This window comes from Rhinolophus ferrumequinum, chromosome 12, assembly GCF_004115265.2.
Source record: "Rhinolophus ferrumequinum isolate MPI-CBG mRhiFer1 chromosome 12, mRhiFer1_v1.p, whole genome shotgun sequence".
Lineage (NCBI taxonomy): Eukaryota > Metazoa > Chordata > Mammalia > Chiroptera > Rhinolophidae > Rhinolophus > Rhinolophus ferrumequinum.
The window spans coordinates 8,622,911-8,911,268 of NC_046295.1; the positions used below are offsets into that span (position 1 = coordinate 8,622,911).

General features: G+C 39.9%; 5 protein-coding genes across 16 annotated transcripts; 1 reads left to right on the top strand and 4 right to left on the bottom strand.

Moving 5' to 3' along the window:
- Positions 1-24,080: 24,080 nt before the first annotated feature.
- Positions 24,081-63,169, bottom strand: SLC35D2 (solute carrier family 35 member D2). The gene is made up of 12 exons (XM_033123612.1): positions 62,979-63,169; positions 55,951-55,984; positions 53,413-53,499; positions 51,686-51,753; positions 44,951-45,022; positions 43,941-44,009; positions 39,854-39,956; positions 38,429-38,521; positions 33,872-33,939; positions 26,689-26,767; positions 25,419-25,501; positions 24,081-24,756 (listed from the first exon to the last, which is right to left on the bottom strand). Exons 1-12 carry the CDS (start codon positions 63,122-63,124, stop codon positions 24,654-24,656), a joined length of 1,005 nt encoding a protein of 334 aa, XP_032979503.1. The 5' UTR covers positions 63,125-63,169; the 3' UTR covers positions 24,081-24,653.
- Positions 63,170-65,185: 2,016 nt separating this feature from the next.
- ZNF367 (zinc finger protein 367) lies at positions 65,186-85,974 on the bottom strand. 2 transcript variants are annotated; one of them, XM_033124054.1, is made up of 5 exons: positions 85,056-85,974; positions 73,944-74,097; positions 71,400-71,519; positions 70,810-70,948; positions 65,186-67,702 (listed from the first exon to the last, which is right to left on the bottom strand). In XM_033124054.1, exons 1-5 carry the CDS (start codon positions 85,452-85,454, stop codon positions 67,480-67,482), a joined length of 1,035 nt encoding a protein of 344 aa, XP_032979945.1. In that variant the 5' UTR covers positions 85,455-85,974; the 3' UTR covers positions 65,186-67,479. The 2 variants fall into 2 exon arrangements, with proteins under 2 accessions (XP_032979945.1, XP_032979946.1); XM_033124055.1 differs by having other exon boundaries at positions 73,944-74,094; positions 85,056-85,969.
- Positions 85,975-105,743: 19,769 nt separating this feature from the next.
- HABP4 (hyaluronan binding protein 4) lies at positions 105,744-133,022 on the top strand. The gene is made up of 8 exons (XM_033124018.1): positions 105,744-106,204; positions 111,365-111,527; positions 112,231-112,392; positions 112,584-112,655; positions 119,695-119,778; positions 128,114-128,285; positions 131,115-131,300; positions 132,854-133,022. Exons 1-8 carry the CDS (start codon positions 105,853-105,855, stop codon positions 132,908-132,910), a joined length of 1,248 nt encoding a protein of 415 aa, XP_032979909.1. The 5' UTR covers positions 105,744-105,852; the 3' UTR covers positions 132,911-133,022.
- Positions 133,023-141,617: 8,595 nt separating this feature from the next.
- On the bottom strand, positions 141,618-226,635 carry CDC14B (cell division cycle 14B). Of its 11 annotated transcripts, none has more exons than XM_033123086.1 (15): positions 226,012-226,305; positions 219,038-219,064; positions 195,815-195,905; positions 195,186-195,261; positions 192,852-192,944; positions 179,699-179,775; positions 174,056-174,122; positions 171,489-171,551; positions 169,694-169,781; positions 169,164-169,394; positions 163,812-163,950; positions 163,505-163,664; positions 162,710-162,807; positions 152,017-152,133; positions 141,618-142,302 (listed from the first exon to the last, which is right to left on the bottom strand). In XM_033123086.1, exons 1-15 carry the CDS (start codon positions 226,169-226,171, stop codon positions 142,290-142,292), a joined length of 1,500 nt encoding a protein of 499 aa, XP_032978977.1. In that variant the 5' UTR covers positions 226,172-226,305; the 3' UTR covers positions 141,618-142,289. The 11 variants fall into 11 exon arrangements, with proteins under 11 accessions (XP_032978977.1, XP_032978975.1, XP_032978979.1 ...); XM_033123084.1 differs by lacking the exon at positions 141,618-142,302 and adding an exon at positions 143,461-147,237; XM_033123088.1 differs by lacking the exons at positions 141,618-142,302; positions 152,017-152,133 and adding exons at positions 143,461-147,237; positions 157,428-157,573.
- A 20,332-nt stretch (positions 226,636-246,967) lies between these two features.
- Positions 246,968-257,100, bottom strand: PRXL2C (peroxiredoxin like 2C). The gene is made up of 6 exons (XM_033124081.1): positions 256,725-257,100; positions 256,239-256,307; positions 255,297-255,350; positions 255,025-255,130; positions 250,926-251,057; positions 246,968-248,359 (listed from the first exon to the last, which is right to left on the bottom strand). Exons 1-6 carry the CDS (start codon positions 256,932-256,934, stop codon positions 248,232-248,234), a joined length of 699 nt encoding a protein of 232 aa, XP_032979972.1. The 5' UTR covers positions 256,935-257,100; the 3' UTR covers positions 246,968-248,231.
- Positions 257,101-288,358: the final 31,258 nt, after the last annotated feature.

The window sequence follows — 288,358 nt, forward strand, 5'->3', positions numbered from 1 at the left end:
TACCTGGAATTCTATCATTGGAAATGTTTGAAGTGAGCTTAAAGAAATTTTGCTTTTTATGATACGTATTGATTTTGGATAGTATTTGCTTAAATATATTATACACACCTGTTTCACAGGTAAAATTTTTGCTAAAACACAATAATTGTGATTTCCTCAATGTTTTCTTTGTAACATTTCAGAAATCAGGGGATGGCATGTATAGAGCATATAAAATGTATTATATATATTGGATTGAGGTTTGCAAAACAAGTTGTTTACTGGTAGGGACAGGACTATGGCCACACATGTGTGAGACTGATAAGAGTGAAGTGAAAAACATGTTTTTGTGTGACACTGAGCATAACAAAATTGAGTGATACACACCTTCACCAAAACAACTTCTGGTTATCACCTAAGAAGTAAAAACGTCCAAGGAAAAGAGGATAAAAGCAGAACTCCAGAGCAATGCTGTGAGAAGTTGGACTGGGCGCTCCGGCTAAGATTCATTGCGAGGAGCAAGCCACCAAACTCTGGGACTCCCCGAAGCTCTTCCTTGCAAGACCAGCTCGTCTCTCCCGGACCAGGGACCTTCTCCATCCCGATTGACTCTGGGACTTGGTTCGTCATTAAATTCTATTCTATTCTGTATAACCTTCTGTGCTGACCAGAGCATTGGCCTCTAGAGGGACACTGGCTCCCAAATAAAGCTGCGTTACTCCCTCTATCTGAACCTGTGTGCCAGGACTTTGTTCCCCACTCGCGTCACGATTACCACACAGGGACGTAGGGCACTGCCGAGGGGTTAATGTCCCCTTGACTTTCAGGAAGAGACTGAAATGTAGCAACTGCCCTTCCAGACGCTCGCAACAAGGCCTCACTGGAAAGAGTGTAGTTGCAGCCAACTGGATGGTGAAGAAGTTCTCTAGGTTTCCCTGAGACAGAGCTGTTCGCAGTCAGGAGGATAAGGCTGGTCAGCAGGGAACTGCTGTCAGCGGGGACAGGAAATCCCCACTGGGAGGCTGACAAAACTTGCCAGAAAAGCTGCAAGTGGGGATGCTTCTGAACTCACTGGGGTAAGCTGATTGGGGAAGAACTGACATTTATTTTTACACTATTGGGTCTTTCAACCTATAAACATGGCATATCTCTCCTTTTAGGTCTTCTTAATATCTCTCGATAATTTTTTTATAATTTCTTCAAAAAACTGCACTTACAAAACTTTATATTAAGAAAAATAACAAAACATACAAAAGTAGAGAGACTAATTTAATGAACCCAATTTATATATTATGTATGAGGTGTAATCCAAAAATATAGTGAATATTTAAATTTTAAAAATTTTATTACAATAAAAGACACGTTGCCATTAATTTTCCTCATAATAATCCCCCTCGCTTCAAATACATTTATCCCATTGTTGTTCTTGCCACTTTCTGAAGCAGTTTTGGAAGTCCTCTTTCATCAGTGTCTTTAGTTGTGCTGTTGTGTCTGCTTTGATATCCTGAATCATTTTGACTTTGGGGAAGAGCCAGAAGTCACACTGTACCAGATCCAGTGAATCAGGTGGATGAGCATACACCGTAATGTTTTTATTTGACAGAAATTGCCATATACCAGAAGTGATGTGTGACATGGTTCGCTGTCATGATGGAGGATGAAGTAAAGACACTCACGAAAAAGGACTTCCAGAACTGCTTCTGGAAGAATGATGGGATAAATGTGTTTGAAGTGAGGGGGAGTATTTTGAGGAGGATTAATGGCAATGTGGCTTTTACTGTAATAAATTTTTTTTATTTAAACATTCACCATATCTTTTGATCACACCTCATATGTAACTATAATGACAATTAACAATGAAATTTACCATCATTTAACGTCCAGTGTTACTTTGTATATACCTATTTTCCTTACTCCACCACCCCCATGATAGCAAGAACTCTTTTTTTTTTAAGTGAGGTGACATTGGTTTATAACATTATATAAGTTTCAGATGTACATTATAATTAGACATCTGTATGCATTACAGCATCCTCACCACCAAAGGTCTAGTTTCCATTCATCACCATGCATTTGACTCCCTTTAGTCATTTTGCCCCCGTTTCTATCCTTCCCCCTCTGGTAACCACCAATCTGTCGTCTGCTTCTATGAATTTGTTTTATTTTGTTTGTTCATTTGTTTTTTGTTTTTTTGTTTCATATTACACATGTGAGAGAAATAATACAATGTTTGTCTTTTTTGGTCTGACTTATTTCATTTAGTATAATATCCTCAAAATCCATCTATGTTGCTGCAAATGGCAAGATTTCATCTTTTTATGACTAATATTCCATTGTATATATGTACCACATCTTCTTTATCCATTTGTCTATCAATAGACACTTCAGTTGTTTCCATGTTTTGGCTATTGTAAATAATGCTGTAATTAACATAAGGGTGCATATATATCTTTTCAAATTAGTGTTTTTGTATTCTTTGAATAAATACCCAGAAGTGGAATAGCTGACTCATATGGTAGTTCTATTCTTAACTATTTGAGGAACTTCCATACTATTTTCCATAGTGGCTACACTAGTTTACATTCCTATGAACAGTGTATGACGGTTCCCTGTTCTCTACATTCTCTTCAACCCTTGTTATTTCTCGTCTTTTTGAGAATAGCCATTCCAACCAGTGTAAGATGATATCTCATTGTGACGTTAATTTGCATTAAATAGTGATGTTCATGTGCTTGTTGAACATACTAAGTGGCAGTTGAATGAAGTTTAGCTGCAGGTGTTCAAAGGTTCCAGAGGGAGGAGGTTTGAGACCTCTGGGGACAAAAATAGCTTTCTAGGATTATGAACCAGATAGGTCAGACACTGTTAGCAAACTGTTTTTAAAATTTTATAGAAGTCTGTCCACCAATGTTTATTTATAATTTGAGTCATCTTAATAGCACGATGGTGGATAAAGGAATGCAAAAAAACTGGGCTTTGCCAGGGAGCCTGAAAGAACCAAGCAGCCATCTTGGATTTCCTATAGCCCCGACTGTTCATTTAATTTACAATCATTGTTTGCTTATACTAATTTCTCTGATTCAGGAGCAGATTGTTGCCATGTTGCAAAAATCTGGCAACAAGGGGTCATTTTTTGCAGAAGCATAATAGACTTCATCCACATGTGTCACAACCTTTATAAATTCTGTTGTTGCTGCCTTTACATGAAAGTCAGCTAGGTCACTTCCATGAAACTCAGGTTAAGGCCTCTTAGTGTGAGCCTCAATTTTGATGACAGCAATTTCAGAAGGTAAGAAAATAGCAGTAAGAAGGTTGTTTACTTGTTGCCCAATTTTGATCAGGGTCCTTGAAGACGTAAGAAAACCCCTTTGTTTCCATAACATCCCCAAATAATGGATGACCTCAAAAACACACTGGCTATCAGTATAAATATTAACAATGTGTCCTTTTGATAAACGGCATGCTCTGGGAAGGGTATAAAGCTCTGCTTGTTGGGCTGATTTAGCTTATGGGAGGTTTCCCCTTCCAAGTACGTCATATTGGGTAGTAACAGCATAACCAGCTTGGAAATTCCCTTTTTTATTTTTACAGTATGAACCATCAACAAACAAAATTAAATCAGAATTAGTTAAAGAGGTGTCTCATACATCAGGAAGCAGTGTCACGAAATGGGATGTTATCGCCTTGCAGTCATGGGGCTTACCTTAAGCGGGGGTAGTAATGTAGCAGGATTAAGGCATTAAATACGTTGCAATTTGTAAGATGTAGATTAGGTGACAGTAGAAGGATATCATAGGAGGTTAGTCAGCTTGCAGAGAAATGCTGAGTCAATTCAGAGTTCAGAAGACTTTGGACAACATGTGGAGTTTGTAAATAAACGTCATCTCCTATGGTTAAATCCTCTGAGGCTTCCACTAAGTTTGCAGCTGCAGCTGCACCTTAAGGCAGTTGGGACAGGCACCAACAACTGAATCTAGTTTATGCTGTAATAGGCAATTAGCCCATGTTTATTAACTTGTTCTTGTGTGAGCATTACCAGGGTTTGGTTGTCTCTTCCATGCACAAAAGAGGCAAAAGATTTTGAATAGTTAGGTGATTCTTACAGCATTTGTGTTAGTCTTCTAAAGTCCAGCTCATGCTTACCTTCCCAAGGAAGGCTTTGGGGACTGAAATATTAGTGGGTTCATCAAGTAGGGAAGACAGCAGAGAAAAGTTAGGAACCCATAGTCTGTAATAGCCAGCCAGGCCTAAAAATCCATGAAGCTGTTGCTTAGTTGTGGGTCTAGAGAATTCTTAGATTAGCTTAATTCTTTTTGGAGATAGCTGAATACCTACCTACAACGCTTAGATTATGACCCAGGTAATGAGCAGTGTCTAGAGAAAATTATAATTTCTCTCTAGAGACTACATGTCCCTTTGCAGCTGTTATAGCAAATAAATGGAATCTTTGATGGATGCCTCTTTGGTAACTGTCAGCAGGGTATCATGTGGGGTCTCAGCTCCCGCTCCCCACATAAGAACGCAGGATATGATGAGGTCAAAAAGGAACACCCATGGAGCCATAGATAAGGGAGTCATACCACTATCGTTTCGCTGGCAGCTGGGTTGGAGACATAGGAAACAGGATCTACGTGACCTGCAACCTGCTGTTCGCTTCTCTGTCAACCAACCAACCCCACTTGCTAGCTGCAATCCTCCCTGCTAACTGCAATCCGCACTTGCTAGCTCAGCCACATCTTCTTGCTAGCCCTCCATTTGCTGCTAGTGTAGCCACGGCAGTTATATTCGTGGCCAATGGCTCACTGGTTACAGCTGACGGCCAACTAGCCACAGCTGATGGCCATCCAATCACAGTTGATGGCCATTTACTACCCAAGTGAGCGCCTTTCCACGTGAGGGCGAGCGCCTGGAAACTGCACTCCTGGCTCTGTCCCCACAGTAACTGAGCACAGCAAAAGATCATCTACATACTATAAAAGAGTTCATTTCCCAGCCAGTTGACTCAGTTTTTTAGAGCGCAAGCTCCTAACAACAGGTTGTAGGTTCGATTCCCACATGGGCCAGTGAGCTGTGGCCTCCACAACTAAATTAAAGACAATGAGCTGCAGCTGAGCTTCCAGAGGGGCAGCCAGATGGCTCAGTTGGTTAGAGTGTGAGCTCTTAACAACAAGGTTGCCAGTTCAGTTCTCTCATGGGATGGTGGGCTGCACCCCCTGCAACTAAAGACTGAAAATGGCGACTGGACTTGTAGCTGAGCTGCGCCCTCCACAACTAGATTGCAGGACAATGATTTGGAGCTGATGGGCCCTGGATATACACACTGTTCCCCAGTATTTCCCAATAAAATTTATAAAAAAATAAAAAAGAAATGTATGAGGCTACAGCCAGCATAACCCAAGCTACTATTTTTCAGCAAATTTTTTTTATAAGTAGAAAGAGTACACTCTAAAATAATGATAAAAAGTATAGTAAATACATCCACCAGTAAAATAGTCATTTATTATCATTATCAAGCATTATGTATGTGCATAACTGTATGTGCTATACTTTTATATGACTAGCAGCACAGTTGATTTGTTTATGCCAGCATCACCACAAACACATAAGTAATGCCTAATGATAAGATGTACGACAGCTATGGTGTCACTATAGTCTTATGGCTTCACCATCTTATAACTGGTTCAGCTTGACTGAAACATAGTTATGCAGCTGCATTTGTCACCTGAATTTTTATTAATGGTATTTCATTAACCATCCCTAGCATGACTGTATTGGCGGTTAGGGTCTACAGGGGTGCTAAAAAAGAGTGAACAGAGATCTTCAACAGTGAATCATCTGATTCTGGTGGGACTTGTGACAAAAAGGTGTTTGGGTTCAGAACAAATGGGAAACAGAAAACAACTATCTTGTTGACAGCACTTAGATCCTGGACAAGCCACCATCCTTAGCGATTAGATTTCCAGATTGGCGAGATCAGCCTATTGTAGGGGCTGATACAGGGACTGATTAGTCCCTGGGTGATCAGATCGACTATGGGTGCGAGGCCTTGGTGGGGACTGTGTGGTGTTTTACAGTGTACGTCGTTCACAGAAATTTTCTTGAGGTTGACAGATGACCTAGTGTTAATCTAACACATTCTGAAATGGGAACTCTGCAGGAGCAAGTCCCAGGCTATATTTCTGGCCTCTCCTGAAACTCTCTGTACTGTTCTAACAAATATTATCAGTATTACATAACTGATAAAAATCAAGTCAGGAATATGCAGCCCAGGGAAGAAGTAGACTTTATGTTTTGATTTCGTCTTTTCTTTGGCAAAAACTTGTTGTCCCCATCCTAGCTGGGCCAGAAATAGCACCCACTTGGTGTGGAGGGGGGAGGGGACCATTCTGCTTGACCAACCTTTAGCCTGGTACCTGTTCCAGATGTCTCGCTGGTTACAGAGGAGCCACTGTGGGAAAGTACAGTGTGGGTAGGCAGGCTTGCGAAAACGATGTGCTCCAGCTCCCATGCTATCACACAAGATTTGTAGCCAGGGCCAGTTCTCCTTAGTGCAAAGTGATTAGATTGAAGATTTGATAAGACCTCTCTGGATCACACTGTGTGCAGTCCAGTGTGTATAGTTAGAGGCAAGTCTGAATTGAGGCAATACTTTTTGCCTAGTAGAAGATACATGTATAATTGAACAGATTATGAAATTGGTATTGGTGGGGACAGAGCCAGGAGTGCAGTTTCCAGGCTCTCGCCCTCACGTGGAAAGGTGCCGGTTCAGGTAGTAAATGGCCATCAACTGTGATTGAATGGCCATCAGCTGTGGCTAGTTGGCCGTCAGCTGTAACCAGTGAGCCATTGGCTACTAATATAACTGCTGTGGCTACGCTAGCAGAAAATGGGGGCTAGCAAGAAGATGGTGGCTGAGATAGCAAGAGCGGATTGCAGTTAGCAGGGCGGATTGCAGCTAGCAAGTGAGGTTGGTTGGCAGAGAGAGAGTGGACGGTATGTTGCGGATAGTGTGGCTCCTGCTTCCTGTGTCTCCAACCCAGCCGCCAGCGAGAATATAGTGGTATGACTCCTCTATCTATGGCTCCGTGAGTGTTTCTTTGTGGCCTCACCATACATTGTGACATTCTTATATGGGGAGCGGGACCAGAAACCCGGCATGACACCTTGCATGACAGTATCATTTGTTATATTTCTCTCTCTATTTTATGCGCTAGATAGAAGCAGGCAACAAAAGCAACATTAAAAACAATTCCTTTTCATGCCCTGTCATCACCACGGCCCAGCTCATGGTCTGGAGGCAGCTGGGAGAAAGGTGAGCACAGGCTCTGGAGAAAGACACTCTGGATGTTCATTTGGCTCTGCCATGTGATTTACACAAGCAAAACTTTCTGTCCCTCAAGTTATTCTTATAAAATGGGATTGCTAAATATTGTTTACTTTGCAGGACTATTGTGAGGATTAAGGAAATAACATTAATAAAAATGCAGGTGACTAAACAGTGTGGCTCCAATTGTTCTTTTAGATGAGGTGATTGGTCGAAAAAGGTTTATAAGGATATTCACCAACATGTTAATGATGTTTTCATATTGAGGTGGAAGAATTTATGAGCTTGGTTGTTTTTTTTTAACTTACATCTTTTGGCTTTTTTATATTTTTAAAGTTTCCACAACGAACATGTATTACTTTTGTAATTAAAAATCATAAATATCTTCTCAAGGCTCAGCTGAAGAAAGACACATCCCAAATTCATTCTCGAGTTTGTTGCCAGGATAAAATCCCCCACACATAACTGTTGGTCCCACGTGGACCTCGTCACAAAGCAGCTCACAAAATGGCCGCTTGCTTCATCAGATCGGGCAAGTGAGAAGAGTCAGAGAGATAGACAGAAGCCACACTCTTTTGCGACCTAATCTTGAAAGGAGCATCCTGTCATTTTTGCTGTATTCTATGCATGAGAGTCAAGCCCACATTATAGGACCAGCCCACATTCAAAGGGAGAAGATTACATAGGATGTGACTATAACGAGCAGACAGGAATCATTGAGATCCATTTGAGAAGCTGCCTACCACACGTACATACTGTATGATTCCATTTATGTGAAGCGCAAGAACAGGCAAACCTAATCTTCAGTAAAATAAATCAGAACACTGGTTTTTGGGTAGAGGTTCAGGGATTGCCTGGTTAGGGTCATAAGGAAATTTTCCAGGTTGATGAAGATGTTGTAAATTTTGATAAGTGTGTGTGCTCGTGGAAGTAGGCTGTTATCAAAACTCATTGCACAGTACACTTAAGTGTAATTTACTGCGTGTAAATTATACCTCAATTTTAAACACATTTTATCCTTCAGTTATTTGGCTGGGGGGTTGCGGATAACTTTGCCTTCCATATTACCAAAAATGGAAGTAGCAGTTCACTTGTTGGCTTGGTTTTAAACGACAGTCCCCACCTTTATTTTTCAACATCAAAAAATGTATTCAATTCCATTTAATAGATTAAGAAATGCCAATATCCGAGTATGAATTCAGAAAATTTTTTAAATAAATTTGTATTTCCCTACTCACAATAGTACCTCAGTGAATTTGAAAATTCTTCGGTGTGAAACCATGCTATTTTTTTCCCAGTTAGCTGTTGTTTTCTTGCCCATTCAAGAAATATAACTAAATGAGCGATGTTATTATAGCAATAAACATTAATTCCAATGTAAAACTTTTAAATAGATTTTTAATCTTTAAAAAAATATTTATTATATATTTGTATTTTAAAAACAACTGTATAAACTGGAAAGCCATCATAAGTATACTTAAATCAACAAATTTTAAATGTTTTATTTTTTTATTGAGATATAATTGACACATAACATATCAGTTGCAGGTGTACAACATAATGATTTGATATTTGTATACACTAAGCAGTGATCAACACAATTGGTTTAGTTAGCATCTGTCACCATACATAGTTTCAAATTTAAAAAAAAATTTTTCTTATGATGAGGGCTTTTAAGATCTACTCTCTTAGCAACTTTCAAATATGCAATACAGTGTTATTAACTATAGGGTTAACCTAAAATTAAAAAGCAAAAGTGAGAGGCAACAAATGTTTATTTGGAATCAAAGAGTTGCAATTTTGGAAGCAGTGATACAGGCAGAAGGTCAAATAGTGTCCCGATTACAGAGTGAAGGCGAGGGGTTTTTACAAGAAAAGAAAAGGAATAATTACATGAAAAGAAGAAAAAATTCCTATTGAGGCTGACAAGCTGAGCTACTCTTGTCTACATATGAGTGGTTACTGATTCTATCTTTAAATAGAAAGTCCATGATCATCGGTCGTTGTGGTCAGGATGTCTTCTTTCCTGCTGGCTTTACAAACAATTGTTTAGAAGACAATCTTGGCTTGGCCCAATCTGAATAGTCCAAACATTTAGCTCCAACTCCATTTTGAAATAGCTTCATTTATGTCATTTTTTACATTTGTCACCATGCTATACATCACATCACACTTATTTATTTTATAGCTAGAATTTTATACCTTTTGATCCTCTTCACTCATTTCACACACTCCCACCCCACTCCTTTGGCAATCAGCAATCTATTCTCTATAAATACGTCATTTTTAAAGTTCAATAAATAGTAACAAAAAATTTTTCCTTGCCTATCTAGCAACTATGCATAGGGCAGAGACAAATAGTGTGAGAACTGGGCCACTGGAAATAGAATCAAAAATTCAAATGCCTACAGTTGAAGCAAACAAGTAATATAAATTAATGAAGTAAGCCAGGCACCTTATGCTATATTCTTTCAACACAGACACATAGTAGGTATAATTCTTTTTTTTTTTTTTTTGCTTAACCATAAGGTAGGTTTATTTTTTTTTCCTTGTGTTCATTTAAGTAGTTTGTTGTTTTTTTTTAATTTATTGGGGTGACAATTGTTAGTAAAATTACATAGATTTCAGGTGTACAATTCTGTATCACATCATCTATAAATTACATTGTGTGTTCACCACCCAGAGTCAGTTCTCCTTCCATCACCATATATTTGATCCCCCTTACCCTCATCTCCCACCCCCAACCCCCTTACCCTCTGGTAACCACTAAATTACGTTCCCCAGATTAATTTTCAAAACCCGTGGCCATCTTGTGGTTACTGATTGTTTTCTAATCCCCTCACCTTCCCCCTTACCCCCACCCCCCCGCCCATCTAGCAACCCTCAGTTTTTCCTCTTTGTCTCCAAAACTGTTTCTGATTAGTTCATTCACTTATTCTTTTCTTTAGATTCCGCATATAAGTGAGATCATATGGTACTTATCTTTCTCTGTCTGACTTATTTCACTTAACATAATGTTCTCTAGGTCCATCCATGTTGTTGCAAATGGTAAGATTTCTTTCTTCTTTATGGCTGCATAATACTCCATTGTATAAATGTACCACTTTTCTTAATCCAGTCATCTACCGATGGGCATTTCGGTTGTTTCCATGTCTTAGCTATTGTGTATAGTGCTGCAATAAACATAGGAGTGCATAAAGATTTTTGAATTGGAGTTTTGGATTTCTCCGGATAGATACCTAGGAGTGGAATTACTGGATCATAGGGTAGTTCCATTTTCAGATTTTTGAGATACCTCCATACTGTTTTCCATAGTGGCTGCACCAATCTGCAATCCCACCAACAGTGCTCAAGCGTTCCCTTTTCTCCACATCCGCGCCAGCACTTGTTGTTTGTTGATTTACTGATTATAGCCATTTTGACTGGGGTGAGGTGGTATCTCATTGTGGTTTTTATTTGCATTTCTCTGATGGTTAGTGAGGTTGAGCATTTCTTCATATGTCTGTTTGCCATCTGTATGTCCTTTTTAGAAAAATATGTCTTCAAGTCCTCTGCCCATTTTTTAATTGGGTCGTTTGTTTTTTTGGAGTTGAGTTGAGTGAGTTTTTTATAGATTTGTGATATTAATCCCTTATCAGATATATCATTGGCAAATATCTTTTCCCATTCAGTAGGATCCCTTTTTGTTTTATTGATGGTTTCCTTTGCTGTGAAAAAACTTTTTAGTTTGATGTAATCCCACGTTTATTTTTTCTCTTACTTCCCTCGCGCGAGGGGATATATCAGTAAAAATCTTACTCCGGGTAATGTCTGTGAAGTTTCTTCCTATATTTTCTTCTAGGTATTTTATGGTTTCAGATCTTACATTTAAGTCTTTAAGCCATTTTGAATTTATTTTTGTATATTTTTTTATTTTTGGTGTAAGGAGGTGGTCCAGCTTCATTTTTTTGCATGTGTCTGTCCAGGTTTCCCAGCACCATTTATTGAATAGACTGTCTTTACCCCATCGTACATTCTTGCTTCCATTGTCGTAGATTAAATGGCCATATAGGCATGGATTTATTTCTGGACTCTCTATTCTGTTCCATTGATCTATGTGTCTGTTTTTATGCCAGTACCATGCTGTTTTGATTACTGTAGCCTTGTAGTATAATTTGAAGTCACGTATTGTTATACCTCCCACTTTGTTCTTATTTCTCAAGATTGCTGAGGCTATACGGGGTCTTTTATGGTCCCATATAAATTTTAGGATTATATGTTCTATTTCTGTGAAAAACGTCGTTGGTAGTTTGATAGGAATTGCGTTGAATATGTATATTGCCTCAGGCAGTATGGACATTTTAACTATATTAATTCTTCCTATCCATGAACATGATATGTGTTTCCATCTATTTATATCTTCTTTCATTCCTTTCTTCAGTGTCTTATAATTTTCTGAGTACAGATCTTTTACTTCTTTGGTTAAATTTATTCCCAGGTATTTTATAGTCTTTGGAGCAATTGTAAATGGGATTGTTTTTTTAATTTCTCCTTCTGATGTTTTATTATTGGTATATACAAATGCAACTGATTTCTGAATATTAATTTTGTATCCGGCTACTTTACTAAATTCATCTATCAGCTCTAATAGCTTCTTGGTGGAGTCTTTAGGGTTCTCTCTATATAGTATCATATCATCTGCATATAATGATAATTTTACTTCCTCCTTACCAATTTGGATGCCTTTTATTTCTTTTTCTTGTCTGATTGCTGTGGCTAGAACTTCCAGCACTATGTTGAATAGAAGCAGAGATAGTGGGCAACCTTGCCTTGTTCCTGATCTTAGGGGTAATGGTTTTAGCTTTTCCCCATTGAGTATGATGTTAGCTGTGGGTTTGTCATATATGGCCTTTATTATGTTGAGATATGATCCCTCTATTCCCACTTTCTTAAGGGTTTTTATCATGAATGGCTGTTGGATTTTATCAAATGCTTTTTCTGCATCTATTGATATGATCATGTGATTTTTATTTTTCATTTTGTTAATGTGGTGTATGACATTAATTGATTTGCGGATGTTGAACCACCCTTGCATACCAGGGATGAATCCCACTTGATCATGGTGTATGATCTTTTTAATGTATAGCTGAATTCTGTTCGCTAATATTTTGTTGAGGATTTTTGCATCTATGTTCATTAGAGATATCAGCCTATAGTTTTCTTTTTTTGTGGTGTCTTTGTCTGATTTTGGGATCAGGGTGATAGTGGCTTCGTAAAAAGTGTTTGGGAGTCTTCCCTCCTTCTGGATTTTTTGGAAGAGCTTGAGGAGAAAGGTGATAATTCTTTTTTGAACGTTTTGTAAAATTCACCTGTAAAGCCATCTGGTCCAGGGCTTTTGTTTGTTGGGAGATTGTTGATTACTGATTCAATTTCCCTGGTGGTAATCAGTCTATTCAGGTTTTCTGTTTCTTCTTGAGTTAGCCTTGGAAGGTTGTACGCCTCTAGAAAATTGTCCATTTCTTCCAGATTGTCAAATTTGTTGGCATATAGTTGCTCATAGTAATTTCTTAAAACTTTTTTATTTCTGCGGTGTCCGTTGTCACTTCTCCTCTTTCATTTCTGATTTTATTAATTTGGGTCCTCTCTCTCTTTTTTTTAATGAGTCTGGCTAAAGGTTTGTCAATTTTGTTTATCTTCTCTAAGAACCAACTCTTGGATTCATTGATCTTTTGTATTGTTTTTCTGGTTTCTATTTCATTTATTTCTGCTCTGATCTTTATTATCTCCTTCCTTGCGCTCCCTTTGGGCTTATTTTGCTGTTCTTTTTCCAGATCCCTTAAGTGTGAAGATAAACTGTTGATTAGTGATGTTTCTTGTTTCTTTAGGTAGGCCTGCAAAGCTATGAATTTCCCTCTTAGGACTACTTTCGCGGCATCCCATAGATTTTGGGTCGTCGTGTTTTCATTTTCGTTTGTCTCGAGATATCTTTTGATTTCTTCCTTGATCTCCTGCTTGACCCATTCATTATTTAGTAACAAGTTATTCAGCCTCCATGAATTGGTGTGTCTTCCGGTTTTTTTCCTGTAGTTCATTTCTAATTTCATAGCGTTGTGATCAGAGAAGACAATTGGTATGATTTCAATTTTCTTAAATTTATCAAGACTTGTTTTGTGGCCTAACATATGGTCTATCTTGGAAAATGTTCCATGTGCGCTTGAGAAAAACGTGTATTTTGCAGCATTGGGGTGAAATGTTCTGAAAATATCGATTAAATCCAAGTGGTCCAATGTATCATTTAAGGCTGTTGTTTCCATATTGATTTTCTGTCTGGAAGACCTGTCCCTTGTTGTCAGAGGTGTGTTGAAGTCCCCTACTATGATAGTGTTACTGTTGATCTCTGTCTTTATGTCAGTCAGTACCTGTTTTATATATTTAGGTGCTCCTATGTTGGGTGCATAGATGTTTACTAGGGTTATGTCCTCTTGTCGGATCGATCCCTTTATTATTATATAGTGCCCATCTTTATCTTTTAATATGTTCTTCATTTTAAAGTCTATTTTGTCAGATATAAGTATCGCAACTCCAGCTTTTTTCTCATTTCCATTTGCATGAAATATCTTACTCCAACCCTTCACTTTCAGCCTGTGTGTGTCTTTTGTTCTGAGGTGAGTCTCTTGTATACAGCATATACAAGGGTCTTGCTTTCTTATCCAGTCAGCCACCCTATGTCTCTTGATTGGAGCATTTAATCCGTTTACATTTAAAGTGATTATTGATAGGTACATAGTTATTGCCATTTTTAAATTTGTAGTTAGGTTGTTTTGATCTTTCTTCTATTTATAAAAGTCCTTTTAGTATTTCTTACAATGCTGGCTTGGTAGTAATAAATTCCTTTAGCTTATTTTTTTCTGGAAAGCTCTTTATCTCTCCATCAATTTTAAATGATAGCCTTGCTGGATAAAGCAATCTAGGTTGTAGGCCTTTGTTTTCCATCACTTTGAGTATCTCCTGCCACTCCCTCCTGGCCTTCAACGTTTCTGTAGAAAAGTCATTTGATAGTCTTGTGGGAGTTCCCTTGTATGTAACCCTCTGTCTTTCTCTTGCTGCTTTTAGGATTCTCTCTTTGTCTTTAAGCTTTGCCATTTTAACTATAATGTGTCTTGGTGTGGACCTGTTTGGGTTTATCCTGGTTGGAACTCTCTGCACTTCCTGGGCTTGTATGTTGGTTTCCTTCATCAGACTGGGGAAGTTTTCGGACATTATTATTTCAAATATGTTCTCAATCCCTTGCTTCCTCTCTTCACCGTCTGGTATTCCTATGATGCGCATGTTGTTGCACTTGATGTTTTCCCAGAGGTCTCTTAAGCCATCCTCATTGATTTTTATTCTTTTTTCTTTCTGTTGTTCTGCTTGGGTGATCTCTGCTACCTTGTCTTCTAAGTCGCTGATTCGATCCTCTGCTTCATCTAACCTGCTGGTAATTCCTTCAAGTGAGTTCTTAATTTCGATAATTGTGTTCTTTAGTTCTAACTGGTTGTTTGTTATGATTTCTACATCCTTCTTTATGTCTTCTCTAAGCTCGTTAAACATTCTTATCACCAGTGTTCTGAACTCTGTCTCTGAAAGGTTGGTTTTGTCTGCTTCATTTGGTTCCAGTTATGGAGGTTTCTTCTGTTCTTTTATTTGGGACGTGTATCTTTGTTTCCCCATTCTGGCTGACTCTCTGTGTTTGCTTCGATGTATTAGGTAGATCCCCTAGAGTTCTTAGTTCTTGCTAGGTTATCTTATGTAGTATGTGTCCTTTATATTTGACTTGCACTACGTAGTTCTTCTCCTCTGCGTGTGCTCCAAAGGTGACTCTTGTGTTGTGTATATTGTCCTGTTTAAGAAGATCTTTAATTGCTTTTTGCTTGTGAGTAGGTGGGGTTAACTATTAGGCTGACTCGTTGTGAGACTTGGCTCTGCCCACCACAGGGCATTCTGCTGCGTGAGGGTTGACCACTTAAATGTGGTTTGGCCTCTATGGGCTCTAGTGCCTGCAGAGAATTCCCTCTGGGTGTGTGACTTGTAGGTCAAACCCAGTAGTACTCTGGTTTGGTCTGGAGTTGGCCTCTGAATATGTTGAATCTTGTGCCTCTTAAGCTGGGCCCTGGTAGGGCAGTTTCAGAACAAAGCAAATCACCAAGCACAACAACAACAACAACAACAAAGAAAAAAATCAAATACATTCACATGTAAAAACACCCGATAACCCCCACTCGACACAGGCAAAGATATCAAAGATACAAAGACAAAGCAAAACAAAACAAAACAAAGCAAAACAAAAGGCAGCAACAGTCTTGGCTTAAGCCCACCAAGTAATGTCCAGGTTGTCCTCTGTTGTACCAAAGAGCCCCCTCCTTATTGCGCAGGCAGAGCCGGTCACCTGGTGCCCAGAGTAACTTTGGGACTGTAGATTTAAATGCGTGGGCCTGAGGGGTCTGGATGATAGTTTTTACAAAGTCAGTGCAGTTTCTGCCCTTGCCTGCACATATGCACACTGAGAGTAGCACCACCAGCCCCGTGTCCAGTACTCCTGAGTCTTAGGGTACTTCTTCAGTGTGTGTGTATGGGGGGGTGTGGGCGGGAGATTTCTGAGCTGCTAAAAGCCCAGAGCTGCGTCTGCCACTTGCTGCTGATCCCTGGGAGTGTCTCTCAGTTGTAATTGTCCCGCCCTAGGCAGGCCAGAAAGGGTGGGGGCTGGGGATGGAGGGGTCTTCTCTCTCCCAGCCCAGCTGCGCGACACCCTCTTCCCGCAGGCCAGAAAAGGTGGTGGCTGGGGGTGGAGGAGTCTCTTCTCTCCTAGCCCAGCCAAAATCACACTCTTCCCAGCCTCTTCCCTGGGTCAGGGCTGCCTGTCAGTCTTCCCAGAGCCTGAGCACTACTACGGCTCCTCTGTAATCTGACACCACTCCTCAGTTCAGGGGCCAGTTGAAGTCTGTGGAAGGGTAGGGGTAGGATTGGAAGGGGGGGAGGGGCCCAGGTATGGAGTCTGTGTTCTTTGTCCGCCCTAGGGCCCACTGGCCGCCCTCCCGGCGGGAGAAATCAGCCGTGGAACGCAGGGAAAGAGCCCACCTCCTGGTCTCTGTGCTCTCCATTCGCCCTGGGATCCCGTGCATGCCCAGAACTGCGGGTGCCACCTCGGTTTTCGCTGCCACCGCCGCCGCTGCCGCCACCACCGCCGCCTGCCGGGACCCCGCCGCGGGCCCGCACGTTTTCTCTCCATCTCCCTTCCTTCCTTCCTTCCCCTGCTCGCTCAATTAGCGCACCTTCAAGTAATCCTTCCACGAGTCTCTTAGCTGTTCTGTGTGATGAGCAAAGAGTTCTTTGATGGGTTATAGGTCCCGTTTGTAATAAGATCTGGAGGAGAACTCAGAAAGTGCGCCCCGCTGCCGCCATTCCTATGACATCATCCGTAGGTATAATTCTTATTTTCACAAACAAATATACTTTTGAAACTTTGGCTCTCTTGATTCAGCTTTTATTTTCCTGTTTTCCTCTTAAGTCTGTTTTAAGGAAAACAGCACTACAAGCATACTGATGAATAGAGACTGAAATTCAGCTACATCATCAAGGACATAACAGAGAATGGTGGAGAGCATGGCAAAATGGCAACTATCCACCCAAACTCAGCTCCAGCTGACTATAGTCCTGTAAAAATTATGGCCCAGACAGCTAGTTTTGATTTTTTAAGTGATGCTAGAAATCCAGTTTCCAATGTAATATTTCTCAATTTTTATAAAAAATTTTTTATTTAAATGACAGAGCTGGAACATAAAGCAACAAATTCAAAAAACACTTTAACACTGTGTAAACTAAATAAAACATATGTGTGGGACAAAGTTGGCCCACGGACTAAACATGTAAGACCTCAGATTAGAAAGGGGGAACTAATTTAGTTAATTGCAACATGTTTCAGACCCATGTTTGATAGTGGTAGAAGAAAGGATTGGGGCAGTATGAGGCCAGTAACTAAGTTCACAAAGTAGCCTCTCCTTATCACCACCCTTGAGGATTAGGAGAGAATGGAGACCAGTAGAAACGTGAAACAGCTGGTAGCACTTTGGAAAAATAGACACATCACATTAGGTAAAGCCTAGCCTAGATATGGGCCCAAAGGAGGCCCCAGATTCAGGACATAATATCAAAGACAAAGGTCAAAGAACAACTTGAGGTAAGAGAGATGAGCAGAAAATTAAATATAGAGGAAATACAACTTGTATGCAAATGTGTGAAATAATATTTAACCTCATACATTATTAGAAATGCAAATTAAATGAACAAAATACTACTTATGCATAAATTAGTAAATAGAACTTCAGGATGTTATGCAGTACTCATGAGGATGCAATGAAACTGACATTCTCCTTCATACCTTAGTGGTGATAGATTAAACTGGCAAAATTTTGTTGAAATGCACTGTATATAAAGCAGGTTAGTGGTTGCCTAGAGCTGGGTGTAGGAATAGAGATTAACTATAAATGAGATGAGGGATCTTTTGGGGTGATGGAAATGTTCTAAAGCAGGATTGTGGGGATGGTTACACAACTCTATAAATTTACCCCCCAAAAATAATTAAATCATACACTTATAATTAGTAAATTTTATGGTGTTTAAATAATCCCTCAATAATCTGTTTTTTTGTGTTTTGTTTTGTTTTTAATTGGCAGGGCTAGGATGTAAACCCAGGCCATCTGATTCCAGAAGGTACCATCACAGCAGGAGAAGAATATCACAGTTGGAAAATGCTAGTCATCTAGACATCAGCAATGTCCTCAGTTGGTTTTATAGATAAAATGTGCAAGTTCTGGACCATCCATTCAAATCAATATACATGGTAACACGTTCCACCCCCAGTACTTGAAGCTAGTACCCGAAGTTTGAGACGAGAATGCATGAACAGCTAGCTCAGTCTAAAGGAATTGGCCTAAACAAAAGCCCCAAGCCCCTGGGGAGTTTCTTAAAAAAGGGATCTTTCGGTATCAAGTAGTTTTCAGTCTTCAAAAAAAGGCAAATTTTCAGAATAGTTTTTCATCACAAAGCCACAAGAGCTGAAAGATAGCGTAGAGTGGAGTCTAGGGAAGTACCAAATATGAAGCTTCCATTGTTCTCGGTCCATGAAGTCAGAACACACGACTTCCCCAGTATCGAGCTGTGATAATAAGCATAAAATACTGCCAACCAGGGAAGCTCACCCAAGCCTCAGTGTTCAGAGTTTTTATTGTATCATAGCTTTTGATATCATGGCTCCGTTACCTAGGCATGACTGATTGCCCACATGGTGACCTCAGACTCCAGAACCCCAGGCATCACCCACAGCTGACACCCTAAACCACAATATTGGTCTTTCTGGTGTGGTCAACCCCCACTCAGGAAAGGCTGGCCCCCATTCAAAATCACACTGTTAGACCATCTAGTATGACCCACAGTGCCCAGACAAATGACAAAATTTCTATCAGGCATAACATTCCAAGGGTTCAGGATGATCGCCCAGAAGTCAAGGGCAAAGCTAGATATCTTTGTGGATAAGGTTAAATTCTTTACTGCACAAACTGCCTCTTCTAGACAAACTCTCTGAGCCACACTCTGGGTGTTAGGCAGGCTGGCAGCCTCTGGTCTTGTCAGCTTTCCTCTCCCCAGCATGGAACCTCTACCTCTGCCCTAGGCGCAAGGATGATTGGAAAGGCAGTATTCTTGGCCTACTGCCCTGGGGTAGAGCTCTGTCCTATGGGTAGGGACTTGGTAGAGGGTGGCTCTATCCTTCAGCTGCGCTCACCAGTAATTGAGCCTCTTCAACTTGGAAGAGATGAGAAATGCTGGTGGCCTCCACTGCTAGTCACATATGGTGACCCTTGATTGGGAGCTGGGGAGGATGAGCCCCATGCGCTTGGCCACACCCACCGGGGATGGAGCCTCCCTCAGCTGAGCTGATGGAGGGGGGAGAGGAGGGGTGTGGGTCAAGGCTCCAATGCTGACTCCTACTGTTCTGATCAAGCTTTATTAGGTTTTCCTGAATCCATGTTTCTTCATTTGCTACATAGCCTTAAAACAATTTCCAGAGACCTTAAATGGTTGTTGTTTTCAGTTTTCTCAGTTTGCTTCTTTCACTGGAGAGTGGGTCCAGAGCTCCTCATGCTGCCAACCCACCTTTTCATAGACTTTTAACACTACTCTCCAGGTAGGCAGTCACAGAATTTGAAAAATAAAGTTCGGTACTGTGACCTTGAGGATCCACATCTCTGTTCTGATCTTCGAATGAGGATATGGCAGTGAAGCCTAGCTACCCTGTCCCATTCTCTCTCTCTCTTTCTCTCTATCCTCCAGCTGTACACAGCTGACCACCACTGGCTGACAGATGACCCCCTCCCACCAGGTGGCAGATGCAAAAAAATGCCCCTGGGCTCATCTATATCCCTTCAGGCAGCAAACCTCCACTGGTACTAAGACCAAAAGTGGAACAATTTCTGAGAAAACATATTAACCTGGAATGGTCTCTTTCCCTCTGAGGCAGGAGTCCTTACTTTTTTCACTCAGTGCTGCAGACCACAATGGCAGACTAGGGATGGCTACAGCCTCCTTCTCTGAATAATTTTTAAATGCATAAAATACAAAAAATTATAAAGGAAACCAACTACAAAAAGTTATCACAATATTTTCTAAACATGACATACTAAAAATATCCTTTTTATGAATATATGAAATGACAAAAACTAGTAGAGGCTCTAATAACTACCAGAATACTGAGCGGGGCATAAATTATGTTTTCTGCAAAAACTGTAATATTTCAACTTCTGTTGATAACAAAGTCACAAGTACAGCTAGTACTGCTGTGGTTTTGCCTACATTCAAATGAAAAGAAGTTACATTTTTGGTTAAGGAAAATGAAGATGTGCTGTTTCCCCACCCAAGTTCACCAGCCCCCTAAATTCTGTGAACCTGGGTTAAGAACCCTGATTCTTAACTAAATGCACGGCCAGCACCAATAGCCTGGGGTAGGGCTTCTCAAATTGCCTGGGTTAAAATGCAGATTCTGATTCAGTGTGTGCACCCCAACATTCTGCATTTCTAACAAGCCCCCACAAAATGCTGAGGTTCTGGTCCAGGTAGCACACATTAAGGAGAAAAGACTCAGAGACTCATTGTGGGAGACTTCAACCTGGATGGAGGTGAGAGTTGCAAGGCACAGGTGGCATTTTCTGACCTTGGAAATCCCCAGGAATGGCTTGGGGACTTCATCCTAAAGGGGCATGCTGTCTTTCTCCATGTGTGTCAGTATCAGAAAAGAAACGTGGAGATTCTGAGCTGCTGGCCCTTGGTTTTCCAAAAGCTACCACAGAGTAGTAGCGACTGGTCAGCTAAATTGCTGACCCTTGGCAAGTCCCAGCACATATACACATATCCATTCACAGAGTATAAAAATGACGCAAGCCATAAAAATGACTCACCAAGAGTTAAAAGGTGAAATGATCATGCAAAAGGGAAAAAGTAAAGACTTGGAAGTTACTGACATATGTACCTTTGCCATTTTCCTGAGGGCACAGAAAATGCATATAAATAATAAAAAATATATAACATCGTTATATATAATATATAGTTATATAATAGATATAATATTTAATAATATAAACTTAGTCTCTAAACTAGGTTCTATTCTTTAAATAAACTCAGCTGTCACAAAACTCCAGTGCTTCTGTACTTATATATTTAACATACAGAAACAATATTAACAGCAGAAAAAAATCCAAGTTAACAAATGATTCACTGTTATTAGCAGTACAATAGCCAGAAGTAAGCAAAATATCAAGGCTATTAAACTAATTATTTTTGTCCCATCCAGAGTGGTTTTTATGATTCTTTTTTTTAGTAAGAAAAAAGAAATCTGGAGACCTGGGGCATTGGGCTACATTTCTTCAGCCTCCTTGGAGCTCATGGATCCCTTTTGAACCACCTCTCTGCATCCAACATCCTCAGCTAACCTTAATTCAAAATCCAGATTGGAGCTTCCATCAATCCCACACCTCAAGAACCTGGATTTTTAGAGATACAGCAGGAATTGCAATTTTTCAACCCAGCTGCCAGGGCTGTTGGGCCGCTCTTAGGGTGCCCTCTGCTGGCCACAAATGGAAGCAGGAGAAGTCTTTCCGCACAGATAAAAGTAAGGGTCATTTAACAAACGGTGAAGAAAGGTATTGGGGTGATAGCAAAAGAAAAAAATTTCAATAAGAACCCTCACTCCAGGCATCCTAGCTACGAAAACAAGATTGGCCATATTAAAACTGTAGAAAAACGCAAAAGCATCTTCCTTTACAAATTCTAAGAATAAAAATTAGAAAAAAAAATTTTGGAAGAAAGCGAAAGCTTGCTTTTGTTTTGTCACTGAATAAAGAAGGAATTAATGTTTACATTTTCCAAATCTTAGCATTTTTCACCTCTGGGTTTCAGAAATGATATTGATAATGAAAGAGCCGGTGGTTGCACAGCTTGGGAGCCCCAAGATCACACTGCTGAAGCCTCCCAAAAGTAAAAAGTAAACTGAAACAATAAAGAACTCCTACAACTCAACAACAACAACAAAAAAAACAATTCAAAAAACAGGCAAATTACTTGATAGACATTTCTCTAGAAGATACACAAATGGCCAAAAAGCACATGAAAAGATGCCCGACGTCACTAATTAGTACACTGCAAATCCAAACTACAATGAGATACCACCCCATGCCCATTAGGATGACTACTACAAAAAAAGAAATAGAAAGTAAGTGTTAGGATGTGGAGAAATTGGAAACCTTGTGCACCGTTGTACAAGGAATGTAAAACGGTGCCTGTGATCCATGTGATTGTGAAAAACAGTAATGAAGCCAAAATGATGGGGTTTGGAGCTTCCGGGGTGGTGAACACACCGACACGTGCTAGGAGAAGGACGCTCCTGGAGAGGGAATGGACACTCCAAACCATTTCCCACACACCTTGTCCTGTGCCTCTCTTTTGGCTGCTCCTGAGTTATAACCTTTATAATAATAACCCGGTGATAGAAGGTAAGGTACTTCCCTGAGTTCCCTGAGCTATTCTAGCAGATTATCGAACCTGAGGAAGAGGAAACCCCTGACTTATGGCTGTTTGGTCAGACGCACCTGTCACAACCTGGGACTTGGGATTGGCATCTGAAGTCGGGGGCAGTCTTTGGGCCACTGAGTCCTTAACTTGTGAGGTCTGTGCTGTGGTGTGTGTCGGAATTAAATTGCAGGACACCCACTTGGAGTCCAGAGAGTTAAAGAACTGTTTAATGTAAAAAAACAAAAGACCTCACATATTTGGGGTCAGAAGTGCTCTGTGTGTAGAGGAAACAAGTTTTATTTTAATGTCCCCAAAGAATTTGAAAGCAGGATCTCAAAGACATAGCTGTACAGCCATGTTCATAGCAGCATTATATTCACAAATGGCCAAGAAGTGGAAGCAACCCAAAGGTCCACTGACATCCTGTCCATTGAACGGATAAACAAAGTGTGGTCTATCCATGGTGGTACATTCTTCAGCCTTAACAAGGAAGGAAATTCTGACACATGCTGCAACTTGGGTGAACCTTGAGGACATTATCCTAAGTGAAAACCAGCCACAGAAAGACAAATACTGTGTGATTCCACTTACATCAAATATCTAGAATCGTCAAATTCATAGAGATGGAAAGTAGAATGGTGGTTGCCGGGGGCTTTGGGGAGGAATTATTATGGTTTAATGGGTATAGAGTTTCAGTTTTGCAAGATGAAAAAGTTCTGGAAATTGCTTGCACAACAATGTGAATATTTTTAACACTATTCAACTGTACATTCAGAAATGATTAAGATGGTAAATTATATGTGTTTTTTAGAATTTAAAAAAATTGTTTTGGGGGGCAGCAGGATGGCTCAGCTGGTCTGAACAACAAGGTTGCCGGTTCAATTCCCACATGGGATGGTGGGCTGTGCCCCCCGCAACTAGATTGAAAATGGCGACTGGACTTGGAGCTGAGCTGTGCCTTCCACAACTAGACTGAAGGACAACGACTTGGAGCTGATAGGCCCTGGAGAAACACAGTGTTCCCCAATATTCCCCAATAAAATTTATTTTTTAAAAATTTGTTTTAAGTAAATTGAAACAGCACATCAACAGAATCATTCCTTCATTTGCTGCTCTGCCCACACTGGCTCAGCTTCTAGAAGTTTAGAAGTTAGAGCTGGCAGGGATTTGAAGATCTAGTTCAATGTTACAGCTTCAAATAATGGAGGCCACAATGCAAGGTGACCTGTGAAGGTCTCAGGGGGTTAGCAGTGAAGACAGGACTAGAAGGAAGGCTCTTACCTCCTACCAGACTACCTCCTACCTCCTACCAGACTCTCCTCTTACCAGACTGGGGCCCTACCCTGCACCACCACCTGGATGGGAACGGCCCATTTCTTGATTGGGAGAGTAATAACTCCCATCACCCAGGCTCCTGCCCCATACACCACAGGTCTGGGAGGTTAGGCAGGCTTAGAAGGAAATACACCTTTGGTTAAAGTCCACCTGATCTGAATTCCATCGCCCCCTGAACAACCTGCAGGGAGATGAGGAGAGCAATATGACCTACTTTGACAGGGCACACTGTGTCTTGTATGTTCCACTGAATTATTTTGTAATGTTTCCCAACACTAGCCTTCAAAAGATTATCACCCTTGAGAGCAGAGTAAAAAACTGACTTGCTGTTTTTCTCCCTGTCTACAATAATATCACAATAGGAGGCAGACATATAAATTATTTTTATTTTACTCCGATGATTAGGAAAAGATACCAACATGTCAGACAAAATCAAAGGTAACAGATAACTCTACTGGCAGTTAACTGGCTAATTTTATTGAAAATAAAGATGTGTCTGTTTAAACTGCAAAAGTGTTCTTACTGGCACTTTGCTTTGGCTGGGATCTTTAAAAGTCAGGCGAAGGTGCTGATACAAAAATAAGCATCCTCACAGCATCGACCCTGTACCCCATCCTAAGCACACGCAGTACCAGTGAACAGCAGCACAGACTCGGAGGCACAACCGACCACTCAGGACCCCTGGAAACAATCCTTTGAACCAATGGCTTATGTTTTTTGAGAAGATTCCCTTCCAGCTGGTAAGGCTCTGCCCGAAGACATTTCTCAGGGCGATGATGGCTCCGATGTGCAGTGACATGTGAGGTAGATTCTCTTTGCATTGTGCAGACACTCCTGTGCCTGCTTTAACTAGGAGGGGTGGTCCCGAGTCCCATTCTTCATTCTGAGAATATCCCCCCTCACCCACCCGACTGCAGGTCAGTCTGCAATTCTGCCCCAGAGTCTAACTCTTCAAATCTGGAGGGATGTTTTCTTCGTCCACAGGTTGTTTAGGTTTTAACTGGCTGCTCAGAGTTAAAAAGGAATATCTCAAGCCCCCTGCCATGCTGAAAGGAAGGAAAAAAAGAGTGAAAATAAAGAAACCCCATAGGTGGTACCACCAGCAGTTGCTGCCATCTTTATAAATACAGTCAACTTAATTTGTCGGGAATTACTGAGCCCCCTGTTTTCTCAAGTTTGTGGATTATTTGATAAAAATTACCCCTCTCATTTTACAAATCTTTTGGGGCAGAAAAAAGAGTAGAGCAAATCTAATACAGAAATTTAGAGAGAAAATAAGCACTTGGTTATTACTGAATAAACTATACATTATTATCTTAAAAATAGTGTCCCCATGTCTGGGACCCCAAACCGCCTTTTAAATATATCTTAGTCACTCCTCTCAATATCCTTAGCGTATGGCATTGTGATGGAGCACAAGTTTAATGAGGTCCATTTCCCAAGAGGAAGACAGAGAACTTAAGGGACTTTTCTGTGAGGAAGACACAGGAATTAAATTCCGATCTCAGTCGCTTGAATTTGCATTACTCACATCCTCATGATCTACATGAGGGAGTATGTCATAAAAATAGACGAACTGAGTGATTCAAGTAAAATTATCTTAGAAACTGTAATGTCAAAACAACTGTTCTTTCACTTATAACATGTTAATCAGACTTCTAAAAATTCATATTTTGTGAAAACGACTTCATTTAAAAATCCCACTTACCAAATATTTAACCCTACGAAGTTGAACACAGAGAAAATGTAGTCTCCACCAACTAACATCCCAATGTAGGCAATGGATACATTCTGCAGAAAAAGAGAGGATTCGTCATTTTTTTTTAATATATATATATTTTTTTTAATTTATTGGGGTGACAATTGTTAGTAAAATTACATAGATTTCAGGTGTACAATTCTGTATTACATCATCTATAAATCCCATTGTGTGTTCACCACCCAAAGTCAGTTCTCCTTCCATCACCATATATTTGATCCCCTTTACCCTCATCTCCCAACCCCCACACCCCAGGATTCATCATTTTAAAAGTAAAGGATTTAGGGAGGCAACACATGTATAAGATGAAATCTGAAACTAAATATTTGGGTTACTTTGCACAGACTTGTACATAGTAAGTGTTCACAGGATGTTGAATGAATGAGTAAAAAAAATTACATAAGGCTTTGTAAGAAATGAAGTAAACTATGACACGATAATCACAGAAAACTGCATTATTCATGCCCCCTTCCAGTTCATACACAGGAAAAAGATGTAAGAACTGAGCTATAATCAGCTTTCCAGATCCCATCTCTTTACCATCACTGGGTAGTGAATTTTAGTCATATTGATCCTAAACTTGAACAGATTAGAGACATCCAATAAATTCCAAGCAGTACTCTGTCCAGTGTGTTCTGAGGCCTCTGGGCAGACAACAGACAAGCCCACTGTGGAAGCTCGCAGTTTTTCTTACTCACTTGAAGAGTTCGTGTGAATAGAAAAACAGAGCAACTGTAGAAGAGAACTCAGAACACCCCTACCCGCCTATTCACTCCTTGGGTATATTTAAATACACACACACACACACACACACACACACTCCAATCCATGAGTTTATTACCTTATAATTGAGCATATGCCTAGATTGAAACAGTTCTTCACAAGGATTCTCTTTCTTAGTTGGCAGATTCTCTCAGAGAACCAAATTGCTGAAATTTGGAATTTTTTTCAGCTTTCCCACTTCCTTTTCCCATCCCATCCCCTCCCACTACCCCCAATTTAAAAGTCATAATTTGTTCTCCTTTTTAAATTAACTCTCTGTCTTACAAATTAGATCAGATATAAAAAGGAGTCACTGAGATGCAGCTGAAAACTGTCCCATGCCTCCATTCTTACCACCTCTGCTAACAATAAAATGAAACTAAGCTTCTTTCGTACAAACTGGATTCACAGTCAAGTCCCCAGTGGGACTGTGCATCCCAAGGCCTGACCCACTTACCTTGATGGCTCCAACCACCGCCGTCGTCAGGGCCGAGTTGTAGTAGCTGCACAGCACCGTGGAGTACATCAACAGAAACCTGGGCGAGGAAGCAAACACTGGAGTGCGTACCTTACAGGGCTGGGTAATAACAACACACCTCTCGTGAAGAGTCAGTGAGTGACCCACGCACGAGTACTTTAAACAAATCAGAAAGAAAAACAAACCATGAAGATTCTGTAACCTGCATCTTGACACATCTCCTTTTTAACTCTGACTTTTTTCAGGAAAATGGTCCGGTCGTGCATTCGCCAAACTTTCTACCTTAGATGTCCGTTTCATTGTGCCTGCCCCTTTCCCACTCGTGTTTCCTCGGAAAGGCGGTAAGGACAATGAGGTTTTTAAAATCATCCGAAACCTTTCATTTAACAGCTATGTCACAACACTGGTTTGTGATCCTCTCTGGGCATCAGAACCAGCTGGTGCACTTTGAACGCAATGATGCCCAGAACAGGCTCTCTTTCAACTGGTCTGAGGTGGGGCCCCAGCTGTCGGCAGTATCAAAGCTCCACAGATGACTGTGCTGTGCAGCCAGCGCTGACAACCTCTGGTGTCAGAAAGGAAAACCAACGGAGTGATTGCTGCCTTTGGACAAAGGAGACTGAAATGAGTGGACTGCCCGTGTCACTAATACTCCTGAACCCTATAAAAAGTTAATTCAACAGGATTCAATACTGACCAGTATTTTGACACTTATTTGTCAATAAAATGACTACAGAATTGTGACCAAGCACCAGACAAAAAAATATACACACCCAGGAAAGAATATAGAATCCAATCAGAGATAAAGAAATACGTTCCTTTCAATCAAGTAGTGAAGAAAATTAGCTTCAACCAAAGTGGGGTAAAAAGTACAATCTACCCAAATCAGTGATTAAATATGGAAAGAGGTAACAATCAAAACTTGTTGAGGGTTAAACGGGAAAGGTACAGAGAGAGCATAAGATGTGTTGCATTTTAAAGCTAAATCCCAGTTAGCAGGGCAGGAGCATGGATGCCCCCACTGACAGAGCAGAGGGAACCAGAGACCAACAAGGGGCTTAGCCTGTGCACCTGGCCTTAGGGAGACAAATCCCGTGGGAATTTAGTGCTCAGTTCGTGGTCTAGGCCCAAATCTCTCATTGTTAGTAACAAAAATCAGAATCATAAATCTGCACAGTAACCGCTTTTGGCCTGAGTGTGTTTATTACCAGGAATGGTACAGAAAAAAAAATTAGAAATAAAGTACATCAAGCTCCACTGTAAAATTGAAGGATAAATTCAATTACAATCCTAAATTTTGTAATCTTCAGAATAATGTGTCTTTGTTATTAAGGTAATTACAACAATTTGATAAGTTAGAGAACCCAACATCTCAGCCTTTGTGGTTTTAATGTGAAACGTGCGATTGATATTAGACTTGCAATTTTCATTTGAAAGGAGTATGAGAATCTGAGTAAGTTGGTATACAGTACTTGAATGTTTAAAAGAATCTGATTTACCACATTTCCAAGTTTGGTTTATTAGATTTTTCAAAGAGCTGCCTAAGTGTGTAAAACACTGGCTCATTAGCTTTGCTAGGGCCTCATTAGAGCTTAGAATTACTGGGGGAAAAGATCATGTAAATCACATTTGTAAATACAGTTTAAAATGTTTAAATTTTTTTTAATTCACTAAGTTGTAAATGGGACTAATTTACAGTAAATTGTTTAGGAGATTTTAATCAGTTAAATTTGAGTTAAACCATTAATCAAATAATGAAAGTAAATATTCTCATGTATATGCAAAAATTACTGGCTTTATAAACAGAGCAAAAGTATTTATATATTAAGGCTTAAGAAAATCTGTTTTTTTAATTTTTACAATTTTAATAAATTCATTATTAATTTAGAGCCCTGAGGAACTATAAATAATCCCATTCATGCATAAAATGAAAAGATTACCAAACTCAGCATGATATTACTGAGTGCCCGCTCTGCTGGGCCCGGGTTGTAAGAGTACATTACCCCCAGCAGCTACTCTGGAGCTCAGAGTTTACTACAATAATGGAAATTACAGCTCAGGGGAGAGGACCAACCCAAAGTAGGGGACACAGAGAAGCTGCCAGCAGGCTTCCTCAGCTGGAGTAGAGCCTTAAACTCAGGACAATCATGGATGTTCTTCATTTTTGCTTAAAAATTCTTACTCTGGGGTTCCAATGATGCAACATTTTACTACATTTTAGTGAAAACACCTTGCCCTGCATTCAGAATTTGCAGATAACTTGGATCTAAGATACCAATACTTATGAGTGTGGGCGACTAGGACATTCACTCACCAGCTAGCAGGGCTGAGCAGGGGAGAAGCCCTGCTCGCTAACGTCCCGGGTGTGTCTGAAGTAGCAGCAGTCCTCCTAGGTAATAAACACATGGCGTCCAGACAGAAAGGCTGCACTTCTTAGTATAACCACTAGGTGTCCCCAAAGGGGGTAAATATAAAACCACGAAGATCAAAGTATGTATTAAAAATTTTTTCCTAAGAAATATAGTGTATTTCCATATGAAAATAAGTACCAATGCAGTCCTTTAGCGAAAACTAAGGTTCGGAACTAAAAGAACCGCCATTAACTCAGTACAAAGGAAACCACACCACGTTTAACACCAAAAATGTCAACCTTCACATGACAGTTTTTATTTTAGCACCTGTGGATTAATAAAATGAAAAGATAATTTAAACGCATTGCAAATACTCAGTATCTTTTTGCCATTCTGCATTTTTAAATCATGTATCACCTGTGTACATTTGAAAAATAATAGCACATACATGTGATATACATTTATTCAGATAGCAGATGCCAGCTACACGTTTTGGATTATAGGGCCCAAGGGATGGAGGTGCCCATGTGGAAACCCCTGGATCAGAGCCCCTGCTCAAACTTTCTTCCTGTTTCTGAAAATGACACACCAAAACACCTGAGGTACCCAAGCTGGCCTGGCACACTTGTGGCTGTCACAAACAGAATTCAAATGACCTCATTTACAAGCTGTTCCTGGTTTCCAATCCATGCACGTACATATACAGAAATTCAACCCAAATGTTCAAATAATAAAAGGCCACTTTTACACTCCTTCCACCATCCACAATGGTACCCCAGCACATTACTCTTTTATAATTCCAGGTTTCAAAGAATTCCCAGAATTCTCGTCTTGTCCATCTCTGGTGAGAATTCCCACCAGCCCAGGCCTCAGTAGTATGCAAGGATGCTGAAGTCATGATATAAATACAGTCAATCTTCCTAGAGCACTGATTTTTACACTAAGACTTGGTTTGCTGGGAAACGACGGGAATACCTGCCGTCTCTAAAGGTCCTATCACACCTCTGCCCAGACATCCACAGAATCCTGTTTTCTCTTGTAAGCTACATCTCAGCAGTATCAGCGAAAGTTCAAAGAACAGAACATTTTCATCCTGTGAGTAGGGAAATTTGATACTTTTGTGTTTTTATTAAGGAATGTATTACTGTTTCAGTGGGATTAAAGGGCCGTTACTGGGGCAGAAGCAGTCCAGGATAATGGCCTCGGAGGCCTGGGGGCTGGTGCCAGCCGCTGGTATGAAGGAACCAGAACCTATCATTTCTTGGCAAGATTACAAAGAGATACAGAGCTAGTTTTTTAAAATTCCAGCTCATCAACTTGAATTCCCATCTATATTTTACCTTCTCCTGCATTAAATTATCGTAACTCCCACAATCCAGTTACCTTCCTGACACAATCTGACTCCATCATATGCTTTTATTTACGAACTCCTGATTACAAATGCATAGCATTTCTTAAAGCTGAGTATAATAATAATAATTAAAAGTCTCTCCTTTTCACCATTCCATTGGCTTTTAACATACATTTTTAAAGTGTTATCATCTTTAATTATATTTTCAATTTGAAATAGAGGTTTGGTGGTTGGAAAAAGCAAGTTTGAAATACAAACTTGAAAGCAGTGAAAATAAGGATAAAGCTGAGCGTCAGAGTCCTCTGCAGTCAAGGGTTGGATGTGTATGCATTAGTCCTGAGACCTCCCTGAGAGAAGGGACAGCCTGAGCCCAGAACCAGACGTTCTGAAAACGAAGGATGCGCTCAGAAGCTTCTGATGGCGTCTATTACCACGAAGGATACTCATAGTGTCCTTTGAGTGAGAAAATGCAAGAAAGCAGTATTCTGAAAAATCCGCCATGCCCAAATTAAAGCTTCCGTCTACAGCAGTTTCAGAATTAAAACTTGACCACTGAAGGTAAAAGCACACATAACAGAAGAAAAAATATTGAAGCCATGGCTATAGGTAGAACCAAATCTGTCTGAGGTAAAAAGAGGACAGCCAAAGTGACATCAAGAAATATAAATATTAACAATAACAACAAAAATAACAGTTAACACTTATTGAGCATTTTCTATGTATCTAGCACTCATCTAAGAGCTCTTTACTCAATCAATTCACATAACCCCACCTTATAGATCAGATACTTTAGCTAGTAGTTCCCATTTTACAGGTAAGGAAATTGAGGCTCAGAGAGGTTAAATAACTAGTCCAAGGACCCAGAGCTAATAAGTGGCAAAGCCAGGATTCAAACCCCGACCACCTGATTCCAGAGTTCAGGCACTTAACTGTTTGAGTGTCGTGGTTTTAGTGTCCTCAATAGACCCACTTAAAAAACAGAGACCTACCAAGTTTTCATCCTTAAATTTAGGTGAAACCTAAAATGTTAATGATTTCACCATTTTTATTGATTTCTTTATAATTTCTAGGCCTTTAGGACACTTTCATTGGCAAAGTGACTACTAATAAAATAATATATTATGAACTTTCAGCAAGACAGCATTTGTTTTCTAAGAAGCACATCATTAAATGGAAAACAATGCATGGAGTTGTACACAGATGGAGCCAAGCCTCTCACAGCCAAGCACCAGAGAGTGACAGTTCACATCTAAGCGCTGCCCTCACCACATCACTCATTGAAAACAGCTGGTAGCAGAAGGTTTACTTCTTGATTTCCTTCATGGAGTGGTTAAGTGGTAAAGTACAAGTAAAAAAAAAAGAAAGAAAGAAAAACAAAAACAAAAACAGTATCTCATCAAGTTATAATAACATGAGAAAAGACTTTAAAACTTGGCTCTGCTGTCACAGGGCTTATGCAGGGAAAGGTGCTGGTCTGAGTTTGTGTGCTATGGGTTGAATTTTTCTTTTTTTTTTTTTTTTAATTGGAGAAGAAAAAAAGATAGTTTGACAAAGGGTAACTCACAAACATGGCTTAGATTATTTTTCTTTTCAAAGTGAAATGTTCTCAGTCAACAAATGGGAAACCACAAATCTCTTACTAAACTTGTGCTTCCAACAATGGCTGCCTAAGTACTTTTAGTACTTAGTACTCTCGCACTGCAGAATAGCCAATGCCTGGAAAGGACACATTATTTGAGAGATTGTTAGTCTTGGAAAAGGCACCAATAGTGGTCCAAAATCCCCCTTTTGGAAGAGGGGGAACTGGATACAGAGTAGTAAGAATTCAGGGCCAGGCAAGGGTCAGAGCCGCAGGCAGTTGGAGCAGGCTCAGGTGACCTCAGAGCAGAGGCCATGACAGAACAGCACTGTCTGGAACCTGGGCCTTCAGTCAAACTCCAGGTGGAAAAGACCACGGTAGCCCAGGATCCCAGGCCCTCAAAAAGGCCGGACATTGTCCCGGTCAGGACTAACACCTAGCTATCAGCTAGAGCAAAATTAATTTGTTCCTATAGGAAAGTTTCTCAAATTTCCAACTTTAGCCCACAGGACTGATTAAGATTATGCAATATGCTCACAGTCACAGGTCACCAAACACACAAGAAAGCAAACCATAATGACAGTTACAAACTACATATGCAGTCAAAAAAGTACATATTTAGATTCTCAAGAATTGCAGATATTGGAATCATCAGACACAAAATATAGAATAGCTATGCATGTAACATTTAAAAAAATAAAAGCTACAGTCACAAAGATCACCAATAAAAGAATGTTAATAAGCAAATACATTTGAAAAATATTGTGAAACTTTTACAAATAAAATATAAAATTATTAAAATCAAAAACTGCATCAACAGGTTAAACATTCAATCAGACACAGCTAAAGACAGAATTACTGAATTGGAGGATATACATAATATTTTTTACTGTATGTGACTACCTTACTATAATTATAATCCAGTTTGAGATTTAAGTGTTGATCAAAGAGATCATGAGTTGTCTTAGTTCATTTACACATAATTAAAATTGTAGTATTCATGGTTTTAAAAAATGAGGGGGAAATTCACCTTTCTTCACAGGAAAAATCTTTTGATAAGTAATTCCATGAGACAATTATTCAAAGACCCTTTTGTATGGAATAAGACAGGTGCTTGTGCAAACCTGGAGCCCAGCCCAGAAAGGACACTCCAAAGACTTCAAACAGTGATTGTCTCTGGAGAGGAAAACTGCAGTGTTGCAGGGCAGGGAAGAAGGAACAGTGAAAAAATAAAGAAAGGGAAAAAGGAAGGGAGGAAGGGAGATAAAGGGGAAAGAGGGAGGGAGGAATGAGGGTGGCTTGTGTTCCCTGTGCATTCTTTTGCAGCTTTTGGATAATTTACTATTTGCATGTATAATATTATCTATTCATGAAAAGGAATTCTCAAGTTTGGGGAACACAAAAAAAAGAAAACACAAGCTGCAAGGTCTCTGACAGGAAGACAGACCTAAGGAAAATTTTAATATTAAAAGCCTAAAATTATTGGACAGTATAAATGGCCTCAACATCTCTCCTCAGAAATTTCCCTAAATATAGCAGGTGCAGCACTACAGAAAACGGTTGTCATTTTCACATATTTATGTGAGGTGGGGATCTTGGGAAACTTGGGTAATTATGAGAAAGACGACACAGTACTGAATTTGACATGTCAGCTAACCTCAAACTAACTTTCAGGAATCAATAGGCAACATCATTTTGGAGTACAATGTGACATTCAGCATGGGTCATAGTCCTCTCCTCTGCATGGATTCTTTCCAAAGAAAACTGGAGAAGCACAAACAAAGGGATTTTGACAGAACAGAGCAGACAGATCGTATATTTTGATTTCACTTGTTAGGAGATACCATAGACCAAAGCTTGTACTTATTTATGGTTTCTTACCCCAAAAAACAGGAAAGAAGAAACTGTATGATAAATAGAACATTCTTCCATTGGTTAAATTCAGTAGCCTATTATCAAAAAGAAAGAAAACAAATGATTAGATTAGTAATATTGCAATTTAAATCTATTGGTTTTACCAAATTGTGTATTTTATTTAGTACAGGAACTACTCTCCCAAACAAAAAATACAATTTAAAAAATCGAAGGTAATATCAGTTGTGCTTTGTTGGGCAAATTATTTTTCCTCTGTGAACCTCAGGTTCATTTTACAATGTGAGGATTATTTTTTAAACTTTGTCAAAAGACCAATGTGAGGATTTAATGAAATTGTTTCGAGCCCTGCAGGTGGCAAGAGTCAAAGAAGAGCTATTGTTACTGTGGATATCATTAAATCTTTACTAAAATTGTAGACACAAATTCAGGGTTAGGTTAGAAAAAAGTTTATTATAAAATTAATAATGTTGGCAAGACTACGAAAAACTTTAAATTCATAAAATGCTTTCAAGAATGTGTAAATGCTTAGGAAGTATCGTGAACAAATAAATAGTTATTTGCTATTTACAAAGCCATAAAGTAATTCAGTAGAGGTATTGGTAGACAGAGAAGTTTAAGACTCAGTTTCTGCTCTTAGTCCCTAGCTGAGAAAATAAAATTATTCCTCTTGAAATGATAGATAATAATAAAAAGGAGTCTTTTATTCATGATGTATCCCTTGCTGCCTCCAAAACTGATTTTAAGGTGATTCAAGATTACACATAAGTATGTGCTGCAAAACGTGATTAAATATAAGTTCTATTCACTTTCTGTTAAGCAATACTTTGTTAGCCAAGTTTTAGTAACTTAATATGTTTAAAGTTATTTAAATCTTAAGTTTATAATTCAAATTTTTTAAACCAATTAAAATGGAATTCTCTTGTCTGATTAGCACAAATTTGTCACACTTTATTGTCCTTGTTTCATTAGTAAGACTTTACCCACCTCTCTTATCAAAAAGAATCATATTAAATGTTAATTTATTGCTGTAATTGGTTGCTGGATACATGGGGTTTGTTATACTATTCTCTCTCCTTCTGCATAGGCTTGAAAGGTTCCATCTTAAAACTTTTTTTTTAAATGCTTGTGAAAGAAAAAATACAATGAGTATAAATCTGTCATTTTGCCAAGCCCCAAGCCAATCAAAGAGGCAGAAACCATCTGACAGTTGATACCAGGGCCAAAGATCAAAACCAAACAAAAACTCTGGTAAACACTCTGTCTGAAAGTCAAATAAAAATGGGAATAAGTGAAAACCATACGCCCCAAACTTTAAACCAAGGGTAGGAAAACATTTATGCACTCAAAGAACTGCAAGTATTTATGAAAACAGTAAATAAAAGCTATATATTCCTGATACCACATAAACCATTGAGGGCAACAGAATAATTTTCATAAAAACATTTGGATTCTTCGCCAACTTAAATTTTGACAGATTTTAGTTTTATTTTGTTTCTTTAATAATGATAAGGCTGTGCAGGTAACATTTTAAAAAATAACATAGCATGGCATTTATTTTAAAACAGAAAATAATCAAACACTTCTTCCTTTACTCTTATTATTATAAAAATATGTTGGAGTGTGAATCTTTTTCATTTTTGCATTTATGGATTTTTTTTCCGCATATTACAGTTTTTTAATGGACCATTGGACAATTTACACAATAAATGAAGAAAACTGACAATAGAACAGGCCAGTGGTCAGCCAACACACAACCTGTGTTAACAAATGTGGCCAAAGGATTGATATATGTGTCTATTAGTTTACACTTGCTTCTGAAATATCTGAATGGCACATGTATTAGAAGCTCATGCAAAACTACTTTCCTAAATCACCAGGTGGCCCTCAGAGTTAGTTAGGTATTAGCACCAGAAGTAACTGCATTGAACAATATACACTCAGTTACAATCTGAAAGATAAGACTGGGTAATTATTTCAAAGTATAAACTATAGATATAATCTAAAAAGACAAAGTAAAAAAATATTTTCCAACTTAAAACACAGCTAGTAAACATAAATGGACTAAAAGTCCATGGTACCTGTTTACACACAAATTGAATTCAGAACAATTTTCAGAGAGCCAATTCCAGCCTGGTTTTACCACTTAACCAGGAGCAAAATCTCCACTGGGTCATTTTGTTCAAGGATGATTTGAAAACCAATTGCCAGTACTATCTTAGATCCCAGCCATGAATCTCTCATACTAACTTGCATTTGGGCAGAATACACTTTGAGAAATAAAATGACAAACTGATGCTCACACACCCAGATTACCAATTGTCAGCCCAGATCACACTACAATTCCCAATGATTTCAGATAAGAGCTCCTTCCCCTTTATCTCTTATCCCATGAAACTCAACCTGGGCTACAGAATACAAAATACAACCCATCTACGTGGCACCAAATGGCTAATACTTAGGTACGCACAGGATTGAATTTATAAAGTTGATGAACAGGCATTTCATTAAAGAAAACAAAGAATATAAATGAACATGCTTAGATTACACAGGCTTATCTTACTTTGGTCACCTGATCAATTTTGAGTTGGCTCCAATTAGTGGTCAATAGAATACGGGGTGTCATCAAAAAATATGGTGAATGTTTAAATAAAAAATAATTTATTACAGTAAAAGACACACTGCCATCAATCTCCCCCAAAATATGCCCCCTCGCTCCAAACACACTCATCCCATGCATTTATGGATTTTTTAATCAGAAAAAAGTCCTATTATTTATCCCTATTCATCAACAGTAATACACTAAATGTACTTTGGCAAATTGCCAGTTATAAAAACAGTCACGGGGATGTAAAGCACAGTATAGGGAATATAGTCAATAATACTATAATAACTACGTATGGTGTCAGGTGGGTACTAGACTTATAAGTTATATAAATGTCTAATCACTATATTGTATACCTGAAATTAACACAATATTGTATGTCAACTGTAATTGAAAATTTTTTAAGTTTAATAAATAAATAAATAATAATTTAAAAAAATGTACTTTGGACCTATGATTCAATGATTCAAATGACTAAAGAAAATTCACCCACTGAGTGCTTTCCAGGGGCCAAATTTGTTAACAGTTACTGACTGTTAATCAGAGATAGAGTCGAGGTGCTGTGAGCAGACCTACTGACTGCAAGTCCAAAGTCCAGGAGTAAAACCCCCAGTGCAGAGACTCACACACTGAGTTCTAACATAATCTCTGACCCTCGCCAGTCAGCCAGGAAAACTGACTCATCAAAGTGCTCCTTCCACTGATAAGAGAAGTTAACATCTCGCTCTAATTCATCAGTGAACTTCCAGTACAACCAAACCAAACTTGGCAAGTAAAATGCAATTTTATATTGCAGACTAACACACCTATGTACAGAAATTTGCTTCTTTATTGTATCTGGTTAACAATCTAAGATGGAGGCAGCCATGGTTAAAAGTGACCAACTGGAAGAAGTTTGTCCTAATTCAGTTGTGGGGGAGGAACAAACTTTCCTCTACCCTCAAGGTTCTTTTGGCTGGCCTGATAATCAAATAGACATGAAACAGGTTAACAAGAGAAAATAACCATGTTTAATACATCTGTATGTATGGGCACCCCACATATATGAGAGAGTCAGAGATCCCACATACATGAGAGGTTCAGAGATAGGAAGAGGGATTAGATATATAAAATATTCTGAGCGAGGGATGAGGTAATGTGCCTTGCGCTTCAAATGGTCATTGGAGAATAAGAGGGGCAAATGGGGGCCGGCCCAGTGGCTCAGGCAGTTGGAGCTCCGTGCTCCTAACGCCATAAGGCTGCTGGTTCGATTCCCACATGGGCCAGTGGGCTCTCAACCACAAGGCTGCCGGTTCAACTCCTCAAGTCCTGCAAGGGATGGTGAGTTGTGCCCCCTGCAACTAAGATTGAACAAGGCACCTTGAGCTGAGCTGCCTCCCGGATGGCTCAGTTGATGGGAGCGCGTCCTTTGGCCCCCTGCAACTAGCAACAGCAACTGGACCTGGAGCTGAGCTGCGCCCTCCCACAACTAAGACTGAAAAGGACAACAACTTGAAGCTGAACGGCACCCTCCACAACTAAGATTGAAAGGACAACAACTTGACTTGGAATAAGTCCTGGAAGTAAACACTGTTTCCCAATAAAGTCCTGTTCCCCTCCCCCAATAAAATCTTTTAAAAAAAAAAAGTTCTTTATAAAAAAAAATCAAAACCCCCTTCTACATTAAGTAGTTTTCCCAGGCTCTCCACATCAGCCAAGGTTAGTGAGACTCAAACTCAGATTTTTATTGTTGCTTTCCAAAAAGGTTCCAGTCCAGAGATCTTGTGACAACTTCCTGTCACTTCCCACGTGTCTAACAGTAAATGCCAATGAAAGGAGAGAGCCAAAGGTATTGCTGGGGATATCAAACATCTTGCTTTCATGGAATCCTAGTTACCTTTACACTTTTTTATTTCAGTGAGTACCAAAGGTTAATATTAAAATTGTAAAAGACTGCTACATAATAACTGTCATCCGCTCACCTGTTGAAAGTCTCCGGTGAAGACACTAAGGATAAGGGTTGGGATAATCATGAAGCAGGCATTGTAAAAAAGCACTCCATATTTCCCTAGTTCCTGCAAAAACAATGAAAACTCCATTTGATTCTAGAAACATGAAGCATCAGATTCCCTGGAGCCATTTATACAACCATGTATGTATGCAGAGTCAGACTATGCATACTGACCAACTCTGTATGGAATATTTTAGCACATTTCTGATGTAAAATGCTTCATTTCAAGTATACTGTGACCTCAGAAAAAAACATTTGTTTTACACAAAAACGACAGATAAAATGAGTGGAGATGGATGGCCTCCGAGGTCCCACCCATCTCTAACATCCTAATTTTTTTTGAAAGCATGCCATTCAAAATGGGAAATCTGGAACAAAATAAAGAACATTAAAAATGTTAATATAAACAGAACTCCTTAAAAACATCTGTTCTTTCTATTAAAGAACAGCAGGGTTAAAACACCGGGTATCTCATTTTCTAATCTTGCATAAATTTACTTTTCATTAAAGTGGCTACACCACTTCTCCACCACTTTCCATAAAGGAAAGTGACATATTGTGATTCTCAAAAGGCAACAAACCTGTTTTTGTAAAACTGCCACTATTAAAAAACAAATGGCTGCACAGAAAAAAAACAACAACCAAAAAAAACGGTGCTGTTAAAGAACAGCTTATAGAAATAGCCTGTCCATCAGAGCGAACCCGTCACGCAACACAAAGAACTTGAAACAAAGAAACGTATGTCTAGCTCATCCTTGGGAGCTTCCGGAACAGCGGGGGTGGGGGTGAGGGCTGGGGGGGCTCCACTTGGAGGCAGCAACTCAGAAGAAAAGCTCATCTGCCCACCAGCCCCTCAGGACAGTGAGAGGCAGTTACTGCATGACAGGATCTTATAAATTAATCCACTCCAATCATCTCATTCCACAGATGAGAAAACTGAGATTTGGAGAAGTGAAGCCTCAAAGTCACAATGACCAGCAAAGAGCAAGCTTTGATCTGTAACCCACATCTCCAGACTCTCAAGCTGGAGGTGCTCTCAGAATACCCGACATGTCCTTGGTCACTGATGATGACGGTTAAAAAAAAAAAAAAAAAAAAAAAACTTTTTCATTTTAATTTGCCTTTCAAAATAATCCCCTTTTTATATATTGACTCTGTACCAAAAATAGTGGCATCTTTTCCCTTCCTATCTAGTTTTCACCCAAAACTTCAGTAGACAAGAAGTAATAAGAAACTATAAAGACAAGATCATTAAATAGAAATTAGTGATTTGTAGATCATATTATGTAAATTAAATTACATGCCAACATTACAAATGCATTTTATTTTTTCCTGTTATTTCAGGGGGCCAGATGAAAAAGCCTAAAAGCCATAGACAAGCGTGAAGATCTGGTACCTTTGGGTCAATTTTCTGTTTGGTATAAACTCCATTTGCTGCTGTGAAGATATCATTCAGGAATACAAAAATATAGCCTTCCAGGTTAAAAGCAAGGTCAGAACTGGGAGGGAGAACACAAAAGAGGATGATTATTCAGAAACTCACAACTTGGCCTTAAAGTCTGCCTGTTTCATCTTTCCCTAATCAAATCCGTTTGTGATGCTAGTAACTACCTTGCTCTGGCGTATTTTCCTCCTCAATGGTGGTGAATGGTTAATTCCTCTGCTTTGCCTCCAGAGAAAAACAAAACCAGGCCATCAGGTGGCTTCAGCTCAATCATGAATGGCTTAAAACCAGAGGGACATTAACCATCTTCATTTAACTACAAAGCCCTTTCTTTCACTAACTGATAAATTGGGGTAATAACTGGTGTGCCCTGCTTTTCTAAGGGGAGTGATTTGTCCAACACAGCCAGTGGCTTCGCTTATTGTGGCAAACAGAGCCATCCCGAGGGTACAGCCCTGGGGGACAGCTGGGCAGTGACTGGAGTAGGAGAGGTTATTTGAGGAATTGACACTTCCATCTGCTGCCCAGCCACGTCATCCACCAGCACCCCCAATACCCTGTCCAGCAAAAAGGCAAAGCAGGGATCTTTTCCTCTCTGCAACTCCTCTAAGGCTCCCTGATTGCCATTCTTTTGAAACATCTTCTCGTTAATTTCCACTCTAAATAAATAACACTCATATAAAAATGTTCGGGGGGATAAGGCATAGGGAGGAGAGAGAGAATAACAGCTAAGGCACGATATGATTCATCCACCTGCAGCTGACCTTGCAGACATTACCAGACCCATGTCATAATTCATAAATGTACATTGTCAGGGAGGTTTCCTCTACCCTCTTAGGTTCAGTGACTGGGGGCCTGCAAATTTAACTGACAAAAGGCAGACTAATAGGAAAAAAGGCACACAAATTGTAGTAAGGAGTTCAAAGAGAAGTGATACTCAAATAAACTATTAAACTCTGGGGCTTATATACCATTTTAACAAAGAAGAGGGTTTGGGTTTTAAGGAACAAATAAATTACAGGAAAGGGACTATGAAGTATCTGGGGAAAATGAATGGAAGGCAAAGGTGATTTTAGGAAGGTCTGCTGATGCAGACTCATCTTGGTGCTGACTCTCCACCCCTAGTGTTAAGAACTGCCTTCCTATTCCTGGTACAGGAGTGTGGAACACCTTCACAAAAGGAAATTTATGGTCTGCTTTTAGGCAGAAACGGGAAAACAGAGAATTCTTACATCTGTTGATTCTCAACTGCATTCAGCTCAGAATAATGCTTATGCCAAAGCAGCATATTTTGGAGCAGCATATCCCAATCCTCCTCAATATCAAAATAAGATTATTTCTAGCCAAAGGGAAGGATGTAGAGAGAGGTAATAATTGCATCAAAATCAGAATCTAAACCAGATTCTATGTGAGGCTTCCACTGGCATTATTATCTACAAATGTATGTGTGAGAATGTAAATTAATTTTAGACCATCATAGACCAGAATTCTCTGGCTCACTCACAAAAATAGAATCTCTCAAAATAAGAGTTCTCCAAATCTCTTGCCTGCGCACATTTGGCTCAGAGCTTAAAAGTTGGCAGTTCCCTAAAATGGCAAAGAGTTGAATAAGCAAACAAGCCAGGCTTCTAGAGGAATGGAAAGGAGACGTTACTCACTTCCTCAGAAAGCCTGAGGGAAATTCCCAGAGTTCTCAGGTCTCCTCCCACTGGGAAAGAGCGGTGCAGGAGTTCCTACCATCATTTGTTTAGGCCAGTAGTGAAAGCACAGAAGTTTGGGAGGCATTTACTTGTTTATAAATAAGCAGGTTCGCAATTAACCCTTGTTGTTGTCATTCAGGGCTATTCACAGACACTCTATTTCAACTTTTTCTGGATATGTGACTTACTTTGGCAAATAAAATGTAAGAGGAAGTGACATTTGTCACTTCTGGGCAACAGCGTGCAAAGCCAGTGCACACTTCCCCACATGCACTGGATGAGTAAGGAAGCCCCCCTGAGGCAGGGTCTCATCAACCTGGATCCCTGAATAGCTACACTGAGCAGAGCACTCACACAGTTTTAACTGGTGTTGGTTTGCATCGTAGTATGAGCAGAAGATACATGGCATGTTAAACCAGCGAGATGTGGGGGCTGTTTGTTACAGCAGCAGAAACTGGCTCATCCAACTGAGTCCGTTCTACAATTACATGCATTTGGATAAGTTTTGGTGAGAGGAGAGAAGGGTGGGGTCACAGCTGGCCTCTAGCTAAGAACTGTACCTGTCACCCAGCAGGATGCCATCCGTTCTGTGCGTGTTGAGGAAGGGGAAAGCCGAGAATTACTATTCCAAATTTGCTCTTGAGTAAAAGTTAGATGTTTTAGGAAACACCAGTTGTCCTTCCAGCTCGTTAGACTATCATATATGTTAAATATGACTTGAATTTCTATAACTGGTTCTGAAAAGGTGCCTCCACACATACAGCATCTGAAGTGCCATTTCTCACCAAAGACTTACAGGCATTTTTATAAACCATTTTATAAGCCAGTCTTCAACTGGCTCTAAGTCAGTGGTTTTCAAATTGAGCTCTAAGAAAGCTAGAAGGGAGAGGCTGCCCAGGGGAGACTCCAGAGCACTGTGTGGTGGGGGAGGCACTTTCAACAGAGCACCTCCCTTTCTTAGCTATTTTACTCACATGATTTTGTTTGAGCAAAAGTCTTCATGAGCAAAAGAGGCTGTAAGTGCCATACCGGAGGCATAAAACACAGTGCTGAAACCAAAGAGGCCAGCTTTCAAGGAGCTGAACTCAGCCCCAGCTAGGACTGGGTCTCAGGTACAGATGAAAATATCGATAATAATCCTTGGTCTAGGCAGGGGCCTAAACACATTTATAATAATAAAACAGTTATTATTGTCTGTCACCACTTGGTGTGCTATATTTTTAAGTCTATTTCTTTTGGTTATTGTCTGTCCACCAACTAGAATGGAAGCTCCATGAAGGCATGGATTCTTGTCTGTCTGGCATATAGGAGACACTCTATCTGTTTTTGTTGACCTTGGTCACACACTACTGTGAACACTAGTTTATTATTCACAAGGACCCTATTAGGTGGATGCTATTCTAATCTCTACTGTATAGTTGAAATAACTGGGGCACGGGGAAATTGAATAGCTTGTCCCTGGTTATCCAGCTCGTAAGTGAGGAGACCTGAATAAGATCCCAGGCATCCTGGCTCTGTAGCATACCCCCTTATTTAATTTGCAATTAATGATCCAGAACTTGTTTCTAAATGCGTTAAGGGAACTAGTTTAACTGGAATTCCTCCAAACTTTTTTCTTTCTTCCCATCATTCAAGTAGGTTTTTCTTTTCTGTTATCATCTTAACTTTATAGATGAGGAAACTGAGGCACAGAGAGGCTAAGAAACAGCCGACAGGGGCAAGGCTAAGTTTTGAATCCAGGCAATGTAACTGCACACATGCTATAACCACCATGCAATAAAAGATAGGAGTCTGAATGCCTGCTTTCAGATGGAAACTTAGAGTCCTCATTCCGTGTCTTGCATTTAGTGAATAAGACAGTAGTCATGCACTAGTGTTGGCTCATGTCCCAAACACACAAATACATTCAACAGGAGTATTCCGCCCTCGGAAATACTGATTCGTAAGGCGTCACAGGATGACAAACCAAATCAGCATACAAGAGCTTTATAAATCTGTTATCCTTCTGGATCAAATGCCTAAGAACTTTGCAAGTAAACTTTTTATATCAAAGACAAACATTCACTAATAAAAGTAAACAGTTCACTCCTTTTTATGAAGAAAAGCAATATTCATATCTTAAAACACTCTCTTTATATATTCTCAGAAATGTTCTTGCCAACTTGGAATCCAGTTTGACTTTCATAGGAACACATGGGGATTCCACTAACATCAACAGATTTGTCTCCAGGCTGCTCGACTCAACTGTAGCCAGATGGAAAATGAAAGACAAAGACGGGGCTGAGCCTATTGTCAAAGACACAAAGAAGTTATTGAGCACAAACTGTCCAAAGTCTTACCCCGCTGCTAGGAAAGCACCGAGAATGATGGCAATGACACTGGCAATGATGTTCAAGGAGTACTGTTTCCTGTAACACATAGACGGGCGCGTGGGGCGATGGGTGGATAGACAGGGAAGTAGGTAGATAAAGGAAAAGAGGAGGAGAGGAAAAAAATATGGATTAAATTTTTAAAACAAACTGAAAACAGATATTGTTAACAGTTTTATAGCTAAAATCTAACGGGTAATGCTTTAGTTAGAGAAAGTACTCAAAGTATCTGTAAGTGAATTAGTAACTTAAACCAAATTTACTGCATTCTCAAGCAGTTATCTTAATCTAATTATAAACATATTTCTGTTCTCATCTAGAGAAACACTGGGACAAATTGCAGAACTGCTCCTACTGGTCGGTCTAGTTGGTATATACTTATATCAAGCATCCAAAGATTAAGATAAAATTCAATAGCAGGACTTAAAACTTTGGGCCATCACCCAAATTTCATTGCTAAATAACCTTCACAGCACAATCAGGAATGACCTTTGTGGATGTCAGCTTGAGTATCCTTATGAGAAAGTTTTAAACCAACATTATAAAAATTAATTTATTCTGATGTTACATCAAAATCACAGCATCAGAATGGATCTCCCTGATTTTCTACACTATCTATCCTATATGTATACGTGAACAATTTTTCCTCTGTATTCCAAAATCAGTGTACATTCCACCTGGCTTAGGAAACAGATTTTCATCTGTTTTGGGGTTGATTTTTAATAAATTTCTACCACAAACACATATTATTTGACTAATGTAAAACTACAATTAAAAAAATCACCCATTAAGTGTGTAGGCAATCATGGAAACAGAAGATTGCTCTTAAGTTAATAAACTATTTATCCATAAAATACTGCTACCAGCAATTCAAATCAACTATGTGGAAATAGGACTAGATATTGAGAACTTGGTACATACAAATAATGCAGGCAAGGGGAAAGAGGACACTAGAGGAATAGAGGAAAAACAAAAATCACCCAAGTATGATGGTTTCCAGGAGTAAAGTAAGTGGAATGGTAAATTTCCTGAGCACGGTGAACATCGGCAAGCTGTCAGGAAAAGATTTAAGTAGAATAACGTAAGACACCAAAAAATTTTTTTAACACATTTTACATTTTTAATTAACACACTCATTTTCCATATTAAATATAAGAAATTAACATTAGTTCTCACATATACTACTAATGAATCACATTAAATAATTAAAAAATGGAGATTAAATAATTTCATGCTACTTTCATTTATCAGCTATTTAAAACATCATCCTATCCAACTACTACAAAGATTTTGCTAAAACTAGTACACAGCGTTAACCTATATACCTTTGGCAAATCAAATTGGAACTATGTGTCAAGAGTCATCAAATAGTTCTAACCTTGGACCTAATTATTTATTGTTGGGAAACTTATCCTAGGTAAAATCCAAAGGAAAGAAAAAACCACGTGCACAAACATGTTTACTGCAGTGTCTTTGGGAAAAACATCAGAAACAACCAAATGTCAGAGAACAAAGCAATGATTAAATAAAGTATGATAAATCCAGTTGGGGAAACATTATATGTGTAACTCTATAATATAAAACTTTACCACTACTGGAAAATACGTATTAAATGAAACAAGGAGGATACAAAACTATGGAGAGTCTATAACTGTAACAAGGTACATTCTGTATATAAAAAAAGACTGAAAATTAATATTTAAAACAGTGTGTTAGCAACAGAATTACCAGTGGTTTTTTTTCCCCGAAAACTTTATGTAATAAGGTTACATCCAATGGCTTAAGAAAACACTTAAGAACCTTTCACTCAGCTCAGTGGATGGCCAACAGACTGCCAGGGCTGGAACAGCCCACCTCCATCTGCTTGCTGATGTGACCCTGAGAAGATGATGACCTTGGAAAGGAAAGTCGAACCACAACCAAGGGGGAGAGTGACCAGCTCCTCCCAACCAGACCTGAGGAGAGGTTTCACATTAACAGTGACACTACAACCAGAAGCTAAGTATGAAAAGTTTTCAGGAATTTTATATCCACATTTAAAGATATCTTATGAGACTGGTTTGAACTGCCTTTATCAAAGCAAGCAAAAAAAAAAAAAAAGTCTTATTAATTTCAATTAACTTTAAAAAGTATTTTTAGATACTACCTTTTAAAGGCAGGTATGGTATACTTAATGATCTAAAGCTAAATGGTTTTCCCCTAAGATCAGGAATAAGACCAGGAGGTTCTCGCTCACCACTAGGTCTATTCCAATTGTACTTGACCCCCCAAAAAAGCATAGTTTGGAAAGAAAAAAATAAAGTTATCTTTATTTGCAGATTATATATATATATATATATATATACATATATATATATATATGAATATATATATATTCCTAAGGAACCCATTAAAAACTATTATAACTAATGAGTTAAGCAAGTGTGCAGGAAACAAAATGAATACACAAATAAATATTAATCGTACTTATATACACTAGCAATGAACAATATGAAAGGAAATTAAAACAATTCCATGTATGATAGCATCAAAAAAAAACAAAATTCTGAGGAACAAATTTAACAAAAGTGTAACACTTGTACACTAAAAACTACAAAATGTTGTTAAAAGATTAAAGATGATTCAATAGGAAGACTGCATGTTTATGGATCAGAATGTTGTTAAAATGGAAATACTCCCCAAATGGATCTATAGATTCAACATAATCCCTTATCAAAATCTCAGCTGGATTTTTCCCCCAGAAATTGACAAGCTGATTCTAAAATTAATATGGAAATGCAAGAAAACCAGAAAGTCAAAACAAAGTTTAAAAAGAACAAAGTTGGTGGACTCAGTTTCAAAACTTACTACAAAGCTATAATAATCAATACTGGTTTAAGGATAGACATATAATCAACGGAATAGGATTGATAATCAGGAAATAAATCCTTACAATTATGGTCAACTGTTTTCAACAAGAGCGCCAAGACAATACAACGGGGAAAGAACAGTCTTTTCAACAAATGATGCTGGGACAACTAAACATCTAAATGCAAAAGAATGAATTTGGACTCCAACATCATACACAAAAAATTATCTCAAAATGTATCAAAGACTAAAGGTAGGAGCTAAAACTAAAACTCTTAGAAGAAAGCATTAGAGTAAATCTTCATGACCCTGAGTTAAGCAAAGCATTCTTAGGTACTTTACCAGAAGCATAAGCAATGAAAGAAAAAATAGATACATTAGAATTCATCAAAATATAAAACTTTTATAAAGGATAAACAACGTGTGATATATACATACAATAGAATATTATTCAGCCTTAAAAAGTATGAAATTCTGACCCATGCTACATGAATGAAGTTTGCAAACACTATAATAATTGAAATAAACTAGACTTATAAAATGATAAATATTGTATGATATTCCACTTGTATGAACTATCTAGAATAAGCAACTTCATAGAGACAGAGTACAATACAGGTTACCAGGGGCTCGGGGGAGGGGAATGGGGAGTTACTGTTTAAAGGGAACAGAGTTTCTTTTTGGAAAGATGAAAAAGTTCTAGAATAGATAGTGGTGATGGCTGCTCAACATTGTGAATATATTTAATGCCTCTGACCTGTATACTTAAAAATGGTTAAACTGTTGAATTTTATGTTATGACTATGTATACCACAATTTTAAAATATGTCTAAATGGTTGAAATGGTAAATTTTGTTATAGATATTTTACCTTAATTGTTTTTTAAAACCTAGAACTTTTGTGCTCCAAAGTTCACTATTAAGAAAGTAAAAAGACAATCCATAGAATGGGAGAAAATTTTGCAATCATATATATAATGAGGGAACTGTATCTAGACTATATAAAGAAAACTTACAACTCAATAATAAAAAGATAATAAACTTATTTTTTAAAATAGGCAAAGGATCTGAATATACATTCCTGCAAAGAAGCTGTATAAATGTCCAAAAAGTGCATGAAAAGACACTCAATATCATAGTCACCAGGGAAGTATAAATCAAAACCACAGCGAGATACACATCACAATCACCAGAATTGCTATAATCAAACAGACAGTAACAGATTTAGCAAGAATGCAGAGAAATTGAAACACTCATATAGCGCTGATGAGAATGTAAATTGGTGTAGCCACCTTTGAAACAGTTTGGCAGTTCCTCAAAATGTCAAACACAGAATTGCCATATGACCCAGCAATCCTACTTCTAAGTATAAACCAAATCAATGGCAATCCCATTACTCCACTTCATCAGGCCAAAAATCATGAAGTCGTCTTTGTCTCCTGTCTTTCTCAGACGCCACATGGTATTCATTAGGATATCATGTTAGCTAGCCCTTCCTTCAAAATACATGGAGCACCCAGACTGTGGCCTCAACCTAACACTAAAATAATCAGAAGATCCTTGGAGAAAGAAACAACAGGAGAAGTCCAAGATAAGCCTGGGACATCATGTGCCAGAAAGCAAGGAAGTAATCAAAGACTACTTGTGGCCATAGAACGTAGGAGCCAACTCAAAGGGGATCTCACTGGCGTGAAATGGTACAATTTAAGTATCAAAAGACTTATTTCTGTAATGAATTGAAACATCCGGTAAATGGAACAAACATAATTCAATGGAGAAAAGATAGGTTTTTCAACAAATAGTGCTCAAACTGGACTTGTACACGCAAAAAACTGAATCTAGACACAGGCCTTACACCTTTCACAAAAATTAACTTCAAAATGATCGTACAGCTAAATGTAAAATGAAAACTATAACTTCTGGAAGATAAGTTAGGAGAAAATCTAGATGACCTTAGGTTTGGCAATGTGCTTTTAGATACAACTCCAAAAGCATAATCCATGAAAGAAAACAAATGAAAGCAGAACTTCATTAAAATTTAAAATACCTACTCTAAATTTAAATTTAAATTAAATACCTACTCTAAAATTAAAATACCTACACAGTGTTAAGAGAATTAACAGACAAGCCACAGACTGAGAGAAAATATTTGGAAAACACGTACCTGATAAAGGATTTGTATCAAGTAAATGAAAATTCAGGAGTTCATAATGATAGCGAAAAACAAAAACAACTCTCATTGGTCACCAGTGAAGGTGACAGAACACTATTATTACTCTGAACATCTATAAATAAAGCTTTTATCCTGCACTTTGTGTGTGAAACAGTGAAAGTTTGTATTTACTGAAGAAGTTTAGACAATAAACGCAGAAGTGGGTGATACAGTTAGAAAATCACCATTTTGCAATCTGCAGTGAAATAATGGATCTAGACAATGATCATCAATGGTTTCTAAAACCATTAAGTGAAAAATTGATGGGGAATTTTCTAATAAAGGGATCAGACTGACTGCTTAAAAATCATTAAAAGTGGAACTGATCAATTTCGTATCCTGAAAAGTGGGATAAAACATTATGTGACCCATGAGGTGACACAGTAGAAGGAACCCAACATCACCAATAAACTGATCTTGCCTGAAAAATTAAACCTGAATCTGATCAAGCCTCTAGAAACAACTACCAGTTTATAGAAAATATGAGGGTTAGAGTAACAGATTACATGGCACCACATATAAGCAATCTTTCTTCCTTCCTCCTCACTCTCATTTACTAGTTCCCCCTCTTCTCCCAGAAAGCCTCCATGGCACCCAAGAGGCCCTCATCTTACCTGTTCTGCAGCACATGTACAGAAGCGCTTAAGAACACGTGTAATAAAGATGTTACTAAGAACCCATCTGCGTGTTACCTTGAGGACAGTTTTATAGAGGTGAATGGAAGTTATACCCAATCTACAGTGCATGTAGAGAAGTGTTGAAGAATACCTGTGATAAAGATATTTCTACAAAATACTATCCAATCAAATACAATGCATTAAATGGATCATATATGATGATCAAGTGGGGTTCATTCTAGGGATACGAGCATGATTCAACATCCACAAAAGAATCAAAGTGATACACCACATTAACAAAATAAAAGATAAAAATTATATAATCATGTCCATAGATGCAGAAAAAGCATTTGACAAGATACAACATCCATTTATAATAAAAACACTCAACAAAATGGGTATAGAAGGAAAGCATTATACCTCAAAATAATAAAGACCATATATGACAAACCTTCAATTAATACCATACTCAATGTTGAAAAACTCAAAGCTTTTCCTCTAAGATCACAAATAAGATAAGGATGTCCACTCTTGCCACTGTTATTCAACATAGTACTAGAAGTCCTAGCCAGAGCTATCAGGCCAGAAAAAGAAATAAAAGGCATCCAAATTGGAAATGAAACTGTCACTATTTGCCCATTACATGATTCTACATATAGAAAACCCTAAAGACATCAACCAAAAAAACTATTAGAAATAATAAACAAATATAGTAAAGTTGCAGGATACAAAATATACAAAAATCTGTTCCATTCCTATATACTAACAACAAAATATCAGAAAGAGAAGTGAAGAAAACAATCCCATTTATAATCTCAACAAAAAAAATAAAATACCTAGGAACAAACTTAACAAAGCTGGTGAAGGACCTGTACACTGAAAACTACAAGACATTGTTGAAAGAAACTGAAGAAGGCCTAAAGAAATGGAAAGATATTCTGTGTTCACGGACTCATAGAATTAACTTTGTTAAAATGGCCATATTTCTTAAAGCAGTATACAGATTTAATGCAATACCCATCAAATCTCTAATGACATATTTCACAGAAATAAAACCAAAGATGCAAACTTGGATGGGACCACAAAGACCATGAATAGCCCAAGCAATCCTGAGGAAAAAATAACAAAGATGGAGGTATCATATGCCCTGACTTCAAACTATACTACAAAGCTTTAAAACAGCATGGTATTGGCAGAAAAATGACAAACAGACCAACAGACCAGAACTGAGAGCCCACAAATAAACCCACACATATATGGGCAACTAATTTTTGACAAAGGAGCCAAAACATATAATGGAGAAAGGAAAATATCTTCAATAAATGGTATTGAGAAAACTGGAAAGCCACATGCAAAAGAATAAAGCTAGACTGCTGACACCACACACAAAAATTAACTCAAAATGGATTAAAGACTTGAATATAAGACCTGAAACAATAAAATACACAGAAGAAAACATAAGCACTAAACTTATGAACCTTGGTTTCAGAGGGGCTTTTGTGAACTTAACCCCAAAGTTAAGGGAAGTAAAAGCAAAAATAAGTGAATGGGACAACATCAAACTAAAAAGCTTCTGCACAGCAAAAGAAACCATGAACAAAACAAAGAGGCAGCCAATCGAATGGGAGTAGATAATGAAAAGGATACCTCCGATAAGGGGCTAATATCCAACATACGTATATAAAGAACTCATACAACTCAACAACAAACAATCTGATTTAAAAATGGGCAGAGAACCTGAATGGACACTTTTACAAGGAAGACATACAGATGGTCAACAGATATGTGAAAAGATGCTCAACATCACTGGTTAAAAGGGAAACGCAAATCAAAAACCATAATGAGAAAAAAATATTAGCCTTTTAACTTGTCTAAAAGCATTATCAAATTAAACTCAAAATTCTGTTATTTTCTGAAATTATGATATCTGTGTGTTCTATATGTAGTCTAAGCAACATCTTGAAAAATCAAACTTGGTCTTTGTACCATTAGAAGCAAATGAGTGAAGAACCTCCCATCAACCATTATCCTGCACTCTACCTTAATTTTCTTGTGCTTGATAATCCACTTATGTGGTTTCCAACATAGAGGAGAGGTAGGGGAAACAGCTTCAATAAAAAAGAAAGAATGTTTGGTTAGAACTCCAATAACATATTTTCCTTCATATATAAAAATGGTGACATTCACCTCCCAGGAGTAAGCAAATGGCTATGAATTGTCCAGAATCCAAAACACATTTTTATTTTCCTAGCGCCCAAACTAGAAACAACCCAAATTACCAGAAAAAGTAAAACAGATAAGTAAGTTGTTGTATTATATTCATATAATGAAATAAAGAATACAGTTACACACAATGGGGATGAATCTTACCAACCTAATGCTAAGTGAAAGAACCAAGACACCAAAGAATATAGAGTTTAATTCCTTTATATAATGTCCAAAAATGGGCAAAACTAAACTATATAATTCAGGAATACAAACACATTTAGAAAAATTACCAAAAAAATTACCAAAAAATCCTCCTTTGGGTAAAGAGGATTTTGTGTTCCCATCTCATGACATAAGTAATGATTACAAGGGTAATTATTCATGCAACTATACATTCATATATAATGTCTTTTCCCCAGCATATGGATCATATTTCACAATTTTTAAATATTTAAAGTGTTTAAAAATTATAGCATATCCTAAATAAAGTGTTAGTAAGCCCAACAATATTCTGATTTTTCCTGTGATGATTGGGTTAATATCTTTCATATACTTCAATATTTTGTTTTTCTCTTTTTGTGGATGTCCCTGATTACTGATGCTGTAAGTCAGTCTGATGAATAATCCAGTGCTACGTAGTAGCCAGCATTTTTCCAGGTCTTAGACATAGAGCAATAAACAAGCCCTGGGAGGTTCTCACTGTCAAGGAACTGACAGTCTGATTTAACCTCCCTAAATCCAAAAATGCCATTTCATACCACCTGTTCTACAGTATTGCTCTAAGAATTCAATGTCTGGCCTAATGCCTGACACCCAGCAACTGGAAGTTAGTTCCATTCCACATTCCCAGGAAGGAATGGCAGGTCTCATGTTTCTAACCCCACCACGGGAGAAAAATATGCATTTTTATGTATATCAAATTGCATCCTTCATTCCACTCATAGCTTTTATCAATCCAAGCGAAAAATGAAAACTTGAAACAGGGATCAGCAAACTAAGACGCAAGAGCCAAATATGGCCCACCACCTTTTGTTGATATAAACAAAGTTTATTAGAACACAACTGCACTAATTCATTTATGTATAGCATCTATGGCTGCCTTCATGGGACAATGGCAGATCTGAACAGTTGCGACACAAATGGTCTGGCCCACAAAGCCTAAATATTTATTATCTGGTCCTTTAGCATAAAAGTTTGCTAATCCCTGATACAGGACTTTGCCATTATAGAAGACACACAGTATTTATTTAATGTCAACTGCTAAACATACACACACACACACACACACACACACACTTTTACTATTATTATGTTACATTAATGGACACCTGAAAGATATAAAATCTTAATTAAAAAATTCGTACTAGTGCAAGCAGGAAGCACAGTGTATATATTAGGTCGGTGCAAAAGCAATTGCAGTTTTTGCAATTATTTTTAACCTTTTAAACCGCAATTACTTTTGAACCAATCTAATAAAAATGGACCTGTACTCTAAGATCAATTTGTAATTTTAATAGTATTTTCACATCTTCCACCATAGTTATACATACTTTTCATACCTTTATAGGAATTTTCTTGTCAAAATCAGGGAAATGAATTATTTTATTTAGCTTGGACACATACAGTATCATTATGGTAGCTGCCATCTAAAGAAGAGGGGGGAAAAGAAACTTCAGCAAAATATCTGGACTGTTTGAGGTACAAAGAGATCATCAGAAGAAAGCAGATTCATTAAAAAGAAATATATCCAAAATCCACTTTCTAGGTTCCCAAAAAATAACTGTTTCTTATAATATTAAAATTGTTTTTCTTACCACTCTGCGGATTCCATCAGAACTACAGGCAAAAACTGTAACCTCAGTTAAACTCACACATATACATTTATCACAAGAGGTTTAAGCAACCAGTGACAGAGGGGGAAAAAGGAACAGTGTCCCCAAAACTAGCCAATGACCACTATCAGTGAGGCCACTCAGTGGTCCTGGTCCGTACTTCCCAGGTACTAAGCATATGGTCACCCTCCCCCATAAAGTGAGCGTGGGCATAGCATCAGGGGCATAAACACACTTTTTATAAAGTCCAATATTTCTATAACACAGAAGGCAAATTAAGAGAAAAACAAATCTCAAAGGGGATTTATTTTCTTCAGTTTAGCAAAAATGTCTCATTCATGGGGCTGGCCCGGTGGCGGTTGGAGCTCCATGCTCCTAACTCCGAAGGCTGCCCCTTCGATTCCCACATGGGCCAGTGGGCTCTCAACCACAAGGATGCCAGTTCAATTCCTTGAGCCCACAAGGGATGGTGGGCAGCGCCCCTGCAACTAAAGATTGAACACGGCACCTTGAGCTGAGCTGTCGCTGAGCTCCCAGATGGCTCAGGTGGTTGGAGCGCATCCTCTCAACCACAAGGTTGCCAGTTCGATTCCCGGAAGGGATGGTGGGCTGCGCCCCCTGCAAATAGCAACAGCAACTGGACCTGGAGCTGAGCTGCGCCCTCCACAACTAAGACTGAAAGGACAACAACTTGAAGCTGAATGGCACCCTCCACAACTAAGACTGAAAGGACAACAACTTGACTTGGAAAAAAGTCCTGGAAGTACACACTGTTCCCCAATAAAGTCCTGTTCCCCTTCCCCAATAAAAAAAAAAAAAAATTCTCATTCAAATCCTATTAATCTAGAGCACACCGGGTATACTTTTAATATTCCAGCTTATTATTATGAAATATAAATTTTTAATATCATCTTCCTCTGCAAATTTTAGAATTTACTCAATTTCTCCACATTAGGATACAAAAACTTAAGATCTCCTGCAACATGATTATAATCTTAAGCCTTGATCCTAATGAGTTTACAAACTTAATACTTATGATAGATTTATATAACTGGAACCCATCCTGAATTATAATTGTGGTTTGTATTTATGAGATACTTTATAATTCTTACAGAAAAATACTAACACTTATTTAAGATATTCTGTAATTCAGACTTTTAAAATTAAGTCTGCTGGCCTCTTCCCTCAACAAATTACAAATCAAAAAGGCTTTACCTTAATTGAGTACAAGCCAGTGATTTTTATTTGCCTTGGGGATTACAAAGAACTTATTATTACATATTCACTGATCTTTTAAAGCGCTTTTTTCTACATATTTTCACATCGAAAAGTAAAGAAAATATATTTTTTGACTTTAAGGAAAAATATTATTTCCTTGTTATTGTTATTTTTCTTTTCTTCCTCAAATGATGTTGCAAAGAGTACCTTAGTAGCAAAACATTTAACCAGAATAATGTTTAATCATATAAATAACAGTTTTTTCCAGATTCACAATTAGACATTTAATTAATAGATATAATTTTCATAATTTTAATTTTTTCTTTCTATAAATTAAAGCAAACCAAGACAAAAAAATCCCTCCTGGAAGTCACCAGCATGACCAAAAGAATAAACAAGCCACAAATTAATAGTAGCGAGAAATTTCAGAAACAGTCAAACAGGTTAGTCTGAAAGCTTATCCAAGCTCAGGTCTATACGTGAGAACAAAAATCACAAACCACAGGAAGCAAACATGTTTTGTTTGGCCCATAGAGAGTTTCATAAAAACTGGAATCCCTTACCAGTATTTACAAATCGGAAGATCTGATGTAAAAATTAAAATTCCCTCAAAAAAACTCTGGAGCTCTGATAGTACGGTTCTATAGGGTCCCACCTCTTCTCCCCAACCCTTTTCCTCTCAGGCACACAGTGGCTTACCTGAGTAGCGAGCGAGCGCACACCCCAAGTCGGTCCCAGGGCCACCCTGGCCCCTATCCTATTCCTTTGTTACCCACCAGGCCTCGGAGGCTTTCTGTCTTTTGGCCCCCGGCTTTAAAGTATATAAATTCCATTAAGGAAATTCAAATAAGTACTTGTCTTTCCTACAAATACAGCTGTTCCTAAATTGCAGAATGAAATAAAATGTGTTAATATTTCATATTGTTTAACCAAGAGTACTATGACTAGATGAAAAAATATTCGTAAACCACAGTCTTAAACAAAATACTTAAAATTTCATCATGTATATTGTCAACCAATTAAGAGGTTAATTTTTTTTCCACTTACCTGTCCAATTCCAAGAACAATTGGTGATGGGAAACTAGAAAAAACATAGAATAACAAAAAATTTTAGCAACTCATAAAAATTTGAAGACAGTCTACAATACACAGTGATAGGAGTTATTAAAAAGTCTGACTTTTTTTTTCAGTCTGAATGAAATCTTAACATCAAATCTGTTCATTTCGTTTTCATTTTTTACACTGCTGGTTGCTAAATCGGGCAAACTTCTATTGCCCCTTGAGGTGGCCTGTCGTTATATTAACAAACAACATGACTGTGTAAGTAGAAAGCTAAAGTAATCTGGGGATAAATTATTAGAGTTAATAAATAACTTTAGCAAGATTATTGGATACAAGATGAACATTTGAAAAATATCTATATACCACAAAGACACAAAGAAAATGAAAAATTTAAAGACATCATTTACAATAGCACCAAAAAACACCAACTAACACTAACTGGATATTTTATGGTATTAAGGAATTATTTTTACTTTTCTAGGTATGAAATGATATTGGGTGGTGTTTTTTAAACAAAAGAGTCCTTCTTACCTTTTAGAAATACATATTGAAATGCCTATAATGATATATTTTTAATTTGCTTCAAAATAATCTGGGGGGAAATGGTGGGGTTCAGTAAAGGAGGGATATAAATGTAACAAAGTTGAAACTGGGTGATAGCTACATGGTGATTCATTATAGCGTTTGTTTTGTTTTTTAAATAACATACCTGATACAAATTTAATAAAAGATTTCCAAGAAACACCATAAAAACATCTCAGGGACTGTAGGGATGATTATAAATTTGGCATTAGATTATTTTAGGAAATTACTATTAGGTTTGTTAAGAGCAAAAATGTTACTATGTAGAATATCCATATTTCAAGAGAGCCATGTTGAAGTATTTCAGAGTAAAGTACCATGATGTTTGCAATTTACTTTCAATGGGCCTGGGGAAAAAATGCAAATAGCAAAATGTTAATTATTGCATCTCAGTGGTGTGTATATAGGTGTTCATTGTACTTTGCTTTCCATTTTTCTGTGTGCTTGGTACTTTTCATAATAAAAAGGGATGGGGGACATAGGAGATCCTCAAAAAAACTATTTAAATAAAAGCCTCTTTCCCAACTCCTTTTTGGATTAAAGAAAACAACTTATAAATAGATGAGTCAACATGTGGCATCTATAATATCCCATTTATTTTAAAAGTAATTCAATCTATGCATGTACGACGTCTGACAATTAAGTTCGCGAACTCATCCTAGAAAAAGTGCTGCATACCTCATTGCTGAATATTACTACGGTCACCTTTGAAGTATTCCCCTTGGGAAGCTATGGACCTAAGCCAGTGCCTAGTCCACCCTTCAAAGCAATTTTGGAACTCTTTTTTTGGAATGGCCATCAGAGCTGTTGTCGTATTACCCTTGATGGCCTGAATGTCATCAAAATGTCTTCCTTTCAATATTTCCTTTATCTTTGGGTAAAGAAAGAAGTCATTGGGGGCCAGATCAAATGAGTAGGGAATATTCCAATACAGCTATTTGTTTACTGGCTAAAACCTCCCTCACAGACAGTGCCGAGTGAGCTGGTGCATTGTCGTGATGCAAGAGCCATGAATTGTTGGAGAAAAGTTCAGGTCATCTAACTTTTTCACACAGCCTTTTCAGCACTTCCAAATTGTAAACTTGGTTAACTGTTTGTTCAGTTGGTAAAAATTCATAATGAATAATCCTCCTGATATCAAAAAGGCTAGCAACATCGGTGCAACAAGTTCGCGAACTTAATAGTCAGAACTCATATGTCTCTAATCCATCCATATATCTAATTTTTCTTTTGTTTGAATTCTTTATAATGATCACAACCGAATGACTTTTCTTTTTAAAAAATAAATATTTCAAGATATTGATTCTAGGTTGCGGGAATATGGGTAATTATTCTTCTTCTTTGTACATTTCTATATTTAAATAACCCCCAATTTTTTAACTGAATTCTTGTAGGAGTGTGTGCAAGGAAGTAAGACAGTCTGTGTACACACCTCTTTGAGGAGTCTGACTGAAAGGAACTAGAAATGAAGGTCCACTGGAATCCAGAGAAGGTTTTTGTTTGCTGATGGAGACAGGTTGCTGCTGCCAAAACAAGGAGGATCACGGAAGGAGGGGGTGGGGAGCGGAGCCCAGAAGTGGGGAACAGGCCCTTCCACAGCAACAATAGGCTCCCTCTATTTTAGCAGGAAGGACAGGGAGAGGAATCCTTTGACAGTTTCTATTTTCTCAATGATGTATCCTAGAAGGAGTCTGGAGAATGGGGGTGTGGGAAACTTCACCATGAAGGAGAAAGCCAGAAAGAGTCATTTCTGGGACAAGGAGAGCTAGTTGAGGTTTGTGATCAACAATTTAAAGTCAAACCAGCCAGCCCAGAGTGGTTTTTCTTGCAGGACAGTCAGTGGGGCTCCAGTACTGAGAAAGGAGGCAGATGATAGGCTGTGCCCAACGAGTGACAGCCAAGGTGACAGCCAGAAGGGAGTCATGTGGCTTCCAGAGCTGCGTTCCATAGGACCCAGTGGAAGGGCCGCCCAGAGCACGGAGGTGGTGGCCACCCCCCTAGGGCCTGGAGCACGCGGCCCTGGGAGTGACCGTGGCAGTGGGCCGAGACCAGCTGCCATGGTTCAGCACGTGCATCCTGAAGTTTCCAAGGCTGACACACCAGTCCAGGTTGAATAGAAGACCAGGCCTTTTCACTAAATGAGTCACAGGAGCAGAGGAGCCATCACAGAGAGGACTGAAAGGGCGCTGGAAGGCCAAAGTCTCCACAAAGCATGAGCAGATCCCCCCACCAGCCTCTCTCTACTTCCCCGCATCCCTACCTCCCACCCCAGCACCCGCCCACACCTGGAGTGACACCAGGATCCAGCTCCATCCCAGGTGCCGAAAAGAGCAGAATCTTCAGGAGAGAGTATAGGTTTTCATGAAAATAAAAGAAAATTAAGAATTGGTTTTGTTTTTTAACATAGACTTTATGTTCAGGGCCCACCAGTGGACATTCTCTCCAAGTGAGTCACATTACCAGGCAGGTTTGGAAACCACTGTGTTAAATGATCTCAAAGTCCTGGGATGTAGAAAGAAGACACACAACAAACACTGAGCAAATATTTGTGAACTTAATACAACTAAGTTCTATATTTTTTAAGCATCATTTATTCTTGCAGGCCACAGAGAATATAAGATGACAACAAAAAAAACAACTCCAGACCACCTGCACAACTATCATGAACTGATTCCCAAGAAGCACTTTTGTCACCAACTAGCCACGGATTCTTAGATGACCTTGCTTTTCCCTCTCACCCCAAAATGGTCTGACAGTTCACGTCATGAAGGACCTCTCTGTCCAACCAGGAAAATCTTGCATTATATTGAACTAAAGCTAAATAAAATAATTAAAACACATAACTAAGAGCACCCATCAGTCTTGTTCCACAATCAGAAACAATCTACTCAAAATGGAAGAGAAAAAACATTGAGCTACGTTCCCATGACCTTATGAATAAGGTAATCATCAAGGTCCTTTCTTCCAACCTACAACACAACACTATCTCCAAACACCTAATGCTCAGATCAGATTTCTATGGCTTATTGTTATCACATCAGTCCTCCTCCCCTCAAAACTGTGCTTCTAAAGCATTTTGAGATGAGAGAATGAACAATGTTATTTGAACAGGATTCTCCAATTGCATATTATTACATTGTGGAAATGTGAAATGTTTAGTTAAAAGGGTTATAGAGACAAAAACTCAATTTCCTCCTTTAATCATGGAACTCAAAATTTTAACGATGGAAAGCCTAGAACATGAGAAGTCTCATATAATTCTTCCTGGTTGGACACTGCCCTTCATCTTCGAAGCACTTAACCTGTGTTTACTGCTCCCTGCTTCCAACAAGAAGACACGTGTTTTGGAGGTACTGACTACCACGGCCAAAGAGCACATTCAAGTGCAGATAGTGGGGACTGAGCTTCAAACTTCAGCTGATGTAACTTGCAACCACTCCCAAACAAGCCTATTAATAGTATTCTCTTGTTTTTTATCCTAGGTGTTCAACTTTTCTTTTTCTTTCATTCACTTGCATTGTATGTGTTGAATGATCCAGGTTTAGGCATATGGTTATTCTAATTTCTTTTTAAGGCAGGGTTTGACTTTCCCTCAGACACCGGCAAGCATGCTGCAACACACTGGTGGAGACCTGGTAGACAATATCAACATCCATAGACTCAACAAAACATATCCTAAAATCTATCCCTTCCCTCTATATCCTCTGCTACTTCCCTACCCCAATCCAAACCATCCCTTAGAATTATCTGGAAAACTGCAATTGCTTCCTAGCTCCTCTTCCTGCTTCCAATACCATCCACCCACCAGCCAAAGAAATCATTTTAATCACACATATTATGTCATGTCACTCCCATGCTAAAACCTCCCAAGGGACTCCCAATTGCATTTTGACTAAAATTAAAGTGATTTGTTTGGTTTGATGGTCTCCCTACTTCCATCCTGCTCCCCCAAAATTTGCTCTCAACACAGCAGCCAGAGTGATTTAGATCATGTGACTCTTCTGTTCCTTCCAGGGGCTCCCATCTCCTTCAGTGGGTCCACAGTGGCCACAAAGGCCCTACACAATCTACCAAACCATCACCAGGGACCCAACTAGTACTATTCCCACCCAAACTCCTTATTCTTCTATGCCTGAAATGTTCACCTCCCATCTCCTTCACCTCACTTATGTCTTGGTTCAAATGTCACCTCCTCAGTGAGGCTTCACTGATCACACTGAGATAGAATTCTTTCCCGTGCCCATACTCCCTACCTCACTTCCTTTCCTATTTTTTTTCTCTTGACGAGACAGCCACATCTGCCATAATAAAAATTCTATCAGTTTATTTCTTAATCCACTAGAGAGCTCTATGTAAGCTCCAGGAGGATGGATGTATGCTTCATGACATCTGGCATTTTGATCTGCTTTATTCACTTCTGCAGCCCAAGTGCCCAGAACAATGTCTGGCACATAATAGATGTTTAATAAATATTACTGAATGACCGAAGGACCTGATCCTGCCTTCCCTGTCTCTCCTACCTTCTCCCACTTGCTCATTCAGTTCCAGTCACAGAGACTTTCGCTCTGTTCCTCCAGCAAGCCGAGCTCATGCCCCCTTTGGCACATTCTCTTCTGTCTGGAATGCTGTAGTGCCAATCACTCCACCCCAGGCACTCACATCTCATACCTGAAATCACCTCAATTATTCATGAACTCACTTATTTTCTGTTTCCACCACTGACATGGGATCTCCAGAGCAGGGACTTTGTGTTGTTCACAACTGCTTCCCTGGTGCCTGCGACAGACTTGGCACATAGTAGGTACTCCGTAAGTATAGGTAACCCCCATATAACACAGTTGCTAGGTTCCTAAAATGCCATATTATGTGAATCCGTGTAATATGAAACAAAGAACCAGTACAAAAAAGGGGATTAGGTTCCCAAAATTTTTTTTAAATATTATTATATTTTTATAATTAAGAGAAATAGCTTTATTAAGGCAATTTTCATCAAAAGTATAACATATTAATATGTATTAAATAATGTTTTCTTCGTCATCACTACTCAGCATCATTCACCAAGGACGTTTTCTTTTTGACAAGATATCTTCATCCTCTGAACTTAATACACCACGAACAAAATGGATTTAAAATTCTAATAAATTTTTAAATTCTGCAGTCAAATCTGAATATGCCAACCACGTTCAAATGAAAAATTTCAAATGAGATATCTTTTGCTCTTAAAAGCTCTTATTACGTTCTGTGTTGTTCCGGGATTTCCCTAATTTCGAATGAAATACTTTTTGCTCTTAAAAGCTCTTATTATGCTCCGTGTTGTTCGGGGTTTTCTCTAATTCTCAAACCCGCATTAGAGTGAAACCATGTTCTAGGATGCTGTGTTTTACAAGGGTTTCTCCCAATTCTCGAACAGTGTTAGAGCGAAACCGTGTTATAGACATGCCGTGTTATACAGGGGTTACCTTACGCTTCAGGTGTAACTAGCCTAGCTCATGTGGGTCTCTGCTTTCTCAAGTATAAAATAAAAAGGCTGAAGATACTGAGGTCTCTTTGCACTCTTCATAAAATGCTGATTTTACAGTCTTGCAGCACAGAATAGTTCACAGCCCTCACTTATGACAGCTCCTCCAAAGCTCTGGGAGGTAATTAACAAGGTGTAATTATTCAGCTTTTGCATCTGATAAAACTGCTGACTATGGGACTGACCCAAGAGGCACAGGTATTAAATGGTGAAGCTGGGTCTAAATCCACAACGCTTTCAATACTGCTATCTAAGAACATAATTAAAAGAGATTTTCTAGTCCTTACCAATAGGTTCAAGGAACCACAAATGTGCTAGTTTACCGTACAATCATCCAAAAACAACTACATAATGTGAACGTCTCATTGTTTTCCCCAGTTCTCCGTGAACATGCTGGTAATGTGAGAATGATCATTCAATACAAATAAACTTCTCGCTCAGGACTCGTCGTTGAAGGTCTAGATTTGTATAAAGAAACATTCACTTGTTTCAGCACATCGGTGCGTTTGAAAGCGTTGGGATGTAGCACTACAGAAGCACAACTACGCGGTGTCCTGCGGAAGTATCAGAGAAGAATGACTTTGTTAGGTTGTGGTTGGGTTTTTATAGCGCTACGAAGGTCCAGGCCCAACGAAAACGTGGTCAAGGTGTGGAGCACCCAGCCATGCACGTTAGCACAGGGACTCCTGCTATCGGTCCCCACCGCCCGCTGACCCAGGCGCGCGGCCTTAGTGCACAGATGGCAAGGGCAGCCCCACCGCTCCCTACGCCCCCGACCCCGGGGGCCTCGCGAATCCAGCCAGCCCCTGCGGGCCAGCGTGGCGCCGGGAGCGGGAAGGTGCCGGGTCAGGTCGCCGCCGAGCTGCAAGGCGCCCCCCGCGGACCCCACCCGGAACCCTGGTGCCCTCCTCACCCGTAAGTAGTCAGCAGCGCCTTGTTGACCAGCACGATGAGGAAGGAGCAGGTTCCGTAGAAGAGCGCCGACAGCGGTTGGGCCATCCCGGAGGGCAGCCGGGCGGAGGCAGGGTCAGCGCCCGCGCCGTCGTCCTGGCGGGTCATGTCCAGCGCCCGCTGCCCGCCATCCGCCAGGGCTGCACTCCGGCGGCCCCGCCCCGCCCCAGTTCCGTCCCCGCCCCCGGCTGCCCTGAGAGGGCGCGGCCGAAACAGGAAGGGCCTCGGCGCGAACTGCAAGTGCCGGGACACGCTCCCCCCTAGCACCCCAGAGCTGTGGGTGCGGGAGGAGTTTGTCCTCATAAGTTCACTGAGTCTAAGCAACTCCTGTGACTCTCTAAAGGGGGATCAGAAACGGATTTGGGAGTTAAAAAGCCCTACCTTCTTCTAGACTGCTCACTTGGGAAGAAACGCTTCAGTTACGTCTTAAGAGTTGGTTTTGGTTTTGTTTTCTACTTTTTTTAACGTATAATTTACATACAATAAAATGCAGGTTTGCGGAGTCCTCAGTGTAATTCTGACAAATGCATACACCCAGGTAACCCCCAAATCAAAAGATTTTCATTACCCCAGAAAGTGCCCTTTGTACCCCAAAGAAGTCAATCCCAACTCATTCTGATTCTATTGCGGTTGGTTAGATTTGCCCTTTCTAGAATTTCATATGAGTATTTTTTTAAGGCTTTTTTCGCTCCATTTTTCTTATTTTTGCGATTCGTCCATGTTGTTTCTTTTAATTATTGAGTAGTACCACAATTTGTCAATCCATTCTCTAGTTAATAGGCATGTTGGTTGTCTCCACTTTAGGGATATTATAAAAAATGTCCCATAAACATTCGTGTACGAATTCTTGCGTGAACTGAACGTGTCTTCATTTCCCTTTCGCAAGTACCTATGAGTGGAATGGTTGGGGTAAGGTGAGTGCAAAGTCTCAAGGCTTTCCTTGCGTCTGGGTGCTTTCTAGCAGGTTCTCTCCTTACCCGGGGGCCCATTTACTACATACTGGGGTAACAACTAAGCATCCGTGTGTGTTCACCTTAATTGAAGGAGAGCCTCCCAGGACTGCCTACTCTGACCAGAGTCCACCTGTTTTAGCATTGTTTTCAAGTTTCCCATATTTTCATTCTAAATTATTAACTTTAAAAATCCGAAATCTTCAGCTTTTTAGAAAAGCTGAAGATTTCAAGTTAAATAGATGTTTGAGCCTAATTATATCCATGCCATAGAACTGTTTTTCTGTTGTAGGCATTGACCCAGTATTTTCAGCACTGGTAAGAACTAAAGCAGAACTTTTGATAAATAACTAAAACTAAAAAAGCCAGAAAGGAGTCCACATTTCCCAAAACAAGAAAACAAACACACATAAGATGGCTTTAAAATAGAAAATGAATTCTTATGCAAGCTGAACTAAAAAATCTGAACTTTGAAGTCATTTTGGTTAATTTCCTCAAAAAGATCAACTAAGTTTCCAGTGAGTCTCCAAATAAGTTTTGACTGCAAAAGAATAGTCACTTTTAATGACAGCCTTAATCGTATTTGCATTTAATTTGCTTCTGTGTACACACTTCCAAGACCTTAGGTCGATGTCAAAGTCTCATCTTTACTTTTTAAATGACAACTCACAACTAAAGAGTTGCTTGTGAAATCGTACAAAGCCTGGATGGGCTGAACCTTGCCATTTCGAGTACAAGACTAAAGATATACCAAAAATAACTAATGAAAAAATTACACCGATTTGCTTAACTCAGAAAAGTAAATAGGTCCTGAGTGGATTCTTCAGGTGACCCCAGGTTCAACATATCCTGAGTATAAGTACAATGAAATCCCATTCCTGATTCCGCTGTTGTAAAGCCTGCAATGGGCTTACAATACTATCTACACCCATGTATTTTTAACACTGTAACAATGAACCAGATAAAGAAGTTAGGTGAATATCTATAATCTAAAAGGACAAATTTTAAAGTTAAGAAAAAGCAATTCACACTTATGGTTCCAAGTAGGCTAAAAAGATGCCTGGGATGAGGCTGGAATGAAATATAAAACTTACCAAACTAATGATAGAAGAATGTAGGGCGGTAGGTGACATTTCTTTTTAATTTTTTATATCAAGGTTGTTATATATTTGATAGGAAAACATTATAAAGGGTTCAAGAATGAACATGTACTTTAAACTGTAAATTAAAATAAAATTTTATTCAAAGCATCTTTTAAAATTACAGCATGTTTATTCTTATGCTGTTAACTCTGCCAAACTACAACTTAGCCATAGAAGCATAAAACACTTCAAAATTTTGAATGTAAACCACATTTTTAAAACAAAAAGCAGTCTTAACACACCTCAAATTTTAAATGCCAATGTATTTTGTCCAAGTATATAGCTTATACCAAAAAAAGAACATTTTAAATATTTCTATAGTAAATAGTTGTAATAATTTCTTAAACTTTCAATCATACAAATAAAAAGTGTTTGTGAATATAACTATTATAGCTGACAAAAGCTGACCAGAGAAATAAAAACCCTTACTTTTTAAGGCCTTAAATTTTATTATATTTGAATTCACAAGGATTTGTATTTTTTAAATTCTTACTGCCCTTCCTTATGTAATTTCATCAAATTTTAAATTTCCCAAAACTGATGAGTATTGCTATTTAGTTCTTTAAGTCATATTTGAGAGGAAAACTTCTAGAGAAAATGTTGACACCTATACCAAGAAAATTCAATGCTATAGTCTCTTACTGTCTTTATAAGTGCTCCAAGTTCTATATATCAGATTACAAACAAAATTCTTAGACCATTACAAATATAAATTTTCTTATTAAAAAAATCCTTCAAGATTTGTGATTTACGACACAGAGGATTACATTTGTAAGGTACGTCCTCATCATACACATCATTTGTTACTATCATCTTTCACACTTCTGCCTCTTTTCAAGACATTTACATCCCTCCCCTTTATCGTGGCTACGTATGTGAAACTATTGGTGTACTGCAACACATGGCGATTTGGGGAGAAAGAAGCCTACATTTTAGATAATGTTTAAACGACATCTGTAGGCTACTACTTCAAAAAAAAAAAAAGGCGCTAAAGAGCCCATATTTCCCTCTGTTATTCAGAGGTTTACTCCAATTAAGCAACCTATAAAATTAGCATGCTATGCATGTTTTTAGTTTGTGCTTAAAACAAAAGCTAAAATGATGGAGGTTTATGCCTACATAAGGAGGTGAACCGCTCAGCTCTTGATTTTTCTGTTCATGCCTCAGTACATCAAGTGGTGTTTAAGAGCTTCATCTATTTGGAAAAATGGTTTCAAACCACCACACAAGTTAACACACTTGCAGTTAAAACTATGCCAGAAGCCTACTTATTTGAGTAGCTAATATTTTTCTGCAGTGTTTAACTGATAGCTAAATTTAGTGAGCACAAAATAGCTTGGCATGTTATTCTGAAAAGCAAGAAGGTGGCTTTATGCCCTGAAAATATAAATAGAAGGCTTCCATTTGCTAATAATTCTAAACAAGCAGTACAATTAAAATTTAGTGTTTGCTAACAAAAGATCTAAAACAGTTTACTACAAAACAACCCTGTAGATGCCCTTTCATCCATAAAAATCCAAGTGCCAAATCTCCATACAGGGCCCATAATATTTAAAAAAAACAAAAAACCCAATTACTAGGCTACCAGACTTTGCAAGATTAATCACTCAATTTCAGCAAATGAGAAATATGAAATGTGCAAAAGTTCCCAAGTTAACAAGTGAGGGATGACAAGTGCTTTTCAAACCTGAACACCATAATAAGTTGTAAAGCCTTGGAAAGATAGAATAAGACTGATTTTACTCCAATTTTGAAAATTCTATACTATTGTGCATCCTACCAAGATCCTCAAATATCTACTTTTCTTCCAAAGTCCATAACTTAGAACATCTTCCGAAAGTCAGTTTTCCATTTCTCTAGCCTTGTTAGTCACACTATTTTGCAATTAAAACATATATATCTTACACACATATCTCATACTTTCTTGCTTGCTTCAGTGTTTACAGTATTATTAAACATACTAATATACATTGTTAAAAAAATGATCTTATAAATAATCTATTTCAACCTTCTTTGGCTACATGTTTCTGTTTTTTCATGAGTGTCTTATTCAGAAAGTGCTTCCTGTGAGAACTGCTTCCAATGAATGCATTAAACTTGCAAAATCTAGCTTCCCACAATATGTAGTTTCCTACCCTGTACTATACGTCCCATATTTACAAAATATTTTAAACTTTACAACAACCCATTACCATATAAAAAAAGTGCAATTCTCTCTCACCCCGTATTCTGGGGCAATGACATTCTTCATAAGTTTCTACAGAATAGCAGCCTATAATAAGCAAATAAGGTGCTTAGCTTATGCCCAAGGATCTACTTTAGAAGTACGCCGGGCAGTACTTTTTGTACAGTGGGAGAGGTCCGTGTGCAGCTACTGGCGCAGTGGCGCCCCGGTCAGGTTGGCCAGCTCTATGAGCGCGAGGGCTCCGTGCAGGCGCTCCCGCTGCTCCTGTAGCCGGCGCTGGGCACCACTCTTCTCATCGTCCTCCTCATCAGACTGAAGGTATTCCAGAGGGTCCTGCTGTTCCTGATCTGCCTTCTGAACAAGCTTTCCTTTCAAGGTGGGGGTGCGCTGCTCTCTTGTTTCCCAATACCTATGGGAAATGCATCTGCATTAATTATAGGGTATGCATGATATTTGTTTCTTAATAAAAAAGGTTCTTTACCACAGTATTACATGTGCTTCAGCTTAAAAAGTTATAAAGTGATTTCACATCTATTACATATATTTCCCATTACTAAGGAAACAATTCAAGTTCAAGAAGTTGAGGAACTTGCTCAGATTTCCAAATTCAAAAACTGGCAGTTTAGAGTCTCATTCTCAACTCTCTAACCACATATTTTTGCCATTAAACTATAGCTGCCTTAAAAATCATATGTGAAATGCACTAAAGTATAGAAATAGGAGAACAAATAATTTAGAAACCTATCTATCCTATCCACAGAGGAATGGTGACTTCTGACAGAGTTAACTAGAAGAAATTTTAAGCCCATAAAATATGACATACAGATTAATATCTGTATTACACAGAGCTTATTCAAAAATTTAGGAGCACCACCATTATTCTATTACATAGCCAAATGGCAATTCACAAGAGAAAATGCAAATATCACACCTTTTTGGTAACTAAAGAAATGCATATTTAAATGTCAATACCATTACATCCAAAGATGTCCATACAAAGACTTTTATATTAATGTTCATAATAGCTTTACTTGTAATAGCCAAAAACAACCCAATGCTTGTCAATAGATGAATAAGCAAGTCGAGGCATATCCGTATGGATTACTACCCAGCAATAAAAAGGAATGAACACATGATATATTCAACAACATGGATGAATCTCAAAATAATGTGTGAAAGAAGCCAGACAAACAGGAGAACATACTGTATGACTCCATTTGTATAAAACTCTAGAAAATACAAACTAATTTATGGTGACAGAAAGCAGATCAGTGTTGTTTGGGGAAGGAGGGCCGGAAGGGGTGGGAATGATGGATTCCAAAGGTGCCTGAGGAAACTGTTGGAAGTGATGGGTATGATCACATCTTGATGTGGGTGATGATTTCACAGATGTATACATGTCCAGATGGTACACTTTAAATGTGTACAATTTCTTGTGTATGAATTATACCCCAGGAAAGCTGTTTTTAAAATTACTTACAAAAAGTACAAATACTATTACATTTCAGGAAATCTAGACTACTTAAACTGGAAAAGTGTTGGCAATACTCAGGTATTAAAAAAGAAATGTAAATATTAATACTTCAGGATGACTTGAAAGACAACTAGGAAAGGAAAATGGCAAAAGATAAGTTTAGCTGGGTCAGCAGGGACCAGGAATGAAGGGCTGTGAATGCCATAGTAAAGGGCTTAGACTTCATACTGGGGATCACATGAACATTTTAGAAAGATCCCTCTGGCAACAGCATGGACAATGGATGGAGAGGGTTGAAGTAGCTGAATTTTAGAGTTTTAAGGAAGTAGAATCCATATGCTGGTCACTGCGTAGATGGAAGAAAGAGAGGATAAAGGATAACCAACAAGTTTCTAGCTTGGGCAAAATTAGAGGTCTGGGGCAGTGGAGGCCAGCCAGCAGGAAGAGCGAGGGAGGAAGTGACGCAACACAAATGTAATCCCTGCCTGGTGGAGCTGACTTGACGGTCAAGCAGGGAAGATAGACACTGAATGAATGAATAAATGAGAGTGTGATGAAGATTTGGAAAGGGAAAATACAGTGTGTTATAAAAGCATCTATTAGGTGAGTCTGACCTTGTTTGTTTTGGGGGTTGGGCAGCAGGTTAGAGAAGAACTTCCTGAAGTGTTGTTAAAACCTAAGTAAGAAATGAAGAAAGAGCCAAGTGGCTAAATGAAAAGGGAAGCGAGCATGTCCCGTGGAGGCAGCAGTGACCACAAAGGTCTGGAAACCACAGGGACAGTGGGCTTGTGTTGAGAAACCAGGAGCCCAGATGGTGGGAAATAGTTGTGTTGCCGGAGGGAGGCAGAGCTCCAGCAGCACAACCAGGTGGTCTAGACTTGACCCCAAGTGCAGAGGAAGCCGATGAAGCTAGGGAGGGGGATGACCAGCTGCTGCTGGTTTCTATGCAAGAGGTGACTTCTTAAATCAAAACATCCTTAGAGAACGCTTTTATACTACCTCCCATGTTGCCATTAAAAAAAATGGGTGCTTTTTGGTACTTTAGAACATCTTTTTATATATATCTACATCTATGTCTACATATACAGGGGTGCCAAAAAAAATGTATACACCTTTTAAGAGATGTTATCTAAGTATTACTTTTCAAAGTTGAATTACAGTAGCAATGTGTAGTATGACATTCGCTCAAAAGATGGTGTTAATCAAATGAATGCTAGTGTCACCATGAGACAGGCAGGACAGTCAAAGAAAATGGCGGAAGCACAGTTGTCATTTGAGGAGCGCAAGACCATTTTGAAGTGGTATGTGAAATTCGAGAACGTTGTGGAAGTACGACGACAATGGAGGCGTGAATATGCAACAGAATCTCCAATATGCCTAACAATTACACGCATTTGTGATAAGTTTGAGACACATGGTACTTACTATGTGAAGAAATTGAAACCGCATGCACAGAGATACAAGTGGACGCTTTGGTCAACGTTGCTCAAGCAGTAGTTTGCAGTAATCAGGAGTGTGTACGCTGATGGGAACCACTTTGAACACCTCATCATTGCAGAAGTCACACGTGACTTGTATTCATCTTTTGTTATCAATATATATTGAGTATTACAATTTTAATACAGTTTTTTCCTTTCTTAAAATGTGTGCACATGTTTTTTGGCGCCCTGTGTATAGGTGGGGGGCATACGGATATATATCCCTATAATACTGAGCACATATCCAATTCTGATATAAAGAAAATGAAGAGGGTTTGCGCTAACAAGTGAAACACAATACCTATCAAACATTCTTTTAAAATGGAGAAAACTCTTGCTTTTAAAATAAACTGTGGTCTGGGCACTCAAGACTAATATCATACAGTAGTTTTCAATCACACACAGATCCTAACAACACTCCTGACAATTCTATGGTTGAAGGAAATAAAGTGCCATTTCAAGTTATTCTATAAAATGTATATAAAAGCAACTTATTTAAAATGAGAGAACTGTCTAAGTCCCAGCATCAGCCCTCCTGCTGGCTCGTGTTGAGGAAAGTCTTACTTTGCCAACCACTCAGCGGCAGCCTGGTTGTCCACAGCCTGGTGCTTACTGAGAGCGTCGGTGGGCTCCTCCCGCTTCAGCCTGGCGTAAGGGTGCTTCGGACAGTGGCGGTTTGCATGGGTGAATCTGCTCAGGCAGCCTTCAAAACACAGAGGGAAACACTCATCAGAACTTGGACATCCAGCAGACATGGAAAACGTTCAGTTTCGCTGGTAACCGAGAAAAGTAAATTAAGATGATGAGAAATCTAGACGATAATATGTATCCTTCAGTTTAATAGTTAAAAAAGTTTAAAACCCAAGTAAATACCCACTCTAAAGGCTGTATATACTTTTATAGATTTTTCTACCACATGCAACTGGATAGAGTATTTTTAATTGCCCTTTAAGATTTACATCTAAAAAGAATATTTAAAAATCAATTTTTTCCCCAGAAATTGAACATGGATCAAAATTAGCAAGGACGAAAGCTTATGATGTTTTATAAAATCTGGATCAAAAAATCTCTCCTCCCAAAAAATTCAAGCAAAAGATATTTTAACTACCAACTCACAACTAGTTATTACATAAACTTAACTCCTAACACCATACCATTTTCTGAACAAACAAAAGGTTTCTCTCCGGTGTGAAGGCGCTGATGCGTTTTAAGCTGTCCACTTTGAACAAAGGCTTTTCCACAGTCTGGATAGTCACACAGGTAGGGTCTCTCACCTAAGCAGACAGAGTAGATGTTACCTATTATGTCTGAGACAATAAGGAGAGAGGAGGAAGGGGCTGGGGGAGAGAATCAACCTTTCTATAGATCTTGACTCCAAACAATAAAACGATACAGCCTCTATAGAGCTGCAAGTGGAAATGCGAAGAACAGCGCTTGCATGATAGCAAGAAGCTATCCACCTGGAAGCACAACATTTTCTTTAGGCCTTGAGTTTTTAGGTACCCAGGTTCGAATCCTTGAAGCTACTGTCTTCGGCTTCTCCCATATTTTTTCTCCCCATAATCCAAATCACTAGTGCTTGCTGGTTCTTTAAAATGCCGCTCACTCTTACTTCCTCCATCCCCCATTCTCTAAATTTGCTGTTAACTTTCCCTGTCAGACTGGCAGCCCCTCCCACCTAGACAAACCCTGGCTGGCCTCTAGTCAATCCCCTTGCACAGCCCTTACAACATAGCTGGCACAGAACTCTTGCTTTTGTCATGCCAACTACCCCCTAGTCACCCCCAAACACTACTACACTCCTTGGACAAAAGAAAATTATCTGCTGACTTCTAAATGGTCCCCTAAGGTCTGCACTGTAGCTACTGAGTTAGGGAGCTGAGACTCATTCCAGCCAGGAGGCAGTTCCTCATCTTGTTCTATTCCTTGAAAATCTTATCTTCTCTGCCCATTCAAATCTCAGTCCTGTAGGCTCTCAGTGCAACTCCTCCTACCTCCCCCTACCTCCAAATAATTGAGCTCTGCATCCTCGGTTGTTCATGTATCATGGTACTCTCCTTATACAAAGATGCATACTACCTTGTACTCCATTTCATTTCCTATACTTAACACAATGCCAGCTCAAGAAAGTGCTCACAATTAAACTTGTTTCTTTAAAAAATGTTCTTTGATCAACAATTATATACTGGTTCTTCCAGTACGACTCAAAGAACAGTAACTAGTGCTCCTTAAATTTCTCATTACTTAGAAATGTACCAAATGGTTGTGACAGTTGGACACAAGTTAATAAAACACAGGAAATAGGGAGGTTATTTAAAATAGTAAGAGAAAAGTTTTTTATAAAGCACATGCTATTAGAGTTTAACTACACCATGGAGATCTTGGGCTCGGTTCCCCGGCATCTGGCATAGCAGGCCGCGGCCTAGCAGCATCAGGGGACACACAGTGGGTGAGGGTAGGTCAGCACTGGGGCTCAGGGATCTTTTCCTCATGCCACATGGCCTTTAATCTTATCTACACTGGCAACGTGTGGCAATGGCCTGACCATCTCAGTTTAGACTAGGCGCATTTCAGGTAATGGAGAGCCCCACGTGCTACTGTGACGGCCAGCATAGTTCTAGACTTCAGAGTATGAGAGGTTGTAGGCAGTGGTATTTGGTTTTTGGTGAACTGGTTCCTGATATGTAGGTTGGCCAATAAGGGAACGCGTATGGTCAGGCAAGTTAAGAAAGTTTATTAAGAGAAAGTCTATTTTATTAAGAGAAAGTCTATCTGGCTGAACAAAGACAGCTACAGCCCGGGGTGCATGTCTAAAGGAGACTTGCAGCCCCGAAGGAGGGAGTGAGGAGGGTTTTATAGGGGCTGTGCTGCCAGGGTAGCATTGTTTGAACAGAAAATACTGACTGCCTGTAAGCCAGTAGATGTTTTGTGGCGTTTTCTGTAATCGCAAGTTTGGCTCTGTCTACAGGTGTAGGCCAACAGACATTTTGTTGTTTTCTTGCAGACATGGCTCTGTCTGTAAGTCAAGGTCTCTGAGACCTAACATTCAGAGACTTAACATTAAGTCAAGGTCTCTAACATTCAGAGACCTAACATTTTCCTCATCTGTAAATTATTGGATACCATTATTAGAACCATAAGATTCCTTCTGAGGCCACCGTTGTCTGTGGAAAGAACAAGGGCTCTCTCTGTATTATTTTTTTCATTCTCCATATGGTATTTAAAATGCAAGTATAATTTCTCTACACAAATAAAGATGTATGATACATTTGGGATACATTTAATTCTGAAAAATTATACTTCACCTTAGATTTAATGGCACACTGAAGACTCTAGAAATTCTATTAAAAACTTGACAATTACTATTTTAATATTTGGCCTACAAATCAGCTTAAACAATTATACATACAAGTTAACGGTGTATCAAGTAAAAATCAGATAGGTAGAAGAATAGAACTAAATATAGCAATAACATTCCCATGACAACTAGATACCGTGATAACTGAAAGTCACATGGTATCAAAGTTCAGAAAGCATCCCTCTCCACCAAAAAAGAAACTGACTACACAGTGTCTGCTTTTAAAAACTTTACAATAAGGAAATATAAGGCAACTAAAAAATTAATTTATAAGCCTGAATATTAAATCAGCTTTCAGGTAAGTATTATTTTTGGCATTCTCTAAATTTGCTCAACTTACCTGTATGAGTTCTTTTGTGAGCCTGGAGCGATTTCTCCCGTGGAAACACCCTATTACAGATGTTACAACGGATTCTGCTGGACGAATGCTCTCCTTCATTTATTAAATCACGGACGGTGTCTGCTCTGGGTCTACCACGTCGGATTCCATCCTGCTAACAATTGCATAAATATTAATATAATTTCATGGACTCCACTCATTAAAGCAAAATATCATAGCAAATAATTTTTTAAATCTTTCTTGAGAGCTTGTTTGGAGATTCTAGCAAGGGAGTCCAGCTACTCGTATACACTTGACCGAAGAATGGTCTTCTCCTCTATTGGCGAAGGTCGTCCTCTTCAACCCAGCGTGCAGCTTGGGGAGGGACGCACATGGAGCAGTGAGGGAGGAAGGAGCCACCTGCCCAGCCAGCCAGATCAGCCAAATCAACCCTGGCGATCAATGGAGTGACAGAAGTCGTAGCCAGACAGCCCTCACATCCAAATATTTCTTGAGTGACATCACCAAAAATGATAGAACATGCAGTTCCAAGGACCCATCTCTCCACAGATCACTGAAAAATCAGGCTGTCAGAATCAGTTTTGTCACAACTCCAGAAAATAGAGCTTTACAGCAACTCAGCGAACACTGAATCAAGAAAAAAGCAACTTAAAACAGTAGGAAAGTTTTGCAGCATTTTTTTTAACTTGGCCTTACCCCTCCCGCTCCCCCACAGTGGTCTTAAAAATAGCATCTTTCATTCTCAGTGTGGGAACCCAGTCCCTGGTTCCAGAGAGGGAAGAGCTGACCTTATTATGAAAAAATTGTGTTTGTCTGTTTTGACCTGTCTGGGGCTTCCTAAAGATCTGAGGCAAGGTCCTTCTCTTTGTTTTCCCTAACTTAGAACTCTCAGGGTAGAAAAGCCGCTACACAGAGGGCACTACTCAAAACACTTGTAAGGCAAATGACAACTTGCTGCCACCTGGTACAAAAGAATTCAACTGAGGCAAGCAGATATGCCAAAAGCTGAGAGAATAAGCTTGGAAGAGAGTTTCTATGGGAAATTAGGACATTGAAAAGTGCCCATAAATCCTAAAGATAGAAATTTAGAAAGCCAAACCCTTTCCCAGGGCAGAAAGCATGCTCAGAAAAGATCTGAAAAGACCCTAAGCTTTCGCCTCTGGCTGATCTTAGGCTCAGCACAAGCAGAAAGTGAAGGCTAAGGCAGAGCTGTACAGTCTGGCTAAGCACTGAAGGAGAGCTACAGCACAGAGCCATTCTTCAAAAACTAGAAGTTCTTCCCCTTTCTTTTTTTGGGTCCAGGAATTCAAGGAGATCTCTCTCAAAATATGAGCTGCCCACAAACTAAAGAAACAGACTTTAGAAAACAAACACAACAAAGAATAGAGTTTACAAAAATAGTCAAGAAAAGTCACTAAACAAACAACTGGAACCCACAGCACACACAAAAAACAAACTCTGAGGAGAAGAATCTGATTTCCAGAGTTACTACATTATAATATTCAAACCATCCAGATTTCAACAAAATATTACAAAGCATGCAAAGAAACAATAGTACGGTCCATACAGAAGGAAAACTAATAGAAACAGATCACGAGGAAGCAGACATTGGAGTTACTAGACAAAGACTTTAAATAAACTATCTTAAATATGCTAAAAGAGGTCATGGAAACCATGGACAAAGAAAAAAAGGAAACTAGGAGCACACTGTTTCAACAATTAGAGAATACCAATAAAGAAACAGAAATTATTTTTTAACAGCTAGAATTCCTGGAGCTAAAAAGTACAATAACTGAAATGAAAAACTTCACTAGAGAGTTTTAATGGCAGATTTGAACTGGCAGGAAAAAAAGAATCAGCAAATTTGAAGTCAACTGAAATTATCCAGTCTGAGGAAAAGAAAGAGAAAGAATGAACAGACCCTAGAATGCCTATAGGACATCAAATGTTTCAGTCTGTTCAGGCTACTATAACAAAATACAACAGACTGGCTAACTTACAAACAACAGAAATTTATTTCTCATAGATCTGGAGGCTGGAAAGTCCAAGATTAAGGTGCCAGCACGATCAGAAAAAGGTGCTCTTCCTGGTTCACAGCCAGGGCCTTCTCACTGTGTCCTCACATGGCAGAAGGGGAAAAGGATCCCTCCAGAAGCTCTCGGCTAAAGGCACTAATTTACATTTATGACAGCTCCCGCGACCTAAGCATTTCCCAAAGCATCTCCCAACATCATCATCTTTGGAGGTCAAGACCTCAATACATGAATTTTTAAGGGGGACACAACACCACGTATAACAACATACACATAACTGGATGCCCAGAAGGCAAGACAGAAAGGGGCAGAAAGAATATTTAAAGGAATAATGGCTGCAAATTTCCCAAATTTGATAAGACACAAGTCTAAACATCCAAGAAGCTCAATGAACTTCAAAAAGAATAAACACAGAGTGTGTATTCAAAAAGATACACACTGAGACACATTAAATCAAACTATTAAAGGACAAAAAGAGAATCTTGAAAGCAGCAGGAGAAGCAATTCATCACATATGAGTCCACAAATAAGATTAACAGCTGATTTCCCAGGAGAAACTATAGAAAGCAGTGGGACGACATGTTTAAAGAGCTGAAAGGAAAAAAAAGTCAACCAATAATCTTATACTCAACAAAATTACCCTTCAAACTGAAGAAATTAAGCATTCCCATATAAACGAAAGCTAAGAGAGTTCATTGCTCGGAGAACTGCCCTACAATAAATCTAAAGGGAGTTCTTCAGGCAGAAATGAAAGGATAATAACTCAATAACTAGACAATAACTCAAAGCCATACAAAGAAATAAAGAACACCAGTCAAGCTAACTACACAAGCCAGAATTATTGTATTTTTGGCTTGTAACTCTTCTTTTCTTTCCTATATAAAAGACATATGCCAAATGTACAAAAAAAAATCTAAATCTATATTAGCAGTAACACAATATAAGAAAGTGTAGTTTGTGACAACAATAACAAAAAGGGGGAGGGACAGAGCTTTTGTATACTATTAAAGCTACGGTTGTATTGATTCAAAATAGATTGTTTACATTTAAGAGGTTAATTGAAATTCCCAGGTTAACCATTAAAAATAAACAAAAGGAATAAAAATGGTACACTACAAAAAAATCAGTTAAACAAAAAAGAAGATAATAATGGAGGAATTGAGAAACAAAACAAGTATATAACATGTAGAAAACACATAGCAAACTGGCTGAAGTAAATTCTTCTTTATAAGTAATCACTTTAAATGTAAATAGATTAAATTCTCCAGTTAAAAGGTAGAGATTGGCAGAATGAATTTTTTAAAAAAAACAAACTATGATCCAACTGTATGCTGTCTATAAGAGACTCACTTTAGATCCAAAAACACAAATGGGGTGGCCGGTTGGCTCAATGGTTAGAGCACAGTGCTCATAACACCAAGGTCACCAGTTCGATTCCCACATGGGCCAGTGAGCTGCGACCTCCACAACGTGACCTGGAGCTGAGCTGCACCCCCGACAACTAGATTGAGGATGACTTGGAGCTGATAGATCCTGGAGAAACACACTGTTCCCCAATATTCCCCAATAAAAATTAAAAAAAAAAAAAAAAGAAAAAAAAAACACAAATAGGTTAAAAGTGAAAGGATGGAAAAAGAAGCAATTATCCACACATACATACCTAACAACAGTGCCCCCAAACAATATGAAGCAAAAGTGGCAGAACTGAAGGGAGAAAGAGACAGTTCAAAAATAGCTGGAGACTTGGGGTGGACGGGTGGCTCAGTTGGTTAAAGCACGGGCTCTCAACCACAAGGTTGCCAGTTCAACTCCCGCAAGGGATGGTGGGTTGCACCCCCTGCAACTAACAGCAACTGGACCTGGAGCTGAGCTACGCCCTCCACAACTAAGATTGAAAGGACAAGAAATTGACTTGGAAAAGTCCTGGAAGTACACACTGTTCCCCATTAAAGTCCTGCTCCCCTTCCCCAATAAAATCTTAAAAAAAAAAAAAAATAGCTGGAGACTTTCACTTCTATGTAATGGACAGGACAGCTAGATAGGTCAACAAAGATATGGAAGACTTCAACAACACTATAAATCAACTACACCTAACAGATATATATAGAACATTCCACACAAAAACAGCAAAATATACATTTTTTTCTCTAGTGGACGTGGAACATTGCCCAGGATAGACCATACATTAGGCCACAAATCAAGTATCAATAAATTTTAAAAGATTGAAATCATCCAAAGTATCTTCCCTGACACATATGGAATAAAACTATAAATCAATAACAGAAAGAAAACTGGAAAATTCACGAATATATGGAAATTAGATAACACACTCTTAAACAGCCAATGTGTCAAAGAAGAAAGCACAAGGAAAATTGGAAAATACTTCAACATGGATGAAAACAAAAACAACATATCAAAATTTGTAGGATATAGTTCTTGGATTGGAAGACAATAAAAGACAGCAATGCTACTCAAACTGACCTGCAGATTCAATGCAATCCCTATTATAATTCCAAAGCCTTTTTCTGCAGAAATGGAAAAAACAATCCTCCACTTATATGGAATTGCAAGAGGATCCAAACAGCCAAAACAATATTTAAAAAGAACAAAGCAGAACAACTCACATTGCCCTATTACAAAATTACCACAAAGCAACAGCAATCAAGACACTGCATAAGGAAAGACATATAGACCAATGAAATAGAACTGAGTCAACAAATAAACCGTTCTATCTATGGCCAATTGATTTTCAAGAAGGGTGCCAAGAACACTCAGTGGGGAAAGAATACTCTATTCAAAAAATGATTCTAAAACAACTGGATTTCTATATGTAAAAGAATGAAGTTGGACCCCTATCTCACATAATATATTTAAAAAATTAACTCAAAATGCATCATACATGAAAATGTCAGAGCTAAAACCATAATACTCTTAAAAGAAAACAGGGCTAAGTCTTCTTGACCTTGTATTTGGCAATGGATTCTGATATGGCACCAAAAACATAAGCAACAAAACAATAAATAATGGGAGATATTTGCAAATCATGTATCTGATAAGGGTCTAGCTAGCATCCAGGATATGTAACTTATACAACTCAAGAACAAAAAGACAATCCAATTAAACTTTTGGCAAAGGAATTGAATAGACATTTCTCCATAGTAGTTATACAAATGGCCAGCCAGTCCCTGAAAAGATGCTCAACACCATTAGTCATTAGGGAAATGCAAACCAAAACCACAATGAGGTCAATTATACCTCAATAAGTCTCAAAAAAAAAAATAACGAGATACTATTTCATATCAACTAAGTTATATTTTTAAAAACAGGATAATAAGTAGAAAATAAAAGTGCTCTTTGGTAAGACTGTGGAGAAATTGGAACCTTCATACATTGCTGGTAGGATTGTAAAGTAGTTCAATCACTGGAAAAGTCTGACAGTGTGGTACAATGTACATATACATATACAACAAAATGTTATTACGTAAACCACAGAAATGATACATGCTAAAAGGTGGATGAAGCTAAAAAACATTATGCCAAGTGAAAAAAGCCAGACAGAAAAGGCCACATATTGTATGATTCCATGTAATGAAACATCCAGAATAAGTCCATAGAGACAGAAAACAGATTGGTGTTTTCCAGAGACTAACTATAGAGAGGGGAATAGGGAGTGACCACTTAATGGATACAGGGCTTTCTTTTGGGGTAATGAAAATGTTTGGAATTTGAATTAGGCAGTGGTTGCATAACACTGTGAATTACTAAATGTTACTAAATTATGCTTCAAAATGGTTAATTTTGTTATGTGAATTACAGCTCAATTAAAAATAACTAAGGAAATCTGAATATACTATGGACTTTAGTTAATAACAATGTATCAACTAAGTTCATTAATTGAAATAAATGTACCATACTAATGTAAGATGTTAGCAACAGGGGAAACTGGGTATATGGTTTATGGGAACTCTCTGTAGTATCTTAACATTCCTATACAGAAGCTCTAGTCTTTCTTGATAAAATTGTTCACCCAGCATCAGCAAAGAGGGATCTAACCACAAGTAAAAATAGAGACTCCGTTGCCATCGTTTATTGAGTCACAGTAAATGTATGGATTGTTACTGGTTATGGTCATATAATTATTTTAAATGTTTTTTAAAATGCTAAACAAATAAACACAGCATCTATGATCCATAAAAATACCAGGTGACTTTGTTAAGAAAAAAACTGAACATGAAATAAGGTTAATTAAAAACTTTAGTGATACAGCTCCTCTGCCATAAAAGAATCTTTCCCCTAATATTTTTAAATACATAAAAACATACTGTTGACTATTACAGTTTGAAATAACTGATTAGTTAATTAGTATCAAAATTTTAAGATTACCCATTACTATTTTCTATGTTTCTGGTAAAAAAATAAACAAACATGTTTAATAGAGGGAGATATATTTTTTAAAATGTTAACCATTTGGCTGTTTCCCAGCAACTCTAAGATCTTGTTTCAGCCACAAACCACCCATTTATATTTTCCAGATGAGAAACGAAGAGCTAAAAAATACATCTTAGCCATATACAACTAGGCTTTACTAAGTGCATTCTTTGAACTAAAAAAATAAGGCAAAGCAAGTAATCATCTAATGCTCTAAATCAATGAATAGAATTATCTTTTAACCATAATATATAAATAAGCAGTACTACTTAAAAAGGACCATTTTCATTTTGGTCTTAGCAATAAGAAAATGTTTCTAGGTACACTTTGACGATGTACATTTTAACTCATCATCAACCAAGTATACATTAGCCTAAGAGAAAAATCTGGTTGAGACTGTTTGATTTGCAAGAAAAAGTTAACAAGAAATTCTAAGACATCCCATTGCTATTTATGTGGCAACTGTTGCGAAATAAGCTACTAGAAAGAAGCAAAATGATTAAACTGCCAAAAAATGTTTGCATACTTCAGTAAATTTAATTTTTAAAATAGAATTTCAATACCTCCAGAAGGTAGACTGGTGATTTTGAAAGTGTTTTCTAAAATATTTCATGATAAATGTTTTGAGTTTTTAATGTCACTAACTTTAAAATTGTTTAATAAAATTTGGGTTATTTCTCAAGCCACTTAGCACAATGTACACATTTACCTAGGCTTTAGAAAAAGAAACTATAAGTCCTTGACATACTTTTATACAAAGCAAAATTCAAATAAAGTGCTCAAACACAACCTAGAGGGAAAAAAAAAAAACAGGTCTCAGAGGGAGTTGTGTGTACCTTGAAAAGAAAATGCGAAAATGTAATTTATCATATTTCCCTTTCTGAAGTCATGTTTAGTCCAAATTTCCTATGGCTCCCATATCTGCATCCTAACTCTATCCTCCACTTTGACCTATCTGCAAAACTTTCCAAGTCTTAATTTGAATTTATCTAGTATATTGTATATACCCGCATAAAGCATCTCAATTGAGATATGGGTAAATATAAATAGAGTGTATGTCAGAAGTCTACTTGCATTTAGCTTGATGCTAAAAATATAATGAGGGGCCGGCCCCGGTGGCTCAGGGGGTTGGAGCTCCATGCTCCTAATTCTGAAGGCTGCCTGTTCGATTCCCACATGGGCCAGTGGGTTCTCAATCACAAGGTTGTCAGTTCAATTCCTTGAGCCCACAAGGGATGGTGGGCAGCGCCCCCTGCAACTAAAATTGAACACAGCACCTTGAGCTGAGTTGCGGCTGTGCTTCCTGACAGCTCAGTTGGTTGGAGTGTCTCCTCTCAACCACAAGGTTGCCAGTTCCATTCCTGGACTCCCGCAAGGGATGGTGGGTTGTGCCCCCTGCAACTAGAAACGGCAACTGGACCTGGGGCTAAGCTGCGCCCTCCACAACTAAGACTGAAAGGACAACAACTTGAAGCTGAAGGGCACCCTCCACAACTAAGATTGAAAGGACAACAACTTCACTTGGAAAAAAGGCCTGGAAGTACACACTGTTCCCTAATAAAAGTCCTGTTCTCCTTCCCCAATAAATATCTTTAAAAAGAAAAAAAAAAAGGAAAAAATATATATATACATATAAAGTGAACCCCTAAAGTCAATTCACACGTGATATACACAGGAGCATTATCATGTAGGAATTAAGAACAAGGGCTCTGGAAGGTTCCATCAGTTCTGCCATTTACCATATGATGCTAAATACACTTAATCTTGGGGACTCTTTTCTCAAATTCCACCTTCTTCATCGAGTAAACAATGTAAATTAAGTAAGGAATTCACAACACTCAACACAAAGCCTGGAGGTTTGCTGTGCCAGGCAATAAATGGTGGCTACTATGTTAACAAGTTATGTTTAATATGGTGGTAATTACTATGTACTAATCAGTTACGTGTAAGGCTGTGTGCAGTCTAGATGGTTGAAATGTTCAGATGATAGAAAGGGGAAGCGGGATAGGCAGCTGACCAGTCGTGAAGGGTGAATGGTATGAAGCTAAGCACAGAGAAGACAAACCATGCGGGTCTCACAGTGGAGAAGTAACCTCAAGAATGCAGTCTGAGTAGAGGGCACAGGGCACAAGGCGGGGAGGCTTGGGATATCCTATGGCAGAGAGAAATTAGACCAGTTCCCTTCCTTCCCCAAATTCTACAACCTAGGAGAAGATAGTGCTAATGTACAATTATACCCAAGAGTGCTAAGCAATCTTGTGATGAAGGGCCAAAATAAGTGGGTAGATGATGGGTGTTCTCCCACACAGGCAGGGGAGGCAGTGTTGGACAGGAAAAAACGAGAGGAGCAAGAGCTGGGGGGCGGGGGGAGGGTACAGGACTCAGATGCTAATGCCTCCCTTGGGAGCAGAGGCAACAAATAGACAGCAAATGAACACAAATGTTCTCAAACCCACAGCTGTTATTGCCTCTCATCTGCATACTGAGAAGGGGGTAGAGGGGAGCATGTTACTGGCACCACCTTTATTGGAAACGTGCCTCCCATCTTCCCAAAAAGTGAACAAAATCAGTCAACATGATTCCCCCATGATACATGTGGAGATAAAAAACTACCAGCACTTCCCCGAAGCAAAACAAGGGGACTGGGACTCCTTATTTTTAGTCTAGAAAGTACTGATCACAAATCAAACTAGGTAACTTCCTTAAACAAAGGTATGTTCATTCCAGACTCCCCTCTCCCCCAAGATGGGGAAGCTAAATGAGTGAACTTTTGGAGTTGTACTTGGGATTGTTTCATTGATAAAAGGACAAGTGAGAATCAGTTTATTAAAGTTACAATAGGAAATACTGTGAGGAGGAAAAAAATGAAACATAAAAGAGCCTTTTTGTTTTTACATGTTCTCCATCACTTCTGGTGTATTTCACCTCTGAAAAGAGGTGGACAAAGTGGAAATGAAATTCAAACCTATGCATTGTGTAAGCAACTTTTTATAAAGCTTTGTGTGAAGGTAAGTCTGTTTTAGGTCAAAAAGAACATACCTGCAGATTTCATTTGTCTATGATAACATTAATTTTTTTTTTGGATAATCCAAAGTTAGATTCAGTTATAATCAATAATAAATGAAAAATCTTCCACAAGTATTTGTGCATGTGTGCCTTTATGTTGATCAACTATGTACTATAACCTAATATGTTTTCTAGTTTTAAAAAAGGACTAAACATTAAATCCGTTAACACAGAAAAATATCTAGGATACCCACCCAAGTAACGGCTAAGTAAGGGCTACCTAAAGACAGCCAACAAGTGATTGGTCCCTTCAAACTCACTCGGCACTATTATGAATATTTCTACTGCTTGTTCTTTCAAATTTTTACTTTAGTGCAGCTTCAAGAGTTGAAGAGTGTTAAAGCACATAGTTTTACAACTTTATAGTTCTTTAATTACGATGCTATTAGTAACATAAAGTGTATCAATTTCCTCAGGCTCAAACTACACGGAAACTCAACATTTTTGCTACTGCGTGTAAAATGACCAAACTTGTTTCAATTAATAAATACAGTATTTGCCAATACAGATGCACTTATCCACTAGGTGATTTACTTGTTTCATCTTTGGCAAACTGCTTATATTATACAGCCACTAGAATCTGAATAGTAACCTTATATTAGCACCATTCATTCACTACACAACTATGCATTGAACACTTTTATTCAGCATTTACAGTGTACAAGGTTTTAAAGTCGAATAGTCTTTAATAGTCGAAAAGCCGTCCTGTAGTTTACAGTTTATAGAGGCAAGTATTTGTCAGCAGAAGCACCCCGAACACATGCTTCAGGACTAGTAGCCACAGAAATTCAACCATAGTCCCAGCTCTCCCGCTACCTAGCTGTGTGACCTTGGGGAGGTCTTCACCAATCCCCTCTAAGCCTCAGTTGCCTGATCCGTAAAATGTAGGTTTGAATCAGGTAGTCACGTCCTTCCCAGCTCTAAACAGTCTGAGCGCGAGCAATTCGAGGTTAGCGACAACAGCATCCCGTTCCACTGTGCTGTTTGTTCAGCACCTAGCAAAGTAGTAAGCTGGATTAATGAAAGGCGGCGAGGGCCCAACTTTCGCTGCCCAAGATTCCCCGACGTCCCTTCTCACTCTTCCGCTATATCTGCAGGGCATCTTTAGCGGGGCCTGGGCTGGGATATACGCGGTAATGGAGCACAAACTGCGCAGCCCCTTCCCTTCCCACACCCAGAGGAACAGCTCAAGAAGGCAGCCCCTTCCCTCCCTCTTCCTCCAGAGAGAACTCAGCGGTCTGCCCAGGGAATTACAGGGAGGGTTGACACGCCTCCTCCGCAACCCCAGGCTGCGATCCCGTCCCCTGCACCTGCCGGCCGGTCACTCGGATCTGCCTGTCCACTCCCAGCCGGCGTCACGTGGCAGCCGGCCAGCTTCCCCCGCCGGGGCCCGTTTTTTGGCGCGCGGCAGTGACGTAAGTGTCCTGTCACTCGCTACCGCCCCCGCCGCTGCCCCAGCGACCTCCCGTTTTAAACTCGGCCCCGCCCCGCCCGCCGCGTCCGCTGGCGCTGCCGGCTCCCCGGCTGCGCCGTTAACCGTCCGGCTGCCCCGCGCCCCGCCCGCCCACCCGCCCGCGCCGCTCACCTTGAGGTGGCCGCTGTCCGGGCTGCTCGCTTCCTCTTCGTCCTCACCCCCAGAGGCCGAGGGCGGAGGCGCGCCGCGGCCCCGAAGCCCCGGGTGCTGGGCGGCGGCGGCGGCAGGCAAGGCAGTCGAGGCGGCGGCCCCCGCAACCCCGGGGCTGAGCGTCACATTGTGCGCGTTCTCGCCCCAGCGCCACGGGTACACCATAAAGTCGCTGAAGCCGGGACTAGTGGGGATGAGCGGCGGCGGCGGCTCCGGCTCCCCTCCGCCGCTGCACGTGGGCTTGATCGGGGTCGTCCTGATGACCGACACCAGCACCCTCTTCGGGGAGTCGTGGCAGAAGATCACCGGCGGCGGCTGTGGCGGGTTGTCCGCCATCGGCGCCTCCACGCCCCGGATCATCGCCCGGCCCCGATCCGCAGCTCCGGCGGCCGCAGGCAGCAGTCTCTGAACTCGGGTCTGGCCCTTCGCTCCACTCGCCCGCGCTGCACCGAGTCGCTGGCTCTCAGTCCCGCGGGCTCATGGCAGGCGGACGCTTCCCCGAATCCTCCTGCGCGGCCGCCAGTGAAGGAGCGGAGCAGCTTGGTGGGTACCGGGCATCCAGGGCCGGACCCCAACCTCTGGTCAAGCCCGCCCTCCGCTCTTTGTACTCCCCAACGCAGGCTCCAGCGGCGGGAAGCAGCGAGCGGCTTGGCTTGCGGTGACAGAAAAACAGGACTCACGGCGCCGAACCCCCGAAAGTAACAACCTGCCACCGGGGTCCCTACTCGGCTTTTCCCGCGTTACATTTCGCGCCTGGGCGGAACCAATCACTGCGAGGCCCCTGCCGGCTGGCCGCAGCGGCGAGTGACAGACAGCGTGAGCCAATGGCCGGGCCTGAACTTCTGTCTAGCAGAGCGGGGCGGGGCCAGGACAGCGCGCGGGTCCTTTCTGCTGAGCGATTGGCTCTGCTCTTGTATTTTTTTTCTCCCTGGAGGGCCAACTGCGTTCGAAACTCCGGGGGAGCGCGCGACTTCGCCACTAGCCCAGACGCTCTGCCCGTAGCCCCGCCCCCGCCATCCTTCGGCTCGGGTTGTCAGGGGCGGAGGCGCGCAGGGGGGGCGACAGGGTCGGACCGCACGAGAGTTGCTGATTGGACCAGCGTCCGAGGGAGGGCGGGGCCAGGGCGGTCGTTGGTCCGCGTCCGGCCCGCGCGTCCGGCCGCCAGGGCCCTCCCACCTGTGGCTGTTAGACTGCGGTTCCCGCGCGTCCGGAGTTTAAAGGGCTGGGGCCCCGGCCGCACGCTGGACGTTCGGCTCCCGCCACCGGCTCTGCGAGTCCGAGGCCTTCCTACTCCACAAGTTTCCAGTAGATGCCCAAAGGTGCCCAGTTTCTTAACAGGCTTTCATCTGCCCAGCTGTTGAACTCGCTGTGAATTAACTGTCAGCGCTTACTCCAGGTTAAGGTGGGCATCAGCCCGGACCTTCGCCATCCGGGGCCTTGGTTTCCCATCTGTGTCAAGTGGGGTAGTTAAGGAAATGATCTCCAATGTACCCTTGTGCTGCTTGTGGCGCGGAGTGGACACGAATGCAGGCGTGTGTACGCTCTCACACCCGGGACCGATGCCTCAAAGTCGCCCCGAGGACCCGCCTCTCCCCGCGGTCCGCCCCACACACATACATACTGTCCCGGAGCCTCCCCTGCATCCCCGCGTCTGCACCTGCGTGGAGCTCCGGGCTTTCCGCAGGATTCCTGTCATTCCAGACTCCAGTGTCTGCCCGCCCTCGCCTCAGGGACCCCACCCCTCACCACAGGGATGCTGGACAGTCCGGCGAGTCGGAGACTGTCAGCCAGCCACCTAGGGCCAGCGTGGGGCTCTGAAGCACCACACAGCCGAGAATGGGGCAAAATGCAATGTTCAGTTTCATATTCAGTAGAATAGGAAGGAAGTGACGGTTTTGTTCTTGGCTATATTGCCAGAGCCTAGCGTGACTCACGATAGGCCTTAAATATTTGTGGAATGAGTGAATAAAATGAATGGTTGGATGAATATCCAGTAATTAAAGGTTAGAATTGGTAATTAAATTAGAACATGCCAGCTAGCACACACATACATAATTATACAGGCTATGCCTAAGTTAATTTAGCCATAATTGTTTAAAAACAAATTTAACTGATATGAACAACTTCTAGGATACATTTTTAAGTGATAAAAAGGAAAACATGAAATAGTATGATTTCATGTTTTTTAAAAAGGCAGAGAATATCTCTAGCAAGATACACCAGAAACTGATATACCTCAATTGACTCCAAGAAGAGGAATTATGTGGCTGGGAAACAAGTGAAAAGATTTCAAAACATACAACATGAAACTTTGTATCTCTTGAACTTTGAACAAGTAACAGTATCTTTTCAATAAAAGAGCATATAGCTACCATTTCCTGGAGGCCTATTATAATATGTATATCTACTGATATACAATAATATGAATGGATGCTTCACTTACATTCTACTACTATCAACAATTCTGTGAGGTAGGTGTTGTTCCCATTTTACAGATAAGAAAACTTGAGGCTTGTTCAAAGTCACATAACTGGATAAATAAATCCTTTGGAAGGATGGCTCTGAAAACTGCCTATGGATTATACCTCAGATCTGCTGAACAAAAGGGGAAAGAGACTGAAAAATGAGGCCCCCAAATGTCTGAGTCACATTTCTCATATTCCAAAACATTCAGGTTTTAGGGGTTAAATCCAATTTGATATTTTAATAAATAATTGATGCGGAAAGCTGAAAGTTCACCTCTCATTTCACCTTAGTTAGCATGTATTTTGTTTTTACAATTTAATACCCAAGGATTGCGCCATATACTTCTGAATCAGTTGGAAGAGAAATGTAATCCATCTATTTTATACTTGAAAGAAAGTGAAACCAAAAAAGTGGGTACTCAAATTATGGGTTGAGCAAGATTTAACAGATTAAGCACCAACCGATGGTTAACTGTTTAGCATTCACAACATGCCCCAGAATGCAAGATGAATGACTGAGAACCAAGACATTGATTTTGTTTCTAAAAATTACTTTTCACCAACAGTAACCTGGCAACTCCACTTGCTCTCTGCCACAAGAGAATGAAAAACATGCCAGGAATGTGTGAAGAGGGCAGAGGGTGATTCCAGGAGCAAAGCTGAGGTCATGCAAGACCTACTTGTTTGGCTCCATTTTAATGCAACTAGAAAACTGATGTGTGTGGGTCATAATATCCCCGGTGTCTTTTTTCTGCCCCAGACATTGTCAACAGCCCACTGTGTATACTAACTGAAAAATACTAAAACCCATCTCGGAACACTTACTATATTATTACAGTAGTCTTCCAACTATTAAAAATGTAGGTCTCTTCTGAGAAAACTGTATACCTCAAACCCTTTTTTAAGTGTAAAATTTCGAGATAAAATCTGAAAAACAAAGCCAAATTGTTTTCACTTAGAAAACAATATCAATAAGAGCATTTGAGGCTGCTTGGTTACTACAAAATCTTTTATTCTATTTAGTGTGGAAGACTGAACATAACATAAATCCTTTTCAATGATTTGTCTCCACGGCTAAAAGTGCAGATAAAACAGCTTTGCAAATATTAGGTTGGTGCAAAAGTAATTGCGGTTTAAAAGGTTAAAAATAATTGCAAAAACCGCAATAACTTTTGCACCAACCTAATAGTTGTAGATGAAATAGGATAAAAATATCTGATCACTTGTTTTGAGGTTAACGAATACATTTTACCATAGAAATTCTCCAGAATAATTTTCTCAATGTTTTATTTGGCAACAGACTCAAACTTGAGTTCCAAAAAATCCTCTTACAAAAGACAAAAATCTAGGGGGAAATGGTTTCCCATAGTATTTCAATGGAATTTTTAAGCTCTGATAATGGGAAAATATCTGCACAGACCAGGTACATTTTTCATCCAAAAGAGCTTTCCCCAAAATATTTTCCAAGAATCTTACCGTTGAGAGTTTCATCAAGTCAGGAGAATAAGGAAACAATTTTTAGCATCAATTTGCAGCATCTACTGTCACAAATGCCGAAATATCTCATAATGAGCAATGATGGTATTGCTACTTTTCTTAGAAATAGTTCTTTTGGTTTCAAATAGGAGATCTAACCTGAGATGCAAGGAAAAGTAAGCCTGTCAATCCAGGTTAGAGAACAAAGAACAAAGATGGAATTATTAAAAGGAAACAGGGGTGTCTAGTGGACTCAAAAGTCAGAATTAGAACCTGAAACTTATCATCAGAACCCTCTGGGGACACATGGTTTCTGGCCTCAGTTCTTCTCTCTATAAATGTGCTTCCTTCCACCAATCTCAATCTGTGTTATCTGATCCTTACCCAATTCTAATCAAGTTTCTGCATTAAAAAACCTACCTTAAGCCAAACTTCAGATTCTCAATAAATTTTAACCTGACCTTCCCCTCTTTGAGACACTGCCAGAGCTGTAAGAAGGTGTGGATCCCCCTTACCAACGCCAGCAATAAACTCAGCTTTGTCTTAGCAACAGATTGTGTTGATGACATTTAGGAGCCATCACTCAACAGGCCTAACAAAACACCACCATATCTGTGAGTTGCTTTTAGTAAATAGGGCAAGTAGAAATCACGTAGATTGAGAGAATATAATAATTTATGTCCTTATAACTAGAAGAATGAAGTTGCAACCTCCCATCCTCCCTGAGTATGACCTTGGCCAAGAATTTAATCAACAACTTACAATTACTGATTTTACAGCCTCATCTAGGTCAAGGAGGCAGCCAGAAAAAGGCAAATTTTATGGAATAACAATAGGATTGCTTTGTTTTCCTAGAGGACCTGAGAGGTCATAATTTGAAAACAGAGAGTGGAGAAAGGTAGTGGGGAGGCAAGGGGTAAAAAACCAATACTGCTCGTATTATAATGTCCAGTAAGTAATGTACAGGACAGATTTCATTGATAGAGAAGTGGCTTATAAAGTATGAGTCAGCAGGAAAATACTTCTCTTCCTCCTCGTGGATTTACTGCACTACTTCTGAAAATTAAAATTTGTCCGTGGGAGATGGTAGGATGAACATGATTATGTATTTGTGTTTTACTCAGTAGTTAGCCTGGACAATCCAGAGAATAAAACATGTTCAACTCCTACAGATATCAAGAGAATCAGATTTTAAGTGACCCACAGATACTCTAAACTGCTTCTTGAAACTTGGAACGCTGAAGTCTTCCCTCACTCCCATCCCCAACTATTCGGTGGGACTTGGAAACCACCAACTCTTGCTCTCCAGGCTCCCTTTTGTGGGGTGTTATTCTCATCTAGACTGAATAACTCATCCTTGAGGACTTCAGCTGCTAAGAGAGAAGTTATTCTCTCTCACACATGAACTTGGACATTATTGGTAGATGAAGACATTGCGAGGGCTCTATAGGCTATAAAAATTTTGTTGTATGAAAGTTCCCTTTCTACAAATCTACAGAGATGGAAAATAAATCAGTGATTGCCCTGGACTAAAGGTGGAAATGGGATGGAGGGCAGAGGGGTTTTCTGGGGGTGAAAGAAAAGCTCTAAAATTGGACTGTGGTGATAGGTGCACAACTTTGTAAATTTATTTAACTGAATCGTGCACTTAAAACAGCTTAACTTTGTGAAATATAATTTATACTTCAATAAAGCTTTTAAACAAAATCCCAAATTGCCCTTTTCAGTTAAAAAATACTTATTTAAAACCCTCATGTTACCAAAGAAACTCTCATGTGAACATGCATGCTACATACCGCCTGGCCTTCAATCAGAGAAGAAATTAAAAAACAAATAATTCCTGAGCATTCCAGTTGAAGTGCCAAATTGATGACTTAACTGAAAATATCATAACATACATCAATTTTTAAATAAAGAAATAAAGCCATACCCAGTTTTGCAATTGGTTGTGAAATATATACTAATACAGAAGATTGTCCTTATGTATGTATATGTATAATATGTTGTTAAAGCTCCTATAGAAAAAACTTATTATCATGATTTTTTTCATGCTTTGGAAAACAGCTAATGCTGATGAGATCTTTGAAGCTATCTCACCTCAATTTTGACTGCAATTGTGTTCAGGAATCCCTTCATCTTCAGACATTACCTACTGGTCCTCTGAGCTCGTCCGCACCACCAAGCCCTTTCTTTCTGTGCCTTGGGTTCATTGTACATTTCTATTTCATTTTCTCTGGACTTTGTATCTTGGTTCTTTCTATGCTCACTTCCCCTTCCCATCTCCCTCCATTCATTCACTTCTTCAGTTTTGTTTCTGGTCTTACAACTCTCATGAGACTTGATCTTCAAAAGTCAGTGATGAACCAATAGCAAAATCCAATGGCTTTCTTTAAATTCAGTTCTCATACCCATCCCCAGACATTACTGTTGCTGGTTTAGTAGTATCTTCCCAGACCTTTTTAAATGCACTTATAAGCATGCTCATACAGAAATGCATGACATATTTTGTGATTTTTCTTAAAAACATAGAGATTAAACTGTTCCTTTTGCTCTGTGGCTATCTTTTTCACTTAGAAAATGATGCCCTGGAGATCTCTGTCTGTTTTACACTGAGCTTTGCCTCATTCTTTATATTCACTGCCTAGTATTCCACGGTATGTACAGTTTATTTAACAATATCATTCCATAGTATTATTCTATTGATGGACATTTAGATTGTTTAATTTTTTTCTAATATTTTAAGCAATAATGCAGAGAACATTCTTAGTTGTCCCTCCTTAGGTACATGTGCAAAAATGATGCTGGGTTCAAAAATTACTGGGTTGAAAGCTATGGAAATATTTAACTGATAGATATAGCCAAATTGCCTTTCTAAAATGCTGGGACAATTTATATTCCTGCCAATAGTATAAAAGAATTCCTATTTCCTCACATTCACTTTAATCCTGAACATATTTTTATAGCTGCAAATCTGATGGTAAAAGTCATTTATTATTTCAATTTAGATTTCCTTGATTATGTTGCATTTGAGCAGCCTTTTATATGTTTGCTAGCTATTTGATTTTTTTCTTCAGAAAATGTCCTGTTCATATTTTTCCACTGAGTGGTCTTTTTCTCAATGATTTGTATAAGTATTTGTGATTTGTATAAGTATTTGTATATTCTACTTATTTATCTATTGTCAATTACATATGATGTAAATATTTTCTTCTGATCTGTTTTTGTTTTTTAAGATTTTATTGGGGAAGGGGAGCAGGACTTTATTGGGGAACAGTGTGTACTTCCAGGACGTTTCCAAGTCAAGCTGTTGTCCTTTGAATCTTAGTTGTGGAGGGCGCAGCTCAGCTCCAGGTCCAGTTGCTGTTGTTAGTTGCAGGGGCCACAGCCCACCATCCCTTGGTGGAAGGACGCGCTCCAACCAACTGAGACATCTGGGAGCTCAGCGGTAGCCCAGCTCAAGGTGCCCTGTTCAATGTTAGTTGCAGGGGGCTGCTGCTGTGTTGAATGTCAGTTGCAGGGGGCGCAGCCCACCATCCCTTCCAGGAGTCGAGGAGTCCAACTGGCAACCTTGTGGTTGAGAGCCGGTGCTCCAACCAACTGAGACATCTGGCCACCCAGGAGCTGAGCTTGTGGAGGGTGCAGCTCGCTGGCCTATGTGGGAATCGAACGGGCAGCTCCGTTGCCCAGAGTCGGCGCTCTAACCAATTGAGTCACCCGTCCACCCCCTCTTCTGATCTGTTACTTTCTTTACATTGTTTACAGTATCTTTTTGTTGTTCAGATGTTTTTAGTCTTCCTACAGTTAAATCTGACAATCTTTTCCTTTATAACTTCTGGGTTCTGTGATTTGTTAAAGGTCTTTCCAACCCAACATTATAAAAAAATACTTTGTTCTGACACTTTCATAGTTCATTTTGGTGTTATCTTATTAACTCACCTTAAATTTGTTGTTGTGGATATGATGTGAAGTACAAATCTAGCTTAGCTTTTAAATCCCAATGGATAACTGTGGCAAAGATGATTAGATGCTCACCAAAAAACATTTCTTCTTCTTCCTGGGCATACAGCAGCCTGTGGTTCTTAACCTTCTTTGCAGTTAAGTGTAACCAGGCGACTAAGCTCTAGAGAGGAAATGTAGGTAGAAATTATGAACCCCTATTTAGGCCTGGCCCATAAACACTTCCCACTCTCATCCTCTGTGCTCTTTCCCCTCTGGCTGATGTAGTCGAGCACAGACCCTTGGAAACCATGTTTTGAAGTAGAACTATCTTAAGATGGAAGAAGTCTTGATCCCTGAATCACTATTTCAAAAAGGGCCATCACCAATCAGGACCACCCATTTTGGACTTTAAGTGAGAGATAAATAATTTCCTATATTGTTAAACTACTGAAGTTACAGTAGCTAGTGTTCACTAATGTAAAAGCCACTTCTTCCAATACAATTTATTGAAAAGTGTATCCGTTTCCCCACTGACTTGAGATGCTTTTACCTTTATCGTAGAATAGTCAAATAGTTAAGAACGCAGTCATGGCATTATTTTGTGAACTTGGGCATTGTATTATACTTAACCTCTCTAAGTCTTGTTTTCCCAATAAGTAAAACAGGGTCAATGAGGATATGGTATATAGTGAGCTCTCAATACATGTTAGTTGTTCTCAGTGTTGTTGTAATTGTTATATGCTAAATCACATTCAGCATGGGTCTATTCTATTCCATGATACAGTTGTCTATTTCTTGTTCATTTATTGTGTCCTGTGTCTTTTTTTGGAATTCAGTTTTCACTTTGTTGGAATTAGTATCACCCTTAGACCTTAGACTTGGGACCTGGTTTCAAATTCCAGCTTTATTACTTGTTACCTCTATGACCTTAGACAAACCCTTTAGATTTTTTTACTATAATTTCCTCATGGGTAAAATAGTGATAATAGCACCTATCTTTGAGGATCCCTCTAAGGATTCCCTGGCATAATGTGAATGCTCAGCTCATTAATGGATTGAGGTATGTCTGCAAGAAATGAATACTAACAGGGTTAATTTGAGGGATTTCGAGGTAGGAACTGGGATTCGAGGGGTGGGGAAAACATAGGACAAGATTTCCATGCAGTAGAGTGGATGCTAGAGGGCTTTTAGTTCTATTTACAAACATCTATAAATGTGAAATCTGATTTAACAAATTTAAAAATATTTCCCAAGAAGAATAAGCAAATCTCCTAAGCGTGTGGGGAGGGCGGGAGGGATGGGAAGGGGATGGACCCCTCAAGGGCCAAGTAAAGAAGCAACGGGAAGAGCTCTGGTTCACAGAGTGGCCAGGCAGAGGTCTATTACATTGAGAGAGACCTGAATGGCTCCGAGCTTGGGCTTTGATGACCATTCAGAGGTGAGATGAGGCCTGGGTGTACGAAGACTCCTTAAGTAGACGTTGTCCCTGGTAGCTAGTGATTCTTAGAAAAGTGGCTGTGGCCAACTCTAGAGGAAGCCGTTGGCCACCTCTGAGTGACCCAGACAGCTGGTGATTTCCACAGCATTTCCCTAAGCCAACCATGGCTTTGCTTGACCAACCCAAGAACGGGATGTAAATCTCATGTTCACCTCTTCAATTTAAAACTCTCTTCTTAAAATCAAGTATGAGAATATGTATATCTAGAGTCACACATGCCAGCATTGTTGAAAATGGTGAAACATGGGAAACATCAAAATATGCATCGCTAAGTACACTATGGTGTGCCAGTTATTTATTGTCTCACATCTCCAAATCATCCTTTATTGCCTGCTCTGCAAAAATGGATCTGGGCTCTTTAAATCATTTTCCATTGCCAGCAGATGTTAAGCTCTGGCTGTAGTGGCTGCTGGAAGGACACTGGAAGAGAAAGAGCTTTTCTCTTTCTAGGTCAGCAGTAGATCATACCAGGCTACTGCAGAGCATGTGTTTTTCTGCACTGCCTAACTCCAAGTGGTTTATTTCTGTACTGCCTGCCAGGCTTCTGCTGTTTTCAGCTGTCAACATGGGCAGTGGCAGGATAGCCAAGAGCCTCAGAATGCATGGGCCTGTGTCCCAGCCGAGGTGCTGCTCCTGGCACCCTCTCCTCTGCCCCTTGTGTGCACGTACCAGGGACTAGACATCTAGTGGGCCAACCACTTGAATTTTGATCCATGCAGTGTCTGGAGTCTCCCAAGCCCAAGTCACACACAGAAATGTACTAGGTTCCGGCAGACTGGAATCTCCCCAGCTTCTGGTTCCAGCAGTATCAAAAGCGGTCCCCAACTCCCTTTGTGCATCCTCCTCTCCATCAGCCTTGACTTGCCTGAGCCCTGGATGGCTGCTCCTGCTTTCCCAGTGATTTTGGACCATCTCTGCCCTGACAACCCAGCAAACTTCTCCACCATCCACTTGGCTGTAACCACGTCTTCCTCAAAGAAGTTTGAACTCTCTTCCAACTTTGTCCTTCCTTGTGTACCCTAGGATACTCTTCAGATTTTTTTTCTATCTTTATAATTACTCTTCTGTCATAGTTTAATAATTCTCTATATTAAGCTTCCCCTGTTTAAATTACTGTGTGTTTCTGTCTTCTGATTGGACCCAGACTGGTATATAAAGCATTGGCATACAATGGGATAGGATATTTTGTGGCCACTAAAATAATGATATGGATGTATTTCTTGACATAGAACTATGTCTATGACATTGTTGAGCCAAAAAAGTAGATATGTAGAATTGTATGTGTCTACATGCATGAAGAAGACTAGAAGAATGCTTAGAAAGTGTCAGCAGTATCATTGCTGGGTGGTGAGATATCAGATGAGTTTTACTTTCTTTGTGCTTTTTACAGTTTTAATTTCTTTCAATGAGTATGTATAATTCCACCCAGCCTTCAAAAAACTGGGGACACACTCTGGGTTTAAAAGGTAAACTCTGAACTCCTTACCATGCCCACAAATTAATCCAAGGTCTGACTCCTACCTATTGGTGTAGCCCCATATTTTGCCCTTCTACACAGAAATCCTAGCTAATCCAAAACTCCCAATTTCCTATCTATGGACACATGTCATTCTCCCTGCAATGGCTCAGTCATTCATCAAAGCCCTGGACTGGGCTTCCCTCCTTTCTGGAGGCTTTCCCAATTCATTCCACGTAACCTAGTTTTTAAGTGTGAGTTCATCAAAGGACACGTGGCTCCAGGACTTGGCAGTGGAAGAAGTGGCCTGAGCCCCTGCTGGTGCAGGATCTCTTTCCTTCCTTGGGAATCAGGCAATCTTCGTCACTGCGTGCCTTGGTCCCAGGCTGAGCACTTCAAATGGACCAGCTGCTACACAAGCCCTAAACATGTCAGTGACAAAAGATGACCAGGCTTCCCTCAGATGATCCTGACAGATCCTGTTGCTGGTTCGTATTTTTACTTTAGCTCAATGCTTCTCAAATTTTACTATGCACAGACATCCCTTAGGGATGTTGTCAAGTGCAGATCCTGATTCAGTAGCTCCAGGTAGGCCTGAGACTGTGCATGTCTAACATGGAGCTGCTGGTCCCAGACCATCCTTAGAGAGTGAAGTGTTAGCTTATTTTTTAATACATTTCCGAAATATAATCCAAGCAGAAGAGCAGCCCTATTTCAACATTTTAGTCAATTCAACCTTAGCATGTACACTGTGGGGACAGAGTCCCAGAGAGCAGTTTACAGGCTCTAGGCCTCGGGTGGGGAGGTGCTGGCTCGGGTAGTGAATGACCATCAACTGTGATTGGTTGGCCATCAGCTATAACGGGTGGGCCAATTGGCTACTAATGTAACTGCAGGGCTGCGTTGATTGGTTGGTTGGCAGGCAGAGAAGTGAATGGCGGACTGCAGATCGTGTGGCTAGTACTGCGTGTGTCTTGCCCGGCCACCAGAGGGAATATAGTGGTATGACTCCCCTACCTATGGCTCCGTGGGTGTTCCTTTTTGGCCTAGCCATATCCTGCGTTCTTATGTGGGGAGCGGGACCAGAGGCCCCGCAGGCGGCCCCGCACGACAAATGGCGCAGTGAGCAGGGTATGGTGCTGGCCAAAACCTACCGAAGCATGGTGGAGCAGTGTGTGCGTGTAAAAGTGCAGTTTCAGGAGGCCCGAAAGGAGTTGTGCCGGGAATGGGAGGCGCGGTCTGCCTGGGAGACTCTGTACCAGATGGTACAGCTCCCTCCTGGCCACAGAAGGCGTCACCTTCCTTTTAGTAATGTGCTGCTGCTGTAGGCTCCGAGGGTTGCGGACATCGTGTACTGAGGCCTCCACCCAATCGGATGCCTGGCACAGCGAGCAGGATTCCGGCCAGGTAGGAATGGAGTCTGACTCTGGGCAGGAGGACGTGTGGCCCCCACACAGTGTGTGGTGCCTGGTGGCCCCTGTTCGCAGGAGTTGGACCCCCAAGGAGGGGTGGGAGGACATGGATGGCTCTCCAGCCAGTGTGGAGAGAGCCCTGCAGGCTCTGGCTGAGTGGTTGCCAGAGGAGGCGAAGGCTATAGCCGGCTGCGTGGGCTGGATGTTCCTCACGGCCTTGAGTCTCAACACAGAAAATGCACCTAATGAAATAGCCCAGGTGCTGGACCAGGTGTCCCGGTTGGAGGCACTGGAAGCCCAGATCCGCCTGTTAGAAGAGGGGCCCCAAGGTGGAGACTCTGAGGCAGAGGCACGAGGAAGCGAGTGGAGACAATGTAGCTCCTAACCAATTGCAAGCCCTGCCAATCTTGAAACAAAGGGTAAAATGTGAGCAACCTTTGGGCCCGGGGGCGTTGCTGCAGGCAACCCAGCTGTGACTGAGTTCACAACCTACACCCCTTACACTCCCACTGAGTTGCAGGAGCTGGGGAGGCAATACAGACAGCGCCCTGGAGAGCCCGTTTCAGATTGGCTACTATATTTATGGGATGAGGGAACAGACAACATTCTCTGCTCCCCAGGCGAGATGGAAAAGCTAGCCTTCCTGACAGTGCATCTGTTCCTGCGACAAAGGTTACAGAACTGCCACAGGTTGGCCCAAGACCAGGGCAACCATTCTCTAATGGAGTGGCTCACTGCTGCGGTACGCACAGTATGGGGACAGGCTGGTGAGCTGCCAGACACTGTGAGTCAGTGGCAGTCATATACGAACTTACTCAAATCATTCTTACGCCCTATGTGGGGTGGCATATCCATGAAGTTACAACTGCCATGGCCACCCTAGGGGATGTTGAAAGCTGGAGGCAAAGGAAGGTAAGACAGGAGATCCGAACAGTTGAGCCCTGGAAGCCCAAATCAAAAGTAAAGGGGCGAGGTCGCGAGCCTCAGAGAGTAACACTCGCACAGATGTGGTGTTATCTTGTGGCAGCAGGGGTCGATCGAGGGAAAAAATAGACCAACAACCCAATACACTCTTGTTGGAACTTTGGAAACAGTTGCGTCTGGAACAGTAATTCCAGAGAAGCCTAAAGGAGGTCTGGGAAAGCACAACCCGTGTCCCTCCAGGACTTCATGCAGCCGCTTGAGGCTGACTCCTTCCAGCTTCATTAGGAGTGGGGCCAAGGTACCCGGTCAGAGGGGATGAGCAGGGACCGGAGGCCCCACGTGGAACTGTCCATACATTGTCCCCTTCTAATGTGCAGAGGGCTTTGGCCCTAGTTGACACTGGTGCAGACTGCAGTCTTGTTTATGGGAACCCAGAACTGTTCCCCGGACCAGCAATCTGCATTGATGGCTACGGGGGAAGACCGTGACTGTGAAAGCTGTTTCCTTACCACTGGGTATCGGAAGGCTTCCCCCTCGTACCTACAAGGTGTATGTCTCCCCAGGTCCGGAGTATATTCTAGGGGTGGACGTGCAACATGGCCTCAGCTTACAGACGACGGTAGGAGAGTTCCGTCTCTGGATCCGGGTGGTGAAAGCGGTGACATGCGGGCATGCTCACCACCCTCCTCAAGTGTTGCCACAGCCCCGGTGCGTGGTTACAGTGCGATAGTACCGCCTGCCAGGAGGGCAGGAGGAGACTGGTCATACAATATTGGAATTGGAGAAGGCACATATTGTGAGGCCAACGCACAGTCCCTTTAACTCCCCAGTACGGCCTGTCAAGAATCCAGATGGGACCTGGAGAACGACTGTGGACTACAGGGAGTTAAATAAGGTGATGGCACCTTTGCACGCGACAGTACCTTCAATACACAATTTGACGGTCTGACTGTCCGCCTGGGAACATATCACTATATAGTGGAATTGGCCAATGCTTTTTTCTATGCTTGTCGCGTAGATTGTGAGGCAAGATCCTAGAGGGGTGAAGTGTGAGGACAGAGTCCCAGAGAGCAGTTTCCAGGCTCTCACCTTGCATGGGAAGGAGCTGGCTCGGGTAGTGAATGACCATCAACTTGATTGGTTGGCCATCAGCTGTAACCAGTTAGCCAATTGGCTACTGATATAAATGCGGGGCTGCGTTGATTGGTTGGTTGGCAAGCAGAAAAGTGAGTGGCGGACTGCGGGTCGTGTGGCTACTACTGCGTGTGTCTCGCCAGGTCGCCAGAAAGAACATAGCGGTATGACTCCCCTATCTATGGCTCCGTGGGTGTTCCTTTTTGGCCTAGCCATATCCTGCGTTCTTATGTGGGGAGCGGGAGCAGAGACCCCGCAGGCCGCCCCATACGACAAATGGCGCAGCAAGCAGGGTCTTCAGCACGACAACACAATATAGCTTTTAGCCCTCAAAACAGTTGGGGGGTGGGGGTGTTTAAGTATATCATTTCCTCACACTAGCACCATAGTGAGCACTCCCGCATATAATTTCTATTAGTGATATAATTAAGGACACCCACTCAGCTCCCTTGTAGCATTTATCTGCAAAATTACATTGTCCCCCTGCTTACTTAGCTCTTTAAGGAGAGAGATGATGTCCTGCTCACATCCAAGCTGTTAGCTCAATGCTTAGCAGGAGCGTAAAGGTTAGGAGTGCAGACTCAAGCCAGACTGCCTGCATTCATGATCCCAGCTCTACCACTTACTGAGGCACTCATCTCACTGTAAAATGGAGACAGCAGGGGTGGCCGGATGGCTCGGTTGGTCATAGTGCGAGCTCTGAACAAGGTTGTCGGTTCAATTCCCATGGGCCATGGGCCAGTGAGCTGGGCCCTCCACAACTAGATTGAAGGACAACGACTTGGAGCTGATGGGCCATGGGGAAACACACTGTTCCCCAATATTCCCCAATAAAATTAAAAAAAAAGAAATATTAAAAAATAATAATAAATAAATAAAGGAGACAGCAGATACATCTATCTCCTCAGTTGTTGTAGGGGTTAAATGAACAGATAATGTTTAGAAAGAGAACAGATAATGCTTAGAAAAATGGTTAGCACCAAGCAAACACTGTATAAAATTCAGCTATGATTGTTAGTAAATGTGTAGAATAATAATAAACTTTCAGAAAAAAAGAAATGATATCACATTGATTCATATAACATGTATTAATTAATTTTCATACATTATCTGTTGCATTTTTACTTTATTTTTTAATACATGCACAATTATTTATCAGGAGCCTATGTATACAAACAAGAAACTCATTCATTAACACAACAAATATTTCCTGAATAAAAGGCACTGGAGATGAGACCAGGAAAAGGGAAGGACGGGATACCAAATGAATTAGATATAATTTCTGGCCTTCAGGAAGAGAAATAAGGAGGAAGAATTATAATGCAGAGCACAACAAACAGTCCACTGTTGCAAGAGGTGTACCAATAACACACTCATGCTAATCAGGGAATTCTGTGTGTTACCTCCCCAGCCCTCTATTCCTACCTGCTGATATTGGAAAACTTATTTTCTGGGGAACCACCCCCCTTCCACTCAGTCCCAGGGTTCAGGGGGTTGACTCAATCAGACTACAGCTTGGCCTGGTGATCTGGGCTTGGTTGATCAGAGAATTAAATACTGTTCACTATAGCAACTAGTTCAAGGTGTACACGTGACCCCAGACACACCTGTGATTCAATTCTGGGACACCTGTGCCAGTGTTGACAGAAAAGTCTTCTTTCTTTTCCTGCTGGGCTTACAACTGTAAGCCTTTAAACACGGAGCTACTGGGACCATCTGTGGTGGGAAACCGGTAAAAGGGAAGCAAATACAGAAGAAAATAAAGCTGGCGGGGGGAGGGGCAGAGAGAGATCAGGTCCGGATATGGTTTATCCCCAATCCAGCAACGCCTGATTCATTTTTGGACTTTTTTCTTGAGCCAACAACATTCTTTGTTTACTTTTTCCAGGTGAGTTTTCTGGTGCTCACAACTAGAAGAATCCAGAATAAATGTGGAACTAAGAAGTTCTAAATTCCAAATTATTTTATTCAGCCTTGATGAAAGTTATAACCAAGACCAAAATGTTGATACTAGGAACTTTGAGAAAATAAAAAAAACTGTTCTGTTGGCACAGTACTCTGAGGATACAAAGCACTGTGCTAACCAGTAACATCTCACCACCAGAAAAAGTGGGAAAGAACCTCAATGACAAATGGTAGTAGGCTGGGTGCAGATTTAAATATTCTGGTTTTGGTCATCATAAATGGATTTGGGCTTGCTAGAAGTTTTCCTATAGTATCTTGGTTGTTAAAGGCTTATGGTTCTACAACCCCTAACTTTGAGATTATGAACTTGCTTTATTCATTTGCTGTGGGAAACTGAATTTGAATTCACGTATCAACCTTATAATAACTAAACCGAAAACTATATTTTCATTGATCTTATCACAATTGACTCAGCTGACATAAAGGACAGATGAGATCCTTTTAGATGTAGGAAAAACATTTTTGTTTTTGCATATATTAAGCAAGTAGAAACAATTGTGAGAAGTGCAATTTTTTTTTACTTTTTCAATTTCCTTCTTTGGTTTTATCTTCCCATCAAACATATGAGGAGCCCAGGACTGATTATAATCATCCTAATTTTATGGAGGAGAAAACATAAGCAAAGAGATAACAGTAATTCAGTTGCAAAAAACAGTATATGGAATGCAACCTCTGGTGATTCACAAAAACTCATACCTTTTACAGCCTGACTGGCCCCTTGGTCCTCACCCACGTGTTGCTCCCTGCATGTAATTAAAAGTAATAAAGCTACATTTAAGTCCATCTAGAAGATTTCAGTGTATTTTATTTTATTATTCCTAATGGAATTCATATATTAAGCAATTCAAGGAAACTTACATTTTGTATGTAGTTAAACTTCACTGCATTTCCACTGGTGCCAATAAATAACGACTGTGGAAGGGCTGGTGGTATTATTTAGCATCCACATCTCACTGCTTTTTTGGTATGCCTGATTATATAAGCTATATGGATGTGCATGTGTGGTTTTCATTTTTTCCCATTTGGTATTATAATTACTCGAGTTAATTTTAGATCTTGGATTATTAGGAAGATCAGTCTATTAACTGATCACATTAAACACAATGCTGCAAGTAACTTATGCTAACATGGTGAAGTTATATTTTAAGATTGCATTTATGGATGCAATCTCCCAGCAGAAAAATGGTCAGGAAAAAAATGTGAGGCTGCTTAATAAGTTACCATCAGTAAGTTCAACATTAATCAATAGCCCCATAAGACCTAATACCTGTTAGAGGCTACTCATCTCTATTCCAGTGGTTCTAAAGGTGTTCTTAATCCTGAAGCAACCAGGATTGGTTGATTTACAATTGTTTTAGGCAGTTATGTTTGGAAATTAGGGTGGAGTACTCATAAGGCATGCCTTAAGAACTTGCTATAGTTGGCTGTCAGAAAGGATAGGAGGAAAATGGGGGGAGTGAGATGTCTCCAGATATCCAGTAGGGAGATGACACGCCCTTCTTAAGTGGTAATGGTTCCTTGGTGTTGTGGCAGTTTAAGATGCCAGAGACAACCTTGGCTTGAAGCAGTGCTTCTCAAATTATGGTCTTTGGTGCACCTGGTGATTCTGGTGCATGAAGAGTCTGAAAACTTCATTTACATCATAATGATGAGGCCTTGTTGTAACTCTACCTAGTCTTAGGTCTGATTCAAAATGATGAGGATGATAGTAATGTTGATAATGACTTTTACTGAGGATTTACTCTGTGCCATGGTGGTGAACACTACATATGCATTATCTGACCCAGTCGTCACAATAACCCTCTGAAGCAGGTGCCATTAGTTTTTTCATTTTACAGAAGAGAAAACTGGGGCGCAGAAATAAGGAACATGTCCACGGGCATGAAGTTAATTAGTGGCTGAGCCAGGATTCAAATCATGGTCTAACTCTAAAATATATGGTTTATTTTTAAAACTGCGGTAAAATACACAAAATTTACTATTTTAATTATTATTTTAAAGTGTACAATTCAGTAGTATTTAGTACATTCGCATTGTGTGCAACCATCACCACTATATAGTTCCAGAAAATTTTCATCACCCCAAAAGGCAACCTCATGCCCATTAAGCAGTCACTCACTCCCCATTCCCTTTTCCCCTGAACCCCTGTAACCACTAATCTGCTTTCTGTCTCTATGGATTTGCCTCTTCTGGACAGTTCATGTAAATGGCATCATACAATATTTGTGTCTGTCTTCTTTCACTTAGCATAATGTTTTCAAGGTTCATCCATATTGTGGCAGGTATCAGTAAACACTTCATTCTTTGTTTAGCGCCAAATATGAATCCATTGTACCACATTTTGTTTATGTATTCATCAGTTGATGTCCATTTGGGGTTTTTCCCACCTTGTGGCTATTGTGAGCAGTGCTGTTATAAACATTCAGATACAAGTTCTTGTTCAAACATCTGCTCTCAATTCTTTTGAGTAAAAAAATAGGCTTTTAATCACAAACCTCTGCTGACTCCCAGGAGATGATCATATATCTTAAAATCTTCAGATAGTCAGCACATATTTGAGAACCTGCTGTGCAGCCACCTAGAATGCTAAGCAATGGGAATATAAATTGCAATGAATAAGATAGCCACCATCCCTGTCCTCCTCAGGAATGACAGACAGACATTGAATAAGTGAGTAAAACACGGCCCGGCAGCAGTTAGGATTAAGGGTTCCTTTTCCATTTGCTATTAAAGTAAAAGCTGGCAATGACGCACCTCAGTAAGATGCTTCTAACAGGATGCTTCTGAATGCAAGAAGCAAGCACTAAGCGTAGCTTAAACAATAATGGTGTTTATCATCTTACATAATAAGAGTCTGAGGTAGGGAGGTTCCCGAGTGGGGTAAGTCAGCAGCTCAACATCAAGAACCTAGGTTTTCTCCATCCCTCTGCTCTGTCATCCTTATAGTCACATTAAGGGACAGAAATTCGAAGCATCAGGTCCTCCTCACATAAAAAGGACCAAAGAATAGATGTGGGAAGATGGCAGATTCCTTCCCATCCCTTTTTAGGTACAAGAAAAAAGTTCCCGGAAACGCTCTAGAATACATCCCCTGAGATCTGTTCTGCCAGATTTGCACCACAAGCCTATTCCTACACCAATCATTGGCAAGAAAATGGAATTACAATGCACGATTTAAGATTAATCACCGTTGAAGCTGGAAGGGGGCCCAGATTCCCCTGAGGCATGAAGACACCTGATACCCTAACAAAATACAGGTTCTGGGGAAACAAGTTCTGAGCTCAAGACCTCAATTGAATATCTCAAAAGGAAAAAAGAAAAACAAAACCTCAAACCTCAACATCTCCAAGACTGAACTCATGATTCTCATCAAAGCGGTCTCTTCTAGTGCTCTAATTCTCTGTGAATAGCACCACCATTCATTCCATTCGCACCAGCCAGAAAAATAAGAGTTCTCATAACTCTCCTCATTTTCCTCCTCTTCATCCATATCTAGTGCATCACCAAGTCCTGTTGATAAAACCTGCAAAATAGCTCTTAAATGTACTATCTCTTCACCTCCACTGCCACCATTCTAGTCCAAGTTACTGTCATCAGCTCTTCCCTGGAGCTCTGCAACCACCTTCTACTGGTCTCCCTGCATCCCTTTTGACCTCCCTTCAAGTCCTTCACATTGCAGCCACAGTAGCCTTTTCAAATACATGCTCACGTTTAATGTTTTCCTCCCACTGATCCTAGAAGAAAGATCAAATAAGGCCCTCACCCAACTCTTCGCAATCCAGTTCGGTGGTTTTCTTGGAGCCTGTGAGTGGGTTGTGCTACACCCGATCTTAAGACTTCTGCACTTGCCATTGCTCCTGCTCCTTATCTTCCTTCAGATCTCAGCTTAACTGGGAGAAGCTTCCTAATTAGGTCAGGTTCCTTCGCTATCTCATAAAGAACTCTGTGCCCTTCCTTCAGGACACTTTTCTGTAAGATCCATGAAAACACGAAGCAAGTATCTTCTACAATATGCCTGGCACATAGTAAGTGCTCAATATATAGTTGTTCAATGGTTAAATGAATGTATAAACTTAAAAGAGGAGTGACCATCACGAATGTGGATCCAGATTTAGAGAAAACACAGATAATGACCGTGACCTACCCACGCTGGCCAACCAGCCTGGACCAGAGGACTCGTTGCTCCTCCCAGTAGCCCCGCCCCTTGGGCTCCGCCCCTCCTTGTGAGTTGGGGGAGGGGCATAGAGGTCGGGTGACGTGACAGCAGCCTGCAACTGATTGGGCTTCCAGGCGTGCCGGCTAGGAAAAGAGGCGTGTCCGCATGCTCTGATTGGCTGTCGGGCGGCGGCGCGGGGGCTGGCGCCAGGAGGGTGGGGAGCCGGCAGGGCAGGGAGGGCTGCAACCGCGGGTGGGATGGGGCCTCGCTGCCGGCTTCGCTGAGACTCGCTTGCGTGGGCTCCCGCGGTGGGCCCGCAGTGGCCGCCGCGGCATGAAGGGCGCTCTGGGGAGCCCCGTAGCCGCGGCCGCCGTAGGCGCTGCGATGCAGGAGAGTTTCGGCTGCGTTGTGGCCAACCGCTTCCACCAGCTGCTGGACGACGAGTCGGACCCGTTCGACATCCTGCGCGAGGCCGAGCGCCGGCGCCAGCAGCAACTGCAGCGCAAGAGGCGCGATGAAGCGGCGGTTGGGGTCGGCAGTCGCGGCGGCAGAAGTCCGGCCGGGGCCTCGGGCCACAGACCCGGCGCGGGCAGTGGCCGGAGGGAGTCTCAGAAGGAACGCAAGGGACTCCCGGCCCCCGGCGCGCAGCAGCCGGACAGCCCTGCGGGCGTCCCACAGCCACCCGGTACGCGCGCCCCACCTGGCACCTGGGCGCCCCTGGGTGGGCGTGGTGGACGGGAGGGGAAGGAAAATGGGTTCACGGAGGCCACCCCTCCTCGGCCGCCCCACGACCTCCGCTCTGAGAAAGGGGTCACTGGAACCTGTTATAGAAAGGGCAGGGGGCTCTGGGAAAAGTTCGGTTGAGTTGGGGGTCCTTGTGACGGAATAAGATAGGAAAAGAGGACGAGGATGGGGCGGGGGTTGTCACGTCCCTTCTGGCCTTTCCCGGTCCATTCTGGGGGGGTGGGTGTGCAGGCTTGGAGTAGGGGTATCGAAATTGAGCCCTTACAAGTTGGGCAGAGTTGCAGGATATTGCTGGGTGGTGTGTGAGGCAAAAACTGGGTTCGCTACTTCGGGATTCTCCAATCTAGAGCTAGCAGGGACCGTCTCCCTTCTCCAGCCCAACCTCTGCAAGACTCAAGTCGGGAGCAAAAGGAGGCGTGATGGGAGAAGAGCCCCTCTTAGGGAGAGTGGGGGAGGTAGGGCGCACCCGGCCCGTGGGAGTGGTGGCAGAGCCCCGGATGTGAAGAATCGCCGGGGTGAGAGGTTCGGGCCTCTGTGATGGAGGGAAGGCCTGGGTGACCACGGAGTCAGGTTCTGATGTAGGCCGCGTGCGGAATGCGGCAGGGTGAACGCGGGGTCCCCGGCGCCTTCCAAGCCCTATGCCTTCACCCGATCCCCATATTGTAGCTTCCAGTAGAATGCCGGCGTCATTTTTCAATAACGCATCTAGTGTTGATGGGATGTGTAACTTGTCATTAACTCAGGCTGCTTTCTTTAACCTTTTCAACAAGGATAGTCAAAGTTCTCCCACTCCTTGTTTAGTCAGAACGCCTAGCGTAAAACTTGGTGTACTATTTTATCTGCATATAGGGATGGAGGGTGCTTAAGAGTTCGTTTCTCACAAGAACTGAATCAGTGGTAGAGTCAGGAAGACTCCACCTGTGTTTCCTGTTTTTCTAAAGGCTGTAGTCCTGAGGTTTGCCTGAGAAGAGTGTTAAGATTAAGCTGTGCAGTTCCACCACTGCAGCCATTGTTTGGCAGTGTATTCGACTGGACTTTATGGGCTAGTTCTTTGCTTGATAAAAATTGTGCATCCCACAAATTGGCAGTTACAAAAGTAGTCAGGGCGATGTAAAGTACAGCATAGGGAATATAGTCAATAATATTGTAATCACTATGTATGGTGCCAGGTGGGTACTAGACTTATGGGGGCAATTAGTTATATAAATGTCTAACCCCTATGCTGTACACCTGAAACTAATATAATATTGAATGTCAACTGTAATTGGAAAAAAATTATTAAAAAGAATTGTGCCTCCCAACCCTGAGAGAACAAATGATTTAAGTATTGGGGCTTTGACTCCTGCAACTAGGTAATGTTTACCTTTATCTGTGAAAAGTGTAGTCCAGCAATATCACTTGAGAATCAGAAAATCAAGTCACTATAATACAGATGTTGAAAATTATTTAAAATGCTATCTCAAGACCTCTTGGTAGACCAGTAAGTTTATGAGCCTATGTAAACATGAGTGTGACTTGTGATATGATATACATTTTGTATTTTCTATTTTTTCCTCTTAAATCTATTTAGATACATACAGTAGTAATAAAAGAAATGAGGAAGGCTAAACTTTTCCTCTCCCTTTATTTTTTTAACAAATGTAAATATGTATTTTATCCTTTAGAATACTGTGAAACTGCATTTAGTGCTGTTAATATCACTTTTTAAAATTAAAAATGTTATGCATTTTTGTTACCAAGATTTGAAACAACTTAGAAATGATACAAAGTGAAAATCCCCTATTTTCCTACTGCTAACATCTTGCATTTACATACATAAATGCACAGAGCTGTGGTTTTTTTTTAAATTTAAACAATATAAGTTAGTTTGCAATCTGCTTCTTAGCGTTTTAATCTAGTAAATTTGTAACTTTTTCTGTCAATTGTTCACGGTACAGGTGACCTGGCTTTAGAGATCTATATTGAAGATCTTTAGTTATCTTGTAGTTAGAAGGGAAATTTTGTCATTCTAGTTCTTTTTCAAGTATGTGTTATTTCAGGAGCAAACAGCTCAGTAATTTCCATTTATGTGGTTACTATAGTAAACTGTAATGAGTGTTTGGGAGCTACTCTCTCGAGGTTTTTGTAGCCCTGATTGATATGGACTATACTTTTCTGACACTCAAAATTTTTAATCTATTTAGAATATTGTGAGTGAATGCTTGGTATAAAGACTCAAAGTCAAAACATATTCAACATATAATGGAAACGTTTATTAATCTCAAAAGGATGTGGACATTACAAGATTTTCCCATGGAAAAGGAGAGTTTTAATGTTCTTCACTATTTAACAACATACAGTTGACCGTTGAATAACATGGGTTTGAACTTCGCAGGTCCACTTTTATGTGGAGTTTTCAATTCACCCAAGTTGTTTGAGTGTCAACTGAATGTAGATTCTAGCTCAATAAACTCATTCTTGATGTCTTAAGAGGCTGTTTCATCTTTACTTTTCCTAGGAAACCTCATTGTATATTTTACTGTTTTCTGTCCCTTTATAGGGGTATATTGAACAGACTGAGTGTGCCAGCCTTTTATTGGAAAGAGCTAGAGAAATTCAGTGTTTGCATTATCCACTTGGAGCTGCTGATCCAGCACAGAAAAACAAACTCGTTTCAGTTGCAATCCTGATTTCTTAATACTAAATTGGGGGGAAACAATTGTACTCCTATTATCTTTGTTTTTTTGGATTTTGGAGGGAGAATAAAATGTTTGCAGGGTATTAATAATTATTTTAATAAGCAACCAGTCATATTGAATGTTTTTCAATTTATACACAGAACTTTGGAAGAAGTTTTAATATAAATTATACAGTAGACGGCATTTTAAATTTTGAATGGTGAATTCCAAATTTAATTGATACAATTTAAAAATAACTTTGAGAAAGGAGAAGGCAGGATAAGTTCCTAAGTAATTCTGTAGTTGAGTGGCGATATTAAGATTTTTTTTAAATTGTACGTTATAAATGTATTAAAATAACTTTTTACATTGAGGGAAAAGTATTGAAAAATATTGTTACTGTTGACATATTTGTTCATGACTATTAGTCATAGTGTATTATAGTTTTCAATTTGTTAGATAATTAACTTTCATAATAACATTTTCTACTTTACATTTCAAATACCTCTTCCAATCCGATCTTCGTTAGAATGTACGTGCCTTCAGACCTAGCGTTTCATACTACTGGGCAACTGGGCATGACTGTCAGTCTCTGTTTTATTTCGCAGTGAAAGCATAATGCTGTATTTATAATAACATTTTTCCTGTATTCTGAGCATGTCACAAGCTCAGATTGTAGCTTCGGTACAGGATGTAAATCGGATTTAAACATTTCTAGGTTATGGGCCATTAACTTAAGGTTGAACTTAGATCTGTTGTGCAACTGTTTACAATTGAAAAAAGTACTTTATGTTAACTAACAAGTAATAAATAGCACAGTTTTGTTAGTGGTATCACAGACATGACTTTTGCTTTAAAATGAGATCAGTAAGTTATCGAAACTATGTTAATATTTACATATGCCCAATTTATAAAGTTTAGATAGAAAATATTAAGTGGGAAAATAGAAAAATATGTATAAACATATTTCTTAAGTCATGTTTATTTGTCTAAGTAGGAACAGAAACCAGCAGTTAAAAAGGTACCCATTAATTCAAATATATTTAATATTTTTTATAGCCACGCAACCAACATGAAGGGTAATTTATACCAAGAAAAATTGAAGCTACTGTAATAAAAATTGTACATAGTGTTTGAGATGGAGACCTTTTAAATATGTGCAAAGAAAAGATAAACATTTTTGGAAGATGATTTAAGAAGTGACAGTTTTTCACAACATATTTGCCAAGTATTAGATGCCTTCAGACATAGACTCTGCTTAAAATTTTTAAACCGTCAAAATTGGAGTGGGGGGGCAACCAGATGGGTCAGTTGGTTAGAGCGCGAGCCAATTCGATTCCCACATGGACCAGCGAGCTGCGCCCTCCATAACTAGATTGAAGGACACGACTTGGAGCTGATGGGCCAAGAACACTGTTTCCCAGTATTCCCCAATTAAAATTAAAAAAAAAAAAAAGCTTAAAAAAAATGAAAAACTGAAGTGGGGAGTAAAATAAGGTGAGAGGAGAGGGGAAAAGACTGGAGTGGCCCGGGCTCCGCCCCAGCTGAGTGCTGGCTCCAAGGATGAGAGATCCCCCTTCACGTGCTGACTGGCCCTTGTATGATTTGGCAATACCAGTTTGGCCTCATATTTGAGGAGTATGATCATAAATGCATAAAGCCCTTCAAAGAGCAGGAAAATCTGTTTCCAAATGAAAAAATAATAGAGGTATAGGCTGTATTTAAAAACAAAAATCTTAGTAACCAATTATAAACCATAGTTGGGGTTCTAAAAATACAATCTAAAGTATAGAGTACCCTAAAATTTTCTGCGTGTAGGTTAGCGTCCATGTTTTGATAAAGCTGCTTCTATGAAATGTAGTTGATAGCGCAATTATATATATCCATAGCTGTCCCAGAGTCACTATGAGATACCTGTAACAGGTTAATTGATATGGTTTGTTTACCGTAATCATGCTTTCAGGGGCATAAGGAAAAGCATGTGATTCAATAGTAACTTAAAAGTTTTATTAAAAAGTAGTTGATGCTGAGCAGTAGTAGGTACCAGCAAGTTTTGTGTTTTTTTTTAATTTTATTGGGGAATATTGAGGAACAGTGTGTTTCTCCAGGGCCCATCAGCTTCAACTCGTTGTCCTTTAATCTAGTTTTGGAGGGCGCAGCTCAGCTCCAAGTCCAGTCCCCATTTTCAATCTTAGTTGCGAGGGCCACAGCCCACCATCCCCTGCGGGAATTGAACTGGCAACCTTCTTGAGAGCTCAAGCTCTAACCAACTGAGCCATCCAGTCACCCTTACCAGCAACTTTTTTCTTCTCTGAACTTTTCCAAATGATTTGAATTTCCCTATGACGTTGATTTCTAGAAAAGTGAATTTTAAAAGTGCCTGTAAATAATGTGCTGTCGCAGATCTTGTGTTCCAGCTCTCCCCTTTGATTTTTCACGGGCAGGTCAGAAGCGAACTCCTAGAAGAGGGGAGCAGCAAGGATGGAATGACAGCCGGGGGACAGAGGTGATGCTGGATAGAGCAGAGCGGAGATCCTACAGGGAATATCAACTCTGTGAGACGGAGAGGCAGGCGGACTTTACACCTGAGAAGTTTACAGATGAAAAGTATGTACTACAGACAGACCTCATAAGAACGAATGGGTATCCAGAAGAACGAGGGAGCAGCTGTGTGCAGAGCACCAAAACGTTAGCTGAAAAAGGCACGGTGCAGAATTATTCCCGTTATGTGTCTCTGGAAGTGCCTGCCTCTGAGAAGTGGAAAAAGCTGCTGAGGAGCAAGGGGAGATTTGAAGTTTAACCATTTTTCTTATTGTACAAAACATTCCAAATTTAACTTAAGTATTTAGTATTAGAACTGTAATGGACCTTAGTTTCTTTATCTAACCTCCTCATTTTATAAATGAGAAAACCAAATCCAAAAGAAAAAGGGATGGCCCTTTACAAATTAATGTAAGACCTACCCAGGACCTGCTTTTTCTCACTGACTCCCCCACTTAGCAGCTGTATGACCTTGGGCAAGTTACCTCTGTGCCTCAGTTTCATTTTCTGTGGGCTTTATATTATAAGTACTTATATGTTATAAGTACTTATATATTATAGATTTGTTTGTGAGAACTAAATGACTGTGAAGTGCTCAGAACAATGCCAGGGATAGTATGCATTCTGTACTAGTTAACTATTCATTATTAAAGCTACCATCTTTCTAATATACTGTAGCCATAATGTCCTAGAATTTTTTATCTCAAAAAAAAACAACTTTAGCTCTTAGTCTAACTCACTATTTGTTATTACACCCATCTTTTCTTAGACCAGTTGACAGGTTTGATCGAGACAGACCACTGAGAGGACGTGGAGGCCCAAGAGGAGGTCTGCGGAACAGAGGCAGAGGTGGTCCTGGGAACAGAGCTTTTGACAGTTTTGACCAGAGAGGGAAACGGGAGTATGAGAGATATGGTGGGAATGATAAAATGTAAGTTTCTTTGTAAATGCTATTTTCACTTTAAGGTCTTAGTCATACATAGTATGAACCTGTTACATGTCAATATTTAGTTGACTTGATATTAGTATGCTGTTATTTCTGAGGAAGCTGATCCTGGGACAGCTTTTATGATCAACTTTACTGAGTTGGAGAGTTTAAGGGAATATTTTTTCTTTCTCCAGAGCAATCAGAACTGAAGACAACAACATGGGTGGATATGGAGTTCGCACGTGGGGAGCAGGTAAAGAAACCAGGTACGGTGTGAATGTGTGCCTTCTGTGAACCTACAATTAAGCAGACATTGCTGCATCTTTGCCTTTTGTGAAATTGCGTGCTCTGCGTTATGCATGCAATGTCTTTATACTTGTATGCCCTAAGTAGAGATTGATTTAGGCTTTTGTTTAGTGAGATAACTTTTTAAAATGGGTTTGCTATGTTGCAATGAGATTTGAAAACTGCTTTTAAAATCTTTCATTTGTATCATATTTTAGCCAAAAAATCTGTGTATTTGCTGATAGCCCAAGTACATGACACTACATTTGCATATGCTTCAAATTCCTGCATATTCTATGCTTTACTTTTTTTGTGACCATCCAAAGTTCTTGTATACATTGCATCTTGATTTCCTGAAATCATTTGCAGATTGAACCTCAGTGACAAGTTTCACCTGAGGTTCAAATTTGACATTTCTCTGAGGTGTCACGGTGTCTCAGATCTGTGCCAGTTTTGCCCGTCAGAGGAGGTGATTGGTTCTACAGTTCCTGTCGTTTCACGGCTACAGGGCCAGTGCCTTCTTGTTGCCGGCAAAGGAACAGGCACGAAGTACTTCAGGGCAGTGCAGGGTGAGGAATGGTTCGCCCCAGGACATGTTGCAGGGCAGGCTTTCCACAAGTGTGAATGCTTCAGGGGAATCCAGGCTTCTACTGCACATCTGTGTTGTCCTTGAAAGGAAGAGAAACTTGGTGAATGTTCTCAGTCTGAGGTTCCATAGGATCTCGATTCTAAATCTTTTCATTTTGTTTTATTTTGCCATGATAATATATTTTAAAAGGGTAATATAGGCACCTTCTGAATCATATGATTTACTACGTTACCTAATACGACCACTACTTTTCAGTTTGCATTTGGACTTAAAATCACTTTGGCTCCAAGTGATGACTTACCCCAAGGGGTCAGTGCTGGCCTTCTGACATGAAGAGGTGACAGCATGTGTTCCTGGTGGACTTGTCTGTCTGGTGTGAAGAGGACGGAAGCCCCATGGCACTCATTTTGGATTAATTTGAGAGTTATAAAGTCAGAGCTCTTAGGTGGTGGTAATCTGTAATTGAGAGATTTTTGTTTCAAAGAGAAAGACTTTAATTGCTTATTTAATAAATTGAGATTTTGATCTGCCATCATGAAAACCATGTTGTAGAGTTGGGTGCTCCGTTATTTGTGTGTATGTGCTACTTTTGATTAATGAGAAAAGAACAGAGATGAGCCTATCACAGTAAGTGACGTGTCCATGGCTGGCGAGGCCAGATGCAGCCCAGTACAATGCAGGTGTGAGGGTTTGCTATAGTTTGGTAGTCCTGTTTGAAAACACTGGCAGTATAACTAGATCTGTGGACATAACTAGGCTGCTTTCAAAATGGCGTGACTGAGCCATTTCCAGTATTACTGGTTTTCAGAACAGTTTGACCCTGAGAGCCTGTACTGAAAACAGAATTTTCTCCATCGGCAGTAATTTTAAAAGTATAGTGTCATATATTATTTTCTTTTTGTCAGTCGGAATAGACACCTACGAATGCAATTTTCAATAATGCTGCCTTCCAACTTCTATTGTGAAGAGCAAGACAGTTTTATGTAGTAATCAAGCAACATTTGGTTAAAATCTGTTCCCTGTCAAGATTGGTTAAGTGTGAAGTCCAATTGAAACAAAGCCTTGATGTGTTTCACATTGTTTTGTGGAACAGATTTGCGCAAAGAGGCATTTTCTGTGTTAGAATAACTGAAGTCAAAATGTAGACTTGGGAGCTACAGCTCTCTTCTAATTAATCCAACATTAGTGATTTACTTTAAACAAAATAACAAAATCTGCCAAAATAAATTGTAGCTCATTTTGAAACTTCATTGTTTTGTAGTTTTGGTCACATGGTTCTATGAGAACTGTAAGTACATTAGTTTTATGTTTATTCATAAAATAATTTAGGTCAATACAGGGGGGAGATCTGTGATTTTTCTTTTCTTTAAAATCAATTGATCAAGTTTTAAAAATCCTGATTTTTTATAATACATAATCTCTTTGTTTCGTATTCTTCTTTTTTCCTTCTCCTATTTTTGTAGCCCTTTTATGAATTTTAATTGTTGAAAGCTATGAACTATCAGTACACTTACGTTTTTTTTATCCCCTTGGTTTATTACGTGACTAGAGGAATATAGAGAAAGTTGGAATAATTCAGTGTTGCAGCTGCTGCTGGATGCCAAAAATTCCTGGGACCCTGCCAGGTCAGGCTGATGTGTAGAGGCAGGCGGCCTCCACTGGGCAGAGCAGGAGCGATGCCCTACCAAACACGAGTGCGTTTGATTTAGGACTTTTTCCAAAAGTAAAAATTATTCAAATTTTGTGTTGAAAAACTGAGTTTTTTTTAAAGTTGATTGCAACAGCTTTGAGTTGAGAATAAAAAAATATGAATGTAAAAAGTCCATTCTGTTACTGCAGCTCAGTTTATGTTTACTTTTTAAAAATAGCTTGTTTTATGAAGCTGGGCTCTGTATGTAGAGTGTAAAATATTTCTAATGGAAATATAATACTCATTATGTTGACATTATATATCCATTATATACTCAATTATAGTGACTAATTTTAGCTTTTTCCTGAAGATGACATTTCTTTCGCTAGGACTTTTAAAAAAGACTTTTTTAAAAAAAAATATGGCTAACATACAACATAGTATCAGTTTCAGGTGTACACCATAATTGTTCAACATTTATTTACCTAAAGAAGTGATCACCATGATAAGTCCAGCAACCATCTGACACCGTACCACACTATCACAATATTCTTGACTATATTCTTTATGTTGTACATCACATCCCCAAGACTTATTTGTTTTATACCTGGAAATTTGGACCTCTTATTCCCCTTCTCCTTTCCCCCCTTTTTTAAATTTTTCAATTACAGTTGACAGTCAATATTATTTTATATTAATTTCAGGTATACATCGTGGTTAGACGTTTATATAATTTAAGAAATGATCCTCCTGACTAGTTATACTCACTTGGCACTATACATAGTTATTACCATATTATTGACTATATTCCCTGTGTTTTACTTTACATCCCCATGACTATTTTTAACTACCATTTTTGTGCTTCTTAATGCCTTCACCTTTTTCACCCTGCTCCCCAACCCCCTCCCATCTAACACCCCAATATACAATAAATATAGTACCCATCTGACACCATACATGGTTATCACATTATTGACTATATTCCTTATGCTATACCCTACATCCCCATGACTACTTTGTAACAACCAACTTGTACTTCTTAATCCCTTCCCCTTTTTTCATCCACACCCCCAGTCCCCCTCCCATCTGGCAGTCATCAAAGTGTTTTCTGTATCTATGGGTTTCTTCCTGTTTCGTTTTGTTTATTTTGTTCTTTAGATTCCATATATAAGCAAAATTACATTGCATCTGTCTTTCTCTGTCTAACACTCCACTCAGCATAATACCATCCAGGTCCATCCATGCTGCCATAGATGGCAAGAACCCATTCCCTTCCATGGCTGAGCAATATTCCATTGTATTTATGTACCACCTCCTCTTTATCCATTCTTCCATCAAGGGACATCCAGGCTGCCTCCACATCTTGGCCATTGTAAACCATGCTGCAATGAAGATAATGGATGCACAAGTCCCCTCAAAGTAGCGTTTTGGGTTTTTTCAGATAAATACCAGGAAGTACTTATTTCTGTCTCTCTTATATAGCCTTTGTTTTAAAGTCTATTTTGTGTCATATAACTGTTGCTGCCCCAGCTTTGTTTGTTTTTTTCATTTCCACTTTGATGAAATATCTTCTTCCATCCCTTTACTTTCCCTCTGTGTGTGTCTTTCAATCTGAAGTGAGTCTCTTGTAAGCAGCATATTGTAGGGTTTTTGTTTTCTTATTCATTCACCCCTCTATGTCTTTTGAGTGAAGCATTTAATCCATTTACATTGAAAGTAATTCTTTTTTTTTTTAATTTTATTTTTTAATTTATTGGGGTGATAATTGTTAGTAAAATTACATAGATTTCAGGTGTGCAATTCTGTATCACATCATCCATAAATCACACTGTGTGTTCACCACCCTGAAAGTAATTCTTGATAGATATGTAGCTATTGCCATTTTATTATACATAATTTTGATTTCTTTTTTTTTCCATCTTAAAGGAGTCCCTCTAACAGTCCTTGTAATACTAGTTTGGTGGTGATAAATTCCTTTAGCTTTTTCTTATCTGGGATCCTCTTTATCTGTCCCTCAATTTTAAATGATAGCCTTGCTAGGTAGAGTACCATTGGTTGTAGGTCCTTGGTTGTAGTTCCTCGCTTTTCATCACATTGAATATTTCGTGCCACTCCCTTCTGGGCTGCAAAGTTTTTGTTGAGAAATCAACTGACAATCTTATGGGAGCTCCCTTATAAGTTACTAGTTGCCTTTCTCTTACTGCTTTTAGGATTCTCTTTTTGTCTTTAACCTTTTCCCTTTTAATTAGGATGTGCTCGATGTGGGCCTGTTTGAATTCATCTTGTTTGGGACTCTGTGCTTCCTGAGCTTGTATGTCTATTTCCTTCACCAGGCTAGGAAAGTTTTCTGTCATTATTTCTTCAAATAGATTCTCAATCCCTTGCTTTCTCTCTTTTCCTTCTGGTACCCCTATGATGCGAATGTTGTTATGACAGATGTTGTCCCAAAGGTCTCTTAAACTATCCTCATTTTTTAAAATTCTTTTTTCCTTTTGCTTTTCTGATTGGGTGTTTTCTGCTACTTTATCTTCCAAATCATTGATTTGATCCTCTGCTTCATCTAGTCTGCTGGTGATTCCTTTTAGTTTATTCTTCATGTCAGTTATTGTATTCTTCACTTCCGACTGGTTCTTTTTTGTGGTTTCTGTGTCCTTTTTTATGCTTGTTATCTCTTTGTTGAAGTTCCTTGAGTACCCTTATAACCATTGTTTTGAACTCTGTATCTGATATGTTGCTTGCCTCCATTGTGTTTAGTTCTTTTTCTGGAGTTTTCTCCTGTTGTTTTATTTGGGACACATGTTTTTGTTTCCTCATCTTTGGCTGCCTCTCTGTTTGTTTCTGTGTATTAGGTAGATCTTCTGTGTCTCCCAGTCTTGGCCAGGTGACCTTATGTGGTAGGTGCCCTGTGGGGCCCTTGCACAGTCTCCCTCGTCACCTGCTCTGGTGCTCCAGGAGTGTCCCTTGTGTGGGTTGTGTGTGCCCTCCTGTTAAAGTTGAACCTTGAATGCTATTGGCACATCAGTGGGTAGGACTGACCCTCAGGCTGATTGGCTGTGGGGTTTGGCCCGTCCACAACTTATGGGCTGCTGTGCAGAGACTTACTCTCCAAAGTGGGATTTATCCCAGTAAGCTCTGGTGTCGGTTGAGACTGCCCTTTGCGTGTGCTGCTTGTGGGGCTAATTGGGCTGAAGCCAACCTCCAAGTATGTTGATTCTGGGGCCTCTTGGGAGGAGCTCCAGTGCAGGCCCAGGTTACCCATTACCTGTGACTTCCCAGTGACTACGTGGTAGGAGCTACAAAGTGATCTGCTGTTGTTCGCTGCCTTTGCTAAACCTGGCGGTGCGTGGGAGAGGCCACACTGTGAACTGAGGACATCTACCACCAGTACCGGGCCTGGGCTAGCCCTGAAGTTTCAGCTGCTGGTAAAACCTTGTACTGTTCATAAGTTGGGTGAGGCAGGGTCTCAGGGAGTCATCAGGGTAGAGCAAGCTGAGCTCACCAGACCAATTCAGGTTCAGATTTGGCCATGGGCATGGGGAAGGGCGGGGGCCCAACAGAGGAAAGATGACACAGGTCTGCTGGCTGTATGGGAGGAAGTACCCCACACAGGGAAAATGGCAACTCTCCCTTCAGTCCTCGCCTCAAACTCAGTCTCTCCACTGTGTCTCACATCCCACATCCCCACACACACACTCACTGTCCCTCTGCCAGACCTCAGGGTGAGTGCCTGCAAGTGAGTCTGTGCGGGCCCTTTAGAAGATGTCTGGGTTTCCTGCAGCGTTCAGTCCCACCTGGACAGTTGGAATCCCCACCATTTTTCACAGCCAGATGTTATGGGGGTTCCTCTTTCCGGCACCAGTACTCTGGGCTGGGGAGACTGGTGTAGGACTAGCGTTCCTCACTCCTCAGACTGGAACCTCTGCAACCGAGATATCGCTCCCAATTCTCAACCACTACGCTGAGGTTGGGGACCGGCCTGTTCTGTGTCTCTGCCCCTCCTACCAGTCTCCATGTGCCTTCTTCTTTATAGCCTTAGTTATAAAACTTCTGTTCAGCCAGATTTCAGGAAGCTCTCCAGAATGATTGTTCTATAATTTAGTTGTAATTTTAATGTGTTCATGGGATGAGGCAAGCACAACATTTATCTACTCCGTCATCTTGGAGCTGGCCTGCTGGGCTTTTTTTTAAACTAAATTCAGATAGGATTAATATTAACGTAAAAAGGAAGAATTAAGATCGTATATATTAAGATTCAAATTGTTCATTTTTTTGTTATGTTCTAATCTGTAGATTGTGCATTTAGGTGTGGTGGGATATCAATTGATGTCTTAAAGTCTTATTTTTCTGGTATAGTTTGTAATTCTACACACTTATTTTTGTGGAATGTTTTTACTTATTTTCTAAAAGTTAGATATGGCATATTATCTATTATAAGTCATTTAACATTTGTAGGTTGATAATTTTTATGGCCCCTGTTAATATTGGGAATTTCCTAAGGTAATAAGAATTTTGAATAATTCTTCTGGTTCTTTACAATCTAGTTTTTATTTTAGGGCATTCATAGAAACTTTTATTTCTCAAAGTACTTTTCACATTTGTGGAAGTAATTTATATGGGTTAGCAATTAAGAGCATTTTATCTTTTTCATTTTGATGTGGGTTACCTGTATGTGTATATAATTCCTTGAAGGATATTTACTTAAGAAAAAGGACATTGAAATATGTTTTATTGTATCTTGAATATCTAAGAGCACTGATGTGAACAAGTTTGTGTGACTAGAGTGGTTCTTACTGTTTTTCAGTGACGTGGAGCCAACTGTGCCGATGGAGGAGACTTTGGTGGTGGAGGAGCCCCCAGGACCCCTGGAGGAGGGGTCTCCAGCCAAGTAGGTGTTTCTTTCATTTTCTCCATTGGGTTGGTCTTTTTCTTGCCGATTTCTAAGAGCTCTTCACAGAGCAGGAAACTCGGCCTTTTGTCATATCACAGAGGGTTGATCTACTTAATGTATTAACAAATAAACAAATTAATTAATTAATTTAAATAATCTAATGATTATTAATGCTAATTAATGGGTTAAATTGAAGTCATCTGTCCTCTGCCCACAACCTCTTTTCCATCAGCAACCTGTACTGTGACTATTTTCTCTCGTCAGGACCCCCTTCTCATGTCCCTTTATTCTCTCCCAGTCTATCCTCCCTCTTTTTTTCATGGAGCTAAGGTCTCTGGTCCATCTCTAGCACTCTTGCCAAGTCTTTAAACTCCCTTACCACTTGGATTTTTTGTTGTGTCTTGCTAGTAGAGTTGGCCTCCTGGATGGTGACTAGCTATCTGCCTTCTCTCTGCCTGCACACACAGGCTGAGCACTCAGTCACACAGCAAGGCCGATGAGAACCCCTGTAAAGGCCTGACCACCAGCATTCTGAAATGGTCCCTCAACACTGCCCGGCAGTCCCCATTTCTTGGGTTCACTCTTTCTCTTCCCCACTATAATGACTGATTTAATCCTTCTTGTCTCCTCAGAGTCCTAACTGCCCCCCACCCCATATTTGCCCACACCTCTTCTTTCATTTTCTAGATACAACTTTGCTCCCTGTATCACAGAGAAATTAGTACCACAGATGGGGACGTCATCATCTTCCCAACTCCCAAAGGTGCAAACCTGCCTACACCTGTATGTCTCCTAGCCTCCTTCCCTTGTAGTAAAATGGAGGTACCACCCTCTTCCCACCATGCAGGCTTTGGATCCTGTTTCCTGCTGACTTCACAGAAACCTCAGACTGTACTTAGCTTCTCCCTTTTTAGGTATACTCACCTCCTTCCTTCTAACTCTGGTCTTCCAATCAAGATGTTAAACATACTCAATTTCTCCTATTTTAAACCTTCTCCTCTTGCCCCACATTAAATATCGTAGCCACCTTTTTCAAAGTTGTGTACTGTTTCTTCATTTCCTCCCCTCTCATTTAATCCTCACTTCATTCCAGGTTCGGCTCTGTCCTCATTGCCCTTCTGAAACAGTCACCACATGTCTCGAGGCCTAATGGATTTTTGGTCTGTGTCATTCTTGACCTCTCAGAGCATCTGACTTTATTGATTTATTCTTAAGCGTACCCTACCGTTGGCTACTTCAATTCCTACACTCTTCTGGCTTTCTTTCTGCCTCTCAGCTACTTCTTTGCAGACTCATCCTTGTCTTTCTGGTCTTTTAAAATATTGAGTTCTTCATGGCTCTGCCTTAGGTTTTCTTCTCTTTTTCTAGCATCTCTTTATAGGATATTATGCAGCTTGAATTGTCCTTTATACACTGACTCCAGCCTTTGGCTCCAAAGTTCAACACGGACTCCAGGCCCATGTGCCTACCTGCCTGGTGGACACCTGCCCTTGGACATCCCAAATGCTCTCCCCGCACAGCATGTCCAGGCCTGAGATCCACACACCTGCCATCCTCATGAGGTGTTTCCAGCTTGTGGAGCAGCCTTGCCACCGATCCTGCTGCATGACCCAGAAACCTAGGAGCCATCCCTGAGACGTCCTTCTTCCTGATCCCCTCCCTCCCTTCCCCAAATCCAATCTGTCACCCTGCCCTGGTGATTTGGACCTTCTAATATCCACCACCTCACCTCACCACCTATAGTCTCAGCTAGTGTCATCTGATCTGTCACCGTAGCTCCTAACAGGGCTCCCTGCATTCTTACCGTTACCCAACCCATTGTCATAACAAAGTGGCTTTCATGCTGGCAATCTAATTGCCATGCCCTGATGCATTGGGTTAGACCCTCAGTGGCTTCCTGTCCGTTTTGTGTTCCTTGTTTTGACCTACATGGTCCTGCGTGGTCTGGTCCCTGCAGAGCTCCTGTACCTTCTCTGGTGGCCTTTATTTTATGTTTCCAGGTACCCTTCTCCTGCCCCTACCCCCACACTTGCCATAGAGCTTTTGCAAGTACTGTTTCCTTTTTTACCTGTACCTCTCCTCCAGACCCCTTCCACCCTTCACCTATTTAACTCTTACTCATCCTTCAACTTTCAAGAGGCAGGGTGTCTGATGGTTAAGAGCATATATTCCAAGCCAGTATGCTGGGTTCAAATCCCAGCTCTGCCACTTAGTAGCTTGGGCAAGTTATTTAATCTCTCTGTTCCTTGGCTTTCTTCATCTGTAAAATGGGAATAATAATAGAACCTACATCAGAGGGTTGTTGTAAGGATTGTTTCGGGGTGTGTATGTGTGTCATGTGGAGTGGGGCCTGGCATGTAGTTAGTGCTATATAAACATCTGCTGTCATTATTGTTATTTGTTGCAAGAGTAAAATGCTACAATGATTGATGATTATTAAAGCTGTTAATTTACCATTCAAAACAACTAAGAAATGCATTTAATTAAAGACATAGATTAATAGTTAATATGAGTATTTAGATAGTGCATTCACTAAGGAAATGGGTTAACAATGTATATGAATGTTGAGAAAGTGAATTAACTACGTAGATACTTTCAGGAAAAATTATATCCTTTTTGAGCCAATAAAGCATTTGTACCAATTCAGATAACATAAGGCAGAATAATAGAGCATAAATGATAGCATTATTGTAATTCTATAGAATTGATCGAGGTACGCTAGCATTGATAATATTAGACCAAATAATTCTTTCAATTTATCAGTCACTCTAAAAGACAAAATGATACTTATTGATTGGTGGCCATCTCATTGTCTGTAATAAGCCGACAGAGCTGGCTGGCCAGCACATCCTCTCCCTTTTCTGCTGATGGTGAGTATCTGGTTAGGATAAGACTATGCTGAGAAATTCTTGTTTCTGCACTGCCATGTCAAATGTGAAAAGTATTAGTAAAATTTCTAATAATGCAGTTCTAATTTTTTGGTGATTTCAAAATTGGGCTTGGATGTGAGAAAGACGCTGGAGAATGGTGATGCTCTCTGATCTTGGCTTTGACTGGATATTGATCTAACACTCCAGCTTTCAGCATGCAGCCAAAGTGTATATTCAGTGCATCTCTTGGTTTAGAACTGCTTGATAGATGAATTTAATGCATAAGTTTTATAATTTGGGGTTTTATACTTAGGTCTATGACCTATTTTTTTTTAAGTATTATGTATTTATTTGATCCATTTTGAGTTGATTGTTGACGATGGTGTGGGGTATGTATGGATAGACGTTCCCCCTTTTAGCATATGCATATCCAGTTATTCCAGCACACTGAGCACCATTGTTGAAAATCAGTTGTCTATTTCTGTATTCTCTATTTTGTTCTATTGGTCTGTCTATAATACACTAATATCACACTATCTTGATTACCCCTAAGTCACTTTTAACCTATGTGTTTTCTCTTTTCTTTCCTTTGCAATGTATTTGTTAAAGAAACCAGGTCATGTGTCCAAAGAGTTTCCCAGAGTCAGAATTTTACTGATTGCATCCCTGTGGGCAGTGTTGTGCTGGTAAATACCTAACACCTGGTTCTCTGGGATGAAAAAGCAAACATTATTGCATCTGCTGGTTTCTGTGGTGTAAATATTCCCACCATGGCTGATTTAAAACTACCAACATGACGTCACTGAACACAGAGCTGGGAAGAGATATGCAATAGTACATCATTATGTAGTATTTCCACTATACACATACAATACGTATAAACAGATGAAGGTAAAATGTAGGGAAACAATTAGGGAATAGTGAGTTGTACGTATTATCTTTTTTAAAATATAGTTAATTATAAGTTTATATAATTTTTAACAATGACTGTGTTTAATAGCTGGCACACAAAAATTCCTCACAATTTTAGCAGTTGTCTTCATGATGTGGTGCAAGCCAGTTCCAGCACAGCATTGCTTGTAGAAAGTAGCTGAACATGTTTCTCTGTCCCCTGTATTTTATATATTTCCAGAAAATTAATAGTGAGAGACAGAGGTTTAGTCAAATTCAGTTTTAACCTCTTGGCAAAATTGTTTCATTGGTTATGGAAGGTCGCTGACTATCATTGTCTTTATCCATTAATACTTTAGGCCTGCAAATTGCTGATAGTCTAATTTTGTCATTCTTTCTTCATTTATTAGCTGGAATGATAGGTAAAGAGAAACTTACCCAGAACTAGTTGATTACACTGAGGTACAAGTTTGTTAAGGAAATGCAGGATAAATAAAAGGTTACAAGTACCTTTTTTTAATCCATTTTCAGAATAATGAGTTGGTTCCCTAGCATCCTTCTAAGGTGCCAAAAACTTACTGAAGTGTCATTATGAACTTAGAGATTTAAACATATTTGATGTGTTTCAATCCACTGAGTTTTTATTCTTATGGGTGCTTACCCTGACCCATTTTTTGACTAGAGAAAGCCTCTTCAAGTTGGTTCTTGATCCTTTTGACACACATTCAGTGGTCTTTGATAGCTTCCTTGCTTTCTGGTAAGACCTAGTCCAGACTCATCATCTATACTTCCTACCCCATACTTCATGCCTCATGCCTCATCCTGAGCCATTTTTTAAGGAGCCATAGTCTTTAATAGAATGTAGCATTTAGAGACCATAGTCAGGGCACTAGGGGTGCTCACTCCTGCTAGCTTCTTGATGGTTTCTAGGACATGTAACTGGACAGAGCTTGGAAATAGACACACACACACATATTTTTAAGATAAAATATGTTATGAGTTCATTCAGTGTTCCCATTTGATATTTAGAACTGCAAGATTTTAGCTATATTTTCTTACATTTGTTTCTTCCATGCTGAAAGTCCCAGTTGTCGGTAACATCCATCCTACTGTTACTCATTTGTGACACACACAGCACTCACACGTAGCATTACCAACACTACCTTCAATAATTTGATTACTAAAAATTTATGTATAATGAGCACATCCATGTTTCAAAGGCATGCTAGGTTTTTCTGTTGGTTATATATCCCCAACCTGATAAACAGATTAATTTGATTAATTTTGCTTTCAAATTTTAGAGATTGAGTTTTAATTTAAATCTGTTTTAATTTACATAAAATATTTACATGTTTCCGAAGTGCAATCTGATAAAACATGATACTTTCCAACTAGCTTCTATCCCTGTTCTTTCCCTGGTTTATTACAATTATAAAAAACTATATATATGTTTGTAAATGTTTCTCTATTTCTTAGGTGAATAGTAACATACATTTTACCTTGCTTTTTCATCAGTATATCCAGGAAGTAAGTGTTTCATAGCAATGCTTAGATATTCCTCATTCCTTTTTAAAACTGTTTAATATCTGTAATTTTTACATCAAATTCCTCTCTAGATAAGTTTGGGTTGTTTCCAGTGTTTTGCTATTACAAGTTTTAATGTCTTTTCAGATTTTTGTCAGTATTTGGGATATGTTATTTTTTATTTTTTTAAAGATTTTATTGGGGAAGGGGAACAGGACTTTATTGGGGAACAGTGTGTACTGCCAGGACTTTTTTCCAAGTCAACTTGTTGTCCTTTCAGTCTTAGTTGTGGAGGGCGCAGCTCAGATCCAGGTCCAGTTGCCGTTGCTAGTTGCAGGGTACGCAGCCCACCATCCCTTGCGGGAGTCGAACCGGCAACTTTGTGGTTGAGAGGATGCGCTCCAACCAACTGAGCCATCTGGGAGCTCAGTGGCAGCTCAGCTCAGGGTGCCGTGTTCAATCTTAGTTGCAGGGGCGGAGCCCACCATCCCTTACGGGACTCAAGAAATTGAACTGGCAACCTTGTCGCTGAGAGTCCACTAGCCCATGTGGGAATCGAACTGGCAGCCTTCGGAGTTCGGAGCATGGAGCTCTAACCGCCTGAGCCACCAGGCTGGCCCGGGATATGTTTTAATATTAGTATTTTCCAACATTTCATTATGAAAAATTTCAAAAATAGCAAAGTTTAAAGAATTTTACAGTAAACACTTATGCCTACCCGCTAAACTGATATAAAATTTATTTATTGTGAAATGTACAAAAATAAGTGTACAGTCATTGTTCGAAGATGCATATACTTGTGGGACCCAAACTCCTGTCCAGATGTATAATGTTATCATTATCCTAGAAAGTTCCCTCATGATTATCTAGAGACAACCACTACTTTGATGTTTGTTCTGCCATCAGATTGGTATTTTATTTTTTTTAATTTTAATTTTATTTTTCTTTTGGTTTGGTATTTTAAAGTCACTTTACAAATGTGTCTATTTTGGATCCTCTATGACTAGGTTTTTCTCCTGATGCTGCTTATATTTTTCATATCATTAACCGGTAATCTAGAGCCTTAAATTACACTAGCTCTTCAGTGAAGCTATTCTAAATTTGATTCCCTTCCTGCTCACCACCTAATGATTTCTTTCTTTTAAACCTTATTGAGATATAATTCCTGTACTATACAATTCAGCCGTTTAAACTATACAGTGCAATGGTTTTTGGTATATTATTGATTTTTTTTAAATTGTGGTAAAGTATATATAACATAAAAATTGCCATTTTAACCACTTTCAAATGTACAGTGCAGTGGCATTAACTGCATTCACATTGTGTGTAACCATCATCATCATCCATCTCCAGAACTTTTCATCGTTGCAAACAGAAACTCTGTACCCATGAAATAATACTTTCCCATTCCCTTCGCCAGTCACTTCCTATCCTCCTCCAGTCCCTGGCTACCATTAATCTGCTTTCTGTCTCTATGAATTTGCCCTTTCTGGATAGTTCATATAAATGGAATCCTATGTAAGCTTTTTGTTCGACTTATTTTACTTAACATGATGTTTTTAAGGTTATTCATATTGTAACTTCTGTCAGTACTTTATTTCTTCCCATAGCCAAATAATATTCTATAATAGATATACCATATTTTATTTACCATTTATCAGCTGATGGACATTTAGGCTGTTTCTACTTTTTGGCTATTATGAATAATGTTGCTATAAACAGCATCATTGAATGCTTATGTGATTCTTGTTTAAGTTTTCACATGGACATATGTTTTCATTTCTCTTGGGTATATGCTTAGGAGTCACATTGCTAGGTCAGATTGTAGCTCTGTGTTTACATTTCTGAGGAGCTGTCAGACTGTTTTCCAGAATGGACACACCATTTCATATTCCCACAGCAATGCATGAGGTTCCAATTTTTTCACATTCTTGCCAACACTTTTTATATGTCCCTTTGATTTTAACCATCCCACTGAGTATGGAGTGGTGTAAGTTGTTGTGGTTTTGATTTGCACTTCCCTGATGGCTAATGATGTTGAGAATCTTATTGGGTATTTATAGACTTTTTTTGAAAAATGTTCAGAACCTTGCCTGCTGTGTAGTTGGGTCATTTCTTTTTATTGAATTGTAAGAGTCCTTTATGCATTCTAGATATAAGTCCCTTCACAGATACAGGATTTGCAAATATTTTCTACCATTGTGTGGGTTGTCTTTTTACTTTCCTGATGGTATCCTTTGCAGCACAAAAGTTTGCACTTTGGTGATATCCATTTTATTTGCTTTTTTTTGTTGTTGCTTGTGCTTTTGGTCATACGTAAGAAACCATTGCCTACTCTAGAGTCACGAAGGTTTATGCCTATGTTTTCTACAGTTTTATACTTCGAGCTCTTATATTTATGGTGTGAGGTAGGGATCGAGCTTCATTCTTTTGCACATGGATATCTAGTTTCCCCAGCACCATTTCTTGAAGAGACTATTCTTTCTCTTTTTGTCTTTGGCACACTGGTCCAAAAAAAAAAAAATCAATTGATCCTAAATGAGGGGGTTTATTTATGGACTTTGAATTCTATTCCATTGATCTGTATGTCTATCTTCTGTTTTCTTTTTAAGACTTATGAATTTAAAGAGGATATTTACAAAAGTATGTATTTGTGGCCCGTTGTTTTATAATCTCTGTTCATGATTTCCTATATTCTGTCTCAATAGCTTCTCCCATTTTCTTCTGCAGTTATCTCATTTTATGTGTAATGCCATCTGAGAAGGGAGTGCCTGGTGGTAAAGTGTAATATCAGTGTCACTGGGATGGTGGTGTTACTGTTTTTTGAAGACTGCTTTGAATACAGATAGGAAGTATCTTCAGTTAGCAGTGATGGCATAAAATAATAATAAAATAAGGAAGCTTATGGCGCAAAGATTTTCATACCTTATTTAGATTTGAGATGCAGTATCATGAAAATATGTCAAGCTAATGGGTATGACTTTTTCTTTGAGAAAACAGACATTTCAGACCCATCAAAAATTATTCTTTGTGATTATACTTTATAGAGTTCCTGAATTGGAAATAGAAGAAGAAACTCAAGTTCAAGAGATGACCCTAGATGAATGGAAAAATCTTCAAGAACAGACCAGACCAAAGCCTGAATTTAACATCCGGAAACCTGAGTCCACTGTCCCTTCCAAAGCAGTGGTGATACACAAGTCTAAATATAGAGATGATGTAAGTTTGATGTTTTGTATCTGGAGGTAATCTTCACTGTTACCTTATTGGAAACAAAATGGGCCTTCCCACTTGCATCTTGAAAATGGAACGTTAGTAGTTGGCATTCTATTAATAATTTCTACCTGGAGTAATCAAGATGATATATGCCTAATTTTACTGTATCTTTATTGTGAAATAATTGAATCTTGACCTGTTGACACTTAATACAAAGCAGTAATAGTGACTGAATTTTCTGTTCACCCCAGAACTGTGTAGAGACTGCAAATATTGTATGTTAATTGCACTTCATTTTTGTCTCAAAAGAGATGTACAGAATGTTTTATGAATGATGCCATTTCAAAGGATGAGTACTCTGCATTCCCCGATTAGATCGCCATCAGCTCCAATTCTCAGTAAGAGTATTTGATTGGGAGCAGTGGAGCATTTTAAACCGGTAGTGCTCTGTGATGCCTTTCTCATGGTAACTGTAGCAGCTTTGCTCCCTTTGCATAACTAGTGCTGAGATTCAGAGGAGGAGCACGGAAGAGACTGGCAGCACAGGCAGGGGCCGCTAGAGCAGCCTGCGGTCCAGTTAGGACGGCTCCCAGCGCCTCGTGCGGCCCTTGCTCTTTATGGTTCACGCCCTCGTTATTGGACCCCTCAGCTCTGAAAATATCTGCCAGCGTATATTGACAAGGACGGTCAGAAGTCATTTAATTACATTCTGTTGAAATTACTGAACTTAGGGGTCCACTGAAGCATTCTAATTTTAAAATCTGGAATTTGCATCACTCGGTCACAGCTCTTTATCTTGATCCCAGTCTCCGTGTCAGTCATGGTGATGAGCAAACTCGTCCTTTCTGCTGGATATTATTCACTGACTTTCTGTTTGAAACTCAGGAATTTTGTACTATGTAGACTTGTCTATGCTCCCATTTACACTTTGGTTAGTTGTATTCTTTGAACGAATACTCTCATTAGAGTTTCATTTATGATACAGGACCCCTCCCACCTCCCTGTTTTGGTCAGTCGAAGCTCTTACAGGCCTTATGACTCATTTTTGAATTATTCCACTAGAATGGCTTTTTGTACACAGGGGACGCCAGAGCCTTTTTCTCTTGGAAATCTCTGAGAAGTTTTTTGGGTTTTGTAGGAGTCCATCAGTTAGCTAGTTGGACTGGTTCTTTTCCTACCCACTTTCTTTGTTCTTTTTCATCCTGGGGAGCTGTAAATAAAGCCTTGCTGAAAACAAATGTGCTGTCAGGATGTGAAATGTGCAGCTGACATGTTAGGTAAAAATAGAAACTGCTCTTCCTTAATCCACACCAGATTCATCTTCCCTGGCTCCAGAGAGAGGTCTCCTGGAATATTTGGAGCAACTGGGTTAGCTGAGTCATCGAGCTTAGTCTCAGCAAAGCACACATCTTTGGTCCTTGCTAATCTTATGGCATTGAAGATTTTAGCCAGGAATGGTTTTCAAGCAACATAAGCCAAATCTTGGGGTCACTAGTTTACTTTGTTCTGGACACCTTAAGAGACAGAAGCACTAAAATAATAACTCTCGTTCGCTTGGAGCTCTGTTTTTTGCAAAGTTCAGACCTAACAGTAGACTGTGAACAGAGCTGGGCCCTTACAGCACTTTGGCCTCTGACTGTTAGCTCATTCAGCATCCATCACCCACTGCCCCTTCTTACTGGGAAGGCGCCACCTCTGCCCTGCTGCCCTGGTTTTCTAAACTGGGAGGCAGTGGTTTCTTATTCTGCCTCTTACTATTTTTTTACGGGTATCTTTACCGGAGTGCCAATGCTCCTGAACAATTCAGTTCTTTCCTTCACCTTTTTAGCTTCAAGAGTCCATCTACCTAAGGCCTCTGCTTTATTTTAATCAGAAACTTTGAAGGGGACACAAATGTCAAGTATAAAACCTGTAATGAACATAAAGGGGTTGATGTGCTCCCGGAAGTTTGAGTCCATTTCCTGGACAAGTTGCAGGAACGCTTAACCTTACAGCACTTTGGAGATTCTCATCCAAGATCACTGGCATGTTTTCTGTAGGTTTGTATTTTACTTAAAAGTGAGGGTTTTGTTTAATCTATTATTAAGAATTGAAACAAATGAAATTTGGAGATGTTTTTAAAATACAGTTTTAATAAGAGAGAGAATTTGACATCTTACAATAAAATGTACTTTCTCAAAAAATTTTAAAGCAGTTCTTAAAAAGCAGCTAGAGTTCTTTACGTGGCGTTAGTAGCAACCCTCAGATAACCACATTCTGTTGTTTTACTATTTCTATATATTTTTGAGTCAGAATTGTCTACTGCAAATCATGCACTTTTTAACATAACGTATTTGTACAGTCTACCCACGTCGACAGGAGTTTCTCCATCAAGTCCTATTCTAGGAAGGGTATATTTCCTTATTTATCAAATAGCATTTGTGAACAAATAAAACAAAAAGAAATTAAAACTTTTTACTCTCAGCAAAACACACTCAAGATATAAAACATTTATCTCTATTACTATTAGTCGTGTCAAGTCTTACATCTTAACCTGCTAAGCTGGTAGGTAGTTGGTCTCACTTGAAATAGTAGTAAGGTCAGAGATGTTTGGATTAAGACTATGAATGCGAGGATTTGTGGCTGTGAAGTGTGCAGAACCCCCTGCGCTGGAACAAGAGCAGCACTGTCATCTTCCTGTGCCTAGCCCTGTAGCCAGTGCCAGGGGCACATCAGGAGGGCCACCTTCTGGCTGTGACACCGTCTCAGCTCCCTCACAGCACACGGCTAGGACACTGAGCGGAAGGAGTGTCCATGGAGACGGCTGTGTGTTTGATGCTGTAACTGTTTCAGATGGTGAAGGATGACTATGAGGACGATGCCCACGTATTCCGGAAAGCAGCCAATGACATCACGTCCCAGCTGGAGATTAATTTTGGTAACCTCCCTCGTCCCGGGCGCGGAGCCAGAGGTGGCACACGGGGAGGCCGGGGAAGGATCAGACGGGCAGAGAACTATGGACCCAGAGCAGAAGTGGTGGTAAGTGTTTGTCGTCTATATCCTGGGTGGTTTTCTGAAGGATGTGAGAGGGTGCCCTGGGCCGACAGTCTAATTTTGGAGGGTCACCAGGTTCTGTCGTGGATTCCTCCTCTACCTCGTGTGGGTCTGATGTTGAGGTATTTGGAACGGTGATGTCAGCATCATGGACATCAGCTGGATACAGACTATTCTGTAACCCTGGCCTCCAGGATATCCAGGGAGGGCCACTGTCTGCCCTGAAGGCGCACTCAGAGCCAGAGAACACTCACTCATCTGCATCAGACGTGATCCCCAGGCTTGAGCTAGACTCAGAGCACCTGGAGGTTGCTTACTCAGCACGGTCTGCTTGCATGCCCTGTCCACGTATGACGCTTTTAGCACAGACAGAATCCTCCACGCTCACTTCTCCTCTCACACCGTTCTTCCCCGCTCCTCAGCAGCTCTGCTGTACCTCTCGCGCTGCAGACAAGCTGCTCCTTAGCCCACGGACCCTGCCTGCTTCCCTAGAACAGCTCCTCCAAGCTCGCCTCCTCACGGGCTTCGTTGCTCACGTTTCCTTCCAGACCAGGTCAGAGTCCGTGAGCAAGGAATTTTAGTTCTTCTCTTTGAAGCATTATCTCCATTTGTAATTGTTCTCACTGGTGTGATTATTGATCATGTCTGCTGTCTGCGGTGGACGACAGCAGTCACGGCTGCTTTTGCTCAGTGTCCGTTTCCTCAGGACCTAGCACAATGTAAGCGTGTAGTAGGTGCTTCCTGAGTGTCTTACCAACAAATACATGAATACCTGTTTATCGTGGGAGTTGGACACCAGGCTCTGTGGCCAGTGTGGGCCGCAGCGGAGTCCCTGTGCCGATGGAGCCGGAGCCGCCCTTCTCTGTGGCGGCCCGATTCCCTCGCTCTCAGGGGCAGCCCCTGGTGGGCTCCAGGTTGCTGTACTTAAGCAAGAGCAAAAGCCCACCTGCGCTCTTCCAGCTCAGAACTGCCCCCACCCCCTCCATGGTCACGTTGCACTGTTTCAGAATCTTTGTTCTCTTTCCTCATTCACTGACGCTTACCTCTGGGAGAATCCACTCTTCCCGAAAAACCTTCCTGACTGCATGCAATGTGTGCTTTGCCACCAAACTGCTTTGGACACCCCTACCTTGGGTCCCGTTCCCAGGGCATCTGTTACTGACGTCCCCACACTGTAACTTTCTCAGTGTGTCCCCCTCACTGTGAGCTGCTCGAGGTTGAGAACTGTCTGTAACCATCCTTATATCTTCATATAGTAAACATTCTGTCACATTTATTGGGTGAAGGAAGTCCAGATACTAAAAGGGTCACTCAGAAAGGGTTTGTGGGAGGAGGAGGCGGAGGCGCGCCCCGCTTTGCAGCCGAGGCAGCTCCTCACCTACGTGACCCTGCAACTCTCCTCTTCTACTGGGCCTGTCTGTCCCTCGCTGTTTGGGCCACCCTCCCCTAAGTGAGAGCAGGCACCATGTTTCACACCGTGCTCTGCCCAAGTAGGAATGGATGAAATGACAGTTGGTTTCAAAACTTTTCTTTTTCAGACGCAAGACGTTGTTCCAAACCCGGATGACCCTGAAGACTTTCCTGCTCTGGCTTGAGCCCTATTTCCCTGGCAACTTAGAACATCACTGGCATCCCTATGGAGAGACTTTCCTTGCTGTGGGGAAGAGTCAGACTCTAAGAACAATACATGTTGCTTTTCCCCGTGTAGTGTGAATCCATTGTACTTTTTTGGCTGTGGGGGATGGTGGGATAGCATTTCTCCAGGTACTCTGAGCAGCAGATCCAGTCAGGGCGTGGGTTAGTCTGGCACTTGCCCAAGAAGGTGGAGAATGGGGATTATTTTTTTATTTAAGAAATTCCAAATGAAGTTCAGAAATAATGTTTAAAATATGTACAGAGATTGTAAACTACAATCTGTTGAGTCTGCTTAGTAAGTTGTATAGATATTAATAGGAAGTCTGTCCTTTAGTATTAGAGGAAATACATGTAACTCAGACCATGAATTTAAAGCAGTCACAGCCTAGTTTTCAGAGACCAAGAAATTAAAATATAATTGTATTCACTATTTACTGTAAATGTTATACTCTTCCTGGGATCTTTTTAAATTCTGGTTTTCTTTTAACCAATAATTTTAAAGAACTATTGTGCAGCCACTGGTTACCACTCTGTGACAGAGAATTAGGGAGTTTTGATTTTTTTGTTTTAATGGTGACTTAAACTACCTCGTGGTTTCTGTGTATGTACACACAATACACACACATACATGCTTAGTATTAATGTGATACTTAGTGTTTGAGTGGTTTTTAGTATGCACATTAAGTTTATGAGTTTTAAAATCATATTATTTAACCCATCAAATAAAAAAGGCGAAAAGAGCGTTGCAGCTTAACACCATATCCTTTTCTCCATCAAAAACAAGTGGCTCAGGCGATTGGAGCTCCATGCTCCTAACTCCAAAGGCTGCCAGTTCAATTCCCACATGGGCTAGTGGGCTCTCAATCACAAGGTTGCTAGTTCGAGTCCTCGACTCCCGCAAGGGATGGTGGGCTGCGCCCCCTGCAACTAGCAACGGCAACTGGACCTGGAGCTGAGCTGCGCCCTCCACAACTAAGACTGAAAGGACAACAACTTGAAGCTGAACGGCACCCTCCACAACTAAGATTGACACACTGTTCCCCAATAAAGTCCTGTTCCCCTTCCCCAATTAAAAAAAAATATATATATATATATATATATATATATATATAAAAGTGTGGGAATTCAGCATCTATGTACAGGGGCCCTCTGTCCTTGTCCTGGGCAAGACTTGTAAATAACTAATATTTATTGAACACCTACATGCAGTTTTTCTCACTCAGTCCTTGCACCAGTTCTGAGTTCCTATTTCTTGCCTTTGGTGAATGTTTGGTGTTAGGGGCTACCTCAGAGGCTCAGTGACTCCCCAAGTGCCGCCCTAACCAGCAGAGCTGAGACCTGCAGAGGCCACGCTCTCTCAGCCGGGAAAGTTTAGTGCCCAGAATGGGGGCTGGGGCAGAGGTAGCTGTAACAGCTGCTGGAAGCTGGGGTAATGCTTTCCTCACTTGACTGATGAAACTGCGGGTAACATTCACCTGTTGTCACAGTTAATATGCTTGTTAGAATTTGAACGTTGGTCCCAGGATTGGGATTTTTTCCCACTTTGTTATACTGTCTAAGATAAACCCAAGTGTAAATAAAGGTTGGTATTTCCTCCTAACTTTGTGTATAGGAAGCTGAATCTTTTGGTCACATCCAGGTCCGGAGATAAGAATGTGGGAAAAGGCCCCAGGTAAAGAGTCACATTTTGTTGAAAAATCGGAACTGAACCCCTAGCCATGGGACTTCCACTGAGTGACAGCCTAATTTTGGTCTTGCTATTAATATCCCATATTAACTGATTGTTTTATTCCCTCTCCGTGGAAAAGACGATGGAGTCCCCTGATCTAAGTTAAGAAGTCTTGTGAGGGTGAATGTCAAGTTCAGCCTAATAATCAGCTGCTGCAACATGAAGCTGTGTCATTACTCAGCAGGCGTGAAACTGTCACACTAAGTCATTTTGCCTTGTCTTGGCTTTGAGGATTGGCTAAACAGATCCCTTTCAAGAAAATTCCCGTGTTGTAACTCTTGAAAAGCCTTTAACGCTAGATTTAATGTTATGTTTGCCAACACTGCAGCCTTCCCAAACACACTGAAGATTCCTGAACCCTGGAGCAGTCTCAGGTCCTGGGGCTGAAGTTTTGGGGGGCAAGGTAGTTTCTGAACCTGTAGAGGGGTTCGTGTGTGCACCAGTGCTACCTCGCCAGTGTGGGTTTTTGTTATGTGGTTGTCGGCAGTCCAGTGCCCCAGGAACACAGCAGAAGCAAAGGGCTAACATGCTGTAGAGAAAAGCAGAAGAGGCAGGAGGGTTACGTCCTCGGACCTATACACAAGGCAAGACCTTCTAGATCAGAGTTTCCCTCCCAGACTCCTTTGAGGGACTTGTGTGTTGACGTGTTGTCACAAGGCAGGGCACGTTTCTGGCTGGTAATGATACTAAGCAAATTAACCCCACAAAAGAAAACTTGGAGGCCTGAAACACTCTTGGAAAGTGGAGGTCAAGCATGTCTGAATTCCAGGGGCACGTGTGCCAGCCCCAAGCCTGACTTGGATCCCTTCTCAACCAGCTCCCTGCTAGACCTCAGGCTGCAGGGGCAGCAGCCAAAGACAGAGCGGGGGTGGGATGATCCAGAGCCTGCAGCTGGGAGAGTCCCATAAAGGGAGGTTTGACCCCTGACAGCTGTCATCTCCACATGTCTGACAAGGTCTGGGAAGAGGTGCACTTGCTCCCAAAGCTGCCATCTGGGACGGGTTCAGGAGGGCTAAAACCATGCACTGGGTGGTAGTCACATCTGGCCAGGACATCTTTAGCCTAATGATAAGCATCTGACATTTTCATCCCGCGCAAGGCAGGCCTCTTAGAGCTAGAGAAGCCATAATAAGCACCCCCTTTCTAGTGTTGATCACTGGTTCAGGTCTTTTCCCTTCTGGTCACTCGCTGCTCCATGCCATCGCAGTGCATAGGTGTTTCCGAGGTGAAGGCATTGCTTTTCTTTGAAACCACACCATGTTGGCAAATCCTGTGGAGCACCTGGACCGAGGTCTGTGGCTGAGCTGGGAAAGGCCAGCCCTGAAAATAAAAACGGGAACTGTCCTCTTCTAAGTTATTCCACCAGGAGCCCTTCCTCCGGGCAACACCCAGCTGGATAAGCAGTTTCACTTTGAGAAAAGATCCCAATTTCCTTTCGCTGCTGCTGCCTCCGCCGCCTCCCCTCAGCCTCTGTGAGGATCATGCCATGCGAACAGCCACCCAGGGGCTGGCCCCCCTTCCCGGTCCCTCCCTGAAGCAGCCAGAAGGCCAGCCCTCGGGCAGCTGGCACCTCTCCCTCCAGACGTGCCAAGTGTGTGAGGCTTTGCCTGGCTCTCTGTCCCAGATGGGCCTGTAGTTATGTGGAAAAAAAGCAGGTACTAAAAACAACTCTGTTGTAGACTACAATACGTATAAAGGTGCTAAACTTCTAGTAACCACCACCAGTCAGGAAAACGATGTCCCCAGAGGCCTGTCTGTTGTGACCGAGCCCACCACGGCCTCCCTCCCCTCTGAAAGGAGCCAGTATCCCGACCGACAGGAGTCACTGCAACAGCGTGCACCCCTAACATCACAGCTTCGCCCTTTATCTGGACATCTTTTTAAGTCTGAAGGATGCCCGTCCGCCCTTATTATTCCTTAGCAGAACCTGAGGAAACGAGCATTTCTTGAGGGGCTGCTGTGTGCTGTCCTGTGATCGTCTCATCACTTTACAGTCAGAGAACAGGGAAGGACATCTGTCTTCCCGCTAAGAAGCTCCCCTGCTGGTATCTGGGCGAGCATGGGGATGAGGACATGAGGCAAAAAGAAGACTCAGTCCCCGCCCAGTTCTTTCTACGCACTCCTGGAATTTCCAGTTAAATGACCAATTCTTTGGGCAAAGCTGGTAGGAGAGGGACAGGGAAAGGCCAGAGGACACATACCCCAGGGACCAAAGGAGCCGCACAGGATGAGCTGTGTGCTGCCGTGCTCGGCCACTCCCTGCAGAAAGGGAGCAAGTCATGGTAACCCTGCAACACCAGGACCACTTGCAGTGGTAGCCTAAGTGAGTCTGCCCCAAAGCATGAAGGGATTAGCTGTGTTCTCAGGAAGCGTTATTAGGTCTTTTACTCAGGTGGAGATGACAAGACTCAAGAGGCCACGGAGACTAGGGTCAAGGTCGCCAGCAGGGCACTGGTGGAGACAGAAGCAGAAGCGTGGCCCTCCTGGGGCCTCACGGAGCCTGCTGCCTCCCCTAGGCCCTTGTCCTTGGCCACAAGGTTTCCTGTGACAAGGCAACAGGACTTGCCCCAACCAAATCACACTGGCTCTCAAACCCATCACAGCTCTACTAAGGGCCACAGCAGGCCCCAGGTGTGGAGAGCAGGTCGAGCCAGGGCAGCACAGAACTAACTGTCTTCTAAGCATTGTTTCTTTGCAGAAATGTGCCCAATTTCAGAGAGCTGACTCAGGAGCACAAAATCACGTGCAAGCTAGGAAGTGCCTGTCATGTGACAATGGAGTGGCATCACTTGCATGTAAGTCCCTCAGGAGGCTCAGAGTTCTCAAAAGCTCTCAAAACACCGAGGCAGATTAAACTATTTCCTGGTGAACAGCCACCCTGCCAGAGGCAATGAAGATACCCCGCCCGCACCCCCCCCCCACGTGTGCTTTTCCAGCCCAAGAGGACCTCATGCACATCAATGAAAAACCCACAATCATGCTGGTGGCCCTATTCTGCACTTACCCCGCCCAATACTGGCAGCATTAGAGCAACAGGGAGGAAACATTTTAAAGTGTCGGAGGTAAGACCTAAATTCTCGGCAATGCAAAATTATTAGAACTTGCGTGTTCTGGTGGTGAGGCAAAACAAGAGTGGGAACAAGCAGGCACCCTGGCGGTTTTCAGAAAGCAGGAAAGAAAGGTGGGTAGAAAGGAAGCAGGAGAAATGGTGAGGCGGGGTTGGAGGGGGCAGTGAGGACGGTGGTTACCTCTCCCCGGCTCCCTCCCGACCCAGGGAACTGACCAGGGTGGAAAGGCACTGCTCAGGGATTTTCACTGAGGACCCCTCGAATGCCTTGGGAGGGCCTTGGGGTGACTGTCAAATAGGCTCCTTCACAGCACACCTCCAGGGGGCGCTCTTCACATTGCATCTGTATGAACACCACCCGCGGGAGTGGACAGTGCAGTGAGGCCACAGAGGACCCGTTTCAGGAACTCTTCAAAAATTATGCATGAACTTTTCTAGGGAGATACAGACTTCAGCTCCCTAACACAAAAAAGTTCAAGAAACGCTGTCCACTGGGACTTTGGACTGAACTGCTACCAAAGAGGTGTCTGCCTGGCCCCTTCCCCAACCCAGGCATCCCCCCAGGTCACCTACAGGAAGGCCCCGCTCGGGCCCTGGGTTGAAATCTCAGTACCAACTGGAAGAACGAGGCACAGAACTCTTGCTGAGAGGCTGAGGCACGGGCCTGAGGAAACAGGCTTTCATTATACCTTGAGAGAATTTCTGTTGGTGAACGCTGTGCTGTCCAGGAGAGACCTTCTTTGGTCTAGTCCCTGCGGAGCCCGGGCCAGATTAAAAACTGGTTTAGAAAGTCAACAGCCATGACAGCCAACCATCGCTGGAAAAGGGAGGCGGCGGACAGAGTTGTATTTACAATGCCAGAATCTGTCATACGGAGTTACTGGGGATGGCAACGAGTAGTTTAATATGCCAGTGGGAGAAAAGACCCCAACGTGTACGATCTAAACTCTTCGGTTAACTGCAAGGCAAATCTGGGGTTGGCCAGAATCACTCTGAATGAGAGTGGGCCAGGGCAGCCACCTGTCTTGTCCTACCTAACAACACTGAGTGAACACTCATCTGCTACTTATCGACTTGCCAATCACTGTGGTGTGGCTGTGTATGGCCCAGCTGTCACTCCCAGGGGTGGAGACAACAGGCCTGGCAACCTCTCTGTGGCGGCTACACTGTAGGGGATGAGCCAGGGCCAGGAGGGCAGCATTAGCTTCACGCCCCAAGGCCCAACCCTAAGTCTCAGGGGCACCTCCCCACCCAGTTTCATGAATACTCCTGAGCACTATTTCCAGGGTTGAGCTATACTGCTGCCTCCTCTATAAGTGAAACCTTTCTCCCACCCCTTCTTCTGCCCACTGGGGCTGAGGCCAGAGCAGCACAAGGCAGGAGAACAATATTCACTTCGGCAGGGTCCCACGAGCATCTGTTGCTGTTCTCATGACACTGCCCACTAAGCTGTATTGGAAGATCAGCGGTTCCCAGGCTGAAGGTGGTTGAAAATGTGTGGGGGTGTCTGGATTGTCCAATGGCTGGGAACATGACTGGCATTCAGTAGGTGGGGCAGGGGGTGGGGGGTAGGGTGGGGTTGCCAGACTGGCTGCATTCTCCGAGAGCCCTACACAAGGCGGGATTGTCCCGCCCGAAAAGTCATCATGTTTCACGCAGAGGAGCACATCCGTGTTGAGAAAAAACCATTGTCTTTCTCCAAGTAAAACAAAGCACAAACCATACCACCCCCTCCACCCTTTCTTTTCCCACACAAAGCCTCTCCCTGCTTAGATATATTTGGCCATAAAGAATCTGAGGGGCCAAGGCCAGCGCGCTGGTGGGCCTGGCCCTGCTGAGCAGGACGGCTTCTTACCTGGACGTATGTGTGGATGGAGCACCCGTCATCCAGAGGCATGTCAAAGCCACGCAGCCTTGCTAGCAAAGAGATGAGACACAGTTACAGACACGGCAAAGCAGCCAGATGTACTAGAGGGGTGGCGTGGGGGGTCTTCATACTCACATGGGCTGGGCCAGCTCCCCCGTGAGGGAGCTGGGAAAAACGGTGAGACTGTAACACAGGAGCATACTGTGCCAACTACTTAAGACTAATGCCCCAAATCTGAATAATGGGGCAGCTAAAAGATAGGACTATATATAGTAGGAAGTGACACTGGGGCCAGTGTTCTGCTATTAATTAACCAGCTCAGCCATGTCACGCAGCTGCTGATGGGGGAGGTGGGGAGTAGGGGACAGTACCCCGTCACAGTCCTTTTGGACAGCATTAAGCCCATGGTTTTTATTTTCGCATTAAACAATACATATAGCTCTTGGTAATGTGCCAGGTACTTCTTCTAAGCAATTAACACATATTAACTCATTTAACCCTCATACAGCCATGTTAGATATTGTCACCCTGCCCAAAGAACACAGATAGTAAGAGGCAGAGCAAAGGTTTACACCCACACAGTCGGGGTCCAGAATCCATACTCTGAACAATGACCCCATGTTGCTTTTCAATATGGTAGGTAACAAAAACTTTAAAATTCTGCATATCCTTCACCTAGAACTGCCTTCTGTAAGAATTTGTCTTAAGGCAATAACCAGCATCACCCAGGAAGAACTTACAGATGAGAATGGTAAAAGCTGGGAAACACCTACATGACAAACCATGATGGGAGAACGATTTAGACATCATAGCACACTATGATGCAGGCAAAAAACGTTTGTGAACTCCTCCTACCACGCTATCTTCCAACACACCCGCAACTGCACTCAGACATACAGGAGAAAAAGAAGACATGGGCTGGCACCGGTACCGTGCTAAGACACATTCACGTACTCAGATCTTTTAATCCAAACACTATGTTTTTACTAGTCCCATTTTACAGATGAACAAAGTGAGGGCCAGGGGCAGATAAAGGATCCCCAGTCATAGAGTAAGCGGCAGAGCTCATTTTAGAATCCACATCGCTGATCGTTCTTTCCGTATTAATTTCCTACCTCAATAAACACATGGGGACTCAGGAAGAGGCCTTTTCTACTTAAGCACGCCCTGCCCTGCCTCTGAACAAACCACTTTCAAGACTTACCTTCAGTACATGAATTTCTCCCTTCAAAACTCAAAATAATTTGATCTGTTTTAAAACTCTCGTATGATATTATGTTGCAGGTACGAAAAATATCAGATACTAAGGGACCATAGTTAGCTATCAAAATCAGCCTTTACCTGTCAACTATAATTTAGTATATATATAGTCATAGGATGTGGAGTACAGTATAGGGACTAGAGTCAATGGAATTGTAATAACTATATATGATGTCAGAGGGGTAGCAGATTGGGGGAGGGGAGTTATCACTTTGTGAGGGGCATAAATGTCTAACTATTACATTGTTTTGTACACCTGAAACTAAAAAAAAATAAAAAATAGGGGGCGGCCTGTTAGCTCAGTTGGTTAGAGTGTGGTGCTCTTAACAAGGTTGCTGGTTCGATCCCCACATGGGTCACTGTGAGCTGCACCCTCCACAACTAGATTGAAACAATTACTTGACTTGGAGGTGATGGGTCCTGCAAAAACACTTAAAATAAATAAAAGTGAAAAAATAAATTAAAACTAAACCAGACTTTAGCTAATTACCTAAAAAAATTATCTTAAATGTATGAAAAAATTAATATATTAAAAGCTACCGTGTTTCCCGAAAATAAGACCTAGCCAGACCATCAGCTCTAATGCATCTTTTGGAGCAAAAATTAATATAAGATCCAGCCTTATTTTAATGTAATATAAGACCCAGTCTTCTATAAGACCGGGTATAATACTGGGTCTTATATTAATTTTTGCTCCAAAAGACGCATTAGAGCTGATGGTCCCGCTAGGTCTTATTTTTGGGGAAACATGGTATGTACCAGATACTGTTTTAAGCACTTTGCGTGTATTATCTAATTTAATTCTCAGACTTCCTGTTAAGATAGGAATTCTTTTTATTCCCGTTTTACTTAAATGGAAGGAAAGGGGTTTAAAAATTGTCCATGTGGCAGATGGGCATTGGACAGCGTGGTAGATAACACAGGAAAGCAAGTATGTACAGGGCCAGGAGTCTCAGAGGCTCGTGACACACACTGCACAGCCCTGGAAAATACAGCTGCTCCCAGGAGAAACAGACGCACTTCATGATTTCATCTGAAGCCTGGTAAGCCTCAGGGTCTTGCCACCAAGCCTGCCCCCTTCACAGCATTCATGGACTTCGAGCTGCTTGGCCCACACCAACCAAGCGAGCTCCAGTGGGTCCCAGGAGGGTACACAACCCAGCACTGGCCTCAAAGTAAACCACGGAGGGGCAGGGCAGGTAGACTCCGCAGCTTTCAACAGAGCCTGCAAATCCCAATCTGGTGGGAGAAGTTTGGATACAGGTGAGAAGACAAGTCCCTTTGCTTTGCGTTTTGAAAACTCGTATCCAAGCGTGAATCAAAGCGAAGTTCCTTCGGGGACTGGACAGCACGTCTTAAAAACAAGCTCCTATGTCCTAGACACAACCTCTGCATGATGGCCTGGGCCTTGGGTCTTCAGGATTTTGCCCTGCAAGAGACCATCAAGAGGGAAGGCAGATAAACAGCACTGCGGATGGTATCCTAAGTTCAGACACATCAGGATGTGGAGTGCTCGAGCACCGGTCCTGCCTTTCACCCAGCACTTTAATATTGACTTTGGCAAGTAAAATGAAGGGACTACAGTCTACGACCTATAAGACTCCAAGAGCCTCATTGATGTGTCTTAATTTGCATCATTGGAGCTGGTGGTGGATGGGTATAGAATGACTTTGTAACAGGGGGCCTCCTCACTTGCTCACCATCTCATCCTGGGGAAAGTTGTTATGGACTGACCTGTGTATCCCCGATTCTTAAACTGAAGCCCTAACACCCAATACTTCAGCATGTGACTGTATTTGGAAACAGGGCCTTTAAAGAGGTGATTAAGTTAAAATGAGGCCGTTAGGTGGGCCCTCGTTCAATCTGACTGGACTGACAATTAAATTCACGATCTTGTTGCAATGATGATGCTAACCTTTTCTGGTATCAGAGGGATTATCAGAGGGATTATGAATTTGTACCAACTGGACAAACAGTTAACCAAGTTTACAATTTGGAAGTGCTGAAAAGGCTGCGTGAACAAGTTAGACGACCTGAACTTTTCGCCAACAATTCTTGGCTCTTGCATCACGACAATGCACTAACTCACACGGCACTGTCCGTGAGGGAGCTTTTAGCCAGTAAACAAATAACCGTATTGGAACACCCTCCCTACTCACCTGATCTGGCCCCCAATGACTTCTTTCTTTACCCGAGGATAAAGGAAATATTGAAAGGAAGACATTTTGATGACATTCAGGACATCAAGGGTAAGACGACAACAGCTCTGATGGCCATTCCAGAAAAAGAGTTCCAAAATTGCTTTGAACGGTGGACTAGGCACTGAGGTCGGTGCACAGCTTCCCAAGGGGAGTACTTTGAAGGTGACCGTAGTGATATTCAGCAATGAAATATGGAGCACTTTTTCTAGGCTGAGTTCGCAAACTTAACTGTCTGACCTTATAAGAAAAGGAGCTGAGGATGGACAGAGGGACACCATGGACTTTTGTAACCCTGGCAAACGAATACTGAGGATTACACCTGCTTTACATTTTAACTACTGTTTCCCATGGTTCAGAATGGTAAGTGAATACAGTAAACCAAAAGGTCATTTGGTTAATACTTTTAATTACATTATAATAATTATACAATTTCCATTATTCAGTATTTTGTATAAAACCAGGTACAATGCACGCAATTTTCGAATGCAACAATACGTATCAAACTACACAGATATGCAAAGTTTACAGGCCATTGTGAAGCTTTATCTTAAAAATACCTTCAGGAAAATAAACATTCATTCAACCAGTTCTTTCAACATTATAAAATATGATTAGAAATATACATTTTAATTTTAAAAAAATCAAGACAATGATTGATCAAATATCGATTAATCGGTTACATTTAAAAACTTTTAATAATCTGTACATGAGTGTAGGGTAGATAAAAGCCTGCAAATTATTAATATAAAATTGCAGTACTATAATCAGATGAACATGTCTGCTGACATTTAATCCTACTAGGCAATTAAGGAGGTAATTTCCTACACAGGATGAGTGAACTGTCCAGTCTTCTAAACACACCTGTAGTATTTCCACGGAGCGACATGGAGAATACTCAGATTTAGGAGAAATGGAAAAGCAGCAGCTAGCTTCTCATGGACAACTTCAGTGGGGGACAGCTATTAAAGAATTAAAATACATTTCTAAAGTTGTTTGTGGTGAGCACTGCTTTCCAAAATGCAATAATTATTTTTAAAAATGCATGAAGAGAAGCAGTTAAGCTACTTTTAGACCAAACATCAGAGGGGTTCATCGCTCCTTTGTCATAAACAGTTGATTCAAGCCAAGGAAAAGCTCCTGGAGTTCTTGGCACAACACCGGCCAGACAACGGGAGGGTCCGTGCAGCCCACGGGGCCGGGGATCAGGCGCCCAAGGGACACACCTTCGCCAGGTGACTATTCTGGGGAACTCGTCTAAAACTTGTCTGGGCCCAGGAAAAGAGGTAGAAATCACCCCCTGAGAAGGGGAGGAGAGCAGGGAAGGAAGCAGATGGGTGACGGGCTGAGGGAGTCAAATTTGGAACAGAACAATTGTGGAGACTAGAAGAGCAGCATGCACCAAGACGAAGCGCCACGTGACAAGTAAGGCTACTTGTTTCAGTGAGGCACTGCTCAAGGCCAGCCTTGCTCGCGGACAGGTCAGAGGTTCCTAGTTTTTCTTTAGCAACACAATGCAGCAGTCTGTCTACACCTTTAGGTACCCAGTTTTGCAGACAGCCTTCCATTGGACTGCCCCTGACTCTTGACCTGAGTCCCCAGAAAGCTTCAAGGGCACCTAAAAATATTCACTTCTAACTTTAATTCCAATGGAAACTGTCCTGGTGTACTTTCAAAGCTATTTAAGGCTCTTAAGTTAAAGGAAGCTCCCCACTTGACATGCCCTGTTTCATATTCCACAGCAACAAGGTCTTCGACAACAAAGACTCGAAATTAGAATTTCAGAAGATTCTGGGTGTGTTGAAGGTTCATCTGAGGGGAGCGAGGGAAGAGTCCCTCTTATTCATAGCAGGAAGAACTTTCCATCAGTTTGATCCAGAGACTTCCTGGATTCTAGATATGTCCCCCGTACGTTTAACACTGTGCTATGTCCTTTGTGTATTCTAAGAAATGATTCTTTATCAAATCACTAGTTCCCTACAACTAATTTCAGTAACAAGCCTGTTACATACAGGGATTCTTAGAAAAAGCCACAGTGACAGCAATTCTAGCTGGAAATGTGAGCAGCCAACACAGAAAGGCAATTTGTAAAAAAAAAAAAAAAAAAAGTACTGTGGTTAACACACTGAAGCCCAAATTTTCACTCTTGGCCAAGACACCAAATGGCTTATTTGCTAGGAGTGGACAGCATATTTACTTGTTCTGACATAATAGAAAGCCAAAGCAAGGAGGGTTCAGATGGAAATTTGATTTTCACAGCTACCTGGATTATTTATGCAGGATATGGCCTTTAAAAGTCTAAAGGGAAGAAGAGTTGCCCTGAGAATTCAATATTTTATGCCTGGGCAGTTTGAATATTAGTACTGTCTTCCAGCACAATGCAGCCAACGGAATGTTTCTCCTCCCACCCAAAGCTTACTGAAAGCTGTCTTCCCATCAGGTACAAGAACTGATAACTATGAACTCCCAGGGTCAGAAAAGCAACGTTTCTCTGAGATCTAGTCCCCAGTGTGTAGAAGCTGGCAGGCCCCACCCCCTTAGTGCCTGATGGGGAAAGCTATTCTTCGCGCCAAAACAATGGCATCTTCCATCTCCCCTCAAAGCTAGTCAAACTTATAATTACTCCAAGAAAATAGATACCACAATGGAGCCAAGGTCTCCAATTATTTTTGCATTAACAGACCTCAATCTGTTTGCTCCAAGCACTTCTTATTCCTCAGTTTTGTTTTAAAGGCAGCTTTTCAAAATGGAATTGTGTACTAACCCGATTCATTGATCCTGTAATGTGAAAGCCTTTTGCCTTTCAATACTGTATCCCGCCCCATTCAACTAACCAGGATAGGCCAACACTGCTTAGCAATAACTAAAACCATTCACTTCTTATAGAAGCCACCAAGGTGATTGCAAAATATTATTTTATTTTGGGTCCCATTTTTTTTTAATTTTTTTTTTTTTTTTAGCAGCAAATAAACTGTTTTTATGATTGCTTTACATCACAGACACAGTCTCTGCTGTGTTTCTCTAGGGGGGGAGGGAGAAGGCACTCTACAAGGAGTTTATTCCCTAACCAAAGGCAACAGTGAGTGTCTTATTTACAAATAACTGAAATCCAGATGTGGATAACTGTCACTGAAGTCAACAGGTGTGTGAAGGGCCTTAGGCCAGTCACATAAAAAAAGTCCACAGAGAAAGACCCTAAAAAAGCAGTAAGTGTTTTTTTAAGCCATCATTATGTGGAACCACTGTTTCCAAGCGGCAACACCAAAAGTGTGGGGTATTTTTCAGCATGGCAGGAAATATGATTTTAATTTGTATGACTGGGCAACCAAATAAATAGTGGGCAGCCTTGGAATTCTTCAGTCCTTAAGTGACACAAAAAGGAATGACTGACAACAATCTTCCAACTCCGAAGTCAGTTCCTCCTCCTGAGACTTCTAAAGTTACTGTTTAATACTCTCCTGCAAGTTTTAGGTTACCAGCGTACCTACCACTTTTTGTCACAAAAGCCAAGTCTTCAAACGTGGTTTTCACAGAATCGTGTTAATAAAGCACTCTTTGGTGGAAGACAAGCAGCTTGGGTACTTAACAGAGTTAACGTTACAACAGTATCACAAATATTAAAATGAAGATGATTACACCAAATAGTATCAAATTACAGAAAGTACCATTTTCAGTAATGCCTGTTTTAGCTTTACAAATTTCAACACAGGGCGAACAGAAAATAAATAGATAAAAAACCTCCATAAGATCCTCAATTCTTCTGAAGGCCAGCAGCTAAAACGATTGCCACCACAGGGACACACATGCACCACACAGAGTGGCCAGCCCTCCTGAGAACAAAGGGCTTTGATATTTACACCTGAGACTAAATTTACAACAGCTCTTTTGTTGTTCAACTTGAGATATTTCTACAAATGGAGAGTTGGGCCGTCTTCAAAGTCCTCACTGGTACCCAAACTCGTGTAGTTACTTAAACTCCAGTGGACATTTTCTTCATTGAATAAACTTCTTAGGTGGAAAGCAGCTAAGGCTTTTGCAATTTTGTTTTGTTTCCAAATAAATTGTGCTAAGTCCTGTTGTAGTTTTCTGTTCCTAGAGTCTTCCTTCAGTTCTGGTCACAGGTTTTTACTTAACGCAAGACTGTTTTAGTCCTTGAAATGGAGGGACTATGGGGGAAAAGAAAAAGGATTTTACCACGAAGGCTTTCAAGTGTCCCATAGGTAGTTATCAAAGACAAGGAAGGCAACATAATAAAAAATACTGACATGCTAAAAAGTATACACTTTGTATAATTCTTTAATGACAAATACTTGGGAAAGGACAGTACAGTGTCAACCATAAAGACAAACAGGAGAGAAAGGCAGAGCAGAAAAAGGTTCAGTTCTGCAAAAAATGAAAATAAAGAAAAATAAAAGACAAGAAAACAAAAGAAGGGAGGGCAGAGAAGCAGCCGAGCAATGAGAGTACCATAATGCCATTAAGGGCATTTGCTGCAAAGCATTCCTTTTCCTTCCTTCCCTCTGAGGAATCAGGCTGTGGGAAAAGTGAAAGAACGAAAAGATAAAGAAGTGTTACTTGATTATTTCCAAAGCCAGAAGTCGGTCACAGAAAAAGCTCTGGCACCTCAAGCAGTTTCCAGTTTAGCAAAGCGCAGAAGGCAACCACGCCTGGGTGCCCCGCTGTGCGTTCGACACACAGCCGCAAGGGGCCACCTGCCGCCAACACCCAACCAGGGAGGCGGGCAGGTGGCACCTGGCGAAGACACCCAAGGACACCCGTTCATTCCTAAGTAACTGCCCTTGACAGATCCTCGCCCTATCGCCCTCGTTTCCTTCCCCAATTTATTAGATCTTACTTTCAGCTACATAGCAACTTTCAGAGAAAAACCAAAGCCAAAGAAAAGAGTCAGAAAAACCAATTCCAGTCTGGAAGTGGCCCTCACATGGATGAGGGTGATGACGCTCTATCAGAGCAGCTCATCTAACTTCATCACGTAGTTTTCGGAGACCTCAAGAGAGTACTGAGTTTAAAGGTCCAGGTCAGTTGGCAAGTGGGGAAATAACTGGAATTTCAAAGGGAGATTAATCTTTTAAAAGATCTGAGGTAACCAGCATTAAAAAAAAAAAATTAGATACAACATTGAGGCTTCTACAGACTGATGTCCTTTTGGAGACAATGACAATAACAAAAAGTTAAAGCCTAAAGGTGATGGAACAGACACTGTGATCTGAGACTCTAAGGGACAAGAAGCAGTGACAGGGATGATGAAGGCAAGAATCACAAATGACAAGACTTAAAAAAGTCCTAAATGTAGTTACTCCCAATTTCAGGGCTTGTGAAGAGACTGACGGTTTCAGAGGCTGAGGAAAGAGCCCTCACAATATGAATAATTAGCCCAAAGCAATGAACTTTTGGTTGGTTTGCCAGGTGGAGCAGATGGTTCCCAATAATGCAACTTGGAATAAAAGTCTTTTGTACATGACAGTTTTCTTAGAAAATGGATGAAGTTATAATTAAAAGCAAGACTGCCACAAAGAGCATGAGCTGACAGAACACGTACTCAATGGGTGAGCTGTGTATAGACAGGAACAGAATGATATCAAATGAGGTAGGTGGCTGCATGTACTCAATCGAAGGCACGATGATGACATTTTCAAGACTTATTCTAAAAGAGCTCTTCAGAGAGAACACTGAAAAACAGGCCAATTCTTCACTGAATTTATTAACTCTTAAAAGAGAAAAATGGGTCTCTAGCTCTAACAGAAAGTAGGAGGTGTAGAAGCCCGTTCATTTGCTTCTTCCAAATCAACGCGAAAGGGAATGAGGAAGGTACCACACGAGCCGTCCTGGCACGGGGGTCAGCTGCGTCCAATCCACCACAAGACACTCCACAGCCTGAACTGCTGCGGTTGCCAGTTTTGTGTGAGCTTGTCACACAAGACTGAGGTTTTGATGTGACTTATATTCAATGGATACATGATGGAATAACCATCTGCCATGAGAAAAATGGTGGCATTTTTCCCCCAATAAATGCTTATGAGAATACTCATATTTTTTCAGTCAGCAAATATTTGCTCTTTTAACATGTATGTGGAAAAATTCTCCAAAGTTGCAGAGCCTTTCAGTAAACTGTCAAAAATCAAAAGAGCCATGCCAGTGGAAAGTGAGTGTAGGTGAGGTCTTCATCCCGGAAGCCTCTAGGAACAGAACAGAACTTGGAAATGAAAGGTCAAGTTCCTACGGCACAAGAGAGATGACGACGATGACATGTGAGCAACATAAACCTGCAAAAGAGAAGGCTTCACAAAGGGGAGTAACAGTAGACCGGCAACTCAGCCACCTTGAAAGTACTTACAAACATACACTGAAAGGGTGTACTTTCTTTTTGTATTGTTGTCTAAAGAAAAGCACTCTATTCAACACTTTAAAATTACTCAATAATCTCAGTTCGTATCTTTTTGCTCTGAATGAGATTATGTACAAATCTGTCAAATCCTTCTCCACCATCCAACTAAAAATGAGTACTATTCAGTAAGATAAAAGCTTCAGGCTACAGCTTGGCTGCCTTGACTCCCATTATTTCCTAGAAGCAGGGAGTGGGACCTGTGCATAACGTACTTGTCTTTCTTTTGGGAACTGTAGGTGGCTCATCAGCTTATGGGAACACAGGCCAAAGCCCTGGAAGGAGAAGGTGACCCTTATGGGGGGATGTGGCTGGGGGATAAACACACTGTGAAACTCAGCTAACTATCACTGGTTTACTTCTTTGCACCTTCCAATCTCTGAAAGTCTATTTTGGAAATTTAAGACGCCTTTTTGCTTTTCCTTTTCAGCACCATCCCCCATGCCTGGAAACTGCTTTGGGCCGTTTCAGCATTTAGGCAAACATATTTAGTCTGCACTCGACGTTAGCCCCCTGAGAGCATCCGGTCCAGGGACCTCAGGCAGATGCTCACTGCCGTCGGGAACCACCTCTGCCAAGGAGCACAAGTTTGGATCACTAGAAAGAACCTAGATGGAAAAACTGTCGCAGGGTCACACCCTGCAGAGGAACAGGGTGTGGCTGGGCACACCCAGCCCAGTTTCCGGACTCTAGTGCTCTGAAACCTGAAGAACACAATCCAGAAAAGCAGAAAGCAGGTTAAATGGGCCAGACACACTCGACTGTAATGGAAGCCTGATCAATTATACCTACAAAAGAATATCCGCATTCAAAACATGTCTATCACTAATGGCAGGCTTTTGATTTGAATTTTTTAATAGTTTACTTCCCTAAAAGTGTGAAAGTTAAAATATTTCCATTTTGCCCCATTAATTGTAGGAAAGTTGGGGCAAAACAGAAAATGATAATAAAAAGAAAAATCCCCAATTGTCCTACCCATCAGAACTGTTAATATTATGGCATATTTTCCTTTATCTTGTTTCTATACATATATGGGAATATATACATCTATAAATATTTATAAGCATAAATATTTATCTATCTACACATTTCTATACACATATATAAAGTACATTATACATTTTAAAAAATTCTACTAATACTTCATTATTTTTATGTGTAGTTCTTTTCATTTATTGCTTCATGAGCATTTATCCAGATCATTAAAGTATCTTTAAAAACATGACTGGATTCATTTGGCATAATTCCTCAATCTTCAGACCATTTCCTCTTTCTCACTGTTATAAATAACATTCTGGTTTTATGTTACAATATATTTAAATCTTTGCTTTTGGTAAGAAGAATTACTCTGACATTCTTCTCAAGTGAAATTAGTATGAATATTTGATACCTTACTAATGAAACATTTTAAATCCTAAGTCAGTGCCCAATTCTCAAATACTTGTGCTGGGGCATGATCACATTCTCATACAGGTAAAAGTTATGTAGTAAAATTGTACAGAAGAATCAGCAGAGGAAAAACTGCAGAACCAAACAATTCCTTAAAAACGCAAAACACACAGGGCTCTCCAGTTTGTCAGCCCCTTGGGACACAGGCTGCAGCGGGACTGCACCAGACTCACTCAGCCCTGAAGACGGGCACCTAGGGCCCCAAACTCAAAGGTATGTGGGCAGGAGAATTAAAAAGAAGCAAGGAAATCTGTGAAGGACATTTTAAAGTCTGGTTGGCATTATCTTCAGGCGCTTGCAGTCCATCGTGATATATCCACTGTGCTGTGAGTGCAGTACCTCCTACAGGACCACACAGGTTGCCACCTCCAGACAAAGACACACAAACACGAAAAGGGGGCCTGCCTTCCACTCCTGAGATGACTGCATGTGGGTTATCTGCTCTTCCCTTAAAAGGGATCTGTTTTTAGAATATGTTAAAAAATAGAATGTGTGCCTGCAGTTCACGACAAACATCCAAAGACAACAGTGAGGAAAGGATTTGGTTACAGAACGTGTCCATTTCTTTTCAAAGCCTGTATTAATGAAAGAAGTGAAAGATACTGGGCTCAGAGTCAAAGAATGAGCCCCGCTGGGCGTGGGCTGTGGCTGAGAACATAGTCCCTAGGTAAGGAAGGATGGCAAACTCTCTAACGTTTGCATATTTCCACTGTCACTGTCACATTTATTTGCAGCAAATTCTCCAACAGTTATGCTGTATCTGATACACAGAAAGATTTCCTCCAATTCCTGATAGAGAGCTTTGGAAATTCTTAATTAAGAACTTATATACACAACATTCTCAACTTTCCCATATTATGACCCAGAGACCACATTTCCAGTGTTGAGCATCAACTCTGAAAAACAAAACTAAACAAAAGCCTATGTTAAATGGTCCAGATTTTCTTAGATGATGAACAAGTCAAACACATTGGATCAATGTCCCATCACAGGGACTGTGCTTTTTCCTATCTTCATTTCTAGCTCCAAAAGATTAAACTGGAAAGAAAACCAATGTTTGGAACTTTTCAGAAGAGTAGGATTCTTTTCTCACCTTTTAAAACTGCTTTTTCTTGAAGCAGATCTGGTGGTTCTTTTAGCAATGCCTGCACTGCCAGAAATGTTAGGTTCAGATGTTTTACAGCTCTGAACACTGGACTGAAGAATTACTCTGAAAACAGTTGGAAAAAAATAAGATTATATTCACTGAAACAATTTTCAACCACTTGACAGAGGAAGGCATTTCTGCACTCTAGTGCAAATTATTTTATTGAGAATTAATAGGATTTTCTATAAACACATTTGCGAAAACCTGAAACACACTTTCACATTTTTACATCAAGGTCCTTTGAAATAAAGCATCTAATTTTTCTATGAAGGTCACACAAAGACAATCAGTGTACTTTGCTTTTGGAAAAAGATTTCCCACACCAAAGAAATCAATCAGTAAAACAAATCTTTGTGTCCCAAAGTAAAAGCAGATTCTCAGAATTCCAGTCATGAAAACAAGAAATCATTTAAAACTCCAAATTCTAAAGAATGTGACTATAAATATCTACACAATATTCAATCCTCAGAGCTAAGAGTATGGGCAATAAACCTGAGTTAATACCAATTTCATATAACATTTCAAATTTTAAAAATGTGTTCAAGCAACATTCAAGTTTTGTCTTGATTACAACCATTTACTAACTCACCAAGTACCATTAACAAGAAAGTGAAACTGCTTAAATTCTGTGAAACTTGATTTAATTCAACTCTAAAAATCTCAAGAAACTAATGCCCTTGAGAGTAAATTGCCCAGAAGGCAAATTCACAAATCAGAAATAACACCCTGAGATTAAGCCCACACAGAACACCTGTTTCATAAGTAGAGGGTGTTTTTAAATGCCTCATTCAATTGTCAGCAGAAGATATGAAAAGATTTTATATGCAGTTCTTTTCTTCAAGAGATAAGGAAACACTGAACTGTATGCACACACATTTATAGGTACACACACTCAACTTGTATTCATCTGTAAGAGAAAACACTGACTTAAAAACGCTTCCTCCTCTCATATCCAAACATAAAGGTGAGACAGCCGATAACAACTGCCTCGAACCCAGCTCGTAAGTAGTAAAAAGAAACCACCGCAACAAACTAGGAGTCCTACCTCTTTCCTATGCCTGCATTACCATCATGTTAGTTAACAACCAAAGCCAGGTCCTTAAAACATAGTACAGATTAGTAAATGCCTATAATCTTACTATTACCCAAAGCACAGCACAGTCAACATTTCGTAAAATGCTAACTTCTCATCACTAAAAAACAAAACCAAAAACAATGGGTTATACTGTACCAGAGCAGAAGTCTGGAGTGGAGGTCTGTGGTTTTTAGTCTGTTTGGGGAAGAGAGGGAGGAGGGTTAAGGGAGGGGCTGCTATCCCAACTGTTTTGCTTTATACCTGTAGTATTTCTGGAAGCCTCAAAAAACAGGCCTTCCATTTCACGGAGGGAAACTGATCCTGGGTAAATGAGCCAATGCTTGATTCAGGATTTCTCATCAAGTTTTATCATCCTAAATGTTGAATGGCCTAACAGTAGAAAGAGTATATGCAGACACAGTTGTATGATTAAGACACCAACTGCCGTGGCATGTGACTTCTGCCCCCGAAAAAAGTATTTATTTTAAAATTCTGATTATACAGTGTGAGGGTGAAATGTTTAGTAGTGCTGGTAAGGATCTGAAACTAGACTTTTTCATCAAGTGAAACAAAACAACAACAAAACCCAACCACGATGCCTCCACGGCCACTTCTGAAGCCCAGGTCCAGGGCCTGGGCTGCCACTGTGGTCCTAAAGCCTTTCACCTTGTGGGCAAGGCTCCTGGTTTTTATCTCGGTTTTTACAAATGGAGAAAATGAGACTCCTATGGCTTTTTTTGAAATACCACCCTACTTTTCAAATGAGGCCACTTACTGCCAAAAGTATAGACAGACAACTGCCACACTGTAAAATCATTAACATAAGGAAAAACAAGAACCAATACATTTCCTGTTTAGGAAATTCAAGGCTGATTTCTTCAATTAACTATTACTACAACGTTTAAATACTATTCAAGACAAGAAATTACTGCTAAATCAAATTTTAGACTGATGGGAAACGTCTTTTTTAAAGATCCATAAAACTAGTGTAAATACAAATGTGGCTAACATAATAGTTAATAATTTACATGGAACTTTAAAAATAAGAGAAGGGGCCGGCCCAGTGAATCAGGCGATTGGAGCTCCGTGCTCGTAACTCCGAAGGCTGCCGGTTCGATTCCCACATGGGCCAGTGGGCTCTCAACCACAAGGTTGCTGGTTCGATTCCTGAGTTCCGCAAGGGATGGTTGGCTACGCCCCCTGCAACTAGCAACGGCAACTGGACCTGGAGCTGAGCTGCACCCTCCACAACTAAGACTGAAAGGACAACAACTGGACTTGGGGGGAAAAAAAAAAGGTCCTGGAAGTACACACTCTTCTCCACTAAAGTCCTGTTCTCCTTCCCCAATAAAAATAAATAAATAAATAAATAAGAGCACGATAGACATTTGGAACGCATGAATCACACCAGTGAAGATTCAGTTCACCAGTTATTTCCATTAACAGCAGTCTGTAGGTTATGCATCAATAAAGTGGAAATTTTCCAACAAGTACACTTAGGTATTACCTGTGACATCCTGTAAGTAACACCTGGTAAGGTGGGATAAGCTGGCAACGTGTGAAGTTTCCAAACTCTGCCACTGGTTAAGTAGGAACAACCACCTCCCACCTTGCAAACCAGGCCAATCACTTGGCTTTGCAGAGCAATATTCAGCATATGGATTTTCTCCTTTCCATCTTTCCCTGGCAGAATCCTCAGTCCTACTTTTTATCTCTTCTTCTCTGCAGTATCTTCTGAGCCCTAGTATTGTCAGATTTTGGACACAACGTTATCTGCAACTTCAGGCATACAGCAAAGCAAAAGGTGAAAAGACAGGTCTCTCACCTGTCAAGCCACAAAATGCTTTGAACGTATATGTTCAATTCCAAGGAAAGAATACATCAGTGCAACTATGCACTATTTACCCTGGTCGTTGACCACTGACATAAAACGAGCTTTCAAAATGATGGGACTGAGGCCCAGATGTGCCTTTCCCACTAAGAGTCTGACACAGCAATCTGAAATGTCATCAGAGTCATGTTCTCCAGCACACCCTGTCACAACCTACCAGGCGATGCTACGTCATCGGCCAACAGAGGTGAATGCCAACGGTGGTGCACATAAGTAATCACCTCAAAAGACAGCTACAAGGATTATACCTGATTACATCATTGTTACTGTTGAAAGCTTTGGTTTCCGTAAATTACAAATTAATCAGTCAGGCTAAATTGAACACTGCTTTGGGTCTAGTGCAATGGCACATGTCAGTAATAATGACAACAACAAAAGGTTGTATCTTACACAGAATAGTAAAAAGAAAAGAGCCTGATGGAGCCCACTGAAAACTTCCCCTGGGAAAAATAATACAACCACGAAGCACCTCAGTATTATTAGCATCGACTCCACCCATTTAGAACTCCACCTATTCGAGATAGCTTTGCCACTGCAAATAGTTTGAAAATAATAAATCTACGCAGTACATAACGCCCTTGAGTCAGAATATGTGGAAATGTAAGCTTACTAAGAGAAGTAAAGGAAAAACTACCTACAAGGATAATCTACATCAGAAATACAGCATATCTGCCTATGCAATAGTAAGTTTGTACTTAACATTTAAGAAAATGTCATAAATACAAACATGTTAAGCAGCTTTTCCTTGATTTTGAAAAGAAGGGAGTCTGCTAGATTTTACAATCTTTTCTAGCCATATGAAGATACTCAAAGCACTAGAGTTGGTTGCCATGGAATTTTACTTTGGAGGAGGTCCTAGAAGAACTTTTATATTTCTTTATTAAAACTCCCAAGCCCAAATTGGAACAAGAAAAGAAATTCTTGAAATATGAGCTAAAGAAAAAATCTCAAGAGAAAAACAAATGCAGCTTAGATATGCTAGGGCAGCAGTCAAACGTAGCCTCTCAGGCTGCACCCTCCTTTCCGTGCTCTTGGCCTTAACTCTGGGATGTTCCCCAGTTAAACTTCTTACAGGGAAACAGTCTTCTGTAGAAAAGAAGTCTCTTCACTGTTAAGATATTATGAAGGATGAAAAAAGATGTGAAGAGAATATAAATGCTGCCTCTATCAACCTAATAAAGGCATTCTGGTTACTTTTGGGAAAGAAGGAAAATGGGAGGGAGTTAGGAGCAGTGTCAGTCATGCAGAAATACAAACAGCAACCAAGGACTCCAGTCTTCTCTACTTTTCTATTTTTGTTGAACATCAAGTTTAGAAAACTGTACATAACTGTAAGGGGGAAGAAGTGAAATGAGATAGGAGAAAATTCCGCAAAGTCAAGACAAAAGGCTTCTTCGGGGAGCAGCTACCTGCTGAGCGCGCGCTGTGTCCGATGGCAGAACCAGAGATGAAACGGGATGCCACGTTCACTAGGCCACCTGGCTACAAAGCCAAATCTTTACAAACGCCAGAAAAGCAGCGGGAAAGTCATTTTTGCTAGATTGGAAAGCATCTAATAAAGATAGTAACCCTAGAAAACTAGAGGAAAGTTGTACAGCCAATTGAATTAAAGAAAACTACTGCAATTATCCCAAACTAAATATTCTTGACAGGGGAAAGGAGTTAGTTCGGTGTCTTTTTAAATTGCTATTTCAAAAAAATCTGTTAAGAGTAGGTACAACTTAAAAATCGAGTTTGTTGTTTTTAATACCCCTTGTATGAAAAGAACAGTGAAGGGGCCGGCCTGGTGGCTCAGGCGGTTGGAGCTCCATGCTCCTAACTCCGAAAGCTGCTGCTTCGGTTCCCACATAGGCCAGTGGGCTCTCAAACACAAGGTTGCCAGTTCAACTCCTCAAGTCCCGCAAGGGATGGTGGGCTCGGCCCCCTGCAACTAAGATTGAGCACGGCATCTTGAGCTGAGCTGCCACTGAGCTCCCGGATGGCTCAGCGCGTTGCCCTTTCGACTCCCACAAGGGATGGTGGGCTGCGCCCCCTGTAACTAGCAACGGCAACTGGACCTGGAGCTGAACTGTGCCTTCCACAACTAAGACTGAAGGACAACAACTTGCGTTGGAAAAAAGTCCTGGAAGTACACACTGTTCCCCAATAAAGTCCTGTTCCCCTTCCCCAATAAAATCTTTAAAAAAAAAGAAAAAAGAAAGAAAAGAACAGTGAAGACCTCCCTCCCGCCACCACCCCATTAACTGACAAGTTACAGAAAAAGAACTTTTGAAAAAGGGCAAACGAACAAAGCCAGGAGAGCTGACAGTAAGAAAAACATGCATCGTGAGACAGACACTGGACACCAGAGGTGAGCAAGCACTCGTAGAGAAATGGAATGGGGACACTTACACAACAGCTATTTGTCAAAGGGTCCTGACGGCTACTGTGTTCTGAAACCATCGAGACACAATAGCAGGATGGGGAGAATGTAGTCACAAACAATCCACCAGATGACAACACTACACAGTGCAGAGGTCACCACAGCTAGGGAACATCTGGAAAGGGGTGAAGGGGAAAGAACAGATGTTCAAACTGGGAAGCCAAAATAAAGAAAATAATAAATAAATAAAGCCACGTGTGAATTTTAGACACCTTGTGATGCAAAGGGGCAGGAAACATGGATGGAGTTTTGCCATTTTATGTTGGGGGTAAAAAACAAACAACACTGTCTTCAGTATTATACTGACTTGATATTTGGTAACAAAAGATTAGACCCAACCTCTAGTGGGAGAACTGTCCCCATTTGATTTAATTGTATGATACAGAAATCAGAGTCGTTGTCATAGCATTAAAATTCTTCAAAAAGCACAAGATATGCACAGAAAACAAAACCAAACCAGAGAGAAAAAAGGAGTCAAAACCAACCAAGCAAAAAAAGGCCCTTGGACTGATGATAACTAACAACCATCCCCTCGGAGGCACAATTATACACGGACATGGCACAGCAGAATTGATCTCACTGCAATGGAGCCATAAACTGTATCATCCAGGAATTTAGACAAACTGCATATTCTGAAAACAAGGCTCACAGAAGCATAGCCAACCCCAGGCCACACAAAATGAGGGGAATTTCCCTTATGTATTATTAATACAGTAAGTCCTCACTTAACATCCATGATGGTTCCGCGATGAAGCAATACAACGTATAACATCGCCAATTTGACCACAGGCTAATTGATATTAACAAGAGTGAATTTCCTGTGGCATCCCATCAATGCTATAATGAAATGATGTTACTTGAGGACCTGCTGTACTATGTATTTCCTTAGTCATTTTCCTCATGCAACCAAACTTGGCTTTCAGCTTGGTGTTTCTTAATCTACTGGTCTAGCTTCTAGCAGTGAGAAAGGAACCCATCTCAAGTTGGAAGGGTGATCAACTCCTTCCAACTCCTATACTTCCAATGGTCACCCAGACACATCTGTAATCCAATACAAAAGGCTCTATTGAGCATTTGCTTTGTGCCAAGTACTGGGCCGATCAAGTCAGAGATGACTGATTTGGCTTACTATGTATGTCATCTTTATCAATATCATTGTCATCTTAATGATTTCTCACTGTGTGCCACGCACTTGCATCCTATATGGTGACGGGGATTACACTAAAGGTGGCCCTGAAATCAAACCAACCTGCACCATCTCATTCACACCACCCACAAAAAAACCCAAATCTACTATTATATGTTAAGATTACAGGTGCCTAATATTGATACAGAATGTAATAAACGACCTAGGAATGCTACAGAACTCTCTACCCACCCCCCATTTTCATTTGCAGCTATGGGTTTAACTGATCTTAAAGGCAGAATGGTTTGAACAGTCACGTGTCTGCATTACAGATTTTTATTTGTTGCTCATGGCTTAAGAATTAGTTCCCAAGGATGAAAAACACACCCATCTACACTGTACTGGTCAGGGGGATGGGAGGGATTTCCAAGGCTCATTATATTTGCACCTATTCCCATTTGGGTGCACTTCCCCTCTTCTTGAAGCATTTCATTTCATCATCACAAACCCAGCAGACATCATGATGAGTATGCAGAAAGAAGGGCAGCACGGCTGGCATTATAGAACCTACCACATCTACCATGTGAGCACACACAACACTGTACTTGCCGTCACTCCCGATGATCTTCAAGGTCATGGGGCGCCACGATTTACTGTCTTCATGGTAATCAGGATCAGATAGGCTCTCTGAGAGAATGACTCGTATTTTATAATTTCTAACGATTTTAACGCTCCCCAAATATCGACTATTCAATAAACTAGAAACCAATAATTGGAATGATATTTTATGTACTATAACTTTCTCTTAAGAATCACCAGTACTTACATACTTTTCACTACCTTTCCTTATTATATTATATCCAAGTATTTTCACTGGGCTCTAAGTATCAACAGTGAAGAAAAATAACTTGCCAGCGGTGACAGATGAGTCAAAATCAGGAGGCAGGAACTGAATTTAAATTTTTTAATCTGAACTGCTATTGAAAACTCTCTCGGGGGACTATTGTTTCTGAAATAACAAAAAGACTCGGGAAAGAAAGAAAATCCTCAACTGACCTCCTTTCTTAGGGCCAGAAGAGCTACCATGTTTCCCCCAAAATAAGACCTAGCCGGACAATCAGCTCTAATGCATCTTTTGGAGAAAAGATTAATATAAGACCTGGTCTTATTTTACTATAATATATGACCTGGTCATGTAATATAACATAATTAATATAATGTAATATAATGTAATATAATGTAATGTAATATAATATAATATAATATAATATAATATAATATAATATAATATAATATAATATAATATAATATAATATAATACCGGGTCTTATATTAATTTTTGCTCCAAAATGCATTACAGCTGACTGTCCGGCTAGGTTTTATTTTCAGGGAAACGGTATAAGTAAGAGCAAAAAAGAGATGATTGTAACAAGCAAGGAGGGTTTGTTTGAAAAAGCAAAGGAGGGGGGATAAGCAAAATGTTGTAAAGGAGGAAGAGAAACCTGCTTTGAGTAACCTATAACCTCCCAAGGTCTTTACACACAATTAAAAACTTTAGCATTTTGTTTTTCCTTCAAAAGTGTGACCTAAAAGTTTGTTAAATGTGTTTACCGAAGAGGGACAGTTTGGGGGTTCCTCTATTATTTTTAGGATTAGAGTTACAATTAAAGGGGATTCTGAACCAGTATTTTTTTTAATAACTTTTACCATTTTCCTTGGTTTTAATTTATGCCAAGAGTGCTTCAGAGCACTGGGCCAGTGTCCTTTATTCCTTTTGGGGGTAAGGAGGGGTGTGACTAGATAACTGAACAAATGATAGCTCTGAGGCTGGTCGTGCCTCACCTAGTCTTTGCTACACAGTTACTTTCATTCAGCCATCACTGATCACATTCAACTTTCATCCCAGGAACCTGCATACCAAGGTGAACATATTTTTTTTTGTAACTATAAAACTTCCTATACCCATGTTAAATCTTCTTCTGGTTTCCAACAATATTTAGAACTTTAGTCTTCATTTGTTGTTTTCTTTTATATTACCATAAACCCATCAACTATGAGCGAGATGTTTATGGCCTCAATTTTTCTAGAAAGAGTGTCCAGTGATTTGAATTTTAGAAAATATAGTCACAAGGTAGCAGACTCAGCAACAAGGAAATTTCCTGTTAAGCCCCACCTGGTAGCAACTATTAACTAAGCAGAATTCCCATCCCCTGACTCTCAACTTGACTTCTGAACAGAAAGCTATAAGCTATTGAGAAACTGATGCTGTCGATTCTTAAAAACAAAACAAAAAACGTGGCCACAATGAAAAGCAACCCACAAAATCATCCATTTTCTAGGGCTTACAATTCCAAGTGTAGTCCCTGGACCAGCAGCATCTGTAACACCGGAAGCTTGCTAGAAATGCACACTCGCACCCGTAACCCAGAGCCACTGACCACAATCTGCATTTCACCTGGCCCCCAGACTCAACTGAACGCTGAAGTGTGAGAAGCACTGCTCCTGGGCACTGCCCATTTCCTCCATCAGGCCTAAAACTGGCTTCCGAATAATTATCTGGAGGGACTATACTGTTTCTAAATAAAAATAACCCTACAGGCTTTAAATAAAGACTAAACAATGAAATTAAAAACAAAATAGCATTTGGAGTTAAATGAATTATATAATACGCAGCAGTCTAAAAGCATTCTAATTGACTGAAGCACCACTGCCAAGGCAATGCTTAATTAACGCCTATTCACACAGCTCTTTACATTGGAAAACTCGATTTCATTCTTTGGATCTTCTAAGAACCTCCCAAGGCAGTGGCCCAGGCAACACATGCCTTCCGTGTGATTCTTTAGAACTTAAGATTATGAGGAGATTCTCTGGAGAAGAACCATTTTTCATTAAAAAGAAGGCCTGTACTTCTCTGCCACAAACATTTATTATGTCTGGTGTTTCCAGGTGGGAATTCCCGCCCATTCTCAGGAAGTTTTTTTCACTTTCCCGTTCCTGAATCCCGAGAAAAGTTGGTTGGGAAATCGGGAAAATCGGCTCCTTGAACCCAGGTGGTCGGGAGTATTGGCCGTCACTTTGTGGAAATGATTCATTGTTGAGAACAGGTAACAGTTTGTATCTCGGGATTCGGGAACGGGAAAGCAAAAAAAATTCCTGGGAACGGGTGGAAATTCCCACCTGGAAACCCTAATTATGTCATCAGTTCCTTACCATATTGCAGGATGCTTACTGAATAAAATGATCTCTCTCCATCTCTCTCTCTCTCTCTCTCCATCTCTCTCTCTCTCTCTCTCTCTCTCTCTCTCTCTCTCTCTCTCTCTCACACACACACATACACACACACACACGTGCTGGAAATATGGAGTACCACAGTGAAATGGCAGGTTACTAGAAGGAAGGACTCTAATGTCACAGATGGGATCATCTACTAAAGAACACCCTAGAAAAAAGTACCATAGCCAAGTTTTTGATTCTACTTTTTTTTTTTAAACAATCCTGGATGTTCCATGAGATTGAACCCAAACGACCACTGACACAAGCAAATATAAGTAAACATACACATACTCAGTAACTATAAAACTTCGTATCCCCATGTTAAACCTTCTGGAACATTAAAATAATTCTTCGAACAAAAAAATTAACACAAAAATATAGCTTAGTCTAGGTCACTGTTCCCTAAAATAATATAATGACATTAAGCCACCATGTCACCACTGGATTACATTCTACTACTATATTAAAACAAATTACCTATAATATGGTAATGAATTTAAAGAAATTCACAATTTTTAGTAACTACAGACAAATCTGTTACTCTGTGTTTATTATCTGCTGTCGTTCTCTTGAGGATGTCACATGGTGGTTATCCAGAGAAACAGCACTCCTAATATTGCTCCCCTATCTATACAAGCTACTGAGGTTATAATAGCAGACGAAGATAAACAAAGAAGAGCCAAAAGCTCCTCAGGCAACACCCCTAGATTTAAAATAACGTAGATAATCATTTCAAAGTGGCATAATGGGCATGCAACTATGGAGGAAAATGTACAGGGAAAAAAATGCTCATGAAAGACCTCATATACTTATTAAATATATAACATCAACCACAAAGGAAACCAGACTCACGTGAGGGGAACAGTGTTTGTTTTTGATTGTCTTCTGCTTTTCAGGGCCCGAAGTCTATCACCTTGGGTCACTCCACTGATTTCGTCGTCATCACTGTACTGTACAAGTAAAAACACACTGAGCTAATGATTTAAGTTGCACTTATTAATGTAGTAAAGCATAACAGCTACATTTATCCACAGAGACACACACAAATATATAGTTCAACTTTCTGCTGAACTCTAAAAGATTCTGCTGCTTTCAAAATAAAGCTACACGTCACATATCAAGTGAACCAAACACTGACTTTCACAGACACGGAACCCAATAGCACTCTGGTTATAAAAAGTATTGACAGTGAAGAGACATAATGGGTTTTCAATATTGAAAACATTCTTTTTAAAATTTGACCATCTACTTAACCAACACTTAATACAGTACAACTACCCCCTAAGCTCTTGGTTCTATAAAGGTCTCCACTTAAGAACGACTGGTTCCCTAAATCAGCTGTCATGAAACGGGCAGGTGGGGGTGGGAGGTGTGACACTAGGTCCACTACCATGCTTACTTCACATACCTCTTTCTTACTCCAGTGCCTAATGAGTAAAAAAACCCTTCAGTTTTATGGACAATAACTTTGTTTTAACTATTGCAAGTAAAAGGTTCCTAGAGAGGGCTGTAAGTATAAAAAAATGGGTGACAATAATCCCTCAAAATGTGTTTTATTATTTTTATCTACAATTTTCTCCATGCCCTAAGAGGTTCTCAGCTGCATGTAAAGCAGTAACAACAGCGTGATGAAGACGGTTCGATTACCAGTTCAGGTTCTTGCTTGTCTTGATTCTCGACCCCATTGATTGAAATGTCATCAACAGCCAAGAGGAGTTTTGAGACAGCTGCTCTGTGTTTTCCATTCTCCTGACCCCGTAACTTTTGACGAAAATAGTCACCTTCCAACCAGAGGCTTGCCTGTTTCCTGTTAGAGCATTCAAATAACATCAAAATACACCTTGCCAGAAAGATACCATCTATTGTTACTGGAGACTAAGAAAAATTCTACTTCTAGTCATTTTCCAGACCCAAGTGTCCCCTGAGGAATTATAAAAGCTCTCCATCTACTTACATCACCAGGAATTGTTGCTGAGGCCCAATCACTGAGCCAGGTCTACAGATTCTGATCCAAGCAATGGTCTCAGCTGCTGCCATCCTGTAATGCTTCATAATGTAGCAGGCTATCAGAGTACCCGTTCGTCCAAGGCCAGCTGGGAAAAGAAACCAATGAGACCTGGTCTCACGTACTCCAGAATTTTGTTGGGCGGGCACAATTTTTTAAAAAGGCTTGCCATGATTCGGCTCCCCTCAACAGAGGTTCTCAAGTTCGAATACACACTGCACTCATCTGCAGAGTTTTAAAAAATACTGAGTCTCACCTCCAGAATTCTGATTTAATTGGTGTGTGATGCTGGCCAGACACACAGATTTCTAAAATCCCCCAGATTATTCTATGTATAGCCACGATTAAAAATCACTTTCCAAGCCCTGATTCTCAGTAAGTGCGGCGCTTTCTACTCTGGGTTTTCTGTTAACAGTACAATCATGTTACCAAAACCACAGGCTTAACATTTTGCAAATTGTTCTCCCTCATCCAACAGTTTTTTCTACTCCCCTTTTATACCCACTTTCACATGTTTTTTTTAACTCTATTCCTGCTATCCTCCTTTATTCTCATCTAGACTACTACCATTATTTCCTGTGGTGGTTAATTTTATGTGTCAACCTGGCAGGTGTATTTGGGTGAGATTGGTGGACTTTTGGATAAGAGGATTACCCTCCAATGATGTGAGTGGGCCTCATTCAGTAAGTTGAAGGTCTGAAGAGAACAGAAAGACTGGCTGCCCCAAGCTAGAGGGAATTCTCCAGCAGACTGCCTTCGGGCTTCAGTGGTACCACTGGCTCTTCTGGGTCACCAGCCGGTCAGCCCACACTGACGATTCTGTACTCATCAGCCTTCACATCTGTGAGCCAATTCCTTATAAATCTCCTGCTATATATAAAACATATCCTATTGGTTCCGGTTCCCGAGAAAACCCTTACTAATACAGATTTTGGCACTGTGAAATGGCACGCTACTGGAACAATTCGTAAAACTGCGCAAGTGGCTTTGGAACTGGAATTTTAAAGGCTGCAAGAGTTTTAAAGCTCATGTTGGCAGGAATATGGATATTAACACTGATTCTGGCGCTGATGTAGATGGAAACGAGGAACATGTTATTGGAAACTGGAAGAAAGGCAAACCTTGTTAGAAAGTGGCAAAAAAAAAAACCCTGGCTGAATGTGCTCTCAAGCTTTGTGGAAAGCCAAACTTGTAGGTGACAACCATGGATATTCAGCAAAGGAGATCTGTAAGCATAATGTTGAAGGTACAGCCTGGTTTCTCCTTCTTGATTACAGTAAACTATCAGAGGAAAGAGATGAATTAAAGAAGGAATTTTTAACCAAAAAGCAACTAAAAACTAAACATTTGGAAAATTCTAGGCCTCTCCATATTGCAAAAACGTGAGAAAGCATGTTCTGAAGACAACCAAGGTGTGGCTGGACAAGCAATTTCATGAAGATACTACCCACAGATTTAAGTCGCAGAAGCCAGAAATTGTAATGGGATCACATCAGCAGAAACAGTCCGTTTAGACTAAAAGGAGACAGCCACAGAATGAGAAAAGGGCAGGCTTTCAGGTTTCTGGACTACAGGACTGAACAACCGAGGTAACTGGCTGCAAACATGTCTCATCCTTCAAGAAAAGGGAAGCATGACCTTGAGGGCAATGCAGAGATCGGAAGGCTGCCACCGCTGCTACCACCACCACCACCACCACCACCACCACCACCACCACCACCACCACCATTGGCCCACGGGGCAGGGCTGTCTACTACTAGGTTTCAGAGGATGGGGCTGCCTCCGTGGCTTCAGTGGACCAGGCCACCACAGTCCATGACCTCAGGGGCAGGGCTGCCGCCTGGGGCCAAGGAGATGGGACTGCCTCCCCAGTGGGTCCGCAGAACAGACAATGGAACCAAAGGACATGATTCTTGAGCCTGGAGATCTAATGGCATTTGCCTTGGTAGGTTTTGGACTTGCTTAGGACCTGTCACCCGTCTCTTCTTTCCAATTGCTACTACTTGAGATGGAATGTCTATCCTATGCCTGTCCCATTACTGTATTTTGGAACCAAATAACTTGTCTGCTTTCACAGGTTCACAGTTGGAGAGAAATTTTGCCTCAGGATGAAGTGTCACCCACATCTGATTTAGATGAGACTTCGGACTTGGAACTGATGCTGGAATGGGTTAAGACTGTGGGGGCCGTTGGGATGGGGTGAATGCATTTTACATGTGAGGACATGAATACTGGGCAGCCAGAGAGCGGGATGTTATGGACGGAATTATGCCCCCTCCCCACTTCCCTGCCCCCACCAAATTCCGTATGTTGAAGTGCTATCTCCCAACATGACAATCTCTGGTAAAAGGACTTTATGGAGTAAACTAAGGCTAAATGAGGTGGGCGGGGGGGGTCCACTTAATCCAATAGGACTGGTGTTCTCACAAGAAGAAGAGACACCAGAACTGAGCGTACACAGAAGACAAGGACGAGGCGGCTGTCTGCAAACCAGGAAGAGGCCTCACCGGACACCAATCCGCCAGCACCTGACTTTGGATCTCTAGCCTCCAAAACTGTGAGAAAACAAATTTCTATTGTTTAAACCACACAGTTTATGGTACTGTTAGGTACACTTCCTAATGAATCTCACTTTTCATTTGATAATCCCATCTTCACACTGACGTCAGTTTTCTTCCCAAAACAAAGAACTAATCATTCAAATCCCCTTAAAGTTTTAACTGGTTATCAGCCAACTTCAGGGCTTTTCAACCTCAGCACTATTGACATTTGGAGCAGGACAATTCTTTGCTGTGAGTGCTGTCTGAGCATTTTAGGATGCTCGGGAGCATGGCTGGCCTCCAGATGCACCTCTCCCCCAAAGTTGGGAAAAACAAAAAAATGTCTTCAGCTATTGCCAAATGTGTAAAACCACCCTGAATGAACACCTCAGGTTATTGAGAATAACCTCAATTGCTTGTTATTTTTTAACCAACGTTGGATTTTAATTATTCATTATTTTAAACTGTAGTAAAATATACAAAACAAAAATTTCCATTTTAACCATTTTTGTTCATGCATAATTTTCCTGGTTTCATTTACTTCTCTGTTTTCTTATAGCTCACTGAGCATTTTTAAGACAGCCATTTTAAATTCTTTTGTCAGGAGATTCAAAGACCTATTTTTCTTTAGGGCCAGTTTCTGGAGATCATTTTAACCACTTTTAAGTGTACAATTCAGTGGCATTAAAAAAACTCACATTGTTATGCAACCATTACTATTTATTACTAATTTTTACTATTTTTCTTTCATATATTATGAAGATCTGTTATTAGACATGTAAAATGTTTATAATTGTTATAGGTTCTTGCTATATTGAAACTTTTATTAATATATAATGTCCTTTTTTGTCTCATAATCTTTTTAAATTAAAGTCTATTTTGTCTGATATTAATATAATCACCGCTGCTCTCTTTTGGTTACTATTTACATGAAATATCTTTTCCCATCCTTTCACTTTCAACCTATTTGTGTCTTTGGATCTAAACTGAGTCTCTTTTAGTTAGCACATAGTTGATTATTTTTAAGTCATTCTTTCAATCTCGTCTTTTGATTAGAAAGTTTACAACTTAAGATACAATAATACAACTTAATAGCCTTTATAACTGTCAGACGTATTTACTTTTACCAGAGATCTTTATTTCTTCATATGGCTTTGAGTGACTGTCTAGTGTCCTTTCATTCAACCTTTCTTGCAGGGCAGGCCTAGTGGTAGTAACAAACTCTCACAGCTTTTAGTTATCTGGGAATGTCTTCATTTCTCCCTCATTTTTGAGGAAAAGTTTGGCCAGATGTAGGATTTGTGTTTGACAGTTTTTTTCCTGCAGCACTTTGACTATATCAATCCACACTGCCTTCCGGCCTCCAAGGTTTCTGATGAGAAATCTGCTGACAATGTTAATGGGATCCCTTGTAGGTGATAAGTTGATTCTCTCGTTGCGTTCAAGATTCTCTTTGTCTCTCACTTTAGATGATTGATTATAATGCATCTTGGTGTGGGTCTCTGAGTTTATCCTGCGTGGAGTTCACCGAGTTTCTCCGATATTTACATTTATGCCTTTCCTGCAATTTGAGAAGCTCTCAGCAATTTTTTCTTCAAATAATCTTTCAGCTCCTTTCTCTTCCTTTGCCCTTTGGGACTCCCACCATCTATAGATTGGTCCACTTTATGATATCTCCGAGGTCCATTTTTTTTTTTCAGTCTTTTCTTTTTCAATTCTTCAGACTTGATCATTTCAATTGTCCTGTCTTCAAGTTTGCTGATTCTTTTTTCTGCCTGTTTATGAATTTCACCAGCAAATGTTTCATTTCAGTTACCGTACATTTCAGTTCCAAAATTATTTTTTGATTCCTTTTTATTTTCTATCTCTTCATTGATATTTCCATTTTGTTCATATGTTTTCTAGACTGTCCATTTCTTGTAGCTCTCTGAGCACCTTTAAGACAGCGGTTTTAACATCTTTGCCTAGTAAATCCACAATCTGGTCTTTCTCAGGGATAGTTTCTGTTGATTCCTTTTTTTTTCTCCTTTGAATGAATTATACTTTCCTGCTTCTTTCTATACCTTGTGACTTTTTGGTGAAAGCTGGACATTTGAATCTTATAATGTGGTAATTCTGGAGATTAGATTTTGGCTATTCCCTAGATTTGCTAGGTTTCTTTTTTTCAACATTGGATATTTCTTAACAAAAATATATTCCTTCTCTTCTGAATCAACTATCTAACAAGAGGAGAAAAGTCAAATAAACCCTAGTACATTCATCACATAATGTATTATTACAGTCATTCATTCATTCAATAAATATTTATTAAATGCCAAGCATTATTCTAGCAGTTAAGAACACAGCAATTTGTTAAAATACAAACTCCAAAAGACAAGCTCTTGGAGTTTGCTCTGCTCACTGACAGAACCTAGAACCTACCAAACAGTAGGCACTGAATAGTTGATGAATAAATTAATGCATTAAATGTAATAAGCCTTTGTAGGGTTACCTATGAGAACAATTTAATTTACTATGCTTTTCATATGAAATGACGGTTTTAAAAGCATTCTTTGTAGGTACAGCTTTTTAATGTCAATCACACCTCAAAAAAGTGATTTTAAAAGCAACTTACAAAAGAAAAAGAGCATTCTTTAAAAACAAAGGCAGTTTTATGTTTCCTGGCATATAACGTAAATGAGTATGGTGTTTCTACACATATATACATATATGCTCACACATATACACGTCCACCATGCTTTAACCAACCCTAGAAACATACCTTTACAATGTACTGCAATGGCACCCTCGGCATTTTCACAAATATCCAGAAATTCTTTGACGATGGCATCAGTAGGTGTGCTGCCATCCGCAAAGAAAAGATCATAGTGATCGAAACCAGCATTTGTAAAGTGTTTGGCATTATACATCCTTTTATTCAGACGGATAATGGTAGTAACGTTGTGATTCTTAAAATAGGAAATATAAGCCTCAGGAGAATGTTGGTGGTAACCTAGATAAAGAAATTAACAGATGTTATACAATGCAGAAAGAAAACAATGGATAACAATTTTACCTGTAATTGTATGGAAACAGTGTCTAGGCTAGGGATTGAATACCAATTTGATTACAACTGTAAAAAAATTAAAAAAGCTAAAATCCAGGCAAAATGATGTGCTGAAATGATTGAGTACACTAAATAATTAAGACCATCAAGCTTATTAGTTTAAAATTCTTGGGCCTGTTTCAAAAGAAAAAAAAGGATGGATACTTTTAATAGCAAAACTATACTTGTCCCATATTTTTGCATACCACTTTCAAGTCTGGTTCTTGAATGAGGTCCACAGAAGGCAATAAATTGATCTGGTATTATCCAATTTAAATCTCCATTTTCTGCTTTCTGCAATGAGAAGAACAGCACAATTCATTTTTAGACTTAATCTCTCCTCCACGCCCCGTTTTTCAATACTGAGAGTCTGCAGAACTTCAAATCCATTTGCTCTATCACAAAAGTTATTTATAAATGACCGTAAGACAGGAACTAAAATTTAGCCTGCTATGAGTATTCCTGGGGAATAGTTAGTTATCTTCTCCCAGTCCTAATCATTTTCTATTAACAGCATTTCTTTGCTAGGGTATCCAGACTTTGGAAAATAGAGCCGATTACTGCTATCCAAAATATACCTAAGAACTTTGGTTATTTTATCTAAGTAAATTCTCAATATGAGTAAATTCCAATATGAACAATCTTGACTCATTGAACAAAGGAGAAAAAACTATCTATTTAGGCTCCTGGCTTCTCAATATCTACTTTTTATTTGTAGAGAGACATCTTCCCTTCATTTTGCTAGTTATTTAATAAGATAGTAATAAAAAATTTTCACAAAACCACCAGGAAAATTGAAATTATAAGTATACTGAGATCACAGTATGTCTCTAGGAAAAAAAACGAATATAAACTGAAATTTAAAGCACTTTACCTCCTGGTATTAAGTCCTTTGGATTGAGTTACCATAACAATTATTCTAAATTCAAATTTAACAACAATAGGAATGGTTACACAAAGACTTACCGCTTCATTATTGGTGAGAATGTCTGCTCAAGATAACTACAGTAGGATAAAAGGATAAGATTCTACAAGCATTCTTGGCGAAAAAGACCTCTAGCATAAGCATCCTACTCGTAATCCATTTGGAGGGAGGAATAAATGGTAGAATCAAATTCCTTTATCTTTTAAAAAAAATACGCTGCATGAAAAAGCATCGAGGACATCTGCAGTTTTGCCTGCCTAGACTCTCTTCTTTCTTTTTTGGTCTGTGTGGCTTGAGAGTTGACCCCAGCACCCAGCTTCCTGGAGGGCCAGTCTTCTACACTCACCCAACCCCCACCCTCACCAGGAATCAGCCTGATTGAGGGCTAGGGACATGATCTAAGCCAAGCCAATAAGACTTCATGAGTCTTCGGCTGGAGCCATGAATGCTCTTTTCTGGTTAGTTTGCCAAACAGGTGAATAGAAGCTGCTAGTGGCCATCTTTATCTACTGAGGACTGGCTTGTGGACAAAGCCAGCTTCAGCCCAAATTTGGTTAAGTGTCTGAGTACCTGAATTTGGTCATGCATGAAGGTACACTTGCTCCTGGCCTTTTTACTTACTAGGTAAATCAATAAATTTTCCCATTTTTATTTAAGTCATATTTGTTTACTTTCTGTAATTTGCAACCAGAAGTGTCCTGACTTCATACAAACATTTATGATAAAAACATAATTTCCATAGGTAATTAGCTGTATCATAACTATTTGGGCATCTCATCAGATCCTATGCTAAGGGTTTTACAAACATTATCTCATTTAATAAGAAAGTCATCAATACTAAAGAAATTTAAACTGAACATTAAAGAAAAATGCCTGGAGCAGACTCATTCACTCTGGAAGGATGCATCCAATGCAGAAATCCCCACTAAGAACTGGGACTGCAGTAAAATGATAAAGGCTTGACTTTATTTTTAACTCTATACACATCTAAATTGTTCAATATTTTTAAAACAAAAATATTACTTCTGTAAGCAAAACATGAATAAGAGTTAAAAACAATATCCTTGAAAACTTACTTCATAGTATTCATATTCGTCAAGGTTAAATGAGTTGAAATTAAGGAAGCCATACTGCATTGCCTAAAATCCAAAGGAAAGCTTTTAAGAACAAAGGTGCAAATAAGTAAACAATTTCCAATCCAATTTTCTAATATCAAAAATTAGGAGGTACCCCCCCAAAAGCATTATTATATTTAGATTGCGTTCCAGTGAATAGTTTTCAAAGGAGGTGGGATATGTCTTTTAAAGGCTTCCATTATCTGGAAAATTAGTTATAACAGTATTTATTTTAATGAGATTTGACATTTTATTTTCCTTCACAATCATCCTATCTGTGTAGAGCTAAATAACCGAGTCTTCAAAGCAAACCTAACTTATCAGCTCAACACCAGTCAGGCTTCAAATATAATGCACAACCCAATGGTTCCTAAATAAATAATAAAGGGGAAAGAAATGTCAGTTGATCCCAAACAAATCCTACACTTCATAAATATCTCCACTTTCAAATTCTTATAAACAGTCTTGAATTAAGAGATGATTGTTCCCTCTACTAAAGAAAGCCGAGATCAACACTAAAATCCAAAATTTTAAGGGACAAAATATTTCTTCTTTCAACAAGAAAAAATACACATTTTCCGCTCTCTTCTCTAGCCTGACTTTGAGCTGCAGTGGACAGAGCATGCTAAGTGAAATAAGCAAAGGATCTCTTTTCTGAAACAAGAACGAGCTGGCGGCCTCTGAGAAGTATTCTCTGAGCCAGACAGTATGTAAGTTAGAATTCCTGATCAACAAGGTAATCTTGGTTCAAAAGGGGTGACTCTGTAAATAAATTTTACAATTTTAAAGTACTGAAATATGAATGAAAAATATGAATCCTATAATACCAACAAAACGTCCTGATTTTATGAAATACACCCATTTAAATTCTAATTCCAACACCAAATCCACGATGAATTTTATTTCCTTGATTCAAAATATTCAATATATGTCATGATTTTTGGACTAGAGATGTTCTTAACAGAATGATACAATAAAATGCAGTTTACAGAAAATTTCTATTCTCTTTTGAAATTCATACGGAGATCCTACTAGAAGTCGCAGTAAAATTAAGACAATTATATTTATAAATGTTTCAGGTATGCAATATTCTAAATCAGTCACAAATAAGAAATGTTTAAACTGAAAATCAGAAACTGTTGACTCTTGAATAAAATTAAATATAGTGTGAAAAGAGCAATCTTTGACCTGTAGTTCCAGCTAATTAGACTTTGTATGTAATATCTGATAAAAAACAAAACAAAACCCAAAGTCAAGAAATAATAGAATGTTATAGTAGACCATGTCCCAGGCCCTCAAAGTTTTTCTGCTCATTTTTTAAAGGTGGTGGGAGAAAGGAAGGCAGGCCCAGGGTCAGGACGGTATGTCTGCCTACATAAGCAGCTCCGTGGGGTCCATCTGACAGGGACTGTAACCGCAACCCAAAGGGATCATTTATACCTACTGTCCCTCGTCTCCTGAGGGCCTCCTCTGCCCATTTTACCTGCCTCAACTGAGGCCTGAGGGAGCTGCCTCATAGCCTGTGGGGACCATCTTAGTCAGCTCCACACATCAGTCACTGGTCTCCAACCCAAAGGAATTAAGTCCCATACCTCAATGCCTGATATAGGGAGAAAGTATACTAATTAATCTCTCAATCTGTATATGAATTAGTCCTCTCATTTTAACCCACAAAATTTCTGTCAAAATTCTCAGAAAGCCACCATATTTCATTATACAAATCAACCTGTGTTCCTTTCATCTCTGAAAATGGAAGTAACATAAAAACCTGAGCTATTGTTGAAGGCTTACTGACCCATGGGCTACTGATTTACAATTCTAGTTTCTTGTGCGGGCAGCCCTGACATCCAAGAAATATACCCCAGGGAGTGAGAGTTATAACCATGGTCTGCTGCGTCACCTAACTCCAGGGGACCCTGTTCATTTGGAATGTGATGTGAAAGGTGGCCTCTGGAGTCAAAGACAGCAAGCAGCCCTGGTTATAAAAGACAGGCATTATTTTAAAACAGCTTTGACAAAGCAGTAGTGACCTACTTAGTTTTATATAAAACCAAGTAACAAACTAATAGGCTATACAAATTCTGTTGAATTAGAAATTGATGGCTTGAAGACACAAAAACAAAGTGACAGTTACTGTGTTAAAAATTTGTCTGTTGTAAATAGGATTGGTGGGAAGCAGACCCATAAAATACATAAAGAGAACTTGGAAATCAGTAATCTGTTTTCTTTCTGTTTTTCTCTTGAAATCACAACACACTCAAACCCAATTCTGGGTTTAGAACCTAATTACACAACTCTGATTGTCTCCTGTTGCTCAAGTGCCTTTTCCCCCAACTCATGCAGAGAAGCACTCGGATTCAGAATAAACTGTTTTGTGGTTTGGTATCACTTTGGTATTAGTGGGAAAATGGGATGCCCCTGACACGCACATCTTGGAAGATGTTTGGGGAAGAAGGCCTAGTCTTCCTTGGACTGTACTTTAGTTCTCCAACACAACAGCGGGCACATACATCCGGCAAGTCACTTACCTTCTTCACTGCATGAAAACAGTCGAGAAGTGTAATGTAGAAATTGCAGCTCCCATAGGCAGCATCTCTGAAATCCCAAAAGTATTGAAATACATAGCTCAGTTAATCTAATTTTCTGCAGGACACTTAGCTTAAGACGAAGATGACTAGAATTTACAATCAAACACACACTCAGTTCAAGCCTCAAAAAAAAGGGGGGAGGAAGATACTTGCTGTTTGGCTTTTAAATAAAAGATAACTCACTGTTATAAATTTTACTGCAGTTTCTACCTACTCCAGTAGATAATGTTTTATAGACGTGGATCAATAATGGCCACTTCCTAAATTTTAAATGATCTCGCTGGATGATTTCTGGCTTTGATGGCTGAGCTTCAAGAGTTACTTCTTCGGTTCAACTAATCAATAATATGGACCCTGCCCCCCAAAAGGCAAGGCATTTGAATTTTCTCTTCATACTGGAAAATACCATATCAAACTGTTACCAGGAAAGACTGCTTTTTAAGTCTGTATATACGTATATCTGTGTGTGTGTGTGCACACATGTGTGTGTAAGCATGTGTCTTTGTGTATATCTCCATCAAGTAGGGAAAAAAGGTAATATTTGAAATTCTAGGTGAAAGCTAAAAAGCAGTTTGCTACTCTCATTGTGCTTTTACAATTTTTAACAATTTAACTGGATAACTTCTTTCTGATTCTTAAAGGACAACAGTGCCAATAAAACCAAAAGAACTAAGGTGTCAACTGCCTTTAGTAGAAATCGCTCTACTCTTGGGAAACGTTAAGTTAGTTTTCAGGTAACTCAGCACCACTTATCAATAATCTTACTACACCTCTTAATATCAGTTAAGAGTTCGTCCAGAAAAATAAGACATTCCTCCACTCCCACCTCTTCTCCTTTCTCCCTTGAGCCATTACAAAGCAAAAATTCTTGGAATTAGGCAAAATAAAAATTAATTTAATTATGATCATTCTACACATGCCAAATAACGGTGCCTACCTGAATGGTAACTATTTGATCCCTAGGTGGACTTGAAGCCATCCACTGCTTGCCTTGGTTGGATTTTCACATGGTAACACTACTTACCTGAACAATTAAACTGCACATCTAAAATTCTTAAATCTTGCACAAACCTTAAGAATGCAGATGATTATAGCAACATTAAGCTAACAATGAGGAAAAGTAAGGGCACCCGTTTCAGCTAAAATAGTCTTGCCCTCCCCTGAACTGGTCAGAATTACTGAGGCATGCTGAATGGTGGCCTCTGTGAGGACTGCACACAAGACCTGACAACATGCTTTTTTTCTTCTATAAGCTTCTGAATTTAAAAGATGTTCTCCTACAAGCTGGAAACAGTCTCTATTTTACCAAGAGCTGACTGACAATATTCAGGGAGGAGAAAAGCATGATGACCTGCAGCAGTGGCTCTCAGAGTGGGGTCCCTGGGCCAGCAGCCCCGGGCATCACCCAAACTGTTCATAGAAAGGACAGTTCTCAGGCTCCACTCCAGCCCCACAGATCAGAAGTTCTAGGGGTGGGGCCAGGAAAGTTTTGTTCTAAAAGGTCCTCCAGGGGACCAGGATGTGTTCAGTTTAAAAATCACTGAACTACAGAATCAACACAAATACTTGTTTTGTAGAAATAATGTTTTGATGACATAAGGAATGTTTTTACAAAGAGAAGCTAAGTTAAGAAAATGAATTAGTTTAGTCTAAAACAGGGGTGTCCAAACTGTGGCCCACGGGACAACTGCAGCCCGCAATCCATTGTTAATTGGCCCACAGCAAATTCCAAAAATATAGTTTACTTAAATAAACCAGGTGAGGCAATACGTACTTCACCCTGAGTGAGTGGCCCGGCTGTGTGTGTATTTTACCGCCTATGGCCCTTGGTGAAAACCATTGAAAAAAGTTTGGACACCCCTGGCTTAAACCAAAAGCATTAGTGGAAATAGGGTGAACTCTCAAGTTACATCTCAATGTTTTTAACAGTATCTCCTCAGTTAGCTACGATTATTATCTTCTTAACCTACTGATAATTCCTTTCTAATCAAGTTAAGGCATGTCGACTCAATCTGTGTGTCGACTTGATACATTTATTTAATGCATATTTTTTGAGAACCTACTGTGTGCGAGCCCTGCTCTAGTCAGTGATGATTCAACAAGCTCTGATCTGGGCGCGGCTACAGTTCTGCCTCAGTCATCACACTAGCTGAAGAGACAACAAGAATCTCTCTTTATCCCTTCATGTTTATTTCACTAACACTTCCGTTCTCCCACCTAAGCAATCAGGCTTCTTGAAACCAACAGAGTAGCATCTATGACTCTGGACATTAGTCTCTGGGGAAAGGAGAGGGCTTGGCACCATGATCCTTTAACAAACTTAGAAAACCAGATGAGAATCAATGGAGTACTGCTTAGAAACTGCAGAACAATATCAAATACCAGTTTTTAAAAATAATAGCTTTCACAGGAGATTGTATTCATAATAGCCCAAAATTACAAATAACCCAAGTACTCATCAAGACAACAATGAGCAAATAAATTGTGATCTATTCATAGAATGGAATGCTACGAAAACAATAAAAAAGAAGAATTATTGATACCTGCCACAACATGGTTAATCTCATAGATAGTATGTGTTTAACAAGCGAGATCCCAGCTCTCCAAAATGCATACTGTATGAGTCCATTTACATAAAGTTCAAAGGCAAGAAAAACTAACTGATGGTGGCAGAAGTCATAGTAGCGGTTACTTAGGGGGTTGGGGGTGGGTTACTGACTAGAAAGGGTGCAAGGAATCTTCAGGGGTGCTGGCAACGTCTGTATCTTGAACTGGGTGGTAAATGCCCATTATATATACATGTAAAAGTTTACTGTGTTATACACATAAGATTAGTGGGATTTTTAATTGTATGTAAGATATACATCTAAAAAAGAAAAAAAAAAAAGAATGTTCAACAAATGTTAGCTAAGGACCAGGCACTATACCAAGTATCTTAGATTCACGATATTACTTAATCCTCCCAACGGCATTAGACAGATACAACTATCACTCCCACTGACAGAGACTAGGAGACCAAGGCTCACATTTGTGAAGAACCACAGAGATCAGTGGCAGAGCCAGTGTAAACTCCCATCTATCTGAAGTCAATAGCTATGCTATTAACAGCTAAGTAATATCACCTCTCAAGAAAAAAGAGAGCAGCGACAAAAAAAAAAAAAATTAATTAAGCAGCAAAGGAGTAGTGTAGGTAATATCAAAGAATAAAAGTACTATATGCTCTTCATAACAAAAACCCATAGAAAATGCTGAACTATATACCATTTTTCATTTAGACAGGCAGAGAAATAGTTAATATAATTCATTAAGAAACCATACATATATATATACACATGTAAACTCAGTGGTTAAAGAATAATATCTAAGTTGAATTAAATCTAATTAAATATTGCTATGGAGCATAAAAGTTATTAACTATAAATAAATAAATGCTATTCTTGCACAATCCCTTGTTAACAATACTTTGTTAGCAGTTGTATTTATTCTATGCACTTGAACTGGCAAAGCTAGAAGGCTACAATGTAATTTCTTTCAAAATATTATCAGGATTTATTAATTCCAATTGGCCTACTTTCTAATCAGTAAGTTCTATAGAACAGTGTAAAATGTGGTAAAGCACCAGATTTTTAAATCTGTCAGAGGTGGACGCTTTTGTAAAACACAATAAATATAAAATACAATACTGTACTACTACTACATATGCAATTATCTTATTTTTGTAAACAAAAATGAATTACTAGAAAAATGGAAGGAAAAAAATACGAGCTCAAATCCTTCTATTATTTGATTCCACAGACATAAATATATATTAGTCTATGTATTTATAAATTACTATAAAAGTCTCAAAATCTTACTCTCAATCCCTGTACGTAGGCTGGTAACAAAAAGCTCAGTCTAGCCCCATTTCACAGGTCCCACTTTGAGAAACAATGCTTTAGATAAATCAAGTACCTGGCACCTGTGACTGAAGAGATTCAAATTTCACAAACCTAGCTAAGCCCTGTTTATTAGGGAATTACTTACTTCCGCTACTGGGACCAGGAGTAACTAACTTCACTTCTCAGTGCCAAACTTCAATAATTTTAAACACAGCTGTAGCAAATAGTAAGCAACATTTATTCTATTTTTGGCCCCTGTATTTAAATTAACATAAACTTTATTTTACATCAACAGTGTTTCACAGATCTTCGCTTACATTAGGTAAAATAACGTAAGCTTATTCATATTTCACGACCTTGTGGTATAAACTTTAAGAATGGCACCACTATAAAGGATTACCAATATACTGAAAAGTTCCGTAGAACAAAATTATCACTGATATCAGCATGCCTGTCACTAAGGGACCACAAACACAAGCATTTATGCTAAAGGAAGTACATAGTTGCCATTATATTTTAGGTTGAGAAAATGGAGCGTTCTTCAGTTTAGAAAAAACCCTTTCCTACCCACCTGATATAACAGAATATTTGAGATGGTCCATGTGCTAGGAAGAAAAGGTGTGATACTGGTTTCAAAGAAATTCTCTCATTTGCTATATCACTAATATACACTCTTGAGTGCAATATATAACTGAGCTCTACAGACTGTCCTAACAAATCTCTATGTCATAGAGTTAAGTCCCTAGACAGTCCTACAAAGTTATTTAAGGGGGAGATTCTGCCTAGGGTTAGGAAGACCTATCCCAAAGAAGGAAAAACCATCCCTTCAAAATCAGGCATTTAAGGTATATGCAACAACGCTCTAGCTACTGATTTATGGATGGAAGAATGATGCAATATTTGAAATTGTCCACACAGCACGCAAAAAGTAGAATTATTTCACAAATTTATTACACATTCAGCACCATGTAAGTATTTAGATTATATAGCTAAGTCAAGTATTTTGGCAGAGAATCTTTTAGAACTTAATTTGATTTAAAGAGAAAAAAAAACACAGTTTTTTTCAAAATATCTTCAACACAATCGTATAGCAAGTTTGAGAGGAGAATGAGATGTCATCCCTTTATGTAAAGAATTACTTATCAACCACCTCTATGACAGAGAATCTGGTTTTTCTAGTAGTGTTACATTAGCAACCTCACCCACTCTCTGCTGGCTGTGTCCCCAGGGAAAAAAGGGTTAGTTTTTACTCCAGAAACTAACTCCTGACTATAGGGAAAACTTATTCCTTCACTCTTCAGAACTAGACTCCTTGGTAGTTTGAGTAATGGTTAAGTCCAGGATTCTCACCTGATTATTCCATTTAGGACAATGGTTCTCAAGCATGAGCGATTCGATCACCACCCCTACCGCCACCAGGGACATAAGGCAATGTCTGGAGATATTTTTCTTTTCGACAACTGTTGTGGGGATGAAGGTGTTACTGGCATCCAGGGATACTGCTAAACACACTACAATCCACACGACAGCCCCCCACAACAAAATATCAATACTATTACTGCTGAGTAACCTAGATAAAGGGTAATATCTGCACCCACCCGAAAATGACTATTTACCAGGACTTGTTTTTTCAGAAACAACTACGCGAAGGTATTTCTGGCAAGGGCCTGATTAAACGAACCTACCATATCATTCTTATATTTACCTGAAAGGAATATAGGATGTATCTCCAAACATTAATTTTCTATATGCTTCTTCTGGAGTTCTCCCCAAATATATAACCTACATTTCAAAAGAGAAGAAAAAGGCAATTTACTTCTAAATGAAGACACAGTGCTGTCACTGCGGAGTTTTGTACGATTTCTACCCAGTCAACTGAGCCTTCCCAAGGATCCTATGAGTCACCCAGCATCCTGTCAGTGAATTCCTTTTGTGTTTAAATCTGCCACAGCTCGAATGTGTTGCTTGCAATAACATCTGTGACCAACAACTTTTCACAACAACCTTTTGTGGTAGAAGATATATAGTAAGTTACAAACAGATTTTCTAAATCAAGATGTTAGACTGAGCACATGCTTTTGCCACACCTCTTTCCTAAAAATCCACTAAAATGAGAGTCAAGTGTGGGAGGGCATGGGGTTGGAGGATGGGACGGGATTGGGATGAGGTGGAAAGTGACACAAAAGCAGAACAACGATTTTGATTAACTCCATCCATTTAGCTTGAACTACTTATAATACTGTACAGGTTTCCTACAAAACTGCATTTGTTTCTTATTTTCATTTGCTCTCCTTTATTTTCAGAAGTACGTTATGCTTCAATTTTTATCTGGTAGAAGAATACTGCAAGTAGATTCTTTAGCATTTGAGGTCCATAGTTGGTATTTCTTGCATTTCTGAAAATGTGTTGTTTTCAGCCCTGACATTTTTTTGACTGTGTATACAATTTTTGGTCTACAGTCCTTTTCTCTCAATAGTTTATAAATGTTGTTCCATTGTCTTCTCATTTCTAGTGTTGCAGAAGTATTTTACCACATTCCCTCCTCCTCCTCCTCCTAAGTAACCAGTTCTAGAAACTTTCGAGTTCTAGCATTTCACTGGCATCCTTATAAATGAGTCATTCTACTCCCATTAAGTTTGCCTGGGACTTTCTGAACCTCATTCTATCCGAAGGCACAAGACTTTTTTCTAACTAGAATCTTCCTGCAGGGCAGGGCATTTTCAATTCATGCATGGAGGGGCAGGGAAGAGGCAGCAAGCATTAGATTTGGCACACGTATCATTACCAAAATTAGACTCAATGCTAAAGCTCACCTTGGGATAATGCACTTTAAATTTTGAGCAGTAAAAAGAAGTCACTGCAAAAGTTCCAAATGTTTTATCTCCATTTCTTATTACATATGAGCTGTTTCCTTCAAGCAAATGCTGAGCATTCTGAAGTGAGGACCCATATCTTAAGTTTCCTTGTAACCCCTGGTTTAAACATTATATATGGACTCTGATTCACGGTTTAATTCACTGAACCTAAATCTATTTATAATAGTTAGGAAATTTTTAAATAATTGATTAACAGTTGACAAAAAAAAGTTGATATAAATATATCATTGGATTAAGAGAAATTATAAAAATCCAAGATCCAGCAGGATCTTTGAAAAATTAGAGAAGGGCATGTCCTAAAGCAGTCTAGAGTGCATTTTACCAATTTTGTTTTAAGACTAATAAATGGACATTTTCCCCAATGTCTAGCCTATTTCTCAGTATGATTTCATCCCATTTACTCTAAAAATACAAAATTAGAATTAACTAATTAGAATATACAGAATCGTATACCATTTGTCTACAGCAGCATACAAACCAAAAAAGGCATGTAACAAAGAACAATTAATTTCAAGAATAAAGGAATGCTTTGTTATCTAGTATCAAATTTTCAAGTACACTACTACTGACTCATATAAGAGGACAATTTATCACAAATTAACCACAAGGTCATCTATAACCTCACTCCTCATATTATATTTGCCTACATATTACTTAATACACACAACCTTTTAAGCATCAACCTATGAACTGACTTTCTATTTTGTTACTACTTATTTGGAAAAACAGTATAACAATTCTTTTATGAAACATTAAGAGTGTTTTAGGGCCGCCCGGTGGCTCAGGCGGTTAGACCTCCATGCTCCTAACTCCGAAGGCTGCCGGTTCGATTCCCACATGGGCCCGTGGGCTCTCAACCACAAGGTTGCCAGTTCAATTCCTCAAGTCCCGCAAGGGATGGTGGGCTCCGCCCCCTGCAACTAAGATTGAACACGGCACCTTGAGCTGAGCTGCCTCGCGGATGGCTCAGTTGGTTGGAGCACATCCTCTCAACCACAAGGTTGCCGGTTCAACTCCCGCAAGGGATGGTGGGCTGTGCCTCCTGCAACTAGCAATGGCAACTGGACCCGGAGCTGAGCTGTGCCCGACACAACTAAGACTGAAAGGACAACAACTTGAAGCTGAACAGCACCCTCCACAACTAAGACTGAAAGGACAACAACTTGACTTGGAAAACAGGCCTGGAAGTACACACTGTTCCCCAATAAAGTCCTGTTCCCCTTCCCCAATAAAATCTTTAAAAAAAAAAAAAGTATTGAGTTTTCTCATATTTAAAAAAAAAAAAAATTAAGAGTGTTTTTAAATCCAGCCCTTTCCTCCCACCCCAAATTTCCTCATTCTCTTCTAGTCTCCAACATGCTTCACTTCTCTTCTAAGACTTACTAGATAACACTATTCTCCGTTCTATTTTAGGACTTCCTAGTACACCCCCTCCAAAAAAACCACCCCTTAAACCAAAGAAAAACCAAACCAAATAAAAGAATAGCTTGGGGCCAATGAGGGTGAGAATAGGGTTTGATTCATTTGTGTATATGTACATGTATATGTGCAGATATACACAATTTAAGTGAATTAGTTAAATGAAATCCAGCGACCTCTTTCAGATTTTCCCTAAATTTCTAATAAGACCTTTCTCAAATTACGTAAATTTTTCCTTAAGCATCAGATTAATGATAATTCCTCCTGTTCAAGCCCAAACTTCTCTGGTTTCATTAATTACTAAAATTACAATGGTATTATTTCCTTCTAACTTTCAAAAGAAAAACAGTCTCTAATACATTAAATAATGGTGGGGTAGCCTTGGAACACAAGTTCAACTCAAAGACCACAGGAACAATGTGACCTTATTTTCCTTCGGGGGGTGGGGAGGAAACAAAACCTAAATTCCTAGTGATAAAGTTTTTAAAAATGTGATTTTTAAATCCAATTGGGACAAATACAACCAAAGGAAAATAAAGAACAAGAAAGAAGAAGAGAAAGGAAAAAAGTAAAAAATAACAGCAAAACAAAATCTAGTTGGGGATGCCTGTATATGAATAGATAATTAGATAACGAGATAGCTCATAGAGATAGCTCATTATCTAATGAGATAAGCTAAAGGAAATTTACAGATTCAAAATAAGTCTGTTTACACAATGGTCTGAATGCCCCCCCATTCATATGCTGAAATCCTAAATTCCAAAAGGTGATGGTTATTAGTAAATGTGGCCTCTGAGAGGTGGTCAGCGGTAAGGGTGGAGCACTCATAAATCAGATGGAGCACTCATAAAAGAGGCTCCAGAGAGCTCCCTCGCTCCTTCCACAGGTGAGAGCCCTCACCGGGCCATACTGTCACCCCGATCTCAGATTCCCAACCTCCGTAACTGTGAGAGACACATTTCTGTTGTTTACAAGTCTCCCAGACTCGTATTTTGTTACAGTAGCCCCAAAGGGCTAAGACACAACTATCAAAGCTAACAATCTATAATTATTAATTCTACACCCATTCACCTTTCCTAGTCAAAAGACCTCCCCAAAAGAAATTATTCTAAATTTGTTACTTAAAAAGAATCCTATAAATGGCTCCTCTATTAACACAAACCCTCCTGTCAGTAAAGTCTAAATCAATGCAATTTTATGACCCATCACTGTGTTCCCAGCAGTTTGGAAGCTAGGTGGCTTCTTACATCCTTTTGGTATATTTTCATGAGAAGCTATGTATATAGAATGCCCACTCTAATTCCACATTGCTGTCCAAAAATAGGGAGGAAGACATGATAGACAAAAGAGATACTGAACAGCTGTGGTAGCCAGCTTTCATACAGCCCCAATGATGCTCACCTCCTGGTGTTTCCACCCTCATGTGCCCCTCCCACAACAAATAGGGCACCCTAGTGTAAGCAACAGGATATTGCAGTAATGGCAAAGTGTGACTTCTGAGGCTAGATCATAAAAGACATGTGCTTCTGTCTTGCTTTCTCTTGGATTCCTCACCCCATGTAAATCAAGCAGTCGTTTTGTGAGGGCACACAGCCAGACCATGGGGCAAGGAACCGATCGATAGTCTCTTGCCAATGACCAGCACTCATCTGCCAGCATGTGAATGGGCAGTCTTAGCAGCGGCCCCGGCGGCCCCAGTCAAGCCTTCAGATGACGAGAGTCCTGTTGGATCCAGAAGCAGAAACACCCAAGCTAGCAGCGCCCAGATACCTTCCCCATAGAAACTGTTTAAAAGAATGTTAATTATGGTTTTAAGTCATTAAGTGTAGGGGTAATTTGTAAGGCAGCAATAGATAATACAGTAGCATAAACAGTAAGGAAATGATCATTTAAGTTTGTTAAAAGTGGATTAAAAAAAACCCCAAAACGTGACAAGGCCAAGATGTTAAGGTAAGGAAGCCTAGCCCCACGGCTTAGGAAACATCAGTAAGGAGAGTGTCGTCCTGTCTCTCTCTGTCTGTGTCTCTCCCTCCTTCCCTCCTTCCCTCGCTCCCTCCCTTTCTCTCAAGGAGCAAATAGCAATCTCACAAGACTGAAATATTGGGGTAGAAAATACCTGTGAAGTTATCAGTGCTTTTGAAAGTCGCAGTACACGGTTCTTTTTTGCTGAACAGTACTGTAGCCATTTCTATGACTTGCACCACTTCCATTTCTTAAATTACCATCTGTCTGCCCCCATCCCTGTGAAAACTCCTGACTCTGGATTACTGATCCGTTTCAAAACCTGGGAGGCACTATGTTAACAATGGCCGAATTAGTGGACTTAAACAAAAGGATCACAACTCAATCATTTATATTTCCAATCCTGACAATCCAGGCCTCAAACAATAAAACCCAATTATTTAGACATGTGCTTCTTTTATTCTATTCTGATATAGAACATTTTGAAGCCTATGTACTTAGAAAGCCTTTGGTACAGTTTTAAAAAACAAAAACATCACACAAGTCATCATATCTGAGTCAAGAACAAAGAGTATTTAAATACCACAACAAATGTGGCAGCCTGGTAAACTAGTAAACTATTTTCAAATATTCTTCATAGAGAAATGTCACAATGTTTCCAGTATTTAACATCAGCCGGATGATATAGTCTTTTCTATGCCAAGAACACGATTCATCGTTTTTTTAAAAAAATCTCTCTCTCTAGATTAACACAGAATGTTCACGAATTAATGCAAGTTGGAAATAAGCTTAAAGATACAACTACTGAATAAAAAAGGTGAGAAGGAAAAGACTATATATAATAAACAATTTTATATGATAAAAAAACTAAATAAGATAAAATCACTTTCACAGTTTCTGCACAAATACTAGTAAGAAAAAAACTCCTAAATCACTTTTTTAAAAAAATCAGATGGCTTTATATTTCAATAGTTTTCATTTTTCAAATTTCTTTTATTTATATATATTGTAGGTTGGTATTATGATCCCCCATTTAGATAAAGAGAAACTGGACGTCCAGTTTCAAATACATAGTACCTACCAAGGCCAGACAGCTAACGATGTGAGGGAATGCCCTGTAAAAGTGCACATGGACGTACTCCATTGGCGGTACGGACATTTGCTTAAGACAAAGCAAAAAACTTGATATTTTTAATGAGACCTCCTAATTTTTAAACATTGGCAAAAACAAACTGCGATTTATAAATCCCGAGTTATATAAAATTGGCAGGCTACTACTTTCCAACTGGTATTGTTAACTGCTCACCTAAGATCACGCTGCTTGTTAGTGAGGAAGAGGGCCTACTACTCAGGCCTTGTGTATAGACAAGAAGCCATTCTGTCGGTCTAAAAGAAGTACTGAAACAAGGATGGGATCCAAAATTCCACAGGGCTTAAAAGTGCAATCTAGTATCATAAATGGTGAGAGGGCCACTTCTCTTTACTCTTTCTCAAAGGTAACAGCACCTAGCAAGTATGGCAGGCAGTGGAAACACGAGTTAGGCTCACCAGGGTGAAGAGAGAAGTAGAGTTGTGATGAGCAGTGATGACTACACCAGCTGCCTCCACCACAGGGCCTTCCTGTGGCAGGGCCCACACTCTCCCCTCTCTGCAGCTCCAGCACACCTCTCGCCACCTGGTGCCTGGTCCTATTTACAGCTGCCCGGTTGTTGTTTGCCCCGCCTTTCACACACAGGAAGGTTTGCCCCGGGATGGGTGTTTACAAAAGCTTTGGCTGTCCCACCTGGGTCTGTCCTCCTGTCTCGGCTGCCTGTCTAGACAACTGTTTGCTGAACTGGATTCTTACCCACTGCTTCCAGATCCTCCCCCTCTGCTCCCCTTGTCTTAACTTCTCAAATGAGCCCTTCACCCACCAGCCATCTTGACCCAGCATGACAACTCTGGGTCCAAAATAATCAAATCATTAAGAAAAAGTGGACCACAGGCTCAAAAGATCATCATTACATATTAAATTAAGTCCCTAGGTCCTTATCATAACTGCTGAAGCAATCTCAAATTCAGTGCAACTTAGGATTCTATTGACAGACTACTGAATTAATATATCCCTAGCATTTAATTAGTATCATAATTTTCAATATAAATGTTTTACAAGGCAAGCCATTCTAAAGGCTATAAAAATTGCTCAAAAATAAAAAAAATGATAATATAGAGTGAAACACTTTGAATAGGGACTCTACAAGTTACTACAATTAGCTCTACTGTAAGAGACTGTTAGCATGTAAGAGACTGTTAGCATGAGAACTGCTATCTTCAGGTCAGGGTTAACAGCCCCTAGCCTGAAACAACATAATTATAAAATTCCAGGATGTGGGCAGTTGCAGCATGGCGACTAGAAGTCCTGTAGCTTATCTTATACTCCTGGTCTCCTTGTCCTGCAGTAAATCTTATACTCTTTGAAGCTATGCAAGTCCTGTAGCTTATCTTATACTCCTGGTCTCCTTGTCCTGTAGTAAATCTTATACTCTTTGAAACTATGTAAGTCCTGTAAGTTTATCTTGTACTCTCAGAAGCTATGGAAGGCCTTGAAAATGCTATATAACCCCTTGGCTTTAAGTGTTTGGGGTCCTTGTTAAAAACCCGCTGCGTCGGGCAGAGACGGGGACCCCAGCCGGCTGGTAATAAACCTCGCTGTGTGACTTGCATTATTGTGCGGGTTCTCTGTCTGTCTGAGGGGGACAATTCCGGATCTTAACACTACCAAAGTCACCTAGTAAACATCAGAGGAAAGCAAATTTCCAAACAGTTTTCTTGTGTCATTTATTTATTTACACTGAGAACACGTTAACCACAGAAAAATGTCAGAAAGAATGGTTAATTTCCCAGGCTAGCCCTCAAAAGTACATTTAACCTACGGAAGAGCTGAATACTGTATTATTACCAGCAAGAAAATACAAATGCTAGGGCAGTAAAATGGAACCAAAGCTGATAACTGGTAAGATAGAATGGTAACTTACCTGTTTTTTAATACAAAAATCAGATTTAAGGTGCAATAATGGTGGACAGAACCAGAAAAAAAGAGAAAGAGAAAGATACTCAGTGAATGCTGAATTTGTGCCAGCTACTCTACCTAAATTGAACTTAAAAGCCAGGACAGTCTGAACCTAAACCTCTAACCTTCATCCACTATACAACGGCCTCTTCCAAATAATTGTTTTGAAACTAGAAATTAATGTTTGCACCTACTAGTAAAACAGCAAACCATCTCCATTTAAAGTATAAACATAAAAAATTTAAAAGAAAAAGATAAAGTAACAATTATTTATAAAATGAATTATAATATATTGTAATTGTGCTAAAAAAAAACCCTCTGCTCATTAAATATTAATAAATGTAACAGATATGCTTCATTTTAAATTTTGATTTAAAAGCCTAGTTGTAAATTCAGCTATTTCAATTCCTGATTTTAATGTGTACTGTAACTAAAAGATACTTTACCATGACATGTAAATGCAAATGCAGGAATGATTACACTCATTTTTTAATTCCATCCAGCAATAATGCATATTTGGTTAGTAAATTTCCAACTTCCCAAATGCTAATCAGCGGTTATTAAAACCAAAGGATAAGTGCTGTACATTTTAAAATGTTTAGCAAATGAGTACAAAACCTACTGATGCTTTGTTTGGATGATTTTAAAGCAGGTTATAAATTTTTGTTTTGTGGCTACACTTTACTGTGTAACACTTTACTGTGAAAACTGGTAATTAAAGAGAGATGACCAATCATTGTCTTTTCAGTAGAAAATTTAGTTTGAGGGTAATAAAAGAACTCCAACTAGAAGAGAGAAAGCTCAGTTCCCATGAAAGCCAGCTAATAAATGAAGGACGAATGAAATAATTAAAAAATATTATACTGAAACCCTAACAGAATTACTGATTCAAGCAAGTATTTATTATCAACCGTTTAAAACACTAGATGCATGGCTGATGGGGAACAAAACTTAACACATACATATAGTTCCAAAATAACACCACACAGACTACTTTTAAGTCATAAAGCGAAAAGCATACACTGAAGGGGTCTGATGGTCAGCACCCAATCCAGTGGTCATTTGTAGCATCATTAATGGTAACTGAGGTACTATACATTTTCTGACACGATGCAATATATGCTACCTCATACACAAGTCTACGGATATTAACTTCTAGTTCACAAGAAACAGAGAATGGAGCGACAAATTTTAAAATACCACAAGGAACAAAGCAGAGAAACTCAAAAGGTGGAACATTCTACAAGACAACAGGTCTCTTCAACAAATCAGTGGACCACACGTGAGACTAAGGGCAAACAATCACATGCAAAGTATGGTCCTGGATTAGATGTTGGTTTGAACATTTTGGATCAATTGGGGAAATATGAATATAACTTGGGTATAAAGATGATAAAAACATGTATTAAATGGAAGAACTGATCACTGACAGAAAAAAGCAGGTGATAAAGCTACACTAGTGAACATAAAACATAGTATATACACACACATATGCACATGTCCTGCTTCTATAATTATAAAAGCATTTTTAAAGGAAAATATTCTCAGTTTCTCAAGGGTTTTGTATATTACATCTTTTTTCTTACAAAAAAAGTGATAAAATTTCATATTTGAAATGACAGGTCAAGTACTGACACCTCAAAATCCAGTTGGGTTAACAGCCACTGACCTACTGCAACAGGGTAGCAAACTTACCATTCTGTAAAATGACATAGTTCACTCATGTTTTGTAAAAGAAAAATTCAGTTATCTTTTATGTTCTTTAACTCTTTTACAGTGATTGGCACAAATTTTTAGTTTCATGCTAATTTGTTATCAAAGATTCTGCCATTTGGGATAGTTGGTAAATCCATTTACCAGGCCACATAAAGTGCAATACTTGGAAACACTGAAGACCAATAGTCAAGCTGCTCTTCCCACACCTCACATGGCGCCTGACCGTCTGACAAAAGCACTAAAGGGGCATGGGCATGTCAATCCTATTTTAAGTCTGTGTAAAGCCTAACTTCTTCTGTTTTTAAGATAAAGAAGTACTAGCATTTATTCTCACACCCCCTCCACACCCCATCAGGTCCTTCTGAGTACCAAGGATGAAGGGACCATGATTCCTTTCAGAGGCCCAGAATTTAAAAGGACAGAGAGAGCTAAACAGAGTCAGTTCATTTGCAATAATACTTCCTTCCCAACAGTTCTTCCTCCAGATTTTTTGTTTTTGTTTTAACATTACCATACCACCCTTCAAGTCAATCACTAAAAAGCCTTACTAACAGCAAAATTCCTCAACAATTCCAGAAAAGCTTATCAAGGCTGAAGACCAATTTTTTAGGGCATTTTCACTCATCTCTACAAATCTTTAATCAGAGCATTCAACGGACTTTTCAACCAGATCAAACCTTCACTTACTTACTTTGATGTTTAATCTTTTGAGGTATCCATATTATATTTTGACATTCCTTTGCTACCATTTAAAAAACTTCCTTTTCTTAGAAGTTTTTGTCCTGTTTCTCCACTTCGCTTTATTCAGCTCCCTGCTTCTACTTCAGCCAGCCAGTCACGGCTGAGAAGACTTCTGCTACAGCCAAGAACTGTAATCCCACCTGCCGAGCTGGCTTCTAGCTGAGCAGAGGAATGAACTCAAGTGGATGTCACATTGCTTACCCGGTACTTCCCTAACCAATCAAATCAGTGCTAAGCTAAGAGTTATAAAATCCTGAAAGGATTTCTTAGCCTAAAATATACTAAATACAAAAAAAAATTAACTGAGGCAGGCCCGGTGGCTCAGGCTGTTAGAGCTCCATGCTCCTAACTTCGAAGGCTGCCGGTTCGATTCCCACATGGGACAGTGGGCTCTCAACCACAAGGTTGCCAGTTCAATTTCTCCAGTCCCGCAAGGGATGGTGGGCTCGGCCCCCTGCAACTAAGATTGAACAGGGCACCTTGAGCTGAGCTGCCGCTGAACTCCCGGATGACTCGGTTGAAGCACGTCCTCTCAACCACAAGGTTGCCAGTTCGACTCCCGCAAGGGATGTTGGGCTGCACCCCCTGCAACTAGTAACAGCAACTGGACCTGGAGCCGAGCTGTGCCCTCCACAACTAAGACTGAAAGGACAACAACTTGACTTGGAAAAAAAGTCCTGGAAGTACACACTGTTCCCCAATAAAGTCCTGTTCCCCTTAAAAAAAAAAAATTAACCTGCCTGCTGTTAAATAGAAACAGGGCCAAAATGGAGTCACTTTTGCTAAGCCCCACCGAGACTTAATATAATACCTAACCGAACTGCAGTTTCAGCCATCCCAAGAATGGGATTTTAAACAATTAATCTGGAATTTCCTGCTCAACACTTAATAAGGTAATCTGCATCATAAAACTCACTGCCTTCCCCTAAGGGGAGGTGACCTTGCCTGAAATAACCCACTCTTGTAACTTCCTTGTCCCCCACTCTTTCTACTTATAAAAACCTTCCACTTTGTACAGCTCCTCAGGGCACCTTTCTATGTACTGGATGGGATGCTGCCCAATTCATGAATTGTCGAATAAAGCTAATTAGATCTTTAAATTTAATCGGCTGAATTTTCATTCTTTAACAATGCCAAAATACACCCTTAAGCAAAGTGAAAAGGCCAACACCAAACAGAGAATATGCCAACAAGTTTCAATAAAAATGCCAAGGGTTTTTTTTTTTTTTAACCTGCAGTAAACAACAAGCAACAAGATTTAAAAAGAGATATCTGATTTATAAAATTATTAAGTGTTTTGTTTTTAAGACAACCGACGGTTCCCACCATGCCCACAGCCACCCTCTAAGGGGTTCCTCATACGGAAGTCACCAGGTCTGGTTCCTCAAGACCCATCCTGAGGACATCTCATCTGACCAGAGGCAAACTGCTGCGCTAAAAGCAGCCCAGGCACAAGCTCTGTGTGTTCTGCTCAGAGCACGCTTTCTTAGATGGAACCGCTTCAGCCATGCAGACTTGCTCCAGGGTAGTGTAAAGACTGTTACTGTCATACAAAGGGCCATTTCTCCAGGGCTCTGTTCAATACACTATAAACCTGAAGAATTCTGGCTGAGTCCCTTTTAATGTCAGGATTTACTCTAATCACAGGGTTCCCCTCCCCAGTGACTAGCCAAGAATGGGACCAAACAAACGCCCTAGTTAAAACAGCCACCTCTCCATACTCTTTTTCTTGGGACCTTGCCTAGGCTCTTTTTCCCCCTAAGGATTTTTGCTAAGCACAATAAAAAGCAGGAAAGATGGGGAAAAAACAAAAACACCACATCAGGGCAGGCTTAAGAAATCAAAATTTAACAGACATACCCTATAACCTGTGTTTCATACATTCAGAGATGATAAAAGCTATCTCAGAAACATTTCTCAACTACTTTTGTGAGCACAAATAGGAAACCAAACCAAAAAAAAAAAAAAAAAAAGCCTTAATGATCATTAACTGTAAGCCTTAAACACAGAAAAAGAAATTATTAAATTTTGAGGTGAAATTTTAACTAGTACCACCAACTTTTGGTCTAATCACTGTAAATCCTAGATTATCAAACTATTAATCAGAAAAGAATCTTAAAAGGGAGGAAGTGTGACAGAAGCAAGTAGCAAGCTGAGGGAAGAAAGAATTTATGTCAGGAACAAAAATAATCCTTTTTATTTTCAAATCTAGGAGAGTAACTATTACAACTATGGTGGGTAGGAGTGGAAGAAATACCCACTCGCCACTCTTCTCCACTGAATGGAGTACCTAGTTTCCATACCAAAACGATGAGGCACACTGCTCTCTGAAACACTCCTGAAACACTCCTGCCCATGAATGCACTAGGCACTAGATAAAATTTGACTCTGAAAAAACAAATATCTTTCATGATATTTACAAGTAAATGAAAATTCATCACTCTTGTGCAAATACTGGCTATTCCAAAGCATACTTCCAGTAACCCGCGTAGACCAACTACTCAACGTCATACGTAATCTATGTAGTGTGTTACCTGTTTTCTTATAATACTGACACACCACGTTCTCTGCTAGATGCTTTGGTGAGAAAGAAGATGATCTTAGAGTCACATCTTAGTTAGGAAAAAATTGCTTCTATTCATGTTATAAAGCACTCTTACCTCATGTGGTACACTTTCATGTTTAAAAAAAGAAAAATCAATTACTGGTCCTGACTCCACTTCTACAACTTCAGTAAATGGATCATGAGTTAATAACAACGCAGCTTTGGGGGCATTAATTTCTAACCTAAAGTGCCATACACACAAAGGTTTTCACACTAGTTGGTCAGTCTTTTCTAAACAGACTTTTTTAGAGCAGTTTTAGGTTCACAGCAAATGAGCAGAAGGTACCGAGATCTTCCATACATCCCCTCCCCCCACATATGCAGAGCCTTGCCCCATTGGTCAGTTTTTAAAAAGCAAAACATGTTTTTTCTGGAAAGAAATCAAGACATTATCTTAGAAAAGGTCATTTCAAATTTCCAACAGCAAATTTAAAGTACCACTGTTGTCTGCATTTTCATTAATAAATTAGAAAAGTAGTTAAATACTTACCATATAACATCCAACAAGGAAAGCAGCATTTGCTTGTTTTCTCTGATCAGAGCCAGTAAAATGAACAATTTTCTTCCTTATCAATGTAATGGACTGCATAAAGATACACAGCTGTTAGTATTTTCTTTTTAATTTCAAGTTTTCTAAAACTTTATTTTGTGATGAAGATAAATTCCAAATCTCACAATGTGTAAGCATTCATATTAGCAAGACCTTTAAAATATTAACTGTGATACCCTAAAGTACCATGTACCTTCCCATAAAAAAACATAATCTTAGATTACAAGGAATGTACAATTAAAGAGGAAGGTAGGAGATATGAACAGGTATATATTTAAAAGTATAGACTATCTTTGAAAGAATACGTAAGAAGCTGGAAAGGGGGGTCTTTTCTTTCATTTTCTTACTGTTTGATTTTTTAAAAAATCTATTTCCAAAACCTTTAAATTAAAATAAAGGGTATATAAAACCGGGCAAAAATCTGCTGGAAATCAGGAGAGTGAATGGGGTGAGGGGCAGGGTGAGAATGGTGTAGAGAGGGCCCAGGGAGCTTAAGTGGGCTCTTACATGCGCTAATGCCCTGTTCTTGATCTGATGATCAAGGCCATGACCTGTGGATATTCGGTTTGTGAAAATTCATTGAGCTGTATACTCATGATCTGTACCTACTTCTGTACATACATCATACTTCAATAAAAAGTTAAAAATGAAAGGGATATCAAATTTTAAAAACCTGAGGAACACATGCTTAGTTAGCACTTCCTCACCCGCACTTCAGTAACGCAAGTAGAAACGGAATTGGGTAAGGGTAAGGAACAGGATATATTCAGTTCAATAAGCTCGCATTCCTTGGCTTCTGAGTCAGTGATGAATGTGTACATATTTTCCTTTAGTTGTTGACATGGAATAAGAGATCCAAGTTGATTTTAAAAGACTGGAACAAACCCAATCAGCCATAGAGCAACACAGCACAAGACACTCTTAATTCAAACTCTCAACACACTTGTATCACTACTAATCGAATAGTCAGTAATGTTTTGACCAGGTTGGATGGTCAACACTCTACAAGTTGTGCTAGTAAATAATAAAACGTTAAAGAAAGACGACCATTATATTCTTAGTTGACCCAAAGGATAAAAGTCCACAGATGGCTGAGTGCAGAAAAAAATTCTTTCCAAAGTAAAGCAAAGCAACACAAGTCGGGGGAGAGGAAATTATTTTTAGTTTCCTAGCCCCGTATGAAACGAAAGACCTGCCACTGACAACTGGAAAAAGGGAGGGGGGCATAAAAACATAAGACCATAAATGCTTATATTCCTAATCAAGAGAGAAAAAAGTCCAGAAAGAAGAGTCTCCATCTCTATATCAATCTGTGTTGAATACATATATAACACAAAATAAAAACCAATGCTACAACTTCCATTTTACAGATCAGCAGCTCATCTAACATGTGCTTCTAACATTTATGATGTGTAACTTTAGATGTGATACTCAAGGAAAAAAATCTGCCTACTCATCCGCAATTTTTTAATATTATTAAATTTTTAATTGAAAATAAATTTTATTTCTTCTGTGTAGTAGCCTGGTAAATGATTGATTGAATAAAGCTTTTCTTTTTTTTAATTGCCCCCAGTATCTTCCACTTGAGAATCCACCACAGTGACTAATTTGGAATTGTTAGCAGTACATAAACACTTTTCATTGTGCATCACCAAAAATGATCAAAGTGTTTTAAATAAACACATGGGGTCTAAGTTCAGACTAACAGAAATACACTTTTGCAGCTCTCAGTGACACAGCCTTAAAAGTATGCTGTTTGCCCTTGCTTCCCCTGCTCCTAATTGTACGTGTAAAAGGTCAAGGTGAAGAATCACAAGTAGTACATCATAGGAGATCCAAGACTGAATGAGAGAGAGTAAGATGAGCTGATTTTTCTTTATTAGTCTGCTAGTACTCCCTACCATCAAAGTGAAGGTAGAACAAAGACCACAGCAAGGGAAGTTTCTCTTGTTAGGGTTTCCGTCCCATTAGGTCAGATAATAAGAGGTTCACTTTATTAACCAATTTCCACTTTGGCTTTTCAAGTATATGAGCAACAGCAATCCAAACCAGAACCAAATGACCCAAACTCAAATTGTTCGATCAAAACTCTGGAAAACTGACATATACACTATGCTTTTATAAAACAAAAAATCACAGATATGTCCCAAACACCACTGCAATGAAAAAAATGACATTTCCTTTTTAAAAACAGAGATATGCTTTCCTTACTTTCCCGTCCCCAAGATCAGGCTAACAATGATTAAGTCAAATCCTAAGTAAAAAAGATTTTACCTTTAATTTCTTATTTATCTTGCAACAATATCTGTAAACCATTGCCAGATTGAGTGGTCCAAAATCTGCGTAGAAGCTTTAAAAATGAAAAACAAAAACGTGTATGTATATTCTAGATACTCTCAATATAAATGCCTTTTTGGAACTACAAGATCAATTTAAGACAGAAAGGACACACCAAATTGTTATCAGTCAGTCACACGGTTTAAAGGTACTGCGTTAACTAGTGGAGGAGATAGTCCGGTAAACAATGCCTATTAAAAAATATGACCAGTGGTTCAATGCCTAAATCTAACCTCAAATAACATATGAAAACACCTTCTGAATAAAAAAACCTATTTTTCCACATATATTTTTCCACTGGTAAAAACATATCTTAGTACATTAATTTATATCTCATACTGTAAACTATTAGAATTTCAAATGGAAATTGTTAAATTTAGGAAGGCTCATTCATTTTTATTTTTTCCCTAAGGATCTATTTTATTACTAAGGGTTAAAGAAAAAACATCCTGCAATTATCAATCAACAGATTTGTAATTTTCCAAAGCTATCCTATTTATAAACATACCTTCGGATTCTTCAAAATAAAAAACGTTACTAACAAGCTTTTAAAAAGCAATACTTACTTCTCATATTCAAGTTCATTATCTATGCTGAAATAATGTACATTTGATGAACTCTTTGGTCTGCTGTAGAGAATGGCAAAACAAAGGCGATCTGAAATGGAAAAATTGCAATGTTCCTTCCTTCAGGTTATTAAAAAACATTTCATATATCATGATGCAACTCTTTTCAGGTGAAGTCAAATTTTTATTTTTTCCATGCATGTTTCTGGTGGTAAGGGTGCTTGCCAATGTTCTGGCTATTTTGGTGAGTGATAATAAATAAGCAAAAATTTTAAAAAGGAAATTGCCATTAACCATAGGTTTCAATAATGATAAGAGACTTTTCAAGTAGCAATATGGCTTGATTTCTGGAAGACCCTCTCAACACAAAACTTTAGTTTCTCTGGACTAAGAAATCTGAGCAACTGGCAGCATGCACTTGATGGCTTGGCGTCAACCTAGATGACTTTTATTATGTAGCACTGTTTTCAAGACATCCTCGAGTCACTTTGGTTAAGAAACAGTATTTTAAATAGATAGAGAAAGCTTTCAAAACTGCTTCAAAATGAACATTTATGGCTATAGAACACAACTAAATGAACCATATGTTTATCCAACTGTTCTTAGGGATCACTACTATTCTTATAGTGATTTTTACAATTATACAAATTACCATTGCAACAGAAGCAATGAAAGGTTTCTGCATGATGCCTGTGAGATGAACTTGTGTTGCACAAATGCAGTTAGGCTGCTGTGAGGTTTAGCAAGAATGGAAACCAGTGTCAATAATGCTCAGAGGCTCCACCTTTCCCCATCCCAGCCCCCAAAAAGTTGCCTAAAAATCCTTAGAGAAGCAAAGCCATCTGCAAATCCTAGTAGTAACAATAACCAGTAGTGCTAGTAGAATATTTACACTCAAATTGTGGCAAAATCAAGTTCAGCTTTTAAAGTAGTAAGAAACGAAGGACGCCAGCTGGCATCCTTTCCCCAAATGGTAATTTAAACAATTGCCAGCAATTCAACTCACGCAGTTGCTGTATTTATTTCCCTGTAAACTCAACTAAAATGTCTTGCAACCACAAACACTCAAAAGGATGACAGGGCTTATTCCTTTCCAACCACAAATGACCCTTGATCCCTGTGCACGGTGACCGCGGATTTTGCACCCTTGGGTAGAGAGGCACAACTTACCTACCAGCCAGGGACTCCACACGACACAGGTCTGTTCACGTTCGTCCCAAAGCAAGACCACGCCGTGGGAGCCTGGGGACTAGGAGTCCCGGGAGGCCACCCATGCCCATGAAACAGCATCGGCACTAGCCCGGAAGGTTAAAGGCACCTCCTGGCCAGCAACTAGCGCCTCCTTGAACCCAAGGCCCTCTAAACATGGGGTGCACCCGGGGGTGCCCGGAACAGGCCAGCCCCCGCACCCTCAGCACTCACCTTTGATCACCTCGGCCACCAGACGGGTCCCTGTGCCCTCCCGGCTCATGATTCCAAAGCATCTGGAAGGCGGGGCAGAGGGAAGGACTGGACAGCCAGGGAACAACCAGACGCTGAGAGAGGAGGCGCCACAACCACACCCCCGAAGTTTAAAAAACAAAAAGTTTAAAGGGCCGCGCCCAAGCAGTGGGCACAGCGACGCCCTGGGCCACCCAACCCACCGCAAACCCCGACGAGCCAATCCCGGAAGTTCAAAACTTCTCAAACTGCCCCAAACAGGGCGGTGAGGGAGTGGGGCGCGGAAGCCACCCCCAGCTGCCCAGGCTAAGCTTCGCCCCGCCTCACGAATCCGGGGGAGGCCGCGCGGTCATCTGTCGCACCAGGCCCTCCAGCGCCAAGCTTCTGCACTTACAGGACGTGCAGCAGAGAGCGACAGCGGCAACCGTGGGCCCGGTGAAAGAAAGCAGCTCCGAAAGCCCGTGGAAGGACTTCTCGGAAGAGGAGCGATAGGTAGTGAACCTGCCCCCCAGTGACACCGACTCGGGGCGCCTCCCCCGACGTCCTGTCCGCCGCCACCAGGGGGTGCTGCAGCCCCGAGCGGGCCCGGCGCTGCTACGGCTCGGGAGACCCGCGGAGTGTCGGGCTCGCTGCAAGTGCTAGCATCTTATTTACAATGGACATCGGTCTTCACAATCGTTCAAGATTTAAAGGTAAATTCAGCTTAAAACTGAGGTCATCATTCTTTTAAAGGCCTTAGATTTCTCTTCAAAAAAGTATTAGGATGACTAAAAAAGAAAAATTCTGACACCATACTAAGCAACCATTTAAAGTACTTTCTAAACCTATGTTCCTACCCTGTTTCCCCGAAAATAAGAGCTAACCAGAAAATAAGCCCTAGCGTGATTTTTCAGGATGACATCGCCTAAACACAAGCCCTAATGCGCCTTTTGGAGCAAAAATTAATATAAGACCCGGTCTTTTCGGGAAAACACGATATGTTAGTCTCAAGTGAAAAGGAAATAAGATCCAGATTGAATACGGTCCCATGTAGTGCTGGGATTGGGGGCGATTTTCATTCGCTCCTTTATTTTTCCGAGTTTCCTACAGGAAAGTGTTACTTTAATAATCCGTGAAAAAAAATTGCAATGCCTCTCCTTTAAAACAGACAAGCAATACAGTAACAACTCTTTCCCAAGAATTATACCGTATTTGTAATTACAATATAATATAAACATTCTATCTCACACATACATTTTTTTGCCTCAAAAGTAAACCAGCATGCCTAACTTTATTCTAAAATTCCAGACGAATCAAAGACTTCCAATGTAAAAAACAAATGAATTCTTTTATGCTAACTAGAGAAGGCCTTTCTAAATGAAACAAAATCTAAAAGCAGTAGGAGAACTGACTACTAAATTGATACCCATTTTTTAAAGGGTCTTGATAGCAATAGACACAAAGTCAAGATAAACTGGAAAAGATTTTGAATTCATCTCACGAAGATGCCCAATTTCAATTTTATGTTATTGCAAAATAACAAATGCAAATTTGAACTACAAGGTCCGAGTTTTCCTTCCCACTGGAAAAAAAAAACAAAGGAGTCTGAAAAGGCACTGTGTTGGTGAGGGTGTAGGGAAACAGGCACATTGCTTGTAGGTAGGAATATAAACTGGGACAACCTCCATTAAAGGCAACAAACACTTTGTTACCCCAAAATATGCTTTTTGGGATATTGATTTTAAGTTGGTTACTAAGAAACAAAAGACTCAGAAAGAACCTTTGACCCTCCCCCCTTACCTGCCTAAAGGAATTCAGATAGAAAACCATACTAAAAGGGAGGAAGCATAACCTCAGCAATTAAACTTGACAGGAAGAAATTTAGCAAAGCCTATTTGTTGGAGTCCTCTGGGTCCCATTGTTTCTGGGTCCTCCCAGCAAGAATTTGTTTACCACGTTTGCTCTTCGTTGTATCTACATGTTAATTGACTACCTCCCTTTGAAAATCCCAGACCCCCACCTCCCTCTCCTTTGTGCAGAATGACATAAACTTCATAAACCTCAACTGCCCAAAGCCTCCCTAGGTCTCATATGCTTATGAAACCCCCACATGTGCAAACGAAATAAATTTTGGATACATAAAACAGCAGGACCTAGGCTTACAGGACAAAGTACATCATATTTGGAGCCTGCTTGCTAAGAATATTTAATAAATGACTGTTGTACAGAAAATTTTTTTATCTGAGACTGGCTTTCATTATAATCCGGTGGTAGGTAGTAAGGTTGTGGGGGAGTAGCCAAACCCCATCTACCTGGAGTTTTCTTGCAATTACTGTTATCTATGAAAAAGTCCTGAGAGATGTGCAAGACCAGACTGGCCCAGGGCAGTTTCCATCAGTGTGATACAGAAATGAGAGCTGACATGAACATGTCCTAGACCACGTGGATAATAACCATGCAAGTCAGACAAACCTGAACCAGAAAGAGAAGTCGCACAGAAGTAAAGCAGTCAGCTTCAGCAAACAGATTTTTCTAGGATCCTATGCCAACAACTTTGCTAAGTTCTAATTTATCTACCCAAAATAAACATTTCAAAGGGAGGGGAGATAAGTAAGGGTCTGTCTCACTTCAAATTTCTTGGCAGTGAATAAAAAAGCCTTATTTTAATAAATATTTTCAACATTTAATTGCTTTATCAGAAGCAAATTCCTATTCACAATACTCATTCTTTCTCGCCAATGGTATTTCAAGGCCCTCCTCACAATGTTTAGGATACAGCTCAATTCTAGGCCACTAGTCATATCAGTAAGTAATTTTTTCTATAGCGAAACCTCTCAGGGAGATCTTTAAAAATTGTCATGACATTTGACTGTGGTTTGTAAGAAAATGGTGTAGAGAAGAAAGGATTAAGGGTACATATTAAATTTTTTAAAGTGGGAACCAGGGCAAAAGATTTGAAGGCACTTTGTGAAAGAAGTTACAGGAATGGCATGTAAGCTCACGAAAAAGGCATGCAAGTCAGGGAAATGCAAATTAAAACCACAATTAATACCACTCCACGGCCACTAGGATGCTAAAATCACAATGACAACACCAATTGTTGGAGAAGATGTACAGCAATAGAACTCTCAAACATTGCTAATAGGAATGTAAAATGGTATTAAGATACTGGAAAAGTTTAGCAGTTTCTTACAAAGTTACATACACTTTCCCTATGATCCAGCCATCCAACTCCCAAGTATGTATATATACCCAGTACATAAACTCAAGAGAAACCCTTGTCTACAAAAAGACTTGTACATGAATATTTGTAACAGCTTTAGAATAGCCAGAAACCGGAAAGAACACAAATTTCCATCAACAGAATGGATAAACAGATTGTAGTATATTCATGGAACACCACGCAGCAAACACAAAAGAATGAAATATTGATACACAAAATAAAAACAGACGCAAAAGAGTACATGATTCTTGATACATAAAGTTCAAAAAGAGGTAAAATTAATCTATACTGACAGAAGTCAACAGTGGTTGCTTGGGGTGAGAGTAAGAGTGGCCCAGAGGGTACTGTAATTCAATCTGTACACATAAATCTGCGTTTTACTGTATACAAGTCATATTTCACTTTTTAAAGGGTGGGGTTGGGGGGGTGGAAAAAATTTTTTGACTGGTACAGATCCATGAAAAGACTACAAAATTAATAAAGTATAGACAATGAGTAGTAAATCACATTGCAACTTTAAAAAAAAGAGAGAGAGACCTACCAGAAAAGATAGTAGGGCTAACAGATTCTTTCAAAGATTCTTGAAATATTTTTATACTTCCTCAGTCTGTAAAAGACTTAAGAAAAAAAGCATCAGGTGCTAAAATCTTCACAAAGAAAAATTCACAGAAATAGAGTTTATCTTTTAATGGAAAGATTATCTGCCATTGTTTATATTCTATCATATGGCTCCAACTAAAACTTGCCTCAATTCACACAAATACAACAGAATAATCTGGAGCTCTTCTCTTTTCTCTCTATCTTAAAACTATTGATCTACTAATGAGCCAACTCTCACACTACCTAGAACATCGCTGATCAATAGAACTTTCTGCGATGATATTACAGAAATGTTCAATATCTGCTAACATGTGGTTAGTGGATACTATACTGGACAGCACAGACTCAGAGGAAGTAAATCCATCTGTTTCTAACCCTTAGCCTCTAACAAGTGGATACTAAAAGACAAAAGGCCTCCAGGCCTCCAACTATCAGAAAAACAAACGCAAGAGAACCGTGCCTTTTCTTCTGCTTTTAGGGACTTTGGTTCCAAGAGTCTTGATCCTGACATCCAACTCTGATTTCCTCAGCTGCTTGAAGAGAATGAGAGCACCTGTGGTCAGAAACGCACCGTACCCAGCACTGCGACTAGGCCACAACAGGCGCTTGGTCAAATGTCTGCTTAATAAACAAATGAATAAATAAATGGAGGAAGGGCAGACAAGGTAGAGGAAAAGGAAATTCTTATTTACTGAGTACATCCTCATCTAGGCACTTTACAGATTACAGCTGTTACTTTTCACTTATTCTTAGGATATAGGTATTATCGCCCTCATTTTACAGATGGGAGAAGCAGTGCCAAAGAATAAGGAACTTGCAGAGTGTCCCTCAGCTTGTGACAACAGGGTAAAACAAAGCTTTGAACAAATATACCGTATTTTGCCATGTATAATGCACTCCCATGTATAATGCGTACCCACATTTTTGGCCCAAATTTTCAGGGGAAAAAAATCTTTCGTTTTAACTTTTTAATTCAAATTTTTATTTGTTTACACTTAGGTACTTGTTTTTTTGTATTATAAAGAAATTTTAGCATTCAGTTTTAAACATATTATGGTGCAAGAAATTTTATGTAACAAATAATTACAAAACAGAATAGATACAAGGTACAAGAAATTTTATGTATCAGTAACAAATTTTCAATATTTATGTACCATAAAAGGCCAAGAACTCTTCGTTGTAAGTTCAACAAAATTGATTATCGTATTCCAGGGTATTATTTTGCATACGGATATTGTTATTGATTTGTAGAGTTACACTTTTAACTCATAAGCATAAATGAAAGAATTAAAAACATTTATAAAAATATGGAATTAGTACTACCCATGTATAATGCGCATCCTTATTGTTCCCTCACAAATTTGGGCCAAAAGGTGCGCATTATACACGGCAAAATACGGTAACCAATGTATCCTGCCCTACATATAGGAGCATAGATACCAGTAATTGCCCTGCAGCACTTTTTTTAAAAAGGCCCCCTTTTAAAAAAGATTTCGCATTTTATCAGTGTAGCTTCAAGCAAAGCTATGGAAAAATAATTAAATGGCTCAGAACAGCAACTTCCAAAACTGTTTATTTTATCTGGTATGGCTGTCAAGATTTAATATTTTTTTCAAAAGGAAAGATAGGGGGAGCGCAGGAAACAAACTGCAATCTGCATTATACAAAGAGATGCTTTAATTGAGCTTTTCCAGGCTCAATTCCCTTCAAAGCTTTGCTTCCTTGGGGGAGCTGTGACACCACAGAAGAAACACTCTGGGAGATCCAGGAGGAGAGCTGGAAGCAGCATAACTTTGTGGAAACCTAAGAAAGAGAAAGTGGGGTATTCACTGAGAACCCTCTAGTAGACCAGCCACACAGTTATTCAGCAAAGGCACACACTGCCTTTACTTACAGGTCATATTTTAATACAACAGACTTTCGAATCAGTAACATTTAGCTCTGTCAGCAGCCTTACATGGAGCAGGAAGCCCACGGACTTTAAGAGAAATTTGCTTATACATACAGTACTTTGATTTTGAGGAGAAAAAAGCTCCTGCTAAATTTAACATAATTCTGAATTAGTCTTCTTTATGCTCTTAAATTTGAAGTTTGATTTTTTTTTAATAAAAGGCTTTAGGAGAAATCATTAAAAATCCAGGAATTTGAATGCCAATCCTGAATTATATTTATCTATTTTATAACAGTGATATTTAGCTTGTAACTATAGAGCAGCTTTATATTTTACAGTATTATCTAGATACAGTAGTTACAATTTAAGAATGCTGCCTGAAAGCAGGAGTGTAATCTTCCTTTGAGAAAAAAAAACATAAAATACTAAAAATTTTGATAAAATTACACCTGGTAGGTATATTGTGTTTTTTGTTTAAATTGAATGAATATAAGCAAGCACTCTGTTTAAGCTTAACCACATCCTAAAAAATTCTAATTTCAAATACACTGTTCCATTCCTAAAAGTAACTCTTATATTTGTCAGATACATATATTTGCTTAAGATACAGCAAAATATTCTCTGAAATCTAGATTCTTGATCTCCAGGAGTCTAATATATTCTAGGAAGGTACCTATACCTACACAAATAACAATACTAAGAATAGCATGCAAATAGAAATAGATGTGAAACTGAGTTTTTTAAGACTATAAGGTTTTTTTGTCATCAAAAACAGCGTAACATAAACTTTATCATCATAACCATTTTTAAGTATACGTACATTAGTGTTAACTATATACACATTTGTTCTGCAACAGATCTCTCGAACTTTTTCATCTCTTGAACTTTTTCATCTTAAAAATCTGAAACTCAATACCCACTGACCAGGATCACCCCTTTTCCTCCTCCGTCCAGAATGGCAACCACCATTTACTTTCTGCCTCTAAGAGTTTGGCTACTTTAGATACCTCATAAATGGAATCGTACAGTATTTGTCCTTTTGTGACTGGCTTATTTCACTTAGCATAATGTCCTCAAGGTTCATCCATGTTACAGCATATGACAGGGTTTCCTTTTTTTTTTAAGGCTGAATAACATTCCAGTATGTGCATATAGCATATCTTCCTTATCAATTCATCTGTTAATGGGCACTTGGGTTGCTTCCACCTCTTGACTATTGTGAAAAATGCTGCAGTGAACATGGGAAAACTATCTCTTTGAGATCCTGTTTTCAATTCTTTTAGATATATACATATCCAGAAGTGGGATCGCTGGATCATATAGTAGCTCTATTTTTAATTTTTTAAGAAACCTCCATACTGTTTTCCATAGCAGCTACATCATTTTACATGCCCAACAACAGTGCACCAGGATTCCAATTTCTCCATATCCTTGCCAACATTTGTTATCTTCGTTTGTGGAGGGCGCAGCTCAGCTCCAGGTCCAGTTGCTGTTGTTAGTTGCAGGGGGCAGAGCCCACCATCCCTTGTGGGACTTGAACCGGCAATCTTGTGGTTGAGAGCCCACTGGCCCATGTGGGAATTGAACCAGCAGCCTTCAGTGTTAGGAGCACGGAGCTCCAACCGCCTGAGCCACTGGGCCGGCCCCATTATTTTTGTTTTTTGTTTTGCTTTGTTTTTGATAGCGGGCATCCTAACAGGTATGAGGTGATATTTTATTGTGGTTTTGACCAGCATTTCCCCAATAATTAGTGATGCTAACATTTTTTTCGTAGTGTGAGATTATAGAAAATATATATACTGGTTTCTGCTGCCAGTTCTTGGCACAGAGCTCCCTAAACCCCTTGTGATTTCCTAAGTGATAAGAACACTAGGAATATCTTTTGTTCTAATATTTGGTCTTTGACTCCAGTTCCTATCGCAGGATATTAAATCCCTTGGAATTTACTGGGTGATAGGAGTGTCTTTTGTTCTAATGAGCCAACTCTGTGGGGACTCCTGGATGGGTCCTGGATGGGGGCTAGTTGTGAGAAAGACCAAGCCTTATTAGAAGCTTGGGGTTTTCAGTCCCACCTGAATTCTCTAGAGGAGAGAGGAGTTAAAAATGGAGCTGATAGATAGATGAGTAGATAAAGACGTAGTACATATACACAGTGCAATATTACTTGGCCATAAGAAAAGATGAAATACTGCCATTTGCAATAACCTGGATGGATCTGGAGATTATCATGCTAAGTAAAATAAGTCAGACAGAAAAAGTCAAGAACCATATGACTTCACTCATATGTGGGATATAAAACTAAAAACAACAACAGAACAAGACAAACAAAACCTCACAGACAGACAATAGTTTAGTGGTTACCAGAGGGTAAGGGAAGAAGGGGTGGTAGAAGAGGGTAAAGGGCGTCAAACATATGATGATGGAAGGAGAATTGACTGGTAGTGAACATAAAATGTGATATATAGATGTGTCATAGACATGTACACTTGAAATGTATACAATTTTACCAACCATTGTCACCCCAATAAATTTAACAAAATTAAAGTTAAAATTTTTAAAAAAAGAAAGTGGAGCTGATAATTGATCATGCCTAGTGAGGAAGCCTCCATATACCGTGTTTCCCCGAAAATAAGACCTAACCAGAAAATAAGTCCTAGCATGATTTTTCAGGATGGCATCCCCTGAACATAAGCTCTAATGCATCTTTTGGAGCAAACCTTAATATAAGACCCGGTCTTATTTTCGGGGAAACACAGTAGTATGGAGTTCAGGGAGCTTCCAGGTTGGGAATACATGGAGGTGCTAGGAGAGTGTTGGGCCCAGAGAGGGCATGAAAGCTCCACATCCTATCTCACATTCCTTGCCCCACACATCTCTTCCATCTGGATGTTCATCTGTATCCTATGTCATATCCTTTTATAATAAACCGGTAAACAGTAAGTAAACAGTTTTCCTAAGTTCTGTGAACTGCTCTAGCAAATTAATTAAACCAGAAGACGGGGTTGTGGGAACCTCTGATTTATAGCTACTTGGTCAGAAAGACAGGTAACAACCTGGACTAGCAATTGGCATCTGAGGTGGAATGGTGGTCTTGTGGGACTGAGCCCTTAACCTGTGGGATCTGATGCTCTCTCCAGTAGTGATAGAATTCCGTTCAATTGTAGGACTGTAGAGGAGAGACTGTTCCATGACGTGACCACTTCCGGACCCTGCCTTGACCACTACCAGACATTCGTGCTAGCTCCAGCTTGATCCAGGCCAGAACACAACAGGGATTGTTTCCCACAAAACTGCTCAGAGACTGTCCGCCCCCACCCCTGTGCCCCAGGTGTACTGGTTCCTAGAACAGACCCTCTCCCATTTCCCCTTATAGGGGGTCAGTCCCGCCCCAGTACTTCTATCCATCCTGCCCTGTCCTTTATAACCCCTTAGTGCCTGCCACGGGGCACAGTGGATATCCATGTGCAGCCCAAGACGCACCTGGTATTAAGTTCCCTCAATAAACTTGATGTAATGCTGGAGTTGTCGGCCTCTTTCTTTGCTCTCTCTGCCCCAGGAAATTTTTCCTAATAAGGACACACAACTGGTGTCATATAGTTGCTTGGAATGGAGAAAACCCCCACATATTTGATGATCTAAAGTGTGAGAAGTGAGGTGTTTTGCGTAAGCATAAAGGAGAAACACAGGAGGGAAGACTGAGAGGTCTTTTTCCAATACAGCTTGTTGGCCATCTGTGTTTACCTTCTTTGCAGAAATGTGCTTTCCCCATGTTTTTATTGTAGGAGTTCTTTATAAGAGTTCTTTATATATTCTGGATATTTAACCCCTTAATATTAATTCATATAACAGATACATATGGTTTGCAAACATTTTTACTATTCCCTAGGTTGCCTTTTCACTCTATTGATTGCCTCCTTTGATATGCAGAAGTTTTTAAGTTTGACGTAGTCACATTTGTCTATTTTTGCTTTTGTTGCCTGTTCTTTGGGTGCCAAATCCAAGAAATTATTGCCAAATCCAATGTCACGAAGCTTTTCCCCTGTTTTCTTCTAGGAACTTTATAGTTTCTGGTCTTACATTTAGGTTTTAAATCCATTTCGAATTCATTTTTGTGTATGATGTAAGAGTCCAACTTCATTCTTCTGCTTGTGGCTGTCCAGTTTTCCCAACACCGTTTGTTGAAGAGATTATCCTCTTCTCCGTTGTGCAGCCGTAGCACCTGTCAAAGATCATTTGACCACATACAGGTTCTTCCATATTTGCGGTTCTTTTCCGTTCCATGTCTATCTTTATGCCAATATCACATTGCTTTGTCTTATATGTTTTGAAATCAGAAGTGTGAGGCCTCCAGCTCTTTCTTTCTCAAGATTGTTTTGGCTGTTCAAGGCCCTTTGAGATTCCATATGAATTTGGGGAATTTTTTTTTTCTATTGAAATTGAATTTATATTGAAATTCATAGATTTTTTTTTCTAGGCAAAATATGCCATTAGGATTTTAATAGGAATTGTACTGAATCTCTAGTACACTTGGATAGTATGGACATTTTGACAATATGAAGTCTTTCAAGCAACAAGCATATAATATCTTTCCATTTATTTGTATGTTCTTTAATTTCTTATGGCAATACAAAACTGTAAGTTCTTTAAAGACCATTTTGTTTCTAAAGCAAATTCCTACTCACTTATGAAACAAATCCATTCACTAAATATGATCACCATTAGCTATGCTAACTTACTCTACAGATCAAAAACAGATAAAGAAGGATATTAAGAGTCTTATTTACAAGATCAGAATGATCAATCCCTAAATTTTAATAATTAAAAATGAAGCCCTGAGTTAATCATCTATAATGTAAATGCAGTGTTAACATAGTTAAAGTAACTCTTCACTCTTTATTCTAACATCTGAACAATAAGCAACAACTTCTACCTTCTAAACTCTGTGTCTAGGCACTAGAGTCTAAATTAAATAAAATGAAAATGTTTTCAAGAGTTCAGTTAACTATTTAGAATATTGTTAATATGTGAAATAAAATAGTGAAAATACCATTTATAATAGTAACAACGAAGATTAAATAGCTCAGAAAAAGTTTAACAAGTATAAAATATTGTATGATATGAAAAATGTAACACATTAATGGGCTACCCAAAAGGGGACTTGAGCAAACAAAGACATCCATGTTTATGGACAGAAGAGTCATCATCCTAAAGATGTTTTTACTCCAAGTTAGTATTTTTTTAGTACTCATGTAAGTAACTAGAAGGATTTTTCGTTTGTTTATGGAATAGTCAAGTTCATCCTAAAGTTCATATGGAAATATATGCAAAAATAAAAACATAAGAATAGCTGGGTTGAAAATTTTTTTTAAGAAAAGGTCTAAAAGGCTCTCTCTGCCATCACCAACTTGACCTTCTGGTGTGGCCCCTTGCGGTATGTGTACCTCTTCCAGGACCTGAGTTTATACTTCTCTATTTAAAAAAAAAAGTCTTAAATGGAGCTAGCACTAACCAGATATTAAATAAAAGGCTTCTATTACTAATACAGAATGTTCCTGGCACCTGGTCAACATATATACAATAGAAGTTATGAAATAAACCCACACACATACAGGAATATAATACACGATAAAGATGATAAACCAGATATTGAGCAAATATATGGTATTAGGTAGCCATTTGAAAAAATAAATAAAGTGGTTCCATGACCTCACAGCAGAATAAATTTCAAATGGAGAAAATATTTACATGTAAGAAAATAAAAACTTAAAATACATAAGAAAACACAGGATTTCCACTACTAGCCAAGATATAGAGAGTATCAGGGAGCAAATTACCATTCCTCCTAAAAATATACATATATATTTTTTTAAAACAGACAAGATACATTACATAATGGTTTTCAAGACTTTAGATATCAGGCAATGGAGGATAGTGATCCCTGAGACAGAGGAAACAAAAAAGGAGAAGCCTAAGGTTGCCCACGCTCACTGCTACTGCACTGGGAGGGTAAACAGAGAGACTACCCAAGTTCAGGAGATGTAGTTGAGTCCAGGGAAACCAAGGTAGCAAGAGTTCATTGGGCAGAGTACAAAAGAGGAGGAAGTTGCAGAGAAAGAACCCCAGAGATTTGCAAAAAGTCCCAAATATTTTAACAGAGTACAGACCATGCATGTGACTAAACCACTAGAGGCCCAGGAAAGAACCATCCAAAAGAATTAGAGCAAACAGTGTCTGGCACTCACATAAGGCTTAGGAGAGCACCTCTTCTCAGCAGCCATTATGTAAAAACTCCTAAATCACGGGGCCCTGGATTACTGTTATCTCTGGAAGGTCTTCCCTCAATAATGAATAATGGGCCATAGACCAAGCACACTGATCCACGCCCACCTAACAAACAGTAAAGGCAAGATCAGAAACTATGAAACTGTTCCCAAGTAACTTAACTGCATCCCTGAACAGAGCTCAAGATTTATAAAAATACAGAAATTCCTAGCACCCACTAGAATTACAGAAATATCCAGCACCAACTGAGGTAAAATTCAGCATCCAGTAAGATTGCCAAGCATGCAAAGAAGCAGAAAAGCATGACTGGTAATGAAGAGAATAATGAGTCAATCAAAATAGACCTAGAACCAATGCACAAGTTAGAATTAGTGGAGAAAGACATTAAAAGTTATAACCGTACTCATATTTCAATGTGTAGATGAAAATATATATCCAGAAAAAAACATATATATATTTATTATATACGTTCATAGTAGCATTGTTCATAGTAGCCTTAAAGTGGAAACAACCCAAATGCCATCAACTAATGAACAGATAAACAAAATGTGATAGTCACACAATGAAATATTATTCAGCCACAAAAAGAAATGAAGTGCTGACACATGCTACAACATGAATGAACCTCACAAACATGCTAAGTGAAATAAACCAGTCACAAAAGATCACTAATAGTATAATACAGTTTCTATGAAATGTCCAAAATAGGAAATACATAGTGAGGGAAAGTAGATTAATGGCTGCCTAGGGCTGGGAAGGAGGAGAGGGTGAAGGGAGTGGGGAGTAACTGCTATTTGGTACAAGGTTTCTTTTTGGGATAATGACAATGTTCTAAAATTAGATTATGGTGATAGCTGCACAACTCCATAAATATATTATTTACCCCCAAAAGTACTATTTTTAAAATGTTTACAATTTAAAGATTGAATATTTAATTTAAAATTTAAATATTATATAAAATATAATATTACCAAAAAACCACTGAAATGTACACTTTCAATTGGTGGGTTTGTACAGTATGTGAATTATATCTCAGCAGGTCCATTGTTTAAAAAGTAGAGTAAAAAAAAAAAGTAAAGACACAGAAGAACACACAGGTAATTGCATATTGAGGAAGAGGGGAAGGCAGGAAAATACTTAAAGGAATAATGGCTGAAAACATTCTAAATTGATGAACTCTATAAACCCACAGATCCAAGAAGTTCCATGAATCCTAAGCACAAGAAACATGAAGAAAACTGTACCATAATCAAATTGCTCAAAACCAGTGATAAAGAGAAAAGCTTAAAAGCAGCCAGAGGGGAAAGCCCATACTTCGTACAGAGCAGCAGATAAGGATATCAAATTTCTTATTGGAACCAAAGCAAGTGATAAGACAGTAGAGCAACATCTTGAAAGAAAAAAGAAAAATGCCAATCCTGATTTCTAAACTAAAAAAAAATCTTTCAAAAAGGAAGGCATAATGAAGGCATTTTTAGACATTCAAAAGATGAAAGAGTTCATCACCAGCAGCCCAGCACTGTATGAAAAATTAAAAAATATCCCTCAGGCAGAAGGAAAATGATACCAGTTGGAAATCTGGGTCTACACAAAGGAATAAAGGGCACTACAAATGGTAACTACATAGATAAATACATATGATTTTCCTTACTTAAATCTCTTTAAAATATTACTGTTTTAACCAAAGTAGTAGCAATGTACCGTGAGTTTTTAATATATGAATAAGTAAAATGCATGAGAACAATAGCATAAAGGCCACGCCAAGGAGAAATGGGAGAAAACACATTAGAATTCCTTAATAACTTTGTTGAGTCCAACTATGACTTATAATCCAGAAGCCATAAAAGATTAGCAAGCTCATCTATACAAGTAAACTTTGCATGGCAAACACATGCCGTACCACAACTATAAGAAAATCAAAAGGCAATGACATTCAAAAGGCAAATAGAAAACATATTTGTAAATCATCACCAATAATAAACTCCCTAATATTTAAAGAGCCTAATGCATATAAATTAGGAAACAGCCCAACAGAAAAATGGGCAAAAGATATTTATAGTCAGTTTTCAGAAACTCAACCTATGCTTTTAAAAGAAATACAAATGAAAACTACACTGAGACTGTAATTTTCCACCTGTCAGACTGGCAAAAATCCAAAAGTTTGGTAAACTACTCTGTTGGTGAAGTTATAACCAAGTCCTCTCATACACTGCTGGTGGGATTGTAAACGGGTGTAACGTCTATCAAAATTACAAATATTATACTTTTAACTCAGCAATTCTCTCTTGGAAAATCATCCCCAACATACATCTGTACATAGGAAATGACATATGTCACAGGTTATTAAATACAGCGTTATTTTTTATAGCTAAAGAATGAAAACAAAAGAATCAATACAGGTTTCATTAAAACTCCTATGTGCATGATAAAGTGAAATTCTGTGCAACCATAAAAAAAGAATGAGGAAGTCTCTATAAAATAAAATGGAAAGATCTCCAAGACATATCATATTCCATCAATTCTAAGATGTACATTTTTTTCATATTTGAACATCTCTGAAACTGCTCTGTATCTTAACATCTATGACTTCCGGACTGTTGTAATGGGCAGCATGTTTCCTTTCTTTGATGTACTTAAAATAAAACATCCTATCATATTTTTTGAGTGCTTTATGTTATTTGCAAAAAGCCATTTCCAGTATATTTGCTACTTTTTTAATTAAATACATCCTATCATTTTAGAATCACTGAAATATGGTATCAATTGAGAACAGCACAGTGCAAAACCATGTGTAGAATGTGCGATCTTTCAGTTCATAAAGAATCTATTAAATGTAATGTAGTATCCTGGATAGTGTCCTGGAACAGAAAAAAAGATGCTAGTGGGGAAATCCAAATAAAGGCTGGAGTTTAGTGAATAGTTCACTTCCATGTTGGCTTCTTAAGTTTTGACAAGTGGACTGCGGTGATATATGAAACATTAGGGGAAACGGGCGAGGGATATACAGGAACTCTCTGCATTATCTTTGCAACTTTTCTATAAATCTTAAATTATTCCAAAATTTAAAAGTTTATTAAAATAATAATTTCAAAGGAATCAATATTTTAAGCAAATGCATTTTTAAAAACTCAGGGTAAATATAAGAAACTAAAACCATGGGGATAGCAGGATGGAAGAACTAGACAGGAGACTGTTCGCTTTACACTTGTCTCAGAACCATGTGAATGTATTTACCTATCCAAAATATCAAGTTTAAAAAGTTATATATGAGGGGACGAAAGGGATAAAGAGGAGTTATTTTCAATAGAGCTTATATTTACAACCTAAAGACTATGGCAAGAACCCATGATTTGGCTGGGGAAGGTCTACAACCCCTAAAATTCTCTACCTGATTTTATGCAAATGAATTCACGTACATTTTCCTCACTAGAGGAGCCCCAAGGAAATACATTACATATCCATACAATGGAATAATATGCATCCACTGAGATATACAGAGGATGCCAAAAAAAAGTATACATATTTTAAGAAAGGAAAAAACTGTATTAAAATTGTAATAATATATACCGATAACAAAAGATGAATACAAATCATGTGTATACTTTTTTTGGCACCCCCCCCCCATAGTCAGAATCGGATTTATGACAATGAAAGATTCCCACTGTAACATGAAGTGGAAAAAGCAATGATAACAGTATTTACCTTGATGTAAACGCATCATTGAGATATCTATGTACATAAGTGTGCACTGAGCCATCTAAAAGGTTACGTGTGGTAGCCATTAAAGCTGTTCACCAAATATTTCTGGCTCCCTGCCTGACAGACACACTCCCGTCCCTCTGTGACTGGGTAGCACTGTGTGATTAATTCTGGCCAAGGAGCTGTGAGTGAAAACGAGCATTTAATTATTGATTCAAGTCTTTCTACAGCACCCTTCTTCCCCTGGCACAGGCACCACCAATATTACATAGAAAATCTCTGGTAAGACACAGACGAGGTTAGTTATGTCTGATTCTGAAGAGGGCAAACAGGTAGCTAGGTGACAGGAAAGTGGGAATCGTACTCTGTGCTACTTCCTCTTTTGTCTCTTTTCAATTTTGCACCAAGTACATGAATTATCTATTCAAAATATAAAATGAAAAACTTAAAAAAAAACACAACTCTAGATGAAGGGGTAAACTGAGTGTTGTTTAGTGGGCCATATTTCAGTAACCATAGAAAGCCTGCCTAATGGGCTTGCATGGACCAATGATGAATGTGTCATGAATGCAGAATCATCAAAACCCCTTAAAAATATGGAACATGATTAAAAGGCAGGGAAGATCACCAGCACAACTTTTTCAAGTAAGTTCTAAAAGCTGCCCACTGATGTTCAAGAAAATGAAGAAAAATTGCTTCTAATGCTTTCAAAGTCAAGGCTTTTATTACTGAAACTTGATCCCATGTGAAAGCTTCAGCATTGTTAAATCTCACCTCTTACAAGATTAGCAGTATGACATTTTCCCCTCCACTGAGAGCAGCTGACTGAATTATTATTTCCAAGGAAAAATAAAAATGAACTGTGCAATGCTGTAATGATATGGGGGAAAGCATCCAAAACGGTAGGAAAACTTACCTACACCACATACGGTAAACTGTGGTTTCCCTACTTTGTATCTGTGTAACACTTTGTACACCCATACAATATACAGATTATAAACTCCTGAATCATTAAGTCAGTAGATTTATTTATCCTGAACATTCCTGAGAGTACCTAACGCGAGTTACCTGGCCTCGTTAGAAATAAATGACATAAGGTGACGGACTTCACACACGCACAAGCTCCACTGAGACGAGAATGAGGAGTTCCTGGAAATGGAACTTGCACAGAACCCACAGTCTCCGAGGAGACCCAGCCCTGGCATTCCACACTGGCAATGGCTCAGCTCTCCAGTCACTTCACATTCACTGAGTCAGGACTGTCTCTGCCCATAATTCTTCTAGATGCTAATCACACAATTGTTTAGTCAAACCCCCTAGCTACAGTGATGTTTGTAAAGACTTTCATAAAAATCAAAGAACTTCCAACCATCCTTAACTGCATGCATACTGATCTTTACCTAGTTTCCTTAAACAATTTCTTGCAAGGGCCTCATTAAGCCCACGTCTCCTAAACTTCCATCTTAGTCCCCTCCCATTGGTTCTCACAAACCCACCCTGTCACCTGCATTCCTTTTTCTCAGCATTTGCTATCAAAAATGCTCCACCAGGACACAACATAATGACAATATGGTTGAATGCTAAGTAGCTAAAAACTTACACAATAATAGCACTAAGCACACACAGAAAAAAATTAATACTGAAACTGACTGCAGGGGGCACCTTAAGAGCTCCACCCTTAACTCGCCCCCTTTCAGCACATTTTTCAATTGCACCAACATTTATTCCAGGGCTTTCTCTGGCGTAGAATCCATTTTGGTCACTCTCACAGCACTTCCAAACTATCACTCACCCTCGAGTTACTGGTATTTAAGTATCCCAGCCCCCTCGGGCCTTGTTTGCTCCATACTGGCTCTCAGATTTCCCCCGTGGGATCCAACTCCAGTTACCACAGTTGTTAACTTGCCATCTGTGGCCAGCCTTTCCTGACCCTCTCACTTGCCAACTCCCCTTGGAGAGGTTCATGGGATTATCTCCTAAAGTAGTTGACCCTTAAACAGCATGGGTCCACTTGCAAGTGATTTTTTTCAGTAACTACCTGTACTGTTTTCGATCTGTGGTTGGGAGTCTGTGGGTGCAGGTCGACTGTATGCGTGGAGCTGCAGCATCTTACATAGGGGACTTGAGCACCCGTGGAGTTTGGTATCTCAACGGGTCCTGGACCAATCCCCTGCAGATACCAAGGGACAACTAAATTTCCGGGGAGTCAAAAGTTACATGTGGGGGCCGGCCCGGTGGCTCAGGCGGTTGGATGGAGTTCCATGCGCCTAACTCTAAAGGCTGCCGGTTCGATTCCCACATGTGCCAGTGGGCTCTCAACCACAAGGTTGCCAGTTCGGTTCCTCCACTCCCTCAGGGGATAGCGGGCAGCGCCCCCTGCAACTAAGATTGAACACGGCACCTTGAGCTGAGCTGCCGCTGAGCTCCCGGATGGCTCAGTTGCTTGAAGCACGTCCTCTCAACCACAAGGTTGCCGGTTCGACTCCCGCAAAGGATGGTTGGCTGTGCCCCCTGCAACTAGCAACAGCAACTGGACCTGGAGCTGAGCTGCGCCCTCCACAACTAAGATTGAAAGGACAACAACTTGACTTGGAAAAAAGTCCTGGAAGTACACACTGTTCCCCAATAAAGTCCTGTTAAAAAAAAAAAGTTACATGTGGATTTTTCACTGTAGGGTTGGGCCACTAATGCCAGTGTTGTTCAAGGGTCAACTGGAATCTGGCTCTGTTCTGGGGGAACCCAAAACAAGACATTGACTACAGTTTCATATATGCCTCCTTCTTCTTAGTAAAATATTATGAAGACAATAAAATTACAACAAACCAGCATGGCATAGGGTTGTGTTAAATGGGGTGTATAACAGGTACACAAAAAATTGGCATTAAAAATTGCTTTTGTGGCATACAAAACTTAGTAATCTAATTCATAAATCTCTATTAGAATATATGAAATCATTTGAAAATAGAAGGCTTACTACAAAGCTTTGATTTTTTTTAAAAAAAGTGCAAGTTTACTTCTTAGCCTTCAAAATACCCTACATTTTTATTTTGGGAATTCCCCAAACTATCACATTAAGAAAGAAAAAAAATCCTTTAACACTGTGCCTAAAATGGCTGTCTTCTGAATCCACAAATTTAACCTCTAAAAATGTGTTTGATTAAAATAATCCGAATAGGTTCTCGTAGATAAAGGACGCCCAAGGTTTACCTTCCTTTTCCTCCTCTCCTGAATAAGAGATTTCATTAAATAAAGTATTTTTCATTTTGGAGCAAAGTTGTTATTTAATTCAGGTTAACTGCCATGTCTTGATACTTGTTACTCGCAGAACGTAAGAGCACTATGGACAGGTCTGGGGGTATGAAGAGGATATTGCCCCCTCCTGGGGCAGAGTCTATCCCCAATTCCAGCAGTCACCCCCCACACACACACACACATACATACACACACACACTGCCATCACAGTAGGGACAATGAATGGTGCTGTCAGGAGTAAGGAAAAAGCAGACTTGTGTGTTACTGTGATCAAGAAAAGTTCCTGCTCGTTCTGGAGGAAAATAGGAGAATCTTTTAAAATGGTAGCTCTCAAGCCTCCTTTCCAAAGATCCCATTCGTTCAGAGGTGTCCATCATTGAGTGTCCATGATATTCACAGATAAGCTCCTCTGTGTAATACAGATATGGGTATGGATATAATCACCCCGTTCTGTGTGCTAGCATCACTTCCCAGAGATCAGGGGACAAATCCGAAATGGCTACTGCAGCTCTTACAGCAGCCATTGTAAGGATGAGACTATAAAATGCACTCAGACATATCCTGAGTGAAGTTGTGCTTCAAGCCCCTTCAGTCACAATAGTTTAAAATTAGAATACAGTATTAATAGTGGAGTTAAAAATCCCAGTCTCAGTTGTGTTTGCCAGCTAAATTCTAAGTTTTTTTGAGTTTCCTGTCAAAAAGGAAAGAAATGCATGATAAGATACTTCCATTTCAGATGATAGGTGCTTCCAACAAGCTATATAATGACAGTATTACAATAAAAAATTCTAAGAGCAGGCTGAGAACAGCTCCCCAAATGTAAAACCGTAATTGTTAATTCTGTTATACATTCATGTCAAAGCAAATCTTCCTCAGCACCTATAAAAGAATGTGAAAATCAGAATGCTTTTCAGTTCAAGTCACACACACAAAATCTAGCTCTGAAAATATTTAGCAATCTTCATCTTTAGTGCCTTCAATTTAAGAAGCAATATTCGGCTTAAAAGGTGCTCAGTAATTACTTCTTACCAATAAATAATGTATTCTTAAGAATAAACAGGTTATCTCATTTTAAATTATATACTCTGCGATACTTTGAGATTTAAATTAGAGATACAGAATTAATTGGAATGTAGACCTTTTCTTTGGTTCTGTTTTAGTAGAGATAGGGTTTTCAGTATATTATTAACTATATGCATATATATATGTATATATACACATATATATATATGTATGATTAGTTAGTTATATACCAAAATGAAACTTTTTATCCTGGTTTCTTTGAACTGTTAACATGTGCAAGTACACACAAAACACACCATAAGACAAAAAGACAAATCATTCTCACCACATATCGGAAAAAATAATTCACTTTGTGTAGGAATTACCAAGTGACATTTCCATCACAAAATTTTCTCAAACTGACACTGTTTCAGTGAAGAAGACAGCAAAACTACTGTCTTCAATAATGACTGATTCCTTCATTACCTGTCTTCATTGAGATGATGACTTAAAGTCTATTCCTTCTCAATCTTTCAGGGATAAGAGCAGGTCGTTATAAATCTTCATATCCCCTTCTTCCTTCCTCATAATACTTGGCCCAATCCCTTGCTCAAAGTAGTTGCTCAATAAATATTTGTTGAATGGATACACTAATTAATTCCACAGCACAAGTCACACAAATACAAATGAGTATAAATGAGCAAAATGCAGAGAATGACTCAGCTGTGATGGTCCTACTATAGAGGGCCTTGGAGAATTCAGAATCTGTAATGACATTATAGCATTATGGATTGGGTATAAAAAGACCAGTGTTATAAATTACATAGCAGTGCCAAGAAAGTAATCTTACTTTCAAATTAGAACTTGAAAGAACAAACATCATCGACATCAGGAACAAGATGTTTTTCTTTTGTGAAAAGTACACTCACTGCCAACCAAATTTGAAAGGCATAAAAGTGAACTACCTGAGAAATGAATTCAATATGTGGTATTACACAATTAGAATGAATTTACCCTGCCTAGTTTCCTCAGCTTTTCAGGCTCAAAGACAATGAGACCCAATCTTTGAACTAACTGGTGAGTAAAGCATTCTAAGATAATTGCTCTCCCAGAATATAAATGATACTAAAAATTAAAGGAGCTGAATAAAAGACCAAGAGAATAAAGTCAGAAATCTTTTAAAAATTGGGGGAAAATATATATGTACAAATAGGGCCATTCACACTTCTTCTTTTGATAACTGGCCTTATTTGGTGAACTTGAAAATTAAAGGGAATAAGAATATTTTTTAAAATTCTTTTAAAAAAGTATATAAAAGAGCTTCCGTTTCTAAAGTTCAGGTTGGCATTTCATGACATTTCCCTCTTGTCAAACACAGTAAATAAGACATAAGCCTGTCCATTAAGCAAAGAAATGTTTAGAAATAACTAAGTAACTTTGGGGGGAGGGCGGGGGGAGATCAAGAATGGCTGTTATAACAACTCATTCTAAGTATCCTTTTAGCAAGAGCCTACAAAAGTGAAATTCAATTCAAACAGAAAAAAATTTAGTTTTACCAAAAATATCAACCATCCAAACACAGCATTCATAATTAACCCAATATCACAGAAACTACTTTCAGCATTACCTAAACACAGAAACCAACGAAACTTTTCATATAAAGACAAATTTCAACTTGAGTCGTAAACATATGAAAGGTACTCTACAGTTACAGAAAACTGAATCTGCTATCTAAGACTAAATTTAAGACAAGCAAACAGGAAGGGACGGAACCAAGAATCACAACTAACAGATTAAATCTACAGTTTAAAAATCATCAGAAAGAACTGCAAAGTAGAGTCAATGATCTGAATACCTTTGTTGGAGCAGTATCCATGAAAAGCTATAGAAAAAAAAGAGAGAGAGAAGGGCGTAAAACTTTCATATACACTCCAGAATCCAGATGAGATGTACACATTCCAGTTAAATATCCTTGATTTTAAGAAGTTAAAATCAATTGTATCTTGGAAAATGTTTTCAGAGGTAATCCCTGCCTAATACGGTAGTCAGCACTTCTAGAAATTATGTGACTAACCTTGGAAGCTAAAAACCAAATAATATAAAAAAAACAATATGTGAAGATTGGTTAGCTCCTGCCAAACCAACACACTCTCTTCACTTTTTTGCCCACAGCAACCCCTGCACCTACTTACCTCACTCATACTGGTGCCTGTCCTAAGTGAGGACCAGCTTTGTAATATTCAGATAAACCACTCTGATCATGCTTTTCATTTCAACTTACAGAGAATTATAAAATGAACTGTAATGTGATGGACCTTAAAGGATTTACTAAGATTTAAAATATTCCATAGCTAGGCTGGGAAGGGAAACAGAATACTGGCTACTAAAATTATTTTTTCCCAGTATAACAAAAATACAGATTTAAAGATTTAATTTATTTATGTTGACACCTACACCTTTCAAATACATTGTGTCTCTGTGCTACATTAAGCATGGAAAGGCCTTTTCAAAGGCAATTTGTCCCCCCACAGACACCAAATAAACACCGTCTGCCAATAATATATACCACCGATATCAAATCTTTTGGATCTATGTAGTACTTTCTTAAAACGGATGTACTAGAGCACAGTGCTGCTTTCAATTAACTACACTGAAAAGTGTATATTCTCAGTAAATAATGTAATGTATTTACTTCCTATAACCTTCTACCTGAGGCTCTCCCATGAGGCCTTTGAATCTTAGCTGCAATTTAATATTCGACAACATACAAACTCTTCAGTATAATAAAAATTCATAACAAAAGCCTCAAAAACAAAGGAAGGGCTTGGGTTTATTCTTCCTCTTACAAAGAATCTTTAAAGAAAAACCTTCCCGTTTTTTCCCAAGAACAGCAAGGTGCCAAATCTCCTCCGCTGCTCTGAAAATTACTGAGCCAGCCTCATCTGGAGCATTTGTGCCCTGAAGATCACTTAGAAGCAAAAAAAGGAACACACTGCATTTTCACTGTGCTGATTCACCGAACCTTTTGTGCAAGTACACGCACTGGGAAATGTCTGCTTCTGAGCTGGGAACCCTTTCGGCACTGATGACTGTCTCAGTCTGCCCTTGTGTCTCCGGCCTGGCCTATTGCTGGCACATTTGTGACCATCGACAAAGCCCTGACTGTCAACACGGCACCAAGCAGGCACTTCACATGCCGCCCCTTCATTTCATCCTTCCAACAACTCTGCGGACTTTCATTTTTAAATAGATGGGAAAGTCGTGACTCCAACAGTGATTAATAACCTGGCTGTGTTCAATCCCTGTGTGGGCAGACACATTAGCTTTCCCCGGTGTCTTCATGCCTAACCCAAAGAATCAGCTCTGCAAAAACTTTACTCGTCAAAGTTTTTCTTCCCCAAAGATTGCAACCATGAAATGGTTCCTCTATACCCGGGTTTTTCCCTCAGACCCTCCAAGTTCTATTTTCTCACTTAGCACAGAAAACAAACTCCAGGAGAGCAAGGACTATCTCCAGCAGTGACCTATTTTTAGCACTTGAGGAGAAAAAAAAGCCTGGCACAGTATTCATTACACACATTTGTTGAATGAATGAAATATCTGGAAAATCTGGGCTGTGTTGATGGCCAATTTGGAAAACAGTATGAGCTCTGGAGGACCTGAATTGTGTACTTAAGTTTGCTCATTTTTCCAAATTCACTAGGTAATTACTCATTCCTCTAAAAATTCAGCTTTATAGATACTGCTTGTGGAGCATCTACTATGACCTCGTCTACTAGCCTAAGTAGCACAGGACTAACCAGTAGATGTTCAATAAACCGTGCACAATTCTGTGAAGCAACTTTATCTGCTGGAAAAAGTCAGGTAGTCATGGCTTTCCCAAAAAGAAACCATCAATTTGGCCAAAGTTACTCATCTCTGGTCTTGGCTTCTTCAGAGGGAAAAGTGGATGGTTGTGATATTTCTAGATGATCACTTGAAATTCTGTCAAGAAACAAAACACCTCTCCTGTCAATTCAGAGATCCCCAGAGACTATCTCAGAAACTTTTAAGAAAGGTCATTCCACCCTAAAAATCCACAATGTGGTTTCATTCCAGCTTTCCCTAACTCCAACAGGAACTTGGGAAATTCATGCCCATTCAAAGGCACAGAGAAGTTATGTTTGCACTGACTGGCAACTCCTGGCACTAGTACTATCTATGTAACCCAATTATTCCACTTGCCCTTCATCTCTATGCCCAGCCATTCTTTATGTCCATTGAAGCAGTAACCTTGAAACTGTGTTACGTTTTTATCTGTGTGTGGTGCTGGAATGCCTCTGGAATTAGACATGAAGCACAGACCATGACACCAACAGAAGTAAAAGATTTTGAAGAATTAAACAAGCACATAAATCAAGAAAATTAATTCACATCATGTACAAATTTAAAAATAAGTATAGAAGTCATAAACAAGAAGAAAAATAATACTCCGTACTTTGATGAGCTTCAATTATTGAAACTCAATCATCTACTACATGAAACTCTTGAAAAACGAATTTATTTCCTTCTTGAATCAGTGCCCCAGATAACAGCATCCCTTTTCTGTCAAGAAAAATATACTTCTATCATTGTAAACAATGAATATGAATGACTTTTATATAGTAAGCATTCAATAAATACTTCTTGAATTAATGAATAAATTTTCCCTGTCTAATGATGTGTAGTGTGATTTTTTTTGAAATCCTAAAAAGAAAAGGGGGCAAGCAATGGTGTATCTGTTTAATTTTATTCGATGAGTATCTAATATACCATTAATTAGTGCTTTCAGATGACAATCACGACCTCGAGTAGAGTTTCTCCAATAAAATGACTTACTGTAATAATATAGACACTGTTTAAAAGGTAGAGCATCATGGCAGACATTCAAAAAAATTTTTTTTAATTAAAGACAAACCACCAAGAATCTTTTTTTAGCCAGTAGTTATTACCAATTTCCTTTACTAGTCAGAAATTTTAAAAGTAAAATAAATTGAATTTCTGGACCAACTATCAATCCCATAAATTACCAAACAGAGGTTATGCACCAGTGTTATCTCTTTAAAAACTGTTTCCCTCTATTAATAAAGAGGAAAGAAAGGGGAATGCACACTATCGTTTATAGAGGGCCCTATTTACAGGATAAGAACATAGAGATCCAAAAGATTCAGACTTCTGGCCGCAAGGAAGTTCATAGGAAAATCAAAAACCTGACCGTGCCCAATATTTGTTCCTTTGGTAATTCTTCCATCTTGGAGGTTATCTAGTTCCAAATCCAGTTGAAAACCTTCCTCACTTCCCTTCTTCCCTCAGCTTCCTTGACTGGTAACAACTAATTCTGATCATCTTTGCTCAGTATCTCTCTAGCATTAATGTATACAGTTTACACTGTATTTATGAACTTTCTTTCACATGGCGCACTGGAACTGCACCAGGAATACAGTTCAGGTAAAAATCCATGTCACTGCACATGGCAAGAACTCAATGAATGGTCAATGACAGCTTGATGGGATTGGGGTGGGAATAAACAACCCCCATTTCCCCATCAGTCTGCTCCTAGTAAGAGTAAATGCCCAGTGTAGTGAGGTGTCTGGCTAGCCACTAAACAATACGGACGACATAATAAAGGACTACAGGAACAACAATAGGCAGTGAGCATTCTATATTAAATGCATACACATGAAATACCCTGGGATCTAAGAGAATTCAACTTACAGATAAAACAGGCTATAATAAAAATGTCAGGTGGCCAGTTAACTCAGTTGGTTAGAGCACATTGCTACTAACACCAAGGTTGCCGGTTCAATCCCCGCATGGGCCACTTTGAGCTGTGCCCTTTTTAAAAAAAAAAAAAAAGTCAAGTAGCTAAAGTAAAAAAAATAATAATGTATTTAAGGGCAGAGTGGGCAGAAGTGATAATGTGCATTAATTTTTACAAACCAACTACATTGGGAAAGAATTTTCATAATCCTAAAATAAGCTAGCGAGGACGGAGAACACCTAGTACATTGCTGGTGGTGCAGCCACTTTGGAAAAAAGTCTGGCAGTTGCTCAAAAGATTAAACATGAAGTTACCATGCGACCCAGCAATTCCACTCCTACGTATATACCCAAAGGAGCTGAAAACATATGTCCACACAAAAACTTGTACACAAATGTTCATAGCAGCATTATTTATAATTGCCCAAAGTCCACTGATGAATAGATAACCCTGTATATACTATGGCCCAGCCTCTTCACTTCTAGTTTACTCTACAGATACAGTCACGCATGTAGATAGACATGAACACTGATGCTACTGAAGCCATTTGCAGTAGGGAGTGGAAGACCCCCCCCAGAGTAACTATTTATTACCATTAAATAAATCACACTTCAGCCATACAATGCAATACCATGCAGCCTTTAAAAAGAGGACTGCTCTGGTTGGTATGGCACAATTTGTAGAAACTTGAATATGCATAAGGGAAAGAAAATATTACTGGAGAGACGATATCTATATATCTCCTGTGGTACCGTTTGACTCTAAAAATGTGCATGCATTGCTTTTTAAAAAAACAATGACAGGGGAAAACAAGTTGGCAAGAATGGGACCAGGTTGCCATTTGCTGTGGATGAGGCCTCAAGCCTTCCCTACAAAGCCAATAAAAAGTAATCCCCACCCTGCATCCAGTCACTTTAATTTGTCTTGTATATCACACCAAAACAGACTGATTCAGTATTCCAGGAATCGAAGACTGTCACTAAGGGACACCTGGAGAAATCTCAAGGAAGTTAACTCTCTTACTACCCTTGAGTGATCTCACACCGAGGCTGGACCCTACCATCATCTGAAGTAACAGCATTTTGATTTTATATACTGCACCAACTGTTTCCTCAATATTCTGCTGGTAATTCATGGGCCCCTGTCTCAGGAAAGCCAGCCACATTGCGTTGTTTTCTCCATAAAGGAGGAAGATTTACTCCAGTGACTTTATTGTCAAAAACTTCCTTTTTGACTGGAGCCAACCTAAATGTTCATCAATAGGAAGCTGTCTAAACAAGTTATAAAACATATATACATTTAAATCCACATATATTTTTTCATGGCTTTAGATTTTAAAACCATATCTACCTTGGCCTAAGCAGTAACTAAAAGCAAATGAGGCAGTTTTGCCTGTACTAATATAAAACAATAAATCTGCTAAGAAATAGTGTGAAGAAAAACCAATGTGCAAAACAAGATGTATGCTACCTGTGCTTGGGTATGGCAGAGTATCTCTGTGTGTGCACTCCTAGTCTATTTCTGAAAGGATTCACAAGAAACTAGGAACATGCATTGCCTCTGAGGAAGGACACCCAGTGGCTGAGACCAACTTTTCACTATACTCCTGTGTACCGCTAGAATTAAGAGTTCTGTACCATGTAAGTGCGTTACTTGCCCTAAAATAAAATGCTATTAAACAGTTTCTTTGAAGAAATATAACTAAGGAATGCATAAAGAATGTGTGGGTCCTCCACTCCCAGTCCTTCTCGGCAGGGCCATCTCCGCGGAGTGCACACCATGGTGGGACCTGGTCTCATCATCAGCAAGCTGGCTGCACCTCCTGCGGCGGTACGCGCCACCATGGGCCCCGCAGGTGCTAGCTGGGGACAGGGGCATAAGGCAACTCCTTCCTCCTCCCTCCTCTTTTCCCAAGGGCCACCCACCAAGGTTGAGAAACCTTCCGCTCTACTTTTAGGTTTTTCAAAAATGGATCTTAGTTTCCAACTATCCGTTAACCTAGAAAATAATTTCTACGACATTTCTGTGTTTGTCTGAATGCTTTCTAAATTAATACCCTGACCACTCCAGTTCACCTAGTGCATCAAAAGCGAAGGGCGGAAAACCATTTATAAAAACCCCAGACACACCGAGGTTTACACGAGATGCACACACTACGCGTCGCACAAAACAGACTGCAAATTCCCTCAAAATTGTAGACGGCTGTTTACAAAGCGTTTCCACACACATCATCCCATGTAATGCTTTCACAGGGTTCAGTGTCGATCCTGGCAAACCCAACAGCTGCCAAATTGGATTTATTAGTCTTTAAGAATTGCAGAATCAGCACTAATAATGAAACAGCTATCGACGGGCTGCTTTTCTACCTGCGGTGGCTGGCTGCGATTTCTCAAAAGTGACAATTCTGGGCATTCAGCATGCTGACGGGTTCAAATGCCATCCACGTGACACGGTGCTTCTCGAAGCCCGGGAGGGCAATGACCGCGTGCGCGCGCTGGGGAGGGAGCGGTGCGGAGAGGGCCAGGGCAGGGAGGTGGCTGTCGCACCCGGCCGGGGTACGCCGCGTTAGGCGGGACTCCATTTCCTACCCAGTAGCGGCGGTTTGGCAAACGCCACACAAACAGGGCAGCTCCCATGCGGGCGTGTTCCGCGCGCTCGGGGAATCCTCTGGGGTGACTCCGAGGTTCAGGCTCCTGTGAGGGCCAACCGAGCTGGCACCCCTAGGAGGCGGTTATCAACCCGAACTTAGAAAAACCCCGTGGCGCCGATCTGACGCCAGCCATCTAGAAAGGTGACCCTCGGCCCACCTTGCTGGCGTAGGAGGGAACCAAACGGGTAAAGTTACAGCTCGCCACAAACGCAGATGGCAACTCGGGGTAGAGGGGCGCTCCCCGGGCACCCAGTTCCAGGAGGGGGTGTGGCCGGCTGCGGCTTTTATGGGGGTGGGGGTGGAGGCGCCTCCACTGCTGCGGGAGGTGGGTGGGCTGGGACCACCGCGCAGAGTGCCGTGTGTCCAGGGCGCCCCGCCACGCGCTCGCCCGCCGGCTCACCGGTGATGTCCAGGTACAGGTCCTCCGGCTGGTCCAGGTGATGCAGTTCCTGCGACGTGGAGCTGCGGATCTTCTTCACTCCCAACGAGGACGACGAGCCGCGCCGCGAGCAGGGGGGCGCGGCGGCCCAGTTTGGCCGCCGCTCGTTCTTCCGCTTCATGGAGGCGGCCGCGGTCCGTTAGGGGGCCACAAGCATGGCCCCGCGCGCCCGCCGAAGCCCCCGCCAGCCCCGCGCGCGGGCGCTCGGAACAGTGAGCGCGGAGTGGAGCTGTGGGGACGGCGGGCGCCGGCCGAGCCCGGCAGGAGGCGGCCGCGCAGGAGCTGGAGGAGTGGCCGGGCCCACCGCGCCTGCCCCGCTCCCTCCAGCGGCCGCCGCGGAACCCGCGCCGCAGCCCTGGCTACAGCGCCTCCTGCCGCTGCCGGCGCCCCCCAGCCCGCCCCCAGGTGCCCGCAGCCCGCTGGCGCTGCCGACACGACAGTGCTGCCTCGGGCAGCTGGGGCTGCCCGGGGTGACCGCTCGCGTCCACCACGGCCGCGGACGCTGCTGCCCAGGCACCCGAGTACAGCGGGCCGCGGCGCCGGGGGACCCCAGGAGGGCTGTTCCGTGGAGCTTCATTCACAAAAAAGGGCCCACAACCCTCCTCGCGGCCTGCAGACTAAGGCCTTTCATTGGTCAGCGAGTCGTGACGTCACTGGGACGGGGCCTTTCTACAGGCAGGTACCCGGTGACGCCATAAAGAAAAGTCTGAGTGGTTCCGCCAATCAAAGGTAAATGTGTGCAGCGACACTCCGCTAGCTCCCCAACTTTTCTGTTTCTTCTGTGTTCCCCGAATGCTAAGACCCCAGTTCCCAACTTCCTTTAATGAGTCACCAAAGCTTTACACAGCCTCACTCCAGTAACTTAACTCCAGTTCTTTGGCATTCATATATTTTAAAGGATTCTTGGTTTCCCTTGTAATAGCGCCAACTGGAAGGGAATTACTTTTGCCTTGGCGGCTGCCTTGGACTGAATAAATTGTCCGCTGCTGTGTAAACTTAAGGTAGAGTCGGTTTCAGAATTTACAAACTGTTCAAATCAACTGTGCTCTTTTTATCCACCTATGTGCAGCATTCATAAAGAACAATCAAGCGCTACTTAAGGAGTAGATCAAACTACCGTGGAGATAGCATATACCACAGTGGTTTGCCACCTCCTAGCTCCGCATCTCGGAATCCAGTGCCCGCCTTAACTCAGTAATTTTATACACCAGTTGCTATGTTTTTCTTCCCTAAAGGGTCTACCGGTCCAATTATTGAAGTATTGAAGCAAGTGGCGAATTTAATCGTTGAACTTTTATCTTGCAAACTGTAGTCATATACCTTTGTTTTTCTACTCGGTTAAAATAATGCCTGACCTTTCTGGAACTTAACCAAAACTGTCATTTTGCAGGGCCTTTACACAAATTTCCATGGTAGCATCTAAAAGGGTGAGAAAATTGGAGGGCAGTCTTTGCATTTCATAGCCAAAAATTCTACATTTTGTAAACTATTCCTAATTTTTCACGAGCATTTTCACGTTTACAGTCAGCCTCTAGAAGAGAACGGTGAAGTCAGTCCTCCGGGAAGCCTCTCAGTAATGCAAATTTTGATGGAGTACCTCCTGGAGGGACTATTTGACTTCCATTGTTGAAGGCCTTTACCTTAAGTACTGCTGATTAAGGAGGAAGGAGGCCTGGGGGAAGAAGGTTCTACGTGTTAGTCTCCTTGGAAATCTGCAACTAGAGGTCAGCCACATAGACCAGAAGCTTAGAGATCTTGTTCATTCTTCCCCTATTTCCCTTAAGGAAATCGATGAAGTTTTGAAATTAAAAATGGTCTATGTGTTTGTCTGTAGGGGCAGCAAAGAAGCAAGAGAGAGGCTGTGAAGTGACGTGCAAATGACCTGGATAAGCAGAAACCTCCGCCTCCCAGGTCCTTTCTGTTTTGACCCAGAAGAGGAGGCCTTACACCCTGAGCAATAGAAAGGCCACCCTTTCCCAGACTATCTGGGACTTTACAAGAGTAGGTCTTGTGTTTTGTTTTGTGTATTGAGATATAATTGGCCTATAACATTATATTAGTTTCAGATATACAACATGATTTGATATTTGTATAAATTGTGAAATGATCACCACAATAAGTCTAGTTAATATCTCAGTAGATCTTGTTTTGAATAAACATTACATGGGAGTTGTCCACTTGGCTGTGCAGAATTAAAGAAACTCAAGTACCCCATGACTGTCTGTTTGTTTGAGAGTGACTTACCTAAATGTCAAACTAAACAAAAGTGCCCAGAAGTTCATTTATATCAGTTTGTTTTCTCTCACCTTCAAATATTATGTTGGGCTAGAAATTCAAACAAAATGCATGTTTTCAATTTTAAAAAGTGTCATAAATACAGGTATTTATGTAATGTAAGAATGTTCACACTTTACAAATGTATAATTTTAGTTTTGTTAGTATAACATCATTAAGAGAAAAGGTATCTATGATGACACTTTGTAATTATGAGGGAATACTTTCCAGTCTTAGAAAAGGAAGTCAATGTGCTAAGTATACACTTTAAAGTTTTAAGCCCTATTTGTATTTTGTTTTTAGGTCATGTTTAGATAGTGACAGAAAAGTGCTATTTCTTATTACTCTTTCTTTTGTGTGTGGCACTTCTCTTGAGCAATTTAGCTCTTCCCTCTGTTCAGTAAAGATGACTGGGCTCTGAGAATTTGGCCGCAGGAAATGTAATTTGCTTGGTTGGTTAGTGAGTTTGTTGTTCATTATTTGACCACTGATCATAGAATTTTAGAGCTTGAAAGAGCCTTGACAATATTTGGTCCAAGGCTGTCCTTTCACACTGAATACGTGGGAACCCACATGAGTGGCCATGGCAAGGCAGGGGAGAGAACCTTAAACACTGGAGGACTCCAAGTTGTCATTCCCTGAGCTCAAAGAACAGATGCATCTGGTTGTGGTCCTTAATATTATGGCTGCACAGTGAAAAGCAACAAAAGGAGAGGAAGGGGTTCTCTCAAATAGTCCTTTCTCCTAGGTAAATGCACCCTGAAAGGAAAACAGCTTTGGAGCATTCATTTTCTTAAATGTATATTTCAGATAAGTCACATTCAGAAAAATCTGAAATCTTACCCTGAAATTTGTAGAAACTTGTCAATAGGTACTACGTGATGTTAAAGTTTCAAATGGTAATATAAGTCTTAGAATCAGTGAATTATAGCTTTAATTACGTGGTAATTTGTTTAAGGTCAACTCTCCATAAAAACGAGAGGGTTTAGGTGGCAGGCATATGGGAAAACAGACACACACTAAAATCTTAACTAGTGTGTTTAGGAAAAATTAGTACTATTTCATTGGATATTCTGGTAATCTCAGCATTAATCTGAAATCCCCCATGTTCCGGACCCTGAGACTGAAAATCTCTTAGAATTGGGAAAAGGGAAGAAAATGAATATTGAGCTCCCACTACATGCTGTACACCATACTGGGGGCTTCACACAAATGCCCTATTCGATGTTATTGCTCTCATTTTGTAGGTGCGGAATCCCTCATTTAACAGTTCCAGGCACTTATGTGTACCCTGTCATGCAATGAGTGTGGTTTGAAAACCCATGGCTATTTCTTGGGGCCAGCACCATTCTTCACAGGTTTTGAAAACAGAGTTTGAAGGGATCTTTCCTTGCAAGTGAGTTTGTAAAATTGAATAACCTCTATAGTTGTGTAAATGTCTTAAATTCTCATTAATTTTTCACTTATCAGACCACACCCTATAATTGTGAATTTTTAAAACAACATCCCTGATGTTAATTTGGTTTTATGGTTATATACGCTTCCTCCGCCACAAAAAATAAAATAATTAATAATGGAGTGCTGCGTTTGAGGGATTGAGCATTCTAGTTATTTTGAATCTTGTGATCAGATTATGACTGAGAATGCTTTCACCCCAGAGCCAAAATGCGGCGTGTGCCTAGGGAACTGAGTAAGCAGTACCAACCTCTTCCTCTCATTTACCTTTTAAAATATGCTGGCATGCATTTGACAAACTGTCAGTTATTCAGTGTGTCAGTGGAGTAGAATTTAGTAATCTGGGAGACATGGAAAAAGATCCATGAAGATCAGCACATTCATGCTGTTCTTGGCTAAACGCTTCTACCAAGGCTGAATGGGTGCGTGAGCTCATCCTCCTGAGTAGCGTCTGAAAGCCAGTCTTATTTTGTGACTTTTTACCTCAAAGTTTGTTTGTTTTTAAAGACGCTTGAGTAAGAAATTTTTTTTCTCTTTGGTTTTTTGGGGGGTTGTTTTTGGTTTTTTGTTTTTTCACTTAATATCGCATCTTGAAAATTTTCCTTGACAGCCCTTATGGCCAACTTCATTCAGTCTAATGGCTGCATAAGTGTCTCTTGTATGTTTTCCACAATGTATTTTCCTATGGATAGACACTTAGGTTGTGTTGGGGAGGGTGCTATTACAAACAGTGTTGCAATGAATATCCTAATGTGTATATCCATAGTAGATGGAATTGCTGGATCAAAGTGTATTTACTTTCTAAAATTTGATAGACACCAACAATATTTTAGGGTACCTGTTTCCTCACACCCTTGAAATCATTGGCTATAATCAATATTTTAAAGTTTAAGAACAAAAATACCTCACTGCTATTTTTATTGCATGTCCCTGATCAGTAGTGAAGCTGAGCATATTATAAAGGGCTCATTAGATATTTGCAGTATATTTTCTAAGAATTTCTTGTTCGTGTTCTTTGCTCATTTGTTTATTATTATTATTTTTAGATAGGTGGTAGCTTCTTATTTATTATGGATATCAGCCCCTTAAACTTTATTGATATTACCTATCCACATATTCTTTCTCATATTACTATATTCATGTTGCTGCAAAAGTTTTATGTGTTTTAATATCAAATCAATTTTACCAATCTTTTTTTAAAGCTTCTAGATGTTGTATCTTATTTTTCCCATCCCAATTTTATTTTTTAAGATTTTATTGGGGAAAGGGAACAGGACTTTATTGGGGAACAGTGTGTACCTCCAGGACCTTTTTTTTTTTTTTCCCAAGTCAAGTTGTTGTCCTTTCAGTCTTAGTTGTGGAGGGCGCAGCTCAGCTCCAGGTCCAGTTGCCCGTTGCTGGTTGCAAGGGGCACAGCTCACCATCCCTTGCGGGACTTGAGGAGTTGAACTGGCAACCTTGTGGTTGAGAGCCCACTGGCCCATGTGGGAATCCAACCGGCAGTCTTTTGAGTTAGGAGCATGGAGCTCCAACCGCCTGAGCCACCGGGCCAGCCCCACAATATTTAATTCACAATATTGAATTCTCTAATAGAAATTTCTTAAAATGTTGAATTTATTTAATTAACGGAAAAGGTATATCTTTCAATTCATTTAAGTCCTCTCCTATGTCCTTCAGTAAGTAAACCTTAATAGGTTTATTATGAATGAGGTATTGCATGATTTTGCTATAATTGTGAATGGGCTTTTTTTCCCCTTCAATACAGTTTCTAATTGGTCATTACTGTTAGACAAGGAAGCTATTGATTTTGTATATTGTTCTTATATCCTATTGCCACTAGAAGGTACAGCCTATATCCATACTAAGGAATGCAAACTTTTTTTTCATTAAACATAGACTTCTTAGGTCCTTTTGTTCACAAGGGAGATAGTATTATATTTTAAATTATTGTCCAGATTAATTTCAGTTCTCCCTCCTGGCTTCTCACAATGCCCAGAGGCCTCCTGGTGCAAAAGAAATTAGACCTATTACAATCTTACCAAAAAGCAGAATCCACTACCTCTGAAACACTTTCATATACACCAAAGTCCAACTGAACTTTGAAACCAAACTCTCCTCTTTATTTCAGTTCAGATTTTTGGCAATGCAGTCTCTCTTCACCTAATTTTTATAAGTGTAAAGGAGGCCTTATGAAAATTTATTACCCTTGTGTTCAAAATAAACTCTGAGGGTACGATAAGATTGTAATTTCTGCTCCCGCAATTTCCTGCTGTATCTACTTCTAATGGGCTTTAAAAAAAAAAAAGTCAAAAGTATAATTAACATACAATAAAAGCTATGATCTTAGGTGTTCAATGAGTTTTAAAATTATGTATACCTGTGTAACCACCACCCAAAGCAAGATATAGAATCAACAGGCCTTTAAAAAATACTGTCCATGCAAACATGAGCATGGTTCCTTGTGTCAGACCCTTATCCAGACCTTCCCCCTGGCCACTCCAATCCATCCCCTGCCTTTCCCTTGCCCCTGCTTGAAGCTCTCCATCTTGCCTCTGACACCCGTTTGGCATCATACCTCAGCTTCTGAAACTTCCCTCCTGCTTTCTCACTGACTGAGTTGGATAGATTCAGTCCTCTTCTTCAAACAGGACTTGGCCATTCTCTCTTGGGCTCTGCAAAATTTGCTGCAGCCCTAAGTTTTCCTTGCCTTAGGCCAGGCCAAACCCAGCTGCGAGGCCAACCCCACCAGGCCTCCTCCCACCGGGGCTTTGTGGTGGTAGGACAGAATAGACTGTGGGTAGTCAGCTGTAGAGATAATCAGGTCATCTGAAATAGCTAATATGCTCCTTCACCTTCAAGACACACGTTTTTCTTTCCAATTGTTGCAGGACAAGAAAGACATCCTTGTCTGACTCTGCCCTTATCCACACTGTTAGAAGTAAATTAAAGGCATCAATTTTAAGTCACTTCCGTAGCTGTAGAAGTGTAAAAGCAATTTATTATTTATCTCTTGTTGTGGTTGGGAAGAAAATTCCCTGCAAAGACTTTTCCTGCTTTGGAAGAGAACTAGCTATGAATTTCAATCTATTGGGTAATTTTTCTGTCTTTTTTTTTTTATAAGGTTTCCCTCCTATGAGGAAATCCTAGCCCAGACTTGGATCCCCACTCTTATCTACCATTTTCCATAGGAGTAGGGAGGGCAGGAAAGAGTAAAATACACAGATAAATAGTTTTAGTTTCTTAGTATATGGTGGAAGATTTTCACTGTGATGTTTTTTTTCCTCTTCAGTGATACCAGAGCACAAAATTGGATTCTTCATTAATTTCCCTTTTTCCATTTTTAAATGCAGATTGAAGTGAGCAGTGAATTATTTTATCCAACATTAGGGGCTATGCAAGAGACAAAAGTAGAAGGCTGAAATGACCCATAATATAGGCAATTTCCTTGTAGACATTATCTGTAAACGTGAATTCTCATTTAACAATATTGAAAGAAAAGCAGTTATGTTTTCACATTTAATGTATTAATTATTTTAGGTATGCACTGTTAAATATTATAGATAAAGAAAACTAATGTTTCTGAGTTAAATATAGCTGCCAAAATAACATTAAAATTTATTTCAAAAATCCAAGTGAAGCGTTTCGGGATCACACCTGTCCTTTGGCCAGAATGTTCATTTTCTAGACCGGGCTCCATCCTGCTCCCTAGTAAATTTTCCACATGACAAATCTCATTAAATCATTTTATCAATTAAAATGTCCCAACAGCTCCCTGTCCCATTTAGGGAAAGTATTCTTGAATTTATCTTTTGGATCTGTTACAGTAGTCTCAGTTCTTCTTGCTGAGGCAGTGAAGTATGAAAGGTCAGCAAGCTGATCAATATGCAAGCAGGGTTTATTAGTGATACATTCTCAGAGAAGAGAACAGGCCTAGCCTGAGGTGGGAGAGAAGGAGAGACAGAGAGACAGAGACAGAGAGAGAAAGACAGAGAAAGAGAGAGAAAACCTAGGTCCCCGGTATTAGTGGTATGTTCAAGGAAGAGAACAGGCCCAGCCGTGGAGGTGAGAGAGAAAGAAAGAGAGAGAGAGAGAGAAGGAGAGAGTGAGAGAGAATGCGTGGGCAAGAGAGCTCTTGTCCCCAGGACATATAGTTTGCTGGGTGGGATGAGGCTGTTACATACTGATTTGGTGGGAAAAGGTGGTACATGCTCTTCCAGTGAGGGGTGGAGCTGAGCTGCGCTCTCCACAACTAAGATTGAAGGGACAACTTGACTTGGGAAAAGTCCTGGAAGTACACACTGTTCCCCAATAAAGTCCTGTTCCCCCTCCCCAATACAAATCTTAAGAAAAACAAACCTGTGAAGAATGGTGCTGGCCCCAAGAAATAGCCATGGGTTTTCAAACCACACTCATCGCATGACAGGGTACACATAAGTGCCTGGAACTGTTAAATGAGGGATTCCGCACCTACAAAATGAGAGCAATAACATCGAATAGGGCATTTGTGTGAAGCCCCCAGTATGGTGTACAGCATGTAGTGGGAGCTCAATATTCATTTTCTTCCCTTTTCCCAATTCTAAGAGATTTTCAGTCTCAGGGTCCGGAACATGGGGGATTTCAGATTAATGCTGAGATTACCAGAATATCCAATGAAATAGTACTAATTTTTCCTAAACACACTAGTTAAGATTTTAGTGTGTGTCTGTTTTCCCATATGCCTGCCACCTAAACCTTCTCGTTTTTATGGAGAGTTGACCTTAAACAAATTACCACATAATTAAAGCTATAATTCACTGATTATACTGCAGTCCATACATTCTAAGTCAATATTAGAATAATTTCTGAACATTAGGACAGTGGGTATATTTTCTTTCCTAAAAATGTGGCAGAAAGATGCTTAAATTATTTATCTGTGGTCACAGATCTCTCAACCAGAATGTCTTTGGTACTATACTTTATTTACCCAATTACACGATGTAAATGGATCATTGTTTCCAGTACATTTTTTAATAATATTATTTACTTAACTTTTTGGGCTTTATTGAGATATATATATATATATATATATATATATATATATATATATATATATATATACATACATATATATATATATATACATATATAATTTTATTTTATTGGGGAATATTGGGGAACAGCATGCCCCTCCAGGGCCCATCAGCTCCAAGTCATTGTCCCTCAATCCAGCCGTGGAGGGCGCAACCCAGCTCCAAGTCCAGTCGCTGTTCCCAATCCCCAGTTGCAGGGGCGCAGCCCACCATCCCATGCAGGAACCAAACCCGCAACCCAGTCTTTGAGAGACCATGCTCCAACCAACTGAGCCACCCTGCCACCCCTCCAGTACATTTTTGAAAGCATTTGCTTTTGCTTCGTTTTCCTCTTGTGTGACAAACAGAATTAATTCACAAGAGGCTCTCATACTTTCCAATATAGTATGGGCAACAAAATATCAAAATCTGAGCTTTCGGCCTAGAAAAAAAGAGAGGAAAGCACACTGGTTTAAGCTGAAAGATGACTGTGGTGTTTATGAGAGATGTGTGCATGTTGCTTGGAAATCTGAAGCTATTCTTTATTTACATCAAGTCAGTAAATACATTCACATATGGCTTTTTAAGTCCCAGGAGTAAAAGTCTGGAAATGTCAGTGATTACAAGCTTCTCTGTCAGAGTGAAGTTAAATAACAGAGTTGGAATGACTGCTAAAAAAAACATAAAAATATTCTGAGTGCTTACCGATTTTTAAAAATGTCGTTGTAAGGAGATTGGTGTAATATTTAAAATGATTTTCTAGAAACAAGTTTTACTTCCATAAGAGCTCTGATCATAAGATCATCATGATGGATAAGGCTGATTACATTGAGGTCCTTGTGAGCTGCTCATAAAAATCCATGTGCAAACTTTATTTGAGCACTTCAAGCTCTTGCATTCCCCTCCAAGACCTTCTTCAAACCACTGTGGGGTTACTGCACTGGCAGACGGCTGTTGATCATCTATTGCCTTACTTTGTTAGTTACCTCTGTATTCTTCCTGCCCTCTCCTAATACATTCTGAATGGCTGAAGGAGAAACTGCTTTATCCGTCCTTTAAATCTCCCACCATCTAACATCATAGGCACTTGGGCACATCTTTTCCTGGATTACCAGACCACCTCACCTGTAGGGTAGTACAGCAGTACAGATGCCAAACAAGAAAGACGCCCATGGAATCATTCTAGGTGGGATCTAAAAGTAGAGCTTAGTAAACCTGCATGAGTGAAAGTTGTAGAAATTACTTTCGCACATCCTCTACATAAATGTAAAATTGTTGATTGCCCTTTCTTTCAACATTTAGGGTGTAAAGGCAATTATTGGGTAATAATATAAGGCATAAACCAATTGATACATAACAAAACAGGCTATGGTGTGTGTGTGTGTGTGTGTGTGTGTGTGTGTGTGTGTGTATACAGAGGGTGCCAAAAACATGTATACACATTTTAAGAAAGGAAAAAACTATTAAAATTGTGATAATATATACCAATAACAAAAGATTAATACAAGTCATGTTTGACTTCTGCAATTACAGGAGATGCTCAAAGTGTTTACCATCAGCGTCCAGACACTTCTGATTATGACAAACTACTGTTTGAGCAACGTTGGCCAAAGTGTCCACTTGTATACATTTTTTTGGCATCCCAGTGTATACATATGAGTACACACACACACACACACACACACACACTTACATATATTTAATTTTCAAAAGTACTATACACTATTTAAGAACTCAAAAGGTATAAAGAATGACACAAAGGTATACAGAATGACACAACAGATATCCATATACTCACTACCCTACACTTAAATGAAACACTGGCAATGCAGCCAAAGTCCCCTTGTCTGTACCATTCTACTCACCTCCACTTTCATCCCCCCAATATTCATTATGCTTAACTTGCTATTTATGATTGCCTTGCATTTCTTTAAAACTGTAACACTTAGGCAAATATCCTTAAGTAATACATACTTTTTAAAACTTTATGCCACAATTAATTCATCCATTCTCCTGGTGATGGACATTTAGGATGTCTCCAATTTGCAGCTATGACAAACCTTGTTGCTATAGACATTTTTGTGTGTTTCACCTATTTTATTTAAGACTGACTCTAGAGCTGTGCATATTTTCAGTTTTACTTTGTATGGCCAAATTGTTCTCCAATTGTTCCTCCAATTTACCACTCTATTAAAATAAAGTTTCTGCACAGCAAAGGAAACCATTAACAAAGTGAAAATACAACCTAAGGAATGGGAGAAAATATTTACAAGTCATATATCTGATAAGGGGTTAATACCCAAAATACATAAAGAACTCATACATCTCAATAACAAAAAAACACTGATTTAAAAATGCGCAGAGGATCTGAATAGACATTTTTTCCAAAGAAGACACACAGATGGTCAACAGATACATGAAAAGGTGCTCAATGTCACTAATCATCAGGAAAATGCAAAGCAAATCCACAATGAGATATCACCTCACACCAGTTAGAATAGCTATTGTCAAAAAGATAAGAAATAAGTGTTGGCAAGGATGTGAAGAAAAGGGAATCCTTGTGCATTGTTGGTGAGAATGTAAATTGGTGCAGCCACTAAGGAAAACAGTATGGTAATTCCTCAAAAAATTAAAATAAAACTGCCTTATGGTCCAGTAATTCCACTTGAGGGTATTTATCCAAAGGAAATGAAAACACTAAATGGAAAAGATAGCTGCACCCCCATGATCATTGCAGCACTGTTTACAATAGCCAAGACATGGGAAACTTAGTGTCCATTGATGGATGCATGGATCAAGAATATGTGGTTTATACAATGAAATATTATTTAGCCATCAAAAAGGAAATGTGGCCATTTGTGATAACATGGATGGACCTTGAGGGCACTATGCTAAGTGAAATAAGTCAAGACAGGCAAGTACATGACCTCCTTCATATGTGGAATCTGAAAAAAGAAGAACTTTGGCTGGCCCGGTGGCTCAGGTGGTTAGAGCTCCGTGCTCCTAACTCCGAAGGCTGCCGGTTCGATTCCCACATGGGCCAGTGGGCTCTCAACCACAAGGTTGCCGGTTCAACTCCTCAAGTCCTGCAAGGGATGGTGGGCTCCGCCCCCTGCAACTAAGATCGATCACGGCACCTTGAACTGAGCTGCCGCTGAGCTCCCGGATGGCTCAGTTGGTTGGAGCGCGTCCTCTCAACCACAAAGGTTGACGATTCAACTCCACTCCTGCAAGGGATTGTGGGCTGTGGCCCCTACAACTAGCAGCGGCAATTGGACCTGGAGCTGAGCTGCGCCCTTCACAACTAAGATTGAAAGGACAACAACTTGACTTGGAAAAAATCCTGGAAGTGCACACTGTTCCCCAATAAAGTCCTGTTCCCCTTCCCCAATAAAATCTTAAAAAAATAATAATAATAAAGAAAAAAAGAAGAACTCATACAGAGAACCAATTGGTGGTTGCCAGAGGAGGGGTGGAGGGGGGGGCAAAATGGGTGAGGGTTGTCAAAAGGTGCAAACTTCCAGTTATAAAATAAAGAAGTCATGGGGATGTAACATACAGCATGGTGATGTGAAGGTAAAAACTTTCCTCTACTCCCAAGGTTATTTCGGCTAGTCTAATAATCATCCAGAGATGAGAAGCATTAGCAAGAGAAAATTACCAAATTTAATACATATTAATACATACATATGTATGGAAAGCCTGCATACATGAGAAAGTCAAAGACCTCACACGCACAAGAGGTTCAGAGACAGAAAGGGAAAATGGATATATATGACATTCTGAGCTAGGGAGGTATGGTGCCTTGGGGGCTTTAAGAGGTTATTGCAGAGTGATAGGAAGAGCATATATTTAGTAAATAGAAGTTTGCCATGCCCTATAGGTGGCTCAAAAGAGAATATCTCTGATAATCTCCCATTATGGGGCAAGGTCCCTAATTCCAGTTCTTCTTGATAAGTAAGGGAGGAGAAGAAGTTTCTCTTGAGCCTGAGGCTCAAGTTGCCTTTAGCTCAAAACAATCCACATAGCCCAGAGGCACATCTTGGGGTGACTCATTCTGAACCTCCTCAGTGACTTCAGTTAATAATACTGTATTGCATATTTGAAAGTTGCGGTGAGAGTAAATTTTAAAAGTTCTCATCACAAGGAAAAAAATGACACTATGTATGGTAATGAATGTTCAACTAGACCTATTGTGGTGACCATTTTAAAATATATACATTTATCAAATGATTATGTTGTATACCTAAAACTAATATAATGTTATATGTCAGTTATATCTCAATAAAAAAGTTATGCTCGTGGTGAGTAGATGAGAGTACCCATGACTATATCCTCAACGCTTATTGTCATATTTTTTTATTTTTTGCCAAATTCCTGAGTATAAAAGAATACCTCGTTGTGGTTTTAATTCGCAAGTCCTTAATTACTAGTGAGGTTGGACATATTTTCATGTGTTTATAAGCCACTTATGAGTTTTTTCCCCCCTATAATTTGTGGTTGTGTAGTCAAGAATGTGATCTTTCCCCAAAGAGGTCTGATCTTGGCCCCAGGCTGCTCACAGGTAATCTCCAGGCCCTTGGGATGTCTGCCTGATAGGAATGTCTTTGTTTGCCTGAGGGCTTTGGGTCATAGCAGGTAGGCTAAGGATGTGATTAACAGTGTCATTTATGGTTGGAGTTTTGAGTCACATGGTATCAGCTTAGCCTCAGGAGGGGCTGAAGACTGAGGTGGGCAATCAACCATGGAACCCCAGTAAAGACACTGGACTCCAGGTTTGGATGAGCTTCCCCAACTGGCAAAACTCCATGCATACTCACTGATGCCAGGAAAGTAACGCTGTCCTGACTCCAAGGAGAGAGATCAACAGGAAGCTCTGGATTTGGTACTTTCCTGGACTGCCCTATATGCTTCTTCTCTTGGCTCATTTTAATCTTTTAAAGATCTTAAAGGCTTATTGATTTTAATTCTTTCCCTGTGATAAACTGTAACTGTGAGTATAACAGCTTTCAGTGAGTTCTCTGAGTCCTTTTAGCGAATTATTAATAGCAAACCTGAGTGTAGTTTTGGGAACCCCCTGAACTGGTAATTGGTGTTGAAAGTGAGTGGTCTTGTAAGTGACAGTGGTTTTGTGCCGTGTCTCTCGTAAGTTTGCAATAGTTGATCTTTTTTGTCCATTTATTTTATTATGTTGTTTGTCTTATTTAAAAATTGAGTTGTAGAAGTTCCGAAACATTCTTGGTATTATTTTTTTTTGTTTTTATGTGTGTTGCATATATCGTTTCTTAGTTTATTTCCTCCTGTTTTGCTGTCCATTCATGAACAAAAGATTTTGATTTGATTGAATCAAAATCCTTTAAGATTTTTTGCTTTCTTTAAAATCTTATTTAAGAATTTACTTCCTACTATGATTTCATAAAGACATTCCCCTATAGAAAATGAAAGTATAAATGTTTTGTTATTCACATTTAGGTCTTTAATTCTTTTGAAGTTTATGTTTGGTGTGTATTAGGAATCTATCAAAGAAAATTAGTTTTGACTGCAGGTAATATTTGAAAAAGACTGGCTTAGATGTATTGCACTAATTTATTTATCTTTTCCTATGGAAAATTAAATATCTCAGCACCATTTATTTATTACAGTTATCTGCAACATGAACTTGGTCATATATTAAGTATCTATATGTGTGTGTGTCTGTTTCTGGGCTTTCTATTGTATTCCATTAATCAGATAGGTTCTGCCAATTCCACATCATTTTAATTGCTATGGTTTTATTCTGCATTTTGATATCTTGCCTCTTGTTCTTCTTTAGGAATGTCTCAGCTTCTCTTTACCTGTTGCTCTTCTACATAAATTTTAGAACCAGCATATCAAGTTCCATGAAAAAGTCTGTAAGAATTCTGTTAGGAATCTGCACATCAATTTGAGAACAACAGACATTATTAGAATAATGAGAAATCTTCTCTATGAATATGGTATATCTGTGCATTTATTCAAGTCTTTAAAAAATGTATTTAATTAAGTTTATGATTTTCTTATAAAGATTTAACACATTAGATTTATTTCTGGGTACCTTATAAGTTTTTCTCCTTTAAATGTGCTAATGTGGTGAATTATATTAATTTTTTTCTGTATAACCAAACTTGCATTTCTGGGCTAAACCCTACTTTATTGTGGTAAATTAAATATTTTATATATTGTTTTATTTAATTTGCCAATATTCAATTTAGGAATCTTGCCTTTGTTATGGGAGGGTCCAACCTGTAATATTCCTTTCTTATGTTATCCTAGTCTGATTGAAGTAACAAGCTAAAATTAGCCCCATTTTCTATATTCTATTTTCAAACAGTTTATGTGAGATTGAAAGTATCGTGTTTCCCCAAAAATAAGACCTAGCCGAACAATCAGCTCTAATGCATCTTTTGGAGCAAAAATTAATATTATATTATATTATATTATATTATATTATATTATATTATATTATATAAGACCCGGTCTTATATTATAGTAAAATAAACTGGGTCTTACGTTAATTTTTGCTCCAAAAGACGCATTAGAGCTGATTGTCTGGCTAGGTCTTATTTTCGGGGAAACACTGTACGTATCTCTTTCTTGAAAATTTGATAGAATTCACTTGTAAAACCCTCTTGATCAGGTGTTTACCTTGTGGGAAGAAACTGCTGATAATCAACTGCTGATTCAATTTTTAAATGGTTATAAGACTACATAGTATTCTATTTTTTCTTGAGACTTTTGAAAAGTTACTTTTTAAATATGTTTTCTCAAAATTTTCAAATTTATTGGAATAGTTGTTCAGAATATGTTTTTATGTGTGTGTGTGTGTATATATATATATAGATATAGATATAGATATTTTTTAAAGATTTTATTGGGGAAGGGGAACAGGACTTTAGTGGGGAACAGTGTGTACTTCCAGGATTTTTTTTTCCAAGTCAAGTTGTTGTCCTTTCAATCGTAGTTGTGGAGGACGCAGTTCAGCTCTAGGTCCACTTACCATTGCTAGTTGCAGGGGGCACAGCCCACCATCCCTTGCGGGAGTCGAACTGGCAACCTTGTGGTTGAGAGGACACGCTCCAACCAACTGAATTCAGCGGCAGCTCAGCTCAAGGTGCCGTGTTCAATCTTAGTTGCAGGGGCGGAGCCCACCATCCCCTGTGGGAGTTGTGGAATCAAACCAGCAACCTTGTGGTTGAGAGCCCACTGGCCCATGTGGGAATTGAACCGGCAGCCTTCCGCATTAGGTTCCCTTTTCTCCACATCCTTGCATTTAGTGATTTTTTAATTAAAAAAAAAAATGTCTATGGGAGGTTTTGTTTTGTTATTATTATTGATTTCTAATATAATTGCTTTATAGTAATAGACAATGGTCTGCATGAACTTCAGTCTAAAATTTATTGTGATTTAGTTTAAGGGATACTATATGGTTAATTTTTCATTTGTTCTTGAGAAGAATGGGTGTTTTTAAATTGTTTTATGATTTTCATTAAGTCAAGCTTATTGTGTATATTGTTCAAATATTCTTTATCCTTAATGGCTGTTTTATCTATTTGCTTTATCCATCAATGAAGTTCATCAATAAGGTGACCATATATATAATTTATGCTCCAAACCAGAACATTTGAGATTGAAAAAAAGCACAAAAATAATTAAGACTATATAATTGCTTGAAATAGCTATTGACTGACAATTGTTTCAAAGGGACCTATACAATCATTCTATTAAAAAACTATTTAAAAAATAAAATTATTTCTAAAAATTTTAAAACTTTTTGTATTATCTGAATTTAAAAAAATAATATAAGCAGGAAATCATGCTTAGCACATATTTGTACACTTTAGTCCATTTCTAAGCTGACTGTCTCTAATGCCTTGTCATTGGAATTTTTCTGAAAACTATTTTTTCAATATGGTTTTATTATTTTTTATTTTATTTTATTGGGGGAAGGGGAACAGGACTTTATTGGGGAACAGTGTACACTTTCAGGTCTTTTTTCCAAGTCAAGTTGTTATCCTTTCAATCATAGTTGTGGAGGGTGCAGCTCAGCTCCAGGTCCAGTTGCCAGTTGTTAGTTGCAGGGGGCGCAGCCCACCATCCCTTTCTGGAGCCAAACTGGCAATCTTGTGGTTGAGAGTACAAGCTCCAACCAACTGAGCCATCCAGGAGCTCATCGGCAGCTCAGTTCAAGGTGCTGTGTTCAGTCTTAGTTGCAGGGGGCAGAGCCCACCATCCCTTGCGGGAGTTGAAGAATCCAACTGGCAACCTTGTGGTTGAGAGACCACTGGCCCATGTGGAAATCGAACCGGCAGCCTTCGGCGTTAGGTGCACGGAGCTCCAAACGCCTGTGCCACCGGGCCGGCCCTATTATTTTTAATTTTTAAATAAAATTCCCTGCAACCTTCTTCAAAGTTGCATTTTATAGTCAAATGACTTGGAATTGAAAACCTCTTCATTTGATTCTTCTTTATAGTCCACATTTCAAATTGAGAATATTCTGTCTCTGCAGGTACTGAGATAGCTGTTAAGCTCAGACAGATTTTGCTAAATGGATAATATTTTCAAGTACATTTTTTTCATATTAAAAATAAATATTTCAGGCCTCATATTTTCAGATACTGTCTTTTGTCAACTCAGAGTATCTTTCTTCAATACTTAATTTTTATAAGATGAAACTCATCAAATAAATTCTACATTTATTAATTCTTTTGAATGTTTCACCAAATTTTGATGCTACAAAATCATAGGTAATTTTATTCTTTTCTCTTTTTTCCTATTTCATTCCCTTTTGATGCAGAATTCACATTTACCCAATTAAAATTAGGAGTCCCTTCATAAGTTGAAAAACTGTTGAACAAAGTTATAGAATTTCAAAATTAAATTTTTAATCATATTTTATCTTTCAGTTATTTATTTTGTTTAGTTTCCTTAAGAGCCAAATTTCAATGTCTATTTGTGAGATTTGTTTTCAGTCATATGGTTTGCCAAAAGCTTCAAAAGTTCATTGGCACACCCTTCATTGAACAAATTCATTAAAGATTTCCAACTTACTAAAGAACTCAAGAAATATAGGAACTATTTACAAAAAAAATGTTCACTATTAATGAAGACAACACACGTTGATTTACAAAGCAGTTCTTCAACAGTTCAAACGTTTCTAATGTCTGCTTGATGATGGGCAACAGAAAAAATAGACTGCTGGGCCAGCCCGGTGGCTCAGGCAGTTGGAGCGTCATGCTCCTAACTCCGAAGGCTGCCGGTTGACTTCCCACATGGGCCAGTGGGCTCCAACCACAAGGTTGCCAGTTCAATTCCTCGAGTCCCACAAGGGATGGTGGGCAACGCCCCCTGCAACTAAGATTGAACATGGCACCTTGAGCTGAGCTGCCTTCGGATGGCTCAGTTGGTTGGAGTGTGTCCTCTCAACCACAAGGTTGCAGGTTTGACTCCCGCAAGGGATGGTGGGCTGAGCCCCCTGCAACTAGCAACGGCAATTGGACCTGGAGCTGAACAGCACCCTCCACAACTAAGATTGAAAGGACAACAACCGACTGGAAAAAAGTCCTGGAAATACACACTGTCCCCCAATAAAGTCCTGTTCCCCTTCCCCAATAAAATCTAAAAAAAAAAAAAAAAGACATAAGAATAAAAAAAAAAAGAAAAAATAGACTGCCATGCTCACTTTTTAAAAAGTATTATTCAACATCAGCTTCTCAGATATTTTGTTGTTTGGTTACTCTGTGCATACTTTTTTTTAATTGGCAAATTTTGTCAAAAGTACAATGTGAAATCCTTTCATACTCATTACAATGGCTGTTATTTTAAAAGAGAAAAGTGTTGGTGAAGATGTAGAGAAATTGGAACTCTGTGCATTGCTGGTGGGAATGTAAAATGATGCAGCTGTTGTGGAAAACAGTATGGTGATTCCTCAAAACATTCAACATAGAATGCCAATATGATCCAACAATTGTACTTCTGGGTATGTATGTCTACAGAACTGAAAGCAGGGACTCAAACAGGTATTTACTTGTATATAGCAATGTTAATAGCAACATTATTTGTAACAGCCAAGAAGTAGAATTAACCCAAATATCCATGGAGGTATAAATGAATTAATAAAATGTGGTCTACATATACAATTGTGTATTATTCAACCTTACAAAGGAATGAAATTCTAATGCATGCTACAACATGGATGAACCTTGAGGACATTAAGCTAAGTGAAATAAGCCCGACATAAAAGGATAAATACTATATGACTCCACTTACATTAGGTTCCTAGAGTCAAATTTATAGAGACAGAAACTAGAACAACGGTTACAGGTGGCTGGGGGAATGAGGGAATGGGGAGTTTGTATTTAATGGGTATGAGATGATGACAAAGTTCTGGAGAGGGATGGTGGTGATGGTTGCATAACAATGTGAATGTACTTAATGCCACTGAACTGTATACTTAAAAATGGTTAAAATGGTAAATTTTGTTATGTATATTTTACAATAAAAATGCTTAAAATGATCAATTTAATATCATATATATTTTACCACAATGAATTTTAATTGGTAAATTTTAACAAGTATGATCTCTATGTTAACTGACAGCTTGTTTGGAAAAAATTATGAATTATGTCTGTACCACAACAAATTTCAAGTACACTTCTGCACAGTGTTTTTTATTTTAGGATGGACATTTTTATTACAAATGTATTCATCCAAATTTATACTCATCTTGTCACGAATCATTTTTTCTCAATGTTGAATTTTTAAACTGAATTTGGATTAGTATTCATCATAATGTCAGATGTTTCACATTTGACAGCATGAACTTCCAAAGATTATGCTTTGACTTCATAAACTGGCTGGAAAAGAGGAATCTATTTTTAGCTCTCTTTTTAGGAATGAGTATATGTGATTTTCTATTTAAAGCATCGGATACAAAACTGGAATCTTGTAACTGTTTTCAGAATTTTCTGCTAATAGAGCCAGTGCATAAATAGCTACCATTCCACTTTTTGTATGTGCACAAGAAAACTTGGAATTGAAAATGAGTGAAAGCAATTTAAAAGAACTCTGATTTAAATGAAAAATCATTCTTCACAGAATGATGTTAATGTACCTTTTGCAACTGCGCATCCTAATTATCTTCTGGAACACTCTTCTTAAAATAACGATTAACTGTTAAGTAGATGATGTTGCTTCTTTACAAAGTTTGTCTTCCAGTTTTCACATGGTCATTGTAATCACTTTGCCCCCATCATGGTAGGAGGTAACAGGAACAAACATTTTATGCAGGTTACTAGTTCCTCATCAATCTTGAGAAACAAAAATATTTCATTTTTAAAAAATTAAACATGCACATTCATTTTATTGTAATTCTTGTTGCCCAGTGGTTCATTGCAGAAGTCTTACAACACATGTCATCACTGGGCAACTCGGTCTACAGATGGATGTGACTGGTAGCCCATTCTTACACTGCTGTAGCCCTTCTCAGGCATAGGTCTCAGGTTGAACTTTATACAGTGGCCTTCGTTTTAACTCTCCACTGTGCAAAGCCTCCTCTAATTCCTGGGATGGGCGTAGCCCTCAGGGCAGCCCACGGCTTCAATGCATGGTCATCAGCCTGGTTTTTACTTGTTTTTGGCCCTGGTAGAGTATCCTCATTTTTATAAATTCAGCTTAAAAAAAAATGTCTCTTCTCCATAAAATGGGGATGATGATAATATCAATTCCAGAAATAAAATATGTGAAGCATTTGGATTAGTACCATAAAAGTGTCAGATGTTATTCTTTATCCAGTATTTCTATGTATTACACGAAGGTTTTTCAAAAATTTGAGTCCAGGACATTACTGGATGTGGAGCATGTTTTTATATTTCATAGCACCTATTATATGTAATTTTTATACTGTTTGTTTGGGTAGGAAATTTACCACCGCACTGTTGTTTATGTAACTGTACCTCCCAGAAGCCACATAAATAACATTTATGTAGCTTAGGAATATGTGGTGCACATTTATAAATATATAAATTTTGTGTTAGGTATGATTCAGCAGTTTTAAGTTTAAAATCAGCAGAGATCTGGGTCACCAGTCTTTCCTTACTATAAAAAAATAGCACAAAATTGCTTAATTTTAAACTTCATAAGAAATTTTTATTGATTAAAAACATGATTATCCATATATATGTACATGAAAATGCATTCAAATATTGGGATACTTTAAATATATATATTTTGTGTGATTTTAAAGGCTTGATTTAATGTAAGTGTGTTGTAAGTTCAACAGTATTATACTTGGTATATACCAATATTTTGATTTTGCTGTACTTTTCACCAGAATTTCTGGCCCACTTCATATTAAGACTCTAAGAAAAATAAAAGATGACAATTAAATAAAAGCAATTTCAGGATGAGAAATGGAAGCTGTCTAGGAATGTACAACCAAACCACAGTATGTTTAAGTTACAAAGTGTTTTTTTAAACAGTTCTTAAAATTTCCTTTCAAAAAGCATACTAAGCATATTTTAAATACATACCTTAAATACCTAAAACATATTTTTCTCCTTTTAGCACCACCCCACTACCAAAAACAAATCCTGGTGAAATGGATAGCGAATGTGTAGTGACAAGGTGCTTTGAACACGGACTATACAAAAGGTTTGCTTTGCTTTATTTCCTCTGAGTAAAGCAATTAAGATAGAAATATGTGAACTGCAGCCTTTGCGGAGCTTGTTATGTAAGAATATATTCTTCATATAATTTTTAAAGACATTTTCCTGGCCAAAAAATGAATTATGCTCATTGTAGCATAGTTGGGAAATATAGAAAGTATGAAAAATAAAAATACCTGTACTCCTACCACATAGACATACCTACAGGCAATATTCTGGTGTTTATTTTTTGTCTTTTTTTAATAAGCATACAAAAATATAAACATATACATATAAAAATGTGATTATGTTCTTTATAGAATATCCTTTTTTTACTCTTTTCCACTGGATAAAATGGTCTTGAGTTGCTTACTTGTCCCCTAATATGTTCTTCGTAAGAATTTATCATTTTAATGGCCAAAAAAACCCTTTGATTGGATGTGTATACCACAATATAAAATGTAAAATGGTATTTATAATTTTTTTAGCTTTTAAAGTTTTATTGTGTAAATAAAACTTTACTTTGTATAAAACTTTAAGAGCTATAACATTATAAATTTACATCCCATTTCTGACAACTGATGCCTCTCTCAGCATGCAGTTGAACTGGTACATGTCTCTATGTTTTCACAACTCCTCAAAAACTGGGGAGAGCCAACAAGTTGTACAGTGCACAGGGGTACCACACGCCAATATTTCAGGCCATATATCAGGGGTCCATCTGCAAGTGACAGAGTCTGTGTTGTCACACATGGATAACTGCAGATCGGCTTGTGAAGTCCACATGCTGAACTCCTACAAGCTGTAAAACGGAATTGATGGGTTTGTGATCCAACCGATTCCTATCACGGTGTATAAAGTGGATGTTGTCACCTAGAAGACAATAAGAACAAAAGGCAGAGGTTCGCATATAGTATTATCCATTAGATTTATCACTTACTAGAATCAAGGAAGCTTTTCAACTTTTAATTCGTCCAAAGGGAAGAACTAATTACCCGGAGTACATTATATTCTGTATATAATGCCACAATAATTTTTAATTAAGGTAATAAAGCATGACAAGGATATGGTTAAATAAGAGTGATACTTAATGTTTTATGAGATCCAAAGGGAAAGATTCTTAAATTATAACCTTCTATTAGGTTTTATTCAATGTAATTAAAATATCCTGTCAAACACATAGGCAGAATATGGAACACAAATATCAAGCTGGAAAATCACATCTGTTTCTTAAATGTAATAATGGAATAAATCACTCATTTAAAAAAACTCACTCCCATATACTGATTTAATAGGCTATATGCATTAACCATAGAGCAAAAGAGGCTGAAAAATAAGGACATTAAGACAATCAGAATATATTTAGATGTCCACAATCCTTTTATCTGCTCAAATAAAGTCATAATTTATAGTCTAGGTTGTTTACTTTGATTCTTGGGCTCAAGACCAGAATTTTAACGTACAACATTAGATTAAGTAAATATTGTTAGAGGCATGTTTTCTGCATTGTACTTATTTGATGCCTAAAGTAATCACTATAGATTTAACATTGTAAATTGGCTTATTATCAAATAATAATGCAAATAAGGCAAAATGAACTACCGGGTTAACCGTGATACATGTAAGTACACCTAAGCTCTTTCCTTAGAGAAGCTACATTTTTTCCAGTGGGTAGTATCAAAAAGTTCTCCATATTAAGTATATAGCCCCAACTTGGCACACAAATGACATTGTCCCTGTGCTCTTCATTCTCACACAACCAAACGTGTGGTCAAATGATGCCGAAACATGGAGATGAGGGACTCAAAAAAAATGTCTTCCGGGTCCGAGGATGGAAATAAGTTATTCTGAAATATGGCCCAATGTCGTTCTGGGATAATTTATACGACTCATTCTCATAAAACAGGGCTTCTTTTTTGGCTAATCTAGCTGGTGTAAATTCACGAGAGAGAGGGAAAAAGAGATGAAATAAAATGGCCGATTTGTAACTAGCTATAGAATTCCAGAGGTAAAAAGCCCAAAAGTCATAATGCTAGGTCAAAATCCTCCTTCTAAAGACTTCCTTTGAGACATCTGGAATTTATTAAAGTAAATGCAAATTTTATAACTCTTAGAAGCTACGCTCACTAACATGGACAGTTTTAAAAATGAAGAAGAACCATGAAAAAACAGTTTACAACATAGTGCTTTAGCTTTCTGACAGTTATATGGATGTTTGTCCCTGACTGCAACACTTGATCATGGTAGAGTCTACACTCAACCATTTAGCAGAGCCAAAGGAATTTCAGATGGTCCATAACGATCAATAAAGCTATTTAAAGGATGTGGCTTATAGTAATTGTTATTGAAAGAGCTGCCCCCGGGGCTGACTGGCTTTCTGACACTGAGCAAGTCCCCTAGTTTTGTTAGATATAAATAACTAGATTGATTCATCTATTGACAAAAAAGTGCTTGATTTTCTCCTGTTTGGAAATGTTCACTTCTACTGAACCTTTTCAGGAGTGTTATAAGCCATAGACAGTTCACCAAACCACCACTGACTTTCCCTATCCCAAATACCTCAACACACTCGAGTATAGAATGATGGGCACATCACAGCCGATAAACAGACATCAAAATATACAGAAGCCTTTGAAAACAAAAGATGCTCCCTACGAAGCACAGCACCCTGACTGTTACACTGTCAAGTGGCCCACTTCCACATGGTGGCTATTTTATGAAGAAAGTGGGTGGCCTCTGGACTTCTGTAGCAGCAAGGGGCTAGGTTTTAAGTGGCCACAGAATTTGGGTGTCGAATACGCATTCACCATGCACACCGAGACGGAGTTGAGGCAGCAAAACACTATTTATTAAGTGAGGCCATAAGTAAGACAGACAGAATAAAGCAAAGTAAGACAAAGAGCAACAGTGAGTTCTCACCACCCGAAGAGTGTTTCCAAGGCGCTGGGGAACCGAGACAGTGTCTTGGCTTCAGGTGTGTCCAGCGAACGTCCCCATTGGAGTGTTCCCCCAGGACACTAATTTTATAGGGTTTTTTCTAATAGATTACCAGTCTGGAAAGAATGCTAGGCCATAACAATTACAATCAGCAAGCATGGGGACAATGAATCACAAGTTTCACGGTAATTATCGAGGGTAGCAAGCAGGGGACATGATTCCGGTAGTTTCACAATGTACATGAGGCCACAGGGCAACCTACTGATCCTATTCATGCGTTCCACTGGCGGGTCGGCTATTGTTCAACCAGGATGGCTGAAGAGGCCTTCCTAGGTTTACTGCTGCTGACTGGGAAGTGAGTGTCCGCGTGCCACCCGGACAGAGCATTCCCCGGACGCAACAAGTGGAAAGCACAAAGGGGCATCTAACTCACATTATATTTACTTTCCAACTTCCAAAAGGCATGAGATATGTCCTGCTGCGTCTGGACTTTGATGCTTACCTGGACCTAAAATGAGGGTTCCGCCTTGCTGAACTGGATCTCCTTGAAAATCAAAAAGAGGGCCAGTCACTGCCCTCCACAGGCTCCAAATGCTTCCTGAGAGTATATTTGACTTTATATGGGGACTCTGTCCTGAAATATTAGAAATTGTCTTTAGATGTAATCATTTTATATTCAATTAGGTATTAAAAAGAAGTTAGTACTTCTATAAAACATTGTCTTTCTTGTGTGTCATCTTACTTCTGACTTGTCTTTTTTCCTTCAAAGAATGGTTTCTCAGCCTTTTACTGACATTTTAGACCAGTGTTTCTGTGTCCTGTGCAATATAGGGTGTTTAGCAGCACCCTTCCCTCTGTACCCACTAGATGCCATAGCACCCACCATCCACCAAGTTCAATAACCGAAAATGTCTCTGATGTCAAATGTCCCCTGGTTGCGGGGGGAGGGACAAAATTGTCCCCAATTGAGGACTGCTGTTTAAAGGAAAAAGTAATGCCAGACCTAGATCATTTTCTGCGACAGAAAAATGTCTGCTACAGACTTGTCAAACTGGTAGTACTCTCCTTTTTAATTCCCCATTCATACTTTGTTTACTCTCTAACCTAGAAATAGGTAGCTATACTCCTTTTCAAGAGACATTGTGACACAGACTTATAGGCTGGTCAAAACCTGCTTCCTCTTTCTGGGCCCACAGTTAAACTACATTTCTCAGTCTTCCTGGAAGTTAGGTATGGCACATGACTATGTTCTAACCAATGAGTCAACTGATGTGTGCCACTTCCAGGCCAGCTCCTAAAAACCTCCCACAAGTGATTCTCCACGTTCCTTCTACATTCTTGAAAGCCTTGGGTTGAAAATGGCAGAGCCACAAGATGGAAAGGGCCTGGGTCCTCCCATGTGGTGTTCCTGAATTACTACTTGGAGGAGAGGCACCCGAACAGATACACCCTCTTGAAATGTAAAAGAACAAGTAAACTTTGACCGTGTTATGCCATTGAGACTTTGGGGTTTAGCTGTAACTACAACAGCTACCTCTCCAGCTTTCCTTGGCTGTCAGTTTTCCTATTTCCTTCTCACACTGATATTTTACTTCCATTCCCTTTGAGTGAAGACACTTGACCCTTCTTGTATCTTCTCCTATTCCTGCCTTTTACGATTTGCTTTTAACTTTTTATTTTGATGATTATGCTGCCTTTGACCTGCGTGATTTCTTAATATGTCCGGATACCTATTATTTCCCTTCATCTCTCAAACTCTTCTGTTTCTTTTATGTTTACATAAGGATGGACATTCATCCTACCAAGAAACAAATGCAGGCTCATTAGCTTAGAAATTTAGTTTTTTCAGACTAAATTTTATTGTTTTACAGGATTCTATATCTATATAGAAATAAATGTTCAGAAATCCAAACTATCTCTGTATGTCCAAAGAAGTGGTCATTTTATATTTTTGAAATGTTAGAAATTCAACTGGAGATTCCGCAACATAGACTTTAACAATTTTTGCAGTGAAGCACTCTAATTTTGCCAGTTTGAATTCAGTTCTTATGCATAAAACTCTTATTTTCAGTTTTTTCCTGTTTACTTTGATTCTTGGACTCAAGAGCAGAATTTTAACTTAAAACACTAGGTTAAGTAAATATTATAAGATGCGTGTTTTCTGCATTGTACTTTATCTTCTACCCACACTCATCACTGTAGATTTAATATCATAAATTAGCTTATTATCAAATAAGGCAAAATGAAATACTACAGGGAAACCTGCTGCCTTGCATTTACTGCCTTTATTATTCTTTATAAAACGTCCCACTAATTTAAAATTGTAATTGTGTAATATATTTTTAGTGTGTTAATTTTCAAGTAGGACTATCTGAGACTGATTTTGAGATTTATGTTGTTTTAGGGAGGAACTTTTAAAAATTATTTTATGAGAACCAATATTTTGTTTGGAAATACAGTACTTTAACATAGGTCAAAGGAGTTTAAAAGATTTGAATATACTCTTTTTCATAATCACAAGCATCTCTTTTGTTTAGAATTCATCTGTTTTCTTTGCAATTCTGTATCTTTATTGGGACAACAAACGGTGAGGTATTAGTAAAGTAAAACTCATAGTTTATATGGAAAGTGCTAAATGATACAGAGACCTTACATGTGCTGAGACTCTTACAGGACAGGAAATCAGTCTACCAAAAAGTAAGGTCCACAATCCGTACTGTTGCAATTTCCTACACTAAAGGGAGAAGAGAAAGAGCAAACTGTGTTTATGCTAGCTCATCATTAGTTCTAATAAAGTCTCAGTTGCTTTCTTTAAAAACATCAGTAAAGGGATCATGTCAACTCTCCCTCATAAACAGCTCCCTGATCCATTCCCTCCTCTTCATCCATCTCCACTTTAGGCCCCATCATGTCTTTCTAGCCTATTACTACTACTGTGTCACAAATGTCACTGGCTCTGGTTGTGGGGTTCCAAATTCTCCTCCACACTAGTGATACGTAACTGTTTCCCTACTTCACATCAAATACTTGTATGACTCCCCCACTACCATCACAACAAATCCAAACTCCCTGGCCTGTCAGCCGAGACTCAGCATGAACTGGCCACAACCTGTCTCTTGGTCCACACCAATTGTCCAACTGGCTCCCCAGACAGATGCAGGAACCTGCACTCATCCAAGAGTCACGTTTTTTCACGGCTGTGTGCTTCTGCATGTACTACTTTCTGTCGGCAGCACTCCTGTGCAGCCACAGTTCACCCAGCAAACTCCTTTAAGAGTGAGCTTAGATGACACCTCCTCTGAGAAGCCTTCCCAGATCCTTTTCTCCCCTCGCTTATTTGGCATTTGTACAGTAGTACCTCGGTTTTCGAACGTCTCCGTTGACGAACATTTCAGTTTATGAACGCCGTAAACCCAGAAATGCTTTGGTTTTCAAACACGCCTCGGATGTTGAACATGTCACGCAGCTTCCGCTGAGTGCAAGATCCTGCGGCCTAGCTGTCGGCTGTTTTTGAACCTTTCAGACCTTGAACGGTCTTCTGAAATGGATTACGTCGAAAACCAAGGTACCACTGTATTCCCAAAACATGCTCTCCTCTGTTATAAGCCCATAAACTGGATTGTACTCGGCTGTTTGTTTCTGTCGCCCAGAGTAGATTATGAGTTTGGGGATGGTACAGGGCTATGTCTTTTATCACTACCCTCCTGGGAGTAGCCAACACAGTGGGGTCACGAACAAGAGCTCAATAATATTTGCTGAGATGAATAGTTTGAGTTCGAGTTGAGTTCTTATTTGACATTTCAGAAGCCAAGTTCTTTCTAAAACACGTATCAACAGTTGACCTAAAGCTTATTAAGCTCTATTAATTATAAAGAATTGTGCTAAGGGCAGGGAATGTGGACCACATAAACATGAATAAAACACCAAACTCTTCAACTAAGTATACTACCCCCACTTTATATGCAATAACAGAGTATAAAACGAAGTACAAGGTGTATTAAAGTACAATGAGGGAAGTAATTACTTCTGCTTGAAGCGCTATTAAGAACCCTTTTGACTTGGGCTTCAAATGAAAATGAAAATTTCAATTAAAACATAGAGTATTCAAAACCATGATGCTGAGGTATTAAAATATATTTACTTAAGCAATTATTTTTCTTTTGATGACAAAAGTAAAATGTACTCATTGTAAAAACAAAAACCACTTTCCTCACTCCTATTCCTTGGGGTAAGCACTGCAGTATCTTTTAAAGCCTTTTTCATCACAAACACACACACACACACACACACACACACACACACTATAGATCTTTATGTTTATGAAATGGTGTTTTGTTTTTGTTTTTTCACAAAACTGGAATCATAATGAAAACATTGTCCTTCAACCTGCTTTTTAAATTCATTTAGTGTTTCACAAACAGCTTTCCATGTCATTACACCCAGGAAATAAGTATTTTAAACTCTGGTGTATCTGGACCGCTTACCAGAATCATAAAAAAGCAGTCTGATTTATTAATTTACCATTTGTTCCCTCATGCACATAAACGCAAATGTGAAAGTACACCATCAGCATTTTCTATTTGAGACATGTCATGTGTTACCTGAGGAGGCAATTTCTTCACCTCTTTTCATTCCCAATCTTTTATAAATTTCTCTCTCGGGATCAACATAGATTTCATGAGAATACCCAGTCAGTTTGCAGAAAGGCTACAAAAAGAAGATTTGCAATTTTTATCAGAAAAATTGAGAGAAAGAAATGATCATCTAACTTAATTTTAATACATTGAACCCATACTTAGTGGTTCAAATAAGATAATTTTTTATGTCTGACACAGATTTAATCTGTTAGTTTTTTAATTTGCTATATATTTACCTCAATATGATGGTAGGATGACTGTCCAATCACTATAAGGGCGACATTTGCCTCCTTTAGGAGAAAAAAAAAAGAGACATGTACACTCGATTAGAAATTCTTTTCTACAATTTCCCCTTATCCAAGTCTTTTGTTCCATTCTAATGCCATCTATTGGCTTCCAGAAGAATGGAATAAACAGCAAAATTGTGTGAGTCAAAGCAAAGAAATGTATGCTAAAATGTTTAATTCAGATGATCTTTTGCTAAGTAAGTTTAAAATAATATAGTAAATAATTCTCTACACTTTCCCAAAGGGATACACTAAAAAAAGAATGAAACTATTAATGTAGGGGATTTAATCAAACAGTTTTCTCTTTTCACATCCCAACTGATAAGGTCTACTAAAAATAGTTGAGTTTTACAAAGACTGCCCAAAGCCTTCACTCAAAAGCTCACCGGGGGAAAACCCTCTATGAGCCTGAAGAAAAACACATGTATTAGATTGTCCTAGGGATGTGGAATGTGCACCCTATTACAACATTTCACCTTTAAGATATATTAGCATTTTCCTATAATGAACAACTATTTTGAGTGTTTTTATTACAAAAATAAAGGGAAGAAAATATCATTAATTTCCAGCATTTGTGTTTTTGCCATTGTCACAATTCAACATTTGTAAACAGGCAGGTTATTAGATAGCGTCAAAATTATTATTATGTTTACAAGCAGGCAGTTACCAATAAGTAGGGACAGAAATAGATCTCTAACGCGTCTCTTCCCTTTTTGGAGGTGCTGGAGAAGTGTGTGGGAAGGTGATAATCTGGGTTTACACGTGTCAGCGCTGTACAGGCCGCACATTCACTCCGCACCTGACCCTACTGCATTGCTTATAAATGACACCGGACTTTCACAAGGTCGGCCTGAAATAGGACACGCTGCTGCTCACTCTCAGGAAACTTACTTGTAAGAAACTCTTGGGGATTTTGGCTAGATCTTCTACGTATTCCTTGCAGACATAACACAGGAAATGCTGAAATCCCAACAGGGCAAAAAGAACAAGTTAGCAACTAACACCCTCAGGAGCCAAAAGGGACCAAGTACTTCGTTACGCGTGACTCTAAGTAATTGAACACCCAAATTGTCAAGGGCGCCCAATACGCATTATAACTGGGCCGCACCCCGTCCCTGCTAGGCCCCCTCACTCGCTGAGAAAATGGCCTCGGCCTGGTGGGGTATTTGTCGATTTCCCGTTATAGGAAGCGAGAGGAGCGCTTCGCATTCAGGACGCCTCTAGTGGACGACAATGGGAAGGGCCGAGCGGACACCACTCTGACTCTGACACTCTGAGGGCCCCGATGTGTCCCCCCAGCCAAGGCTGTGGAAGTAACTTCCATCCCAACCTGCGGGCGAGGTCCCAGCTCCGGGCCGCCCCGCCGCTCAGGCTCACCCGCACGAAGATCACAACGGCCCTGCGGTCCCGGAACAGAGTGCCGAACGGCACCGGCCTTCCAGACGCGTCCAGTACGGGAAGCTCGGCCACGGCGGCAGGCAGTGGTTGCACACTCTCGGGGCTGCTCGGGACCAGGGCCGGGGCGGCGCGGCTGCTGACCTGCCGGGTGACTGGGGCCAGAGCCGGGGCAGCCATCGCGCCCTGCATTCGAGGGCCCGGTTTCGCGCCGACGAGGCGCGGACGCGACTCACAAGTTGTATTAGACCGGCCCCCGCCAGGGTGGGCGCCCGGGACAAGGCCCACCGGACTGGGCGCAATCCTGCCGGGGGAGGGCAAGCTAATCCCGAGACAGGGCGTTCGGGGAGGCGGGGCGCACTCAGAGGCGGGGCGCACTCAGAGGCGGGGCGCACTCAGAGGCGGGGCGCACTCAGAGGCGGGGCGCACTCAGAGGCGGGGCGCAGGGGGCGGAGCTGAGCAGGGTCCTTATAGGCCTAGGCATGGCGGTGGCGTGTGGACAGTGTTTCCCTGAAAATAAGACCTAGCCAGGTAATCAGCTGTAATGTGTCTTTTGGAGTAAAAGTTAATATAAGACCTGGTCTTATATTATATTACGTCATATAAGACCCGGTCTTATAATAAAATAATAAAATAATTTATAATAAAATAAGACCGGGTCTTATATTAATTTTTGCTCCAAAAGATGCATTGGAGCTGATGGTCTGGCTAGGTCTTATTTTTGGGGAAACAAAGAAGCTGGGGCACGCAGGGTTTGGGCTGAGTACGCTCAGAGGTGAGGCCCTGTGGGTTTCGGTTTCTACCGCTCCACAAGTAGTGATGCTGCAGGGAAGTGCAGATAGCACTGAGCGTTTCTGACTCAGTCACTCCTGGTAGGAAAAGAGAGAGGGATCCCAGGCGAAATAAGTGCTATTTAGGAAAAAAGCAGCCCCTGCCCTCCATAGCCGCCTGGGCTGACATTAGTTCTTATCTATTCAGGAGAACCAGTTACCGAGCTATTTGTAAATATTTTTTTACCAGGACAACCATATCTAGGATCCAGTAGATTTATTATTTTATCTTATATTCCGTTTTTAACGCACTCCCTTCTCAGTTCTGCCCCCCTTTTTATTAGTTATCATTAACAGTGTAATGTACAGATCTTAAGTGTAGAGTTGAATTTTATTTCTAAATTAATTTTTTGAATTTTAAAATTAAAAATTTCCAAAATTTTATTATGGACATTTTTAACATGTCCGAAAAGTCGTAAGAATTCACTACCTAGATTCTACCGTTAACATTTTACACTACTCTATCACCTATCTACCCATCCGTCCACAGTAAAATGAGTTTTGCCTGATTATTCACCCCTGTTTTCCACACCATATGAAAATATGGAACATTTTTATCACTGGAGAAAATGCCCCCAGTTCTACTTTTTACGATCCAGTGTAATAAACCTATTTTAGAAATGCACTGGGGTTTTTCAAGAGTCAGTACCTTTTTTCAGATGTTTTTTAGCTACTTACCAGACCCCTCAAGTGCCATAACCTGTTTGTGTGTGTGTGTGTGTGTGTGTGTGTGTGTAAAAGGGGAGCTGGGAGGGATGAGGATAAAGGAGTTAGACGGCTTGGCATCAGTTTTGTAGAAGTCCCACCATAATACATACAAGGTAGTCTTACACATGATTGCTGTTCCACCTTAATTTTTGTTAGGGCAGGCTGCCGGCAGGCAGCATAGGTAATATAGGATTTTCTGTAGCCTCTATGAAGCCCAGCTGGCCCTAGAGTTGGAGGTTGATCTTACACTGGGGTGTCTCATGGATGGTGACCGTGTGATCAATATTTCCTAGGCAGGACCAGACAACATTCAGGTTCTTTGTAAGTCTACCCACCATTGCATCTATATTTGCAGTTCAGAAAATGCAATCTAGTTGAAGCCCTTTCAAATCACCCATATCAAGGGCAGAGTGCTGGTGACACTGCTATATCTCCTCTTGGGAACTTTAAGTAACAAACTGTCTTTTCAATGGTAACCATCTCCTGATCTGTTGGCCTCATCAGACCTGAATAATAATAAAACCTACATATTTTTTAACAAAGGTGCTGAAGGACATTGCAGCAATAAGGGTTATCTTCCTGTTTTCAGTGTACTATGGTTGCTTACCTTGCTCCTACTCTACGATTACCAGCAGTGCACATGAGGGGACATCAGCGATGCTGTCTCAGCTGTGCTCCCAGGAGTATGCGGTCCTTTGGTGAGCTTGCAGCCCCAGCCCTGGCTCAGTGACCACTTTGCTGTAGCCCTCCCAATGCAAACACCACACTCCCTAGGCCTCACATGTGCTGCTCAGAGGTGGGCTCCTGATGCCCTGACTCTCTCTGTTCACCCACCTGCCAGCCTCAGCTCACCTGAACCCTGGAGGGTTTCCCATGGTCCTCCCAATGTGGACACTGCAACTCCAGGCTGAGTACCACCCAGTGGGCTCCTGAGGCCCCAACTCCCTGTGCATGCCTGTCTGGTAGTCTCTGCCACCCTGCAACCTGCAGGGGTGTTTCTGCTTGCCTGGTGATTGTGGACCAGCTCTGACTCAGGCAATCCAGCAAACTTCTTCATCATCCAATGTACTTAGTTCACATCTTCTAGGAAGAGACCTGGATCCCAGCCAGGGGGAGGAGGGCCCTTGCCAAGTTTATTCCTTCTTAAGCACTCTCCCTTGACCCTAGGGTATTCTTTACAGTTATTTTTTCACCTTTAGTTACTGTCTGTAACAATTGTGTGTTTTTTTGGTGGGGGGAGGATTAAGAGAGGGAGAAGTGAAAGATACTGGAGAGAGAAGAAATGACCAACGTAGTACTGTTCCAGCGTTGGGGAGAAAAAGGGCAAGAAGGGCGCAAGCAGAGGTGGGCAGATCAGGCTTGAACAAGAGAAGGGAGTCTGCAGACACTCTGGAAGCAAAGACACAGCTGCATCTGTAGGAGGGTGGTGGCAGGGATCAGGGGAATGCACACCTATGAGGCACGGATTTCTTAATGGGAGTCATTAAAAAACAAAATTCAGCTGAGTAAAGTTGAAGCTCTAATTGGCTTTATTAAGTAATTCATGAACTGGAAAGCATACCGTCTACCAACTAGAAAGCCGCTCCTGTTAATAGTTCTTTGTATTAATTTTTTCCCCATTGGAGTTGTTTTCCATCTTTTGGTTGGATCTCAACTAATACAACAGATTCGTAATTGAGATTAAAGATCTCAAGATATGTAAATTATTTTAACTGATTAATATCTTTGCTGAATTGTAACAAAAGGCTCTGTGAACAGAATGCCTCTTTTACATAATATGGATTCAAGTTGTTAGTAAATAAGGGCAGGCATCTCTTGATGAATAAAACAAGTTTGCTCTACTTGAAAGTGGTTTCTTAAAATACATTTGTAATGGTAAAACAAATGAAAATGAATATGGGTAAAGGCACGTGAGTGTTCTACATATTGTTTTAAGTCTTCTAACTTTTCTCTGAGTTTGGAATTATTTTCAAATCGAAAATGAAAAAAAGCACAGTGAACTTTTAATGCTTTGTTATGTATATAGGTAATTTTTTGACAATAGATGAATTAATGCAGATTGAAAAAATTCTGATGAGATTCTGATTGGGGATTACATTGAATCTATAGATCAATTCAGGAAGAACTGACATCTTGATAATACTGAGTTTTACATTCCATGATCACGGTATATCTCTCCATTATTTAGTTAAGAAATATTTCTCTCAGCAATGTTTTATAGTTTTCAGTGTAAAGATCTTATATATATTTTGTTAAATTTATTCTTATTTAATTTTTCGATACTATTGTAAATAACGTTTCTCTAAATTTTATTTTCCAGTGTTTGCCTCTAATATATAGAAATATAATTGATTTCTGAATATTAAAAAAATACATTTGTGGTATCTACTGCTATTATTTAGTAGCATGCAGATAAAATTCTTGTTGATTTGCAATGGATAGATTTTAAATGTTCTATAGCCACACAAGAATACTAATCAAAGGGAACATTTTTATTCTTTCTTTAAAACTTGCCAATCCAGGACTTTGAGTGTTTCTTTATGAATTTGGTAAACAGTAATGTAGTAGACAGATGAAGAAATAATGTTCTATTAGTTATGTAAGAACCAATCTGAAATGCAGGAACTCTTGGATTTAGGAAACATATTCTAACTTCAAGTTGATTTATAATCTACTTGTTTAGATTGTTGGGAAAACCATCGCTGAAAAGGAGTAATGATGATGAATCTATTGTTTACTCATTCATTTATTTAATTATCAGTACTCATTTATTGAGCACCTACTATGTCTCATGTCCAGTGAACTCTTCTGTTTGAAAAATTGGATGGACTGAGAGAAAACAATAGAGTTAAATATCAAAGAAAATTTTGACTATAGTATGAGCTTTTTTTGTTGGCTAATTCTGTTTGTAATGTAATGCCTTACTTTATTACCTAATTTCCTTTTTTATTTTTTAGAATGAAATAGAAATTTATTGGTTTCTGTAACAAAAATAGCAGAAGAGGCAAAGATTTACCTTGTCTCAGGAGATACCACCACCAGGAATTTCTCCCTTCTGTAGTCTCTGCATCTCTCTATGGTCTGGCCTCCTTTTCTCAACTTGTCCCCTTTATGATGCCTGAGAACATGGCTACTCCCAGATTTATGTCTCACACACTCCACTGGAGATGAATTGAGCTTCTCCCCTCTTAAGTCCCAAGTTTAGAATCCGGAAAAGAACCCTGACAACCTATTGATTGGGAGAAGATATTGACCAATGATATACCCAATAAGGGGCTACTATCCAAAATTTATAAAGAGTTCATACAACTTAACACCAAAAAACAAACAAACAAAAAATCCAATTAAAAAATGGGCAGAGGAACTGAATGGACATTTCTCCAAAGAGGACATACACATGGTCAATAGACATGAAAAGATGCTCAATGTCACTAATCGTAAGAGGAATACAAATTAAAACCACAATGAGATATCATGTCACACCTGTCAGAATGACTGTCATCAATAAATCAACAAACAAGTGTTCCCAAGGATGTGGAGAAAAAGGAACCCTCGTGCACCATTGGTGGGATTGCAAATTGGTGCAACCAATATAGAAGTTCCTCAAAAAATTTAAAATAGAACTACCTTATGATCCAGCAATTCCACTTCTGGGTATTTATCCAAAAAAATCTAAAACACTAATTTGAAAATATATATGCACCCCTATGTCCACTGTAGTGCTAGGTACAAAAGCCAAGATATAGAAGCAACGTTAAGTGCCCATCAATAGATGATTGGATGAAGATTTTGTGCATGTATACAATGGAATATTATTTGGCCAAAGAAAAGAATGAACTCTTACCATTTGTGACAACATGGATGGACTTAGAGGGTATTATGCTAAGTGAAATAAGACAGAGAAAGACAAATACCATATAATCTCACTTATACGTGGAATCTAAAAAACAATATAAACAAAACAGAAACAGACTCATAGATACAGAGAACAAATTGATGGTTGCCAGATGGGAGGGGGGATTGGAAACTCGGTGAAAAAGGTGAAGGGATTAAGAAGTACAATTAGCAGTTACAAAATAGTCATGGGGATATACTATTTTATGGTGCCAGGTGGGTACTAGACTAATTGGGTTGAATCACTTCATAGTTATATAAATGTCTAACCACAATGCTGTTCACCTGAAACTAATATAATATTTTTAAAAATAAGTAAGGGGCGGCCGGTTGCTTCAGTTGGTTAGAGCACGTGCTCTTAACAACAGTTGCCAGTTCGATTCCCACATGGGCCAGTGAGCTGCGCCCTCTACAACTAGATTGAAGGACGACTTGACATGGAACTGATGAGTCCTGGAAAAAACACACTGCTACCCCACGTATTTAAGGTCCTTCATTGTCTTTCATGACTTGATAGCTCATTTCTTTCTAGCACTGAATAATATTCCATTGTCTGGAAGCACCAGTTTATATATTCATTCACCTACTGAAGGACATTTTGGTTGCTTCTTAGTTTTGGCAACTGTGAATAAAGTTAATATAAACATTTGTATGCCGGATTTTGTGTGGACGTAAGTTTTCAACTCCTTTGGGTAAATACCAAGGAGCATGAATGCTGGATCGTATGGTAAGAGTATATTTAGTTCTGTAAGAGACTGCTAAACTGTCTTCCAACGTGGCTGTATGTACTATTTTGCATTCCCCTATTTTACAATGAATGAGAGTTCCTATTGCTGCACATCCTTGCTCCTTGCCAGCATCTAATGTTGCCAGTGATTTGGATTTTGCCCATTCTAATAGGTGTATAGTGGTATCTCATTTTAATTTGCATTTCCCTAATGACACAGGATGTGGAGCATCTTTTCATTTGCTTTGTTGTCATCTGTGTACTTCTTTGTGAGGTATCTGTTCAGGTCTTTTGCCCATTTTTAAGTTGTTTTTTGATTGTTGAGTTCTAAGTGTTCATTTCATATTTGGAGTAACAGTTCTTTATCAGATATGTTTTTTTGCAAATATTTTCTCCCAGACTGGCTTGTCTTTTCATTTTCTTGACATTGTCTTTCACAGAGCAGAAGTTTTAAATTTTAATGAAATCCAGCTTATCAATTAATTTCATGGATTGTGCCTTTGTGATATTAAACTTATTTTTTACTTCCTAAAAAGTATGTAATTCCTAGCTCTGTTCACTAAAATGGACTAGAAGCAAGATAACCGAGTAGCACTGAATAACCCTAGCACCCAGATTGTAGTTTTTGAATACCACAAACAGAAACTGGGGCTCTTTTTAGAAATGGCTGATCCCAGATTTGGTCAGGAAATGTACAAAATGAACCTGGGCCATCATGTTTTACCAGAAGGCAAGGAAGCTATCAAAGACCAAGGGAATGTCAAAAGGACAGGAGCCAATTTGCAGGGGCTGCCAACAGCAAAATTTTGGACAAATTGAGCATCAAAATTGAATAACAACTGCAATGAGTTAAAATACATCAAATAGTTAAAAATACATGACTGTTATAATGATACTAAAAACAAAGGCTCAAATAATCAGAACCTCCTTGGTCACCTTTGGAGGTTGCTGGGTCATCAACTCATTATTCTGAATACTGGTAAATAAAGAAAAGAAATCAAACATTTATCTTGCTTTTCCTGTATTTCAGAGACTTTAAAGACATATCAACACATATAATGTGTGGATCTGTTTTTAGATCCAGATTTGAACAAATCACCTGTAAAAGCAAACCAAATAGTCAAAATAATCATGAGAAAGAACAAAGCAAAAATCAACAGGTGGCCAACTTAAAGCAATTATGCATGTTTACATTACAGTGACGTATAATTCTGCCATTTACATTCAGTTGACAGCTTCTCTGTGTGCTCATAAAATATTAATGTAAAAAAAAAAAAAACAACAGGTGGGGCTACAGCAAAGTAAAAAGCTTCTGCCCAGCAAAAGAAACAAACTGAAAAGGCAACCTACAGGGCCGGCCCGATGGCTCAGGCGGTTGGAGCTCCATGCTCCTAACTCCGAAGGCTGCCGGTTCGATTCCCACACGGGCCAGTGGGCTCTCAACCACAAGGTTGCCAGTTCAATTCCTCGAGTCCCGCAAGGGATGGTGGGCTGCGCCCCCTGCAACTAGCAATGGCAACTGGCCCTGGAGCTGAGCTGCGCCCTCCGCAAATAAGACTGAAAGGACAACAACTTGAAGCTGAATGGCACCCTCCACAACTAAGATTGAAAGGACAACAACTTGACTTGGAAAATAGGCCTGGAAGTACACACTGTTCCCCAATAAATCCTGTTACCCTTCCCCAATAAAATCTTTACAAAAAAAAACGCCTATACCTTACACACCCTACACCCCAAACACACACACACACACACACACATTTAAAAAAAAAAAAAATGGCAACCTACAGAATGGGAGAAAATATTTGCAACCCATATTTCAGATCATTTTAATAGCCAAAATATATAAAGAACTCATACAACTCAATAACAGGAAAAAAAAATCTGATTTAAAAATGGGCAGCAAAACTTAAATAAAACTGTTTTTAACTCTGGGTGAATACACAGTGCGATATATAGATAACGTATTATAGAAATGTACACTTGAAACCTATATACTTTTACTAACCAATGTCACCCCGATAATTTAATTTAAAAAAATAAAACCTAAGTGTCCATTGACAAAAAAAAATTTTTTTTCTAAAGAAGACGTCTAAATGGCCAACAGGTACACAAAAAGATGTTCAATATCGCTAATCATCAGGGAAATGCAAATCAACACAACAATTAGCTATCACCTCACGTCTGTTAGAATGGATATTATCAAAAAGACAAAAATAAGTGTTGGCGAGGTATGTAGGAAAGGGAGAAAACCCTTGTGCACTGTTGGTGGGAATGTAAATTGGTGAACCTACTATGGAAAACCAGTATGGGGTTCCTCAAAAAATTAAAAATAGAACTACCATATGATTCAGCAATTCCACTTCTGGATATACATCCAAAGGAAATGAAAGCAGGACATTGAAATGATATATGCACTCCCATGTTTGTTGCAGCATTATTCACAATAGTCCAGATATGGAAACACTTATTTAGTGGATGAATGGATAAAGAAGAGATAGCTCAGATGTGGATGGAAACAACCATCAACAGATAAATGGATAAAGAAGATACATGTATAGGTATATATGTATATATTTGTATTATATATATATATACATAAACACAATGGAATATTAATTGGCCATGAGAAATATGGAAATCCTTTTATTTTCGACAACATGGATGGACCTTAAGGACGTTATACTAAGTGAAATGAGTCAGACAGAGAAAGACAAATACTGTATGATATCATTTACATGTGGAATCTTAAAAAAACCTGAATTTGTACAAACAGTAAAATGGTGGTTATCAGGGGCTAGGGGATGGAGAAATAGGAGAAATGCTGTTTAAGGGCACAAACTTGCAACTAGTAGATTAATAAGTTTTAGAGATCTAATGCACGTTATAGTGATTATAGACAACAGTATGGTATTATAATCGTCAAACTTGCTAAGAGACTAGATCTTAATTATTCCCACTACAAAAAAGAAATGATAATTATGTGAATAGAGATGCTAGCTAACCCTACAATGGCAATCATACTGCTGTGTGTGTGTGTGTGTGTGTGTGTGTGTGTGTGTGAAATCAACATGTAAACCTTAAACTTATACAATATTATATGTCAAATGTATTTCAATAAAAATGCCACATTTTTAAACAACTGGAAACTATAAACTGAGTTTTACATGACATTAAGAAATTATTGTAAGTTTTGTTAGATGTGATTATGTGTTTTTAAAGATCCTTTCTATTATTACAGATACATACTGAAATGTTTAGAGGAAAAATAACATAATGGTGGAATTTGCCATTTACTTCAAATTATTCCACCTCATCTCCCACCCCCCCCAAAAAAAGAAACAGGGAGAGAATAGATGAGACAAGATTAGCAAAATGATGATAATTTTTGAAGGTGCATGATGGATAAATGTGGACTAATTATACTATTGTTTCTTCCATTATGTATATTTGGGATTTTTCCATATTAAAAGTTTAAAATATTGCTGCATAATTTGTCCTTGAGTTTATAAAAATGTAATTAACTGGTTTCCTAATGATATGGATGTAGACAGTTTTTTTGGCTATTAGAAATAACATTTGAGTTACATCCCTATAGAAACACCAGTTTTGAACTGGGGAAATATATGCCTTGGAGAAGTTGTTAGAAGTGGTATTTCTGAGCGAAAGGATACTTCATTTTAAACGAGGGTTATTTATCATAGCAAAGGCAGTCTTGAGAGTTCCTGTTTCCCCATTTCCCTTGCAGCGCTGGGTATTATCAAATTAACTGAGATCATTTAAAATGGTGACCAGGAGCCAGTGTGAAATTATTTTAAAACTTCTAATCCCCTCTGGGGTTTGTGTGGGATTTGAAATTGATGCCTCCATCCTCTCTCTCATTTGGGAGTCATCAATTTGACATATAAAGGAAAGAGAATGGTATGTTTACATTGAAGAGCCTTTGCCACAAGGGATTTCAGCACCAAAGCCTTTGGCTAACGGAGAGAGAGCTCCTTGAATTTCTGGGAATAAATGTATGACCAGTAGAGAGTAACAGGCTGATGGATAGCACTGAAAACAGGCAGTTTGCTAGAGAAAGACGTGACCACATTTATTACAAGCATTGCTCTGGAAAGCAGGAATAGTTGTGCAAATAAGAAAACAGCTGTTCATATTTTGACAGCTCTAATTAATTACTAATATTAATGAATGAAAAGTTTTCTTTGACATTACTGCTCTCAGGACTATATTTCATGTGAAATACAAATTACAGATTAGACAATTTCATTTTCAAATATAGAGCCATATGACTTAGTCATTGTTATTTTAGCAGAGCAATAAACTCAGACATCATGAGAAAGTAATTTTGTAGGAGGGATAATAGCCATGTACAAAGGCAAAACTTAGAAGGGATTGTGTAGGGGGCATCAGTATGTGACTGAATGAATGACAGACCCTGAGGGGTAAAGCGCCTGTGACAGTTAGCAGTTTATTACCTCTTAAGCCCCCAATTAATCCTTCAACCTATGCTCCATGATACTATACAGATTTCCTTTAATCATCTCTCCTTTACAGTAAGCATGATGTTAAAGCATTTTCAGTAGAGGGCACTGGAGGGGGCTTGCAGGACGAGGTATCTCTGCTCTTTCCCGGTGCTGCATGTTGGGTCAGGGCAGAGCTCTGCCCCAGGCACATACCCAAGATCACATTTCCTCAGCAATCCCACAGCCATGGCTTGATCTAGCAATGATCTTCCTGTGCCTCATTTGACATGGAATCTGCTTGGAAGCCCTCCAGCCTGTACTAGAGGCCCAATTCTTCATTTGCACCACAGAGGGTTCCCAGGCAGCCACCACTCTCCATAGGCCTGTGCACAGCTCACCTACACCCTAGCACACTCATGCCTCTGGTGGCTGATGCCCTGTGCCCAACCAGCACTCTGGAATGTCACTTCCAGCTTGCCTATTGACTGCAGACCTTTGACATCAACTGATCTGGGAGAACCAGCAACCTTCTCCGCTATGCAGTAGGCTGAATTGCATTTTCTCCAACAAGGTCTGAACCCCAAACCTTTTGGGGAAGGGGCTCATTCCAAGTTTGTCTTCCTTGGGTACGCTCCCACAGCTTTTGTTTTCTTATATTTCCTAGCCACACTTTAATCTGAGTTTAATAATTCTTTATATTAAATTTCCCTTGTTTAACCTACATTGTGGTTTCAATCTCCTTACTGGGCCCAAACTAATACAGTACCATAGAGACGATGATAAAGGAAGTGTAAATGTGAACTATTGTTGTTTCCATTCTTTTATTATTTAAGAATCACCTGCTATTTGGTGATATAACTAAGAAAAATATTCCTCATATGTTCATGGTTTTGAATAGAACCAAAGAACACACATTGAAAAACACACAAATGCTGTACACCTGAAATTAATATAAAATAATATTGAATGTCAACTGTAATTGAAAAATTTAATAAGGGGGGAAAAGGTGGAGGGGAATAAGAGGTTCAAAGTTCCAGGTATCAAACAAATAAGTCATGGGGATGTAATGTACAGTATGGGGAATATAGTCAATAATATTGTGATAGCATAGTACAGTGTCAGATGGTTGCTGGACTTATCATGGTGATCACTTCTTTTTTTTACTTTATATAAATAATTGACTATTTTATTTTTTTATTTTTTATTTTTCTCTTAGTTTCAGGTGTACAAAGCAATGTGATAGTTAGACATTTAAACCCCTCATAAAGTGATAACCCCCCTCCCCAAGCTACTATCCCTCTGACATCTCATATAGCTGTTACGATAACATTGACTATCTTAGCTATGCTATACTCCACATCCCGTGACTATATATACCTATATATTTAGTTATAGTTGACATTCAATATTATCCTACTTTGGCTTCAGGTGTATAGTGCATTAGTCAGGCATCTATACAGTCTATGACGTGATCCCCCTGATAAGTCCAATGCCTGTCTGGCACCGTACATGGTCTTTACAACATTGTTGATTATATTCCCCGTACTATGTTAACTATTAATTTGTATTTCTTAATACCGTCACCTTTTTCACCCTGCCCTCAACGCCATTCCCATCACTGTGTTTCCCCAAAAATAAGACCTAGCCAGACAATCAGCTCTAATGTGTCTTTTGGAACAAAAATTAATATAAGACCTGGTCTTATTTTACTATAATACAAGTCCCAGTCTTATCTAACATCATATAAGACTGGGTCTTATATTAATTTTTGCTCCAAAAGATGCATTATAGCTGATTGTCCAGCTAGTTCTTATTTTTGGGGAAACATAGTATCATCCTGATAGAACTAATATCTGTCTGGCACCATACCTAGTTATTACAAAATTATTGACTATATTCCTTAGGCTATACCCTACATCGCCATGACTACTATATAACAACCAATTTGTACTTCTTTTTTTTTTCTTAAAGATTTTTTTATTGGGGAAGGGGAACAGGACTTTATTGGGGAACAATGTGTACTTCCAGGACTTTTTTCCAAGTCAAGTTGCTGTCCTTTCAATCTTAGTTGTGGAGGGTGCCATTCAGCTTCAAGTTGTTGTCCTTTCAGTCTTAGCTGTGGAGGGCGCAGCTCAGCTCCAGGTCCAGTTGTCGTTACTAGTTGCAGGGGGCGCAGCCCACCATTCCCTGTGGGACTTGAGGAATTGAACTGACAACCTTATGGTTGAGAGCCCACTGTCCCATGTGGGAATTGAACCAGCAGCCTTCGGAATTAGGAGCATGGAGCTCTAATCGCCTGAGCCACCGGCCGGCCCCCAATTTGTACTTCTTGATCCCTTCCCCTTTCACCCATCCTTAACCTCCCTCCTATCTTAAAGAAGTCCCTCTAAGATTTCTTGTAAAACTGGTTTTGTAGTGATGAATTCCTTCAGCTTTTTCTTGTCTGGGAAGCTCCTTAACTGTCCTTCAATTCTAAATGGCAGCCTTGCTGGGTAAAGCAATCTTGATTGTATGTCTTTGCTTTTCATCACTTGGAATATTTCCTGCCACTCCTTTCTTGCCTGCAAAGTTTCTGTTGAGAAATCAGCTGACAGTCTTATGGGGGATCCCTTTTAGGTAAGTAACTAACTGCTTTTCTCTTGTTGCTTTTAAGATTCTCTCTTTGTCTTTAACCTTTGGCATTTTAAGTATGATATGTCTTGGTGTTGGCTTCTTTTGGCTTATCTCTGTGCTTCCTGGGCTTCTATGTTTATTTCCTTCACCAGGTTAGGAAAGTTTTCTGTGATTATTTCTTCAAATCGTTTTCAATTCCTTGCTCTCTCTCTTCTCCTTCTGGTACCCCTATAATGCGAATGTTGGTATGCTTGACATTGTCCCAGAGGCCCCTTAAAGTTTGCTCAATTTTTTGGATTCTTTTTTCTTTTTGCTGTTCTGGTTGGTTTTTTTCCTGCTACCTTATCTTCTACATTGCTGGTTTGATCCTCTGCTTTATCTAATCTATTGTTGATTCCCTTTCATGCTGTTATTTCTGATTGGTTCTTTTTCATGCTTTCCATCTCCATTTTTATGCTTCCTATCTCTCTGTTGAAGTTCTCCCTGAAATCACTGAGCACTCTTATAACCAGTGTTTGGACCTCTGCGTCTGATAGATTTCTTATCTCCATTTCACTTAGTTCTTTTTGTGGAGCTTTGTTCTGTTCTTTTATTTGGGACATGTTTCTTTGTCTCCCCATTTTGGCTGCCTCCCTGTGTTTGTTTCTATGTATTAGGTAGGGCTGCTATGTCTTTTGATTTTAGTAGAGTGGACTTATGTGGTAGGTATGCTGTGGGGTTCAGTGGCACAGTTTTTCTGATCACCTGAGCCACGTGCTCAGGTGCATCCCTTGTGTGGGTTGTGTGTGCCCTCCTCTTGTAGTTAAGCCTTAGTTGATAATTGCACATCAATGTGAGGGACTGACCCTTGGGCTCACTGGTTGTGAGGACTGGCTGTGAGTACAGTGGAAGAGTTGTGGTGCAGGGGCTGACCCTACAGAGCAGGATCTGCCTCAGCAGGACTCTGGTGACTGCCCAATCCGCTCCTTGGCTGTGTTGTACGTGGAGGTGAGGCGGCTGGGTGATGCTCCAGCTCATTTTGAAACTGGCCACTGGGGGCACCAGCCCCAGGACCACCTTGGAGAGGATCCGGTGCTGGTCAAGTTCAGCTACAGCCTATACCACACCTGGAGCCACCTAGTGGGAGCCAGAAAGAAATCCGCAGATGGCTGCTGCCCCTATTGTGCTTAGAAGCAGCTTGAGAGGCCAAGCCTCGAACCAAGACCTGCTGCTGCTAGTGCCGGGCTTAGGGCTACTCAGCCAGAGGTACAGGACACACTCAAGCCCGATGCTGCTTGTCTGGGTTCTGCAAATCTTTGAGAGACCCTAGGAAAGTCTGCTGCTTGAGTCAAAGCAGGCAGTCTGAATGAAAAAGCCACTGTAAGCAGCCTGGGTATGCCCGAAAGTTGGGCAGGGCCAGGTCTCAAATCGCCAGGGCAGAGACTCAGATATGGCAGCCACCTGTGTTCCCACATGGGCGGGAAGTGTTCAACAAAGAAACAATGGCCTCCACCAGTTTTTCCGTCCAGGAGAAAGCTGCCTCTCCAGCCTCCATCCCAAGCCAGACAACTCAATTCCCCACCGTTTGTCCCTGCTGCCTTTTCTGCTGCTGCCCCAGTGCAGGAGCTCAGAGCCGTGACTCCGTTGGTGGGTAAGTCCACAGGCAGACCCTTTAGGAGGAAAGCCTGTGTGTGCAGCCACACTCAATCTCAGTCACAATGTCCGCTGGTTTTCACAACCAGAAATTATGGGGACTTCTCTCCTCAGCACTGGAACCTGCATAGAGCATATAAAATGTATTATATATGTTGGATTGAGGTTTGCAAAACAAGTTGTTTACTAGTAGGGACAGGACTATGGCCACACATGTGTGAGACTGATAAGAGTGAAGTGAAAAACATGTTTTTTTGTCAAACTGAGCATAACAAAATTGAGTGATAAACACATTTACCAAACAACTTCTGGTTATCATCTAAGAGGTAAAAAACTCCTGGCAAGCAACTTCTGGTTATCACCTAAGAAGTAAACGAGTCCAAGGAAAGGAGGATAAAAGCAGACCTCCAGAGCAATGCCGTGAGTGGTCTGACTGAGTGCTGACTAAGACCCTCTGTGAGGCTCTGAGTGAGTCACTCTGGAATGATCGTCCGGGACGTTCCTCTGGGCCATCCGATGGAGTCCCCTGCGAGGAGCAAGCTGAGATATTCCAGGACTCCCTGAAGTTCTTCCCTTTAAGACCAGCTCGCCTCAGACCTGTCGTGGGCCCAGTCGTCTCTCCCAGATCAGGAAACTGCTCCATCCCGATTGACTCTGGGACTTGGTTTATTATTAAATTCTGTTCTATTCTGTATAACTTTCTGTGCTTACCAGAACATTGGCCTTTGGAGGGACACTGGCTCCCAAATAAAGTTGTGTTACTCACTCTATCTGAACCTGTGTGCTGGGACTTTGTTTCCCACTCATTTCATGAGTACCACGCAGGGATCTAGGGTCCTGCCAAGGGGTTAATGTCCCCTTGGCTTTCAGGAAGAGACTGAAACGTTAGTGATTGCCCTTACAGGCTCTCACAACAGAATCCATGCTGGGGTGGAGCTGGGATATCTTGCTACTTTAGGGGGTAAAGGGGGGGACCCCCACAGCCAAAATATCCCTCCTGATCTTTAAAGGTCTCACAAGGGTGTGGGACAAGCCCGTGTCGTATCTTTGACCTTCCTATCAGTCTGGAGGTGGCTTCTTCTGCACATCCTTAGTTGAAAAGCTTCAGTTCAGCTTGATTTCAGATGATTCTCAATAATGGTTGTTTTGTAGATTAGTTATAATTTTGATGTGGTTGTGAGAGAAGGTGAATACAGCGTTTACCTACTGCACCATCTTGGTTGTCCTCATGATCACTTCTTTAGGTATAAATGTTGAACACCTGAAACTGATGTTTCAGGTGTATGTTAGCTATATTTATGATGTTGTATGTTAGCTATATTTTTTAATAAAAATCTTTTTTAAAAATAAAAACACATACACACAGAGACAGCACTACCTGTAATTACAGTTGCCAATATGAACCATTTTGTTGCCCAAGAAAAGGCTCTTGCCGCAAAATATCTTCTGACAGGTCCAACGGGAGATTCAGCTGCCAAGAAAAAGCCCTGAGGGGATGACAAAGGATGTGCAAGTTATTTTTTAATTCCATAATTTTTAAAAATCTATTTTCCCTTTTAAAAATTGTGGTAAAATACACTTAACATAAAATTTACCATTTTTAATTGTACAGTTCGATGGCATTAAGTATACTTGCATTTTGTGCAACCATCACCACCATCCATGTCCAGATTTTTTTTCATCTTTCCAAACTGAAACTCTATACCCAGGAACAAATAACTCTTCCATGCTCCCTCACCTCCAGCCCCTTGGCCATTCTGTTCTCTATCTCTATGAATTTGACTACTTTAGGTACCTGATATAAGTGGAACCATACAGTACTTATCCATTTGAGACTGGCTTAATTCAGTTAGCATAAGTTAATGTCCTCAAGGTTTAGCTACGTTGCAACATATGACTGGGTTTCTTTCTTTTTTTAAGGATGAATGATATTCCACTATATGTATATATCACGTTTTATTAATCCATTTATCTGCTGATGAACATTTAGGTTGTTTCCACCTTTCGCCTATTACAAATAATGCTGGTATGAACATGGGTGCACAATTCATTAATTTTTTTGAAAGCTGTATTAGTCAACATGTTATATATATAGAGAGAGATTTTAAGGAGTGGACTTACATTATTGTGGGGGCTGACAACTGTGAAATCTGTAGGATAGACAAGCAGGCTGGAAATTCATGGAAGAATTGATGTTGCAGTCTTGAATTAGAATTTTGCAGTCAGGAGGCTGGAAACACAGGCAGAGTGTCTATACTGCTGTTTTGAGAGGAAGTGCCTCATCTCCAGGAAGCCAATCTTACTCTTAAGGCTTTCAACTGATTGGATGAGGCCCACCTTCATTATTAAGGGTGTCTGCTTTTCTCAAAGTCTATTAATTTTAATGTTAATCACATCTAAAAGGTACCTTTAAAACGTCAAGACTGGTTTTTGTTTTTCTTTAATGTTTTACTTTTTCTTTAAATTTTATTGGGGAATATTGGGGAACAGTGTGTGTGTTTCTCCAGGGCCCATCAGCTCCAAGTCATTGTCCTTCAATATAGTCATGGAGGGCACAGCTTAGCTCCAAGTCCAGTTGCCATTTTCAATCTTTAGTTACAGGGGGCACAGCCCACCATCCCATGCGGCAATTGAACCGGCAACCTTGTTGTTCAGAGCCTGCACTCTAACCAACTGAGGTATCCGGCCGCCTCCCGGAAGCTCAGTGGCAGATCATTGTCTTCAATCTAGTTGTAGAGGGCGCAGCTCACTGGCCCATGTGGGAATCGAACCGGCAACCCTGTTGTTCAGAGCTCGCGTTCTAATGAACTGAGCCATCCGGCCGCCCCCATCAAGATTGGTTTTGACCAAATGGCTGGGAACCATAGCCTAGCCAAATTGACACACAAAATAAACCATCCCAGTTTACCTCTTGTTGGCATGGCACCTATACACATCCCCTAAACCATACATAATCTCCAAATAAAGACAATAACAAAGTCATACTTCTGCCTAACATAATACAACTATCTTGTGTGCAACTGAAAACAAACTAACCTTTCCCTTAGAAGAAGATGCAAAGTCCTTGGGTGATGTTCCCTCTTTTTGCTATCCTGTAACTTAACTACTATTATATAAAAGTAATGCATCCTGGTATATGATAAGGGGATAAGAGGGGAGAAAACAAAGATATATACACATACATATAGAGACACATATACACGCACTCATGTGTATACATACATGCACACAAACATATTCACAACAACTACCATCTTCATTTCTGCAACTTGTCACATGTTTGTAGCTGGTATTTATAACAATTTTCCTCTACTACGAATTACATATTTCTTTACCTTCAGCAAGTACCTCAGCTTGTTGTGGCTCTTCACCAGGTGGGATGAACCAAATCTTCATTTCTGAAGAGTCTGGGCCATCAGTAGTCTTATCTGAATTGGGTTGTTAAGAGTTTTCCATTAACTTTAATCACATCAGAGTAGTACTTAGACAAACTATGATACTGTGATATGAGAAGAAATACATATTTGGTCTTCATCCCCAGTTCCTGGCACAGAGCTGCTGTAGGGAAGATGGGGGAAAATTTGCCTTCATTGACTGGTGTTAACTTCTATTAGCTTTTGTCTGTTCCTGCATATGAGGTGATTTCTGTGCTGTGATCAGGGGTTGAGTAAATTCCCCCTTTGGTCTCATTCTTCCGGGCAGGGGAGATATGAGATGATGTTGCTTTCTGTCTGTTTCACCGTCTTTAGCAGATAAAATGAAGAAGTAGCTAAATTGTATCAGGATGATGTAACAGGCACAGCATCAGCCAGGCCTTGTTGCTTATCCAGATGAACTAGTCCTTCAGCCAGATGGGCAGCATTCATATCATTGACTGCTGGACCCTCCTGGAACTAGCCATTCCTTGAGAGGGGAGGCAGGAACACAAAACTTGGCTCTGGGATGCATCTAAAGAAATATATAAGACAGATCTCAGATGGATTGGATATTGATTAATTGCTGTTTCAAGACATTGTTATTCAGAAGATTTGCTGTTTCAGGACTTCTTTTCAGGATTGGATTGTTTCAGAGTAAGAGATCATAACATGCCTCCATGGACAGCAAAGACTTCTTTTGTTGGTAAATTGTCATCATTCTAGCATCTTTGGGAACCTGTATGCGGCTTGCAGCTTGCAGAATCAGAAGACTTCCTAACTTCCAACAACAACAACAACAACAACATGCCAACAGCCGCAGCATTCTTGGGAACTAGCAAGCAGCGGTGTGGGAGATGCCTGAGTTTCTCTCAGCTACAGACCTGACAAGGTTTTGATTTATGACTTTTCCACTGCTATTCCCCCCTAGTTTGGTGAGCTTTTGGCATGTAATCTGTAATAGTTACTATCTTATAAAGCTTATTACTGCTTTTGGATACTCTTTGCTGATGTTATTTGTGTATTTAGCCAAGTGATTTTTGATCAATAGTAAACATGTGTTGGGATCTCTTCAACTTATATGTATGTGTACTCCTTTGACATGACATTGGTATAAATGTATACAGTTTAGTCTTAACCACCTTTACTTTCTGTCGTTAATATATTCTATTAATTGCCTTTGTCTTTTGCTATTACATATTGCTAAATAAATTGATTAGATATTGCTAAATAAATTCATTAGCTCCACTCTAGTGTGTGTTCCCCCGTTTTCATTTCCCCACTCGTCATTACAGCTGCTAAAACCCTTGTAATTTCCTGAGTGATGGAGGTAAGAAGAGCATCTTGTTTTTGTTCATAATAAGTCCCTTTCAAACATACTGAATGCTAAGGAAGCATAACTGAGTTTATAACTCTGTATAACATTAGCATACTGAGTTTATACTAATGAAGTGACTCTTGAAGAATGGGGGCTGGTTACCAGAGGAACCAACCATGTGGTTAGAGGGCTGGAACTTTCAGTTCCACCCCTGACCTCTGGGGAGGGGATCGGGATTGAAAATTGAGATAATCACCAATGGCCAATAATACCTACATAATGGAACCTCCAAAAAACCCTAAATGACAGGGTTTGGAGAGCTTCAAGGTAGGTGAAGACATTGAGGTGCTGGGAGGATGGCGAGCCTGGCGAGGACACTACCCCCACTCACCCCACACCCCCACGCCCATACCTTGAACTATTCTCTTCCATTTGGCAGTTCCTGAGTTGTTCCTTTATAATAAGATTGCAGTAGTAGTAAGTACACTGTTTTTCTGAGTTCTGTTTGCCGTTCTAGCAAATTATTGAACCTAAGCAGGGAGTTTTGGAAGCCCCTGATTTATACTTGGTCAAAAGTATAAATACAAAAAGTAATAAAGACAACCTGGGACTGACAACTGGTATCTGAAGGGGCGGCAGTCTTCTATGACCGATTTTTTTTTTTTAAGGAGGGCGCAGCTCACAGTGACCATGTGGGGATTGAACCAGCAACCTTGGTGTTATTAGCACCACACTCTAACCTACTGAGCTAATCAGCCACCCTCTGTGACTGAGTTTTAAACTGTGGGGTCTGCACTAATTCTGGGTAGTTAGTATCAGAACTGCTTGGTATGGAAAATCCACACATTTGGTGTCCGAAGTGTTTGTTGTGAGTAGTGAAAAAATTTTTTCCTTTTAGATGCCCTAAGGGATTCTCTATATTGCAGGCACTCTTCCTTACCTCCATTAGAGTAGCCGTCCAATTCTCCTGGGTAGTCAGAACTAATCGCCCAGCCAGCACCATGACTCCCTTCTTTACCTTTTGATTCAGACGCATGAGGAGCCCCAAACGGCCAGGTGCCTGTCTTAAGTTCCAGTTCAATGGAATCATTTTTGTGTCTCCTGGTAGAAGCATTCCCCATTTTAGAACAAAGATCTTTAGACTAGCAGAGCATAAGGTCATGGGGATGGGGCAGAAATTCTGGTATTGGGAAACTAGGGGTAATAATGAGTGATGCCACTCCCATTTCTGTCCCTTGATTCTGGGCTATGGAAACACACACACACACACACACACACACACACACACACACACACACACACCACATATTGGATGTTGATTTAGGACATACAGCCTCCTGGAGAACCTTGCCCCAGCTCTGCAAGGTATTGCCACCTACCTGGTGTTGTAACTGAATTTTGAGAAGGCCGTCCTGCTGTTCTATCAAGCCAGCTGCTTTAAGATGCGGGTGGAACATGACAAGACCAGTGAATCCGTGAGCATGGGCCTGTTTCCACACTTCATTTGCTGTGAAGTAAGTTCTTTGATCAGAAGCAATGTTGTGTGGAATACCGAGATGGTAGATAAGGTATTCTGTAAGTCCATCGATGGTAGTTTTGATAGAAGTATTGCATGTAGGGAAGGCAAATCTATATCCAGAGGAAGTGTCTAGTTCAGGAAAAGCAAAACGCTGCTGTTTCCATGATGAAAGTGGTGCAAATGTAATCAACCTACCACTAGGTAGCTGGCTGATCACCCCAGAAAATGGTGCCATATTGGGGGCTCAGTGTTGGTGTCTGGTGCTGGCAGATGGAGCAGTCAGTGGTGGCTGTAGCCAGGTCAGCCTTGGTGTTACTGAGCCCATGAATAACCTCCATCTCTGTGGCCATTGTCACTTTTTTTCATGAGCTCATTGAGTGGTGACCGTGGTGGCTGGAGAAAGAGGCTGACTGACATTCACAGGATGGGTCATCATATCCACTTAATTAGTAAAATCCTTCTCTGGTGAGGTCACCCTTTGGTGAGCATTCACATGGAACACAAAGTAACTTTCTTTTTCACCCATTCAGAGAGGTGGGTCCACTTTCTTTTTCTTAGACCTCCTTGACACCAATTTTCTAATCGTATTCTTTCCAAGTTCCTGACCATCCAGCCAAACCGTTGACCATAGTTCGTGAATTGGTGTATAATTGCACATCTGATCATTTCTTCTTCCAAGCAAAGTGAACAGTATTCCAAGCAGGAATACTTCTTGAAGTTCTGCCCACAGGAGGATTTCCCTTCACTAGTGTCCTTCAGGGATGCCCCAGAAAGGGGCCGTAGTGCTGCTGTTGTCCACGTTTTGGGTGGTGCCTGTATATTGTGCAGTCTCTTCCTCAGCTAACTTGTTGTATGGAATTTCCCATGAAGCCATAGGTGCAGGCTGGGAGACAGAAGATAATGTAGAAAGAATGGAATCCCCACTATGTGCATCTGGGCCACTTCCCCCATGTAAATTTTATGCCATCAGAGCCTGTGCAGACCGATTTCATATATACTACTTCTATTTGATGATGGAATGCCTAATTTTATCTTGCTGCGTAACGATAACTCCCAGTCATAATCGGAAGCTCAGGTGCATGATAATGTGCTGGCCCTACAAAGGGCCAGCAGCAAGCTAAAAGCTGTGTCTCAAAATGAGAACACTTATCCATAGTAGGAGTAGGAAGCCATAGGAAGTTATGGCTTTGCTGCAAAATCCCGAAGTTGTGCACAGTGATTCACCTATAGAGGCCTGCCAACGTCTCCTAACAACATCCCAAATGCCCTGCCACTTCAAGCACCGATGAATCTCCTAGACTTGTATAACCCGAGCGGCAGAGCAGCTTGTACAGCAGCCTAGACATACTGCCAAGCCATCTCTTGCCTAAGCCCTACTCAAAACAATAGCTTTCAGATCACTTGGCAAATGTGCCAGAGTAGCACACCCAAGTGAGGAGTATGTTGTGTCCAAAATCCAGAGAGTCCCATAGGCTCTGTGCCTCTCTTTTGTTTGTAGGAGGGGCCAGATGCAGCCATTTATCCTTCACCTTACAAGGGTTATCATGACATGTCCCATATCACTGGACCCCTAAAAATTTCCAGGAGGTAGAAGACCCCTGAATTTTTGTTGGATTTATTTCCCACCCCGACATGCAAATGTCTTACCAGTAAGTCTAGAGTAGTTGCTACTCCTTGTTTATGCTGATTGACTTACCAGTAAGTCTAGAGTAGTTGCTACTCCTTGTTTATGCTGATTGCATAATGTCGATGGAATGGACCAGTGTGATGTCTTGTGGAAGGGGAAGGCAATCATCGTCCAAGTGAACTAAATTAAGACAGAGCTGGAGAGATATCATACCCCTGAGTAAGAGTAAGATAGTGAAGTTATATTGTTGGCTTCTCCAGCTGAAAGTGTACTGCTTCTGGTGGGCTTTTCTAATAGGTGTTGTGAAAAAAAGCATTTGCCACATCAGTGGTTGCATACCAGGTAACAGGGATGCATTAATTTGCTCCAGCAATGAAACCACCTCTGGTACAGCAGCTGCAGTTGGAGTCCCCCTTTGGTTAAGTTGTTAATAACCCACTGGCATTCGCCAAGATCCATGTTTGTTGCACAGGCCAGAGAGGCAAGTTGAATGGGGATGTGGTGGGAACCCCCGTCCTAGCATCCTTCAAGTCCCGGATGGTGGCACTCATCTCTGCAATGACTTCAGGAATGCGGCATTGCATTTGCTTTACCACAGAGGGTGCCAAAAAAATGTATACACATTTTAAGAAGGGAAAAAACTGTGTTAAAATTGTAATACTCAATATATACCAATAACAAAAGATGAATACAAGTTATGTTTGACTTCTGCAATTACAAGAGGTGCTCAAAGCGGTTACCATCAGCATCCCGACACTTCTGATTACAGCAAACTACTGCTTAAAAAACGTAGACCAAAGTATCCACTCGTATATATCTTTTTGGAACCCCCGGTATTTTGTTAGGAAGAGGCAGTTCTAGTGGTTTCACTTGCCTTTCCTACCAGATTAGCCCTCACTCCACAGGTCTGGAACCAACGTGGGAATTCTGCCAGTTGCTGAGTATGTCTGTTCCGATTAGGAATTCTAGAAATAACCACAAGATGGGTTTGGTGACCTACTGGATCCACTGTTAGATGAACCTGAGCTAAAACTTCATATATCACCCAACCTCCATTAGCCCCTGCTATGACTGATAGACCACAGTGACATTTTGGGTCTTTTGAAATGATTTTAAGTTCAGAGCCAATGTCCAGTAATTCACAAAAAGTTTGATTATTTCCTTTTTCCCAATGCTCAGTCACCCTGGTAATAGGCTATAGATCTCTTTGGGGAAAGCTGGGAGAAAGATTAACAGTACACATTTTTGGCAGTGTACCATGGTCCTTCCTTGAGGGGACCTGGTCTCCTTTTCATTCATGGGGTTCTGGGTCTGTGAACTGGCTCAAGCCTCGGAATTGTTTGAGGGGCCATGACACTATTTTTTAAAAACTCAATTAGACTTTTGTTCAGTGACCTAGAACTCTTCTGCTTATACAGATCAAGGACAAATTTAATAGACTGCCCATCTATTTCATGTCTACGGACACCATGATTAACAAGCTAACGCCATAAGTCTCCGTGAGTCAGACTATTCCAATTGCTGCTTTGATTCTGCTATCCATTACAGTAACCATGCCTACCTTGCCTTTGGTGATTAAGTGCCTCCACTTGACCCCTGACCCCTTGGGATCCAAAATCCCCATTGCATTTAGGTTTCCCAATCTAGTTGCTGCAATTCCCACTGTAATTTCTAACCTACAGAGGAGAGAGACCACAGAGCTCTTCAAGGATGCTGGAACTCCTCCCTCACAAATTTATTTCTCATAGTCGTGGTCCTCTGGATGCTCCCAGGATGGGTGAGCTGGTCTTAAATGATAAATCCACTCTAACATGCTCATCTCCCCAGGCCTTCAGATACTATTCTCTAAGTATACCCAGGCAGTTCTGGCATTTCAATCTCATTTAGTGTAGGCCACATTTTTGGTCCAACCAATGAACATCCCATTAGAGACAATTCTAACCCCTTGAATTGCAACATTAAATCTAGAATCTTTGCTTGGTGGGTCCATATCAATAAATTCTGCCTGATCCAACTTTATGTTCCTTCCACCATTATCTCACACTCTTAATATCTCTTCCCACACATTTTCTGGATTTCTGTCTGGATAAATTGAAAAAATCATGCAGTTCTTTTGGAGTGTAGAGCCCCATCTCATGAGTTACACTTTATACTTCACCTTCACGGGCTTGCTGGGACTTGAAATCGATTATAAGTCTAGAGGCAAAGAAGGTGGTGCGAGAGTGGCTGGATGGCTCAGTTGATTAGAGCGCAAGCTCTGAACAACGGGGTTGCTGGTTTGATTCCCCCATGGGTCAGTGAGCTGTGCCCTCCACAACTAGATTGAAGGACAATGACTTGGAGCTGATGGATCCTGGAAGAACACACTGTTCCCCAAACACACTGCTCCCCAATGTTCTCCAATTAAAAAAAAAAAAAAGAAGAAGAAGAAGAAGAAGGTTGTGGGGGTGTGTCTTGAGAAGAATCAACATTGTTTTGCAAGGTAACTACTACCTGAAGGGAGGCCATAGGAGGCCATTACAGGTTCCTCAGCATTAATCTCAGGTTGGGGTGGAGTAGCCGCTTCTACTAACAATTAGCAGAATTTAGGGTCAATGTTCTATTTCATCAGGATCTTCCCGTATGCTCCCAATTTCAATTTTCAGGATCCTATTCCTTTCTAATTAGTGCTTCACTTTAATGGTAGACACCCTGTGAGATTGAGAATTCCATTACTCTTATAATTCAGCCATCTCAGGATTAAACTCTAGGTTTGTTATTCAGCAATCTCAGATCTGCAGCCATAAGAGATAAGACTTTTTCAGGGCAGACATAGAAAACTTCTAAATTATTTATTAAGTACTTGAGCTGGCATGTCACATTCCTGAGCTCTTTTCTTTCCCTACTTTCCCAGTGCAATTAGAAGCAACCAGCCAATCTCATTATATTCATTAGTTTGACAAAATGTTCTACAGTATCCAATCCAAGGTCATACAGGATCTTGCCTCTTAGTATTTGATTAGGAATATTCAATGGTGATATTTTATCTCTATTGCCACATCATGCCATGGACTCTTAGCACTCTCTTTACTGCTGGAAATAGTCACCAGTGCCTTTAAATCTAATTAGAGAATCAATTACAGAAATCCCAGAACCAATTCAGAAAACCCAACCTTAGGGCTCTGTTCCTCTAAAATCACTCTCAGTACAAAATTTGTATTAGTCCGGATTCTCCAGAGAAATAAAACCAACAGGATGTGGGGGTTGGCGAGTTTGGAATTTGTAGAGCATTCTGACAGGCTGGAAATTCAAGGATGAGTTGATGTTGCAGTCTTGAGTTTGAAATATATAGGCTGGAAACTCAGGCAGGTTTTCTATATTGTAGTCTTGAGGCAGAATTGCTTCTTCAGGAAACCTCTCTTTTTGTTAAGACCTTCAATTGATTTGATGAAGCCTACCACATTATGGAGGGTAACCTGCTTTATTCAAAGTCTACTGGTATATAGATATAGATATATAGGTAGATCTGGGTGCATAGAAAACAAACTGGAAGCATAAGAGTGTAAACCTGTTACTGGTGGTTATCCCTGGTGGAGAGAAGTGGAGTTATGAGGATATTTTGGTGTTTTCCTCTATATACTTATGGATTGCATGAATGGCCATAAAAGCGTGTCTATGTAATCTTATAAACTGAGAGAGAGAGAGAAACACTACTAGACTAGATATTCCCTAAAATGCCAATTGTATGGAACCTGACCTATTGGGCCGGTCACTCCTCACTTCCCCTCTCCGTCTTCCCACTCCCTCTCAGTCTGGCTGGTCTCCTAAATAGGGTAGATGTGAATGCATCTCTGAAGACACATTCTGTTCTGTTCTGTTATCTGAGGAGCACGGAAGTCCAGCCCGCTAAGAAAGACAGCAAAGCACACATGAGGAGCCCACAAAGGAGAAAGATTTCCTAGGGCAATTGAGTCTTTGGTTCCAGTTGGTTATTGAGCTTGGGTTACATCTCTGCCCCCAGGTTCTGTGAGTTATCTTTGAATCCTGATAACAAATTTCCCTTTGATTTAAGCTGATTCTGTGCTGTTTTCCTACTTGTAACCCAAAGTGATGTAATTAAATGTAGAAATTATACTGATTCTGTGGATGATGGTGACTGGTCGCCTAGAGCTAATTCTCAAGGAGATTGAGTCATATATGTTGTTATCTGTAACACCTGCACCTAGAAACAAGTTCTTCTTCCTGAAGATAACTGATACATGTTAGGACAAAGTGAATTTACAACTCACCATCTCTTTTGCTTATTGTTGAAAACAGAATGGAAATATCTACAAAGTAAAATCAAACCTAAGTTGTTGTTTGTTTTTTTTTTTAGATTTTATTGGAGAAGGGGAACATGACTTTATTGGGGAACAGTGTGTACTTCCAGGACTTTTTTCCAAGTCAATTTGTTGTCCTATCAGTCTTAGTTGTGGAGGGCGCAGCTCAGCTCCAGGTCCAGTTGCCATTGTTAGTTGCAGGGGGCGGAGTCCACCATCCCTTGTGGGACTCAAGGAATAGAACTGGCAACCTTGTGGTTGAGAGTCCACTGGCCCATGTGGGAATCGAACCGGCAGCCTTCGGAGTTAGGAGCATGGAGCGCTAACCGCCTGAGCCACCAGGCCGGCCCTCAAACCTAAGTTTTGATGAATATATCTGAATTATTCTGTCAGATTGGAAAAAATGAATCAGAATTATCATCAAGTTTCATGTGTCAGATTGGTTCATTAAACAAGAAGATAAAAAGCAAATGTGGTAAAGAGTCAACTTTTATCTAGAAAAACTGGCAAATAAATATTTTGCAAATAATTTTGTTTGATGAAGTCACAAGAGAAGTACTCTAGATGGTGCTGTTTGCTTATAAATATATTATAATAGAATTAATAAATACATTATAAATAGAATTCATTTGCATTTTGTTTTCAGTAGAAGGAAATCTCAGAGTGGACTTTTGAGGAGACCTACTTCCTTAGTTCTGTCAATTATTCCCATTTTGGAAATCCTGCATTATTATCTAAATCTTCCCTCAGACATGGTAGCAAAATAGTCTGTTATAGTTTTCCCCCCATATTGGAGGGTCCCTGACAGTCTGTCCTCATTCCTAGACGTCATGACTCTGACACATTCATGTGTGCCTCAATTACTCCAGGCCAAGTTTTAGTTATAAACCTTAGTAATAGACTTGCATACCTCTTGGAAACCATATTTGCTCAGAACAGTATGACTCACCATGTTTAAACACCAGTGGTCCTTTTCACATACCGTGGGAGATGCTGCTGGAAGCGTGCTCAGGGCTGATGCTTGAATGGTGTGATCCTCAGACAGGAAACCCTCCTGAGAAGGGGAGGGGAGAAGATGGTGTCCAGCAAGAAGTTTCTGGGTGGTGGGGGCTAAACGTGATCTATTCTGTGGGGGTAAGCCCCAGAACTAGGACCAAAGGCTTCCTTGTGGTAAAGTGCTGGCCAAAGATGAGAAAATTCACATATAAATCAGATTAACTGAGATTTGACACTAGATGTTTATTTCTCTCCTTTTCTCAAAGACTAGTAAATCCCCCTTTGAAAGTTCCAACTCAAGTTTCAACTGTCACTGGGTTCAGTAGGAAACCAGACACCTTCACATGCACGAATGGGGGAACAGCACCTTCTTGTGGTCAACACAGAGGTAACAGTGCTTAAATTTTTTTAAATTTATTTTTTGTTAATGAAGGTATCTTTGCTCTGTGGAGCTGAGGAACAAAGGGCTATGGAATCCATCCTGGCGTGCGGAGGTGTTGGGGCCCATCAGGGAATCAGGGTAGCTGCATTTTTTGAACCCACCGACCTTGAGTGTCAGAGTCCACTTTTGCACACTCCAGGGGGTGCCTGCTCTGCCATCTCTGCTGAGGGAGCAGGTGTGGAGTCTCTGAGGGCTCTAAATCAAGCCCCCAGGCTCCAGCCCCAAGCTTCCTTTCATTTGGTGAAGCTTTGGTGAGTTCTGTCCTTCCTCAGAGATAGTATATGAGTGTCATGTTGCTGTTGTAACAAGTTACTATAAATTTAGTGGCTTAGAACAACACAAATTTATTCCTATGGTTCTGAAGTTCAAAAGTTCAACATCAACTTCCTGGGCTGAAGTCAAGGTGTCAGCAGGGCTGGTTCTTTCAGGTGGCTCAGAGGGGAAAATCCATTCCCTTGTATTTTCACTTCGAGTGGCCACCTGCATCCCTTGGCTCACGACTCCTTCCACACATCACTTTAAACTCCTGCTTCCGTCCTCAAATCTGCCGTTCACTGTGTTCTCCTGTCTGCCCTTCTAAGGCCTTTGTGATTACACTGAAGCCACCCAGATAACATAGTTTAATCTCCCCATCTCAAAATCCTTACCTTAATCACGTGTGCATTGTCCTTTAACACATAAGGTAACATTCACAGATTCTGAGGATCAAAATGTGGACATGTCTGGGGAGTCGTTATTCAGTCTAGCACGGATGGTGACTACAAACATCTCTGTGCAGGGAGCTCCTGACATGGGAAGATCAGGCCATCTCTATCCCACACTTAGGCTGTTTGCTGTTATTGGTTTGGTCTTCTTTTTGATTGACTCAAACCTTGGAGTCAGTTAATGAAAACCCCAATGATGTGGAGCATACAGGGGGATAGAGTCTGGAATTATGTGTCCCAGACACTGCCCCAGCCAGGAGGATCTGTCCCAGCTCACTTTTACCTCTGGGTTCCTTTCTCCTGTCCTGTTCTGCCCACTGCCTTCTGTTCTCGGGAACGGAAGAAATCATAGAGTTCCTTGGTAGTTCTTGCAACAAAATACTGAAATGAAACTTAAGTGAACAGGTACAATTTGAGTGACATTGAAGAACTGACTTTATCAGAAGTTAGAATGAAAATGAATTAAGTTTGAATAATTGAAGAAATAAGAAATGACCCTTGAATACCTTTTAATGATTGAGTGCTCAGTGACAAAGAAGTGTTGAATATATGAATACACAAGTGAATAAAATCCTGAGCGCTTGAAACATATGCACACGTGCATGTGGACATGGGTGAATGTAGGCAAAGCTGAGTGAGTGAATGGGTCAATGTATCATGAATAAGTGACCATATGAATCCCAGGATACTTATAGTGCTCCTTTGGGTGCCGAGAACAGACCAGGGAGAGGGGTAGACACAGGGACCGATGAGAGCCCTCCACCCTCTTGTGCTTCACCCCGGCAGCTCCTACACTTGCCACCAGGCCAGCGCTGCTCACCACTGCTCTTGCATCTACTCAGGAGAGGCTGCTCTCACCCTTTGCTCCTGCTGCCGGCCGCGAGGGAAGGCCAGGGCTCCTTGGAACTACTAGGCCTACACAGTTGGGGCTCTATTACCTTTGGCCTCACCACCCCCTAGTCCCCTTCCTCTCACTAATGGTGCTTTGCCAACCCCGGACTCCTTTCTATTCTTTAAACATATTCGGCATACTTCTTCTTGGAGCCTTTGTATTTATGTCTGCTCTGTCTGTCTGGAATGTCCCTGTCCAGATGTTTACATTCCCTCATCTTTCTCAAGTCTTGACTCATCTCTTTTTCTCAATGAATCCTTCCCTGGCCACCCTACCAAATACTGCAACCTTCTTATTTTAGCTATCTTCTTAGTACCTGTCACCGTCTAACATATTATATATCTTACTAACTTATTTTCTGCCTTTTCACTAAAAAATGATGCTTTTTGGGTCTGTTTCAGCCACTGTTATATTTCCAAGTACACCTAAAATATAACCTGGCACATAATGGGCAATCAGTAAGTTTGTGTTGAGTAAATGGTAAACAAACAAATAAATATTGTCTTCTTTTCTTCTCCCATTCCCATTCCAGAAGTGAGTCTACGTGACTGCTTAAACCAGGTCTTAAGTAACCACTTAAAAGGCAGATGGGCTGCCCGGTGGCTCAGGCAGTTGGAGCTCCATGCTCCTAAATCCGAAGGCTGCCGGTTCGATTCCCACATGGGCCAGTGGGCTCTCAACCACAAGGTTGCCTGTTCAATTCATCGAGTCCCGAAAGGGATAGCAATGGCAACTGGACCTGGAGCTGGGCTGCGCCCTCCACGACTAAGACTGAAAGGACAACAACTTGACTTGGAAAAAAGTCTGGAATTACACACTGTTCCCCAATAAATTCCTGTTCCCCTTCCCCCACAAAATCTAAAAAAGAAAGAAAGAAAGAAAGAAAGAAAGAAAGGAAAGAAAGAAAGAAGAAAGAAAGAAAGAAAGAAAGAAAGAAAAGAACAGTGAAGACCTCCCCTCCTGCCACCACCCCATTAACTGACAAGTTACAGAAAAAGAACTTTTGAAAAAGGGCAAACAAATAAAGCCCATGTGGGAATTGAACCGCGACCTCCACATTAGGACCACGGCGATCCAACCACCTGAGCCACCAGGCCGGCCCTTTATATTGTGTGTGTGCTTTTTTGTTTTTGTTTTTCCCCAGGATCCATCAGTTCGAAGTCAGGTCATTGTCCTTCAATCTAGTTGTAGGGGGCATAGTCCACCATCCCATGTGGGAATTGAACTGGCAACCTTGGTGTTGAGAGCTCACGCTCTAGCCAACTGAGCCACCTGGCTGCCCCTAATTAGTTCTTCATGTTATGGGATTTCAATGTTAATTATTACTCAAGCTGTTTTCTTGCAAATTTTGTAACAGAGATAACATGAATTTACTTTTGTAAACCAGGTAAAACAAAAGATACCATATTTAATGGTAATAACCTTAAAACACGTGTATTTAACCAAAAGTTAAACCAGCTTAGTATGAAATATTTTCTTAGATCATGTGATTCTGACAAGTACTTCGATTAATTTTTTATTTAAAATTTATATAAGA

Coding starts and splice junctions, on each gene's coding strand:
- SLC35D2 (XM_033123612.1), bottom strand. CDS start 63,124: ATGACCCGCCAGGACGACGGCGCGGGCGCTGACCCTGCCTCCGCCCGG. Junction 44,010..44,950: donor CTGGAAACCATCATACTTGG/GTGATTTTTGTT, acceptor TATGTGTTACAG/GAAACAGTACTCCTTGAACA. Junction 39,957..43,940: donor GGTGCTTTCCTAGCAGCGGG/GTAAGACTTTGG, acceptor TCTCCCTCCCAG/TTCTGACCTTGCTTTTAACC.
- ZNF367 (XM_033124054.1), bottom strand. CDS start 85,454: ATGATCCGGGGCGTGGAGGCGCCGATGGCGGACAACCCGCCACAGCCG. Junction 74,098..85,055: donor CGGACAGCGGCCACCTCAAG/GTGAGCGGCGCG, acceptor TGCAATTGTTAG/CAGGATGGAATCCGACGTGG. Junction 67,703..70,809: donor GCCGCTGAGTGGTTGGCAAA/GTAAGACTTTCC, acceptor CATTTCCCATAG/GTATTGGGAAACAAGAGAGC.
- HABP4 (XM_033124018.1), top strand. CDS start 105,853: ATGAAGGGCGCTCTGGGGAGCCCCGTAGCCGCGGCCGCCGTAGGCGCT. Junction 111,528..112,230: donor GAGAAGTTTACAGATGAAAA/GTATGTACTACA, acceptor ATCTTTTCTTAG/ACCAGTTGACAGGTTTGATC. Junction 131,301..132,853: donor GACCCAGAGCAGAAGTGGTG/GTAAGTGTTTGT, acceptor TTTCTTTTTCAG/ACGCAAGACGTTGTTCCAAA.
- CDC14B (XM_033123082.1), bottom strand. CDS start 226,171: ATGAAGCGGAAGAACGAGCGGCGGCCAAACTGGGCCGCCGCGCCCCCC. Junction 179,776..192,851: donor TCCTTGTTGGATGTTATATG/GTAAGTATTTAA, acceptor TTTGAAATGTAG/GTTATATATTTGGGGAGAAC. Junction 171,552..174,055: donor GTTTTCATGCAGTGAAGAAG/GTAAGTGACTTG, acceptor TTTGGATTTTAG/GCAATGCAGTATGGCTTCCT.
- PRXL2C (XM_033124081.1), bottom strand. CDS start 256,934: ATGCAGGGCGCGATGGCTGCCCCGGCTCTGGCCCCAGTCACCCGGCAG. Junction 255,351..256,238: donor TCCCCAAGAGTTTCTTACAA/GTAAGTTTCCTG, acceptor TTTCTCCTAAAG/GAGGCAAATGTCGCCCTTAT. Junction 248,360..250,925: donor AACCCTCATTTTAGGTCCAG/GTAAGCATCAAA, acceptor ATTGTCTTCTAG/GTGACAACATCCACTTTATA.